Source organism: Eschrichtius robustus, chromosome 2, assembly GCF_028021215.1.
Source record: "Eschrichtius robustus isolate mEscRob2 chromosome 2, mEscRob2.pri, whole genome shotgun sequence".
NCBI classification, from domain to species: Eukaryota; Metazoa; Chordata; class Mammalia; order Artiodactyla; family Eschrichtiidae; genus Eschrichtius; species Eschrichtius robustus.
This window is the reverse complement of record NC_090825.1, coordinates 170639274-170914512: the sequence shown is the minus strand read 5'-3', so window position 1 is coordinate 170914512 and position 275239 is coordinate 170639274. Positions and strand designations below refer to the sequence as shown.

The window sequence follows — 275239 nt, the reverse complement described above, 5'->3', positions numbered from 1 at the left end:
TCACATGTTCCTTATCGACAGAACCTTGATTGTTTTCATATTTGGGACAGCACTGTACCTGGGTGCAGAGGTCAATTGAGATTGGTCTAAGCCCAGTGATTCTCAACTGGAGGTGATTTATCCCCACCATTAGGGACATTTGGCAATGTCTAGAGACATTTTTGGTTGTCATGACTGGGGCAAGTGGGGTTGCTACTGACACCTAAGTGACAGATGCCAGGGATGCTGTTAAATATCCTACAATACACAAGACAGACCCCACATATACAGCAAAGAATTGTCCGTCCCTAAATATCAGTAGTGCTGAGGTTGAGAAACCCTGGTATAAACTAACCATAGTGATCTTATTCTTATTTGCTGGCAAATGGTTTGGGGTGGGCATTTGGATCAATTCTAGCCACTGAGATATAAGAAACACCTACTGGAACATACATTTTCTCCTTAATAAAAACAAATACAAATTCAAGGAGAACTTGCCGATTGCTTCCTAGTTTTAGCTGCTATCATATAATAATATGAGGCTTGAAGAGAAGATATCATGGAAATACTAAGGGTGGAAGAGTGAAAAGACAGAAATAACCTGGGCTTTTATGACATTGTTGGGTTGCTGAACCAACCCCTGAACTTTTTCATATGTAAGACAAATAAACTCCTTTTGTTAAGCCAGTTGGGTCAGGTTATCTGTTACTTGCAGTCCAAAGCATCCTTCCTTATGAACCAACCATGCCTCTTCTCTGCTCTCCATCAAGGCAGTGAGATCTCAGAATCACTCAGCTAGGAGCCAATACAAATGTGTGTTTTCTGGTCTAAACAAGACCTTCCAGGCTACCTGGAACTCACTCTTCCTATCCCTCGTCAACTTCCCCACATGGGGAGTTCTAGTTTTTCAGTTCTTTCCTCAATCTGCATCCCCTTTCTCTATATAAGGTAGAAGACTTTGTCTCCTACTTCACAGAGAAAATAAACACCAGCTTATGAAAACTCCCTCAACTTTCTGACATCGCTTACAATTATACCCACATCCACACTCATCCTTGATTCCTTCCCCCATTGATTCTCATCATCTCCTCCATTCTTCCACAGTGGCAGAGAGGGTTCCTCTTCTTGTTTGAAACTAACCTCCACCACTGTGCTTTGGATCTTGTCTCCTCCTGCCTCTTTGGGGACCTTTCTCCATTGATTATCTCCTCTCTCTCCTGAGTCTTCCATCTCTCTCACATCCTCACATTCCTCAGTGGCATTTAAATATGCTAAAGATGGATGAGCGGGACTTCCCTGGTGGTCCAGTGGTTAAGAATCCACCTTCCAATGCAGGGGACACGGGTTCGATCCCTGGTCGGGGAACTGAGATCCCACATGCCGCGGGGCAACTAAGCCCGTGTGCGCAACTACTGAGCCTGTGCACTCTGGAGCCCATGCACCACAACTAGAGAGCTTGCACGCTGCAACTACTGAGACTGCGCACTCTAGAGCCCGTGCACCACAACTAGAGAGAAGAGCCCGTGCGGCAACAAAGAGCCCGTGCACCGCAATGAAAGATCCCTCATGCCACAACTAAGACCCAACACAGCCAAATAAATAAATAAATACTTTTTTTTTTAATTGATGAGCAAACTTTTTCTGTAAAGGGCCAGATATTTTAGACTTTTCAGGCTAGATATAGTGATAGATAGATAGATAGATAGATAGATAGATAGATAGATAGATAGATAGATGATAGATGATAGATAGATAGATAGATAGATAGATAAGTGACAGATAGACAGACAGACATAAATACATTTGTGTGACGTGTGTAAAGGGATATATGTGTATATCACTTTAGAAATACAAAAACCATCCCTAGCTCACTGGCCGTACAAAAACAGGCTGCAGGAAGGATTTGACACCCCCACACACAATGCTATAGTTTGCTGGCCCCCATGATAAAGAAAGAGAGATGGCAGATTCTAGGAAAATGGCCATCTGCACACATCTCACTTCCCCTCCACTCTCTACCTTAATATATCTGCCTCTCTGAACCAAAAGTCTGCTGGGACCCATGGCAGCTGGGTGGGCATGAGAGTGATATCTCTGGGGGGAATCCCCAAAGGGAAATCTGGGGTTGAAATGTCTCCCCTATGCACCAGGTGGAAAGTTCCAAGGTAAGCTGAAGAATGCTCTGGGTGGAAATCAGACACAGTTCATCCTATGAAGAGTCTGACCCACCAGGGTCCACAGACATCCTGGGATAAGGTCAGCGTCACTCCTGTGTGTGTGTGTCTGATCCATCTGGCTCCCAAGGACTCCAAAAGGAGGTCTGCTCCTGAATCTAGAAGAAAGCAAGGAGATTGGGGAACAAGGAGGCACCCCTGCACACCTGCCTAGTGCACACAGAGACCCCCTGCAGTGAAGAATCCATCTCCTTTCATCACTTGGGAAACTGTCACCACTTAGAGTTCTCAACCCCCACATCTGAGCCCCAAAGGAAAATGACAGCCCGTGAGAGGCCCCCAACAGCCAAAAAGAGGATGGTCCAACATAATTGTCACCCAGGAAAATCGAGCTGCTGGAGTAGACAGACAACAACTTTAAACAAGAATAATAAAAAAGAAGAATGCAAGGAGGTTCAAGTACAGCACCAAAATGTTCTATGGAACCAAATAAAAAGGGAATAAATAAAAAGATGAATTTTACTGGATGAATTAAAGAAGAGGATGACCACTATCAAGAGTCAAATTAGTGGGTTAGAAGACCATGTGGAAGAAATATCTCAAAAAAAAAAAAAAAAACAGAGCAAAATGCCAAAAGATGAAAATCATGAAGGAAAACAGTCAGTCTTGGAGACCCAGGAGATCTACTATGGGAATAATTGGGGGTAGAGGTTGGAAGAGTAGGGAGGAAGTATGTTCAAGTCTCTTCCACCCCAGAAGTTCCCCCTGCTACAATAACCATTCTATCTACTTCTCTTCATAGCCAAAATTCTAGAAAAGTTGTTTACACCCTGCTGTCCCCACTTCCTCCCACCCTTCACTGCTCAGCCCACTGCAGTCTAATTTCTGCTTCCAATACACCCAAGAATGACTCAATGTCCCAAATGCTTCCTCAGTGCTAAGTTCACTGTCGGCTTCTCAGTCTTTTCTAACTTGACCTTTAGTTCACATTTCACTCTGTTGGTCTTCTTTTCTTCTCTTTTTTGACAATCAAGTATTTTTAGGGTTTTTTTCCAGCTTTATTGAGATATAATTAACAAACAAAATTTGTATATATATAAGGTGTACAGCATGATATTTTTATCTATGTATGCATTATCCCCTTTCCTTCTTGAAGCATTCTCTTCTCCTGGCTTCTCTAACACCACACTATCTTCCTATAAGGGTGGTCAACTCATCCCAGTTTGCCCTGGACTTTCCCAGATTTGGCACTAAAAGTCCTGCAGCCCAGAAACCCCTCCATCCCAGGAAAACCAGAATCATATTGCAATCTCATCTTCTCCTGTCCCATAGTGTCTTAGTTTGGGCTCCCCCAGGAGCAAACTCTGAAACAAGGATTCTAATGCAAGTAGTTTATTTTGGAGGTGATCCTGGTGAACACCAGCAGGGGTGCAAAGAAGTGAATCAGGAGAAGAAAGGAAGCCAATACAAGATGGGAGCTTAATCCCAGCAGGGACCTCTGGGCAATCACTTGGGACATGCATCTCAGACTCATCTCACCTGAGGGATGAGGGAGCTGGGGCATGTGTATACCAAGTTCAGGCTTTGGTTGAGGATTGTTCCAGGAAGCATTTTCCCCCTGATGCTTCTTACCTGCCATCTGCCAGATAAGGTGGTTTCCAGTGGCAGCTGCTGGCCAACAGAAGTCACTGAAAATGTGAGGACTAAGGATATAAGCAGGGCATGACCACATCTGTTACATACAAGATTCTATCCTTGACCCAAGAGAAGTTCTTAGAACTTGGCAGGGGTTCATGAACCACCTAAATTTAACTGTGATGCTTGCATAAGTATTTTTTCTTCCCCATCTCTAGTAACGATAACTCCTTCTTTCCTACTACTTAAGCTGAAAACCTGGAGTCATTCTTTAGGCTTCTCTTTCTCTCACACCCAACATCCAATTCATCAGCAAATCTCACTAGCTGTATCTTCAAAATAGATCTAGAATTCTTCCTGCCTTCACAATTAGCTCCCTGGTCCCCATCATCCCTCACCTGCGTTATTGTAATAGCCCCAGGAAAGCCACAGAGATGATTATCAACAGACCCAGAACCCAACTCCTGCTCTCCTACCTCAGTCCAGGATGTCTGTTCTATCATATCATGTTGTTCCTTTCCTATAACTGTGGGCTGAGGCAAGAGCTACAAGGTTAGAGTTTTCAGAGATAATTCAGGTTTATGGACAGTCCCTTGAATGGCAGCGGGTGCTACAGAGAGAGATCAACCACTGGAGGCACAGACTGAGTCCAAATACCAGCTCTGCCACTTATCCACTAAATGACAATGGACAAGCCATGAGACCCCTCTGGGCCTCAGTTTTCCCAGCTATAAAATGGGGTTGGTAATTATTCCAACCTCACAAAATCATCGTGAAGATTAAATGAGAGCTACTCCATCTATCTAGTGCACAATATATGCTTGATTAATCATGGCTTTTTTTTGTTAACTACCAAGAATGCCCAACCTTTGGTCCCCTAGACCCAAAGAGGTAAAGAGAGCTTTCCCTGGTGGCACAGTGGTTAAGAATCCACCTGCTAATGCAGGGGAAACAGGTTCAAGCCCTGGTCTGGGACGATCCCACATGCTGCGGAGCAGCTAAGCCCGTGCGCCACAACTACTGAAGCCTGCGCGCCTACAGCCCATGATCCACAACAAAAGAAGACACCACAGTGAGAAGCCTCCGCACCGCAACAAAGAGTAGCCCCCGCTCGCCGCAATTAGAGAAAGCCCGTTGGCAGCAACGAAGACCCAACGCAGCCAAAAATAAATTAATTAAATAAGTAATTTTTTTTAAAAAAAGAGGTAAGGAGGACCTCCTTCATGTCTTCCTCTCTACTTGAAATTAGACAATCATGAGAGATGCAGAAGGGAGATAGGTTTGGACCAGCTCCACTGTGGACCATTCCCCCACAGCATGACTCAGAGATGTGACCACAGACCCCTGCTTCCCCATTTCTCAACACACATATTTGGGGAAACTGAAGTTTCCTCTTCTGAGATGGGGAAACTTCCCCTGACCCCAGATAAACAGTTGCTTGGGCCAAAGTTCCCCTGGGTGGAGGGCTTAGAACAGGATGCCCACTCACTCTGCAGTCTATGGGCCATATGGAGGGTTAGTTTCGATACTGATGAGTTGGGGGGCAGGTGTGGAGGTGGGAGGAGACAAGTACAGAGGGAACAGGAAGTGAAGTGAATGCCAATCCCCTGCTCTCAGTCAAAACAGGAATTATTGTGCTATTAGTCAAGGGCACTTGTTGATCAACAAATTGGTTTGTACCCACCCCTGGACACAAATGCAGGGATTGTCTAAAGAGATTGATGTGTTGAGTTGTGCTCAGCTGGGGGTAGTACCAGCCCTCTAGGGAGTGTTTTTGTTTAGCACAATGACCAGGAAGGACACCTCTGGCATTTAGTGGGTTGAATTGTGCCCCCCTTCCCAAAATTCACATGTTAAAGCCTTAACCCCCAGCACCTCAGAATGTGAAGACTTTGGAGATAAAGTGTTCAAAGAGGTAATTAAATTAAATGAAGTCATCAGGGTGGGCTCTAATCCAATATGTCTGGTGTCCTTAAAAGAAGAAGACAATGGGAATTCCCTGGTGGTCCAGCGGTTAGGACTCCGCACTTTCACTGCAGGGGCCCAGGTTCAATCCCTGGTCGGGGAACTAAGATCCCTCAAGCCGTGCCGTGTGGCCAAAAATAAATAAATAAATTTTTTTTAAAAAGAAGATGAGATTATGACACAGACACTTACAAAGGGAAAACCATGTGAAGACACAGAGAGAAGACAGCCCATCTACAAGCCAAGGAGAGAGAGCTCACCAGAAACCAACCACGCCAACACCTTGAGCTCAGACTTCCATCTTCCAGAACTGTGAGACCATGCATTTCTGTTGTTTAAGCCAGTTTATGGCACTTTATTATGGCAGCCCCAGCAAACTGACACAGTGGGCAAAGGACCACACAATGAACTGGCATTTTGAGAAGCTCTAACATTGCAAGAGCTAATAGCCCAAGAAGATCCACTCATAAGTAAAGTGAATTACTTCATCAAAGAGCTTTACAGACCAACAAACAGCCTAAAGGCACATGTGGGTAGATATCTCCATTGTCCTGAGGATCTGACCAAGACGTGGCCTGCCACACTGGATGATTCAACTGGTCTGTCTTTCTAGAAGTTCCATGTCTTGGCAGAGGTCTGATTCCACCACTTAGCTTGGGCAGACCTCACCCAGGACATCAAAAAAGCTTCATGTCAGGAATAATTTTGCCCCACCTGCTTCCCAGAAGCTGGTCCACATCAAGTAGGCAGTAAGGGATCCCAGTCCCAGCACAACATGGTCCAGAGGAGCCAGGGTATTTTCCGTTCCAGCTCAATCAGTGCCAGACCTGGAGCTCCCAGAATCAGTATCATTTCCTAAGAGCCAGGGACTTGGTGACTTCCCTCCAGACCCCAGAACTGGGAGACCATTACCAAGACCTGGTGTCTCTCCAGCTCACCATCTGCTATGGACTGAGTTTTATGTCCCCCCCCCCCCCGCCAAAAAAAACTCATATGTTAAATTCCAACCTCCAATGTGATGCTATTAGGAGGTAGGGACTTTGGGAGTGATTAGGTCATGGGGGTGGAGCCCTCATTAATGGGATTAGTGTCTTTATGAAAAGGACCCCAGAGAGCTCTCGCCCCTCCCAGGATGTGAGGACATGGCGAGAAGACGGCATCTATGAACCAGGAAGCAGGTCGTCACTAAACACTGAATCTCCCTGAGCCTTGATCCTGGGCTTACCAGCTTCCAGAACTTTGAGAAATAAATGTCTGTTATTTATAAGCCATCCACTCTACAGTATTCTGTTACAGCAGGCTGAACAGACTAAGACACCATCCAACTGAACAAGCCCCCAAGTCCTCGCTCTAGAAATGATCTGACTTGCACCCCAGGGAACTCGCTACATCCAGGCTGCTGGTTCCATCTTGGGCATGTCCGCTTCAGTTCTCAGAGGGCAGGAGGTTCTCATGTCCAAAAGCCAAGGGGTACCGGGTACGGAACCCCACCCAACTTCAGCTCTTGGGTTCAACAGGAACATTTCCGCTCACAAATCCAATACGTAGTTTTGTCGCAAGAGAGGTCATTCCAGGTGCCACCTTTGTTCATGCTGGCACAGTCCTCATTATGGAGGTTGTTGGGTTCCTGTGGGTCCCAAAAGCTGGATAAAGGAAAAAGTGCATATAGGGAGGGATGAATAGGTGGAGCACAGGGGATTTTTCAGGGCAGTGAAACTATTGTTCTATATGATACTGTGATGGTAGATACATGACATCATGCATTTGTCAAAACCCATAGAATGTACAACACAAAGAGCAAACCCTAATGTAAACTATGGACTTTAGTCCATAATAATGTATCTATGTTGGTTCATCAATTGTAACAAATGCACCACACTAATGCAAGGTGTTAATAATAGAAAAAAAAGTGTGAGGGAGAGAAGGAATATGGGAAATACTTCCCTGTACCTTCTGTTAAATTTTTCTGTAAATCTAAAACTGCTCTAAAAAATAAAATCCTACTCAGACATAAAAAAGAATGAAATTTTGCCATTTGCAGCAACATGGATGGACTTGGAGGGTATTGTGCTGAGTGAAATAAGTCAGACAAGAAAAGGCAAATACTATATGATATCACTTATATGTGGAATCTAATAAATACAACTAACTAGTGAATACAACAACAAAGAAACAGACTCACAGATATAAAGAACAAACTAGTGGTTACAAGTGGGGAGAGGAAAGTGGGGAGGGGCAATACAGGGGTAGGAGAGAAAGAGGTACGAGTTATTATATATAAATAAGCTACAAGGATATATTTTACAACACAGGGAATATAGCCAATATTTTATAATAACTATAAGTGGAGTATAACCTTTAAAAATTGTGAATCACTATATTATATACCTGTGACTTATATAATACTGTACATCTACTATACTTCAATTAAAAAATAATAATAAAAGAAAACAGAAAAAAGAATAAAGTTTATTAATTTAAAAAAAAAGACTATCAGGAAAAAAAAAGAAAAAGAAAGACCTTCGTGGTTCAGGGCTCTTTCTTCCATCCGAATCATTTCTCAGCCTTTCAGAATTACCTAAAAATGCTGCATTATCCCCTTCACCCCAGCAGCTTGTCTATTCTAACTCAGCCCCACCTCCCTGTTCACCAGAGATTCTCCCAGCTCCTGAATCAGTTTCCTGATTCAGGAAACTGGGTTCAGCATCTGGTCAGTTTCTGCTTCCTCTTCCAAAGAACACTTCTGTCACACCACGTTCCTCCCAACCTTCCAGGTATTGTAATGTCTTAGGTCATGTTCCCTTAAAGCAGAGCCAGATTTGGCAATTTGGGTGCATAGGATTTATTAAGGGCTGTTCTCAGGAGATAGGGAGTGAGAGAAACAGGATGGGGCAGGGGATAGAATTGAGCAAGGATGTGGGTTCAGCCTGATCTAGCGTCAGCCTGATCCCACAGGAAGCTCTGGAATTTGAATAGCACCACAGAGTTATTCCAACTTGAAACAAGGGGTCCAGGCTTCTCTTAACCGGTCACTGTCTGTGGCATGACCCCAATGGGAGTGGAGTAACCTCCTAGCTGAACAGGCTTCCATTCAGCTGAAGTCAACTCTCTGGAGAAAGCATAACTGTGAACCTTTAGCAGTCAATGCCCCCTGCTGGTGGGAGCCCTCACCAGCCCCATGAAGGGATATGAGCTGAGCAACTGCAGTGCCACACCATGCCATGACATCTCAATTTGCAGAGCTCTGCCTCCCTCCAGGAATCTTTAATAAAAAATAAAATCCCCAGACAAAACACTAATATCTCTAATATAGAAAGAGCTCCTAGAAATCAGTAAGAAAAAGACCAAAACCGCAATATAAAAAATACAGAAAAGTTAATACATATGGCTATTAAACATATGACAATACACCCAACCTCAGGGATAAGAGAAATGCAAATTAATACTACACTGGGATTCCATTTTTCACCTACATTTAAACCAACAAAATTCCAAAAGTTTGATAAATGTGTGGGGAAAAAAAAATTGTAGTCAAGCTGGTGAGAGAATAAATTGGTATAACCAGTATGGTGGACAATTTGTTAATATTTATTTAAAATACAAATACATACACTCCTTGAGAAAGTAAAGCATAATGGCTAAGAGCATAGAGTTTTAAGCCAGGTTGGGTGGCACTGCCACCTGCTAGCTGTCTGACCTTGGGAAGGTTGCTTAAGCTCTCTGTGCCTCATTTTCCATATCTTCAAAATGGAGATAATAATGGTACTCACCTTACAGAATTATTAAGAAGATTAAATAAATGAGTTAATATAAAGAGTGCCCAAAAAATGAGATCCTGTTCATCCTTTTGGCAAATCAAAATCTTCCTCTTCCTCTTGCCCTATAGCCATGCCTCCTTTTCCTTTTTCTCCCCCCTCCAACCATTGGTCTGGGGACTTGATATGTTTGAGCAGTTGTGCTAAAGGTTGAGATGTTTCAATGGAGGAAAAATTAAAGTACAGGCACCAGAAGCCCTATCAGAAAAAAAAGCACCCTTGTGCCTCCCAGTCTAGCTCAGCCTGGAATTCTAAAGAATCTGCTGGTTTGGACTTACAAGGAAGAGAGATCCCAAGAGCCCTGGATACTTGCCTCAAAGTGATGGGTGACCCATCCAGCCACCTCCAGTCCCCTTCACGGTTTCTGTCATTCAGCCCCAACCAGTATACCCGAGGAGAGCCATGAGCCTTGGCCACAAAGTTCTGCAAGTACAAACTTCATTCAGCCATCAGTTCTTCTACACACCCTCTGCTCTGTCCCACACACATTTAGGGCTTGTGAGTGCCACCCCAATACCCTTCCCAGTCCCCACGGCATGCAGAACAAGATCAACGCATTCCTCCCACTTGAGCATGTTCAGTGGTAATAGTCATGCCACTTTCTTGCAAAACCTATGGAACACTTTGTGTCTCAGTTTCCGCCTCTGTAAAATGGGATAATAGTAGCTACCTCCTCACAGAGTTATTGAGAGGATTGAATGAATTAGTATGCATAAAGAGCTTGAAACAGTGTCTGACATGCAGTAAGTACTATGACATCTTAACATTTAACATTATATAACTTAAGGAACATTTTAATAATAATAAGTGATATCTTGATTTCCCTGGTACTTTCACCCCACCCTGCAGTCTTCATCTGCATCCAGGCAGAAGAACTTGGGTGGGGGGAGAAGGAGAGGAATGGGGATTCCTGGTTTTTATATTTCCAAAGCCCAGGCCTTTGGGAGAAAAGAAAGGACTTGGGCAAAAGACAAAAGATTAGGAAGAATATGAAAATATCATGATTTAAAGCAACTCCTCTCCAGGCAAACTGATCTATGGTAAGGGAAACCAGATAAGTAGTTCCCTAGGGAGGGGGTGGGGTGACTGGAAAAGGGGCAGGAAAGAACTCCCTGGGTGGTAGAAACATTGTAAATCTTGACTGGGTTGACAGTTACACAGGTGTATACATATGCCAAACCTCAGTGAATGTACATTTAAAATCTGTACATTTTACTCTATGCAAATCATATCTCATTCACTCAACCTTATTCAAGACCAAGATTCCTTAAAAGGTAGAGAGGAAAGATTGCAATGTGAAGGAAATTATGGAGATGTAGACATGGTGGGTGCCAGAAAGAGGGCTCTGCATTTCTTTCCCTTGTAGAGACCGAGGTGATGGCCAAAACCCCAGATGGGTATGAAAACTCTAAAAAGTAGAGTGTACCTCGACCCTGTTTCCTGGGAAAACCCCAAAGAAGTATTAGGAAGCCAGAAAGAGAAAAGAGCTGCTTGGCCCATCAAATTAGAATAGTGCCTAGCATATAGTAGGTGCTCAAAAAGTGTTCGTTGAATTAATAAGTTAATAAGTGACCTACACACTTTGCACAGATTATCTCATTTGATCTTCATTGTGACCTACTGAAGCAAGGATTGTTAACCCCATTTTATAGATGGGAAAATTGAGGCAGAGAGAAGTTAAGTAATTTGTCCAGGATCATTCATCCAGTGGATGTCCCAGTGGATACCAGCTTGGAGTAAAGACCTTGAGGACCAAACATGTACTCCCCTCTGCCTTGACCCCATATAAATTGTCCCTACTCAGAAGAAAAATAGATCTCAACTGACAGATAAAATTTCCACCCTCCTGGTATAATGGGAGCTCAAAAGAGGAAGGAAATGAGTTATTTAAAGAAAACAAAGTTATATTTCTTATGCACCTGAGTTTAGGGAGTATGACTTATACCTCCCCATCATCTTATTACATCTAATTAAATTACATCATCTAATTTAATCTCAAAAAAAAAACCTCTGTACTACCTACTCATACAAATGATGCTATGAAACAGAAAGATTTTTTTAAAATAGAAGGAAAAAAATAGGATGGTAGGCCTAAATCTAACCAAATCAATAATTACATTAAATGTAAACGGTCTTAAAACACCAATTAAAAGCCAGAGATTGTCAGATTGAATTTAAAAAAAAAAATAAGACCCCACTGTATGCTATCTACAAGAAATCTACTTTTAAAATAATGACATAGACAGGTTAAAAATAAAAGGATGGGAAAAATATATATTAAAAAAAAAAAAAAAGGATGGGAAAAGATAAACCATGCAAACACTAATCAAATAGTGCTATGAAGCTTATGGCCAAGAACATGGACTTTGAAACCAGCTTCCTGGGCTCAGATCCCAGCTCTGACACTTACTAGTTGTAACAAGCAAGTTGCTTAAGTGAAATATGCCTCAGTTTCCTCATCTGTGAAGTACTGATATGTAATGATATGTACTGTGTACAAATGGTCTTACCACTTAGCTTTGGTAGTATTAAGTCATTAAAGTTATTTACACATATTCCAATTCTCCTTCTACATAAACATAGATGAAACCATCCTTCCCTGCACCTTAAAACATAGGAGTGCCCATGTGACTTTCTTTGTGAGTGCACATAGGTAGAAGTTTTAAAAGTCAGTGTATGACTTGCCTCATACGCTTCCATCATTGAGCTATAGGGACTGTCTGTTACTTCAGCATAACGTAACCTCTCCTGACTCACACACTAATTTATAGAGCTGTTGTTAGAATTACGTGAATGCATATAAGATGTTTAGAATACAGCCTAGAGAATAGAAAGTGCTACCTAAGAGATAGCCATTATATTATATTTCCATGTTAGAGAGAAAACTGAGACTCAGAGAAGATAAGTAAACACAATCAGGATTTGAACTCAAGCAAAGCATACCCCCTTAACCTTGATATTAAAAGTTTTAGTGGGGACTTCCCTGGTGGTGCAGTGGTTAAGAATCCGCCTGCCAATGCAGGGGACATGGGTTCAATCCCTGGTACGGGAAGATCCCACATGCCGTGGAGCAACTAAGGCCGTGCACCACAACTACTGAGCCTGCGCTCTAGAGCACATGAGCCACAACTACTGAGCCCATGTGCCACAACTACTGAAGCCCACGTGCTCTAGGGCCCACGTGCCACAACTACTGAAGCCCGTGCGCCTAGAGGCCGTGCTCCACAAGGGAAGCCACTGCAATGAGAAGCCTGCACACCACAACGAAGAGTAGCCCCCGTTTGCCACAACTAGAGAAACCCCGTGCGCAGCAACGAAGACCCAACACAGCCAAAAATAATTTTTTTTACAAAAATTAAAAATAAATAAAATAATAAAACATATTATTAAAAAAAAAAGTTTTAGTGACTCAAAAGCAATTCCAATTTCTCTACATCCAGGCCTGGGAAGGATATGTAAATCCTAGAAGAGAGGCAGGCTGGCCCTGCTGGTTCTCAAGGGCTTGGTAGGGAGAGCTCACCTGCTCAGCAAAGTTACTGATGATGACCAAGTGAGAGTAATTCTCCTGGCAGAACTTCCGGGCTTCATCCCATGACTTGGTGCTTGGAGAGAAGTAGTAACACTTACCCTGAAAAGGGAGCCAGCCCTCAGGGCAGGTGACCCTGGTACAGTCTGGGGACAGGATAGGATTCTGTCAGAGTGGCCCCAGAACCAGAGTAAGGTACATGGTATGCCATGTACAGTTGTGCAAGCTATGCACTGCTCCACTCCAGGTGGGCACCACTCACATAGATTACACTGAGAATCACTCCGATGGATTTATGCAGTGTAGCAGCTCTGCCATGTCCCCCATCTCAGGGAAGTTCCCCAAGTCCCACTCACCTAATAAGCCCCGAAGTTCCAGCAGGGACTGGTTGGTGTCAGCTCTTACTTGGTCAATGTCCTTCTTCAGGCCGGCTAGCCCCGCCATGCCAGTCACTGTCAGCAGGGATGGGATGTAGGGTTAGAGACCCAAATCCCCATCTACCCACCTACCCATCACTGACTGCAGACACACCACTGTGTTCCCCCACTGCACCCATGTTCTAGTGGGTGGTGGTAAAACTCAAAAACACATGCTCAGTGCCCAAGAAGACTCTAGGGTGGCTCCAAGGAGAGATTAATCCCTGAGGCATGGGGAAGAGTAAAGATGGTGGGCTTCTTGCAGGAGGTGGGTTTTAAAGAAAAATGGTGATTCCGTATCTCTAAGGGGATGGGGAGGCTCAGTAGGCAGGAGCCACCTTGGAAGCAAAGGTCCAGAGGCCAGCATGTTGGGAAAGACTGGTGCAGTAGAGGTCAAGTGGAACCTCACAGGAGCTTGAGCTCAAAGTGGGAAGAGGTCTGGTGTCGGGGTCCTTAAATGCAAAGCTAAAGGTTTTGTGTTGGACTCTGGGCAGTGAGAAACCATTGATGGGTTTTGAGTGGAAGAGTGGCTTGGTCTGAAGTTTGGGGTGAAGGAGTGTGGAATGGAGCAATTTTCAGACTTCAGGAATCATAGTGAAGGCCTCTTCTACAACTAATGTATGTGTTCCCACTACTTTCACACAAATGTGCCCTCTCCCAATACTCCCCAGGGCCATCACTAGATGGCCCTTCAGTTGGACAAGACGGAAATATTAGATAGATAGATGATAGACAGATAGATAGATGATAGATGATAGATAGATAGATAGATAGATAGATAACACATATATGTTATCCTTGACACTCTTCCTTCTCACTCACCACCATTCTCTCTCACTCATCCCCAGTCTGGTCAATTTTACCTCTTAAATCTTTCCACTCCACCTACTACTCTTCATCCCCACAACCACAACCCTCATCCAAGCATCCATCATCTCTCAATTACCCAATTTCACCATTCTCCTCCCTTGTACTTACGTCGCCTCCTACCACAGGGCCTTTGCACATGCCTGAGACCCTGAACTCCTTACCAAGTTAATTCCTTCTCTTCCTTCACACAGCTATAGTACCATTTCCCTAGCAAAACTCTAGATGACACTCCCAAAGATAAGGTCAAGACCACTTGTTAGATATTTTCATAGAATTGCCTTCCTCTTCCTTTGGACTATTCATCAAAACTTGGAATTTTACCCGCATTTGGATGATAATTGGGTAAATGGCTGTCTATGCTTGTACTGTCCAACAGAAACAAGATGTGAACCACATAGGTAAGTTTAAATTTTCTAGTAGCCACGTGTTTTAAAAGTCAAAAGAAAGTAAAATTAATTTGAATGCCATTTTTATTTATCTCAACATATCCAAAATATTAGCATTTCAGTGTATAATCAATATTAAAGATTATCATTATTAATATTATTGATATAGTTGACATTATTTTTGTAGCAAATCTTTGAAATATGTAGTTTTTGGTTGGGTTTTTTTGTTTGCTTGTTTTGTGTTTTTGGTTTTCTGTTTTTTTGTCTTGGCCATGCCACGTGGCTTGCAGGATCTTAGTTCCCTGAGCAGGATCAAACCCGGACCCAAGGCAGTGAAAGCGCCGAGTCCTAATCACTGGATCTCCAGGGAATTCCCATGAAATCTGTATTTTTTTTTTTTAAGATTTTTTCGATGTGGACCATTTTTAAAGTATTGAATTTGTTACAATTTTGCTTCTGTTTTACATTTTTGTTTTTTTGGCTGCGAAGCATGTGGAACCTTAGTTCCCCAACCAGGGATGGAACCCACACCCCCTGCACTAGAAGGCGAAGTCTTAATCACTGGACTGCCAGGGAAGCCCCCCGTATCTATTTTAGACTTACAGTATATCTCAATCCAAAATGACCACATTTCAAGTGCTCAACAACCACAGTGACTCATGGTCGCCATATTGGACAGTGGCGGTCTAGACACACACACACACACAAACACACACACACACACACACACTCCACAGGGACAGGGACTATGTCTGATGGGTTCACCATCCTACCCACCCATCCCCCACCCTGCTACCTAGCACAGTGCCTAGCAAAGATGGCACTGGGGTTGGTCATGAAGCTGGATTTGAGGATCATGTTCGAGCTCGATACGCATGGTTTGAAGGGATGATTGAAAGCACTCACCATTCGCTCGCCATGCCATCTGCTGAAAGGTTAACATCCGCAGCTCTTCCACCACCTCCTGGTCTATGAGAAGGAGTCCAGCTTGAGCCCAAGTCCTCCTATACCCCTTCCCCAATTTCTCTGCACGCCCCATCCTCACCTTACTCACATTTAATCAGGGTAACAGCCAGACAAGTGCAGCCCATGAGCAGTGACACCACCACCAGCAGACACACGTACACCATCAGTCTCTCCTCCTGGTAACACCTAGGACCTCCGGACTTCTGACTGATCCAGGGCACTGGAGTTGCTGGGAGGCAGAGATGGGGACAGAGAGACTGATGCTGGTGCTTCAGATAGCGAGGAAGGGACCCTTGAGCTTTCCGCCAAGAGCAGGGGGGCAAATGACTACGGTCATGACTATATCACCAGGTGGGGTCAGCAAGAGAATATCAGGGAGAGCAAACCCTAAAGAAGCCCAGAGCATTTGTGGAATACATACAATATGCCACACATTCTGTCACACCCTTATTATCTTATTGGCTCCTCACCCTTATGACGTAGATTTAAATAGTATTCCCATTTTGTAAATAAGTGAACTGAGGGCTTGGAGACGTCATGCATAACTTGGACCCAGCTCTTCTCTTAACATTTAGGATGCATTATCTTCTACACTCCAGCAGCCCCTGCCCAAGCTGCTCCCCGGTGGCCCAAGCTGTGGACCCTTGCATCTGGGGCAGAGAACATTTCCCATAACTTATAGGCAAGCAGGAGGTAGGGCTTGAAGAGTACCTGGTAGATATCCTGGGTCCCTGGGGGTCTGGTTTAGACTCAGAAAGGAGGAGCTTCTGAAAGGAAATGTTTCTCTACCAGGGTCTTACTCCAGAGCTGTAGGTCTCAAATACACTGGCCACCATGAGAGGGGAGATAGAGGTAAACCTAAAGGACTTACTGGCTATAGGCAGCTGGGATGGAGGAGGTACAAGATCAGTGCCTGGGAGAAAGGCAAGAGAGGTTTATTCAGAAGTCACTGAAAGACTTTGTCTTCCAAGATCAACAACCTCCCCCCAAGCCCTCTGATTTGTTCTTTGGTCAGAATTGGGGGACGGGAGGGAGGTCTTCCAAGTGTCCCCTCTCAGGCTTCGCAATGGGAATTCCCACTGCTCACCCAGTTGAGGAGTTGTGCAGGTGACAGGGGTGAGGTTCAGGCCTGGAAGGGGTCAGAAAGACAACAGTCATGCAGAGCAGCGCTTCAGCCAAGTGAACAGGAAGGTCCCAGCCCTAGACGCTCACCTGTGTTCTTCGGGAGCTTGCAGGGAAGTGGGGGGCTCTCTGTTTTCTTTCCTGAGGAGGGAGGAATGGTTGCTCAGGTCCAGATCAGGACAAAGCCAGCCCTGGGTCTCCTGTACCCCCAGCCCCAGCTCACCTGCCCTTGGAGGCCTTGGTGGAGCCATCCAACCTGGCGAAGAGAAGCTCAGCATTAGAGCTGGTCCAAGGATGGGAATGAGGTGGAAAGGCAGTGATGGAAACAGGATTGACCTGTACGTGCTGTTATATTTAGAATAGATGACTGGGACTTCCCTGGTGGTGCAGTGGTTAAGAATCCACCTTCCAATGCAGGGGGCGCTGGTTTGATCCCTGGTCTGGGAACTAAGATCCCACATGCCGTGGGGCAACTAAGCCTGCGCACTGCAACTACTGAGCCCACGTGCTCTGGAGCCTGCATGCCACAACTAGAGAGAAAACTGCACGCCGCATTGAAGAGCCCACACACCACAAGGAAGATCCCGCATGCCACAACTAAGACCCAATGCAGCCAAATAAATAAATAAATATTTTTAAATAAATAAATAAATAAATAAAAATAAAATAGATGACCGACAAGGACCTACTGTAAAATTAATTAATTTTTTTTTTTTTTTAAAAAGAGGGACTTTCCTGGCGGCCCAGTGGTTAGGACTTCACACTTCCACTGCTGGGGGCACAGGTTCAATCCCTGGTCAGGGAACTAAGATCCCGCATGCCGCACAGTGTGGTCAAAAAAAAGAAAAAAGGAACAGGATTGAGATTGCAATGGAGGGTTAGGGATGGGGTTGTGCATGAGAGCGGAATTGGGCTTAGGGATAGGGACGGGATTAAGATACAGTGACCAACCATCCTGAATTACCCAGGACTTTCTTAATTTTAAAACAGGAAGTCCCACATTCCAAGAAATCTTTCATCCCTGCACAAACTGGGACAGTTGATCACCCTAAGTTAAAGACACAAGTGAGTTTGGGTATGGGAATAGAGTCAAGGTTAAGGTTGGGATGAGGGTTTGGATTGAGATGATAGGGTTGAAGAAGGGTCAGGGATAGTGGTGGACATGGGAGTAGGTTTGTGATTCAGGGTGTAGTTGGGATGAAGAATGGGTTGTAGCTGCATTGGGGAATGGGGGAGAAGTTGAGGTTGGGTTGTAGTTGTGTTGGGGCTTGGTCATAACTTTGATTTGGACATGGAGATGGGTTGGAGACGGGGCTGCATTTGGAGATGGGGATGGGATCTAAATTTGGGGAAGGGGTGGCCTTGAAGACAGAGATGGGGTGGGTCTCCGGGTTGGGCTTGGGGATCATGTTGGGACCAAGTGGGATTTGGAGATGGACAGTCAAAAAGCAGAGCCCCGTGTACCTCCTTAACTCATATTGAGCCCCATGGTGCCCCGGGACCTCCCAGATTGACTCCACTCTGGACTCAGAAGTGGGGGGCGTGGATCCACATGGAATGGCCCCTGTCCAAGGACATTCAGGGGTCCTGGTGGGAGTTGACTCAGGGAAACCTCAAAGCCTCCACTTTTTTTTTTTCTTTTGGCGCTGCCATGCACCTTGCGAGATCTCAGTTCCCCAACCAGGGGTGAAACCCAAGCCACGGCAGTAAAATCACCCAGTCCCAACCACTGGACCCAAAGACTCCACTTTTATATACACTCATTGGACTCTTGTTGAGTCCCTGGCCAGGCATGGGCCACCCAAGTCTAAAGGCAAATTTGGGCCCTGGGTGTGAATGCGAAGAGGTTGGAGAGACAACAGTCCACTCACAGCTTCTGAAATACTGGCTTTCATGTCTCGGGGTCTTTGCATCCACCAGCTCTTTTCTGGGCTTCTCTTCTTAACAAACTCCTGTTCATCCCTCAAGTCTCACTCCAATGTCCCCTCATCTGACCCCAAATCCTCCCACTATTGCAGGCAGACCCCTCAATTACCCTCAGGATTTCCCCAATTTCGTAGTCCCTCCCCTCTCAGACCTGCTCACCCAAGACTATGTCCAGAACTGCCTCCCCCATCAGACTGAGAGACCCTCAGGGTGGACGCATGGATACTCCCACCATCATGGTGCCCAGTATGGGCAGGCTGACCATGTATGTCTGCAGTGTCCAGCTAGTTCCCCCTGGGAAGTCTGTTCCCCAACCTCATCCCTCAAATCACACATCTCTTCACCTGGCCTCTGAGAGTTCCTCTTACCTGGCTTGGGAGGAAGGTCCTTGTACAGTGGTGCTGTGTTCTCATAATCATCATCGTCATCCTCTTCTCCGGGCCCTTCCAGAGGAAAGGCAAGTGAGAGCCCAGCCCATTCCCTCCTCTGTCCCTCACACCCTGATCTCTGGCCCCAAGGTGGGAATACTGTAACCTGGGTCCTGACCACCCCTGGCCCCCAGCCCATGCCTGGCCAGGGCCATACCTGGCAGGTCCCTGCACCCAGAGTTAGTATACAGGGTGCACATGACTGCAGCTAACACAGGAGCCTGAGAAGGAGCAGGCAGAGCTCGACAGCTTCTTCTCCTTGTGTCCTCAACTCAAGTGACTAGGGCTTTTCTCAGTTCCTTTTTTCTTTAAAAGTCAAGAACATGCAAATCTATCTTGAGGGGAACACCACAGACCACACACACACACACACACTTATTCTTCTCCCCAGTTTGGATTCATGCATAGAAGTAACAATGACAACAGCCCCTGCATTTGAGTTCCTACACAGCACCAAGCCCTGGGTGAAAAATAGATAAGCTCCTTCCTTCATGAAACTTCAGTCGAGACAGGAGAGACAATAAACCTATAAAGAAATATAGAAATAAGCAATATGGTTTGGTTTTTTATTTTATTTCCAATAGTAACTAAGTATTATTTTAAAATAAAATAAAACAGGGTAAAGGGATAGGATGGGGGCTAATGTAGAGAGGTGGTCAGGGGAGGCCTCCCGGAGGGGGTGACATTTACAACAAGACGTTAAAGTGATCGGTGCTAAGTACTCCCACATTCCCACAGTGAAGTTTTAGGCTCACTGTGGCTACATAACAAATTATCCCAAAACTTCATGACTTAAAAAAACAGTAGGCACGTATTATCTCACAGTCTCTGAGGCTCAGGGATTCAAGAGCAGCTGTGTGGTTCTGGCTCGGGATCTCTCATAAGGTTTCAGTCAAGATATTGCCCAGGGCTGCAGTCATCAGAAAGCTGGGCTGGAGCTAGAGGATCTGCTCCATGATGGCACACTCCCATGGCTGTTGGCAGGAGGCCTCAGTTCCTTGCCATGTGAGCCTCTCCCAAGGACTGATTGAGTACCCTCACAACATGGCATAGGCCAAAATGGAAGCCACAAAGCCTTGTATGATCTAGCCTCACAAATCACAAACTATGATCTCCACTATATTTATCACATGGACCAGCTTTGAGTCACTGTGGGAGGATACCACATGAGGACATAAATACCAAGAGGTAGGGATCATTTGGAGGCCATCTTGAAGGCTGCCTACCACAGTCATATACACAGAACTTGCAAAGGAGTGTTTTTCATCCTGAACTTGACATCGACTGGAGGGTATTTAAAAAGTGAAAGTTAAAGAGAGAGAGAGAGAGAGAGGTCTGTCTACCCTATGGGGAAACCAAGGGATGAGGTTTTGATTCACACCCAAAACAGCATGAAGTGAAATGATGGACACAGGGGAAAGGGCTGCAATAGGAGTGGCTGAGTCTTTTGGTACATCAAGGATGTGGGTGTTTCCTGTGAGCCTCGTGAAAGCAGTGGAATAACCAGACTGAGGCCCAAGAAGGCAGCCTGCCTATGTTTCTCAAAACGACCACCATCAGCCTTTGGGGCAAACAGCCCTAGAATCATCCATGACTCCTCCCTTCTCTCTCATTCCATGGCTATGGCACATTAAGTTTTCAAAAGATGGCTGCAACAATATCTCATGTCCTACATGTTCTTATGCAATGTGACCATGCCACTCCATCAAGAAGTAGAGTCTAATTATCCTCCCTTTAAATCTGGGCTTGCCTTAGTGACTCTCTTATAACCAACAAAATGTGGCACCAGGGACAGCTGCCATGCAACGTCCACCTGGCTCTGTCAGAACATGTGCTCCCAACCGCCATTTTGTGAGGAAGCCCAAGCCACATGGAGGTGCTTGGCTCAACAATCCCAGTTGAGGCCAGATTTCAAGTCATCCCAGCCCAGGTGCCAGACATATAAGTGAAGACACCTCCCAATGATTTCAGCCCCCAGGAGAGTTAAACTCACCTCCAGCCCTTTGGGTCTTCCCATCCGAGGCCCCAGACATCACAGAGCAGAAAAAAGCTGTCCTTACCATGCCCTGTCCCATAGAATCCATGAGCATAATGAAGTGATTATTTTATGCCACTACGTTTGGGGTGGTTTCTTAGACACCCTAGATAACTGGAAATATGACCAATTTGTTAGTAATTCTGGTTGGTTCTACCGTCACAGCATATTCAGCATCTGAGTCCTTTTCACCTCCTGGTCTTAACCATCATCCTCTTTCACCTGGATTACAGTAATAGCCTCCACCTAGGTCTACCCACTTCTGCCCTTGCCCCCTTTATGGTCAAACTCATAGAAGCAGGGAGATGGTTGCCCATGGCTGGAGGAAGGGAAAAAATGGGTAGATGTTGGTCAATGGGTACAAAGTTTCAGTTGTGCAAGATGAATACATTTTAGAAAACTACAATGTGACTTTAGTTGACAACATTGTATTGTGTACTTGAAACTTGCTAAGAGGGTAGATCTTGGGTGTTCTTAACACAAAAAAAGAAAAGAGAAAAGGAAAATGTTAACTCTGAAGTGATGGATATGTTGACTGGCTTGGTTGTGGTGAATATTTCACAATATACATGTATATTGGGTTATCAGGTTGTACACCTTAAATACATACAATTTTGACTGTCAAGAATACCTCAGAAGGACTTCCCTGGTGGTGCAGTGGTTAAGAATCCTCCTGCCAATGCAGGGGACACAGGTTCAAGCCCTGGTCCGGGAAGACCCCACATGCCGCGGAGCAAATAAGCCCATGCGCCACAACTACTGAGCCTGCGCTCTAGAGCCCACAAACCACAACTACCGAGCCCGTGTGCCACAACTACTGAAGCCCACTCACCTAGAGCCCGTGATCCGCAACAAGAGAAGCCACTGCAATGAGAAGCCCACGCACCGCAATGAAGAGTAGCCCCCCACTCGCCGCAACTAGAGAGAAAAGCCCGCGCGTGGCAACAAAGACCCAACGCAGCCTAATTAATTAATTTATTTATTTTTTTATTCAATTTGAAAAAAAGAATACCTCAGTAAAGCTGGAAGAAAAACAACCATAACTGTTTTTATTTAAACTTTTGATAATTTCTTTACCACAATTTTCTTTCACTTTTTTTTTTTTAACATTGCATTAATATATAATTTTTCTTGAGGAAAAAAGGAGTCTGAAATCAAGGTGTGGGCAGGGCCATGCTCCCTCCAAAGGTACTAGGAGAGGATCCTTTTTGCCTCTCCAGCTTCTAGGGTTTCCTGGCACTCTTTGGCTTGTGGCCACATCACTCCAATCTCCACCTCAGTCTTCACGTGCCTTTTTCTCTGTACGTCTCTGTGTCTCAACTCCAGGTGCTATGCTGGTGGTTTTGAAGATGCAGGTAGGGGCCATGAGCCAAGGAAGGCAGCTCTAGAAGCTGGAAAAGGCTAGAAAACAGATTCTCCCATTCTCGAAGCCTCTGAGGGAGAGTGGTCCTGCTGACACCTTGGTTTCAGCCACATGAAACAACTTTGAACTTCTGACCTCCAGAACTATAAAAGAATTAATTAATTTCCGTTGTTTTAAACCACTAAATTTGTGGTAATTTGTTACAGTAAGCATAGCATATTACATACCCCAAAGGGCAAAATCCCAATTCCTCTTTTGAGGGGTTTTCCATTAAAGTAAAAGGAAATGCAACTCAGATTGGCTTAAACTACAAGGAAACCCCGTCAGGCCCATGCATGTACAAGTTAGAATATTGGGCGGGGTCGCTGTAACGGAGATTCAGAACAAGAGTGGCTTAAATGAGATGGAATTTATTTCTCACCTCACAGTCTCAATATAAGCAATCCAGTCTCCGCCAGTGGAAACTCTTCCCCAGCACGTGTGGAGGGGGGTGGCGCCAGCCCTACTTGAGATGGGAGGGCAGCAGCAGACCAGCCTCCCTCTCCAGAAAAAGCTCACCCCAGGGGCTGGGCTTCCCCGCCCCCCACCCCCCGTTCCCATGATGTAACATGCTGAACCTCTCCCACCTGCATGAGGTGTGGGTGTGCTTTTCCCGTTCTACAGATGGGGAAATGGAGACTTGTCTGAGAAGGAAGAGTCTGTCTGCCCAGCAAATACCCACTGAGCATACACAACAAGTATCAGATTCCAGATGGATATGGGGGGGTGGGTCAGGGTGGAGGGATAGGGAAGGGATGGGGGGATACACCAACCAAGAGGACTGATAGCATCTCTGGACATCAAGGGCATCCTTTAAGGTGGGTGGGCCTGGGGCAAGGTAAGTGTGGTGAGGGTTGGATGGTCTCACTATGTGAGGGTGATTGCCACATGGCCAAGGCCATGCCTCGAGGCTTGGCACACAGTAGGTGTGCAGGAACTGGTAGTGAAATCCAGTCCCATCAACTGGGTATAATAACATAAAGCCATGGGCCCAGGCTGACCCGGCTCTGCCCCATTCTTGCTATGTGACCTCAGGGGAGTAGAACAACATCTCTGAGCAGAGGTCTCCTGATATGTCCAATGGAGATTGGGGATCCAGTTGTTCATTCATCTATTCAACAGATATGTACTGACCACCTACTATGTGTTAGGCTCTGTTCTAGGTACTAGGGAGACATTGGTGAATAACAACAAAAATCCCTACCCTTGGGATTAGAAACAGGGAGAGATATAATGAATAAAATAAATAAATACCTTACGTAGAGAACAAACTAGTGGTTACCAGTGGGGAGAGGGAAAGGGGGGAGGGGCAAAATAGGGGTAGAGGATTAAGAGATACAAACTACTATGAGTAAAATAAATAAGCAACAGGATATATTGTACAGCACAGGGAAATATAGCAATTATTTTGTAATAACTTTAAATGGAGTATAATCTATAAAAACATTGAATCACTATGTTGTACACTTGAAACTAATATAATATTGTAAAGCAACTACACTTCAATAAAAAAACATATCTTAGAAATGTTGTTAGATAGGCATAAGCAGAAAAAAGAAGAAAAATAAAGCAAACAAGAGGAATCAGGTGCGCATGGGGCGGGAATGTTGCAATAGTACGGAAGATCACAGAATGGAAATGATACAAAGCATGGTCTTGGACCAGAACCAAAGCATACTAGAAATCACAGAATGATATCTGGGAAATCCGTAAGTATTTGGAAATTAAATCATGGGTCAAACAGGAAGTCAAAACTAAAAATATTTTTGATTGAATGAAAGTGAAAACGTACCATTTCAAAATATGTGGGGTGCAGCTAAAGCAGTGCTAAGAGGGAATTGTAGGGCATTAAACACTGATGTTTAAGAAGGTGATGGAGGGAGTTCCCTGGCGGTCCAGTGGTTAGGACTCGGCACTTTCACTGCCGTGGCTCTGGCGGGGGAACTAAGATCCCACAAGCCGCAAAGCACTACGCGCCACGGCCAAAAATAAATAAATAAAAAAGAAGGTGATTGGGTATATTTGAAAGTTGCAAATAGAGTTTTTTTCTTTCTTTCTTTCTTTTTCAAGTAACAGTTTTAGGAACATCTTTCTTATCTGTGTTTCTAGACACTTCTCTACATGCATTACAGAACTGTCTGCACATCCATTCACTAAAGTAATACTGTTCACAACTGGATGATCAAGGAACACTCAAAAAACATGTTTTTATACGTGAGCTGTTAAATACACCTCTACATGCAATAAAAAAAATGGTCAGCACGTTATTTACTGATGTAAGACCCATCTAATCTTGCTGAGCAATTAGCACTCTTAGAACCACCTTGTGTGTCTATAAACACTTCCTTATATGCATTACAGAACATACACCTAACCCACGCCCTGAAATAACACTGCTTTCTCAGAGTAAGTAGCTCTTGAAAGTTCTCATTACAAGAAAAAAAAAAAAAGGGTAACTGTGCGGTGATGGATGGATGTTAATAAGACTAAATGTGGTGACCATTTCACAATATATACAGATATTGTATCATTATGTTGTACACCTGAAACTAATATAATGTTATATGTCAATTAAATCTCAATTTAAAAAGGAGGAGGGGGGAGGAAGTGGGGGGAGGAGGAAGAGGTGATCAGGAAAGACCTGACAGTTGAAATCAACTGAAGGAGGTGGGGGGAAGGCCCTGTAAATATCTGGAAGAAAAGCATTCCAGTCTGTGCAAAGGTCCTGAGGACAGCAAGCTCCTGGTGTCTTCGAGAAACAGGAAGTCTGAGATCCAATGTCGCCTTCTCAGTGAAACGTTCTAAAACTGAAGTTCCAAGCCCACCCTTCTCCATACACTCCATTCATTACGTTTGTCCTTAACAGTTATCACCACCTTGTCACACACATTGTGTCCAATAGGATGCTTGTTGAATGAATGAGTGACGGTCCTGCCCACCAAGCCCTGACTAAGACCAGGCCACTCCAGGCTCGCTGGTCCCTCCACCACCAGCCAGCAGCCCGCCAAGCAGGCAGCAGAATCCCGGGGCAGCTCCTGGATTACAGGCGCGCCTCTGGTCAGTATCACAGACCTAGGCCAGGTCTTCCCCAGGGACTGTCTAGGCCAAGCTAATTTATTTTTCCTCCTCTCCGGAACTAAATTACCCAGAGCTTCCGATCTCCCATGCAGCGGACCGAGGCGAGGCTCAGACTCCGCCCAGAATGTTCTTCTCCATCCCCGGCCCCACCTGGGGCCTCCGAGGCTGTTCCGCCCACAAAATGCTAATGCAGCCCCTACCCGGGGCAGAGCAGAAGCCGCGGCACGGACGGCAGTGGCAAGGGAAAGAGGAAGGAGGGGCGGGGAAGCTGTGGGCAGTGATGCAGGGCACCTGGGGACGCGGGCGGGGAACACAGTAAGGTCTCCTCATCAGATGGTTGGTAGAGAAAAAAAAACAGGAAGACTGTGGGGCACGGGTGACTGAAACCCGGCCCCTCCCTCACCCCTTAATACCACCCTCACTCTAATATTATCCCCCTCCAGATCTCCAACTCTGAGTATGGACAGACCAAGCTGAAGCATCTGAGTCCAGGGACCTCAGGACAGATGTGGGTCCACATCCCCACCCATCCAGAGTCATCCCTGGGCTGGACCTCTTCATCCTCTAGTGAAACGACTGGTCGTGGGGGTCCCCTCTGGTGGACCTTCTAGTTAGAGAGTGCCACCCAGATGAAAGTGATAATAGGGCGTACTGGACGCCTCCTAGGTGCCAGGCAGGAAGCGCTTTTCAGGCAACCATCAACTGGTTGATCAACTGACTCCTCCAAACCACGCTGTTTATTTATTCATTTGTTGATTTTTGACAAGTATTTACTAAGCCCCTGCTGTGTGCCAGTACCCTTCTAGGTGCAGGAACACAGCGGTGAACAAGACAGATAAAATTCCCTGCTCTGCAGAGCTGACATTCAAGAGGAGAGACCAACAGTAAACAAGTTAAATACTAAGTCAAATATATAGATCTCAGGTTAGAGGGTGGTAAGTGCTAATAAGGAAAATAAAACCATGAAAGGGGTGGGAGCTGTTTAGTAGGGACCCATTTTACAGGTGAGTAAACTGCATCTCTGAAAGGGAAGTCACTTCCCACGGTCACACAGGGAGAGTGAGCTGGCACAATGATTTGCCACTCTGGGTCTCCTCCCAGCTCTGGCCTCTAGGTGAGCAGCTGACACACAGAAAAAGAGAGGCAGAGGAGAGACACACAGAACAGGGTAGGGCTGCCTGGTACAGCTGTGCAGGTTGGGCACTGCACAACTCCAGGAGTGCCATTCACGAAGACAAGAATGTGAATGTTGTCCCCTGGAGTCAGGAAGTGCGCAAGAATCACAAATCTATGCCATGTTCTGGGGACAGAACTTCCTGGAAAGGAAGTCTCAATCACCACTGGTCTATCCTCTATGGCTTGCGTTACTGAACTGGGTTTGTTTGCCTGATGCCCAGCAAGCCAAACCTGAGATACCAATTTTGCAGCAGAGAAAGGGTTTACTCACAAGGCAGCCAAGCAAGATGGGAAAACAAATCTCAGATCCACCTCCCTGAAGGTGAGGGGCTCGGGATATTTATGGAATAAAGCTGAGGCTTGGGGAGCATGGCGAAAGGTGATTAGAGATTTTTTTTTTTTAAGTGAGGTAATCATCATTCTACTCAGGCCAAGCTAAGCTACATGCTTCTCCACGGGATGCAAGTCCAGAAAATGGCAGGGTTAGCAGGCTCTGAGGGTGGAGTTTCGAGTCCTCTGACGTCAAAAGGACACTGATTGGACACCTGTGCAGACCCAGTTGGAGGGTGGGTGGTCCCAACCAGTCTTAACTGGCTTGAGCTCAGACTGGACACAGCTGACTCCAAGTTCCTGAAAAACAACTCTGGTAAACCTCTTATTGTTTAGGCTACGTGACACTTGGAGGACATGCAAGTTTTTATAAAAACAATTAAAGCAAGCTCGATCCATGAAGGCATGTTACGGTTCACTACTTATTAAGCAAGTTACAGTTTAATGGATCTAACTGATGACTTTCGGTTTCACTTGCCTTTTTGAGTTACCAGTATATCATGGCCACTTCCCTGTGTCAGCACATGAAAATCTAGCTCAGTAGTTCTCCCAAGGTTGGTCCCCAAACCAGCAATATCTCTGTCACCTGGGAACTTGTTAGAAATGCAGATTCTGGGGCCCCAGACCTCCTGAGTCAAATGCTTTCAGGCTGGGTGTGGCTCTTGCTCCACCTAAATGGGGATCCCCGGGAGGGTTTCAGCAGAGGAAGGACATGATCCAATTTCTGTTTTGACAGGTGCAACCCGAGGGTGAGAGATTAAGGAAGGTGGGGACCAGGAGAAGCCTACTGCAGTTGTACGGGAGATACGGCCATGACTTGGATGGGGCTGGTGGCCATGGAGGGGGTAGGAATGGGTTGTGTTCTTGATTGGTTTCTACAGTGCAACCAAAGAAATTTGCCACTGATTTGGATGCCTAGAGTGAGAGGACTAGAGTTGAGTATGACAAAAAGGTTTGGGGCCTGACCACCTGGAAAAAATGGAGCAGACATTGCCCAAGACAGGAAGACAGAGGGAGGAACAGATTTAGGAGAGAGCAGAGAGAAATCAGGAGTGTCGTTTGAGGGTGTGTTATAGACTGTTTGTGTCTCCCCACCACCACCACCACCAAAAAAAAAAAAAAAATTCATATGTTGAAATCTAATCCCCAACGTGATAGTATTAGGAGGTGAGGCCTCTGGGAGGTGATTAAGTCATGGGGGTGAAGCCTCACAAATGGGATTAGTGCCCTTAGAAGAAGAGACATGGGAGCAAGCTCATCCCCTTTCCACCATGTGAGGACACAATGAGAAGCTGGCCTTCTGCAACCCAGAAGAGGGCCCTTGCTGGAACCCAACCATGCTGGCACCCTGATCTTGGATTTCCCACCTCCAGAACTGTGAGAAATAAATTTCTATTGTTTATAAGCCTTTATTATAGCAGCTCAAACGGACTAAGCATGTGAAGGTGCCCAGTCGGTGGCTGGATATATTCATGTGTCTGCATTTCAGGGGAGAAGACATATCTAGAGACAAATTTGGGGGTTATCCACCTATAAGGTGGTGTATTCATTTCCTAAGGCTGCTCAACAAATGACCGCAAACTGGGTGACTTAACTCAACAGAAATTTATTCTCTCACAGTTCTGGAGGCCAGAAGTCTGAAATCATGTTGTCGGCAGGGCTGTGCTCCCTCCAAAGGCTCTAGGGGAGATTCTGCTCCTTGCCTCCTTCAGCCTCTGGTGGCTCCAGGTGTTCCTTGGCTTGTGGCCGCATCACTCCAATTTCTGCCTCTGTCTTCACAGGACCTTCTCTCTTTCTCTGTCTCCTCTTCTGTTGATGTCAAATCTCCCTCCATCTTTCTCTTATAAGAACACTTGTCATTGCATTGGGGGCCTACTTGGCCTACGATCTCATCTCAAGACCCTTCATTGCATTTGCAAAGGCACGTTTTCCAAATAAAGTCACATTCACAGGTTCCCAGGATTAGGGTATGGACATACCTTTTTAAGGGGGCGGCACTATTTAACCCGCTACAGATTGTATTTAAAGCCCTTCGTAGGACGAGTGTGAGTGGAGAGAGATACCCTCCACCCCCACTCTTATCTTGTTCACCTCTGTGTCCTCAAGGTCTGACACAGCCATTCATAATAGAGGAATGTAGTAGTAACAATAAGTAACACTTATCTAATGCTATGTGCTAAGCACTGCTATAAGTACTTCATATAATTAACACATTTAATGCTTAAAACATTAAAATTGAGATCTCGATTTTACAAAGAGCTAAAGGCACTCACCCAGGCCACACAAATCGGGTTCTAATCCAGGACATCTGTTCTCTCAAATAGCAGGAAACCCCCTTGGCCCAAGTAGAGGAATCTGGCTTGCTTTAGAGAATCTCACATATTACAAACACAAAATAAATTTACTGAAGAACACCAGATGCTGCTGTCACCTGAGATCCTGTGATTGGCGCTGGCATAGAACAACCGTAACTCTAAACATGACATCTCTTGGTATCAGTGCCACTCAGGCCTCCAGGGAGCACTTCCCCGCCTCTCTGGCTGATGCCGTCCTGTGTCTGAGTGTGATTCTGGTTGTGCCGCTGCTGGAAACAGATGCTGCTTTGGGGTGTGTAGAGGATTTGAGCACCAGACAAGTTTAGGTAGGAGAAAAGACAAATTATCTTGTGTATTCGTTTCCTAGGGCTGCCATAACAAGGTACCACAAACTAGGTGGCTTAAAACAAGAAAACTTTATAGTCTCACGGTTCTGGAGGCTGCAAGTCCAAAACAAGGTGTGAGCAGGGCCATGCTTACTCCCAAGGCTCTGGGGGAGGATCCTTCCTGGCCTGGGATCCTTGGTGTTCATATGCTTGTAGATGCATCACTCCAGTCTCTGCCTCCAGCATCATGTGATGTTCTGTGTGCACGTCTGTGTCCAAATTTCCCTCTTATCAGGACATCAGTCATTGGATTAGGACCCACCCGAGTCCATCATGACCTCATCTTAACTTGATTGCATCTGCAAAGACCCTACTTTCAAATAAGATCACATTCACAGGTTCCCAGGGGTTAGGATTTCAACTTATCTGGGGGAGGGGTGGTGGACACAATTCAACGCACAACACCTTGTCAAATGAAATCTAATCATGCAGCATCCAAGTATCATTTCCCAGCACTGCCAAGCACCCAGTGAAAGGCTTCTCTTTTGTGTTCCAATGTGCAGGATTCCAGAGAGAGTAACAAACTAACACAGCATTTGTTACAGCTGCACATTAGGCCAAGAAGTATTTGGCAGTATTAAACAATGTATTATACTTTTAAATATACATGTGTAGAAGCTCTAATGTAACAGGTGTGAAATGTAATACCCATTCTTTACAGGGGCAACTACAAGGATACTAGAATCACAACTCGTTTTATTTTTACAAAGTATTCAATTGGATTTATTTAAAATCTCAGCTTATAAATAGTTTATAAATAACTTTTATTTGCTTACTTAAATTAAACTTAATTAAAATATTTATTTTAAATTATTTTATTTAAACTTTTGATATTTGCTAATTATATCAGCTCTGTGCAGGGTTTTTTATGACAAATTCGAAAGTTTTAGAATAAAGACTTTTTTGAAATACGACATAAGAATAATTTTCATTTGCGCTCTAGCTTCGGGAGACCAGAGGCGCCCAGGGAGGGTGGGAGGAAGCCCCAGGCTCGCATCGTCCACCCTCTCCTGCCCAGATGGATTTCCAGAAGCAGGGAGGCCCCCTCTGGCGATCACCAGAGTAGGAGGCGCACACCTTACTATCTCAGCCCAACCGCCAGGTGGCGCCAGAGGTACCTGAAGGCCTCCGGAGTCGTTCATCTCTATGATACCCGCTGCGGCCTGAGCAACCCGGAAGCCGTCGCCGGCCAAGGAGTGCTTCCGGGTAGGAGCTGGGTGACCCCGGCTGCTGCCGGAACCTGCAGCGAAAGCAGTCATGGGGGCGCACCTGGCGCGGCGCTACCTGGGCGATGCATCGGTGGAGCCCGACCCCCTGCGGATGCCCACCTTCCCGCCAGACTACGGCTTCCCCGGGCGCAAAGAACGCGGTGAGTCCCAGTGCGCAGGCGCGGCCGGCGGGAGTTTGGGGTGGGCGCCGGAACCCCTGAACCCCGGGGTCGGCTGGGCTCGAGCGTCATGCACTGTGTCTGGGTTCAGCCCCGACTTCGGCCCGGAGGAGTCCAGAGGGCGCGCGTGACCCTGCCTGAGTGTGGAGGCATTCCAGGTAGAGGGCACTGTTTGAACAAAAAGCCTGGGGGCAAAAGAGAGTGGCGGTACAGGACCTAACGAGGCGATAGAAGTTGGACTTAGTGCTGGAGTGAGTGGGGAGAACTATGGGAGCGTTTATCACGGAAGGGATGTGCTTATTGTACCTCTGTCCAGATGTCACTGCTATTTTTAGGTATGCTAGGGAAAACACAAGGGGGGTTCACGCCGCACATACTGTCCTGCACGTTGCTTTTTTTATTTGTTAATATCACAAGCATATCGAGCGCCAGCCCTGGACCAAATCCCAAGTTGGACACCGAGGATACAGCAGGCACTGACTAAGGGGGAACTCACAGCCCTGTAGGGAAGACAAAGGAACCTGGCGGATCTTGATGATGGCCCCTGGGAGTATCAAGGCGGGCTTTCAGGAGACGATGACTGGAAGCGAGGCCTGCGGGAGATGCGGAGGAGTTGGCCACACCGAGACCAAGGAGAGGGGAGAGCTAGTGCTTCAAAGCAGAGGAGGGACACGATCAGATTTGCTTTATCAAAAGGTCACTCTGGCTGCCAGGTGGGCGACGACTTGGAGACAGGGAGACCTCTAAGGGAATGGGGTGGTGCAGAGAGGTGTGGATTTAGGAGAATGTTGGGAGGTACAGTCCTATGGTGTCTCGACTCCTGGTAGTTCCTTCAGCCCCACTGGAACCTGCAGTCCATCAGTACCCCCACCTCCTTATCATGTCAGTCCTTCCCACTGCCCCTCACACCCTGCTTTCCCATTAATGTTTTGCAAACACTCAGAGCCGCCCCACCCCGTCCCCTCCTCTGTCTTGCTTAACCAGAACCCTGATTAAAGCCAGCTCTCCTCCGTGGCTCCTGTCCCTGTGCAGCTGAACATCGTGGGAGAAAAACACCCAACTTCCCTGACTGGTCTCCCAATTGCTCCCCCAGTTGACTCTTCATGCTGCTGTTTTCCTGTCACATTCCCTGGCCCTTCGCTCTCTCCTGCTCCTTCCTAGACCATGGTCTCACGCCTTCTCTCTCAGACTTCAGCACCTCCTTTCAGCTAGTCACTTTGCATCCTTTTAAGAAAATAGAAGCAGCCAAAAGAGCTCTCGCGGGCTCCCGTCATCCCTGCTTCCTACACACCCTGGACTCCACCTTCTCTCCTGTTAGCCCAGATGATCTGCCCCGGCTTTAGCTAAGCCTCTGCTCCAGGTGAGCCCTCTGATGCCCTCCATCCCATCCTCTCACCTACCCAAGGACTGCCCCAACCATTCTCCCTCTCTTGCAAGGTTGGTTTTCCCATCAACATGCAAATACACTGTTATTTCTGCTGTTTTAAAATCCTCTCCTGGGGCTTGCCGGGTGGCGCAGTGGTTAAGAATCCGCCTGCCAATGCAGGGGACACGGGTTCGAGCGCTGGTCCGGGAACATCCCACATGCCGCGGAGCAACTAAGCCCGTGCGCCACAGCTACTGAGCCTGCGCTCTAAAGCCCACGCGCCACAACTACTGAAGCCGCGTGCCTAGAGCCCGTGCTCCGCAACAAGAGAAGCCCCCTCAGTGAGAAGCCCACGCGCAGCAACGAAGACCTGACACAGCCCATTAATTAATTAATTAATTTAATTTTTTTTAAAATTTTTTTTAAAAATAAAAATAAAAAAATAAAATCCTCTCCTGGCCCCACCTCCCCCTCCAGCTACCTCCCCACCACTTCACTGACAGGGCTGTGGTCAAGCTTCCTCCCCACCCTCACTACGTCTGTATTGCAAAGCCCCGTTGTCAGATTCTCAGGTCTAACTCCACTACAGCAGCAGCAGGCACGGCCGGTCGCTGCCACTTCCTGGGAGCCCCTTTTTACGTGGTTCCAAGACCCCACAGCTCCCGCCCACCTCCCTGCCTTGTAAATGCCAAGGCGCCCCACTGCGTGGGTCTCTCCTGTCTCCACCCACTCCCACCATTCCCTGGGGGTCTCTGCTAGTCCTCTGGTTTCAAATGGCTGCTGTGCACCAGTGCTGGAGTTTTTATCTCCAGCTGGGCCTTGACCCTGAACCCCACACTCATGGACCTCACTGCCTGCTTGGCATCTCCACTCCAAATTTAACGGGCATCTTGCACTCAGCAGGCCTGAAACAGAGCTCCTGACCTCCCCTACCAACCCTGTGCCTCCCTCCAGCGCTGACCACCACATGCTCAGGCCGAAACCCCTGGGGCATCCCGCCTGTCCTCCCACTTCAAGGCCTTTGCACCTGCTGTTCCGCTCTTGGGAATGGCTTACCCGGGTGTCTATGTGACCCACTCCCTCACCTTCGTATGCCACCTTTTGAGGGACCCCTCCATCTAAAGTTGTGACCCACCTCCCCACGCTGCCTCTCTCTCCCTTGTTTTATTTTCCTCCCTAATACTTAGCATTGTCAGGCATCCTATAACATCTAGCTCTGCCTGTGTGTTCCGTGTCTCCCTCCAAGAGCAGGGAGGGATCCTCGCCTGGCATGTCCCCTCGTATATCCCCAGCACCTAGCACACAGTAGGTGCTCTATAGATCCTGGCTACTGACTCATCATGCTGGAGCGTCAGGTGTTAAGTGCCACCTTGACATGGAAACCATCAGGGGCTGCAGGTGGACACAAGGCCTGGGGCTCAACGATCTACGGGGTGGAGACCGAAGCCATGAATTAGAATGAGCAGAGGGCTCTTAGCAAGAACCACCAGAAGCCAAGGCTTAATGTTTGGGCAGCTTAATGTTTGGACAGCCATAGAGACGGGAGGAAACCTGGGGACAGTGTGGCGGAGAGGGGGGCCGCGGGAAGAGAATGTTCGAGAAAGGAGCAAGCGGAAGGCTGAGAAAGCGCGGTGTCCTGGGGTCCTGAGTGGCTCTGGAAGGAGCCAGCGTGTGGGCAGTGCTAGGGTGGAGCGTGGAAGCTGGCGGGATGCAGGGGCAGGAGTGAGGACCTGGGCCAGAGTGAGAGAAAAACGAGGCTGGGAAGCAGAGGGGAGAGGAGCCAGCAGGGGAGGATTGCAGGTGAGCAGTGGACACTTCTTACTGCTAATTGTGAGGAGCATCTAGGACCAAGAAAGATGGGGTAAGTTGGGGGGGTCGGTGGTTCCCTTGAGGATGCAGGAAGGCTAGGTCCTGTGTGCCCCATGCTGGGTGGGGACAGAGCTCAGGATCGCCAGCACAGCGGGCGCGGGCTGGGGTGTGTGCCCACGATTTCTGACGGCCCCCACGTGGGCCCCAGTTGAAGTGAAGGTTGATTTCATCCCCGTGGGGTTGACCAGGTGGGTGGGGCAGCAGGACCGAGGATTATTAGTTCAGCTTTCTATGAGGTGGGCAGAAGCTACGCCTCCACTGAGAGGACGGAGCTGGGATCCAGGTCCCCCAGGCAGACACACAGACAGACGCACACACGCCTCTGCAGGGTGGGGCTGTCTGGAGAGTGACCCCAGGGGGAGGGGAGGCAAGAATCTAGCGTGGATTTTGAGGTGCTCGGTGATGGCGGGAGAGGGGCCCTGCCCATCTGGGCCTCAGCGTTGGGGGTTGCTTTCGCGCAAATTAGAAAGATAGTCCTGGCCCTGGCTGAGCCCCACCCGTACCCCACAGAGATGGTGGCCACTCAGCAGGAGATGAACGACGCACAGCTGGTGCTGCAGCAGCGGGACTACTGTGCCCACTACCTCATCCGGCTCCTCAGGTGCAAGCGTGACAGCTTCCCCAACTTCCTGGCCTGCAAGCACGAGCAGCACGACTGGGACTCCTGCGAGCACCTCGAGTGAGCCCCGCCCCCGCGCCCGCCCTCCACCCTCGGCCCTCACCTGGCCGGGCCCTGTGAGCCCCGCGCCCGCCCTCGCCCCTCGCCCCTCGCCTGGCCGGGCCCTGTGAGCCCCGCGCCCGCCCTCGGCCCTCGCCCTTTGCCTGGCCGGGCCCTGTGAGCCCCGCGCCCGCCCTCGGCCCTCGGCCCTCACCTGGCCGGGCCCTGGGCGCGCGGCTCCAGGGACAAGGGACAGCAAGCTGAGTTCCTAGCCAGGCCCCACCTCGGTAGAAAGAGGAACCCCAAAGGGGCTGTTGGGTGGGGCGGGCTGCTTTGAGGTGCCTAGAGGCGCTCAGCTCAGGTGGGAGGCCCATCTCTTGCTCTGGGCTCACTGGTGTCCGCCCCAGGGGAGGGGGCAGACCCCAGAGTTACATCACAGGCACACAGGTCTTCCCTACTTGCGTGTCCTGACACCCCCTCCCTCCTCCTACTCTGCCTGCAGCTATGTGAAGCGCATGAAGGAGTTTGAGCGGGAGCGGCGGCTGCTCCAGCGGAAGAAGAGGCGGCAGCAGAGGGAGGCGGACGTGGCCAGAGGCCAGGGGTCCGGTGAGGTGGGCCCCGGGGTGGCCCTGTAGTGGCCCCGCCTACCACCCTGTGGACCAGTCAAAAGAATAAAAGCCTCCAGGGCCCTCAGCCCAAGCTCCGCCTCTTTCTTTGGTGTGCTGATCCCCGAGCCGACCCCCAAAAAGAAACACCGCTGAGTCTGAGTCCAGCTGGGCAGGCAGGTTTTATTCCAGACGCTGGAGAGCAGTGGTTCCCACTCCTCGCCCAGAATGACACTGGGGCGGGGGGACACGAGCCTGGCTTGGCTGAGCCTGGGTGAGGGGGAGCCATTCAGAGCAGGAAGGGGATGATGGGCATGCGCAGGGGCGGGTAGTCTCGGAACTCCTTCAGGTAGCTGCGGTGCTTGCCCTTGGCCCAGATGGTCATCTGGGTGAAGCCCACCAGGGAGAAGAGGGCCACTGTGGGGTGGAGCAGGGGAGTCAGGGAGGGCTGCACACAGCACGGACGGGCAGGGCCCCCTGGGGAAGGGGCAGCGGGCTCACCTGGGACACACTGTGTCATGATGGCAAAGCCAATCCAGGACCCCACCTGTGGGCAGAGCAGGCAGGGTGAGGGTGGGCAGGGCTGGGCAGCCCCAGCTGTTCTAGTAAGGGGATGGGAACCACACTCCAGTGCTAGAGGGGCCTGGAGTAAAGGGGGGACTACACGATGAAGCCGCCCCTCAGTCCCCAACAGCCACAAGCCCAGCTGGACACCTCCCAGGCCCCATAGAGGCCACAGTCTCTCCATTTCCAAATGTTCCAAGTTCAAACTGCAGAAGCAGCTATGGAGCCAGGAACCGCCCCCTCCTAGAAGCTAGACCTCCACGTGGGACCCCAAGCCCCAGGAGGGAGAGGAGAGGAGAGGAGAGGAGAGGAGGGCAGACCCTCACCTCGTAGGTGTAATTGGGGCAGGACACCAGCAGGAAGAGCCACGTGAAGGGGTTCTTGGTGGGGTATGGGATCTTCCTGGTCTTAGACCCTGGGAGGACAGGACAGGAGTGAGACCCGCTGGCTCAGCCTGCCCAGGTGGCCATCCCCCCTGCCCGGAGCAGGCCACTCACCAGCTGGCCGCAGGTCCCGCAGGGCCATGTGGATGGAGAAGTTGCCGAGCTGGCAGATCTGTTAGAGAAGCAGGGTCAGCTCAGAGCACCCCCACCCCTGCCGCCCGAACTCCCCGCACCCTGTCATCCGTCCCAGCCTGCTTACCACAAAGATGGCGAGCGCCAGTTTAACCTGCTGAGCTCCGTAAGCTGAAGAGGAAGCAGAGGGGAAGCCCGTGAGGGGAGAGCCTGGGTGAAGGGGTGTTCACAGGGGGAGCAGGGTCCAAGGCCACTTACTGGGGGGCGTGTAGAGAGGGTGGTTGATGTAATAGGCCATCCACGCGGCGAAGCCCCAGTAGTAGGTGCAGTTCTGAAAGGGAGCAGGGCCGGGATGGAGCCTGGCCCAGTGGAGGGCAGGACCCAGGTGAGGGGGACCAGGGAGGGTAGGGCCGGGGGTGAAGGGCCTGGACGGGCAGCTGGGGGCTCACCTTGAAGATGTTGCGCAAGGGCATGGTGCCGTGGGAGAAGCGGTGCACGAAGAGCGTCTCCAGCAGGCGCTTGATGTAATGGAATGAGTGGCAGATGCAGGCGAGGCTGGGGGTGAGGGAGCCAGTTCAGCGGGGGCATGTCCAGCAGGCCTTCCCCTCCCCCTGCCACCTCCTCCCTCCCGGCCCCACTCACTGTACCACCGTGTGCCGACTGGACGTGAAGTCATATTTGTGGCCATAGATGAAGGGCACCCGAAAGTAGAAGAGCAGATAGATGAAAAGGGGCCCGGCGTACTCTGTCAGGAAGACCTGGGGAGGGGAGAGGTGAGTCACCCCCACGCGGCAGATGGGAGACGAGGCTGCTGGGAGAGGGGGTCTGCACGCACCGTTACCCAGCTGATCTGGGCCCCCAGGTCCCGGAAGTAGAGAGTGGCCGTGGTGCCCACGGGCAGCTTCTGCAGAATGTCCTCATCCTTCAGGGACTTGCCCTCTGCGGAGAGTCGGGCCAGGGCTCAGGGCCTGCCTGGGCCTTCGCCCAGGGCCACCCAGGAGCCCGGGGGCAGCCAAGCAGACAGCTGTACTCACTGGGGTCCAGGCGGAGCGACTGGCGGGCAGGGTACCACTGTGGGTCTGTAGGGAGAGTAGGGTGTCACAGCGCACAGCCTGGCGGGGCCCAGGGTCCCTACAGCTCCTCCGGCCCCCAGGCGAGATCTCTGAAGGCTCCAGGAAGAGCAGGCAAAGCGGGATGTTGTCCTTCCCAAAGCCCAGCAAGGGCGTTCCTGCTCATGGCCACACGGGGGCGGGTGCCCCAGGCAAGCCCAGAGAAGCCTGGGCCACCCTGGGGGCATCTCTGCAGGCCCTTCAGGGAGAGGCATGTAGGACGGGGTCCTACCTAGAGGGCCCTGCCCAGAGGGGTCATGGGGGCAGTGTGGCTGGGCCCTGGACTTACGGGTCTTGGTGAAAAGGTTCTTGATCTCGGCAATGGTGGCTTGGGGCTCCACCTGGGGGAAACAAAGGTCAGGGACAGGTAAGCCGTGGGCGGGGAGCCCAGGACCCAGGATCCCTCTTGGTGAGGCGGGATGGACTGGGGTCCTAGGCAACTGATATGGGAGGGGGGAGGGTTGGGGACCAGGCCCCCCAACCTATGTAGCTGACAAGGCAGCCATGGGCCTGAGGGCCATTTTAACCAGGCAGCCAGGTCACCCCCGGACTGGCTGGGAGATGGTGTGAGCATGGGAAGCCAGGCCCACGTCGCCTCTCCTCTCCACCCCCAGCCACAACTCCCCCCAGAGTAAAGGCCCTCAACCTGTTCCAGACCTCCCTGGGATGGGACAAACCGCTTCCCCTGGCCTGGCCTCGGAGTGGGGCCGGTCTCAGGACTCCACCTCCTTCCCAGGCCCCAGAGCCGTGCAGGGTCCACCGAGGCTGCTTCACCTCCTCACACACTGGGAGGCCAGCTCCCGACCACACCCAGGGGCCAGGGTGCTCTACCCTGAGGGGCAAGCTGGCTGGGGCAGGCCCAGGGACAGTACCCCTCCTGCACACCCTGAAGGGCAGGGGCTGGGTGTCAGGACCCAGGTGGAGGGGCACTCCCATCTCCCTGGGGGCCAGGAGCCCAGGAAGGGGTGGGTCGCAGGCCCAGCACCCTCGGGCCAGCACAGTCTGCACCACGGTCCTACCTTGTCCAGGAAGCACAGCTTCTCCCGCGTCTTTGCGTCCAGAATCTCCACCTCAAAGAAGAGAACGGCCTTTTTAGGTTTCTTGATCGTCTTGGGGGGCATAGGCCGGGGGAGTCCATTGAGACCAAAGACGGGGCCAAGGCCCTGGCTGGTCTCCTGGGCCACCACGCTCACGCTCAGGTCCATGCCTGCCCCGCTCTGCCCGCTGCAGCCAGAGGCCCCAGCTGCCGGCCGTCAGCCCCCACCACAGACCTCCCCACGCGAAGTGCTCTGGGCCAGGCCGGCGAGATCAAATTCTGCCGCGGTGCTGGAAGGGAGCCCGTGCCTGCCTTGGCTCCGCCAGCTTCTGTGCAGATGTAACCCGAGTGGCCCAACAGCCACGGCCCGGCTAAATATAAAACTGCTCCACAGAGCCCCCCAGGAGCCATGCCACAGACCTCCTGGGAGGGGGGACCTGGGGGCAGCCCTCCAAGGGCTGAGTTGCCCTGACTGTAATGCTTTCGAGTGGACACGGACCCCCAACGGCACGGGGGGAAGGGAGATCCCCAGAACAGGCATGAAGGCGCCTCCTGGCCTCCCTGCCCAGTGCAGAGCAAGGGCCAGTCACCAGGAGCAGGGTGAGAGGCCAACGGGCCGCCCAGGCCCCAGCTCAGGGCCGCAGTGTTCACTGGGCTTGGAGAAGTCCCAGCTATTTCGAGAATCCGCAAGATAGATCATCCATTTCCCCTTCTGAGCTGTAAGAGACACTCTGGATTATTTTCCTTGTGCATTTGTGTTCCCAGGGAGGTGACAGATTCCGGCGTTACTGATGCAGAGAGCCTCTCTCTAAGTGTGGAAAGGGTCAGGAAACCAGGAAGTTTCCAGCAAGCACCCCCAGCCTAGGCCAAGACCTTGGTTCCCACCTCCCCGGCCTCCCTCTCCACCCAGTTCTCACTAGGTCCACCCAGACCTTGTTCAAGGCCACCTCCAGGGCAGTCTTCCCACCATGTCAGCCCAACATAGCACCCTCGTCCAGGCCCTGAGCCCCACAAAGCCCAGGGCAGACAGCCTGGGCACCCCCCCACACTCCGCTCTCCCTGAGCCCCAGGCAGTGGTGGGACTGGTGGTGCAAAGGGGCAGTGCTGGGAGGGAGGGAGCCCCCAGGGGGATGTGACCCACCCATCCTAAGCGGGTCCGAGAAGGCACCCGGGCCAGCTGTGAATGGTGCGAACTGCTGGTGGAACTGAAGTGAGGCCCAGTAGGGCCCGAGCCCATCACGTGGGCCTGAAGGCCCCAGTGTAGGGCTTGATGCAGATCTTGCTAGACATGGCGACGTGGCAGGCAGGGCTGGGTCTGACCCCAAGTCAGCCACTGGGCAGCAGGTGCTGAGGACCCTTCCCACCTGGCAGGCCCTCAGTCAGAGGCAGCATGGAGAAAATGAGCAGATCTTAGAAGAACCCCAGGGCAGGGCCCCAGACAGGGCTCTCTGAGAGCACGCCCACCCACCTAGGGCCCCCCCCCGCCAGGAGGAAAGGGCTCCCCTCACACACTCCACCACCAGTGGGAGAGGCAGGGGGCGTGGTGGGCAGCACACAGGACTGAATCCGGCCCTGCCACGCTGTCACTGGGTGACTCCGGGGCTGTCACTTCTGTCTGAGCCTCAGGCCAGAGGCAGGTAGGAAAGTGTGTACCTCGAGGGGCTGGCGTGGTACCTGACAGATGGGAAGTGCCCCCAGACCTCAGGCTGTGAGGACAGGCTTGAGGAGACCCTGAGGGCCTGCGATGAAGGAAGGGGATGGGCCTGGGTTCAGATCCCGGCTCCCCTACCGGCCAGGGGGTCGCTGCAGCACACTGGCCTGTTTGCCCATCTATGCTCCACCCACCCCACATCATGGACGGAGGGCAGGAGAGAGCCCGGAGCCCAAGAATTCCTGGCTGATGCTACCGTTACCGCGCTAGAGAGCGCGCCTGCTGTCAACCGGGGGCTCTGCATGGCCACGTGGCCTTGGGGGGCAGGTTAGTGAACCCCTCTGAGTCACGGGGATAACAAGGCCAGACAGAAGGGCCAGAAAGAGGGCGCTGCTCACACTGCCCCGAGCGTCTGGCCCCAAGGGGACTCTTGGAAGAGGGAAGGGGTACAGGCAGAATGTGCCTGAAAGGGCGAGCAGGCTAAGGGCCTGCTGCCCTGTGGCTGCAGGTATATTAATAGTTCCTGGGTCCCAGGCGGGCAGTGCCCACATGCCTTCGGAGCTCGTGTGGTCCGCAGGAAGGCTGCACCACGTCTACTGGGAGAGCAGGCCTCCGAGTTCCTGCTGAACCACTCAACAGCTTAAAATACAACCAGCCCCTCTCCCTGCCGGCCAGCTGCTGGGGGAGGGCTGAAACCCTACCCTCTCCCCCCAACCTGGGCACCAGACCAGGACCCAGGAGGACAGTATGGGCCGTCAGGGCCACGACTGGCTGCTGGGAAAGGAAGCTGGGCAGCGAGAGGGGGCGGCTGGGACAGGGGCCACCCTCCCAGCAGCCGCCGCTGCAGCTGCTACCGCCGCCACCGCCACCAACGCACCCAGGCCAGCCCGAGGCCGCAGAGGAGCAGCGGCGCCCTCACAGAGGTAAGCCCGGCCCGTGGGGCAGCACTCAAGGCCCCGGGGCCACTGGGGAGTGGGTTGCCCCAGCTCAAGGCCACTGTGACGGGTTTGGTCCTCATTTCCCATTTCCTGTTCCCAAATCTCCACCGCAGGAGAGGTCCGAGAGGCCCTGGGCAGGGCAGGGGGGTGGGGATGCAGTGCGCGGGGAGCCGCAGGACCTCTCTACCATCGTACAACTGCCTGTGCCTAATTATTTCAGAAAAGTTAGATTTTTAAATTTTAAAAGCCAAGTGGGAAGAAAAAAAAATTTTTTAATTTAAAAATTTAAAAAAATAAAAAATAAAAAATAAAATATATATATATATATGTATTAGGTGAGAGAAGCCAGGTACAAAGGGGTCACACGTTTATGTGAAATGCCCAGAATAGGTAAATGGAAGGAGACAGAAGGCAGACTGGTGGTTGCCAAGGATGGGGGGAGGGGAAATGGGAGTGTCAACTAATGGGGACCGGGTCTCCTTTTGGGGTGATGAAAAAGTTGTGCAACTAGACAGAGACGGTGGTTGCACAACACTGTGAATTAAATTCGCTTTTAAATGGTTAATTGTACGTCATGTGAATTTTACCTCAATAAATCATTTTTTTAAAGGGTGGGGCTAGCAAACCGGTCCCAATTACCCATAAAAAGAAAAGGTCCAGGGGCAGGGAGCAGCAGAGGCTACCCACGCCTCCACCCCACCCAGATGAGGGCCTAAATATGGGGGAGCCCATCATGCACTTCCCAATCTTCAGTCCCTGAGCTTACCCGCTACTCCCCCCTCCGCCCTGCTCTGTGCCCCAGCACACTCCCGCGTCCTACGCTTGTCACACACACTCACACACACCTGAGCCTGCCCAGGCCTGAGGCCAGCCTGCGGTGGGGGCCCAGGATAGGCCCAGGACTGGGGTGAGGGGCACGGGTGGCTGCGGGGCAGAGCCCCAGGCAGGGGTCCTGAGCACAGAAGGGGAGGCAGCAGGCTCAGGCCCTACCCCGAAAGGCAGGCAAGGGACAGGGAGGAGGGAGTGGTGGGACTTTCTCAAGGAGCCGGGGGCAGCTCTTCCTGTCCCCATGGAGGGAAGGGGCTGGGGGGACAAGGGGGCGGTGATCTGTTCGAAGGATGAATGAAGCAAACCCTGTGAGGGTGTCACTGACCTGAAGTCCGGGCACTGGCCACAGGCAGGGGGTGTGGCCCCAAAGCCTCAGGCACAGTGGCCAGAGAACAAGGACAGGTGGGAGCCCTGGCCTGGGGCACAGGAGGGTGGCTCTACCATGACAGTTCCCCAGCCTGGGAGGAATTCTCACCCAGAGGCCCCAGATTCAGGGGCCCAGCCAAGGGCAACTCATGGCAGCACAAGGTCAGGGCTGGGGGGAGAGGGGAGGGCCGGACAAGGGGCAGGGCACAGCCCACCCTGCAGGCTGCAGCCCTGCCCCACCCAGAGCCACTGCCGGGCAGCAGGGCCCACAGGCTTCACTGCCTTCACGGAAATAAAGATGCTGCTGATCAAGGTAGCCATAGTAGAAGGAGGGGTGCCCACTTTCTGTGCACCTGTTTCAAGCTAGCATGGGTGCCCAGAGCCTCGGGTAGACAAGGCTCCTGGGATGGTCCCCACGTGGCAGATGAGAAAACCAGGGCTCAAGAGTAGGAGAGGCTCAGGGCCTTTGCACATGCTGTTCTCACTGCCTGAATCGCTCTCCCCCAGACCCCACAGGGCTCCTCCCTAACCTCGTCAGTGAGGCCCTTCCTGACTGTCAACTTAAAATAGCAACCCAGACATTTACCATCGGCCTCCCAGGGGATGGTCAGCTCCAGAGGGCAGGGACTGTCCTGTCCTCAGTCACTTCCCAGCACCCGGAACAGAGCCTGGCAAGCTGTTCTCCATAAACACCTGCGGGAGGCACCTTGCCCAAGGTCACGTAGGCACCTTGCCTCAAAGTCCCCTCCCCACCAGCCTCTGAGCCAAGGCCTCTCCCTCACTCCTCCTTCACCACACTTGGGGGGATGGGGGCCTGCCCACAACACCAGACCCCAGAGCAGAGGTGGGTGCCCCAGTGCAGGAGCTGCTGCAGGGGGGCTTTCCCTAGCCTGGGCCGGTGGCCTCGCTCCAGGGAAGCCTCTGTGAGGCCTGCAGACACACCCACCCAGCTCCGGTGACCCTGTGCAGCCCAGCATTCTGGCTGCCAGACCCTCCTCCAAGGAGGGGGGCACCGCTCACCCACGGAAAGGGTCAGTGATAGGCCAGCTCTGGCTCCTAGGGAACCCTTTCTTCACCAGCATCCCCAACACAGCAGGGGCTCCACGCTGACAGGCTCCACACACCCTGGGCCCTTGGAGGCGGCAGCAACACAGGCACAGCGGCCCCTCACAAAGAGGCTCTGAGGTCAAAAAGACTCCCCTATTTCCTGGCTGTGTGGCCCTGGACGAGTAACCCAACCTCTCTGAGCCTCCATTTCCTTATCTACAAAGTGGGCTGCCCCCACCTGCTATCTCACAGGGTTACTGTAAGATTTACAGATAATAACAACCACCATTCTGGTCTGTGTGAGGTCCGGGGTAGGGTGCTAGTGCACAGGGGGTGCCGGAACAGAGAACAAGTGGCATGTTCTGCACCAAGAACTGTGGGGAAAAACAGAGAATGCGGGGGGGGGGGGGGGCGGTCAGGAGTGGGGAGGATGGCCATTTTAGACAGAGTGGTCAGGGAAGGCCTCCCTGAGAAAGTACACAGACATGTCCAGTCTAGAATAATTCTTATAAAGAATAAATGTTATCAGACCGATACTAGCAAAACAGAAGTGGCAGACGCACAGGGAGCCAGGCCCCTCCTCCCCAAATCCTCACCACGATCGTGAAGGGGCCCAACCACACCAAGGTCAGAGAGGTGGTGCAAGGAGCTGATGACAGTGAGCCTGAACCCTAACAATAGCAAGACACGTGCGGATGGCAGAGGCTGGGCTGCGGCAAGCGTCCCTACTGTACTTCATCACCACCACAGCCGAGGCGGCAGCCGCCGAGACTGCTCCGCTCTCCACTGCCCCCTTGTGGCCGCGGCCTCTGCTCCCACCAGCTGGAAGGGTGTGCACAGCAGCTGGAGCTCCAGGTGAATGAACCGGGTACATCCGGTGCAGGATGGGATCAAGAGAGTGAACACTAACTCTGGCTCTACCACTCACCAGCCAAGAGGCCTCGGGGAGCCACTGCCTCACACTCCTTCCTTCATTCATTCATCCTTTCCTGCCTCCCCTCTTCCCCTGGGCACTGCAGTGAACAAACCCCTGCCTTCACAGAAGCTGCATTCCAGGCGTGGGCTGGGGGTGGGCAGGGACACACAATAAATAGTGGCATGTTTTGCACCAAGAGTTGTGGAGAAAAAAGAGAAAGGTGGCAGGGGTGGGGTGGGGGAGTATGGCCATTTTAGACAGAGTGGTCAAGGAAGGCCTCCCTGAGGAAGGGGCATCTAAACAAAGGCCAGTGGAACTGAGGGAACAAGTCATGCATACATCCAGGGGAAATGCGTTCCAGGCAGAGGGAACAGCCACTGCAAAGGCCCTGAGACTGGACTGTGCCTGGCGTGTTTAAGCAGCAGGCCAGTGTGGCAGGAGCAGAGTGTGGAGGGGGACAGCGGGAAGACACAAACAGGGAAGTGACGGGGCAGATCCTGCAGGGGACTGTGGGCCACAGGGAGGACTCTGGCTTTTACGCTGAGTGAGGTGGGAGCCATGGAGGGTTCTTGAGCAGAGGAAGGATGTGACCTGACTCAGCTGTTCCTAGGCAACCCCGTGGGAAGTGGGAGACCAGGGCAGAAGCAATGATGAGGGCAGGAGTAAGGAGATGGCCACGGAGGGGGTGAGAAGTGGACAGACTATGAAGATGGAAGTGACCAGATGTGCTGATGGTTTGGATGTGGGGATGGTGGGCGGGGGTGGGTCTGAGGTTCTGACCTGAGCCTCAGAAGGGAGAAGCACTAAGTAGGAGGGCGGCAGGAAGGGCAGGCACCGCCTGAGCCCAGGCTGGAAGTCTGCAACTGCTGCTCTACCCTGTGGGAGCCACTGCACAGGCAGGGCACCCGGGGCCCAGGCACCAGTGCCCAGAAGGCCTCCCAAGCCAGGAGCCTGGGCCCCTCTCAAGCTTCAGTTTCCCCATTTTCATAAACACAGCCAGGCCCAGTGCTCCTCAGGCCCCTCCCACCTGTAAACAAGACGCAGTGGCCTCATGGCAGAGTCTACATCCCAGGGCCTGGGACGGGGCGGGCACAAGCCTGAGAGTCAGCTTGGACTCCTGGGCACCCTCATCACCTCCCGCTTCCGTGCGTCCTAAGATGGAACCTGCCCAGTGGGTATGGGTTAGAACCGCAGCTGCTTCTCAAATGCTTCTCCTCACCCTGTCCTTTCAATCCCCATGGCAGCCGAGGGAGCTGGAGCCGTTAACTCCATTTCACAGATGGGGAAGCTGAGTTCCAAGGGGTGAGGAGTGCACCCAGCTCACGCAGTAGTAAACTCCTGAGCCCAGACACCCACCACACACCAGCCTCTGGGGCTGCACCCCCAGCCAGCGCGCGCCCCGCAGAGGCCCCCATGCAGTGAGGGTGCAGTACAGCACACCCGGCCTAGGGCAGGCTCGCTAGGACCCCACGAGGTCTGCCTGCCAGAAAAGGGCTCTTCAACCAGGATGCCTTGTGCCGGGCAGCCTGTCACAACCCAGTCAGTGCCTGCAGGGGAGTGTGGGCTCTGGTGGGTGACATCTCCCGAGGCGGGGGCACAAGAGGCCTAGGTGCGGGTAGAAGCCCTGCTCAGTGCAACCTAGAAATCCAGGCAAAGATGCAGAGGGCCCAACAGGTCCTTCAGCCGGCCAACCCGGGCACTCTCGGCCCCCAGAGCGCCCACACGGGGCACAAGGGCTGCCGCACCCAGAGGATGGAGGCCTGGCCCTGAGCAGCACATGCCAGACTGGCTCACCCACTTCACAAATGCAGAGGCTTGAGTGTGTTCACCTACACTCAGCAGCTCAGCACTTTCGGCTCCCTCTCCCTTCCACTTTCCAGAAATATCGAAGTCACACTACTCATGCCAGGGTAGCTGAGAAGACCTTGGGCTCAGCTGCCAGGAAGCCAGCACAGGCCACACCTGCTCGGCCAGAAATACCTCCTTCCCCAGTGGCCTCACTCATGACCCCATTTCTCCTGGGGGGATTGCACAGCCTCCCTGAGGTGCCACAGTGGTTGGGGGGGGGGGGAATGTTGCCCAGGGTAGAAAGGGCAGAGAGAGACTGACCACCCACTCCCAGGTCCTCAACCAGCCGGCTCCTGCCTCCCACCCCTGGTAGCCAGAGGAGAAGTGGCAGGGTCTGAATGCCAGTGTCCCTAGGCTCTGGGATCCGGGGGCAGGAGAAGCTGGCAGAGCTCCAGGCAGCCCGGTAGCATCCAGCCTTGAAGGACATTCTTCGGGTGCTCGGGTGCCCCGGCTGGTTGCTGCGACCACAGAAAGCCCAGGATGAAGGAGATGCTGGGCCAACACAGCAGGACTCTGGGTCTTGGGCCTGAGGGGGCCATGCTCTTTGACCAGCTGTTTGCTGGTGCCCACAGCCCACGCACCTCCCTGGGCAGTTACCGGCCTCTGGGGCCTCCAGGGGGTGCTGTCCTGGACAGAGCTGCGCTGCAAGGGCCTATTCCATTGGAAGTGCCGTCACTAGCATCGTCTATCAGATGCTTACTTTGTGCCAAGAACTGTGCTAAGACCTTTACCTGCACAAGTCACCTAGCCTCACCTGCGCCTGTAAGCTAAGGACTGTGACCCCAGTTAGGTGGCTCGGAAAACCAGGGCTCGGAGACTAGGGGGCCCTTGCCCAAGGCACGCAGCCCAGGGAAGCACCAGAGCCAGCACCGACCCCGCCTACCTGGGCCCAAAGACTCCACTGCTCAGCATCACAAAGCAATACCTCCTCCACTCTGGAGAACAGGGCCAAATGCTAACAGAAAGAAAGGAGGAACCAACCCTGGACCCAATTATCTGGAAGGCAGCCCCCCCCCCTTCCCTGCTGACATTACAACTCCAGCACACCTAGTCTCCAGAGGTCTGGACAATGCAGAACATGTCACCTCCAGAAGGAGCGCCCTTGGGAGGCTGAGCCTGCTTGTCCCCCGGCCCCAGCCTCCCTTGGCCCCAGCAGAGTCAGGCCATACCAAGGGCGAAAGCCCTGTCACCCCGATACCACCCAGAGGGGCTCAGGCAAGATCAGGAGCTCTCTCGACACTTCCTGCATGGTTTCCTGCCCCAGGCTAAAGCCACCAACGAGCCTGGAAAACCAATGCCATGGGGGTGGGGGGGGGTCCCCAACACTGAGCGAGAGGCAGTGCTGCAGAGGCCAAAGTCAGACCAACCTCCCTGCCTGAGCCCTGTCTTCTCCATCTGGTAAATGGGAATGTTTGTAAGAGGACCTGACAGAGATGATTCCCGTGGCGGATGTGGCTAAGAACCCCGCCTAGTGGTCCTGAACCCTGCCTGCTTATGAAACCCACCGGAAGAGCCCTGGCCTGGACAACTCAGACAAGGAAATCGGGATCTCTGATGGAGGGCCAGGCATCCACAGCTTCAAAAGCTCCCAGGTGACAGATGGAGGCGGCCAACTCAACCCGGACTGCCTTCCTCAAACAGGGTCCTGCCCTTCGGATGATGCCCAAAACCCTTACCACAGCTGACTGACACTGACTGACGTGCCCTCCCAGACCCTTCCAGTGGAGCCTCAGCCAAACCCCTTGGTCGCTCTCTATCCCTTCCCTGCTCCCTTCCCCAGCACCAGCAAGCAGGGTGCCAGCAGCCAGCCTGCACCAGCTCACGCTGGCCTGTTAGATTTGCATGGTTACCCCACTTTACAGAAGAGGCAGCCAAGGCTCAGGAGCCCCAAGGACACGAGTTACAAGCTCCAGGGGCAGGGCCCTGCCTGCTTTTGCTCCTTAGAACTGAACGCTCTTCCTCCAGGGCTGCCCCTAGCCCCAGACCCCCGGAAGATGGCCCAGATCTGCACCCCTGCACCCCTGGCCGGGTCAAGGTTGGTGACCACATCTGGTCTCTCTCCATCTCTGGGCAGGAAGGCACTGTCAAAGCTGGAAGAGAAGAGGTGGTGAGGCTGAGCTCTGCGGACACAGGCTGACCGGAGCAGCAGAAGGCGCTCATCCAGGCCGACCTACGCCCAGCGCGCCCAGCCCAGGTGCAGCAGGCAGGTCAGTCTACACCGGGGGGAGTGCCGCTTGCACGACAGCCCAGTCTGGGACCCAGGCGGCCAGCCTTATACCCGCAGCAGCAGCTACCAACTCCTGCATGCTCACAACGTGCAGGCAGGGAGGCAAGTCCTCGACACAAATTATCTCCTTTACTATTAATCCCCTTTTCCAGGTGAGGGCACTGAGGCTCACTCATTCACTGCATAAATAGTGACTGAATACCTACTACATGCCAGGCACTGTGAAGGACTCTGGGGGTTCAGCCCTGGAAGGAGAGAAAAAAATCCTTGCCCATATGGAACTGACAATTTCGCAAAGAACAAAGACAATAAAATAGTTACACGTGATATGTGCCATGGGAAAAACAAATCAGGAAAAGGGGACAGGGAGGGACAGGTGAAGGGAGCTGGCAGTTTCGTGTAAAGTGGTCAAGAAAGGCCTCCCTGAGGGGATGTTGAGCCAAGCCCTGAAGGCAGTTAAGGAAAGGGCAGTTGAGAGATCTGAGAGCATGTAGGCAGAGGAATGGCCTGTGCAAAGGCCCTGAGGTGCAGCATGCTTGGTGCGCTCAAGCAAGAGAGCCAAGGCCCCCGTGGCTGGGGTCAGGGTGGGTAGGAAGAAAAGAGGAGGTGAGGGCAGGGAGGTGATGGGTCGTACAGGGTCTCCTGGGCCAGGTGAGGACTGTGGCTTCTACTCTGAGTGAGGTGGGAGCCACAGAGGGTTCTGGGCAGAGGAGGGATGTGACCTGGCTTGGGTTCTTAAAGGATCCCTCTGGACTATAGGGGAATAAGGGTGGAAGCAGGAACACCAATAAGAAGTTACCAAGACAGGGGCTTCCCTGGTGGTACAGTGGTTGAGAACCCACCTGTCAATGCAGAAGACACAGGTTCGAGCCCTGGTCCGGGATGATCCCACATGCCATGGAGCAACGAAGCCCGTGCGCCACAATTACTGAGCCTGCACTCTAGAGCCCGTGAGCCACAACTACTGAAGCCTGCGCTCCTAGAGCCTGTGCTCCGCAACAAGAGAAGCCACCACAATGAGAAGCCCGTGCACCGCAACGAAGAGTAGCCCCCACTCTCGCCGCAACTAGAGAAAAGCCCGCGCACAGCAACGAAGACCCAACGCAGCCATAAATAAATAAATAAATAAATTTATTTTTTTTTTAAAAAAGAAGTTATCAAGATAAAGGATGGCTTAGACCAAGGGGTCAGCAAACTGTGGCCTACAGGCCAAATCTGGGCCACCACCTGTTTTGGTACAAGCTAAGACGGTTTTTACATTTTTAAACAGTTGGAAAAAATCGGAAGCCTATTTTATGGCACATAGGAATCATACAGAATTCAAATTTCAGCATCCACAAAGTTGCATTGGAACACAGTCATGCTCTCTGGTTGACATATTGTCTAGGGCTGCTTCTGTGACAGCGGCAGAGTTGAGAAGCTGTCACAGAGATTGTATGGCCTGCAAAGCCTAAGATATTTATTATCTGGCCCTTCACGGGTCAAGCCTGCCAATCCCTGGCCCGGGCCAGGTGATGGCAGCAGTACTGATAAGAAGTGGTTGTATGCCACATGTATTTTGAAGGCAGAGATACAGGATTTGCTGACTTCTGGACATGAGGTGTGAGGGAAAGAGCTGAGTCAAACAGCCTGGGGCCTGGTGATGAGAAGACTGCAACTGCCATTAACTGGCAGGGGGTGGAGGGGGGCGGCAGCACAGGTTGGTGGTGGGGAATCCAGCCTCAGTTTTGGACATGTTAAGTCTGAAATGCCCACTGAACATCCCCAAAGAGATCCAGCTCACTGAAAAACACCACTCCTCTTCCCTGGGATCACATCAAAATATCTGGAAGCGAGCAAACTCAGCACTCTTCGAACCCTTTTTGGTCATGTATCCCTAAAATAATTTTGCAAATTGCATGTCCCCCCCCACCACCAAAAGATTTTTAAGTTGACACCTAATATTTTTTACCTGAGCTTGAAGAGTTGCAAAAGATGTCACTTCTGGCCAACTGTAGATATTGCAAATTTTATGTAAACATTTACAGGGCCCTGTTAAATCTCACCAGAGTCTAAATACTTGAGTAATATCATACCTACCATCATTCCTTTAAAAGGAAAAAGCTATAAACAAGCTCTTTAATATTTGCTCCTTTTTCGCCTTGAAGTTGAATTCTGTTCCTGTTCCCCTCCCCCATGGAATTTTATCCAAATACACGCTTGTGATTGAGGGTTATTACTGAGTATCCTACCTATTCCTCAAATTGAAATTAAATTTCTTAAAAACATTTTCATGAGCTAAGGCTCTAAGTGTAAAGAGAAAATCCTTCAGGATGAGTTATCATTACAATATCAGCTAAACATACATCATAAACATAAATCATAAATCATCAACAACTGTTACTAAATATTAACCATAAACAGTAAGTTACTGGCACTGCTTCTCTCAATGGCATGGAGGCACCCTTTTTCGCAATTAGTTCACGGAGCCAAGGTGAATATTTCTTATTGCTAGAATGAGCTACAGCTTTTATTCTGACATTTCTTTATTTTCTAAGTAAACACTAAGAAACCCAGTTCACATAAATAAGCAGATGAGAATGGACAGAGTTTTGTTACAGCAAAAAAAAAAAAAAAAAAAATCCCAATTCTGGGAACTCCTTCTGAGTGACTGGCCCAAAGTCTCACAGTGATCTAGTATCAGAAATATCTGTAAGGACCTTCCAGCTGCCTAGCCCATTAGGCACCACTCCACTGTTTTTCTGAAAGCAGTGACTTGTGACCTGGTCCCCAGAGCCTGGTGTTGCTCACTTGCTCACCACCATGCAGGTCCCCAAGAGCATGTAGCGTGGCAGGCATTACCCAGTCAGGGTGGGAGACCCAGACCTCACCTGCCAGTCCAGTCTCAGGCCCAGGGGCCGCCTTCCAAGGCTCTACATGGCCCAGAGGAGCTTTGAGCAAGCCCATCAAACCTTCTAGTACATAAGCCAGAGGGCTCTACCCAAGGATGGCTGCGGCCACCTACTGCACAGCAATCCTGTTCCCTGTACTCCCCGGAGACGCCAGGCCCAGGCCAGGGAACTCACAGAGCCCTGGAAACAGTGTCCGGGGCCCAAGCAGAGCTAGGATGTGCTGGCTACACAGAGACCTGCAAAGGACTCAACCACATGTGGAGGGCATCTGGAACCCCCCAAGAGCCTTTTCCGCTGACTGAGAAGTTCCTGTTCTTCATCTGCTGAGCAAACTGAGTCCTTGATATGCCAGGCCTGTGCTAGGGGCTGGGCTCGATGATGAACAGAAAGACCTAGGTGTGACAGCAGCATGCTGGGCGGTGATCCAGGTGCTGGGATACAATGGCCAAGCCCCCCCCCCACCCCCGACTGGGCCTGCTCACGCTCAAGGGGAACATGGGCAAAGAATCTGTTACGTAACATGAGGTCAGGGTGTACCAGTTGCTGGAAGAAAAGAGCTGGGCAGGGAGCCCAGAGGGCCACAGGAGGTGGTCAGGAAAGGCCTCTCTAAGGAAATGCGATCTGAGCCAGCATGCGGCTCCCTGAGGAAAGTGCAGAAGCCCTGAGGCAGCACAAAGCTTGGCAGGGCTCAGGAACATCAAAAGACTGGAGCACAGCGTACTTGAGGGCACGCAGCTGTGGAGGAAGCTGGAGTGGAGGCCAAGACAAGTACTTTGGGTTTGCCCTGCCTGTATGTGTAGGTCTCTAACAGGCAAGCACACAATCACTAGATCCACGTCAGGGTGACAGAGGAGAACCTCACACAAACAGCTATCAGAAGGTACTAAGTGCTACGCGGAGAACCAAAACAGGAGGAGTGACAGGGTGACAAGTGTGGCCTGAGTGGGTCAGAGGGAGCCCTTCAGAGGAGGTGACATTCGAGCTGAGACCTGAATGACGGGATTCGCTGACAGGACGAGGAGAGCCACCTCTCCAGAAACTGTCCCAGCACTGGGATTTCCCCGGGCTCAACCCCAGCCCGTCCTCTGTGGATCCCACCTCCAGCCAGGGGATTCCGTGACGCTTGATTCTCTGCAGTGGAGAGGATTCAACAATACACTGTTTCAGACTCTACATATCTCCCCAAGAATTCTGCTATTACCCTCACGCACAAAGAGACACGCTCCCTCAACCCCACCTCCTGAGAAGCAGCAATTCGGCAACTCCCCCAGCCCACCCTTCTCCTTCTGAGTTAGCTTCTTGAGGTGTCCTGGGAGACAGCTTCTCCTCACAAGACTGCAAGCTGCAGCTCTTGGACCCCCTCAAGTTCAGCCTGCTTCCTGCTGCTCTATAAAGCCCCAAATGCTAGGGTTAAATTGCCCTCCCCGCCAGCTTGAGAGATCCACTCCCACCCTGACGACAGGCGCCGTTCCCTCAGGCCCAGTTCCCACACAACCGGCACGGTCCCCAGCCAGTGCTCCCTGGTCCTTTTAAAGAGGAAAAAAAGAATTCTGAAGGCCCTGGGGGATGGCACAAACCCTGCAGTCTCCCGGGCTGCCTGAATGGCCCATGAGTTCTGCTTACATAAGAGCCTCGTTCGAGCAGGGACAGGGCTGTGCCAGCCTGCCAATCCCCACAAGCTACTGAGAGGCCCTTTATCCCCCAGAGGGCTGGGAGACGCTCGTGGCCCATCTCTAACTAACCATGGGACTGGGGGGGTGGGTGAGCCCCAAACACCACCCGCAGCGCACTTGTTGGTAATGAGCACTCCCCCTCATGTTTACATAACACACACCGTAGTGGGAGGGGGCCCCCCCCCCAAGGACTTAGCAATAAACTGCCCTCTGAAAGTTAAACTTTTAGGTAAAATAAACAGGAAAAAGAAACTTCCATCACCATTGGGACAAAGTCCACAGGTGTCTGGGTGTCTACAAAGGCTTGCCTTGGCCAGCCTCGTCTCTAGACGTGGGACAACCACGGAGTCTGGCCTCCAGGCCTCTGCACAAGCTGTTCTCCCTTCCCGGAAGACCTCCTCTTTCAGGCCTCGGCTCAGATGAAGACACCCTGAGGGCAGAGGCTGTGGTTCGTTCAGCCCAGTATTCCTGGCGTATGACAGGTATAGAGAAAAAAATATGTATATATGTTGGAAGGAACGAACTAATAAATAGACGATGGACTGGAAAATAGGTGAGCAAAGCCCACCATGGAAGAGTGCCCAGACCAGCAGAACCTGCCAGCAACCTGTGCAACAATGACGGGCAGGCCCACGTGCAGTCTTGGAGGCTCCTGTCTCAGCATGCCCAGGTTCCAGAAGGAGGGGGACAACAGGGAACAGGACACTTGTGGCCAGGGTGGACCCAGGGCTTACGACCACCCCGTAAAGCCAACTCCCCTAGGTTGGGACCACTAAGGACGGGTCGCACGGGGGCCACCTGAGCCCAACACATGCAACACTGGACTCACCCGGGTCCCTGCAGCAGGCCCCCACTCACCCTTCTACTACTCCCTGTGAGCCTGACCACAGGGAGAAGATGCATTCATCTACCCATTCGGAAGCTGCAGGAACAAGACACCAAGAGCCCCTGCCCTCAGGGAGCTCACAATCTGTCCGGGTAGAAAGACCATCAGGTTCCCAAATGTAAACACAACCACAGCCCAAGGAGGGCCAGAGGAGAGGAACAGAGTGCAGGGGTCACGCTCCAGACAGGATGGTCAAGGAAGGCCTCTCTGAACGACGCTGAAGCTGAGCTCTCAATAACAAGAAGGGAGCAGGGACTTCCCTGGTGGTCCAGTGGTTGAGAATCCGCCTTCCAATGCAGGGGGCGTGGGTTCGATCCTTGGTCAGGGAACTAAGATCCCACGTGCCACGGGGCAACTAAGCCTGCACGTCGCAACTACTGAGCCCGCACACTCTGGAGCCCATGGGCCACAACTAGAGAGAAGTGCACGCACCGCAATAAAAGATCCCACGTGCCACAAATAAGACCCAGTGCGGCCAAAAATAATAAATAAATAAATATTTTTTTAAAAAAGACAAAAAAACAAGAAGGGAGCAGGCATGGGAAAAAACAGAGGGAAGATCACTTCTGGTTGAGGGAAGAGCCTATGCACAGGGCAGGGATGTAGATGCGGATGTCTGAGACAAAAGCAGTACAGCAACAAGTGAGCCGAGCAGGGGGCAGAGGAGGACCAGAAGACTCTGAGGGGTGTTTTCAGGCGCGGAGTGCTAAGATCCTCCCCCCTACATGGGAGAGACCCTCTGGCTGCTGCTGGGTGGGGAACACAGCCAGGAGGGGCAAGAACTGAAGCGGTGCACTGGTGAGCACGAAGGCTGTGACAGGCATCAGAAGACCAGGCCCACTTTGAGCACCTGCCTCTTGGAACGGTTCTTTGTCACAAAAGTTAAAAAGTGGGTTCTGCGGAGTTCCCTGGTGGCCTAGTGATTAGGATTCGGCACTCTCACTGCGGAGGCCCGGGTTCGATCTCTGGTTGAGGAACCATCCCGCATGCCGCGCAGCACAGCCAAAATACAAAAAAGAAAAAGGTGGGTTCTGACTGGGGTTTGACTTCACTGAGGGTCATCCCATAGAGGAGGACGGAGCAGATCATCCCAAAATGTGACTGTAGTGTATGTGATGTTACATCAGAACTGATCTTTGGCATCTGGGTTTCTTCCTCCATCTTCTGGGCATACTGTTTAGCAAAAATCCATCTCCGTGGGCCTTGTTCACTGACAAGTCATGATGCGTTCAAAACAGGCCACATGCAGGGCTTCCCTGGTGGCTCAGGGGTTAAGAATCCACCTGCCAATGCACAGGACACGGGTTTGAGCCCTGGTCCAAGAAGATCCCACATGCCGCAGAGCAAATAAGCCCGTGCACCACAACTACTGAGCCTACGCTCTACGGCCCGCGAGCTACAACTACTGAGCCTGCGCTCCACAACTACCGAAGCCCACGCGCCTAGAGCCCGTGCTCTGCAACAAGAGAAGCCACCACAATGAGAAGCCCGCGCACCGCAACAAATAGCCCCAGCTCACTGCAACTAGAGGAAGCCCGCACACAGCAATGAAGACCCAACGCAGCCAAAAATAAAATAAATTAATTAATTTAAAAAAAAAAAAAGAGAGGACACATGCAGAAAGCATTTCAGGTGGCATCACTGATGCAGATCTGTCTTTATCCACCTAACCATTTGTCCTTATCCGCCTAATGATTGGTACCTTGACTATGGGCCAGGAAGTGTGCTGGGCACTTCACACTCCCCAGTGGCCCTCCGAGACAGGTGTCTTTATCCTGGCTTCATGGATGAGAAAACTGGACTGTCCCGAGACAGTTAAGAAACTGTCCCAAGAGCAGACCCGGTGGCTTCCAAAGGCCAAGGCCACTCGGCCACACTTCATTCCTTCCTCAGGGCATGAATGCCTGGGCCAACCCACAGTGAAGCCCACTTTGAATCTAGCAGAACCCAGGCTCTGCCGCTCACTAGCTGTGTGACCTTGGGTACATCTCTTCACTCCTCTGGGCCCTGGTTTCCCCATCTGTCAAATAGGGATAAGAGGACTTTCCCTGGTGGTGCAGTGGTTGAGAATCCGCCTGCCAATGCAGGGGACATGGGTTCGATCGCTGGTCCGGGAAGATCCCACATGCCAGGGAGCAACTAAGCCCGTGCGCCACAACTACTGAAGCCTGCGCTCTAGAGTCTGCGAGCCATGACTACTGAGCCCGCGCGCCTAGAGCCCGTGCTCCGCAACAAGAGAAGCCACCACAATGAGAAGCCCACGCGACACAACGAAGAGCAGCCCCCGCTCACCACAACTAGAGGAAGCCCGTGCGCAGCGACGAAGACCCAATGCAGCCAAAAATAAATAAATAAACTTAAAATTAAAACAAAAAAATAGGGATAAGAATAGTACCAACTTCATAGGTTTACTGTGAGGGGTAAATGAGTTAATTGATAAAAAGCACTTAGAGTGAGCACTGTATCAGTAGTGGCTTTCATCATGACGCTCTGGCTGTGCCCAGGTATTAAAACATCCTCAGCTGTCACTGTCCATATCAGCAAGAGAGTGTTAAGACCTCCCCTGAACTTGACCAACCAGCCCAAGGTCTCGGGCTTTTTTCATCCTCATCCAGCCAAGCCTGTCAGTGAAAGTACAGGGTTTCCCAACCAAACCCAACTGCGTTAACAAGAGAGGTAGTCTTTGGGGAGCACGGTCCCCACCCCCCCACGCAGGGCTGTCAACTCTCCACCTTTTTCACTCCTCAGGAACCAGTTATTCAAGAGGCTCCGCTAGGCTCAGGGTTCCCCGTCCCCACCCCAGTGCCCCACCAGTGGGCTCCAACAGCTGCCCCGCCCTGCACCCGCCCAGCCACACCCAGCAGTCAGCTTCTCCCGCCCACCTCCTCCACCCAGGCCCCGCCACTGGAGTCAGGCAAACCGGAGGCCAAGGCCCAGCTCCACTGCTTCCTGGCTCTGTGACCTTGAGCAGCTTAACCAACTTCCCTGAGCCTCAGTTGCCTTACCTGTCAAGTAGGAGTTAACACTGGTGCCCACCGGATCCGGTGTTCACAGGACTCAATAAACTCTGGTCGCTGTTATTACCAGCACCGCCAGCATCACCAGCAATGCCGCGGCTCTGGCTCTTCTACGGATGAGGAATCAGACAGACCTGGGTCTGGATCCTGTCTCCACTATGATGTAATCTTGGACACGTTCCTTCACCATTCTGAGCCTCCGGTTCTTTATCCACAAAACAGAGAGACAAGGAGTACCCCACCTCTCAGGGTTTTTGGAAGGACACGAGAAATGTGACCTGTCGCTGGTATTATTATCCAGCAACAAAAAGTAACCCAGAAAGAGGGGGATCAAAACCGGGCCCCCATCCTGCCTGCAAATGCAAAATCAATCTCAAAAGCGTTTTCTGAAGGCCTGTTGGATGCAGCCTGCAGAAAGGTGTGAGTGAAGAGATCAAGCAAGCCCCATCTCAGAGCACAACACTTTCCTGCAAACAGGCACCAAATTTAAGTGCAAAAGTCAGAGACCAGCATATTAAAACAGCGCTTGATGGCCAAAAAAAACAATCCAAATTATCCCTCACCTTCTACTTCAGAAGGACACAAGAATTCAGAAGAAAAAAGTATAGGAAACAGCAGACACTTAGGATGCCACCTCCCAGGTTAAACAGATATTTATATTTTACTCTATTTACATCAGATTCCTTTAAAAAAAAAAAACAATAGCTGAAGCCTTCCCTATGCCTTTTCCTCCCCCTCCATCTCTCCCCAAGCAACAGTTCCTCTAACTGTGTAATTCCCATACATTTCTCATCTCATATTACAATTTATCCTTTAATTAGGTATATGTCCATAAACAACACACATAAGTCTCGTTTGGTATGTTTTTTAAATTTATAAAATCTTTTGCTAGTTGCTTTTTTTCCACTCTATAGGATGCTTGGAGATTTATTAAAGGACCAGGTAAATCAAACTAGATTGTTTTTCATATAATGGAATCGTGCACAACAGTTAAAATAAATGAAACAGAGCTACATGTAGCACCTCTCCTTTTATGCATACCCCTTGATGATGTATTTCCAGCAATTTCATAATGTTCTTTATTGCTGGCCTTTGCTGTCACAATTAAACAGATTTTGCTCCAAGGAGCTCAGAGAGATTAAGTAACCTGCCCTGGGTCACAGTTATTTAGTGAGTGGCAGAGCCAGGCCTGTCCAAAGCCCATGCACCTATGGCACCATTACACATGAGTCTACGTTCTCCTTAATTTTCACCTTCCACCCAGTTTTCCGGCTCTGAACAATTGCCTCTTGACCAGAACTCTTGCTTCCAGAACTTTTGCATACTTATTCCTGTGGAGAAAACTGAAGCAAGAACCGTATTGGTCGAGGATTATTCACAAGATGAGAACCAATAGAGCTACCCTTTTTTGGGGGGGAAGGGGTGGAAGATCCTAAATGGGGCAGTGGGGACCCCATGAGGATGAGGCTGCCTTGCCTCGGGAACCCAGCAGTGGGAAATGGGCAGTGACCTGGGCCCAAGGAGGCTGAGAGGGACTGATCATTCCAGGAATTAACAGACTCACAAGATACGGCAACTATTTTTGAGCTGCCACTGGGATCATTACTTTGACCTCTCATCTGCAATGGCAAAACAAAATTAAAAAAAAAAAAAAATCCTATAGCCTCGGTTAAGCAGTTTCCTTATCGACCTTGCTCTGATCCCAAGACAATTCCAAGGCCTGCTCTGCCTTCCAAGGAACTGCTTCAGCCAAGGCCCGAGAGCGACATGTTCTACCTGCTTTGTCTCAATTAGGCCACTGAAGGGACACATCGTCCTCTCAGACCATAGAAGGGAGAATGGCAGTGTCAGCAAACTTACCACAGCAGCAGCAAATCTCCCCTCCAGCTGGAATCCTACCTGCCAAAAACATCAGATATCAACCCTCACTAACTCACTGTGTCCCTGAGCAAGTCCTGCACCGTTCTCAGCAGCATCTCTATCGCCTGTAAATTACACGTCATAATCTCCAAGGTCTCTCTCAGAGTCAAAAGGGTCTTTTTGGTGGGTGTTAATCACTCAGTGGATAGGGGGTCGCTTGAGGGTGGAAGGATGGACTTAGTCCCAAACAGAAATACATTCTTTGCTATGGATAACTGAAACCTTTTCTCCAACTGTTAAATGTGAGGGAAAGAATCTCTGCTATTTTTATTAATCTGCAACAAACATCCAGAGCTGATCGGCCTTAACACAACACTGTAAGACAACTATACCCCAATAATAATTTTAAAAAAAAAAAAAAAAAAAAGCTGATCGGCGTGCTGTGCAAAGTGGTGTGGGAGACAACTGCTCCTCCTGTACAGAAACTCTGTAGCTATCACCTCAGTGCTTACTTGGCAAATGTTAGCAGAGAATGATAACAGAGAACACAGCAAATTAACAATTTTATTTTCTTTCTCCAAGGTCACTTTGAACAGTGGGTTTGAAGCGCCTCCCTCCTTCTGGGAGAGAAAGGGTTTGAGTAAGGTAGAGCATGTCCTCCAATCCAAGCCATGGGCCTCAGGCTGTGCCCAGCTTCCCAGAACAAAAGTGCCCACCCCAAGGGTCCTCTGGGGCCTACTTTATCTGCCTGCCAACTAGCAAAACTAACTCCATTTTGTAAAAGGCCACACGTATCTTCCATCCTGCATCTTTCAAACTGAATGTGGCTTTTTCTCCAGGGTTACACTGAGGCTTTGAGAGGGAAAACTGTATTAGGAGAACGTTATTAGAAGAACTTCAATCTATAATCATAAAGCTGAATGAAGTATGAGATTACTGAATCCTACCTCCTCATTTTTGAGCCATGTCAAAAATGATTAAGGACTTCTGGGTTAAAGGTTTCAAACTATTCTAGGTAAATTACCGCCAAAAGTAATAACAATAATAGTAGTAGTAGTAGTAGTAGTAGTAGTAGTAAAGGGGGTGGGCAGAAGCAGTGGTATTCCACTCGTGAATAAAAACAAGAAATCTCTCCTTGTACTTACATGAGCCACCTAACATGATCAAATTCACAGAGACAGAAAGTAGAATGACAGTTGCCAGAGGCTGGGCAGAGAAGAGAAGGGGGGGTAGTGTTTAACAAGTACAGAGTTTCAGTTATGCAAGATGAAAAGAACAGAGTTCTGGAGATGGATGGTGGTTACAGCTGCACAACAATGTGAACGTACTTAATGCCACTGAACTGTACTTTTAAAAATGGTTAAGGTAAATTTTATGTGTATTTTACCACAATTTTTTTAATTGGGGAAGGGAAAAAAAAAAACCAAGAAACCTCTCAACCTGCTCATTCTCATTTGGGGACCGGCATGGCATAATGGTTAGCAACTGAGACTCTGGAGTCCTGAGTTCCTCTCTCTGTTCTGCATTTACTAGCTCAGGACCTTTGAGCAAGTCATCTGACATCTCTGAGACTGTTTCTCCATCTACAAAAACAAGAATAATTAATAGTCTCCTACCTCACAGGGGTGTGAAGATAAGAAAACAAGGTAACAGGATCTCACGAGCACAAAAGTAAGCACTCTTTACATTATCCTTATTAATTTATTAATAAATTAGTTTATTATTTAATGTTGCTTATAAGTCAGCAATAATTAATTAAATTATTAACACTATATTATCAGCTAGGTCGATAAGTGCATCAGAACACTTCGTTTTAAGGGAAAGAGGCCCGAGTTAGGAGTCAGAAGACCTAGACTTCAAGACTGGCTGTGGGTGTGAGATTTCTCCTCGGTGACACGCAGGGGTTGACTGAGATGATCTCTTATATGAACAGAAAACAAAGATCAGCTTTGCTGGTCGGCGGGAGCCAGCACTGGAGCTACACCTTCACCGCCTAAGCCCCTCAGGGAGACGTCCCGGGCGAGAACGGGATCCAAAGGTCAAGCTTCTCCGGGCTGATTGCAAAGCCCCTTCCAAAGCCCGAGGCAGAGGCAGGGTGCAAGGTTTGTGCAAGACACCCTCAGACTGGAAGCAAGGGTTCCACACCCTCGCTCCTCCCCTGCCAAAGTCTGCAACTCATCCCGCAGGGGGAGCTGCAAGGAACCTGTAAGCTTCCCAGGTCCTGCAGAAACCCCAAGAAAAGGCAACCCCAAACCAGCCTGGGTTGCAGAATTAGAAGTACCTCCCCCGCATATGCGCACTGCGATTTACGAGTGGCCCCGGGGCACAACGCGCGCCTACTGCGCCTGCGCCTTCCGGCTCGGCAAAGGGCGAAAAAGCGGGGGGGGGGGGGGGGTCCCGTCGTCTCACGAAGAAAAAAATGGGTCTGCGGCGGTCGCTCGGCCCCCGTTTCTTCGTTTCTTACCTCAGAGTGCTTCATGGCTCCCTCACACGGCGGCTACTGCTCCTGCTGCTGCAGCTACCTGGGCGCGACACTGCAACAGATACCTCACGCGCTTACGACCTCCCCGCGAGACTAACCGCGGCTCCGCGTCCGCCCCGCTCCTCCCTGCGGCGCGCGCCCCTCTAGCCAATCAGCGCACGGGGCGCCCACTTCGCCCTCGCCCGGCAGGGCAGGTCTGAACGAGAAATAGCCGCTCTCGCCACGGGGCTAGCCAATCAGCTTGCGGGACCCACCGAGGGGGCGGAGCGCGGGCAAGAGGGAGGGGGACGGTAGAAAGAAGGGGCTTGGCTACCCACCAATCAGAGGGGGCCTCCGCGCCGCGAGTTCCCCCCCCCCCGCCCCGCCCCTTGGTGGCGTCGCTGTGGAAACCAAGGGAAGCGAATGTTACTGCAAGGCGGGGGGGAGGGAGGTAGCAGTTGAGTGACAGAGAGGGCAGCATCCACGTGGTGGGCAGCTCGACTGGATGAATTCCGAGGTGGGCGGCCCCCGGGGGATACCGGGGAGCAACGGGAGAGGGATAGGGGTTGGAGGCATGGGCTGGGGCACCTGGATGGAGAGACCTTTCTGGCTAGGGGACCCGTATCTGTCATGAATGGGAGGAAAAGAAAGGGGAAACGGATGGTGAAAAGCCTTCTGGAACCGCCCCCAACCTGTAACCACTCTGGGGCTGTCTTCACTCCCCTTTCAATGCAAGCCCCTGCCCCACCTTGCTCGACTCGATGGGCATGGAGGCCACATTTGTCTCTACCTACCTGCGCTGTCCAGTATGGTCACCGCTGGCCACATGTGTCTAGTGAGCCCTTGAAATGTGGTTGGTCAAAACTGAGATGTGCTGTAAACATAAAACACAAACCGATTTCAAAGACTTAGTACGAAAAGGAAAATGTAAAAAACAAACCCAAAAAACCTCATTAATCACCTTTTATGTTGATTACATGTTGAAATGATATTATTTTGGATATATTGGATTAAAATGCATTATTAAAATTAAATTCCCCTGATTCTTTTTACTTCTTTAATGTGCCTGTTGGAACATTTAAAATCAAACACAGCTTGCATGTGGCTGGCGGTTGTGCCTCTCACACTAGCTCTACTGGACAGTGCTGGTTTGGGGTCATGCCATGCTTTTGCTCCATTGATTGTCATGAGCAGGCTGGGGAGGCTGGTTTCCACCACACACAAACACACACACACACACACACACACACACACACAGACTCATGCACACTTAAGACAGGACCTGGCACACTCCCTCACCTTATCTCCTTTCTCCTGATTCCAGACCCTGCCCCTGAGCCTTCATCAACTGTTGAGCCCTTCAGAACTCAGAGGCCTGGCATCAGGGACATGGTGAGAAGTCCTCAAAGATAGATCGCTGATTCACAGGAGAGCAGGGCAGGGAGAAGGTGAGTCAATGCTCAGCACTTAGTCATCCAGGTTAGGCTCTAGAGACTTCTGAAGCTACAGCTTTTGGGGACCCCTGTCTCCAAGTAAAGGAAGCTAAGGCTGTGGTCTTCAGAAATTCATTACCTTTTTCATCGGGCCTATCTGGGCAAAACAGATGAAAACATAGTGTTTTATACTTGTACTTTCTCTTGTACAGATCTCTTCCTGTTAGCAATTGTGGGGCTCACAGTATCTTGAGATCCTTTATGTACCGACAGGCCTCATTCCCTGGCCTCATGGAGGGGGATGGGGGACTACTCGCTCAGAGGCCACAAGTTTAAATCGTACGAAGTTGAGTTACTTGAGGTGTCTACTTCTGAGATGCTGAGGGGGCAGGGTTTTGAATCTGGCTTCTTTCATTAACATTAACCCCTAAAACCCAGCCATGTTTTGCTACTTTGCCAGTTCTGCCAATTTCCAGCTTCTCCAATGTGGTCTGAGTAGGCATGTCTTCCCTATCACTGGGTTCCAGCTAGGTAAGGCGTGTGGTGTCCAAATAGATGTCATTTTGGAGATTCCACACACATTCCTACAGACTCAGAACATTCTGGAATTTCCCTCTCGAGACTGCTTCCGTGAGCCCTGAACTCACTCAACAGGCACCAAATAATTTTGTGAACCTACTATGCTGTGTGCCAGCCGAGGCATAAAAATAATTTCCGCCCCTCTCCTCACCTACAAGAAATGCATAGAAAGGCATGATCTGGCCTGCAAAGAAGTCCTTTATTTTTGATGGGTGTTACAGGTGTGAGGACCCCTTGTTGGCCTCACCTGGCTTCCAGTAATCAGTCTGCCAGCAGAAACCAAATCCACCCTCAGAATGAAGACTGGCCACTTTGTTCAAGCCATTCATGACACTGTACCACGGCTCTGACTATACCTGTTGGTAGGGACAGCTAGATTGTCCAGCACAGTGGCTGATTCATAATGGTGACCAGTAAATACATTTGGTATTTGCTGAGCCAAATGTGATAAGTCCCTTAGAGCAGTTTCCAAAGGGGAAATTCTATTTCCCACATGCAAGTAAGATAGGATCTTGATTCTTCCAGGAACCTGGCTTGGCTTGTTTTTGGGTGTGTGATCAAGCTGATTGAGAGCTGTGTGAGGGAAGGTAAAGCCTGTAGCAGACAAGCCAGGGCTGGTTAGCAACTTTCCACTGTGTCAGGAGCCCCAGAGAGAGGTTTCCCAAGTTCTATCTTGTCTGCCTTTTTAATTTTTATTTTTAAGTCCATGGGATTTATTTTCTTTCTTTTTATTGATGTATAATTTACATACAGTAAAATTCACCTTTTTTAGTGTACAGTTCTGAATAAATACAGACATGTAACCACCACCACAGTCAAGATATAGAACATTTCCATCATCCCCCCCAAATTCCCCTGTATCCCTTTGCAGCAGATCCCAGCCCCTGGCAACCACTGATCCAATTTCTGCATCAATACTCTTGCCTTTTCCAGAGGTCCTTTCAAATGGAATCACACAGTAAATAGACTTTTGAATCTGGCTTCTTTCATTAACATAATGCATTTGAGGTTCCTCTGCATTGTTTCCTGTGTCAGTAGCTCAGTCTTTTTTTATGGCCGAATAGTATTCCATCATGTTGCCAGATCACAGTTTATTCATTCACCCACTGAAGGATATTTAGGTTTTAATGGCTGTTGGTAATGACAGATAAAGCGTTGATAACTATTTGCTCATGGGTTTTTATGTGAACATAGGTTTTTATTTCACATGGGTATTCCGCCAGGGGAAGATTGTTAGCTTGTATGGCTGTAACGCTTTTGAAATTCTTTTTCATGAAGAGAAGAGTTGAAAAAAACGGCGATGCTTTTTTTAAAAAAATTAAGTCTTAATCATCATCTGAATCACATAAGCTGAGTGCTTACCATAAATATTCAGTATGCTAAACACTTTACACCTCAGCATTTTATTCACTGGGTGACCTCAGGCAAGTCACATGACCTCTCAGAGCCTCAGTTTCCCTACCGGTAAAACGGAGGTAATGACAGTCCAACCTCATAGGATTATTGTCAGGATTAAATGAGTTAATACACATCAAGTGCTTGGAACCGGCCTGACAGAGAGTAGGACCATGTCAGTGTTAGCTATTATTATGATGTTCATTTCCTGGCCCCTCTCAAATTCATCCACATAGCAACCCTGGGAGGTAAGATCTACCCTTATCCCATTTTATGGAGGACATACCTAGCAATTCGAGAGGTAGAGCAAGTTGTGCAAGATCACACAGGCAGTAAATAAGTAAATAGCGGGTCCAGGATTTCAACGGAGGCTGACCGACTCCAGACTCACCTGCTTAGTTCTTTTTATTTTTTATTTTTTTATTTATTTTTGGCTGCGTTGGGTCTTCGTTGCTGCGCGCGGGCTTTCTCTGGTTGCAGTGAGCGGGGGCTGCTCTTCGTTGCGGTGCGCGGGCTTCTCATTGCGGTGGCTTCTCTTGTTGCGGCGCGCGGGCTCTAGGGCATGCAGGCTTCAGTAGTTGTGGCTCGTGGGCTCTAAGATAGCAGGCTCAGTAGTAGTAGTTGCTCCGCGGCATGTGGGAGCTTCCTGGACCAGGGATCGAACCTGTGTCCCCTGCATTGGCAGGCGGATTCTCAATCTCCGCGCCACCAGGGAAGTCCTGCTTAGTTCTTATATTAGGGTTCTATTGGATACCAAAGAAACAGAACCAGTAGGATATATGTGTTTGTGAGTGTGTCTGTGTATTAAGAGATTTATTTCAGGCATTGGCTCACACGATTGTGGGGGCTGGCAAGGCAAGTCTGAAATCTGTAGGGCAGACCAGCAGGCTGGAAACTCTTGGCCAGGAATTGATGCTTCATCCTCAGGGAAACCTCAGTATTTGCTTTTAAGACCTTTCACTGTTTGCTTTTTTTTTTTTTTTTTTTTTTTTTTGGCCTCGTGGCTTGTGGGATCTTAGTTCCCCAACCCAGGATTGAACCCCAGCCTTCGGCAGTGACAGCGCAGAACCCTAACCACTGCACCACCAGGGAATTCCCTCAGTGTTTGCTTTTAAAGCCTTTCAACTGATTGGATGAGGTCCACCCACAATACCACTGGTCATCTCCTGTACTTAAGAGTCAACTGATTATAGATGTTAACCTACTAACCACATCTACAAAACATCTTCACAGCAGCACTTAGTGTTTAATTGAACAACTGGGTACAACTGCCTAGCCAAGTCGATGCATACAACTACCCCTCACATCTTCTCTTCTTCTCTGAGTTGAGAGCTCAAACCTCTGCTGAGATTTCTGCAGAGGCCACTTTTCCAATAACATTCCAAAGTACCCAGTGAGTGTCCAGGTCAAAGAATCATAGCCATAAGAAGAGATGTTGAGTTTGGTTTTTGTTTTTTTCTTTTGCGGGGGGTCGGGGGGGGGGGATTTAAACAATTAAAACTTCCTGAACATGACCCCAGGCTTACTCAAGGAAGGGAGAGCTCCCAGCTCTCAGGTTGCCCCTAAACACAAGGACACCCTTCGCATGTTGTTTTTGGCCCACTCAGAGCTAATGTGAAGACCCTTGGAGGCTGCCACATCTGTTAACTCTTAAATTTATAAGTGTGAGGAAATCCACAAGCTCTGAGTTTTTCCCCATGGTGACTCTCCCGCTATCTGTTTATGTAGCTTTTTAAAAAATCAAACTCTGTCCCCTCCATGATTGGTTCAGGAACCCTGCAGTGCTGTGCCCCTGGGCACCCAGCCCAGACTCATCCTCCCAGGTCAGCTGGTGTGTGTCCTAGTCCAGAGTCCTTACTGACACGGTTACCCTGGGGTCGGGGGTGGCCAGGGATGGCCGGAATCCCCCTGCTAGACAGCAGGGGAAGGCCATGGCATCTTTCTCAGGAGTTCCAGCCTGCACAAGGGCAGTAGTTACCAGAAGCTTTTTGCCAGGAAGCCGGTGGCTCAGCAGCCCACCATTCAACCAGACAGCTAGTCACCCCTTTGACAGCACTTCCTCTAGGCCAGGCCTGTCCTGGGCACTTCACAAATGTTGAATCAACATCAACTTCAAAGCCCTATGAGGCAGGTACAACTACTACCCCCATTGTACAGATGAGGACGCTAAAGGCCCTGGAAGGCTCAGTAACCAGCCCAAGGTCACACAGCCAGGAAGAGCTGGAACCAAGAATGAAACCGGGCTGTCTGGCTCCAGAGCCAGTGTCACACCGCCCAGACCTCCCAAGCAGTTCTTCCAGGAACCTCTCCCCTTCACAGGGCACCACCACCTACCCCCCCTCTTCCCTCTTCCCTTCTCAGGTGGTACCCCTTTCTGAGCCTTCTTACCCCGTCAGCCCTGCCCTTGACCACAGACACCCCAGACTCTCAGAGCCGAAAGGGATCATGTTGCCCACAGATGAGGAAACAGAGGTCCTGAGAGGTGTATGACACGCCCATGTCTCCCCCAAATCATAAAGGTAGTGGGGAGGGGAAAAAGAAGCAGGTGTATTAAAAACAACCAGGAATATTTACGAAGCGTCGGTTCCAGACACGTTTCTGGCACCGGAGACCCAGCAGTGATAAGACCCAGTCCCTGCCCTCGTGGTGATCGCAGGCTGGGAGGAGGGTGACATTTAGCATAAAAACCAAGGAACAGGGTAATTTCAAATTTCAGTGGCAGGGGTTCTTGACAATACGGTAAACTGAAAGGCTTGAGGAGCTGGACTGAAAAGACCTCTCCAGGGAGATGAACTTTGGTCCCGGGTGCTCACCTCGCTTTACAGGGTACTGTACGGATGAGGACAGGGACAGTACCGGGGCTCCCAAGTGCATTCTCCCCACAGCCGGTAGCAGAGGGCGGGTGGGTAATTTTAGTCCCAGAAGGAGGGTGGGTGTCTGGGGCAAGGAAAGATTAGGTAACTCCCCCCGCCCCGAGACTCCTGGCAGGAACTGATTCCCATGCCATGTGCGATAGGAGCGGGCACATTTGCTTCTGCTACGTAAGGGGTCTTCCCCGACCCCGCCCCTTCCCGCAGCAGCGCGTCGTAACCTATTGACCCAGGCAGGGGGCGGGCTGCGCGGCCGGCCGGGTCGTCAGGAGCAGTAAAGCAAGATCGCTATTGGTTCCCGCGGGGGGTGGGCGGGGCCTCCGTCTCCCGGGGGGCACGCTCCACGGGAAGGCGTTGCCGAGGACGGAGCGGGAAGGGGCGTGGCCGCGCGCAGGGGCTGTTGGCGGCGCGGCCCCTCCCCGGATGTTGCGTGTGGCAGCCTGGGCGGCGGCGATTGGTCGAAACTGTGTAGGGGGCGGGGCGGAAGGTTCTGGAGGGGGCTGGCGGGCTCTGGAAGCTTCCGCCGGGCGGGTATATAGACTCCGGGAGCGGGGGGGACGGCGGAGTCGGGGGATCGGTACAGTTGGGCGGCGGGCCGCAGGCGCGGGCAATGGGCAAGGACTATTACCAGACGCTGGGCCTGGCCCGCGGTGCGTCGGATGAGGAGATCAAGAGGGCCTACCGTCGCCAGGCGCTGCGTTACCACCCGGACAAGAACAAGGAGCCCGGCGCCGAGGAGAAGTTCAAAGAGATCGCCGAGGCCTACGACGTGCTCAGCGACCCGCGCAAGCGCGAGATCTTCGACCGCTATGGGGAGGAAGGTAGTGTGCGCGCGCGCGGCCGGGGGCGCGGCCCCGCCGTTTGACAGGCGGAGAAACCGAGGCACAACGGCCACGCTGCGGCGTCCCGGGGAGTGTGGGGCGCTCCGGCGCCCGGGGGCGAGCAGCCCCCGCCCTCTGGCCACACGGGCCTCCGCTCTCGGATAGGCGGCCGCCCGATGGGAGGAGCAGCCCTGGCTGCGCTGCTCGCCCAGAAGCTTCTAGTATGTCTGGGGCTGCCCCTCCCTGGGCGCCCGCCTCCGCCCACGGCCCCGATCGGTCCGGGGGGTGAGGGTGCAGAAGGAGAGGGTTCGAAGGTCTAGCTTGACTGGTGGCATTGTGGCCCCGCGGGCCCTAGGCTCACCTGGGCGAGGTGGGAGGCTCTGCCGCCCTGGGGTGCAGGGCGGGGCCTCTGGCTAAGCGCCGGGCATAGCCTGCGTGTAGTGAGCCTGCAAACGAGAGTGACAATTAACGCCGAGCGACCTCCCGGGGCTCTCTGAGAGTGGAGTGAGGTAATCCCTGTAAAGTGCTTACCTGGCTCCGTGCCGTGCCGGGCACGTAGTCGGCCGTCAAGGTACATGGAGCAATGGGGCGTGTCTCTGCCCAGCCTTCCCGGGGTAGCCCTCTTCAGGGAAAAAGAAAGCTTTCTTGTTGTCCAGTTGCCCGTTGATGATTCAGGCTGGCTTCTGGGCTTGGTGTTCAGAAAGAAGTGACTTTTTATGTGAGAATGGTGGCAGTAAGTGCCAGGGTGTGAGAATTTGAAAGTCTCCGTTTACAGTTTCACCTTCATCTGTACTCTCCCACACGTCTCTAGCCCTAAAGTATTTAAGAGTAAACATTTAGTGACAATTGATCCTGGGTTGTGCTTTTTTAATCGGATCTGTTAGTGAATTCTTTGTACTCCTTGTAACATTGCAGGAAGGATGGGTTACTCAGGTGTGAGGACCTGGGTGACCCCAAGAGATATGGCCATCTCAGAGCTTGAGCCTTTCACCCCTGTCATGCCACAATGAACTACCTACTTTGGGGAGTAAGGGTTCTGTTTTTGCCGCTGCAAGTGGGAGGTAAAAGCTTGGGGTTCTTCCTTATTCTTCCCAGACAGGCTAAAAAAATTCCTCCCGCAATGGCTCCTAAGCTTTTTTTCGTAAGGAAAGCTCCTGGAGAGCTAAGCTCCTAGCCAGCCACCTGATTTCTTCTGCTTTTGCTTTTCAGGCCTAAAGGGCAGTGGCCCCAGTGGCGGGAGCAGCGGTGGTGCTAACGGTACCTCTTTCAGCTACACATTCCATGGAGACCCTCACGCCATGTTTGCTGAGTTCTTCGGTGGCCGAAATCCCTTTGACACCTTTTTTGGGCAGCGCAACGGGGAGGAAGGCATGGACATCGATGACCCATTCTCAGGCTTCCCCATGGGCATGGGTGGCTTCACCAACATGAACTTTGGCCGCTCCCGCCCTGCCCAAGAGCCCACCCGAAGGAAGCAAGATCCCCCCGTCACCCATGACCTTAGGGTATCACTTGAAGAGATCTATAGCGGCTGTACCAAGAAAATGAAAATCTCTCATAAGCGGCTGAACCCTGATGGGAAGAGCATTCGCAACGAAGACAAAATCTTGACCATTGAAGTGAAGCGGGGGTGGAAAGAAGGGACCAAAATCACCTTCCCCAAGGAAGGAGACCAGACCTCCAACAACATTCCAGCCGACATCGTCTTTGTTTTAAAGGACAAGCCACACAATATCTTTAAGAGAGATGGCTCTGATGTCATTTACCCAGCCAGGATCACCCTTCGGGAGGTAAGGCACTAGGCAGGGCAACGTCTGTGGAGGGAGAAGGCTGCTTTTTGACACCGTTCAGTATTTGCTTGACACATATTTCTGAGCTCTTGGTGCGTGCCAGGCTTGGGAGGTGCAGTAGCAACAAGACTTTCCAGAGCTCTGTTTTTCCAGAGCTTCTGTGCTGGTGACCTGGGTGGATCTGGGGGCAGGGTCTTAGCTACAAAGGCCTCATGGTGCTTACCCTACATTAAACAGCCTCTGGGCAGGATGTGAGCTTCCGAAGCTACTCTCTATCTAATGCTGTCCATTTGCTTTCCAAGGCTCTGTGTGGCTGTACAGTGAATGTCCCAACTCTGGACGGCAGGACCATACCTGTTGTATTCAAGGATGTCATCAGGCCTGGCATGCGGCGAAAAGTTCCTGGAGAAGGACTTCCTCTCCCCAAAATGCCTGAGAAACGTGGGGACCTCATTATTGAGTTTGAAGTGATCTTCCCCGAAAGGATTCCCCAGACATCAAGAACCGTTCTTGAGCAGGTTCTTCCAATATAGTCAACTATGTTCCCCAAGGACTGACCAGGGACCTTTCCAGAGCTCAAGGATTTCCAGACTGTTCCACCAGCTGTGGACCCGTGAGAGGGCGGGAGGGCCCAGGGCGGGCTTTCATACTGCTGAATGTTTTCCAGAGAATATATTACAATCTTTTAAAGTCGTGCACTAGACTTAAGTGGTTTTTCGAGTGATAGGGTGGCAGGTGGTGGGGACAGCAGGAAAAGGCAGTCCAGTCTGCCCCACTGGGTCCTGCCGCCCTCCAGGATGGGCCCACACCCTCCTCCTCCAGGCCCTGCCCAAGGGGAGAGGCAGACCCACAGCTGGACTTGATCCCTCTGTAGTCCCTTTGCTTGCAGATGTTAGACGTGGTATGGACCTGCCTTCTTGGTTACCAGACCCTGTACACTCCTCAGTTTCTCTGTTGTGTAATCAGTTCATGTTTTATTCTGTACTTGTCTCCCACGTCTTACTCTTCCCCTGAAGAATCCTGTCTTTTTTCTTGTCATCTCAAATTGAGAACCTAGACTATTTTTGCCGAACTGCCTGGCCGGCTCCTACAAGCAATACCTCTCTCGTTCCAGCAAGACCAAGGGAGCCGGCCTCCAGTGAGCGAGTAACTTTGTGCAGCTGCCTCTTCTCGAGCGTCTGGGGCCCTGGCCGGAGCAGGGGGTCCTCTCGACCCCTGGCTCCAAGGCTGAATGCGCTCACTTTCCTTTTCTGTAAGGCAATCTTTTGGCACACCTGGGATTTACCAGTGGCCCAGGTAATTTTTTGTTTAATGGACTCTGGACTCTCAAAAGGATCTGATCCTTTTGAATTTTGCACAGCCCTAGGTATAATCCCTTTTGATAAAAGGGTCTTTGCTTCTGATTACAGGAGCACTGTGGAACGTCTGTAAATATGTTTTTATAATTCCGTGTAAAGTTGGTGTGCACTCAGATGAAACCAGTCCACAGCAGCTGCTGCTCTGTAAGGGGCCAGGATGGAATTCGGAAGGAACCTGGTGGGGGCGGGGGGAGGCATGTAGGAACAAGTACCTGCTCCTTGCAGGCCAGTCTGGTGCTCAGACCTTTAGACTCATTGTAAGTTGCCACTGCCAACACAAGACCAAAGTGTGTGACTTGTCAATGTGCAGCGTGACAGCATTAAAGACTGATGCTAAACCTCAGGGGAGCGGTCCTGTGACTCTGTTTGAGGGCTCTGCTGAGGGGCTGGGGTGGGGTCTGGGCAACCCTCCAAAGGCAGCCAGGGTGGGTGGGTGGGTGGGAGGGAGGGGTGAGCAGAAAGCAGGAGTCCTCTGCAAGGGAGAGAGAAGTCACCCTCCTTGAGCTGGATGTGGGGTAGGTAACAGCAACCCACAGGACTCGATCCAGGCATCTGGAGAGCCCAGTGGATTCAGAGCTCGTTTTTTGTGAAGGTTGGGGCCAAAGTTTAGCAGGTCCCCTCCCAGTCTTCCAAGGTCTGGTTGCTGGGGCCAAGGGGAGTTGTATGTTCTACCCTCTTAATCTCCCCCCACTCCTTACTTGGTAGAACAGGCTGGTGTCAGGCAGACCCTGGCCAAACCAGACTAGGATTCCAGCCCAGGGCTGGCCCTGGTGAAGACCTATTTCCTGCCCTCCCTTTATTTGCAGGCCACTGAAACTGCTTTGACTTTGTAATTTTTTTTAAGGAACTGGTTTTATTTTAAGGTAAGTAATTACACAGGCGGAAAACAATGTATTGCTATTTTGCTACGAAACGTCTTGATGTAAAAACTTAAATAGCACCATGTTTAACATCAACCTAGGAGTGGCTTTCCCTTCCCACTGAAAGAATTTAACCACTGAAAACAGTCTTAAGAGCAGTGCTATCCAAGAGAACTTTCTTCAGTGATGGGAATGTTTTATGTCTTTTAAAACAAATTCTTTTAAGATTCAATAGAAGTTGCTTGGCAGCTCCAGCCACATTTCAAGTGCTCGGTAGCCACACAGGGTTGGCGGTGACTCGGGTAAGACATGGGTGTCTTAGAAGGGCAGCCATGTGGAGCCCAGAGAGGCCATCCTAGTTGGGAGGTGACCCCTGGAGTATCAGAGCCAAAAGGGACCTTATCACAAGATTTGTTTACCGAACCAGGGACCAAGATGACATTTGCTGCAGAATTGGTCCTGGCCTCGGTTGGGGTCACAGACCCCCAGGGCTGCCAATCCCCCCCGCCCCCGTCTCCCTCATTACGTAGCAGGTCCCTGTGAACTTCATATCCAAGGGCCACCAGCACAAACGTGCACAAAGCCTCAATGTGTCACAGTTCTGGTAACTTAGAGCAATAACCTAACCAGGGCGGTGGATGGGGCAGTGTGAGTCTAGGAAAATGTTCACAGTGAAAACGACAGAAAGGACCCTAGTGGACGGAAAGCCTGCCCCTCAGATGTACAGCTTTTGCCCACGCTGGACGCGGTTGTGTGTGTCAAGTGTCTGGTTGTCTGCAAGTGGGCCTCTCCTCCTCCTTAGCTTCCCTTTAACGGATTTATTTTACTTTCCCATGCTGCCTATCTGACCACGTTTCAGAGTTCCTTCCATATCAGTGCCTGTGGAGCTGCCTCTTTTTTGGGCCCACTTCATCTTTATCCATTGCACCAGGAGTGTCACGTTGATTCAAACAGTAGAAAACTCAAAGTCTACATTCGGCTTGTGGTGAAAAGTCGAGTGCCCTCCCTCCTCAGGACCACTGTAGACAAACCATGGCATTAGAAAATTTTTCCTTTTTTAAAAAATGTTTTTTGTGCATCCTCCTAGAGGGAGTCTGCTTATATAAGCATAAGCATAATTTCTAAATATTCAGTTTCAGTTTTTGGCTGTGTAATCGCAGTACCAAATTTACAAGGGCACATAGAGTTAAAAATTCTCCCTCCCACCCTGCTTTTGAGTCCACCCCCAGTGAATGTTCCCACTGTCTCTTGTGCATTTCCTTCTGAGATGCTGCATGAATATATTTTTCTTTTTTTATACAAGTGGTACATACTGTATGCCATGTTGTTTTTTTTTTTTCTTCCTCACATGTCATGGAAATAGCTTCCTCACTTCTGTTTTTCTACACACTGATTCTGCCAGGCCTGCTCAGGTGGGTGTGAAGATCTAGTTCAATGTTTGATGGCCCCTACCTCTCCTCTTATCATTGCTCCTGCTTCTAGGTTTGAATCTCAGCTCAATCACTTCCTAGCTGTGTGACCTTGAGCAAGTGACTTAACCTCTCTGTGCCTCAGTTTCTTCAAGTGTAAAATAGGCATAATAATAGTACTTCTAGGGTTGTAAGGATTTTCAGGTATAGATATATAAGCACACAACGGGGCCTGGCACAGAACAAGCACTGTGTGTCAGTTATCTTTGTATCCCAATGTGAAAGTTTCTCAGCCACAACTGGTAACTCCAAAGACTGAGGTGAGTTCAAGGTCTTCTGGGTCAGTGCTCTCGGCTCAGGTCCAGGAACCAGATCCCCAGGCAAGCCCCTGAGACCCACAGCTCCACCCCAGCCCTCACCCAACCTGAGGAAACTGTACCTAAAGCAGGCTCACTCCCATGCTGTCTTGTCACCACCTGCTCACTCGACAGCAGCAGCGGCGCATCAGGCTCTAGGACTGAGCAGCCCTGGGTTTGATTCCCAGCTCTGCCACTCTGCAGCTGTGTGTTCTTGGGCAAGTGACTTCACTTCTCTGAGTCTCAGTGGCCTCCTTTAAAAACAGGGCTAATGAAGGTACAGACTTCATAGAGGTGTGAAAACTGGGCAAGGTAGGGCATTGGGGAGGCAAAAGAACGTGGTATTAAGAACCTGGCTTCTGGAGAGTGTGCTGAGTTCAAATTCTGCTCACTGAATTCCCCTGGACAAATAACAAACCTCTCAGAGCCTCAGTTTCCTCCCATGTGAAACAGGACTAATCATAGCCACTCCCAATTTTCTCACTCCCCCAGAGCCAGAACTCAGACAGCTAACCCCTGAGAGGAACTTCACACAGGCCTGGCGTGGAGCAATGTGCAATTAACACAAACACATATTTCTAAGGCACTTGGGGTAAACCTGCCCCAGGTCTCCTTAAATATTAGTTATTCTCATTAGTTGTTAATCATTGAAGGACCCAGCATAGTGCCGGACACGTAATAAGCATTGTCCATTCAATAAATATTTATTGAATACCTACAGTGTTCCCAATCCTGTTCCTGATGCTGGGGACACAGCAGTGAACAAAACTGGCCAAAACTCCTGCCTTTGCAGAGCTGACAGTCTAGTGAGTGGAGTGAGAAAGAAAAACATTAAGAATAAATAAATAAATCATCTAATATGCTAGATCGTGATGAGAGTGATGGAGAAATATAAAACAAGTGGGTAGAGAGTGTTGGGTGCAGTTTTAAGTAACATGGTCAGTGAATGCCTCATGGGGAAGGTGACATTTGAACAAAGAGTTGAAGGAGGTAAGGGGAGAGCCATGTGAACACTGAGAGAAGGACCTTCCAGGCAGAAGGAACAGCCTGTGAAAAGGCCCTGAAGCAGGAGCGTGCCTGAGTTTAAGGAACAGCCAGGAGAGCAAGGGGTGAGTGGGAGGTGAAGGCAGGGCAGATGGTGCAGGGCCTGGTGGGCCACTGGAGAACTTTGGCTTTTCCTGAGTGAGGCAGGAGCTTGCAAAGGTTTTGGGTTTTGCTTTGTCTTAATTTTCCTTTGTTTAGGGGGTGGGTGGGGAAGGGGGAGACTGTCATTTGATTGTATGACTTCAAGTACCTGAGCTATATCATCAGTCTCTTGAAATTTCAACGCACCAACCTTCCATTTCCAAATAGCACAAAGCAAACAGTAAGCAGCTATTATCTATTAAAATCTAGTCCTTAAAGTACAGAAACTCATGCTCCCTCCCACGAACCTGAGAATGCTTTCACGGCCTGCTGATTCCATGCTTGGTGGCGGAGGGGGACGTGGTGGTGTCTGATTTCTTCTGAGTTCTCAAACTCTATGATTATTCAGTGAGACAACTTCCCTCTTTGTCATGAAGAGAGGAGCGATAGCCTCTGGAACACTCCAGAAGGTCCTCCTTCTGAGCAACCTGAGTTTCCTTGAGGTCGCCAACCATGCCCTAATAATCTTTGCATCACCGGCACCCAGGGCTGCCCTTGGCCCAGAACTGACACTCTGTTTGTTGAATGAGTAATCGAGTGACAAAGTGATGCAGACGAGATGACCTGCAACACTTGCCGTATCACTGCTCATGTCAGGGAGTGTGCAGAGGAATACACCCAGCCCTGAGGTCTGCTGGTGGGTACCCCCAGCAAGGGGTCCCCCATGCCCTACTGCTTCCAGCTCCCACCTGGAAGCAGTGGATATTCTGTCTGGCTCCAGGAAAGCCCCTATTTCCTAGGATCCTGTTTCTACTTCAGGATTCATGTATTAGTCATTGGGCACAGTTCCTGAAGGCCAGCTCAACACTAGGCCCCAGGGGACCCAGTGAGAGGCAAACAAAGCCACTGGGGAGGCGGGGAGGGGGGGGAGGATGGCGCGCGGGGGAACTTGTGGAGCTCACAGTCTTCCAGGAAACACAGACCTCTGTTTTAGTTTCCTGCGGCTGCTGTAACAAAGTACAACAAACTGGGTGGCCTGAAACAACAGGAATTTATTCTCTTGCAGTTCAGGCAGCCAGAAGGCCAAAACTAAGATTTCAACAGGGTTGGTTCCTTCTGGAGGCTCCGAAGGAGAATCTGTTCCATGCACCTCTCCTGGCTTCTGGTGGTTGCCAATGATCCTTGGCGTTCCTTGGATTGTGGCTAATCACCCCAATCCCTGCCTCTGTCTTCACGAGGCCATCTCCCCTTCCTGTCTCTGTGTCTTCTTTTCTGTCTCTTATAAGGACACATGGGATTCAGGGCCCATTTAAAGCCAGGATGATCTCACCTTGAGATCCTTCATTCAGTTACTTCTGCAAGACCCTCATGCCAAATAAGGTCACATTCCCAGGTTCAGGCACACGGGCATATATATCTTCTGGGGTTCCACCATTCGGCCTATGATAGCAGGCAAAGTAAATACTTCCCATGACCAGAGAGCTTGGAGAGAGGATGCATGGTGGGCCCCGGGCACACAGGCCAAGGGATAGGAGCTTGTCAGGTTGCGGAGATGGGCCATTGGAGCTGCGGCCACGTGGATGAGGCTCCTAGACAGACCAGGGGCGTGGACCAAGCAAGACTGAGCTGAGGAACACGAGGCCCTTGAGGCCCGGTGTGGGCGAAACAGAGCAGGAGAGAGTAAAGTGGGGCGTGCCCAGGAATGAGACAGGCCCAGAGTCAGGGCCCTGCTGAGACTGGCCCCCATGCTTGAGGCAGAGGAGAAGCCAGTTGAAAGAGCTTGAGTCAGGAGGGACACGGCATGATTTGCTTTTGCCTGGAAGTTGGAGTTGACGTCTGGGTGGTCTGTCTCAGTGGGGGCTCAACTTTTCTTGGGAAGATTATGCTGGGCATCAATGTGGCCAGGCCTGACTCCAGATGAAATAGTTCATCAAAGTATTTTAAGGGCACATGGCCTTTTTGTGGGGGTCATCAGCAGAGGAAGGATGGGAACTGACTTAGGTGCTCACAGGTACCTTCTGGGTACTGTGGGCCCGGGGGTGGGGGGGGGTGGGGAATAGACCTGGGGGTGATCCAGGGTGGAGCTGGGAGATCAGGGAGAAATTGGCTGTGGGAGGTGATGGGGCTGGACCAGGTGGTGGCCAAGGAGGTGGTAGGAAATGACTGGAGATGTATTTTGAAAGGAGATCTACCCATTAGCCCTCCAGAAAGCAGCACTATTGTTGGGTTTTATGGTGACTTCCTGAAATCCAGCAGCCAAAGGCAGCTGCTGGCACTGGGGCTGAGCCTTGGGGCCACAGGACCTAGCCCAGTCAAGCCCACCTCCTCTGCTTCCCCTCAAGGCCCATCCCGCTGAGTCAGTCCAGTCCTGCCAAGCTAATAGGGGAAGTCAAACCACAGGCCACAAAGAGCCAGGCAATCAAACTCTGAGATCACTCTGGCCAAGGCAATGTCCCTCAGCAATGTCCCTCCTGGGTCTAACCTGTCCCGCACATCTCGGGAGCAGGCCTCGCGTGCAACCTACACCTCCAGAGGGATGTCACAGGTGCTGGGGGAGGAGCTAAAGCATCACACCCATGAGTTGCTGTGCAACTTGGAACCCAGTGGCTCCCCTTCTTTGAGCCTCAGACACCTCCTCTGTAGAATGGGGGAGATATCCAGTGGAATTACTCCTGAAAAGCAGCCAGCACATGGCCTGGCACACAGTAAGGGATTAATAAATGTATCTATTTCTATCATGTTTCTATTATGAATACTGTGTTATTCACCACAACAGTTTAATAATAGCAGCTGATGTTCACTGAGCACTTACTATCTGCCCAGCACCATTGTAGGCATTTGACACAGAATAGTTCATTTATCCTAGTATAATCGTAATGACTTTAGGAAGTGGGTCCTGTTATGATCACCATTTTACAGATGAGGCGACTGGGTATACGGAGGGAAGGGGCTCACCCTGGGTCACACAGCTGGTGAGCAGTGCAGGTTATGGAGAAATATGACTGTATCCTACCTCACAACCTGAGATGACCTAGAGGTGGAAAAAAGACAAAGGAAAAGAAAAACCATAGAATGGGTTAAAAAAAAAAAACAACTTTGTGATTTAAGGGGACAAAGGGCCTCCTGAATGAAATGTCGCAGGCACAAACCACAAAATGTATATGTTCTATTACAGTGAAATTTAAAATTTCTTTCCAACGGGACTTCCCTGGTGGTACACTGGCTAAGACTCCCCGCTCCCAATGCAGGGGGCCTGGGTTTGATCTCTGGTCAGGGAACTAGATCCCACATGCTGCAGCTAAAAGATCCCTCATGCCACTACTGAAGATCCCGCATGCCGCAACGAAGATCCCAGATGCGGCAACGAAAACCCCGCGTGCCGCAACTAAGACTCAGCACAACCAAATAAATAAATGAATATTTTTTTAAAAATTTCTTTCCAACGAAGGATAACATGGACAAAGTGAATCGTCACATGACACAGTGGTAGACCACATCTGCAATGTCTAACACTGTATCCACCTCACATGGTTGTTAGGAGAGTTAAATGGTTTAATAAATATAAAGTTCTTAGATCAGTGCCTGGCACGTAGGAAACTCTGCCTAAACATTATCTATCATTATTGAAACTGACAAGGGTTCAATAACCCAGTGCTATCCAATAGAACTATGCAAGCCCATATGTGACTTTAAATTTCCTAGTAGCCACATTAACAAAGTAAAAAGAAACAGGTAAAAATAATTATAATAATACTTTTTATTTAGCCCAGTATACCCAAATTATTGTCATCTTGGCATGTAATCAGTATAGAAACTAATTAACGAGATGCGCTATCTTACATCCTCTTTTCATTCTACTAAATCTTAGAAATCCAGAGTGTATTTTACACTTACAGCACATCTCAATTGGTATTAACCATATTTCAAGTGCTCAATAACCACATGTGGAGAGTGGAGTGTCACATTAGACAGATCACATTGGACAGTGCAGAGCTAGACTCTGTGAGGAACACATGCAAATCAACAAGAAAAGATAGCAACCCAAAGTGCAAAATGGGCAAAGAGTGTGAACAGGCAATTTACAGAAGAGGAGAACCTGAAGGCCATCATGCAAATAAGATGCTCAAAGTGATCAGAAATCAGAGAAATGTAAAATAAAGCAATGGTGATGTCACTTGACAGTGCGTCAGAGTGGCAAGAATTAGAAGTTGGGTAATGCCAACGGCTGGTGGAGATGTGGGGACATGGGACCCTCCTGCAAAGCCAGTGGATGTGATGGGGCTACCTAGTCCGGAAGGCCACATAGCAAAACTGAGTATGCCCAGAGACCCAGTATCTCTGCATCCAGTACTCTCCCCTGGGGAGATTCTCATCAGGTCCCTAAGGGGGCGTGTCCGAGGCTGTTCACTGTGGTGTGGGGAGATGGAGGCTGCTTGGTTTCCACCCTTGGGGGACAGAGGAGTAAGATGTGAGGGATGCACCCCCTGAGACACCAAGCAGAAGTTAGAAGAAAAGAGATTCAAGAGATCAGCAATACAGATGGATCTTCAAGGCAGAATGCAAAACAAACAAACAAGCAGTACAGTACTGAGTGGGTGAAAAAAGTAAAAAACCAAATATAATAGAACACCCATATAAAACAATGCACATTTTCAAGGAAAGACACAAGCAAGGGTGCCTATTAAACCTACTGGAGGGTTGCCGCTGGGGATGGGAGGGGAATAGGGGTATTTTTTTCAAGTGTTTATTTTAAAAATTTCAAAGCTATAGAAAACTTACAGGAATAGTAAAATGAGAGACTTCCCTGGTGGTCCAGTGGGTAAGACTCTGAGCTCCCAATGCAGGGGGCCAGGGTTCGATCCCTGGTCAGGGAACTAGATCCCCACATGCATGCCACAACTAAGAAGTCCTCACACCACAAGTAAAGATTCCCACAGGCTGCAGTGAAGATCCCACATGCTGCAACTAAGACCAGGTGCAACCAAAATAAATAAATAAAAATTTTTTTAAGAACAAGAATAGTAAAATGAATACCCATATACCACTCTCCTGGATTCAGTGGCAGTTGTTACTATTTTGCCATATTTGCTTTCTCTATCTCCCTATATGTTAATAGGAATGTATACCATCTTATAATATTGTACATAAAATGTTGTATATATATATATAATTTTTTTCTGAAACATGTGACAGTTGCAGGCATCATGAATTTAACACTAAATAATTCAGTGAGTATGTCCTAAGAATAAGAACATTCTCTTGTCTAACCACAGTACAACAATCACACTCAGGAAATTTAACATGGATATGATATTATCTATTGGGTTGGCCAAAAATTTCGTTCGGTTTTTTCCGTAAGATGGCTCTAGTAGCACTTAGTTGTCTTTAACTTCATTCGAAATAATTTCTTCAGATTGTATTGTGACAGCTGTCATATCAGCGTGCATTAAAAAAAAAAATCAAAATTGGTGAATTTTTGTGTAGTAGCCATTTTAATCTTGAAGATGGAAGGAAAAAAAGCAACATTTTCGGCATATTATGCTCTATTATTTCAAGAAAGGTAAAAACGCAACTGAAACGCAAAACAAAGATTTGCGCTGTGTATGGAGAAGATTCTGTGACTGACCGAATGTGTCAAAAGTGGTTTGCGAAGTTCTGTGCAAGAGATTTCTTGCTGGATGTTGCTCTACGGTTGGGTAGACCAGTTGAAGTTGACAGAGGTCAAATCGAGACATTAATTGAGAGCAATCAACGTTATACCAGATAGCAGGCATACTCAAAATATTCAAATCAAGCACTGAAAATCATTTGCACCAGCTTGATGTTTGGGTTCCATGTAAGTTAAGCGAAAAAAACCTTCTTGACCCTATTTCTGCATGTGATTCTCCACTGAAAAGTAACAAAAACATTCCACTTTTAAAACAAATTGTGACGGGCAATGAAAAGTGGATACTGTACAATAACGTGGAACGGAAGAGATCATTGGGCAAGCGAAATGAACCACCACCAACCACACCAAAGGCTGGTCTTCATCCAAAGAAGGTGACGTTGTGTATATGGTGAGATTGGAAGGGAGTCCTCTATTATGAGCTCCTTCCAGAAAACCAAATGATTAATTCCAACAAGTACCGTTCCCAAGTAGACCAACTGAAAGCAGCACTCGACAAAAAGCGTCTGGAATTAGTCAAAGGAAACACATAATCTTCCATCAGGATAATGCAAGACTGCATGTTTCTTTGATGACCAGGCAAAAACTGTTACACCTTGGCTGGGAAGTTCTGATTCATCCGCTGTATTCACCAGACAGTGCACCTTCAGATTTCCATTTATTTCAGTCTTTACAAAATTCTCTTAATGAGAAAATTTCCATTCCCCGTAAGACTGTAAAAGGCACCTGTAACAGTTCTTTGCTCAAAAAGATAAAAAGTTTTGGGAAGATGGAATTATGAAGTTGCCTGAAAAATGGCAGAAGGTAGTGGAACAAAACTGTGAATACACTGTTCAATAAAGTTCTTTGTGAAAATGAAAAATGTGTCTTTATTTTTAACTTAAAAGCCGAAGGAACTTTTTGGCCAACCCAATATTGTCCAGTTAACATTCAAATATCCTAGGTTGTCCCTAGAATATCCTTCATTGCTGATTTACCTTTTTTTTGAAATTTTTATCAAGGACCCAATCAAGGATCAAACATGGATTTTGGTTGTCTTCTCTCTCTCTCTCACTTTATTTTTTTTTAAATATTTATTTATTTGGTTGCATTGGGTCTTAGTGCAGCACGTGGGATCTTCGGTGCAGCATGAAGAATCTTTCACTGCGGCACACAGGCTTCTCTCTCTAGTTGTGGCACGCGGGCTCTAGAGCACATTGGCTCAGTAGTTGCGGCACTCAGGCTTAGGTGTCCCACGGCATGTGGGATCTTAATTCCCCAACCAGGGATCGAACCCATGTCCCCTGCATTGGAAGGCAGATTCTTAACCACTGGACCACCAATGAAGTCCCTGTCTTTTCTCTTTTGTCTCCTTCAATCTAGAACTGTTTCCCAGTCATTCATTTGTTTAATTAATGGATTGGTTTTGCCTTTCATGACATAGATCTGTTTGAAGAGTCCAGACCATTTTGTTTTTGTTTGTGTTTTTGTTTTTTAAAGAATGTCCCTCCATCAGGATGTGTCTGGGTTTTTCCTAGTTATTAGATTCAGGTTAAACACTATGGGAAGGACCAAGTTCTTTGAAAGTGATGTTGTGCCCTTCTCAGTAATACATCACAGCAGGGAACACAGTGAGGACAGCCTGTTCCAGCAGTGGTGAAGTTTTTTGATCACTTGGTTGAGGTGGTGACTGCCAGCTTTCTCCGCTGTGCCTTTTCCAAGGTACCTTTTCGCCATTGAAATTAACAAGTAATCTGTGGGCTGGTTCTTTGAGACTGAATATCCACTTCCCCATTGACAAAGCACAGCCTGAATCAATCATTCATCTTGTGGCTGCACAATGGTGCTTTTCTAACTCAAACTTTCCTTCTGTATGTATTCGCTGGCATTCCAGAACTCTCTCCCTCCACCCCCCAAAAGGGACAGAGGTAGCACTAAAATCTGAGCTCCTCACCAGCTGAGGCTTCCAGCCTCTTGAGCTATAAAATCAAGTAGGAAGGAGATGTCCGGTGTTGCTCTGTGCCCGTGGGCAACCCCTCCCCCCTCCCTGGGCACTTCCTCATCAGTCAACAGGTGGATTCAGGTGGATTCTGCTCAGGACTCTGCTGTCCCCATGTCCCACATACTGTCCTCTCCAGGTGTGTAGGAGGCAGCTCAGACGCCAGGCACAAGCAGGGCAGTGGACACAGTCCCACAGAGGGCACTGGCCTAGCCAGAGGCAACCGATCACTCAGTGGGGGTGGCAGAGGTCAGCAGAACAGGAAGAGAAGGACAATAGCTGTGCCTGTTGCCACAGCAGTTTCAGTATTTGCCAGCTGGGTGGGGCCGGCCGGGCAGCCCTCAGCAACTAAGCCCAGGGCCCACTCTCCCCTCTCACTTTGTCCCTCTGCAAGCCCTAGCGAGGCCTGGAAAACGCAGCAGCTCACCCAGGGAACTGCAAAGACCCAATCGTTCATTGAGGTTTGAACAGTTAGAGGTCTCCAAGAACTACAATTCCCAGAACACACAGCGAACTCCTGGTCCGGCCCCAGCTGTCTAAGTGGCTGGCTTGTTCCTAGAACAAGGAAATCTCACCTGTCCTAGGAACTGAATCTCCCCGCCTGGGCAAGGTGTGTTTGGGTCTTTGTTTCTTGGACCTGCTCCTGCCGGAGAAATCCCGGTTTCAAGCCAAACCTGGAGATGGTGAGATTACCTAGTTCTTTCATTCACACATGTGTACTGAGACCCTGCTCTGTGCCAGTCTCGGAAGTGGAACGGGAGGAGAGAAGTTGCGGGGAGCGGGAACAGAGATATAGTAGACAGACTCATGAAAGTCAGCTCCCTGAGGGCAGAGGCTGGGGTTGGCTGGGTACCCTTTGTAATCTAGCACTTAGTATGTGCTCAATAAATATTCGCTGGTCAGCCAGCAAGAGAACAGGCCATCTTGCCCTTGTTTTTCCGTTCCATTGCACCCGAAAGGTGCTTTGCTAGCTGCTTTGCTAGTTCCTACGATATTGTACTCTCCTAAAGTGTGCTGTATCTCTCTGTCCGACCTCCAAGCCTTTAAACGCCCTGTTCCCTTTACCAGGAGCACATTCATTCAGCTTATTCGTCTATGTGTCTGTAGAGATAGGACAGAGCCTGGCACGGAGCAGGGGCACATTAAATATTTCATGAGCGAATGAATGAATGAATGCCCTTGTCCATTGTCCATCCAGGACGCAGGGACACTCGGGACCCTCCCTATTCATCTCAGTCCCCCGCCCGCCCAGAATGAATGCATCTTTTTACCCGCCCCGAGGACGGCCGGGCTGGGGCATGTGCAGGCCAGGCAGAGGACTGGATTGGGGGCTGCCCTTGGCCCCCTCCAGGGTCTCCTAAAGGGTCCGCTTTTCTGGACTTCGGGAGTTTGCATTCTCTCCCCGAAACTCAGCCTCGGTCAGCTGACTCCCACGACCAGCCCCCCGCCCTCTTACCACCCAGGGCACCCCACACGGACACTCAGCCAACAGCACGTGGTCAAGGGGCCCCCGCTTCCCATTGGCCGCTGGCCTCTTTCCTTCCCCGAGATTGGCCCGGCCCCAGCCGCAGCTCCCCCCTCCGCAGCCTTGCGGTGGTACAGCCCGCCGCGGCTTAGCAGGGGCGGGAAGATCCAACGCCCCGCGGCGCGGGGGAGGTGTCGCGAAGAGCAGGGATCCCTCTGGAATGTTTCCTTCGGGTCCCCCGGGGCGGGGCGGCGCGGCGTGGAGCGGATTGGCCGCGAGCGCCGGGCGGCCGCTCCTGATTGACCGGACGCGGGCCCTGGCCCCGCCCCCCTGGTCGTGGCTCAGGGAGAGGCCCTGGCCTGAGTTTGCCGAGGGCCGAACCCGGCGCACACTGGGAGGCAGCGGCGGCGCCGCAGGTGAGTGTCACCCGCGGGCGGGGCGCATCGCGGCCGCTTGGGGGATCCCGGCGCGGACCCGCGGGGATCCGGCCGATTCTGCGGTATGGGGCCGGCTCCATGGACGCGGCTGGACGTCTAGGCTGAGCGGGGGGATGCCCGAGGCCCCTTCCCAGAGGGCCGCGTGCCTTCCCGCTGGGGGCAGGGGTAAACGCCTCCCGCCACCGGGATGGGGTCTCCAGCCGCACCCCAGCTCCCCGCTGCCGGGATGGGGTCTCCAGCCGCACCCCAGCACCTCTGGACAGTTCCCATCCCGGCGGGGACAGGCGCAGGATCGGTATTTCTGAGCCCTGCCCGGGCAGTTCCCCGAAGCTGGCCCAGTCCCAATCCTCCAGGGCCTAGGGGGACCTTGGGAGGACCGAGGTTCCGAAGATAATAATGAAAAAAATCACCCCGGCTAGCATTTATTGAACACTTCCGTATCAGGTATTTACCACATATTTATCGTTGATTCTCAATACCTCATGGAAGGTGCTGTTACTTATTTCAGAGCTGAAGCAGCAGACCCAGAGAGGTGGAGTGACTTGCCCAAGGTCCCACAGCGAGTAAGTGGCAGATCTGGGACTCAAACCCATGCCTCGGAGTCCAGAACTGGAGTCTCCACCACTATATGAGAAGCCCGGTGGCTCCAAAGCTCAGGTGTTTCTGACCAGCTCCTTCCACTCCACTCCCTCCAGCCAGACACGCCGTCTGGGGCACACCTGCTGGTCTTTGCTTTCACCAGCTGCTCAAATAGGAAGCTGTCCCCATGGCCCTTGTCCTCTGAGCTAGAAAGGCAAGGCCAGAATACCTGGGTCCTGAGAAGAGAGTGACATCTGCGGGAGAGATAGGCAGGGGTCCAACACCACTGGGGTTCTGTGCTTCTTGGGCCCCCCTGGTAAGCCTGGGACCAGGACGGTAGGCGTTCTCCCTGGAAACACCCAGGAGCCGGTTTTTCAAGACTGATTCAGAGGCCCTCCCGCCCTCCTCTCTCAAGCAATACCCTGCTGAAAAGGGGAGCCTGGGCGTGGTGTCCCCGCCCCCCCCAGCTTTTGTGAGCTCCCTGGAACCCCCTTCCCCACTTCTTGCTCCCCTCACTGCAACTCTGTGTGGCTGTGAGCTTGTTGAGTTTCAGGCCCTTCCCAGGGAAGAGAGGGTGGGGATGCTGGGATTGCAGCCAACCTGCTCGATGCCCGGGGCTGAAACTCCTTTTCTCCGTACCTGTGTTCAGGTTTGAGGGGAGACTGGGAATGTGGTGGGGAGGTGGCAGTTAGCAGGTCTACAGTGGGCATGTTCTGAGGATAGGGGAACTCAGAGAGTAGTCAGAATGAGGGCATAAGACACATTCATTCATTCTACACATATTTATTAGGCACCAACTATGTGTCGGGTACTGTTCTTGGCACAGAGGATACAATAGTGAACACAACAAAAATCCCTGCTCTTGGGGAGCTGCCATTCTAATGGGGGCAAACGGGCAACAAACAAGTTAACAAGTAAATAAAGAAAATACTTGCAGAGGGTGATAAATGTTATGAATAAAATATGAGGGAGTGACATGGTAGAATCTGTGGGCAAAGGGGGAATCTCAGAGGAGGTAACTTTGGAGCCGAGGTCTGAATGACAAAAAGAAGCCAGCCTTGTAAAGATCAGGCAGGGGGCACAGCCAGGGCAAAGGCTCTGAGGCTGGACCAATCTTGGCATGGTGTGCCTGGGGCAGGAGAGGACCCAAAGCGGTGATTCTGCAGGGGTCTGGGGGTCACATTAAGGAGTTTAGAGCTTTTCCTCCATCAGGTGGGAAACCGTTGTAAGATTTGAGGCTGGGGAGTGACGCGATCTGGTTTATGTTTTAAAATAGAGACATGAAGTTAAATAACAACCTAAGACTGGAAGACAAGAGTTCTGCCAGGGCAACATGTAATTAAGTTCGTGGGCCTGAGTAGTTTGGACCACAGGGCCGGTTCCAACAGGCTGGGGCAAGCTGGGGAGGCTTCCTGGATGAGGTGGCCTGAAGTAGGCCTTGGCAGGCAGAGAGGACTGGGATGTTCCTGGGCAGGGCAAGGGAAGAAGCAATAATGACAATAATAATAACAACTTCCTTAGATTGATGTCAGGCAAAGTGATAATTGAGTTACTTGCATAATCTCTTTGGATTCCCATAAGCACTCTGAGAGACAGGAATTCTGCCCGTTTTTCAGATGAGGAAACTGAGGCCCCATCAAGTGAAGTGACTTCCCCACAGCCACACAGCTGGTAAGTAACAGGGGTGGGAGTTGAACCCACACCACTGTGCCTCTTCTGGCCTGGAAAGCAAATTCATTAATCACCCACTTTCCTCACCACCATTATTACCCTCTCCTGGGTGAGGACACGAAGCCAGCCTGAACCAGGGCATCAAGTGTAGGCAGAGTAAGGATGTTGGGAATTGGTGATCAGGATGTAGGGACCCTGGGAAAAGGAGGGAGTTTGAATCTTGGCAACTGACATAAAGATGATACAGATGGAAATAGTAGTAATTGTCACCAGCATTTATGGAACTCCTATTGTGTGCCAGGAACTGTTCCAAGCACATGTATGATTTCCTTGGAACTCAGAGAGGTTAAGACACTTGCCCAAGGTCACACAGCTAGTAAGTGGCGAATCCAGGTTTCAGATTTATGTTCTTAGCATTCTGCTAAGATGTATGGGGGGTGGTTGGAGGGGAACCAGGGGAGGTGCTGATGTGGGGGAGTTTTTTTGGGTGTTTTTGTTTTTGTTTTGGTAGCATCATTGAGTGTAGTAAAATAACTTGACAGAGCAGTACTGGTTTATTCATTCAGAATTTATTTTATTTCTAGTATCTAGAACATATAGATTGCATTGCAATTAAAAACAGATTCAGTCCCTGATCGGAGAACTAAGATTCCACAAGCCATGCAGCGTGGCAAAACAAAACAAAACAAAACAAAACAAAACAAAACAAAAAATGCAGTTTTTAAAAATGGGCAAAGACTTAAACAGGCAGTTCACAAAAGGGCAAATCCAAATGGCTAATAAATGTATTGAAAGTCATTTAGCATCGTTGATTAGGAGGGGAGTGAAAAACAAAATGACAATATCTTCGTTGCTAAATGAAGCACTTATTCTGTCCAGAATTATGCTGGGAAGCAAGGGATAAGGGACCACAGAGGTAGGACTTGTACTTTTGCCAGGGAGACAAGACCCTACTGAGGGCAGGTGCTACAGCCTGTGCTTCTCTGGCTCCCCAGAGCTGCAGAGAAGCTGGGCACAGAGACTGGTGGGCTGGTGAATATTAGGATCATTCGTTTATCCATTCATTCATTCCACAAATATTTATTAAGCAGCTGCTATATGCCAAGCACTGTTCTCTGCACTAAGAAAAGAGGAATGAATAAGACAGGCAAAACAGACAATGAACAAGCTAAATGAATGAAATATGTTTTCCACCTGAAAGAGGTGAGAGAGTGAGTTGTGTGGATACCAGAGGGCACAGCCAGTGCAAAGGCCCTGAGGCTGAACTTCGCCTAGTGTGTTGAAGGAACAGGGAGGAGGCCCATGTGGCTGGAGGGAATGAGCTAGGGGGAAAGTGGGAGGAGATGAGGGCACGCAGGTAATGTGGGCAGATCATTTGGAGCCTGTGGGCCAAGGGAGGACATTGACTTTTACTCCAAGTGAGGTAGGAGCCCTGGGAGGGGTTGGAGCAGAGGAAAGATGTGATATGAGTTATGTTTTACAGTATCACTCTGGCTGCTGGATTGACAAAGAGACTGTTGGGGGCAAGGACGGAAGCTGGGAGACACAGAGAAGGCAACTGCACTGATCTAGGTGAGTGCTGATGGGGCTGGACCAGTGATATTAGAGGAGGTGTTGGAGAACAGATGAATGAATGAATGAATGAGGAGAGGAGGTGTTGGAGAACAGATGAATGAATGAATAACTGAATGAGGACGGTGCAGCCCAGGGGCTCAACTGAATCCAGGACGGCCCCCTGGAAGAGGAGCAGAAAGTCCCCTTTACACAGAAAAATGTAATTTGGCATAATTTGATCCTCACCACAACCAGGCGGATGGAACGTCCCCATTTGCAGACCAGGCATCTGAGGCCCAGAGAGATTGAGTCACTTAGGGGACAGCGTCACGGTGATGACCTTGGGCTTGGGAATCAGACCTGAGGGTGCAGCCAGCTTCTGTGACTTTGGACATGTGACTTAAAAATTAAATCTGGGACTTCCCTGGTGGTGCGGTGGTTGGGAGTCCGCCTGCCAACGCAGGGGACATGGGTTCGGGCCCTGGTCCGGGAGGATCCCGCATGCCGTGGAGCAACTGGGCCCGTGTGCCACGGCTGCTGAGCCTGCGCTCTAGAGCCCGCGAGCCACAACTACTGAAGTCCATGCGCCTAGAGCCCGTGCTCCTCAACAAGAGAAACCACCACAATGAGAAGCCCACGCACCACAGCGAAGAGTAGTCCCCGCTCGCCGCAACTAGAGAAAGCCCGCATGCAGCAACGAAGACCCAACACAGCCAAAAATAAAAAATATAAATAAATAAATTAATTTAAAAAAAAAATTAAATCTGAACTCTTTCCCAGCCTACAAGGCCCCCCCCACAGTCACCTCTATTACCTGCCATCTTCGTGTTCTCCCATTGCTCACTTCACTCCAATCAACCACACTGGTCTCCAGCTGATCTGTGAGTCTGCTCAGAACCCCCCCTGACTGCCACCTCACTCAGACCAAAAGCCCAAGTTCTCCCTCTGGCCTACAGGGCCCTGCACAGTCTGCCTGTTACTTCTCTGCCCTCACCTTTTCCTGTTGTCCCCCTTACTCGGATCCAACCACATATGCCTCCTTGCTGTTCCTCAAACATGCCAATCACATCCCCACCTCAGGGCCTTTGCACTGGCTGTTCTCTCTGCCCGAATGTTCTTGCCTCGTATCCTCCTTTGGATATTTCTTCCTGTCTTTCAAATCTCAGATTCAGCCTCACCTTCTCAGGGAGGCCCTCCCTGACCTTGTCTGTAGAACTTGCCTTGTTTTATTGTCTTCATAGCATTCTTAGAAATTATATTAGATATTTACATGTTTGCTTGCTCACTGTATATCTTCTCTGGACTATGCTTCTGGACAGCATGGACAGAGCCCCAGCTAGCTAGCCGTCTGCAGCACCTTAGGCATGAATTAGAAAAATGCAACCCTTCCTCCCATCAGACACATCACCAGACCAGGGTCTGGTGCTTTTGCACAGTGAACAATCAGTGTAACTGCTCATGGTGGCCCTAGTCAGGGACCTTGTTGCTTGTCTTTTTTTTTTTCTTTTTTTTAATAATAGAAGTTGTTTTAATATTGCCAGCATACATTTTGTGCAGTGGTTCAATAATGAGCTTGAGTTATTCACAGAGATTTTTTCTCACCTTCATAGGTACATTTTGTAGCACACTTTTATGAAATTATTAATTATAGCTTTGAATTATAATTTTTTAAATTAATTGATTAATTTATTTATTTTTGGCTGTGTTGGGTCTTCGTTGCTGCGCGTGGGCTTTCTCTAGTTGTGGCGAGCAGGGCCTACTCTTCATTACAGTGTGCAGGCTTCTCATTGTGGTGGCTTCTCTTTTTGTGGAGCACAGGCTCTAGGCGCGCGGGCTTCAGTAGTTGTAGCTCATGGGCTCTAGAGCACAGGCTCAGTAGTTGCGGCGCATGGGCTTAGCTGCTCCGCGGGATGTGGGATCTTCCCAGCCCAGGACTCGAATCCATGTCCCCTGCATTGGCAGGCAGATTCTTAACCAATGTGCCACCAGGGAAGTCTGAATTATAATTAATTAAAGATTTTTTTTTTTTTTTTTTGGCTGTGCCATGCAGCTTGCAGGATCTTAGTTCCCCAACCAGGGATTAAACCCAGGCCCGGCAGTGAAAGGGCTGAGTCCTAACCACTGGATTGCCAGGGAATTCCCTAATTAAAGCTTTTTAAAACATATACACACACGTGTATGTATCTCCTTAAACACATACACATATTATGTATATACACATACGTATGTATGTGTCTTTGTAAACTCTCAGGATTTATCCATATAGGGTTGTTTTCTTCATCCATTAACCATTCCTCAGAGGCTCCTTATTTACTCTGGGTAAGGAAACGTGGAACCTTGCTTGTCTTATTGAAGGCAATATCCATATTGGTGCATGGAATATAGTTAAGTGCCCAAAACATTTGTTTGAAGGGCGGGAGGGAGAAAGACAGAAAGAGAGAGTAGAGGGAGAGTAAAGAGGAAAGTGTGTCAGTCAGGACAGGTTTTGCTGCAATAACAAACATCTCCAAAATCTTAGTGGCCAAACTCAACAAAGGTTTATTTTTTGTTCCTGCTACGTGTCCATTGCAGCTCAGTGGGGGGTTCCATTCATTGTCATCACTCAGAGCCTGACCTGATGGGGCCACCACGACATCAAATGAGGCTGGTCACCCTACCAGGAGAAAGGGGCTTCTGGAGGCTCTTGCTCCAGTAATTAAATGCTTCAGCCCAGAAATGTCATGTGTCACTTCCTCTCACAACTCACTGGCCAGTACTGGTCACATGCCTGTCCAGTCACAAGGAGGCCAGTAAGTGCCATCTGCCTACATGCTTTGAAGGGGGGAGTCAGAAATTTTTACCACACAGCATTAATGACTGTGACCAGTAGAAAAAAAAAGAGACAATGTAGGCTGTGAGTTTCCATTTTCTCATCTGTTAAATGGGCATAATCACATATTATGGTATATCACATAATCACATCGTGGGGGTGATAATATGGTCCCCATGACGTGGTGTGAGGGTTAAGATACAGAGCAGTTAGCATGGGGTTATGATAGATATTAGCTGATATTATTACTTCTGTGCAAGTGTCTAAGTGCTGGGACCGGATTTTTTTTTTTTTTTTTTTTTTAGGTGAAACAAGTAAAGTGTTTATTAGGAAAAAGAGTACGTGTAAATAGGCACACACGGGCGGACTCAGAGAGAGTCGTGCCTTCGTGGTAGTTTGAATCGTTTATATGGGGCATTTCTTCTGGGTTTCCTTTGGCCAATCATCTTGCTTTGCCTGGCTCTGAGCTGGGACCGGATTTCGAACTGAGGCCAGTCTGTTCTCTAAATATTTCATTGGACCTGTAGGGGCGAGGTGGCCCGAGGCCACTGCCCAGGCCCTGAGCCCCTTTTCCTGTCCTGCAGATCTCCTGGGCGTGCCCCCTCTTCTCGCTGCTCATGCCGCTGGGACTGGGGCGGCGGAAAAAGGCGCCGCCTCTGGTGGAAAATGAGGAGGCGGAGCCAGGCCGTGGTGGGCTGGGCGTGGGGGAGCCGGGGCCCCTGGGCGGAGGTGGGGCAGGGGCCCCCCAAATGGGCTTGCCCCCCCCTCCCCCTGCCCTGCGGCCCCGCCTTGTGTTCCACACCCAGCTGGCCCATGGCAGTCCCACTGGCCGCATCGAGGGCTTCACCAACGTCAAGGAGCTGTACGGCAAGATTGCTGAGGCCTTCCGGCTGCCAGCTGCTGAGGTACCCACTGGGGAGCCAGGCACCGGGGTCCCTGATGGTGAGCTAGAGAGAGGCCTGAGCGTGCATCCTGTTTGTGAGCTGTGGCTCGGGTGGTGAAGCTGCAGATACTGAGGCCTTACCCCAGTGAATTATGGGGAACTGGAGGCCAGGGCTGGATGCTGAATTTCATCAGGCATTGGGAGGCCTGCACCCCATTGGTTTGTGGCAAACTGGAGGCCACAGGCGGAGGCGGCATTCCCATCAGGCATTGAGAGGCCTGTGCCGCAGGGGACTGTGGGGGCGGGTGGCCACAGCTGGATGCTGAGTTCCTATCAGGCATTAGGAGACCTGCAGCCCAATGTATTGTGGGGAACTGGAGATCAGGACTGGGTGCTGAGTCCCCATCAGGCACTGGGAGGCCTCTGCCCCAGTGGATTGTGGGAATGGATGGCCAGGGCTGGATGCTACATTCCCATCATACATTGAGAGGTTTGCAGCCCAGCGGATTGTGGGGACTGGAGGTCAGATGCAACATTCACTTCTCCATGATTCACTGGGAAGTCCCACCCCAAGGACTTTGGGGGCCAAAGGAAGGGAAGCAAGGAAGGTGACAGTGGGACTGGGCAGGGAGTAGATAGATGCAGGGGTCTCAGTAGGCAGGATGGGTATCTGTGCCCCTTCATTCATTCCACAAGCATTTTCTGAGCACCCACTGTGTGCCAGGCTCTGTACCCCGGAAACAGCAGGGAGTTTTTGCTAGGACAGAAACCCAGCCCTAGTGGGGCCCTGCCCTGACTCTGGGGGTGGTCAGGCACTGTGATGGGGACCCCCAGGCCTTTCCCAACTCTTCTCACTTCCCCCTCAGGTGGTGATTAGCAAAGGGCACAGGAAGGAGGTGAGGGTTGACTATCTCCCACCCCTGCAGGTGATGTTCTGCACCCTCAACACCCACAAAGTGGACATGGACAAGCTCCTGGGGGGCCAGATCGGGCTGGAGGACTTCATCTTCGCCCACGTCAAGGGGCAGCGCAAGGAAGTGGAGGTGTTCAAGTCGGAGGAGGCGTTGGGGCTCACCATCACAGACAACGGGGCTGGCTATGCCTTCATCAAGGTGCCTGGGGGTGGGGCACCCAGAGTCCTGAGGGTAAGGCCTACCCATAGGACCCAACAGCAGAGCCACAGGGGCTGACAGCTCCTTTGCCCACAGCGCATTAAGGAGGGCAGCGTGATTGACCACATCCAGCTCATCAGCGTGGGTGACATGATCGAGGCCATCAACGGACAGAGCCTGCTGGGCTGCCGGCACTACGAGGTGGCGCGGCTGCTCAAGGAGCTGCCCCGAGGCCGCACCTTCACGCTGAAGCTCACAGAGCCCCGAAAGGCCTTTGGTGAGGGGCTGCCTCCTGCCGCCTGGATGGTCCCCCTCACTTGGGCCCTGGCTGCAGTGCCAAGGGCCACCAACAGGTGGTGCCCAAGCCCAGCGGGTCACAGTGGAAAGGGGGTGGGGGCAGCTCCACCCTGCCCTGGGGAGGGGCTGCTGGCTCTCCGCCCTGCCTGGGAGGAGGATGGAGGCAAGGAGGAAGCTGCCCCCACACCCAGCTTCCAGGAGCCATTAGCCCAGCCAAGCGCCCCCAACCCTGGCCAGTTCCCCACCCCCCAAGAAGCCAGGCTTGGCTGCCCGGTGCCAACCCCCCCACTTTTTTGTCTGGCTTCATTAACTCTCAGGAATGGGCCCAAGGCCCCTGGGGTGGGGGTGGGGGACTCAGACACACTTCCCCAGGCAGATAGGGCTGGTCTCTGGCCCAGCAGCTATACCCCCTTGGCCTTGGGGAAAGCAGCTGGGGACCCAGGACCCACCCCGTTCCTGTCCCTCAGGCCCTGGGAACAGAAGTGGCCCCCTCCAGTCTCCCCTCCAGCCTTTTCCATTCCTAGCCCCTGGCTGCACCTCCTACAGCCATGCCAAGCCTGAGTCAGGAGTCCTGCCCTCCTGGGGTCACCTCAGCCTCCAATTCCCCCAAAGCCTACAGAAGCTTGGAGAAGGTGGAGGGTTGTCTGAGGCCGGGATGCCTGGGTTCCTGCACAGAACATGCTGGAATTGGGCTTCTCCAGCCCTCACCCCTTCCCTGCCTCCCACAGACATGATCAGTGTGCGTTCGGGGGGTGGCCGCCCAGGCTCCGGTCCCCAGCTGGGCACTGGCCGAGGGACCCTCCGGCTCCGATCCCGGGGTCCTGCCACAGTAGAGGACCTGGTGAGTGTTCTAGCCGGGCCCCAGTCCCCCTTCCCTGTGAAATTCATAGGCAGCAGAATCACCTCTTAGTTGAGGGGCTCTGGGCACTGGATGCAAACCCACCTCTGCCACCTCCCAGCTCTGGGGCCTTTCTTGGGCAAGTGGGCCTCAGTTTCCTAATCTGTAAAATGGGGATAATGATACTGACGCTTTCACGGTTGTCACGAGGATGAACTGTGGGTTTCTATACTGAACGTGGTAAAAATTGTACATGGCACTTAGTAGGTACAATTACAATTATATTCAGATTATTATGATGTTGTTGTCCCTCTTCCCGCCCCCCCAGCCTTCAGCCTTTGAGGAGAAGGCCATTGAGAAGGTGGATGACCTGCTGGAGAGTTACATGGGCATCAGGGATACAGAGCTGGGTGAGTGGGGGGCACCTGGATCTGGGGATGGGTGGGAGTTTGGGGGAAGGAGCTTCTAGGTCCTGGGGGGGGCTGGGTCCTCCCTGAGCACCTCTGTCATCTGTGCCTCCATTCTGCCGCACCCCCCCCACCCCCGCAGCGGCCACCATGGTAGAGCTTGGAAAGGACAAAAGGAACCCAGACGAGCTGGCTGAGGCCCTGGATGAACGGCTTGGTGACTTCGCCTTCCCGGATGAGTTTGTCTTTGACGTCTGGGGAGCCATTGGGGACGCCAAGGTTGGCCGCTACTAGGCCTCCCGCTGGACCTTGAGATGACTTGGGCCAGGCCTGGTGGGAGCCTCTGGGGTGGAGACACCATGGGCTGGACCCCAGTGTCCAGCTCGGGCCCAGCTCAGTAGCCCGAAGATGATGCGGAGCGGAAGTGGGGCCCGACCTCTGCCCCCCTCCAATCGGTACCACCCCCTCAACAGTTCCCAGCCTGGCTGGGGTCCCCAGCCCCCCACCCCAGCCCCGCCCTGTTCCCCACCTACCTCAGCCGGGTCAGGCGCGGGGAGGGACCAGCCAGATTGGGCGGCCACCCCCGCCCCCAGTACTTTCCGCCTCAGCTGCCAAACTGGTCCCTCTGTCTCCCTGGGGCCTTGGGTTCTGTTTGGGGGTCGTGACCTCCCTAGTTTCCTGACGCAGGGCATGCAGAAGGGGGGTGTCCCCGCCTCAGCAAATGCAATAATACCCTCCCCTTGCGTCGCCTCCGTCCCCCCAGAGGAGCCCCCACTGTGGAGTCTGTTACCTCTGCATTTGAAACACAAGTCTGCTGTGAAGCCCCCAGATGCCCTCCCTCTCCTGCCCGCCCCTGTGTCTCCCTCAGCTCAGCCCCGGACGGAAGGGGCAGGAGGGATGATGGCGGTGGGCTTCCGTATCTGAATTTGCTGTCTGGAAGATAAAGAATCTGCTGTTGGACCTGCGTGGCGGCTTCGGGGTGGGAGAGGAGGGTGGGCTGGGGCTGGGAAAGAATGCAGCAGCTGAAATCCATCCTCTTTGGGCTCCAAATTGAATTAGGAGCTGGCCCCAGCCGCCTGCCCCCTCCCACCCGTTCCGCCTGAGGAAGCTCTTGGCCGCAAGCCACCAGGCTTCCAGGCAAGGCCGGAGCTTCTCGGCCTGCTGAGGGTGCAAATCTTGCTCCCTCTCGAACAAGGCTCTTGCCACCCCTGGCCTGATGCGAACGGTAGGCAGAAGGCTGTGGGTCCTTGCCTGCTCCAAGCCAGGGCCACGGAGAGCCCCAGGGCCAGGAGGCATGGAGAAAGAAAGATGGGATGGGCTTAAGATGGAGTCTCAGGCCTGCCCCGCTGAGTGCTGATGGAGAGGAACCCCACCCCGAGGCTGGGGGGGAGGAGTCATGATGCACCCCGACCTCAGCTGACGCTGGACATGTGGGGTCTGCCAGCGTCCATGGAGTGCCATACTTTGTGCCGGATGTGCTTGTTTTGACAACCCATTTCATCCTTAAGGATTGAGGCGGGGATCAGGGAAGGGCGGGGGGTGGCGTCGACAACCCATTTCATCCTTAAGGATTGAGGCGGGGATCAGGGAAGGGCGGGGGGTGGCGTCCAGGCCAGACCTGGAGGGAAGAGCGAGGATTGAAGTGGGGGGAACCAGGCCAGAGGTCCCCGCAGGAATGTTTGGGGGCAAGTTGAGAGGGGAGGTCTAAGCCCGCCCGCTCCCCATTTCCCACATGCAGGCAATGGGCCCTGGGAGGGGCAGTGGGGAGGACCAGCTGGACGGGGGCGGGGACGGGTTACTCTGGGCATCGCTGGGCACCAGTGGGCACTTTGTGTGTCTGAGCTAATATACAGCTCCGGTTGCGAAGGGGTGGGGCTGTGTGAGTCTGGGTGTTGAGCAGGTAGGACTGTGTCTCTCAGAGTGTTGGTGGTTTGTGGCTGTGTTGAGGGAACAGGCTGTGATGACTGTCTTCGCGTTCCACGGTGTTTGTGGATGTCACTGGCAGGGCTTCTGTGTGGAGTGTGGCCCGTGTGACAGCATGTGTGTCTTTGGGTGTTGCTGTTGCTAGGGTGGGGGGGTGACCGGCTAGATCTCGGGGTGTCCAGGGGGTGCCACTCCTTGTGTCTTGGGTGTATGTGGTGTGTACCTGTGGGGCCTGTCTTGGGCTGTTAGGGGGCGTCTCTGGGTCATATTGGGGTGTGGCTGGGGGCTGTGTCAGTGGTAACAGTTGTGTGCACCGCTCAAGGGCTGAGTGAGACTACATTTGCCAGCACTAAGGGGTGTGATGTTCTCTTTCACAGGGAGCTGTATTTCAGGGTGTTAGCGTCCGTAACTATGGGCCCATCTCTGGTGCTAGAGGTGAGACTGTCTCAGCGTGACGATGGCTGACCCCAAGGCCCCGAGGAACGTGACTGCTGCTGAGCTGGGAACAGGCCAAGACGGTGGGGGGTCTCAGGGTGTTAAGGGATATGATTGTGTATCTTCGAGTGTGTGACCGTGCGTGTGCCCCTCAGGGATGTGATCCTACTTCTCAGGGCAGGAGGTGAGGATGCAGCTGTGTGCCCACAGGTGTGGCTGTCTGTGGCTTGGGACGTGTGTGTGCTCATCACATCCTAAAGCAGGATCTAGGAGACAGTCCACTGGTCACCGATCTTCCTGGTTCCCCTGCCCCCCTTCAGCCTCCTCCCTCTTCCCCCGCGCCCCCCCCCCCAGAGTTTGACTCGCTGCAGCCCTGGCCTAGGCTTTAAGCCCCTGTGTAAATAATGGGCGGATCTCCTGGTCAGGCTGGGCGTGACCCAAGCTGGTCCACCCAGGGCACTACCCACCGCCACCCACCCAACATCCATGAAGGCCCTGGCAGGGCAAGGGGGTGCTGCCGTCCCCACGCAGGGCTAGCCCTCCAACCTTGCAGCCCCGGTGGGGGTAGTAGCACCCCTAAGCCGCCCCAGCCTGCCCTGGGCGACACTCACGTTTTCCAGTGTTTAGATTTTATCCGCTTTATTAATGAGGCAGGCGAGAGGCCCACGCCTGGGAGGGAATGGGGCTGCTCAGGCCCCACCAGGGGGAGCGGGTCACGGGGGCCAGGCCAACTTCCCAGAGCCCCCCCTACTCATGAGGGGAGCTGGGGCCTGGAGCGGCCCATGACCATTGCCAGGAGTACAAAAAGGGGGTCTCTGTCACCCCAGGTCCCCTGGAGGCGTGCGCTGGGTGGAACGGCCCCTGGAGGCTGGAGCGAGCAGCGGGAGGAGGCAGGGAGCGAAGAGCCACCCGGGGCGGGAGGGAGGGAGGGAGGGAGGGAGGGAGCGGCCTGTCGGAGAGCTCGGGCGCAGCAGGCTAGGGCGCAGCAGGGCAGCCGGTGCAGCGGGGCAGCAGGGACCAAGCGGCAGGAGATGGGGACCCTGCGTCCCAGGCAGCTCCGGGTAAGAAGGCTGGGGCACGAGGATCTCCAGTGGGGGAGGAAGGCATGAAAGGATGGGGCCCTGGCTCCCCCAGCCTGTCCTTCCTGTGTTCCTTGACTCTCAGCCCATCTGTCTGTCCCTGTTGATCTTACTGTCTGTCCAGCCTCCCTTCCCATAAGACCTAGCGGGCAGTTCTGACCTCTCAGCCCTCACCAGGGGCTATCAAGGAATGGGTGGTGACGGGTTAGCCTTGAGGCCTCTGGGGCAGGGACATGGAGCTGGCAGGAGCGGAACTGTGGGCATCCAGGGTGAGGCAGCAGTGGGCAGAGGTAGGGCCTGGGCAAGAGGCAGCGATGGGGCTCAGAGATGGGAGTGTAGGGGACAAGGATGGGGCTCTGGGGACAGGGACAGGGCTGTGTGGACAGAGATGTGGCCAAGGGGACAGAGATGGGTTTATGGGAACAGGGATGGAGCTGTGGGGACAGGGATGTGGCCCTGGGGAAAGAGGCAGTGGTGGGGAGAGAGGTGGCAGAGGTGGGGCTGTGAGCATCTAGGATGGGACTGGAGTAAAGGTGACATAGTGATGGTCAAAGATGGGGCAGTGGGGTCAGATGGTGCCCCGGGATCAGAAATGGGTCAGTGGGTATCAGATGGGGCCGGGGGCCAGGAATTGGCTGTGGTGTCAAAATGGGAGGTGGGTGTCAGAAGTGGGTGGGTTAAGGCCCAGAGGTGGGGTCAGAGACAGGTGGGGCTGAAGCCAGGTGACCCTGGTGGACAGGGCAATGAGGGCAGACTGAGGCCTGGAGCAAGAGATGGGCTGGGAAAAGGAAGAGGAGGAGGAGTGGATCAGGAATGGGGCAGCCAGAGTCATTTGGAGTTGCCATGGACAGAGGGTCCATAGAAGAACTCCATGGGGTCAAATGGGTCCTGATGATCTGAGATGGGACCACCAGCTGGTCCCAGGCCAAGGGTGGAACCTCACCTACCCCTCCTCTCCTCTCCCCAGCCCCACGCCCCGCACCTGACATGAGCCCTTGCGGGCCCCTCAACCTGAGCCTGGCGGGCGAGGCGACCACGTGTACAGCACCCGGGGCCTCCAACGCGTCCGCCGGACCGCTGTCGGACCTGGCGGGCGCGTCGCCCGCGCTGCCCATCTTCTCCATGACGCTGGGCGCCGTGTCCAACGTGCTGGCGCTGGCACTGCTGGCGCAGGCCGCGGGCCGTCTGCGGCGCCGCCGCTCGGCAGCCACCTTCCTGCTGTTCGTCGCCAGCCTGCTGGCCACCGACCTGGCGGGCCACGTGATCCCGGGTGCGCTGGTGCTGCGCCTGTACGCGGCGGGGCGCTCGCCAGCCGGCGGCGCCTGCCACTTCCTCGGCGGATGCATGGTCTTCTTCGGCCTGTGCCCGCTGTTGCTGGGCTGCGGCATGGCCGTGGAGCGCTGCGTGGGCGTCACGCGGCCGCTGCTGCACGCAGCCGGCGTCTCGGTGGCCCGCGCGCGGCTGGCGCTGGCCGCGCTGGCCGCCGTGGCCTTGGCCGTGGCGCTGCTGCCACTGGCGCGCGTGGGCCGCTACGAGCTGCAGTACCCGGGTACGTGGTGCTTCATCGGTCTGGGTCCGGCGGGAGGCTGGCGCCAGTCGTTGCTCGCCGGCCTTTTCGCCGGCCTCGGCTTGGCCTCGCTGCTCGTCGCGCTCGTGTGCAACACGCTCAGCGGCCTGGCCCTGCTGCGCGCCCGCTGGCGCCGCCGCTGTCGACGGCACTTCCCGGCTGGAGGCCCCGACAGCCGCCGTCACTGGGGAGGGAGCGGACCCCGCCAGGCCTCCGCCTCGTCCGCCTCGTCCGCCTCGTCCGTCGCTTCGGCCTCCGCCGCCCCCGGCGGCTCCCTGGGCCGTGGCTCAGCGCGGCGAGCCCGTGCCCACGACGTGGAGATGGTGGGCCAGCTCGTAGGCATCATGGTGGTGTCGTGCATCTGCTGGAGCCCCCTGCTGGTGAGGGGCGCACATGCCTCTCCAACCCTGCTCCTTCCCACGCCCTCCGTGACCTCTCCCACCCTTTTCCATCCTGGGATACCTGGGTCCTCTCTCCCTGACCCAGCCAGGGCACTGCCTCCTCGAGGCCCCACCTGCCAGAGTCCACCCTTTGCCCTCTCCTTCTGACGTCCCACTCCTCCTCCCAGTCCCCTCATCTTACTCCTTCCTGGGGTCTTTGTAGTTCACCCGACCCAGGCAAGGTTCCCCTCCAACCCCACCCAACTAAGTGCTTTCATTCCCTAGCTTCCTTCCACCATCACCACCCCTTTTCTCTTCTCCCCTTCAATCCCCTGTCCTTTGGGATACCTGGGACTTCTTTCTTGCCCAAGCACACACCCACTGCAGGCCTTTGCTTCTGCCACGCTCTCTAAGGCTCCCACTTCTTCTCCCCTCTCTCCACAGCTCCTTCCCAATTAGATTCCCATTTACCCTCCCCGTGACGTTCCGTCCATCCTCACAGCCTCCTTACCTTCCAGACACTCTCCCATCCATCTCAGCCCTACCCTTCGCCGGTGCCCTTTTCTTACACCACCCACCGCTCACACTGTCTTCTCCCACAGGTGTTGGTGGTGCTGGCCATCGCGGGCTGGGGCTCCAGCTCCCTGCAGCGGCCGCTGTTTTTGGCCGTGCGCCTCGCCTCGTGGAACCAGATTCTGGACCCCTGGGTGTACATCTTGCTGCGCCGGGCTGTGCTTCACCAACTGCTTCGCCTCCTGCCTTCAAGGGCAGGTGCCAAGGGCAGCCCCACGGGGCTGGGCCTAATGAGCGCTTGGGAGGCCAACTCGCTGCGCAGCTCCCAGCACAGTGGCCTCAGTCACTTCTAGGGGCGCCCGGCGGCTAAGCCAGACCACCCGGTGCCGGCCTCTGGTCCGCAGCTCGGAGACTTCGGGGACTAAAACCTTTTTTGCGGACAAGCCCAGGGCGGTGCGTCCCGTCGTGGCTGCAGCACCTTCGCGGCCGCGCGGGGGCCGCAGAGGTGCTGTGTACGCCTCCGGGGTGTGCAGTTCCGGGACTAGTCACGCGGGGGCGCACAGACGCAGAGCCGGAGGAGCATGCGCACAATGCCGTGGCCGCAGTCTTGGGGCGGTGGCTCGGCTGGGAGCAGAGTGGGAGGGTTGGGGGGCGCTTTTCGCCCCTGCTGCCGTCATGAGTGACTCCCGCAACCATTCGCTCATTGCGGCCCTCAGCTCCCCCACACAACCCCAAGTCCCTACCCCCCAAACTACGCCCCATCACTGGCCTCTAACCCCGGAAGTCCCTCAACACAGCCCCGAGCCCCCTCCCATGGCGGCCTGCCCATGCTCCCCACCATAGTAACAGCCCCGAGTCTCCACCATCCCTTGGCCCCCTTCAAATGATCCCCCACCATAATCCAGGGCCTCTCCCCGTCACTCCCTACGCCGCCGGCCACGCATCACATCCCCTCCCAGCTCTCCCCACCTCCAAGCACGCCCCCCACCCCCATTACTGTGCACAAGAAGGGACGGAGGATGCATGGATAGAGCAAATCCCAAAAGCCTTTTTAAAAACTACCGACAGCTCGGTGGGGGCAGAAGTGGGGGAGGGGGCTAGCAGCCCCCGGCCACAAAGTCGAAGTCCCGGAAGGCCGCCTGCTCTGTGGCCGTGAGGGGCCGAGCGTCGCGGGGTGGGCTCAGCGTGGCGGCCTCCCCTGTGAATTCCTCGTCGAAGTTGCTGACATCAGTGCGGCCGGCCAGCGTGGGTACGAAAGGCGGCGGCAGGCGCCGGGCCAGCAGGGCATCCCAGCCCAGTGTCTGCAGGGCAGAGAGGGGACAGGTCAGCAGGGGAGGCTCAGGGCAGAGCGCAGGAGGGGTTTGCTCCTTGCACCCTGTCTGGCCTTGGATCTGTGGGGATCAACACAGGGAGTCACAAAATAGAGGGGGGTAAAGTGTCGGGCCTGGGGGCTCAGGAAGGATCACCATATGAGTGGGGGGAGGGGCCTGGGCTCATACACAGGGCAGTGCTCCCCCCTCAGGCCAGCCTGGAGTGGATGTGGGTGTAGGAGGGCCAGTGAGGGTAAGGAAGGGGGAAGGAAAAGCAGGCAGGTGTCAAGGAGAGGTGACAGTGTTGGAGGTGAAGCCACTAGGTCTTGGGTGGGGGGGATGACTGGGTCCTGGGAGTGGGGGACTTCACCCTGAAGAAAGGCTGTTTTTTCACGTCCTCTGCATCCCTCTCGCTGGATCCCAGCCTCCGCTCTGGATTCCTCCGCAGCAGCTGGGGGGAGGGAGTTCTGTGTCAGTGTTCCCCTTCCTCGTCCCAGAGCCACTCCCCTGGCCCACCCTGGGGAGTCCTCACCCTGCGCATGATGCCGATGGCTTCAGCTGACAGGAAGCGGGGGTAGCGAACCTCATCGTTGACGATGCTGTCAAATACCTCCTCCTCGTCGTCCCCTGGGAACGGGGACTGGGGACAGGAAGAGCCAGGGTGAATTAGGCCCCTCTGGCCACACCACACCCAGCTCCACCCTGGCCTCCCGTTGCACTTTTACAAGGCTCACTTAGGAGGGTAAGTACCCCAATTTACAGATACAGAAACCGAGGCTGGGGAGGCAAAGCCACGTGTCCTCAATCAGACAGCACATAGTGGAGGCCAGTTCTGACCCCGCTCCCCCCCCCCCCCCACCGGGCATATACAGGTTACCAGGGACAGGCAGGGCGGAGCGGCCTGGGGCCTCACCTCACCAACCAGCATCTCATACAGCAGCACGCCCAGCCCCCACCAGTCCACCGCCCGAGTGTACGATGTGTCTGTCAGCACCTCAGGCGCCAGGAACTCCGGGGTCCCGCAGAAAGTGCTGGTCCGGTCCCCATAGCCCATCCCTGGGGGCAGCAGGGCCACGTGAGGTTATGGGGGAGGTCACAGCTCCAGCCCAGCCCAGCATGGGGTGGTCCAGACAGCCAGCCCTATCCCAGGACCAGGGTAGGGGATAACCCAGGTAGGGCTGGGGACTCCATTCCCTCCCCTCTCTGTCTAAACCCCAGAGGCCAGCCCCTCAGATCCCAGTCCTGCCCCTCATCACCCTCCTTGCAGAGGCCAAAGTCTGCAATCTTGACATAGCCCTCGGTGTCCAGGAGCAAATTGTCCAACTTCAGGTCCCTGTTGGGGGGGGGGGGGATAGGAGGATGTAAAGAGGGATGAGTGGGGATCTGGGTCCTGCCTGAAGCCTCAGGGCCCCCCAGTGGGCAGAGCATGCATGCACGGGTATATGCGCGCGCGGGCACGTGCACACACGCACGCGCACACACGTGCGCACGCACACACACACACACACACCTGTAGACAATCTTGTGTTCATGGAGAAACTGCAGCCCCAGCACCACACAGGCCGAATAAAAGCTGCAGAGAGAGGCTGGTGTGAGGGAGCTGGGCTTCCAGGAAAGGCAGAGGGTCACATAAGGCTCCCACATCCTCAAAAGCCCCCCATCACCCCGTAACTCCAGGAGCTGGGGGGAGGCAGGGCCTGTGGGTGGAGGTGTGGGGCGGGGGCCTAGGCTCACACAGCACGGGGCTCCGAGAACACGTCACTGTGGATGTGCAGCATCAGGTCCCCGCCGGCCGAGTACTCCATCACGAAGCACACGTGCTCTGGTGTCTGGAAACAGCCGAACAGGTTCACCAGAAAGGGGTGTCCCGCGCCGGTCACGGCCGCCAAGATCCGCTTCTCACACATCAGGCTGGGCAGGATGGGGGTGGGGCAGGGGTCAGAGACCACAGCAGCTCCCTACCACCAACTCGCCCACTCCCTAGAGTCCTCAATCAATCATCAGATGTTTGTCAAGGGCCTTGCATGGCTGTGCACACTTGGGCAAGTTGCTTAATGCTTCTGAACGTGCTAACCAGGCACCCAGAATCCATCCATTGTCCTAGTAACCGTCCTAGTAACTTCCCTTTGGGAAACCACCAGGGGGACCGTTACTTCCCTTTGGAGCACCCCATCTCCCTGGCCAGGAATTGGCTCACAAAAGGGCAAGCCAAGCCAATGGGGCTCAATCTCAGGATTTCTGCTGGAATTATTGAGGAAGAAGAGCTAAAGTTTGCAGATGAGCCTTAAACTGCTAGGGTGGGGGGCATCTCTGTCCCTGCGAGGGGACTGCAAGCAAAGCCCACACAGACAAAAGCAGAAGTGAGAGATATCAGCTGAGCACCTGCGTACTGCCATGCCTGAAGGTAGTCCACCCCTGGACTTTTCTGATGCAGAGCAATAAATTCCTGTATTTGCTTAAGCCTAAATTGGGTTCCTGGTTAATAAAAGGATGTCAAGAAGATTGGGGACAATCTCAGGTATCTGCAGGGGGCAAGGCACTGTGCAGAATGCTCTGGAGTCATCCTCTCATTCATTCCACCCGGCAACCCTGCAAGAAAGGCATTATTACTCCCCTTTTGTAGAAGGGGAGCCTGAGGTTCAGAAGGGTGAAATGACCTCCCTAAGGTTTCCAAGCACATCTGTAGCAGAGGTAGGATCTGAACTCAGGGTCCTGACCCCAAAGCAGAGGCAGTACAATGGCACCATTAATAGCACAGGCTTCAGAACTCGAGTCCCTAAGTTCAAATCCCGGAAACTGCTGCTTACTGGCTATGTGACCTTGGGCAACTTGCTCAACCTCTCTGTGCCATCAGCAGAATGGGGACAATAACAGTACTTACCTCTTAGAGCTGTTGTGAGGAATTCGTTACTGAATGTAAAGCACACGGTGTGTGCTTTCTAGGAGTCGTTACTATTGTTAAGTATTGGGTTGGCGAAAAAGTTCGTTCGGGTTTCTCCGCATTACAGAAAAACCCGAAAGAACTTTTTGGCCAACCCAATACTAGCTTAATAAGTACAAGTGACCGTTATGAATCACTCTCACAGCAGCTCCAAGGAGGGGACTGCTCTGTCTCCCATTTCCCAGAAGACCAAAGTTCTCAGAGGGCCTGAGCAGGGTCCCCACCTCTCCACCTCGTCTCGGGCCACAATGTCCCCTTTCTTCAAAGCCTTGATGGCAAACAGCTCCCCGCTGGGCCGGAATTCGGAGAGCAGCACCTGGAACCACAGTGGGCAGGGGTGGCCTTAGTGGCCAGTCCAAGGACCTGGAGGTCTGGACCCCCCAGACCCCCAACTCCTTGCCCCCTCGCCTCACCTTCCCAAAGTGACCCCGGCCCAGCACCGCCAGGAACTGGAAATCCTCGAGGGTCAGGGGTGACTTCCTCAGAGGGCTGTGGAAAGAGGAGGCTGGTGGGGAAGGGACAGTGGGCAGGGGTGGTGGGTGGTGGCCAGGGGAGGGGTGTCACCTGCACAGGGCGGGGCCTGGGGTCTCCTGGGTCTCCGAAGGCAGCTCAGGAGTGGCGGTAGTTTCCTGGATCAGAGAAGTCTGTGGCAGACAGAGGAGGTCAGAGTACAGTAAATAACCCATAACCACAACAGCCAACAAGGCTCCCGTCACTAATTTGACCTCACCTCTCCTCCCCCTCCCCTCCTCACTCAATCCCCCTTCAGCCACACTGTTCCATTCACTGTGCCCTGAACACACGAGGCATGTTTCCACCCCAGGACCTTTGCACGGGGCTGTTCTCTCCACCAGGAACTCTCTTTTCCTAGCACCTGCACTGTTCCTCCCTCACCTGCTTCAGGCCTTTATTCAAATGTCACCTTTGAAGGTGGCCAGCTGACCGCCATATTAAATAACTAACAGAAGCTCCAACACTCCCTGTCCCCTTTCTCTGCTTTATTTTTCTTCCCAGCACATTCTATGCTGTATTTTATCATTTATCTACTTATCCCCTTTATTGGTATTAGTCCCATGGAGTGACCTAATTCTTTACATCATATGCATATATAACTTTGAGAAGAATCAAAATTAATAATTTAAGTGGGAAAAATTTACCTACTGGTTCATCATTTTCCACTATAGAGACAGTTCTAAAGATTCAATCAGTGCGAACAGGTGTACAATAGGAACAGTCCTCTCCTGCCCCAGCTGCCCTCCCCAGAGCCAGCTGCTGTTAATGATTTCGTGGGTACCTTTCTAGATATATTTTACACCATTCAAGCATTTTGGTGCACGTGTGTGAATGTCCATCATAGATGTCCAGGAGTGGAACTTCTAGGTCAAGATAATGCCCATTTTTTAACTCAGCCAGCTGTGCCCTCCGAAGGAGATGTAGTGATTCACGTGCTGTTTTCCTGCATCCTCCCCGGCATTCAATGTTATTCAACTTTTGCATTTTTTTTTTTTTTTTGCCAAACTCATCTAATTTAATGAGGCATCTCGTTTTAATTTAATGCCATGAAGCATGTATTATTGTTTCCACTTTTTTAGAAAATGAGGTATAAAATGCACTCAGTGAGGTGGGCAATGGAAAGAGCTCTTACATACGTATCTACCCAGATGCCCGTCGCCTAGACCAAGGGTTGGTAAACTCCATGTTTTGTACAGTCTGTAAGCTAAGAATGATTTTTACGTTTTTAAAGGGTTGGGGGAAAAAAATCAAAAGAAGAATAATAGTTCATGATCCACGAAAGTGACAGACATTCAGTAAGGCTTCCTGGCGCAGAGCAACACCCCTTCCTGTCTGCCTGTATCAGGTGTGGCTGCTTTCTACGAGAGCAGTATTGACTGGTCATCACTGTGACCCTCTGGCCCACAAAGCTGAAAATACTGACTATATGGCCCTTTCCAGAAAAAGTGTGCTGACCTCCGACCTAGATCAAGATGCAGAACGTTTTTATCATCTTTGCCAGGCTCTCTTGTGCCCCCCCTCCTATCAATAAACCCCCGCCCAGAGAAAACCACTAACTGGACTTCTGTCATCGACATGAGTTTTAAATGTGATCATTTTACAGGGCAGTGTACTAAACACAGAGAGGTGAAGGTGCTTGGCGTGAGTCACACAGCTAGGGGGCAGCAGAGCAGGGACGGGACCCAGGTGGCCTGGCTCCCAAGCTCATGTTTTTATCCGGGATAGAGAACAGGACCCCGGTTCTGGCAGAGGTGTGCTGTGTGACCAGGGAAGTTCCTGGCGATCTCTGGGCCTTGAGCTGCAGTGGAGGTCCCCTAACACTGCCCAGGCCAAGGGGGAAGCTCACCGGACTTGGTGGGCTGGAAGGAGGACCCAGAGAGCTCTTCTGGGGTAAGCTGTCCAAGTCAACCCCGAGGTTCAGCTTCTCCACAGATACGTCGCTGCGGCAAAGGGAAGAGGGTGCATCTAAGACCTAGCATCCCGGGCAGCAACCAGAGGCAGCCGGAACCCCGGGGCCCTCCCTCCTTACCCTGTGGAGCGAGCCTCGGGTCCTGGAGAAGCCCCGGGGCTGAAGGTGCCTGTGGCAGTGGCACTGGGGATAAGCCTGCGAAGCAGCCGCACCCAGGTGGCAACGTCGATGTTCATCTGCCTAGCGCGCTGAAATGCCTTCCCTGGGGAGACGGGGGCAGGTGTCACCCTCTGTGACACTCCCGGGACCCCTGGTCTCTCCCCTGCCCCAGCCCATCCCCTCACCTTGCTGCTTGGAGAAGATCTTCTTCTGCCGTCGGAGCCGCGGTATCCTCTCAATGACAGGGTTGCGGAAGGTGACCTGAGGGAGAGGCTAGTGTGAGGACCCTCGCCCACCTCCAGGCAGCTTGGTGGGGAAGCCCTCAGGATCATAGGTGTGCACGCCCGTATGTTTCGGGGGTTCTGATCGCTGTGGCATCACATCCAACCAGAGTACTGTGCATCGTATTAAGGGGTCATAAAGCCAATCCATCCTTCGACAGGACCACCTCCTGAAGTGCCATCTTGGAAAGGCAAGAAGTAGGCAAGCAGGCCCTCCTCCAGGGGTGGGGAGTGGGTCTGATCCAATGAGATGTACATACAACTCCAGCAAACAGGCCCTACACTTCACCTAGTGTCCCGATTCCCCAAGTGCGGTCCCAGACCAGCAGCAGCAGCACCTGGGAACCTGCTGGAAATGCAGATTCTCAGCACCGCCACCCCAACCTGGACCCACTGAATCAGAAACCCCGGCGGTGGAGCCCAGGAGTCTGTGTTTCAACAAGCCCTCCAGGTGATGCTGGCGCCCACCCATGTGGGGAAACCACTGGTCTAGTTGAATTCTCCTGATTCCAATGCATCTTCTAGAAGGTGCTGAAGTCATAGAACTGTGTGACTTTATGGGTGTCCAATCTGGTCACCTCTAGCCACATGTGGCTATTTCAATTAAGTGAAATGAAAACGTCAGTTCCCCAGTCACACTAGCCACACTTCAACTGGCTAGCGGCTACTGTATTGGATGACACAGATACAGAACATTTCTACCTACAACAGAACTCAACTATTGTAAGCTCACTGACAACAGAACTGCAGAAAGTTCTACAGGCTGGTGCTTTGGGGAGAACAAAATAGAATGTTATAAGTAAACCTTGAAGGCAAGGACTGCCTCAGAACTTATCCCCCGGGCCACCCACCTCTATTGTCCACTTGGGTTTTGGACAGTCTTCCTAATAGAAGAATAATTTCGCGGCCCTACCATCTGAAGTCTGCCCTTCTCTGCTCCTGTCCTTCAGGAGTCCTCGATTATGAGATCACATAAGAACTTCCACCTGGATAGTAAAATAGCCTTGAATATTTTAAGAATTTTTCTAGATACTTTTTCAAGAAAAAACTACGTGTTAGGAATTAGTGAAAATTTACTAATGTTTTTTAATTTTGAAAGCACTTTTTAGTGAAAACTTAAGAGTAATATATATTTGGTCTCCGGCCACCAAGGAAAAGCTTCTTTCAGGTTAATCTTTAAACTCACTTGAACCCAATGACTCACTTGATATTTATCCCACTCCCGAAAACAGAATTAATTATACAGCTGTTTTTTATACTGTGCATTGTGAACTCTGTCTCTCTTTCACATTTCTGACCTCTTTCACGTGGTCTGATCTTCTTGCAAAGAGAAGTGGTATTTAAAAATCTAAGCAAGTAGCAAAAAAAAAAAACCAATTCCCTCCTGGGTTTAAGGACACGGGGAGACACACACATACACACACACACGTATATATATATATACAAAAAACAGGACACATGTATATGTTAGGGGCAAATTTAAAGAATTTTTGAGGATAATTCTGGTTAAATGGGGGCGCCAGTGACTTTCTCTGTGCCTCATTTCCTCCTCTATCAGATGTGACTAATAATGGTCCTGTTTGCGTTGGGTTATTGTGAGGATTAACAAGTCAGTGCCAGCACAGCACTTTGAACAGGGCCCGGCCATACTACCGGGGGTCAGCTAGGAATGTTATTTATTTATTTATTTATTTATTTTTATAATTTTGCTTGTGGCCTTTTTTCAAGTTTATTTATTTATTTATCTATTTATTTTTGCTGTGTTGGGTCTTCGTTTCTGTGCGAGGGCTTTCTCTAGTTGCGGCAAGTGGGGGCCACTCTTCATGGCGGTGCGCGGGCCTCTCACTATCGCCGCCTCTCTTGTTGCGGAGCACAGGCTCCAGACGCGCAGGCTCAGTAGTTGTGGCTCACGGGACCAGCTGCTCCGCGGCATGTGGGATCTTCCCAGACCACGGCTCGAACCCGCGTCCCCTGCGTTGGCAGGCAGATTCTCAACCACTGCGCCACCAGGGAAGCCCAGGAATGTTATTTAGACTATGGGCTCTTAATCAGGGGACCCTGGCCACGTCTGGAGACATTTTTGGTTGCCACAACGTGGAGCGGGGGGTTGCTACTGGCATCCTGCGGGTGGAGGCAGGGCATGCTGCTCAGCGCCCTACACTGCGCAGGACGGCCCCTGCAACCAAGAATGATCCAGCCCAAATGTCCACAGTGCCCAGGGTGGGCTACCCTGATTTGGACCCTAACCCTGACATCACTGCAGAAGGAATCTCTCTGCTCAGCCGTGGCTCTGGCAGCAATCTCCGTGATATGTTGCTAGGTTTTGCTTTTCTTTCCTAGCTTGACAAAATTTTGGGGTTTTTTTTTTTTCTTTTTTTAATATCTTGTTTCAGAACAAAACCACTCCCAGCTTAAGTCATGCATTGATGTGACTAATTATATGTACTTTTCTATCGAGATTCAGAGACCGATGGAAAACACATCTTCCCCCTTCCAGAAAACCGAGAGGAGGAGATGCCAAAGCATTTTCTCAGGGTCGGGGTCAGGCTGTACCTCGGCCACCAGGCAGCCCTGAGGTTCCATGTCCAGCTGCACTTCATGCCTCTCGTTGTCCAAGAAGTCCTCCAACTTCAGGAATTTGAGGGCACACAGGCCCCGCTGGTCCCGCCAGAACACAGCCAACTCCAGCTCCCGTGCCTCAAGGGAGAGAAAGAGGGCCGTCATTTGGGGTGCCCGAGGCCTCAAACTCCTCCTCCTCCAAGCCCTGTCATCCCCTAACCGAACTCACCCTCTCCAGCTCCAGGGTGAAGCTCTGCTCCCAGGCGTTGGGACCACACGGCTTCCAGGACGTCTGCCCCACCACTGTGTTATCCAGCTTGAGCACCGTGCTCACCTCACCTGGAACAGGGGGTGGGGTAGGTTGTCAGGAGATGCTGGCAGGGGGAGGGTAATCTCTTGTATCTTATTGAAGAAATCTTCTCCTCCCCCCATAATATTCTGCTGTGCTATGTGACAAAGCTTTACAGTTCTGCCTTTCACATTAAGGCCTTTAATCCATCTCCACTTGATTTTTGCGCGTGGTGTGAGGCGGGCATCCAAATTCACTTTTATGCTGTATACAAGTTCCAGCAATATATTCCTAAGTATTCACCCTAGAAAAATGCAAGCAAGTATACATCGGGAGATGCATAAATATAATGCTTATATAACAGCCCTAAATTAGAAACATCTCACTGTCCATGAATTAATATATAAATTGTAATATAGTCTTATTAGCTAAACCATGAAATGGCTGATATTCAACTATTTTTTACCTAAAGAAAGACAGCAATTTGACATGCCTCAGTCTAAGACAATTAAACAGGGGTAAAATGAATGAACTATAGTTTCATGCAACGATAGGGATAAGTCTCCCAAACAATGTTGAATAAAAGAAGCCATTACCATGAAATACATTCTGTATGATTCCACGTATATGAAGTTCAAACATAGGCAAATTAAACTACATTGTTTTCAGACGGTACATGGGTGCTAAAACTACAAAGCAAAACAAGGAAATGATAACCATGAGAGTCAGGAGAGTAGCTACCTCTAGGACAGAGGAAGGGGCTGGAACTGAGGATGGGGCATGAGGGGGCTCAGAGAATTCTACTTCTCGACCTGGGTGGTGGTAACACAGATGGTTACTCTATTATAGTTATTCTTCTTTTATTCATACTTTTAAACGTGTATGTATTCGGTTTTTTTCACATTGTGGTAAAATTCACGTAACATAAAATTTACCATCATAACCATTTTTAAGGGTACAGCTCAGTGGTATCAAGTATGTCCACACTGTTGTGCAACCATCACCACCATCCATCTCCAGAACTCTTTTCATCTTCCCAGACTGAAACTGTCCCCACTAAACAATAACTCTCCGTTCCCCTCCACCCTCAACCGTTATCTCTATGAATCTGACCACTCTAGATCATATAAGTGGAATCATATACTACTTGTCTTTTTATAGCTGGCTTATTTCACTTAGCGTAATGTCCTCAAGTTCATCCACGTTGCAGTATGTTTCAGAATGTCCTTACTTTTGTTTAATATAAATTTATTTATTTTATTTTATTTATTTATTGTTTTTGGCTGCGTTGGGTCTTCGTTGCTGTGTGCGGGCTTTCTCTAGTTGTGGCAAGCGGGGGCTACTCTTTGTTGTGGTGCGCGGGCTTCTCATTGCGGTGGCTTCTCTTGTTGCGGAGCGTGGGCTCTAGGCCTGCGGGCTTCAGTAGTTGTGGCTCGCGGGCTCTAGAGCACAGGCTCAGTAGTTGTGGCACACAGGCTTAGGTGCTCCGCGGCATGTGGGATCTTCCCGGACCAGGGCTTGAACCCGTGTCCCCTGCATTGGCAGGCGGATTCCCAACCACTGCGCCACCAGGGAAGCCCTGTCCTTCCTTTCTAAGGCAGAAAAATATTCCATTGCATGGATGGACCACATTTTGTTTACCCATCCATCTGTCAACAGACGCTGGGTTGCCTCTACCTTTGACCATTGTGAATAATGCTGCTATGAACATGGGTATACCAATATCTCTTCGAGACCCTGCTTTCAACTCTTTTGTGTATTTACTCAGAAGCGGGATCGCTGGATCATATTGTAATTCCATGTTTAATTATCTGAGGATAATTATTCTACTGTTTTCCACAGTGGCTGCACCATTTTACATTTCCACCAACAGTGCAGAAGAGTTCCAATTTCTCATATCCTCCTTAACAGCCGTTGTCTGCTTTGTTTTGTTTTGCGGTAGCCAACCTAATGGGTGTGATGTACTAGTTTTTAAGAATGTTACAGACGTGGGAAATCCAGGACCCCGCCACCCCACCTCATCCCTCCAGACCCTCAATGCCCACTCACTGGTATTCTCGGATTCCGCTTTGAGACTGCTCCGGCCACTGAGGCTTCCACTTCGGCTGTAAAGGCCCCGGGCTGGGCGGCTCAGGAAGGCGGTGCGGCTCTCAGGGGTCCCAGGCACCCCCACTGAAGGTGAGGGGTTCCAAGGGATGGTCTCTGGAAGGTCTCTGCAGCCCACTACACGCACCTCCAGGGTCCCTGAGAGAGGGGCAGGCTCATGACGGGGGCGGGGGGGTGGTCACATCCGGGGCAGGACGAGGGGAAGGGCCTGCGGGTAAAGTGGGCATGTGCAGAAGTGGCCAGCATGCAAGTGGGAGGTGGTGAGGGACTATCAGCGTGAGGCAGGGGGTCTGATGCAGGGATGGCTGTGTCCGGAAGTGAGAAACATGGGACAAGGGGACGGGTGGGTCAACCTGGGGAGGGGCTCTGGATGCTGGGGTTTAGTGACAGAAGAGAGGTTCAGGGTGTAGGCTGAAGGTCCAGGCGGTGGTGAGCCAGGTAGGACTAGGAGTCCGGGCTTAGATTTGGCAGGCTGATCTGAGGTCTGACACTGGGGCTGGGGTCTACGGTAGGGCTGGTCTGGGGAGGTAGTGGCTGAGGGATCTAAGGAGGGAGGGGCTGGCTAGCCTGGGGGTGGGGGGACAGAGGTTCAGGGTTGAGGGTTCTGAGAGCAAGGGACTGTGAGACTGGGCTGGGGGACTCCGGCTGGAGAAAAACGGCAGGGCCATTCGGGGAGGGGTGGCGAAAGTGAGGATGGGGATGGGGGCAAGAGTCCCTCAGAGGGCAAGGCGGGGTGGGAAGTCCAGGGCGCATGCGGCTGTCTGGCATGGGAAATGAGGCCCAGGTCTAGAGGGTTGGGGTGAATGGAGAAGGGAGGGAACAGCGGGATGGGAGTCCAGGGTTGGGGAGAGTGGAGATCCCGGTTGGGGGTCTCGGGGCTGGGGGACTCGGAGGGGTCAGGAGTCCAGAGCTGCGGGAGGTAGGGTCCGGATTGCGGGTGGACGTCGGGACCCACCTGTGAGCGGCGCGGGCTTGCACAGGGTGCTATAATGCATGGCGGGGAAGGGCCCGGCCAGGCGGGCACTGAAGGCTGAGGACGAGGCCGCAGCAAGCTCCTCGCGCAGCAGCCGCCCCTTCGGGTGGTCAGCGGGCAGCTCCCCGAGCCGCCGCTCCAGCGCCTCCCGAAGCAACCCCAGCTTCTGGTTGGACTCGGTCAGCTTCTCCTGTGCCTGCGGTGGGAGGAGCCTGGCCGGGCTGGGGGCGGGATCCGGCACGCCCCTCCCCAAGTGCAGACCCAGGCCCCTCCCCCCGACTGGCTAAGTCCTACCTGGAGCTCCTCCCTGGAAGCCCAAGACCTCAGCCATTTGGGTCCTACCCCTGGGCTCCCTGAAACTAAGGTCCCACCCCTCGCTGAAGCCCCACCCCTCTGGGTCGACACCGCGTCCCTCACCTCGCTGACGGCCTTGCGGTCTGGGGCTTTGGCAGAGCTGAGCAGGCGCAGCACGTTCTTGGCGCCCTCGGCCACCGCGTGCTCGACTCGGAAGTGGTGCCGCAGCTCCTCGATGCGCAGCTCCACGGCCCCCAGGTCCGGACTCCCTGTGGGTGTGGGACACGAGGCAGTGAGGCTAGCCTGGGCCCAGGTCCAACCAGCCCGGTCCCAGACACGCAGCCATCTGCAGGAACAAGCACTGGCCACAGACAGATGGCCATCAATATGCATCACTTTCTCCCAAGGTGGGGGGTCACGGTGACATAGTCACACTGTCACCCACAGGCAGACGGCCACTCTTCCACCCAGATGCTGTCCCTCTTTTATCCAGACACTCTCACACCCACATGGACGTCCCAGGGATGTAGTTAAGCTGTCACCTGGGGACAGTCATAGACACAGGCACACCATTAACAAAGTCTTAGGGACAGATACATTGTCAGGGTCCCACTTCATCCCCAGGGACTGTCGCAGGGATACCATGGCAACTGGATAGGATATAGTCACACAGACACAGGGACACTTAAAAAAAATAGTAACTTTTATTCATTGCTAATGGGAATACAAGTGGCTTTCCAATGGAGGCAGCTTGGCCATTTCTATCAGAATCACAAATGTATTTACCCTTTGATTCAGCAATCCCAGTTCAGGGACTTTATCCCATAAAAAACACCTCTGCAGGGACTTCCCTGGTGGCGCAGTGGTTAAGAATCCACCTGCCGATGCAGGAGACACGGGCTCGAGCCCTGGTCCGGGAAGATCCCACATGCCGCGGAGCAACTAAGCCCGTGCGCCACAACTACTGAGCCTGCACTCTAGAGCCCACGTGCCAAAACTACTGAAGCCCGCGCGCCTAGAGCCCGTGCTCCGCAAAAAGAGAAGCCACCGCAATGAGAAGCCCGCGCACCGCAATGGAGAGCAGCCCCCGCTCGCCGCAACTAGAGAGAGCCCGTGCGCAGCAACGAAGACCCAATGCAGCCAAAAATAAATAAATAAATAAATTTATTTAAAAAAAAAAAAAAACACCTCTACACGGTTATTCACAACCTTCCTTCTAAGAGCAAAAGATTGGAAATAACCTCATCTCCTCCAGCAGGGGTCTGGATAAATGCACAGTGACCACCCACCCCATGAAATACAATGTAGTTGGGAGAACAGTAACAGTGTCACACAGACATCGTCACACTGTCACTCACAGGGTGACAGTGGCATTATCACTTTGTCACCAGTGTAGGCACTGGAACACACACACCCACACACTGAGGAACACTCTCACAAAGACGCCATCACACTGCCACATAGGGACATTGTCACAGTGGTGAGGCTATTACATAGATATCTGCCTTGTCAACCCCCCGCAAAGGGACACAGTCACAGGGGCGGAGGGAAATGGCCTCAAAACATAAATACCCTTATAGGACACAGTCACAGAGTGGCAAAACTCCCAGGGCTCTAACTCCAGCCCAGGGAGAATCACAGGAACAGAATCGCACTGCCACATGGATAAGGCATAGGGACAGGTAAAGAAATGCCGTCATACTGTCACATAGGCAGGGCAGCATCACTGACACCCACAGACACAGAGACCCACTGGCACAGGGACAGGCACAAGGATACACTGCCACTCAGGTGCAGGAAACTTGTCACTCAGAGACACAAGGTCACGGTCACCCTTATCCAAGGATGTAGATTCCAAGGACGTTCTCGCTGTCCTGCACAACGACCTAGACTCAGACTTGGGCACTCAGACAGTCACAGTCACCCACAGCTGTGTGGCACCCACCGGGACTGCTGTCACATGTGCCCAGTCATCAAGGCTTTTACACTTATGGGGACAAAATCAGGCTGTCACCAAAAGTTACAATGTCACCCGAAAGCACAGGGACGTGATCATACCATCACACACTGTCACTGAGAAGCCCACGTAGGCATTCAGAGTACAGATGAATAACCACACAGTCACGCCGACACCTCCCCACTCCAAAGACACATGCACTGTCATCCGAGTTCCAAGCCCTATTGCTATGGACTACATGTGTGTGTCCCTGCAAAATTCATACGTTGAAACCCCACCGCCAATATGATGGTATTAGTTGGTGGGGCCGCTGGGAGGTGAGTAGGTCATAAGGGCAGAGCCCTCATGCATGGGATCAGTGTCCTTATAAAAGGGACCCCAGAGAGCTCCCTTGCCCCTTCTACCAGTGAGGACGCAGTAAGAAAGCAGCTGTCTATGAATCTGGAAGAGGGCTCTCACCAGACGCTGGATCTGCTGGCGCCTAGATCTTGGACTTCCCAGCCCCCAGAACGCTGAGAAATAAATGTCTGTTGTTTACATGCCCCCACCCCCAGTCTGTGGTATTGTGGTACAGCAGCCCAAATGCACTAACACCCACCAACAGCTGACGCTTACCTCTCATGGTGACACAGAAACTACCATAGTTACAGGGCATGCATACAACCTCTGGTCCCCACGGTCAGCATCACATCAACACTGACACACGTCAGTAGCACAGATAATCTTCTCTGCACACAATACATCAAGACCCTGTCTCAAATTCAGGCTAACAATGGGGTTGAGACACCCCCAGGCATTCATACACTGAGACACACAAGGAAACACACACACGCCGCGGACACCCACAGTTCTACAGCACAGGGGCCAACGAGGCAATCACCTAGTCCAGGGGTCCGCACATTATTTCCGTAAAGAGCCAAAGGGTAAATATTTTTGGCTTTGCAGACCACACAGGCTCTGTTGCCACTACTTGGCCCTGCTGTCGCAGTGCAAAAGCAGCCTTAAGTGATAGTAAATGAATGGGCACGGCTGGGTGCCAATAAAATTTTATTTGCAAAAAAAAAAAAAAAGAAGGCAGTAGCAGATTTGGTCCAAGAACTGGTTTGCCAATACATGATCACATGCAAATCTGAAATAGGACAAAATGGGAAACTGAGGCCTGGCAAGGGTCCAGGAATGGGTTCCAGTCACATGGCGAGTCACAGCACCCACCTCCCTGCCTCAGAAAGGGACCCCTCGTGGGGCTGGGAGCTGAACGCTCCAAGGTGGAACGCAGGTGAGGCTTTTTCAGGGCAAGGGACTCACCTTGGGCCTCGTCTGGGGCCGCCTGGCTCTCCAGCTGGCAGGCCTGCAGCGCCCGGCGGAGCTGCATGCGGATGATGTCAATCTTGGTCTTACTGTCCTGCAGCATCTGCTGGGCCGTCAGCAGCAGCTTCCGGTCCTGGAGGCAGAGATGGGCCATGAGGGAAGGCTGGGCAGATGAGGGTCTGACCACCAGGCCTGCTGTCCACTTCGTGCAGGCCCTGGGTGACCCTGTGACAGAGCACTCACGTGTGGGTGTGATAACATGTGCCTCCGTGTGTTCCTGGGTGTTCATGGGAGATGTAGCCCATGGCATTTGAATCCTGGCTCTGCCGCCTAACAGCTGTGTGACTTCGGGCAAGCCACTCAACTACTCTGGGCCTGTTTGCTCATCTGCAGGAAGGGGGGTACTAATAGCACCAACCAACACTGGGCTGAGGATTAAAGGAGCTAATCCGCGTGTGGGGCTCAGAGCCGTGCCTTGCACCAGCAGGCACTGTATTTGTGTCAGCTGTGAGAATGGCGTACGTGTGTAAGTGTTCCCCGTGGTGGGTGCAGCCTTGACTGTAGCCACGTGGGTGAGCCCAAGGGTGACTGGATGTGAGACAGTTGCAGTAAGTGGAGTCCCGATGTTTGTGCGTGCAGGTCAAGGCACAGTGATGACTGGGCATAGCCAAGGACCCCGTGGTGTGTACAAGCGCCGGACACTGGTTGTGGATTTTTCCATCTACTTGGTGCTGTGTTTCAAAACCAGGCACTGCTAACCTGTGGTGAAAGAAGCCTGTGTATTGACTGAAGGGGGCAGGAGGGAACCCTTTCCGGGTGACAGGAAGTGTTCTGTATTTCAATGTGGGTGATGTGTGCCCAGATAAAAATTCATCGGTCTGTACACTTAACGTTTTCTGCACTTTACGTCCATTTGTTACACATCAATAAAAGGTAAAAAAAAAAAAAAAAAACTTCTGCATGGTTCGTGCCCTCCCACATAATATTCGCATTTGTGTGCGCACACAGGCACGGATGCTCTCCAGGTCTCTAGCTACAGGTCTGGCTGTGCTGTGGGTGTATCTCTGGGTGTTGGTGCAAACCTGTGACTGTGTACTCAGTGTTGGTACAACTGGGGGAGCACCTGTGTGACAACTCTGGTCTCCGAGTGTGAATTTAATGACGTGTGTGTCTGTGTGTCTAGGTGTTCTGTTGGCCTGTGCCGTGTGTCCGGGCGTTATACGATGGTGTGTGTCCGGGCGTTATACGATGGTGTGTGTCCGGGCGTTATACGATGGTGTGTGTCCGGGCGTTATACGATGGTGTGTGTCTCTCTGTATCTAGAGGTGGCTGTGGTGACTATCCTCCACGTGTTTATGAGCCTTGTTACTGATGTGACTCTAGATCTTACGACGGTGTATGTGTGTCTGTGTGTCTCTAGGTGTTGTCATGACCATGGCTGTGTCTCTAGATGTTAGGATGATGGTTATGTGTGCACCTAGGTGTTGATCTGTGTGTACAGGTGTCAGAGAGAGACCACCAGCAGTGAGAGGCTGCGTGTTGCCCTGACCGTCTCTGGGGGTAACTGAGTATGGGGGGGGCAGTCTCTGCCATGTGTCTGTCTGACATCACCCACAGTTACCCTGTTTCCCATATGCCCCCATGAGCTGCCCGCACCCCAGTCCTGCTGCAAAGCCACCCATCAGCCCCTCTGTCCCCAACCCAGAGGACCCCAGACTCCCAGGGGAGCAGATGTAGGTGCCACCCTGCCCCCCCACCAGACTGTGATGCGCTTGAGGGTGTACGTGCACACGGGGGGATGTGCACTCGCGCTGACCCCACCTTAGTGCTGCCGTTGCTGTACGTCTGGATCATGTTTTCCGCGCCCTGCTTCACCTTCAGCTCGATGGCCAGCTGCTTCTCCAGGCCGGCCACGCGGCTCAGGTTGGTGGCAGAGCAGGCTGGGCCGCCCGCACCGGGGGACTGGGGGGCATCTGGAGGGGGTGGATGGGGCAGAGTCACCACGGCCCTCACCTCCATCTGCCCAGGTGGTTTTGCCCCAGCTGAGAGGATCCACCCCAGGGGCCAGGGGGAGGAAGAGCTGGGGACCAGGGTCCAGAGGGCCCAACCACCCCAGCCCTCGTAGGGAAACCCCTTCAGGACTGGGGCAGGACCAGCATGAATGAGCACAGGCAAGTGTCCAGGTGTGCGTTGAGTCCTTGGTGTTGGTGTGACTGTATCTACCTTCGTACGGAAGTCCCCAACTACTTACACAGCTGTGTGGGCATCCGTGGGTGTGGCAGTGGTTAAGTCTGTGACCCACAGGGTGTTGGCATAACTGAGCTAGTGTGTGTCTCCCCAGGTGCTAGTGTAACTGTGAGATTCGAGGTGTTAGAATGACTGTGTGAGATTCTGGGTGCTGGGGGTGACTCTAGGCATATGCTTCCGACTGTTGGCACAACTGTGCTTTCTGATCTCCTGGCACTGGTACAACTGTGTCCACGTGCCTGGGTGCTGGTACAGCTGGACGTGCGTGTCTCTGGATGCTGGCACGGCTCTGTGAGTCTCTAGCGAGTGGTGTGAATGTCCAGGTCACTCTGGGTGCAGCTGTGACTGGATGAAGTTTTGGGTGTCGGCTGAACTGTTATCTCTGAGTGTTGACATGACAATGTTGGTCTCTAGCTGTTGACACACGTAAGTGGTATATGGGTGTTGGGCTAAGTGGTGTTGAGTCTTCAGGCCTTGTCTGATCGTGTGTATAGGTCTCAGGCTGTTGATAGGTCGGTGGACATCTGTAGGGGTTGGGCAGCTCTGTGTGAGTGTGAATCTCTGGGGGTTGGTGTGAGCATGTGCGAGTCTCTGGGTATTGTCTGTGTGTCGGCGTGACTGTGTGTGCATTTCTCTGGGTGCTGGGTGCCAGTATGGAAGTCTGTGGGTATTCACATGATAGTGCATATGGCCTTGGAGTTGTCTGGGTGCTGGTGTGACCGTGTGTGAATGTCTCTGGCTACTGATGTGATGTGTGTTACATCTTTGTCTTCGGTGGCAAGATGGAAAAGTTCTGCAGATCCCTTGCACGATAATGTGAATCTACTCAACACCACTGAACTGTACACTTAAAAATGATGAATTTTGTTATGTGTTTTTTGATCACAATTGAAAATTTTTTTAATCAATCAAAATTAAAGATATTTTAGAAAGAGTCTTTGGGTGTTGTCCAGGTGGTGGTATGACTCTGTGAGTCTGGATATTTGTGTGACCCCGTGTAAGCCCTTTGGTGTTGTCCAGGTGTGGGTGTGACTGTGTGTACCTTTCTCTGGGTGTTGCTTTTGGCCTTTGGTCTGCCTGTGTTTTGAGGCTCGGTGCTGTTGTGACCGAGTGTGTCTCCCTGGAGGTCAGAGGCGATGGGCTGGCCTCGCTCTAGGACACGGCGGGTGAGCCCTGGGCAGTGGAACGCCCTGCTGCCCCGCATCCCCGGGGAAGCCTGGCTTACCGTGCACGCCAGCCGCGGGGTCGGGCAGCACCACGTGGGCGTGCAGCTCCTGCAGCTGCTGGTGCAGCAGGTCGAGTCTGCGCGAGGAGCCGCGCAGCACCAGCTCCACGGGGCCGAGGTTGCGGCCCAGGTCGGTGGTGGCCCGCCGCAGGTTCTCGGCGCCCTCCTTCAGCTTCAGCTCCTTGCGGATCTCCCGCCGCAGCCGCTCCCGTTCCAGCTCCAGCTGCTGCTGCACCCCGGGGGCTGCCAGGTCGGCACCCGCCAGGCCCAGCTGCTCCAGCAGGGACCAGCTGCGCGGCTCGCTCTGCGGAGGACAGAGCAGGGTCAGCGGGGCCAGGAGGACTACGGGGTGCAGACTGTGCTCAGCCGACCTGGCCGGGCCCCCCCCCAGACTGTAACTCCTGACACAGGGCCTGCTCCATGTCCTCTGATGGGCACCCCCCAACGCCGCCAAAACTGGGAGGTGAGGCAAGGCCCTGTCCCTGCTTTCAGACATCCCCAAACTGCGAAGTCCCGAGGGCAGGGGCTTCTTCCTTCCCTGTCCCCTCAGATGAGGGGACCACCAATACAGTTCAATCTCCCTTCATCTGTCCTTACGCAGTGGGATTCTTCAGGTCAGGTCCCATCACCCCACCACTGTGCCCCCCAAGCTAGGGGGTCCCCAAGGACAGGCCCTATCTCCCTTCCATTGTCCTCCCAAATTAGGGGGTCCCAAGAACAGGCCTTGTCTCCCTTCTGTTGCCCCCCCAAATGACAAGGTCCTGAGGGCAGGCCCCTTTCTCCCCTCTGCTGCCCCCCTAAACGAGGAGGTCCCAAGGGTAGGCCTCATCTCCACTCCCCTATCCCCCAAGTTATGAGGTCCTGAGGGCGGTTTCATCTTCCCTCCGCTGCTCCCCAAACAAGGAAGTATCAAGGGCAGGCCTCTGATGCCCCCCAAACCATACGGTTGGGGTCCCAGGCCCCTTCTCTTCACCGCTGTGCCCTCAGACTAGGAGGTACTGAGGGCAGGCCTCACCTTCCCTCTGCTATACCCCTAAACGAGGAGGACATGGGGCGAGGCCTCATCTATCCCCTGCTGTACCCCCAAACTAGATCCCGGAGACAGGCCCCATCTCCCCTCCTTTCATCCTCTACAACCGGCACCCTAAACAGCAGAGCCCTCTCCCTTTCCTCCTCTCTCCCCAGCCTGGAAGCCCAAAGGGCCCCAGTTTCATCTCTCAGACAGAAAACTCCAAGTCCAACACCTCATCTCCTCCCTTCAGTCCAAAACCGAGAGGTACCGGGGGAAGGGCCCCTGGCCTGTGCCACTTGGGGTCCTCCCCTGCTGGCCCCCCACAAGGACCCCAGCCCGCACCTCCAGCTCCCGGTCCAAAGGGGGATTGGCCTCCGCCATCCTGGGTCCCGGCTGAGGGCCCCGCCCTCTTCCTGAACCTCAGCCTTGCCAGGGCCTCTCGCCTGCTACTTCCTCTTTCCTGCTAGCTCCCGGCAACCCCTGCAGAAGGCCAGCTCTGGGCCTCTGGGGCATCTAGAGGGCCTTCCTCTCAGCCCCCACTCCAGGCCTGAGTCGGCTTCTCTGGAGGCACCCCAGGGATGGCCCCTGCCCCCTGTCCCGAGAGGATGCCCAAGGTGTACACAGCGTGCACACATTCACAGCCCCACTAGTGTGGACGTGAAGAGCAGCCTCTCCCGTGTATACAGGCTCCAGGGGCTGCCTTGGGTGTGCACACACTCTCATACACCTATAGGCATGGGCATGCATCGCAGGCTAGCAAGTGTGTGCACACCCGCTGCATCTACCCCTGTGCACACTTATACGCAAACACCCATGAGTGCATATATGGGTGGCCCAGCCCCCTTCCTGCAGATGCAGCCTGTCCCAGCTTCCGGCTTCTTCTCAGCTCGGTCTCTCGCTGCTGCTGACCACAGCCTGGAGGCCTAAGGGGCCTGGCCAGCCCAGCGGCACCTCCTTGAGGCCCACATTGTGAGGAGGCAGCGCTGGAGGGTTGGGGTGAGAGTGTCTCCATTAAAGCTCAAGTATGATAGCAGTTACTACAGGCTGCACCCAGGTCAACTAATGCAACTCCAGAAGGTGCTATTATCACCCCATTTTCTTTCTTCTTTTTTTGGCCATGCCGCATGGCACGCCAGATCTTAGTTCCCTGACCAGGGATCAAACCCGTGCCCCCTGCAGTGGAAGCACAGAGTCTTAACCACTGGACTGCGAGGGAAGTCCCTCTTATCACCCTATTTTCAAGATGAGGAAACTGAGGCCTGGAGCGGTGACGTAACTTGCCCAAAGTCCTACAGCCAGCAGAAGGCAGACTAGGATTTCAAACAGGACTGCCCAGAATCTGAGCTAGGTGTCAGTGCGGCATGAAGAGCCCCACATACATTATCTGCCGCCGCCATGAGAACCCATTTCAGAGATGAAGAAAGTCATGGTTGTCAACCAGGAGTCAACCTCAAGGGCAGCTGCCCCCAGGGAGGATTTACTTCAGGCCGAAAGCGTCACTCCCATGATCCTACTGACCCCTCACATTTATCCTGAGCAACTGCCATAATTCTCCCCCACTTTACAGGTGAGGAAACTGAGGCACAGAGAGGTGGCAGCAGCAGTTCTCCGTGGGGGAGGGGATCGCCTCCACTACCACCCCACTTCTGGGGGCATGTGGCAATATCCAGAGACATTTTTGGTTGGTTGTCACAACTGGGGGTGCTACTGGCATCTACTGGGTTGAGTCCACGGATGCTGTTCAACGTTCTACAGTACACAGGACAGCCTCCATCTCAAAGAATGATTCAGCCCCAAATGTCAATAGTGCTGAGGCTTAGAAACCCTGGATTAAAGGACACAGATGCACATGCTGAGCTGCTGACCGTGACCCAGGAAGGATTTCACAGCAGCCCCACATGCAAGGTGCTGGCCTGGTCTACGTCTTTCCCCACCACGAAAACCCTCCAGCTACATTTTTTTGACAGCAGAACCAAGGCTCAGAGAGGGAAAGGCACTGGGCCTAGGACACACCGTTAGGAAGTGACAGCTCTGGAATTTAAACCCAGGCTCACCTAATACCACCTGCTACCAACCAGGCCCCACCTGCCACCCAGCCCCACACTATCCCCAGCAGGCAGAGCAGGGGTACAGCCAGGAAGGAGCAGGGCCGGGTCAAATGAGGGAAGTCCAGGCAGAGAGGAGAGGCAGGCTCCCTCAGCCCCACCTCCTCCAGCCGCTGAGGCCTGAGAATATGCAGAGCAGGGAGGGAGGGAGGCCCGCCCTCCTGGGTTCTCCTCTCTTGGGTGACTCACTCCTACCTAGGGCAGGGGTCACCTGAGGGCCAGCATGATGAACCCATGAATCAGGAGCCTGGCCTGGCCTTGGAGAATCCCTGCTCCCCCAACTCCCACCATGAAGCAGGAGACCCCAAGTCCAGCGGGTCCATCTTCCAGAATTCCCCTCTTCCCAGAGTGGCCAGGGACCTAGACCCCATGTCCGGAGATTTCAATGCTTTGGGCGTTTCCGGAATCTGGACAGGACATCCGTTTTCTGGACACAGAACAGACAGGCACACACTGGGACAGACAGAGGGACAGGTTAGCAGACCCAAGCAGCCACAAGAAAGGAATGACCAGGACAGGGGAAGAGAGCAGGAAGGAGATGGGAAAGGGGACCAGGGCACAGGTCCAGCCTCGTTCCAGGAATCACAGCCTCCGTCCAGGTCATGTTTGCTACACGCCAAGCGCATGCATGCGCCAGGGGATTCCTACACAGCCCTCCCAGGGCTGAGGTGTAGACGCAGAGACCCCAGCCCTCCCCAGCCCCCAAGGTCTGACCTTGTGTGATCGGCAACACCAGATACGCCCAGCTCCTCGGCAAGGCTGGCAGGCCATCAGCAGGACTGGGGTGGGGGATGGGGGTCATGGGACAGACACAAAGGGGATGTGGGGGCAGGTGCAGAAGGAGACGAGAACCCAGTTACACAGCAACCACAGGACGACGGAGGGATGATGAGGCGCTAATGGGGGCACCAGAGGTACAGGACATGTCTCAGATTTGGGTCACCGAACGAAAGAAGTTTCAGAAGTCACCCTGGCCCTGCTTGCCACAAATAGGGAAGGTGAGTCCAGGGCTGTGATGTCCACAAGGTGGCACAGGAAGAACCTGGCTGGGCGGCAGGTTGGTGTCAGTCAGCTGTGTGTGTGTGTGTGTATGTTGTGGGGTGACCCAGCCCATGCCCAGGTGGGATTCCAGGTATAAGAGAATCCCCAGTCTGTTGACATGGACACTCCCCATCTGGGATAAGGTTCCACCTGGCAGCCAGGTGGCCGTGTGGGTCTCCCGTCCCCGACCTAATGAGGTGACTCTGGCACTTCCGGCAACAGGTGACAATGTGGGTGGCGTCGGGACCATCATAAAGCTCAGTCCGGAGGTGGGGGCGGCTGGAGCTTTGTTGTGCGGAGGAGAGGAACGGGCCGGGCGGCCTCCTCCCTTCCCGGGGCACCGCGCCAGGCACCTGCTCAGGTGGAGCTGCACCTGCCCGGAACCGAATGCTGGGAGGGAGAACGAGTGGCAGGGGCGACAGGCACCGGGATGCACAGCCAGCCACAGACACCTGAATTCTAGCCTCCGCCGCGCCCCCTCTAATTCTCGGGGAAGGGCGGAGCTTGAGGGTGCTGCAGGACCTCCCCGCTCCCCCCCGTGCGTACCTCCACCTGCCGAGAAGGGGACTGTGCTGGCTCCACGGTGCCGGCCCCGGGAGGGGGCGCCCAGTGCTCGGGGGACCCGCCCTGGCCGCCCCGATCCCGGGGGCTCCGGCAGCGCGCGGGCGGGGGTCCCTGGCGCCGGCTGGCCGTCAGGGGGCTGAGGACGCAGGTGCGCCTACCTGCAAAGCATCGCTGGCCATGTCCACGCGCCGTCCGCCAGGGGTCCCCGCGCGGAGAGAGGGGCGGTGAGAGGAGCGTGCGTACGCCCCGCGCGGGGCGGGGAGGGGGCGGGCGCGGCGCGACCCCCCCGCCCCGGGCGCACGGCCCTCTCCGGCCTGCTCGGCTCTAGCCCCGCCTGGCCTGGCCGCCGTGTCCGCGCGCCGCGCCCTCCGGCCCCAGCTGCCGCCTGGCTCGGTCACGTGACCGCCTAGGTCGGCGCCCGAGGAGGGGGCGGGGCCGAGGGGGCGCGGCTCCCGGCGGCCCCCGGGGCTGTGGGGTTCTGCCTGCCGGACGCCTCCCTCCCCTGCCGAAAGCGCCGTGTCTTCTTCCCTGGCCCTTTCCTCTTTCTGAATCCTCCCTCTGCCCACGGGTGCCCCATTTGAGCGCGCAGGAACCCGAAGAAAAGAGTGAGCCACGTTAAAGCGGGGAGCTGTGGAGGCCTTTGGGCCTCCCGGGACCTCTCAAAAAACAAATCCAATTCATCCCCGCCTGTGTTTGCAAGTTCAGGCCTCTTGGAACGGTCCGTCATTCTAGGGCACCGGAGCTTCCCCATAGGCTGGAGACAAGCTCTGAACAGACTTGTGTTCAAATCCCAGCGCTCCATGCCTTGGGGGAGTCCCCAAACCCTAAAAGCCCCTCATCTGTAAAACGGGAAGGATTTACCTACCCACCCCTTAGGTGTTGGCAAAATTAAATGAGACAGTACATGCCAAGTGCTGTGAACACAACGCTCAATAAAGGTTAGTTGCTGTGATTTTTAGTGTTTTTGCCGTTGTTATGAAAAGGGATTTGAACCCTAAATCCGTCACGGACTCGCTGCGGGCCCTGTGGCCGCTGAGCCCTCAGTTTTCCCTGCTGTGAAATGGGGGCCCGCCTCTTCTTCGGGGCTGCTGCATGCAGGTGGTGCTCCACAATGCAGACTCCTACCCTATCAGAGGCAGAAGGTGGAGACCTTTGAGGAGCTTCTCAGGGTCTCCGGAGGCTCTGGAGCATGCAGCCGGGCTCGTGGCCGGCCCCGCACTCCCTTTCAAATCCGGTGACTGAGCCAAGCCGCGGTCCCTGGGGCGCGGGGCGGGGAGCGCTCCCTGACGGCACCGCCTCATTGGTGCCCTCCTGGGACCCGCCAGAGCGTGGAGGGCTGCGGGTACCTTGGTTACCCGCAGCTGTGAGTGGTTTGCACCGTCCCAGAGACCGGGGCGGGATGTTTTCTTTCTCCCTTTTTCCTTTGGGCGACTCTTTGGGGCTGGTTGGTGGTGGTGGTGGTTAACAGAGAAAGAGAGAGACGGAGGAGGAGGAGAAATTATACCAATCCAGAATCCACCCACTTCTCACCCTTCCACTCTCTCCACCGGGTCCAGTCTTCATCATCGTTCGCCTGGACCAGTGCAGGCGCCTCCTCCCAGGTCTTTCGGCTCTTCCCTCGACCTCATAGTCTCTTTTCCCCACAACACCCCAAGGACTCCTAGGAACACCTGAGTCAGGTCATGTCCCTCCTCTGCCTAGATCCCTCTTTGGCTCCCACTTTCCTCAGAGTAAAAGCCAAAGTCTTACCCGCAGCCCACAAGGCCCTGCATGATCTGCCCCCTTCACCTTCCCTCTCTCCTCTTCTCCCACCTCTTTCCCTTGCTCACTCCCTCCAGCTACACCTGCTTCCTGGCAGTTCCTCGAATATTCATCCATTGAATTAAAGAAACCTTTGAGCTAGTTCTTTTGCTCTTGATTTTAAATATGAGGAAACTGAGGCTCAGAGAGAAGCCCCTCATCCCAATTATAAAGTCAGGATGTTTATAGTCCTTGCCCTGTCTTCCTCTAATTCTCCAGCCCACTCATTTTACAGATGGGGATGAGGGGGCAAAGCAAGGCTGAGAGCCAGCCCAGGAACTGGGTCACCTTATCCAGGGATGGGCCCTCTGCTGCCTGCCGGGTTGCCAGGCTGCCTCCCCGGATGGAGCTGGGGAACCCTGCCAAATTCTCTCTCCAAGCTTCCGGCATTCATTTACTCGGTGAATATTTATCGGCACCCACTGGGGACTTTGGTAGCACTGGAAACAGAGTCGCACTCTGGGCTTGAAACAGGGAGACCAAGGACTTATTGTATAATCTCAGCCAAATATGATAACTGCACCAGCACCTCCCTGTAGCTCCTCTGGCCTCTCTCCAATCCTCTCTGGGGCCTTGGAAACCCTAAATCACACCCACCCCACCCCCACCTCTGCCTGCTGGAAAACCTGTTTCTGGCTCTCTGGAGCTCTTAGGAAAAACACCACTCCTCACCTGGCCTACAGGGTGGTCCTGTCAGGCCTCTGCCCACCTGTCCAGCCGCATCCCCCTCCATTCTCCTCATCCCCATCTAGCAAAACTGGCCTTCTCTCTGTTCCTCAAATATTCTCACCTTATTTCCAACCACAGGGCCTTTGCACTGGCTGTTCCCTGGTCTGTAATGCCCTTCCCTCACATCTCCCCAAGGCTGGCCTCTTCTGATCATTTAGGTCTCTGTTTAAATGTCACCTCCTCTGGGAGACCTTCCCAGAGCACCTCCATGCCCTGTCATCTCTGGCCCATGGCTCTGTTTTATTTATTTTAAATATCACTCCTCTCTGAAATTTCCCAGTAACTGGCCTAAGCTCGCTCAGTCGTTGTGGAATGAGTGAATGCATACACTGTGAGCTGTCAGGAGAAAGGTATCCCAGCCCAGTGAATGCCTTGAGGACATAGATGCCCCACCATAGAGGAGGCAGAAGGGCTGGCACTAAGGCACAAATTAGGAAATTACAAAATAAACAAAGAGAAAAAGGGTGTCTGGTGGAAGGAACAGTCAGGGCAAAGGCCTAGAGGTGGGTGAGGTAGAACTCGGCATGTCCTAGTTCCTCTGCCTTTATCTCCCACCTCAATCCCCTCACTCACACTCTGGCTGCATGACCTCCTCACTGCTCCTCACACATGCTGATTCCTACCTCGGGGCCTTTGCTCTGGCTGTTCTCACTGCCTGCAGTGCTTTTCCTTCTCATCTTGGCATTCTCTCTTTCTCATTTTATTTCCATCTTTACTTAAATGTCACCTTCTTAGAGAAGTTTTCCCTGGCTGCATCTCCACCTAAAACAAGGCCCACCCCATCCCTACCAAACTCTATTCCTCACATAGTTTGATTTTTCCTCCTTGCAAATTTTAATAAATTTGACTTTACTGTTTTCTTTCTTGCCTGACTTCACCAGGAAGATGTCAACTCCCAGAGGGCAGGGATCATTGTCTTGTTCACTGTTGGGTCCCTGGCTCCTAGAACAGGGTCTAGCACACAGAAGGTACTCAAAAAATAGCTGCTGGATGAATAGATGGATGAACAAACCAGGTATCATAAAGCATGGCTGGATTTTTTTTTTTTTTTTACTGCTGATGAACCTGGAGTAGAGGGAAGGCTCCAGATGTTGCAGATGGTGGGAGTGGAATTCAGACTTGACCCTGAGGACTGTGGGAACCACTGGTGGATTCTTAGCAGGGGAGGAACTGAGTGAGGGTTATCTCTCAAAATATAAGGTTCTTTGCAAACCAAGTCTCCACCAGTCAAGGCCGGAGAAAAGAAATGGGAGTAGATTCATCTGACACCAGAAGAACTAAATGTATCAGCAAGGCTAAACTCAAAAACACCATGTGTGTGTGTGGCGGGGGGGGGGAGGGGAGGATAAAAAAGCAAGTTAAAAAAAATGATACAGTTTGATATTGTTTATATCAATTACTAAAAAACAGAAAGTGAAACTGTGTATTAAGTTTGTGGAATGTTCTGAGTAGCGGGCTTGTATTATATGCCTGGCATCCTGGCTGAGGCCCGCCAGGCTATCTGGGTTCAAATCCTGACACCACTGCCTATGAACAGTGAGACCCTGAGCAAGTTACTTCACTGCTCTGTGCCTCAGTTTCTTCATCTGTAAAAGGGGATGATAATAGTGGCGCCTGCCTCATAGGTTGCTGGGAAGCTTAAATGAATTCTTGTAAAGCACAGAATAGGCGTGCAGTAATTGTTCAGTATCGTTATTTTTATTGAGGATGTTTCTGTAGTGGGGGAGGGGAGCGGAGTGGGGGAAGTGAACAGAAGTGACTTCCACTTTAACGATAAGGTGTTACGTCTTTCATTTTATTTTGATCGAGGTATAACTTACATATGGTAAAGTACGCAAATCTTTTGGTGTTCAGTTCCGTGAATTTGTATATACGTACACACCCCTGTGGCACCACCCAGGCCACTCCTCTGCTGCATAAGTTTTACTTGTGTTCTTTCCCAGGCAACCTTCTCATGTAGAGTCTATCACCATAGACTAATTTTGCCTGTTCTCGAACTTCATACCTAATGGAATCATTTTATGATTTTTTAAAATGTCTAGATTCTTTCACTCAATATATTTGTTTTGTTTTCTATTAGAATAAAAATTCACACACCATAAAATTCACCCTTTTTAAGTGAACAGTCCAGTGATTTTTCGTATGTTTGCAAAGAATACGATGTTTTTGGTATTCATCCATAATGTTGTGTATATCAATAGTTTATTCCTTTTTATTTCTAGTGTTATTCCATGGTATGGATGGAGCACAGTTTCTTTATCCATTCATTTGTTGATGGACATTTCAGTTGTTTCCAGTTTGGAGCTATTATGCATAGAGAATGTTCACTGTTCGTATCTTTTTGGGGACCAAAAGTGTTTCATTGATTGTTAAGTCTATACCTAGGAGGACTGCTTAGTCATGACATAGGTGCCTGTTCAATCCAATGGGTCTGATCTGGGATGATCCCCTCCACCCCCACCCCCCCCAGGGGCGGGGACATTACCAACGTCTGGAGGCATTTTTGGTTTGGAGACATTGAGGCGTGGGTGCTACTGGCATTGAGAGGCCAAAGATGATGCTAAACATCCCATAATGCACAGGAAGGCTCCCACCACAAAGAAGGATCCAGCCCAAATGTCAAGAGTGCTGGGGTTGAGATACCCTGCTTAACCTTACTACAAACTGCCAAATTGTTTTCCAAAGTGGTTTTCTCATTTTACAAGCCTGCTAGCAGTGAGAATTCTGGTTTCTCCACAGCCTCTGCTCCAGCCTCAGTACTGTGAGTCTTTTCCTTTTTAGCCATTTGGGTGGGTGTTTTCAAATTTTCTGTATCTTAAAATAATTCTGAAGTGAATCAAGCCAACGTGACAAATGTTACTATTTGTTCATCTTGGGTGGTGGAGGTACTTTAGCAGGCTCTGATCTTTTCTGGATTTAAAGTTTGTGGGGTTTTTTGTTTCTTGTGTTTTTTGTTATTGTTTGTTTGTTTTGAAGCATAGAAACCCGCCCCCCTGCCCCGCCCACAGCTGCATGGATGGTGGGTGTGCTGGGCTTTTTTTTTTTTTTTTTCCTGTTTTCCCAGACTTCTTTACTGGACTCAACTAGCTTCGGTCTCCTCCTCCTCCTGCATCATCTCAGATGATCTAATTACTCCAAGCTCACCTCCCACCTGCTTTCCTGGAGCACCTCCTCTCTCCCTGGGGACTGGTTTTCTCCAGGCTTCCAACTTACCTGGCTTTGGCCTCTATCTCCACCTGTAGAGGTTTTGGCCATGTCTAATGATGAGAGATGGCCTGGGCTTGAATCCCTGCCAGCTGTGTGACTTTGGGACTGCGATTAATCCTCTCTGGAGCTCCTGTTAACCACCCGACAATGGATATGGACAATGGATGTGCTGATACATGCACCTCATCTGCTCCAGGTGGTGATTAGTCTGTTCATATATTTAGATTTCTCAGAACAAGGCTGAACGCCAGGACAGGGACTGGGGTGAGGAGGGGAAGCACTTGCCTCAGACACAGAATTTAAGAGGCACCCCCAAATTCAAGATACACATGTTTTAGCACAATTTTTATTTTTAATGTATTTATTTTTGGCTGTGTTGGGTCTTCGTTGCTGCACGCGGGCATTCTCTAGTTGCAGCGAGCAGGGGCTACTCTTGGTTGCGGTGCGTGGGCTTCTCATTGCGGTGGCTTCTCTTGCTGCGGAGCACAGGCTCTAGGCGCGCGGGCTTCAGTAGTTGTGGCACGCAGGCTCAGTAGTTGTGGCTCACGGGCTCTAGAGCACAGGCTCAGTAGTTGTGGCACAGGGGCTTAGTTGCTCCGCGGCATGCGGGATCTTCCTGGACCAGGGCTCGAACCCATGTCCCTTGCATTGGCAGGCGGATTCTTAACCACTGTGCTACCAGGGAAGTCCTAGCACAGTTTTTAAAAAATCAAAATAATGCAGAAAATCCAAAGAAAGATAGGATCAGTAGATCTTATCGTTTCCTTTTGCCTCAGGTGCCAATATGGCTCGGCTTCACGCAGCACTATTACTGACCCTGGGTTTATTTAAAATTTTGATATTTTGTTCATCATAGATTTTAGATAGATTTTTAAAATTAATTTTGATTTTAAAATAGTGCGTTCAAATATAATTTATCTTGATGACTGAGTGTTTTTGGTTTTTTTTGTTTGGTTTGGTGTTTGGTGCCCCCCGCCCCTTTTAAATATTTATTTATTTATTTTATTTTTGGCTGCGTTGGGTCTTTGTTGCTGCACGCAGGCTTTCTCTAGTTGCGGCGAGCAGGGGCTACTCTTCGTTGCGGTGCTCGGGCTTCTCATTGCGGTTGCTTCTCTTGTTGCAGAGCACAGGCTCTAGGCGCGGGGGCTTCAGTAGTTGTGGCACGTGGGCTCAGTAGTTGCGGTGCACGGGCTTAATTGCTCTGCGGCATGTGGGATCTTTCCGGACCAGGGCTTGAACCCGTGTCCCCTAGCACTGGCAGGCGGATTCTTAACCACTGTGCCACCTGGGAAGTCCCTGGTGCCCCCTTAAATTTTGCATGCATCACCCTCATCCTGGCCCTGTTGGGTACACAGGAAGCGCTCTATAAGTGTTAGGATGTAATTATTATTGTACATACAATATTTTCCTTATATTATGTAAAGCCTCCCTCTGGATTGACTGGTTTCTCTTCATTGGGCTTTTCGGCTGAAGTTACATACCTCTGATGACTTTAGCTCTGAGGTTGTCTAGAACATGGACCCTGAGATAGCTTATACTAAATGAAAATGAAATGCTTGAACCTCTTTGGAAAACTGTGGAGGAAGATTTAATTGTGGCAGGGACTTAGGGAGACTGGAATGCTGGAGCAGGCTTATTGAGTTTGTCCTACTTACTTTCCCTCCTTCCCCCCCCCCCCCACCAAATCCCCCAATCTTAACATAGCTGAGAAAAGACTGAGGTATGGGCAAGAACTGGGAGTAACTGGAAGTTTCACAGGGTGCTAGCGAGAGTGTAAAGTGGAACAACCACTCAGGAAAACTGTCAGGATCTACTAAAGCTGAACACCCACATCATCTTCCACCCACCATTCCACTCCTAGGTATTTCCCCTAGAGAAGTAAATTTGTGTTCACAAAAATACTTGTACAAGCTTTATTAATAATGGCCAAACACTGGGAAAAAACCAAATGTCCATCTATAGGTGAGTGGAGAAACTATACTGGCTATATTGTGGTATAGCCACACAGTGGAATACTACTCAGGAATGAAAAAGAAGGAATATTGCTATGTGCAGCGATGTGGAAAATCTCAAAACATTTTGTTGAGCAAAAGAAGCCAGACACAAAAGACAATCTACTGCATGATTCCATTAATATGAAATTCAAGAACAGACAAAACGATAGTGATAGAAATCCACATACTGGTTGCCTGGTGGGGGCAGGAGGAAAGGGGTGTGGTTGACTTCAGAGGGACACAGCAGAACTTTCTGGGGTGACGGAAATGTTCCATATCTTCACCAGGTAATTGTCACTCGGGTGTCAATCGTCAAAACTCATGGACCTGTTCCTTTTACTATACACTTTAGCTCAACTCAGTAAAGTACTGGGGGGGGGGGGGGGAGAAAAAGGTTGGGGAAATTTAATACAAGGAAAAGTAAAATTAACAACAACAAAACAGTTTTATGACGAAAACATCTGGTTTTGGTTTTTTGGCCTGAACCTGCATGGTCACTGGCACAGTGTCTGACCCAGGAAATGACTCTCAGCAAACGGGAATTGTGGCCTAGGACCATTTCTCTCACTCCCACGCCCTGAGGGGCCCCTTTCCCACTGCTGGTGCTAAATGTCCTCTCCACGCTGGAGTCATTCCAAGCTCCCAAGCTTTCTCAGAACCCTTTCAGAGCCTCCACTCTGCAGGACCAGGAGTTCGCGGATGGACATCCACTTTGAAAACTGAGTTCTGAGCCCAGCGTAGAGGCCATATTTCATAAGGGCGAGACGCTCACCCCGGGCCCATATCCAGGCTTCAGTTGCCCGTACCAAATATGGCGGCACCCCACCGAGCTCACAACCCGATCACATGACAGCACGCTAGCAGACGCCCGCCTCAGTCAGCCCACTCGGGCTCCAACTTTTAGGTTGACCAATGAATCCGAGGCATGAGGCACGCCCTCTTTCCATTCTCCACCAATAGCTTCCAGACGCCTCCAGCAGAATCCAATCATCGCTTCCGCCTCTTTTGAATGAAAAGCGAGCGGTCCAGTGAGCCGAGCTGCAGTCGGACGCACGAGACAGGAAGCGCGATAGCTCGTGTCGGGGCGCGCGACCGGTAACAGGAGTCGGTTGGCGCTCCTCACAGCACGCGGAGGCGAACGAGGAATCAGGTGAGCGGTGGGCTCACGCGCGGGGCCCCGGTGTGGAGACGTCGGACCTGCAGGCGAGCGGGCGATGGGAGACGCCAGGGGTTGAGGGAAGGACGAAGACTGGGTGCGAGACGAGGGGAGGCGGGGCGGTTGTGGTGTCCGGCGCGCGCGTTGGCGGCCGTTGGGCGCTGGGACGCACGCGCAAGGGGCGGGCCGGCCTTTGGCGCGCGGGGTGCGGAGACCGCTTCTAGCTAGGGCCTGTCATGGCCGCCCGCGGGCTGAACCCGGTTCTGGGGGAGGCCTGCCTGTTCGAGGAGGCCCGAGGCGATTCGGGGAGGGCGTCAGGGGGCGACGCCGGGGTGTGGGGCCGCGGTGGGAGAAGCCGGAGCTTGTAGACCTGACGGTCTTCTCCGAGTTCGAGAGACTCTCCCCTCCCCCACTCTTGCGTTTAGGATTCGTGGTTCCAGAGATTTCGGGCAATAAAGATATTCAATAAGGAACAAACTCTTAGGTAGAAATTCTCTCTGGGGACACTTCAGGGTGAAAGGGTACGCGTGCGAGTCAGAGTTGTTACTTATTCTGGTGTCAGCTTTCAAGTTCATCAGCTCTTGGGGCCTCAGCTGTCTCGGCCACCCTCTCTGGGTGGAACAAACACCGCCAAATCCTTTCCTGATCTAATTTGTTTTGCGCTTTAGATCCTGTCTAGTCACTTAGTCTAGAAAATTTTGTATATCAAACTTAGTCTGTCCCCAAATTTGTTTCCCCATCAAAACAAAAAGACTTTTAATTCCTAAATTTTTTTTTTTTTTTTAAATACACTATCTACTCCCAGATTTGAAGCCCAGAGTAGATGACTCTGGCTCTTTTCTGTCCGAGGTTCTCCCAGGGGGTGGTCCCACCCTGTAGGGTGTTCCACCATCTTTTTCCCTACTTAACAATGCCTCCACTGTAGTTAATTTGGTGTCTGGTTTTCCTTGCTGCTGGTCTCTTACCCCATTCCATCTTCTCTGGAGTAACTTGCTCTTGGGCAAATCCTGATTGAGTCACAACTCAAAAACTTAATCAGCGATTCTTTATTGCTTACTAAATTAAGTATGAATGCCCTGGGCTTGACCAGCTCTTCCAGCTCTGTCTTCTGCCTCTACTTCAAGCAGCCAGTCCTTTCCATTCCCTGAAAGGGTCTGGTGGTTTCTGGACTGGCCTTTGCTGGCTCCTGTTCTTCTCTCTGATGCCCGGGGACTGACTCCTTCGTGTCTTTGCCAGTGTTGGTATCAGATTGCTTCTTTCAAGAATCAGACAAGGATACATGCTTAACTTTAGCCCCTAAAGTCTGCTTTGAGGCCCTGATTCTAATTCCATTCATTCAGCCATTGCTGTTGAGTGCTTACGCATGTATGTCAGGCCCTGTACTAGATGCTGGGCTGGCATGACTGGAGGGGGTTCATTTTCAGTTGGGCCAACAGGAAATGCCTTATTGGAGAAACAGAGGTCTGAAAGAAGTGGGAACAGCAAGTGCAAAGGCGCTGAGGCATGTTTGAGGCGCAGCAGCAAGGCCAGTGAGTGAGGGTGATGGGGGAGATAAAGTCTGAGTGTAAAGGGAGTCAGGTTGTGTGGGGCTTGATAGGCCGTGGTGAGGACTGTTTTATTCTGAACACAGGGTGAACCTGTAGAGGCTTTTGAGCAGAGGAATGACATTCTCTGACTTAGCTTTTATAGGCTCCCTCCAGCTGCTGAGGGGCATGGAAGGGGGAGTCGGGGATGGAAAGCAGGGAGACCAACAAGGAGGCTATTGGCATAATCCAGGCAAGAGATGATGGTGCCCAAATGTCCGTCAGCTGACAGTGGATAAAATAACTGTGGTATCGCAGTACAAAGGAATATTATTCAACCACGAAAAGGAATTATGTACTGATACACGGCTACAATGTAGACGAACCTTGAAAGCATGTGAGTGAAAGAAGTCAAACTATCACGTGTTGTATAATTCCATTATATGAAATGTCCAAAATAGGCAAATTCATAAAAAGACGATAGATTAGTGGTTGCCAAAGGGAGTTGGTGGCATAGGATGGTAGCTAAAGGATGTAGTCTTTTTGAGGAAATGTGTGCTAAAGCTGATAGTGGCAGTGATGGCGCATATATATGACTGTACAAGAAACCACTGAATTGTACCTTTTAATTGGTGCCTTGTATGGCATGTGAATATCTCCATAAAGCTATTCTAATCTAAAAAGAAAGATGGCAGCCTGAGACTGGCAAGGTAGCCGGGGTGAGAAGTGGCCTGATTGACCTGGCGGGATTCGTTGGCTGACAGAACAGGGAAAGAGAGAGAAAAGACAGAACAGTTTAGAGAATGGAATTGCCTTTTTTTGAGACGGGGGAAACAGGCCTCAATTTCCAGGGGGAGAGGTGAAAGAGGCAGCTAGGTAACTGAGTATGGAGTCTGTGTCTCCATAGAGACACAGTTTGGGAGGCTGCACAGAGGTGGTTAAAGCCCTGGGGCTGATGGTCACAGAGAATGAGTGGCAGAAGGGCCAGAAATTGGGCCCGGGACCCTCAGCATCCAGCTCAGGAAGAAGAGGGACTGCTTTAGTACTTCCACCCCCTAGTCTGGAGGCTGGGTTGCAGCAGGGAGGACAAAAGACAGTATTCTCATGTTTGGGACCCTTGCAGCCTGCACCCAGTAGGCGCTCTGTATGTATTGGATTAAACGAAGCCAGGAGGTGAGCGTGCTTTGTATTAATTCCATTTACCACCTCAGCTGTATTCTTATTGGCTCTGGGCCCAATGGGAGGTCTTTTCATGAGAGCACTTAATTGTTCCCCTGTGCAGACCACAAATAGCAGGAGTAGCTGGGCCTGGGCAGACACTGCTTCCTCACAAACTCCTGTCTCTCCAGCATCCTGGCAGCCACATATCCAGGTCGGGAGTGGGAAAGCGGGGTGTGGGGGGGTCCTGCCCCGTGTAGGCTGGGTGGGTCCTTGGGGAGTGAAGGGGAGGGGACTCCTTGAAGCTAGCTGGTCTGAGGCCATTCATTAGAGCTGAGACCTTGACCTTGATGCTGAGAAGGAGGCATTTGTGCAGGGACTTGGAAGCAGTGCAGCAGTGCGTTTCCAGGGGTGGGGGTGGGCGGCCCGAGCTGGAGTAGGGGCTCGATGAGTATCAGCAGCCAAATAAGGCTGGGGGTGGTTTGAAAGGGGTGGTGTGGAATGAGGTGGGCAGGGGCCAGTGGGGAGGGTTGCGAGTGGAGAGGAATTGGGGTTTCGCTTAGAGCAGTGGGAAGCCCTTGGAGGTGGAGGGTGTGGGTGCACATGTGGGCGTGGCTGGCAGGGTGCAGGGACAGGTGAGGTGGCTTGGCGGGGCGTGGTGGAGATGTGGCCACAACAGGCAGAAGCTGGGAGGTGCTGCACAGATGGAGTGGTGAGACCTGCTGTTGGAGTCAGTGTCGGGGGTGAGCTAAAGAGGGATCGGAGGACGATGTCCGGTCTTGACTTCAGTGGCTGGGTGGCTTTCTGTGCCAGCTCGCAAGAGCTGACGCCAGCACCTCGCCCCTCTGGGACCTGTGTCAACAGCCTGCGGCTTCTGTGCAGCCATCTCCCTCTTCTCCCATGCTGGGTGGGTTTACCTGCACGCATCGGTCACCTTAGTTGCTTCCCTCAGCCCTTCCCTCCCTCCTCTGTTTCTCAGCACCATGGCGGAACAGGATGTGGAAAACGAGCTTCTGGATTACGAGGAAGATGAAGAGCCCCAGGCTCCTCCAGAGAGCGCTCCAGCTGCCCCCAAGAAAGATGTCAAGGGTTCCTACGTTTCCATCCACAGCTCTGGCTTCCGGGACTTTCTGCTGAAGCCTGAGCTCCTGAGGGCCATAGTGGACTGTGGCTTCGAGCATCCATCCGAGGGTATGCCTCCCTGGTCCTTCCCGCCGAGGCCCGCCTCTGACCGCCTCAGTGTGGTCCCCTCAGCCCGCCGGTGAGGGGCCTGCGCAGAGGGAACATCCGGTTTCTGATAGCTCATGTGCTCTCTCCCCCTCAGTCCAGCACGAGTGTATTCCACAAGCCATCCTGGGCATGGACATCCTGTGCCAGGCCAAGTCAGGGATGGGCAAGACAGCGGTTTTTGTGTTGGCCACCCTGCAGCAGATTGAGCCCGTCAACGGACAGGTGGGTGGGCACCCTCCTTCCTAGGCCCAAGCTACCCGAGGCAGCAGGAGTCATGGCTCCTCTTTTTAAAAATCCCTGTTCCCGCATCCTCTTTCTGGATTTTTAAAATTAAACACAGTACTTAGTTGTAACAAAATCGCCCCAGAAACGACAAGCCAAGAGAAAAAACTGAAAAGTGCCCACAATTTGACCATCCAGCAAGATGGCTGTTATTTCCATATGCGCTTTTCTAGATCGTGCACACTTACGAAGGTGGGATTACACTGAACACGGTTTTGTTCCTGTTGTTATTGCTGATAGGCCATAGCTGTACTTCTCATGTCGTGAACATTGTAGTCCCCTGTTTTGGGGGATAATTGAGGTGCATGCTGGTGTTCATTCTTGACATGCTGGGGCACACATCCTTGGGCTGTGTGTGGGTGCGTGAGCCCTTGTTACTGACCTTAGGGTGGATGGTCAAGGAGAGGAGGATTTCGTTCGAGGCCATGGTGTGGTCTCAGTGCTTGGTGTTGTGGGCCAAGAGGCAGGGGCTGCCTTCCCCTTGGTGGTCACAGGCCAGCCCGAGGGCAGGCTCAGGAAGCTGTTAGCGTGGGGCGCGTCGCCAGCTAGGCTGGGTCTAACCCTTACTGAGGCCTCAGTGCAGGACCTGGCGTAGGGAGACACAGCTGAGGAGCTGTGAGAAGACACAGGGAGTGAGCACCAGGTGACGGGCTGTGAGAAGATGGAGGCATCTGGACTGGGCCTTCCAATGGCCCGAGGGGTGGGGGCCGCCAAGGGGTGAGCACCGGCGTGGGCTCTGGCCGGGGGAGGACTTAGGGGACTGTCTTGAGTGTCTCTCCCCGACCGGCCCCACAGGTGACGGTCCTGGTTATGTGCCACACTCGAGAGCTGGCCTTCCAGATCAGCAAGGAGTATGAGCGCTTCTCCAAATACATGCCCAGCGTCAAGGTGAGCCCCCTCAGGCCAGGCTGGGTGCCATGTGGTCCTCTGCAGCCTTGCTGGCCTCAGCTCTAGCCCAGCCAGCATTAACCAAGCTTGGCTGCAGCGGCTGCCTTTGAGGTTTGTGGTGGTTTATGCTCCTTAAAAGCTTGATGAATTATGCATGGCCCCCAGAGGCCTGTGTCGGTCCCAGCCCTGGGGCTGCTTTTCGGTGAAGCTGGGGCCAGACTCTCAGGCCTCCACTGGCTCCAGGCACCAGACCTGGGGTGCTGGGGGGCCGCTGGCGGGGCCGTTAGCTGAGCGACCGTAGGCACAGGGTGGGGTGTGAGCTTTTGGCCGCCAGATGGTTGAAAGCACCTTTCCGCCTGCACAGGTGTCTGTGTTCTTCGGGGGCCTCTCCATCAAGAAGGATGAGGAGGTGTTGAAGAAGAACTGTCCCCATGTCGTGGTGGGGACGCCGGGCCGGATCCTGGCACTTGTGCGGAACAGGAGCCTCAACCTGAAGAACGTGAAGCACTTCGTGTTGGACGAGTGTGACAAGATGCTGGAGCAGTTGGGTGAGTGTCCTCGCTGGGCCTGGGGGCTGTGGAGGCCCACGCAGCCGCACCGTCCTCGCCCTCACAGCCCCCCAGACGTCAGAGCTAGGCGGGCCCTGACGGGGCAGGCCGGAGGTTTCCCCGAAGTGGGGTCCCGTGGGTGGCCAGCACTCAGGTCTCCTGTAAGCAGTTTTAGGGAGAGTTCTGGTGTCGGCAGAGTGACCTGCTTCTTCTGAGCTTAAGCTTGAGTGGGACCATGGCGCCCCACGTGAGCCGTATCCAGGCACACGTCCCCGTTAGCCCTCAGAGTACCGTGGCCTCGCTGCCTGCTGGGTTAGTTCTAGGCCCCTGCCTGCCCTCAGTGAGCCCTGACAGGGCCGGTGGGAGATGGGGCTTGTGTCCTGGGAGGCGGCTGCAGCTCTCACCCCAGCGGCTGTCTCTGCCTCAGGCTCCCCTCCCTGAAGCGTGGCTCGAGGCGCGCTGGCACGGCTGCTCCGCTCTGGCAGCGTGTAAGTGGATTGCCGCTCCTCCCGCGCCTGTGCTCACCCCGAGTCCGGGCCTTCAGGCACCTGGGACTCTCCCCTCCAGCCAGTCCTCGCTCACACCGCCCTCGTCATGGTGCCAACGGCTCCCTGGCACAGGTTGGGAGGGGCTGGATCTGGTCTCGGGTGGGGGTCGTGGTCTGGCAGGCGCTCACGTCCACCTGTTTCTTGCCCTCCCCACCCAGACATGCGGCGGGACGTGCAGGAGATCTTCCGCCTGACACCCCACGAGAAGCAGTGCATGATGTTCAGCGCCACCCTGAGCAAGGAGATCCGGCCCGTCTGTAGGAAGTTCATGCAAGACGTGAGTAGAGGCCAAGACCTCGGTGCAGTAGTTTTGGCCTCCTAGAGTCCTTGCTGCTCCCCCACTCCCACACTGCCCTCATGGCACACGAATGCTGGGAGGCCAGCAGAGCTCTCTTCCTCGCTTGTCACACTGGGAGCTGAGAGCTTGGTCTACACTAGAGCCAGACCAGACCCTAGATGCAGCTGCTGAGAGAGAAGTATTTACTGGGGTACAGCAGGCTCTCTGGAAGCATTACAGCAAAGGAGTCGCTCCTGGAAGGTTCTCGGCAGGCAGGATGCCCAGAAGTAAGCCCTGCCTGCCCCTTCCTCCTCTCCTTCCGGCGCAGCCCATGGAGGTGTTTGTGGATGACGAGACCAAGCTCACGCTGCATGGGCTGCAGCAGTACTACGTCAAACTTAAGGACAGTGAGAAGAACCGCAAGCTCTTTGACCTCCTGGATGTGCTGGAGTTTAACCAGGTGATGCTTCCGCACTCCTGTGGCCTGTCCTGGGGCTCTAAGCCTTTGGGAGGGATTCTGGCCTTGACTGCCGCTCCCTGCCTCACAGGTGGTGATATTTGTGAAGTCGGTGCAGCGCTGCATGGCCTTGGCCCAGCTCCTTGTGGAGCAGAACTTCCCAGCCATTGCCATCCACAGGGGCATGGCCCAGGAGGAGCGGTGAGTGCACGCCGCCCTCAAAGCCCCAGGCAGGCCCCTTGGAGGGGAGCACCGCCCAGGATCCCTGTCTCTGATGGCTGCCCCTTGTTCCTCCTGCGCCCAGCCTGTCACGTTATCAGCAGTTTAAGGACTTCCAGCGGCGGATCCTGGTGGCCACCAATCTGTTTGGCCGAGGAATGGACATTGAGCGTGTCAACATTGTCTTCAATTATGACATGCCCGAGGACTCAGACACCTACCTCCACCGCGTGAGTGGCCCCCCAGAGGTGTCCCCTCCCTGGTGCCCCCTTCCCAGGATTGGTGTTGGATGAGGACCTCTCCCTGCTTGTTCTCAGATCCCCAGCTTGTGTCCTGTGGCCTGACCCCTGCTCCTGTCTCCCTGCAGGTGGCCCGTGCGGGTCGCTTTGGTACCAAAGGCCTGGCCATTACATTCGTGTCTGATGAGAATGATGCCAAAATTCTCAATGATGTCCAGGACCGGTTTGAAGTGAATGTGGCAGAGCTTCCAGAAGAAATAGACATCTCCACATACAGTAAGTGGCTCAGACAGGGCTGGGGGGCCACGGTGGTGGGGCCCTTTCTTCCCCCCGCCCCCTCCTCACTGGCCTTCCCTGTATGTGTCTTACAGTTGAGCAGAGCCGGTAACCACGTGCCCGGATGTCCCGGAGCCTCCCTGCTTCCCACGTGTTGCTTCAAGTTCTCTTCCTAGGTGACAGTGGGCCTTTCTTTTTACTGTTTAAAAGCTGTAGATTTGTGTAAGAATAAATTTTTATTATGGAAGCCTGGCTCCCACCACGTCTGTTTCTGTCAGCTCTCGGCATTTCGTGGACACCATGGGCCTGGTCTCCGAGTCCTTAGCCAGGAAGAAATGCCACTTTCTATGTCAATGTGATATTTAATTTTAAGTGTCAACACTGAAAGGTTTATACAGATACAAAACATTACACAATATCCACAGCCTTCACATCAGTGAGAACCCTCTGCCCTGGGGGCAGATGGGCCTCTGTACCATGAGCCTTCGGCCCTGCCCTCCTCCCACCCCTGACCTCAGTCTTAGCTTAACCGGTGCTGAGTCCCAGCACCCTGGCCTCTTGTTCTGTAGCAAAGACAGATGAGGGGGGAGGGCCAGGCTGGGCACAGGAGCCCTCAGTCTGTCTGGGCCTTGTGTACCAGGGCAAGGGGCTGCAGTCCTGGGCCAGCTTCTGCCCCTACCCTGGGTCCTGGCTGGGGTGGAGCTGAGAGGCAGCCAGAAGCAGGCCCAGTAGGTCCAACTCTCCACCCTTGCTGGGTATTCTGGAGTTCGGTGCCAGATGGCAGGTGTCACCCTTCTCTCCATGGTGCGTATGGGGACCAAGGCAGGAGGGAGCAGAGCAGTGGGAGAGGAGAGGAGGTCTTCAGCATGTGCAGAAGCTGCTGAGGCCACGGGAGCCGCTGGCCCGGCCAGAACCGCGCCTTCACATGCCAGACTCTGAGGGCCTGAGGGCCTGGAGAGAAAGGAGCCCCGTGAGAACTGATCCCAGGCCCAGCTGCTTTATGGCCTGCACCCCTGCTCCAGGCTCAGCCCTTACCTGAGTCTGACTGTGGCTGGAGCCAGACCCAGAGGTGGATGTGGCGAACTCGGAGTACTTGTTCCTGGTGACCATGCAGGCCCACCTCCGGTACTCTTCCCTCACCTGTGGGGCACAGGGCGCCAGGTCAGGGGAGGAGGGGCCCCCCAGACTAGGGTCCCAGCCCTACCCGCAGCCCTGCCTGCAGCCCACCTTCTTGTTGAGGAGGCAGTACAGCACAAAGAGGAAGAGGCCCTGCAGGCAGTTGAGGATGCTGAAGGTGTAGCACAGCACCCAGCTACTGTGGTCGAAGAGGAACAGGCCGAAGACCCAGGTGCAGCCCAACACAAAGAGCTGGGCGATGGCGGTGACAGTCAGCACCCTGTGGGGAGGTGGACAGTTGCCGCGTAAGGTCCTCACCTCACACACCCACTCCTGCCAGGCCCCCTCCCTGCCCCTGCTCTCACCTGGCCTTCTTTAGTTTCTTTATGTCTGGGTTGATTTCAGAAAACTTCTGAGTGAGCTTCCAGACAGTAATCACGAAGATGACAGCATTGCACTGGGTGGGGAGCACAGAATTCGGATTAGGGGGTGTCCTTGGAACTCACAGGGAGCAAGCCGGTGTAGCCGGCTCTGGAGCCAAGCACCTCAGGTTTCCACAGGTGTGGGGTGGGGTGGGGAGTGAGGCAGTTACCAAAACGATGAAGGTCACAGGTCCCAGGAAGCTCCAGAGGAAGCCGTTGGCGTGGTCCAACCAGCAGCTGGGCGAGAAGGGAGGGGTCTGGTCAGCACCCAGGAAACCCAGAGGGGAGCCAGAGGGGAGCAGGGGCACTGTGTTTGGGTGCAGCCTCCACGCCCTGGCCCTCTCCCACCACCTCGCACTCACTATTGGGGGCGGCCGTAGCCCTGGGTCTTGATGGCTGCCGAGACGGCCACGATGAACAGCGGCAAGCCGTAGCCGATCAGGCACAGCCAGCGCTTTCTCAGGCCTTGGCCTTGGAACACGCGCACCACGAGGAAGTAGAGCTCCACGCCCTCGAGGCTCATCCAGCAGAAGGCGGCCAGGAAGCAGTAGTGCAGCAGCCCGGCCACCAGGCGGCAGCGCAGCCCAACCTGCGGGGCGGGGGCGGGGCGGAGGGACAGAGGGGCGGGTGACGTCAGCGATGGGCGGGCCCGAGGCCGGATGGCAGGCGGAGTCAGGGCGTGGACGTGCGAGGTTAAAGCGGGCGAATGGGCGGGGCCCTGGGCTTCCCGGGCCCGACCACCGGACCCAGCTGGGAGTGGGCGGGGCTATTCCACTCCAGGCCTTCGCAGGTAGGTCTAGCGCTCAGGCGAGAGTGGGGCCTTCCACGGGGCGGGGCCTCACCTGGCCGCCTTCGTTCTCGATGCCCACCAGGAAGATGGTGGAGCCCACGAAGAGGCAGATGCAGAGGTGCAGGTGCACCGTGGTGCGCGAGCCCTGGATCGGCCGCACCAGCAGGAAGGTGAGAATGCACAGCAGCAGGCAGACCAGCGACAGAGCCAGTCCCACCTTGGTGATCAGGGCCAGCTTCCAGTCCTGGATGCAGGACGGGGTGGGCGGGACTCGATTAGCACTCTGAGGCCTTCCTGCCCTCCTTGTGGGCCCCACCACCAACACGCACCTGGGACCTGGCCTGTAGGACTCTGATGAGGTGGCTCATCTCCCCCCCACCTCCTCTGCCATCAACAGCTGAGTAAACCTGCTGTGTCTCATCCTAAATACCGCCACCCCCACCCCCATGGGTGCAGCAGGGATCCCTAGTTCTTCCGGATGGGCTTCCCCACTACACACCCAGACAGCTCTCCTGAGAAGGTCCCCAGTGAGGCCTCAATGGCTGCAACCCTCTTTCCCAACACTGATGAGCCCACCTCTCCGACCCTCATCTCTATCTCATCTCTTGCCCCTCCTACACCTGGCCACAGCTATGAGCTCCTCAAAACCCACATTTTTGTCCTTCCTGGGCCTTGGGCCTGGACCACCAGCCTCCCCTACTCTGCCTGGCCCATTCCAGGTATTCACATGGCCCAGCATATCTATGGATCCCTCTGAGGCCACATACAGAAAGTGGTGCTCCCTCAGGAGCTTTTAGGGATATTTAACAACTTGTTAGGGGTGAGCGGTCAGAGGGGCACTGGCCGGAGCAGAGCCTGCAGTGCCAGGCCACTCTGTTTAGTTGCTGGGTCATGTGGAGGCCTGGCGGGGGGGGGTCCCAGGGAAGGGGCTGGGAGGTGTGGTGTAGGGCCACCTGCGCTGTGCAACCATATAGAAACAGGTGGACCGTATCCGCAAGAACCAGCTGCCTGTCTCACCGAAGCCAACCGTGCCACCTGTGGGTTTTTGAGGATGGCCCCTGGTCTGCTCACCTCCACATCGTAGTGGGCCATGAGGATGGCAAAGCTGCTCAGGTGATTGCATTGGCAGGTGGTGCTGCCATTCCCGCTGCCCAGCGTCTGGCAGCCCGAGGTGGCCCAGTACCCTCTCCTGTTGCTGTCACTCTTCCAGAAGGCACAGATCAGCTCCTGCCGTGTCCCGGGCATCTCCCACTGTGAGCAGGTAGGGGCGGTGGTAGAGGTTAGCCTGGAACCCACTCTTGGGAACTGGGCTTGGGTTGAACCCAAAGAGGGCTGTTTTTCATTTGGCATTTGTCTACTGAGCACCTACTGTGTGTGTCAGGCCAGGGGACACGGGAGTAAACAGGGCAGACACAAGTCCCTGTCCTTCTGGGGCTAACATACTAGTGGGGGAGACAGACAGAAAATAATAAACCTAATAAATATTCAATAAGTAAACTAGACAGTGTTAGAAGGTGCTGAGTGCAAAAGAAAGAAAGAAAAGAGCAAAGGGGAAAGGTGGGGCGTGATTACAGATTGTAATTTAAAATAAGCAGGTCAGGGAAGGCCTAGAAAAGAAGGTGACATTTGAACAAAGACTGGAGACAGGTAAAGGACTGAGTCATGTGGAGGAAAGGTGTCCCAGGCAGCGGGCACAGCAAGCACAAAGGCCCTGAGATACCTGTAAGGAAGGAGCAGAGTGGGTGGAGGTGGGGAAACAAATGCTGCAGAGGGACCACGGTGACCTTGGCCATGGGGTGAGCAGTAGGGCTGATCCCCCCTCCCCACCCAAGGACTCACAGGGTGGGAGAAGGCGAAGGTGACCTTGGAGTTGAGTTTATCTGTGTTCGTGTTGCTCAGAAAGACCAAGTTGACGGCTGAAAGAAGCCTGAGCTGGGCGCCGCGGACGGGACTTTCGTAGATCTCTTCCAGCTCAGTTTGCTTCTCCGAGTCCAGGTCCAAAGAGGCGTTGGCCAGCAATTTCTGCATGTTCGGGCTGGAGAGGATTCCTACCACGGTGGGGCCTGGGGGACAGACACGCTGGCTACCTTCTGCTCTGCTTCCTTCTGTGCCCCATCTTCCCTCCTAAGATGTCGAATTCAGGCTCACCAGTCCACTGTGATGCCTGGCGTCCCTCCCCATGGGTCAGTTTTCAGTTGCTGCATATTCTGAATCTCACCCCTAGCCCTATCCCAGCTTCTCCATCCCTCTCCCTCAGGTGCCCACTCCAGATCCTGCCATTACCGGACTGCTCGGCTCCAGCTGCCACGGCCCAGTCCAGCAGCATCCGTGCATGGCTCTGGCCCACGGTGATGTTTCCACTCCCCTGCTCCTGGACCATCAGGGACAGCTCTGAGGGGAGAGGGGGCAGTGATCAGGGGCTCTGGGTGTATGAAAGGGGCCCGGGGCTGGGGCGGGGCAGGACAGGGTCTCACCTGTGTCCCCAGGCGAATGGTAGATGAAGGAGCCTCCAGACATGGCTTTGGCCAGGGTCCTCAGGATTTGTTCGAGGCCTGAGAACAGGTAGGTGGCTGTGTGGTGCCTGGAAGACAGGTCCAAGGCCTCCAGGTCCCCTGGGGTTTTCAACAGGTCATCCACTGACATGATGAGGTACTGTGGGTGTTGGGTGACAGCTGCTGGGTCATTGCACCACAGGGGCTGCCTGAAGGACCCTGATCTCACCTCCCCTCACCCCGCCCCAACAACTGGGGTACACACTGGAGAACCACCTGGGTTGCCTGGGGGACAGACACAGGGGAATCTTCAAGACACTGCAGTAGCCAGAAGACAAGTAAGGGGACTGAGTATATGCCTGTGTGCACGTATTATAACAACAACAGCACTTAACATTTATCAGGCACGGGCTTTATGTCAGGCCCTTTTCTAAGTCTGCACTGCCCCAGAACAGTTGCCACGAGCCACAGGTGTCGCTTGAAATATGGCTCCACGTTGAAATGGTAATAATTTGAATCTACTGGGTTATATGCAATTTTCACATTAATTTCACTTGTTTACTTTTACTCTTAAATTTATTCTTTACTTTTATATTTTAAAAGTGTAGCTACTGGAAAATTTTAAATGACACAAGGGGCTCACATGTTTCTCTCTCTCTCTTTTTTTTTTTCTTTTTTTTTTTTTTTTTAAATTTTTTTTTTTTTTTTTTTAAGAAATTCACGTTCTTTTATTTATTTATTTATTTATTTATTTATTTATGACTGTGTTGAGTCTTCGTTTCTGTGCGAGGGCTTTCTCTAGTTGTGGCAAGTGGGGACCACTCTTCATCGCGGTGCGCGGGCCTCTCACCATCGCGGCCCCTCTTGCTGCGGAGCACAGGCTCCAGACGCGCAGGCTCAGTAATTGTGGCTCACGGGCCCAGTTGCTCCGTGGCATGTGGGATCTTCCCAGACCAGGGCTCGAACCCGTGTCCCCTGCATTGGCAGGCAGATTCTCAACCACTGCGCCACCAGGGAAGCCCTCTCTCTCTTTTTTTTAATATTTATTTATTTATTTTGGCTGCGCCGGGTCTTGGTTGCAGCACACGGGATCTTTGTGCAGCATGCGGCATCTTTAGTTGGGGCATGAAGACTCTTACTAGTTGCGTCATGCATGCGGGATCTGGTTCCCCGACCAGGGAACCCATGCCCCCTGCATTGGAATTGTGGAGTCCTACCCACTGGACCACCAGGGAAGTTCCTCACATATTTCTCTTTTTAAAAGTTATTATTATTATTTTTTAGGGGCTCAATATTTCTACCAGGCTAAGGACATATGCCAAAACTTACGTATACTGCTTATACTGTGTGCCAGACACTATTCTTTGAGCCTTACTTCTATTAGTTCATTTAAACCTTTTCACCAACTGTATGAAGCAGGCACCATTTATGAAGTGAGGCGACTGAGGCCCAGAGAGGGGGAGTCACTTGCCTGAGGTCACACAGCAGGAAGTGGCAGCGGGTAGGATGGGGTGTATTTGAACCTTGAGGCCTGGCTCCAGAGGTGAAATTCTCAACTGCTTCATTCTCTTGCCATTATATCCCTCTCAAATGTGTGTGTGTGTATGTGTGTGTGTACCTTTTGGAGTGCGTATGTATGTCTGTGTTTGTACAATGTATATATATGGTGCGTGTATATTGTGCATACAGACACAGAGGCCCCTGCTTGGGCATCTCCACTCACACGGAAGCATCCTCCAGCCACCCCACACTGTCCTGGGGTTCCCCCCAGGGCCTGCCCTTACCTGGATGGTTTCCTGGGTCAAGGCTGACTTGAAGTCTATGCTCATTTTCTGGACTCTTTCAAAGAAGCCAGAGAGACTCTGGAGAGAGGGGACAGAAGGGGGGTCAGAGAACCTCATCCTGGATGGGGGAGCTTGGGGAAAACGGGCGGACAGAGTGAGCTGGGTGGAGGGATTTCCTGCCTCCTGCTCCCTGCTGGGGCCACTCACCTGGCTCTTGATTTCAGGGGGTGCGGTCCAGGTGGGGAAGGAGATCTCTGCAGGGGACAGGACAGCAGTTCATTAGGTGTGAGAGTGTCTGTGCTTGTTGTAGGAGGGGTCTGGGGTCAGGTCAGGACAGGTACCTTCGCAGGAGATGGTGTCCACTTGCTTATCCTGGAATCCGGGTTTGGGCACCCAGCCTTGGCGGCAGTGACACGTGTATGAACCCACGGTGTTGACGCAGATGGTGGAGTTGTGACACTGATGCTGCCCGGAGCTGCACTCATCCGTATCTGGGGACACGAAGAAGGGGGTCTGGCTCTGTCCCAGCCCTGATGAGGCCCCTCTCCTCGCCGTGCCCCTCTTTTTCCCATATTAGTGCCCCCTCCCACCCCCCGGAGGTGATGCCACCTGGTGACTGCACATCCTCGAACGGTGGACGCTGAGGTTATTTATGGGAAGTGTGCAGAGTTCTGACACATTAGCAGGTGAGCCCCATACAGATAGGCAGGTTGTGAAAATACTGAAGTATCTTCGTCTCAGTTAGTAATTAGCTGTTGCCTGGAGTCCCTGGGAGCTTTTCTCTTGGCACCCCAGCTCCTTCTCCAGGACCCCCAGATGTTTTGACATTTAGCCTCAAAGGAATTAATGCCTGGCACAGCAGGGCTCCCCCAGCATTCTTTCTGTTTGGTTTGTGTGGGTGCCACTGAATATGTGATCAGATGTTTTGAGTGTGGGTCTCCAAGAACATAGCATCTGAGCTCTGAACCTTCGCAGACGGTGTTGTTTGGGCCGCTGGCGGCCCCAGGAATTGGCTTCCAGCCTGGACGGCAGTGGCACTTATAGGTGCCCACAAGGTTGAAGCAGTGGCTGGAGCTGTGGCATGGGTTTCTCCCCGAGGTACATTCGTTCACATCTGAGGACAAAGCCAGAGGGTCAGGCGGCCCCCACTTCCACTTCTCACTGTACCCGCTTATCACTGCCCAGCACCAAGGACCCCACTGTGATTGCACGTGCCATCACCTGGTGACCTTCAACTTCACCCTCAAAGCACCTTAGGGTAGCCTCCCTGCAAGATGGGCGTGGCAGGGGCCCCACTTTATAGGCGGTAAAACCAGGAGGGAGACTGAGTCATGGGGTTTGGAAGTCCAGCCCTGGACTGAGGTTCCCCTTCTGGGAACAGGAAGTGACAGCTTCCTTTGCTCGAATGTGACAGATGAGGAAGGGGCGAGGTCTGGGGGATGTTCACGGGGGCAGGGAACTCCACAAGGGAACCCCAGGCCCAGAAGGCTCTGCCGCCTCCCTGGCCTGTGGTGGGACCTTTCGGGGAGGCGAATCCTTGGGCAGGGCCCCAGCAGGCCCTTGGCATTGCAGGAACCTGAGGTTCTTCTCCCTCCTCCTCAGGCTCCAGGAACCGCCTCGACTCCTTCTCCAGCTCCAGGCCATCCTCACACTGTCTTCCCAGGGCCTCTACCTGTGCACAGTCTTGGGTCCTCCAGGTTGAGCTCCAAGCCGGGTGGGCACTGACAGGTGTAGCTGCCCTGGGTGTTGATGCAGATGCTGCGGCCTTTACAGATTTTGGGTTTCTGCTGACATTCATCCACATCTGCAAGGGGAAGGAGAGGCTGATGGATGCCTGCAGCTGTGGACAGCCTTCTGGGCTGGGGGGTTGGCTACATTTCCTGGCCTAGAAGCATCCAGAAGGGCCCGCTCTCTCTTCCCCGGTGAGTGGGTCTTTTCTAATTCACATGGAGGCATCCTATGCGTGAGCATGGCGGCCCAGATGTCCTGTTGTCCAGATGGGGCCAGGAGTGACCCAAGTCCTCCCCTGTCTGCCGGCTCTGGCTCTCTCAGCCTCCCTGGGAAGCTCCCAGCTGTGGTGGGTGCCTTCCTGGGAACTGAGTGCAGGAGAGATGCTGTGTTCCCTGAGCAGGGAGGCCCCATCTTGGCTCCCGGTGATGGACTCTGTCCTGACTCCCCCAGAGTGAGTGCTGCCAGCTGAGTTCTCCTTGGATCCTGGTGACCCTGGCGGGACAGCACTCTCCTATCCACGCTCACTCTGAGACTCCAGCCGCATGGAGATGGACCACGACCCACCCCTGAGCCACGTCCCTCAAGGACGAGGCTTTGGGGCAGTGGCACAGAAAATGAGGGTGATGCCGGAAAGGCCAGGGCCACCTGGGCAGTGGGCACCAGGCTGTGCTGGACAGTGGGGCTGATGTCTGGCCAGGCAGCCTTGGGCCTGTGAAGGTGCCTTTTTCTGATTCCCACGAAGGCATCGCCTAGATTGGCAGGAAGTGGTGAGAATCCACGTCTGAGCAAGGCGTGCAGTGGGCAATGGCTGAGTGGCTGGAGCAGGGAGCAGGTGCTCATGCATGAAGGGTGGCAGGTGTTTCTGTCATCTCGGCCCTTGGCCTCTCACCAGGGACGTAGACCCGTGGACCCTGCTGAGTGGGGCTCAGCCTCCCATCTTCTGTCCCCAAGTGGTCTGGATCATCGTGGGGCCTGGGTTGATCTCTTCAGTAGAGCGTCAGGCCAGGGGCAATGGTCCCTGATGACAACCTCTCTTGTCATCTGGTCCAGATGGGAGCCTCTTTGTTCATCTGATTCTTCCAGCGTGTTGGGGGCTCGATGTCACCCTGCCCACCCCTGACACAACGTCCTCCCAGGCCCCAGTCATCAGAGCTGCCTCAGGTCCATGAACTGGAATTACTGGGGAGGGTCAGGGTGGAGCCTTGTGTGGGGAAATAGACGGAAGCTGAGCGGCTGAGAATTGGGGTCAGGGTGCCAGGAAGCATCTTTTCCAGGCAGGTTTCTGAGCCAGGGCAGGGCTGGCCAGGGACGGTGGGCCTGTCCTTGAATCTCCCTCCTCCCGCATTTCTGGACAGGGTCCCAGGGTCCACCATGGCCCAGGGGGTCTGAGAGGGCCCCAGCGGGGCAGGTCTCCTCCCAGCAGTCACTAACAGCGGCGAAGAGGGCAGATATTGTGCCGGAACACACGGTGCTGTGACCTCATTGAGTTTCTTGAATGCCAGCCCCTCTTTTGTTTCATGCAAATAAGATGCCAGGTGGCCGGGGGGATGTTCCAAACATCTGGAAGTGACCCTCTGCAAAGGGTTCTGAGCCTTGGGGTTCAGAGAGGGTTGGGAGATGAGGTAGGTGCACAGGACGGCCCTCTGACGCCTGGAGAAAGTGGGATGAGGAACCCAGGGAGCAGCCCGTGTCTCCTGCCCATAGCAGACCCCACGGCCAGGACATGCGTGGACACATCCTCAGGTGCGACAAAGGTTGGAATGCTGAGGAAGGGGTGCACAGACAGTCCAGCTGAGCCAGTCACAGAGCTAGGTCTTCAGGCAGCAAGCTCTGGTCCAAACCAGCAGGCTGCTCTCTCGCAGTCACCCTCCTTGAGGTCCGTAGAGGTCCCTCTCACACCTCACTCTTGTTCATCCGTGTCTCTGCAGGGGCTCACAACAGTGGGTGGGTGGCACCCCCAGTCAAGGCACACTGAGTGGGCTCCAAGACCACCATGTGCAGTTGTGCAGGTTGCTGACTGCACAAGGGTGTCCAGCCAAGGAGGCAAGTGGGAGAGGAAAACCAGCTCACTCTCCATTCCCTAAACACACCGTATTCACCTGGAGATGAGGGACATTTTTCCAATTCACATGAAGGCTCTGGCCAGGCCACATGTTTCAAGCGTAGCGTACCCCCACAGAGGCCCCTGTGGACCAGCAGCACCTCCACATAGATGCAGGTCCTCTCTTCCCTCCCACCAGGGAGGCTCTGCCGCCCTCCCTCTGCAGGGCAGGAGGGAAGGCGCTGGGACCAAGGTAGCAGCAGGGTGGGCCTATGGACCCTACTCAGAGTCCTCTGGACCCTGGGCTCAGCCTCCTCCTCACCTCCCACCTTCCCCTCCCCATCCTCAGTATTCGTGTCTAACCCCCTCTCTGGACCCCTCTCTGGAGTCGTGGCTCCTGTCTGTCCACTGCTGGCCCCATCTGCCCCTTTCCCTGCCTGCCTGACCCCTCTGGAAAGGGGGCAAAACCTGGTGATGTGTGGAGACCAGGCTCCTCCTGGGTCCCTGGTAAGGGGATGGACTGGGACAGCTGCTCCTGAGCACGCACCGTGGGGCACGAACCACAGGGATGCCCATCCTGGAGAGGGTGCATTAACTCATAATCATTATAATTTAAAAACCCAACAGCCGTCACTGTTTTGTGTTTTGTGATCTCCTATACCTTCCTGGCAATTCTATGAGGTAATAAGCACCACTGGTCACCCCCTTTTTACAGATGGGTAAATTGAGGCACAGAGAGGGGAAGTAGCTTGCCCAAAATCACACAGTTAATAAAAGGCAAAGCTACTTTTGTTTTTATCTGTAAAAGATAGAGACTCTAAAAAACACCCAAAAACATACACTCACAATAGTATTATCACATCTCACGTGTTAACAGTGATTTCTGAATAAGTATCCTGGCCAGTGTCACACACACACAGCTATCAGGTGGCAAAGCCAGGATTTGGGTCCCTGGCTCATGCCGCCCTGCCTCTCTGTGCAGGTGGGAAAGGCACAGGTACAACTTTCCCAACTCAGACCTGGGTGCTACACCTGTAACCAAAGCCCTGACCCCTGGATGCTACAGGAATGACTCAGTATTTGGGTGACCCCAAACCTCATGGATGGAGAGGTGGAAGATGCAGGGTCATTCTTACCTTGACACGTGTTCTCACTCTCATTCTTGAACGTTGTTTCCCCAGAAATAAGCTCATATCCTGGGCTGCACATGCAGTGGTAGCCCCCTTCCGTGTTCTCGCAGTCTGCTAATTTTCCACAGGACACTGTCAAGGGTGGTCCGCACTCGTTGATGTCTGGAACACAGCAGGGCAAAGGGTCACCTCCCAAAGGCGTGAGTTTGGTCAGGGCAGAGATCCCCATCCCCTACCTGGCTCCCCAGCACTGGTCCTGATGGTTAATCAGTGTCTTTTTAGAAAGAATTAGACTCTCAGGCAATACTGCTGAGTCTGGGCTGCGGCTGGAGCAAGCCATTCCTGAAGCTTGTCTATCAGCTCTGCTCTTCTTGGCCCTCTGGCTGGCACCTCAGATTGGGACACAGTGGGAACTGCTTAAGTGGGGGGTGGGTGGAAGCTCTGCATCCCCCTCCTCAGTCCTGAAAGGGCAAACTGAGGCACAGACTCCAGACTCCTGGAGACACAGCTCCTCTCTCTCCAGGAAGCCATGTTTATTCATGTCTCATCTCTCCATCTCTCTCATAGCTTTTCCTTTCTCTTTTTTCTGTCCTTGATGAGGGTCCTGAGGAGAAAGGCTGAAGCCCCCAACCAACACCCATGTCCCCCCACAGGCATTGGACTGTACCCCACAATCTCTGCATGTCCCTCCATCACCCCCAAGCCTCTGTACCATCACAGCTCTCCAAGAAGTTGGTGAAGATCTCCCCAGATGAAGAACTGAATCCCGGAGTGCAGCGGCAGGCGGTGCCATTGACACATGAGGAGTTCAGAGGGCACCGCGGAGCACAGTCTGTGGAGATGGAGACCTTGGTCAGAACGTGAGGGCTGAGTCAGGGGCTGGGGAGGGGGGCAGGATCATCTCCATAAGAGGGGGTGCTGGGGAGGCATGACCCTGGCCTTCCCCCTGCAACAGGCCTCTCTCCTGTTTGGGCTGAGGGGGTGGGTGAAGGTCTAGGGCCCCTTCCCCAGGCTCCGGCTGTGGACTGAGTTGCTCCCAGCAGACTCACCCCTGGTGTTCTGGGATCCAGCTTCCGACAGAGTCAGCAAGACACACAGCACTGGAACAGAGAAGGGGAGGGTCAAGGGGGTCACCAGAGCAGGGAAGGGCAGATGCAATGCTAAGAGAGAAGCAACTGTGGAAAGGGGGCTGTTGGCCCGTCCCAGGCTTGGGCTCTGTCCATTGCTCAAGGAGAGAGTGAGTACGTGGCACCTCCCAGAGACTGGACACCCATGGCCAGAGGGTCTGCCACCTGCCACCTGGAGGTGGGTTTCAGAAACTGAGGGATGGAGAAGGGGCCCAAGCACCGAGGGGGTCCTGGCTCCCGCGGACCTGTGGGCTCTGTGGGCAGCAGTTCAGTAAACAGACTGGAGCCTGGCAGCCGCAGTTCAAATTCTGGACTGTGGTCAGGTTACCTCATCTCTCAGAGCCTCAGCTTCCCCTTCTGTAGAATGGGGATGGTGACGGGACCCATTTCCTAGAGTAGTGTGAGAAGTAAGCCTGCGAATATCACCTGGTGTGTCAAAGCGTTTACTGTCATCAACGTTTCTTTTCTTTTTAAAAAAAAAATTATATGGGATTATAGTTGATTTACAATGTTGTGTTAACTTCAGGTGTACAGCAAAGTGATTCAGTTATACATATACATATATTCATTCTTTTTTTTTTTTTTTTTTTTGCCACACCGCGAGGACTGTGCAATCTTAGTCCCCCGACCAGGGATCGAACCCGTGCCGCCTGAAGTGGAAGCTCAGAATCTTAACCACTGGACCGCCCGGGAAGTCCCACATGTATTCATTCTTTTTCAGATTCTTTTCTCATAGAGGTTATCACAGAATATTGAGTAGAGTTCCCCGTGCAACGTTTCTCTATGTAAGAATGAGGGGGTTGGAGGAAAAGGACTGGGTGTTTTCTCAGATCCTCCCCACCCCCGAATCTAAGATCCTCCAGCCCGCACACCCGTCCTCGGGGACACAGGTGCATGCACACCACGCCCACAACATCTGTCAGCCCTCATGGCTGTCTTGAGACCCAGTGGTGACATTTCACCCCAGCCTCCCCTGTGCACAGGAAGATGTTGTGGGCTCACGTTGGGGGCGGTGCTGGACGAGCATCTCCGCCCCGGCTGTACCTGCTGCTCAGGGGCACCCCACTCTCGAGGCCTCCTCAAGTCATCAGGGGCTTCAGAGGTGGGGATCTCCTCACGGTTCACCAGAGAGAGACAGACAAGAAGACAGAGATGGAGAGAAAACAGAGATGAGAGAGAGGGAGAAAGAGGGAGACAGAGACAGAGAGATGAGGAGAGACAGATGGAGAGAAACAGAAGTTAAGACAGTGATAGAGAGAGAGGGACAGAGAAACAGGACACTCAGAGAGAGACAGAAATGGCAGAGATTGGACAGAGAGACACAGATATGGAGATTGAGAGAGAGATAGAGAAAAACAATTAGAAAGGGGGTGGGATGGAAACAGAGGGAAAGGGAGCGAGGCGGGGAGGGCAGCTCAGCAGCAGGTGAGGGCATGGGGAGGGCTTGGGGGAGGCGTCCAGTCCCTGCCCACGTGGGAATGCCAGGGAGGCAGCGCAGACCCCAGCAATCCAGGGAGACCCAAAAGGGGCGGTGGGCGGAGGGATGGGGGCCGGGAGGAAGGGCAGGCATGAGTCACTTCCTGGGCCAAGGGAAGGGATGGCTCATAGCTCGTTGCCTTAGGAGGGAGCTCCCAGGGGAATTCTGGGGTCCATCATCATGAGAAAAGCTTGTGGAGCTGTCAAGGGTGCAGGCTGGAGGGTCCCCTGACCACTCAGCCCCTAGGTCCAAACTTGATACCCCTCAGGCTGGCGGTGGGCAAGAGTCCCTCCCACAAGCACTCCCAGCCAAGGTAAACTGAGGCTGGAATGTCCTTCCCCTCCCTCGTGTGAGGATTTCTCTCGTCCTCCTCTCCGGTCACCGGGCGTGGCTAGTTTCCCCCTCGGCTGGGGCTCAGTTCCTCTTTGCAGGACACACCACAAAATAACCTTCCCTGGTAGGATGGGACCTGGGCTGATTTGTCCCCAGCTCCCAAAGTCCCCAGTAGCAACTTTCACATTCACAACTGCCCTGTTTGTGTCCATTCTGCAGATGGACAGACTGAGGCTTGGAGCCCAGAAGAAGATTCAGGAAGAATCTGGTGAACAGAGGAGCTTGGAAAAGGTGGAATTGATGGGGTCAAGTTCCCCAGATGCTGCAGGGGGATGGGACAGTTGTTTTGTGCCCTGTGACCTCTGCCCCGGCTGGGCTGGGCACTGCTCCCCCACCACGGAGGCTCTTGGGCCAGGACTTCTCCATCTGGGTCCTTGGAAGTCGCCCAAACAGGAGCTGGGAGTGGAGCGGCTGGTCATCTGCTCCCAGTCACATCTGGTTTGCATTCCCGCTGCCGAGCCCTGAGCCATAAGATTCCTGGGGTGGGGACGGGGCAGTCATCCTCTCCTTGCTCCTCCTGCTAAGGACCCCCCAGTCTACCCCCCAGACCAGCCAGTGAAATAATAATAATAATAATAAAATACCATTTACTTAATACTTAATTCTGCGAACCAGGAACAGTCTGCATACGAACTCAGTTAACCTTTAACACAGCCCTGTAAAGTGAAGACCAGTCTTGCCCCATTTTACAGATGTGGAAAGTGAGACTCAGGGGCTGCGAGATCTGGTTCCGGTGACACACCGCCCCCCATCAGGTGTGCCCCACACAGATTCCAGTTTCTTGCTTCCCAGTCTGGGAGCCACTGGGCTCACGCCTGCCATCCTGGGCCAGCACGGGGAAGCCCGCCCCTGTGGCCCGGGGAAGCTCTGGTTGGTACCCCAAATGCCATTTCTTCATTCTCTTTGTTGCTTGGTTGCTCTGGCAACCAACTGTCCCCGATAACCGGTGGAGCCACCCTGGGTGGGGCGGGAAGGGAGGCCCTGGGGAAGTCGCAGCAAAAGTCAAGTTCAAACCCTCCACCGGCAAAGTCCTTTCCACCCGCAGCTGAGTCCAAGCTGGGCCTGGGGGAGCCAGAATGAGGGTCTCTGGGGCTGCCCCTTGCCACTGAGACAGTGGGGGACAGGTTGGGGGTAAGCCCTCAGTGGGGAGGTCCCACCCTCAACCCCCCAGCCCTCCAGCCCCCCAGCGCTCCCCTATGCCCGGCTGTCTTCAGGAGTCCCAGCACTCGCTTTTTGCCCCTCTCCTTCCCCAAACCTGTTTCCCTGCTTTGGAAGCAGCCCCCAGAGTGGCTCCAGTAGAGAGCTCAGAGATTTCTCTGGGAGAGGGGGCAGGCTCTTAGAGCGCCCTGAGGGATCCTGCCACGGCTTGGGGGTGCTGGGCACTACCAGCCCCTCTCCCCATGTGCCCTCAGCGCCCGCCTGACCATGTGGCTTCCTCCGAGGCTGGCCCCAGAGCTGCCAACCGCACTTCGCGTTTCTCCCCGGGGAAGAGGGGGCCGGAGCTCCACATGGTGCTGTCAGGGGGCTCCCTTGCTGCCTGCCCCCAACCCCACGGGGCCCCCAAATTCTCACCGTGAAAGACGAATGAGGCAACGCCGTGGGGGCCTCCCATGGTCTAAGCTGCCCGCAGGGGAAGCAGAAGATAGGGCAGGGCTTCTCTGTGTCTCCAGGCTGGGCAGCTGTGCAGGCTTCCCCAAGGCCCGCCAGCCCTTTATAAAGGCGGGGGCAGCCACTGGCCCAGGGCCCTCCCTGGAACTGGCGGGGCAGCTGAAAGCCAACAGGAAAGTGCAGTGAAAACACAGACCCAGGGGCGCTTTGTATGCGCGCGCGCGCGCGCGCGCGCGCGCGCACACACACACACACACACACACACACTCGAACGTGGCATAGAGGTACAACCTGCCCGTTGAGTGTCTGAACTCTCTGGCCCCTGTGTACTCGGGTTAGCTGATCCCAGGGGCAAGGAGGAAGTCTTGCCTTGTCTGGCATTTAGGCTGGGGAGGAGCCACGTCCGAAATGATAGCTCAGGGCACCCACGTTGGGGGACCACCCTGTGCTCGCTGCCTCGTCGTGCTGAGTCTCCAGGGCCGGCCTCTGAGCTAACAGGACCCTCCTCCTCTGTTTTCCAGTTGAAGAAACTGAGGCACAGAGAGGCCAGAGTCCAAAGAAGAGCTGGGGGAGGGACACAAAGGGGCCCTCATGGATGCCAGGCCGATGCCAAGAAGAGAAACTGCGGGACCTCGGGGCCACCATGCTCCTGGAGCTGGCCTTTCTGGGTCAGCGTCTCACCTGGTAGGAAACTTATATTTTGGGCATTCCTGGGCACTGCACAGAGTGCAGTAGAGAAACACATGATAAGAGAGATGTTTTCCTTTTCAAATAAGTCATATGACTGGTTTATCTTGAGCCTCTGATCATTTTTGTAAAAAACACTATTATTTAGAAAGCACTTAATCTGAGCCAGGCCTGATTTGCCTAGAGTTATCTCTTTATCTATTTTAACTCACTTACTCCTCGAAATACCTTCGAGGCAGGTGTTGCTATGATTCCCATTTTGCAGAAGGGGAAAACTGAGGTACAGGTAACAAGTGGCTAAGCAGAGATCCACAGGTAGGCAGCTCAGTCCCCAGGTCCCTGCAATGAGCCCAAGGTCCAGGAGAAAGTCTCTATTGGGTGCTAACACCTTGGTGGCCCTGAGGTTTATCCAGCTAGAATCCATGGTTTTATGTTCCTTGTGTTCTTATTTATTTGTAAATTTACAGACTATTTGAGGCAATGAGAAGGGTTTCCCAATCAGGACATCAATATAAAGATCCTTTTTTAAATGAATGGATTCAAGGATGCAACAGCTTCTTAGAAAATTAAATAAAATATTAAGTACATAATAGTTTAAAAGGGGAGGATTGCAGTCATGGAAAAAAAAGGTCACTCATGGCCAAAGGCAGAGAAGCATTATCCCAGGGATGATGGAGCACACCTAGTCCTAAAATTAACCCCTTCATGCTCTTGCTGTCCCTTTGACCTGGACAGGGCATGGAAAGGGGTCCCATCAGGGTAACTGAGGTCTCTCTGTGCCTCAGTTTCCTCAGGGGGAGGGGAGTGGACATGGGAGGAGACTGGGAGGGGAGGGGGCCAGACCAGGCCCAAGGGGGATTTTTGGCTTTTTACCCTTAAAGATGGAAATTCCAGGGCTGGACATGCCCCGCCCCCCCGCCCACAGGCCCACAGGTCTGACAGCTGGTGCTTGAAAAAGCTGGGGGGTAGGGGTTCCAGCCTGGGGGACCCGCTGCCCAAGGGTTGCAATCATGCCTTCTCTTCCCCCAGGGATGTGTCTTGAGCCCTTGGAGCAGGTCTAACCATCCTGGGACTCAGTTTTCCTTTCTGGTGAATTGGATTCTAATTCCTGCCTACTGGCCTCACAGAGCAGGGTAAGGAAGGAACCAGTGATACAGGAGAGAAGGACTGGGGAAGGCACGAAGAGGGACATCCCCCCCAAACCCCACCCCAACTCCTTTCCTCTCCAAGTGGCACAAGGGTGCCTGGGAACAACTGAGTCAGATCTCATCACTCCTCTGCTCAAGCACCCTCCATGGCTCCCACCTCACTCAGAGTAAAATCCTAAGTCCTTCCTCGGCTCCTAAGGCCCAGCCTGCTCTGCTATGTCACCTCCCTGCCCTCACCTCCTCCCACTCTCTCCTTGGTAGCTTGGCTACAGTTTTTCCTTATGGAAAGCACCAGGCATGGCATGACCTCAGGGCCTTTGCACAGGCTGTTGCCTCTGCCTGGAGCACTCTTACCCAGAGAACTAGATAACCTCATGGTTTGCTCCCTCCTCTCCTTCATGTTTTTGCCCAAACATTCCCCGACCTACCCCCTACCCCCGTCCCCATGTCATAAATGTAATCCTCCGAATATTCCCTACTTTCTCAGTTCTCTGTCGCCCTTCACCATCCCCCCATCACGAAATTTACCTACTTAATTTGTTTACTGTCTGCCCCCCACCCCCCCTAGACTGTCAGCCTGGAGGGTAGGACTTTGGTCCATTTGTGTCTCTGTAGAACCAGAGCAAAGCCTGCACCCAGTAGGGCTGCATAATCAGTAATACTACCCTCCACTGAAGGAAGCCCACTACAGGCTTCATGATCTTGCCCCTGCTGAGGTGTCACAGTGTTTCTCCCCCTTTCCTCTGCCCTGAAGTTCCAGCCCCAGAGCCCTGGACAATCTCGAGACCTCTGTCCACAACGGTGTGAGGTAGGGACATGCATCCCTGTTTTTCAGATGGAAAACCAGCACTTGGGGGGTTGGGCCACTGGCCTGAGATTCCTCAGCTAGGAAGTAGCAGATCCAGGACTAGTCAGCCAATCATAATGATAGTATTATTTATTATATCATATTTTTATTATTATAGCTGCCATGGTAACACATCAACACAGTGGCTGACAGTATTCATCCAGCGCCTACTGTATGCCTGGCTGCCCTCTAATCACTTTGCAGGGATTGAACTCACTTATCTTCCCAGTAGCCTAGAAGGCAGGTGCTGTGATTTCCATTTGGCAGATGGGGAAACTGAGGCACAGAGTAGTAAAATGACATGCACAGTCACAGGGCACCACCATCTCATATCAGAGGTCTTGGACAAACCCAGTCTCTTCCTCATTTTATTTTTTTAAAGTCTATTTAGTAATAAGTAAGAGTGGTGCTGTGGGAGATCAAGTACCTTTTTTTTTTTTTGGCCACGCCGCATGGCTTGCGGGACCTTAGTTCCCCGACCAAGGATCGAACCCATGCCCCCTGCAGTGGAAGGATGGAGTCCTAACCACTGGACTGCCAGGGAATTCCCCATGTTTTGGACCGTGTGGTCTTGGGTGGGTGATGTGGCCTCTCTGGGCTTCAGTTTCCCCATCTATGAAATGGTCAGAACCTCGCAGCAGGGCTGGTGAAGATGATAAGAGGGTGAGTGGATTGCAGGGATATAGCTGAGAGTAGACAGTGAACTACAGCAGTGGCTGTTAGGATGATACCCTTTTCTTTGCTGCCCTCTGCGGTGGGGAGGGAGATGAGGGGACCCCAGTGTCCTGCCCCCTGGCTTCTTGTGCCATCAGCCCATGCCCAGCACCCTCACAAGCCCAGGCTGAGAGAGGGGGTCAGATGGGGTCTTCGGGTAGAGGGGGCATAACAGGAAACCCCCTGGAAGGGAGACAATGGCAGAGGAAGGGGCCGGGCCAGCCCCCACGCGGATGAGCCCAGCTGCTGGCTCCAGGAGGACGGCACAGCTATTGTGAGGCCAGACAGCTGTCCCTGCGCCAGGAAACCCCATGGAGTGAGGGAAGGGGGTGGGAGGCCAGAGGCTGATGGCCTTCAACCTGGGGAAAGGCCCAACAATGGGCCCATTGTCTCCTCCTGCAGGCTGGACACCTGGGTTCCCTTGAGGCCAGGCCTCCAGAATCCACCTGACCAGGGACTCCTGGTGCAGACTCAGCCCTGCCCCAGCTGGCATCCTCCTAAGCCCTGGCCCCTACCCGGCCCGGCCCAGCCTGGGGAGTTGGGAGGCAGCAGCAGCAGAGCTGGGCCGTATTTATAGTTCCCTGGCACTGCTGAGCAAACCCCTAAATATAGAAGCTGAGCTATTTGGGGCCACGGCCCTGGGGCAGAGTGGGGGGGGCACTGCACATGTGCCTATTTAGCCCGGGCCCCCAAGACTGCGCAGGCCTCTCAGTCTCCCGGGGCTGGGGCTATGGGGGTCTCAGGGGCACTTTGTACCCCATTTGAATGGAGGATAGAGGAAGATGTGGAGGAGGATCCCAAAGCCAATGAGAGGTGAAGCAAGAAGCTGTGATGCCTTAGAGGGCTGCGTTTAGGGCCAAGGAAGGGGCACGGGGTCCCAGCGCCCTGTTCTACCTCCTCCCTCACCCAGAACTGACTGAGGTAAGAAAAGTAGGTTGAGCTATCACCTCAGTGTTCTCAGCTTCTAGGAAATGAAGACCTTCAGGAAATTGTAGGGGCACCCTCAAACCCTAAACAAACCCCAGCACCTAGCAACCCACTTCCCCTTCCCCATCAGCACTGAGCTCACTGGTGGCCCCAAGGAAGTGGGCAGTGACATGGGCTGGGGGTGGGGTGGGGCTATAAATAGCTGGTTTATAAGCAGCTGCAGGGCCAACAGGGCAGCTGATGGCCTCGGGTTGGAGAGCGCTCCTCAGGGGTAGCCAGAACCTGAAGTGTACCAACTTCACCCGCCCCTCCCAGTGATCCCCAAGATTTGGGGAAGTAAGAGGGAACAGAGAAGCGAGCTGCTTAAAAGGAGCAACACCAATGATTCTTTAAAGGCAGCACATTAACAAGATGGCTGTTAAGACTTTAACAGAACGTTAATGTTTCCTCAGTAGCAACTGGAGAAACAGTGGAATATTACACGGCTGTGGAAAAGAACCCCGGGGGTCAGCTGCCAGATGGCTGGGTCCTGGCAACACACTCCTTTCTTCATTTTAAAAATTGGATGCAGTGCAAAAATCTTAATTTGCAGCTGGACAGGTTTTGTGGTAGAATCTTTATCCACCCCCCCAGCTTTATTGAGGTGTAACTGACAAATAAAATTGTAATATATTTAAAGCCTGTGATATGATGATTTGATCATAGTCGAATCTTGAGCAAAAAAGAAGTCCCCAAAGCCCATCTGAAAGCCACCCGAGTCATAAAGCTCAGACAGAGAAATTGATACAAGATAAGTTTTCAGCATACCAACATGTCTAAGAAAACTTAAAAAAATAAAGGAGTGGGACTTCCCTGGAAGCACAGTGGATAAGACTTCACGCTCCCAGTGCAGGGGACCCGGGTTCGATCCCTGGTCAGGGAACTAGATCCCACATGCATGCCACAACTGAGAGTTCACATGCAACCACTAAGAAGCTGGCGAGCCGCAACTAAGGAGCCCTGGAGCCGCAACTAAGGAGCCCGCCTGCCGCAACTAAGACCCAGTGCAACCAAATAAATAAATATTAAAAATAAATAAATAAAAATACAAGTGATTATTATTAAAAAAATAAAGGAGTGAGAAAATAAGAAACAGAATTCAGGGTGGTGGAGGGAGAGGGCAGGGCCATCTCCCACTTCTTGTTGAGGGCTTGTGGGTATACCTTAAGGAATTTTTAAAAATTAATGAGTAAAGTGGGTCATGGATAGACCCATGGTCATGAGAATGACATTTCATCAATTCTGTGAACCAGGCCCTGCAAACAATATTTTGAAATTTAAAAATATTTAAAGGCTGGGCTTCCCTGGTGGCGCAGTGGTTAAGAATCTGCCTGCCAATGCAGGGGACACGGGTTCGAGCCCTGGTCTGGGAAGATCCCACATGCCGCGGAGCGACTAGGCCTGTGAGCCACAATTGCTGAGCCTGCGCGTCTGGAGCCTGTGCTCCGCAACAAGAGAGGCCGCAATAGTGAGAGGCCCGCGCACCGCGATGGAGAGTGGCCCCCGCTTGCCACAACTGGAGAAAGTCCTCGCACAGAAACGAAGACCCAACACAGCCATAAATAAATAAATAAATAAATAAATAAATAAATAAATAAATAAATAAATAAAATTAAAATAATAATAAAGCAAATAATTTAAAAAAAAGTCTTCCCATTATAAAAAAAAAAAAAAATTTAAAGGCTTTAACGAGAAGCAAAGGAAAGAAAGACAGCCGGAGGTGGCCAGAGGTGGGGAGGCACAGCTGGAGAAAGGGAGCAGCTGGGGGTGGTGGGTGCTGGTGGGCGGTAGGGGTGGGAGAGGGGGGAACTGGCAGCCGCCAACAGGAAGGTCTGCAGTCCCGAGCTGGGAACAGTGTGCAAGCCTAGCTGTCGTTTCCACCTCTTTCTCACAGCTCTCGGCTTCTTCCCCATTCTGCAAGGGCTTCTGGGAGCCGCAGGCTGGGAGCTGACAATGCCCAGTGAAGGTGGACTCCGGCCTCCCAGGGCCACTGCAAGGGGGTCCTGGAATGTGGGGGTGGGGCGGGGAAGGAAGGGGGTTTAGGCTAAGTGCCCTCGTCAGTTTCTCCCCATGACTCATCTTCCCCATCTGGGCCCCCACATCACGGGTTTCCAGGGTTATGGACTATGAGACCACAGATGCTGCTGATGGTCATGACCAGTCCTGGAAAGAAGTGCTGTGTTCTGGGCAGGGGCTTTGGGAGGAATAAACCCATCTCCAGTCTTCTATCAGATGGGGGTCTGCTTTCAACAGCTCTGGCCAAGAGTCTGGCAATTCCTCAGAAAGTCAAACATAGAGTTACCTTATGACCTAGCAATTCCACTTTTAGGTCGATACCTGATAAAATTGAAAACAGGAACTCCAACACACACTTGGACACCCACATTCATAGTAGTGTGTTTAGAAACTGCCAAAAGGTGGAAACAACCCAAGGGTCCACGGATGGATGAATGGATAAACAAAATGTGGTCCAGGGACTTCCCTGATGGCGCAGTGGTTAAGACTCCGCATTCCCAATGCAGGGGGCTGGGGTTCGATCCCTGGTCAGGGAACTAGGTCCCACATGCGTGCCACAACTAAGAGTCCACATGCCACATCTAAGGAGGCTGCGTGCCGCAACTAAGACCTGGCACAACCAAATAAATAAATAAATAAATAAATAATGTGGTCCGTCCACACGATGGAACATTATTCAGCCATAAAGAAGAATGAAGTTCTGATACATGCTACAAGATGGATAGAGGTGGAAGTTGCACAACACGAATGTACTAAATGCCACTGGGTTGTTCACTTTTAAATGGTTAATTTTATGTCACGTGAATCTCACCCCAATTTCAAAAAATCCTGAGCCGGTCACAGCAGTGTTCCCCCAACCCCACCATGGCCATCTCTCCTGTCACAACTTCTCCTTTGTGGCTCATAGGTCTCCCCTCATTTCATCTTTCCACTGCCCTGAGATGAATTAGGCATTACGTTCCTCCTTTTACAGATCTGACAGTCATGCATTCACTCAACAAACATAGCATGCCAGGCTATGTTATTGCATACTGTTCTAGGTACTGGGGGGGTGCAGGTGTGAACAAGCCAATCCCAAATCTCTGCCTTGTGGGGCTGGCGTTTCATCACAGGAGAGGGCTGTGAACATGATAAATAAGAAATTACGCAGAATGTTAGGAATGGGAACATTAAGCAGGTTAGTGAAAGGGGGCTGTGCTGGGGGGTTGCTGAACTAAATAGGGCAGTCAGGGAAGGCCTCTCGGAGATGACAGTTGAGGAAACACCTGAAGGAGGTGAGGAGGGAGGAGCCATGGGAGATCTGGGGAAGAGCCTTCCAGACAGAGGGAACAGCCTGTGCAAAGGCCCTGAGGCAGGTGTGGAAGAGCAAGGAGGCCTGTGTGGCTGAAGCCAAGTGAATAGGGGGGAGAGAAATAGGAGAGAAGGCCAGGGAGATCGTGGGGTGATATTGTGTGCAGCAGCTATAAAGTCAGAGGTGACATTTAAAATATTTTTAACACCTAGCAAGGTGTGGAAGCTGACCAGCGAGAAAAGTGTTAGCCCTATGTGGGTTTTCTCCTATTCCCCTAATCTCTGAGGGCCTCCTCTGAGTGCCTGGGGGAACCAGAATCCTCCACTTGTTTTACTCATGGTTCATCGTCCGCATCACTCCAGCACACCTGCTGCGGTCAAGGCTGTGTCCCCTGTACCTTTAACAGCACCTGGTCCACAGCTGTGCTCAATAATGATTGCATGGGACTTCCTTGGTGGCACAGTGGTTAAGAATCCGCCTGCCAACGCAGGGCACATGGGTTCGATCCCTGGTCGGGGAAGATCCCCATGCCGCGGAGCAACTAAGCCCGTGCGCCACAACTACTGAGCCTGCGCTCTAGAGCCCGCAAGCCACAACTACTGAAGCCCCTGCCTTCTAGGGCCCATGCTCGACAACAAGAGAAGCCACAGCAATGAGAAGCCCATGCAGTGCAACGAAGACCCAAGGCAGCCAAAAAAAAATTTAAAAAAAAAATAGGGCTTCCCTGGTGGCTCAGTGGTTAAGAATCTGCCTGCCGATGCAGGGGACACGGGTTCGAGCCCTGGTCTGGGAAGATCCCACATGCCGCAGAGCAACTAGGCCCGTGAGCCACAGCTACTGAGCCTGCACGTCTGGAGCCTGTGCTCCGCAACAAGAGAGGCCACGATAGTGAGAGGCCTGCGCACTCTAATGAGGAGTGGCCCCCACTTGCCGCAATTGGAGAAAGCCCTCGCACAGAAACGAAGACCCAACACAGCCAAAAATAAATAAATAAATAAATAAATAATTTTTAAAAAATAATAATAAATAATGGTTGCATGGATGAAAGTCAAAGTCTGAGTTTACTGTAGTTATATCTTTGACACTTTTCTTTTTTCTCCTTTCTTTTTTTAAAATTGAAGTATAGTTGATTTACAATGTTGTGTTAGTTTCAGGTGTACAGCAAAGTGATTCAGATATATATATATATATATATATATATATATATATATATATATGTATTCTTTTCCAGATTCTTTTCCCTTATAGGTTATTATAAAATAATGAGTATAGTTCTCTATGCTATACAGTAGGTCCTGTTGTTTACCTATTTTACATATAGTAGTGTGTGTATGTTAATCCCTCTCTCCCCCCCTTTCCCCTTTGGTAACCATAACCTTGTTTTCTATGTCTGTGGGTCTATTTCTGTTTTGTAAAAAAGTTCATTTTTATCATTTTTTTTTAGATTCTACATATAAGTGATATCATATGATATTTATCTTTCTCTGTCTGCCTTATTTCTCCTAGTATGATCATCTCTAGGTCTGTCCAGGTTGCTGCACATGGCATTATTTCATTCTATTTTTTTTTTTTTTTTTAACGTTTGGGTTTTTATTTTACTTATTTATTTATTTATGGCTGTGTTGGGTCTTCGTTTCTGTGCGAGGGCTTTCTCTAGTTGCGGCGAGCGGGGGCCACTCTTCATCGTGGTGCGCGGGCCTCTCACTATCGCGGCCTCTCTTGTCGCGGAGCACGGGCTCCAGGCACGCAGGCTCAGTAGTTGTGGCTCACGGGCCTAGCTGCTCCGCGGCATGTGGGATCTTCCCAGACCAGGGCTCGAACCCGTGTCCCCTGCATTGGCAGGCAGATTCTCAACCAATGCGCCACCAGGGAAGCCCCCTATTTTTAGTTTTTTGAGTAACCTCTGTACTGTTCTCTATAATGGCTGCATCAATTTACATTCCCACCAACAGTGTGGGAGGGCCCCCTTTTCTTCACACCGTCTCTTGCATTTACTATTTGTAGACTTTATGGTGATGGCCATTCTGACTGGTGTGAGGTGATACTTCACTGCAGTTTTGATTTGCATTTCTCCAATAATTAGCAATGCTGAGCATCTTTTCATTGTTGGCCATCTGTATGTCTTCTTTGGGGAAATGTCTATTTAGATCTTCCGTCCAGTTTTGGATTGGGTTGTTTGTTTTTTTGATACTGAGCTGCATGAGCTGCTTTTGACACCTTTCAACACCTCAGTAATCTCTTTCCATTTTCATTTATTTTCCTTTTTGTCTTTCTTTCTTTTTTTTTTTTTTTTTTCTTTTTTTAAGGAAGGGAGCAGTCTTTGATCCATGGCTGGATTAGAGGACAGGGCCATGGCTCTCAGGCCCCTGGGAGTGAGGCCCAGACCTGAGAGCCAGCAACCCCCTAAATTTTGCTCCTGAGTGCCTCACTCTCCTCACCCTACTCCCAGCTCTGAGTCTTATGAAGGCAGCAGCATTAACCGACTTTAATATCACCTCCCCACTGCCCCCACCAATGTAGTTCTTTTTTCTGCTGCCCTCCACTTATGGAAATGGTCTTGTTTTCCTTTTGTGGCAGTGGCATAAAAGTTCCTTTTTTTTTTGAAATTAATTTTTATTGAAGTGTATTTGATTTACAATCCTGTGTTAGTTTCAGCTGTACAGCAAAAGGTTCCTTTCAAAATAAATTCATTTAAGAATTAAAAAAAGGGGGACTTCCCTGGTGGTCCAGTGGGTAAGACTCTGTGCTCCCAGGGCAGGGGGCCTGGGTTTGATCCCTGGTCAGGGAACTAGATCCCACATGCATGCTGCAACTAAGAGTTCGTGTGGGCAACTAGGAGTCCAAATGCCGCAACTAAGAAGCCCGTATGTCGCAACTAAAAAAGATCCCACATGCCCCCGACAAAGATCCCGCATGCCACAATTAAGACGCAGCACAGCCAAGATAAATAAAAATAATAAGTAAATAAAAATAAATATTAAAAAACATCTTTAAAAAAAGAATTTAAAAAAGGAAAAGTTGCTTGAAGGAACAACCTGTGGTCGATGGAGAGAGGAATGAAAGATGCTTGTGAGCTGTCAATCAACTCCATGCTGCAGGAGGTGAGGATGGGGCAGCAGACCTGTGTCCTGTGTGCAGGAGTGGTGCCGCCTCAGCCAGAAGTGTCTTGTAGGTGAAGCCACTGGGATCCCAGGTGAGGGAAGGGGAAAGGGCCCCTCTGGGCAGAGAGCACTGTCTTTTCTGAGTGGTCGGAGAAATGACTTTTCTGAGATCATTTCCTGTCGGCATCCCCATATCTGGGGATGAGGGTGTCACTGGGATTTTCCGTGGCCTTTGACGTGGGTCTTGGTGCCAAGCAACGAAGTTCAACAGTAATCTCTTTGTGAATATGCCACCACCATGCCTGCCTCTCGCCCCCAGTTTCTGCCTGGCTCAAGGATCCAGCCCTGGGCACCCCACAGGCTGCCTGATGCCCATGAGGCCAGGAGGCCCTGGCATTGACAAAGAGACTGGCACCCATGCCCTGGGCTTTCTTCGAAACCAAGTTGTTAAAATCCCTGGTGGAACAAATGACCAATAAGCACATGAGAAGATGCTCAACATCACTAATCATCAGGGAAACGTGAATCAAAACCACAATGAGATACCACCTCCCACCCATTAGGATGGCTACTATCAAGAAAACAGAAAATAACAAGTGTTGGCAAGGATGTGGGGAAATTGGAACCCTTGTGCACCGTTAGTGGGAATGTAAAATAGTGCAGATGCTGTGGAAAAGAGTATGGCAGTTCCTTAAAAAAATTAAACATAGAATTAGCATCCCACTTCTGGGATGCTGTATATACTTCCCACTCCCCCAAATTTGAAAGCAAGGTCTCAAAGAGATATTTGTACACCCATGTTCATAACAGCATTATTCACAATAGCCCCAAAATGGAAGCAACCCAGTTTCCATCAGTGGATAAATGAATAAACAAAACATGGTACATCTACACAATGGAATATTATCCAGCCTTTAAAAGGAAGGAAACTATAACACATGGTACAACATGGATGAAGACATTACACTAAGTGGAATAAGCCAGTCACAAAAGGACAAATATTGCATGATTCCACTCACGTGAGGTAACGAAAGTAGTCAAATTCGTAGAAGAAGAAAGTAGTAGTTGCCAAGGGCTGAGAGGAGGGCTGGGGAGGGGAGTTGTTTAGTGGGTATAGAGTACATCTTTTGCAAGACGTATAAGTTCTAGAGGCTGATTGCACCACGGTGTGAATATACTTAACACTGCTGAACTGTACACTTAAAATGGTTACGATGGTGAATTTTATGTTATGTGTTTTTTTACTACTTAAAAATAAAAAAAAAGGAAGGACATTCTGACACATGGTACAACTTGGATGAAACTTAAGGACATTATGCTGAGTGAAATAAGCCTGTCACAAAAAGACAAGTACTATATGACTCCACTTACATGAGACACATAGAGTAGTCAGAATCATAGAGACAGAAAGCAGAATGGTGGTTGCCAGGGGTTGGGGGAGGGGGGAATGGGGACTTACTGTTTAACAGGGACAGAATCAGTTTGGGATGATGCAAAGAATTCTGGAGATGGATGGTGGTGATGGTTGTACAACATTATGAATGCACTTAATGCCACTGAACTGGACACCAAAAATGGTTAAGATGGTAAATTTTGTTATGTGTATTTCATTACATTGAATAAAAATCCAGGGTGGGAGGTGGGACTGAGGCTGAACCCACCAGCCCCATGAGTCTGTCAGATGACAAAGCCTGGGACAGGCCCTCCAGGGAGTCGATACCAATTATATCCTTAAGCCTCATACATTTCCATCCCCACCTGGACCTTCCCACCTAGTTTCAGACACCCAGATCCTCCTCAGTCTCACCCAGGGCTGCTACAGTGGTCACTGGGGTCTGTCATTACCATCCCAGCCCTCTCTACTTCCAAGCAGAAGGGCGGCACTGCCCCGCCCACTTGTGTGGCCATGTGATTTGCTTCGGCCAATGAAAAGTGAGCAGTTATGACACTTCCAGGTGGAAGCTTTAAGAACTGGTGTTGGCCCTGCTGTGTTCCTTTTCCTTCTGCAATGCGCAACCTGCAGTATGCCAGACGGTGGCTGAGTGAGAAGTAAAACTCTCTGATGTTCTAAGTCCCTGAGATGTGGGGCTCACATGTCACTGCAGCAGAACTGAGGCTGCCTTGACTCTGATATGGCAACCGGCATCTGAGTCCTCTCCTGTGGGTGCTGCTGGCCTCAGACCATGAACCCCAGGGCTGGGACTAGGGTGAGAAGTGAAGCATTCATCACAGAGAGCAAAATGTAAGGGGGCAACAGAGAACTCAATAGTCAAGATGAATATTATTTTAATGCAATGTTTTAAATAATCAAAATGGGGACTTCCCTGGCGGTCCACTGGTTAAGACTCTGTGCTTTCACTGCAAGGGGCGTAGGTTTGATCCCTGGTCAGGATCCCACATGCTGCGTGGCATGGCCAAAAAATAAATAAATAAATAAAAATTAAATAAATAATAATAATAAATAATAAATAATTAAATAATAAAAAGGCAAAATTCTAAATGAAGACGGGATCTGTCAAAATGATGTACCAAGACATACTGGAGCCTGAGGCAGAGGGAAAAATCAATCTGTGCACCTCACTCACCTCAGTCTAGTCCAGGCCCTGGTAAACACCCAAGATGCTCTGCCTGGGAGCTTTCTATGGACCACATGGCCACAGGTCTGAACTGATAGGAAGCTAACATGCCTGGGAATAACCCTTCATCATTTTTGGTGGATCAATACCCCAGCTCCCTCACCCCTCATATGGGATAACTGAGGTGTGTGTCCTATACACTCTGTCAGAGGTGCCCCACAGGGACTGAGTCCCAGATGTTCACAGCAAAAATGTGCTCATTCAGACTCTCAGTATTTGCTGCCCGCCCCTCCCTATCTCACTTCCCTTCTTCTCCACTCATGCTTTCTAGAATCCCCTTCGAAGGAAGCACCTGCACTCAAATCCCTGTCTCAGGCTCTGCAACTGGGGGAAGTAAAGTCAAGGGAGAGGCCTATTACAATTTTTTTCAACATGACAAACACTCTAATATCCGGTTCCCGTCCTAACTTCTGGCCAAACCTGCTGCATTAGTGATTTCTTGCTGTTATCCCAAAGGTAGGGGCTTAAAATAACAGCAAAGAGTTACATCTTACAGTTTTTGTGGGTCAGGAATTAGGTGTGGCTTCACTGAGTTCTCTGATTTAGGGTCTTTCATGGGCTGCCATCTACATGTCGGCTGGGGCTGCAGTGTCATCTGAAGGCTTGATAAGGGAAAGATCTGCTCCCAAACTCACTCACTGTTGTTGGAAGGACTCAGTTTCTCACAGGCTGTTGAGGATGTGGCTCCCAGCTCCTTGCCATGTGGGCCTCTTTACGGGGCAGCTCACAATACAATTTCATCAGAGGCAGAGAGAGAGAGAGACTTGGAAGTCTCAATCTTTCGTAACCAAAGTTGGGAAACGACATCCCATCACCTTTGTTTTATTCTATTGTTAGAAGTAAGTCACAAGGTCCTGCTCACACTCAAGGAGGAGGGTTTACACAGGGTGTGGATACCAGGAGATGAGGATCATAGGGGCTGTCTTGGAGTCTGTCCACTGACTTTCCCCTTCTTAGTGTATGACTCAGTTGTTCAAGCTCCAAGTGGGGGTGTCCTTCTGGACTCCCCTCTTTCTGTCATTCTGTCCATGAGGCCTTCTGTTCTCACCTCCTTCACACCGACAGATTCGGTGGGCTTGAGGCGCTCCAACCCTGCACGTTTCAAAGAAAGGACAGACTGCAGCACTGGCCCTTGCCCTACTCCTGGAGGTCATCTTTAAGCCCCTGGAGTGTCTTGCTGGATAAGAGTGTCTGTATACCTAGGATCCTACCCATGCCAGATAAATCACAATGTGATTTATGGTGGGGTCCTTGGGCCACCATGCAGTATCAGCTTGGCCTCTGGAGGAGCTGGTGCCTAAGATTGGCTACTCGGTGGTCAGCTGTACCTAAGTGACTGGCTCCCAGTAAAACCCTGGACACCAAGGTTGGAGTGAGTTTCCCTGGTCGGCAATACTCTAAACACTCCATGCTTATTGTCATACATCATTACTGGGAGAACTGAGAGCTGTTTGCATGACTGGGAAGGGACAATTGGAAATTTGTGCCTGGTCTCTTGGGACTCTGATCCATGTGCCATTATCCTTTGCTGACTTTAATCTGTATCCTTTTCTTGTAATAAACTGCAACTGTGAGTATAACAGCTTTTCTGAGTTCTGTGAGTCCTAGTGAATCACTTACCCCGAGGGTGATCTTGGGGACAACAAACCCTTGTCACTGAATGGTATTCTTCTTCACTTGCTATTTCCTGTCTGTCTCCCCTGGATTGAGAACCCTGGAAGGTCAAGACCTCATCTGTCTCTCTCACGAGAAGCAGATGAGTGGAGTGGTCAAGGGTTTGTCCCAGCTCGGCCACTTTCTGGCACTGTGACCCTGGGCAAGGAACATCTCCTCTCTGTCTGTAAATGGGAACAGGAACCCATATTTCTCCTTCATAGAGTCGTCAGGAGATGGATGGGCTGATTTATTAATGACCAGAAAGGACTCTACAAGTATTGGGTTGGCCAGAAAGTTCATTCAGGAACGGTTTATGGAAAAACCTGAATGAACTTTTTGGCCAACCCAATATTAACTTTTAAGCATCGGTCAGTCTGTCTCCCCAATAGTGAGAGCATGGTCTGGTGGGTCAGTGGTCAGCAAAGAGCAGATGAATTAAGGAGACCCCTCCGAAGCCTTTGACATGGAGAGGCAGGAGGGGACCAGAGATGCCCAGGTGGTGGGGAGGAGGAGGGAACACAGAGGCCAGAGGATGCGGAGGTACCAGGGAAGGTGGGATGCCTAGCTTGTGGCTCTGGCCACACGCAGGCCCTACCATGGGTATTTGGGACTCGGTGGGGAGCCAGGCCCACCGTGGTCACCAGGGAGGCGGCCTGAGGGAGTGACAGAGCTGGGAAGAGAAGGAGAGGGTGGGGGAAACCAAATCCCACAGTCGTGGCTCCTAAGAGAAAATGCATGGGAGGCCTGGGGGGGTCAGGATAGCTGGAGCCCGGACCGTGGGTGGGTGACTGCCAGGTCCAAAGAAAACCTATGCTGGGCGGCAGCCGGTCTGGCCCGGCCTGGAAATATGCCTCCCTTGCTGCTGGATGCCCTGGAGATGCCGCTGTGCTGCTGTACACAGCCCTGGCCCCTGGGAGGAATGTGCCCCCCTCCTCCTTCTCTGCCTTTACGCTCTTCCACATAAGGCTTTCGGGGGGTGCTCATGCCATATGAGTTCAGGACAAAGGAATCAGAAGCACATGGGCTGAATTCCCCAGGGAGGAGACGTTCTGGAAAGAAGACTAAAATGAATGAGAACAGAGCCAGAGGGGGTACTGGGGTGAGGATTTGGGAGGCGCCTGGCTCTGAGCAGTCTCTGCCCCTAGTGATACCCACACCCCCAGAACTCTCAAATCAGGGCCATGCCTCAGCTGGGGACGAGGGTCACTGTGGACCCATGTGCAACCTGGCACCTCCCCTACCTCTCTGAGCCTTAGTCTCCTTCTTAGTGGCCCAGACGCTCAGGTCAAAATACTTGGAGTCATCTGTGTCTCTCCTAGCTCTGTCCTCTCTCTTTCTTTCTCTCCTGTATCAGCAAACCCTGAGGACTCTACTCTCAAAGTCTATCCAGAATCCAACCACTTTTCATCTCCTTCCTGGCCCCCATCCTGGACCCTCCCCATCATCTCCCATTTGGACCAGTGGGAGATGATGGACCAGTCACCTCTGCCCTGATCTTCCAGCTCCTACTCTTGGCCCCTCTACAGGCTGTTCCCCCAGCAGTGGCCAGAGGACACCCTTGAATGCCCTCCTCTACCCAAGAACCCTCCTTGGCTCCCACCTCACTCATAGCAAAAGTCAAAGTCCTCCCCATGACCACAAGTCTCTGCACACTCTGCCCTGTCCCCTCCCTGCCCTCACCTCCTCCCACTTCCCCCCTTACTATTTCCTCTGCCCCACTGGCTTCCTCACTGATCCTGGCATGCTCCTACCACAGGGCCTTTGCACCTGCCGTTTCCACTGCCTGGTACCCTCCTTCCCTAGATCTCTACATGCCTCTCTCTTCACCTCCTTCAGGTCTTTCCTCAAACATCACCTCCTCAGAGAGTCTTCCCTGACCCCCCGACTTAAAATTGCACTCTTCCCATCCCTGCTTAATTTTTTGTGACAATCACCGTCCGACACCTGTATAGATTTTCGTTTCTCGTCTTGCTTCCTGTCGGTCTCCTCATGAGAACATCAGTTCCACGAGGCCATGTCCGTTTTACTCCCTGTAGTGTTCCCAGCGCCAAAAGTAGGTACTTATTGATCTAATCGAGTGAATGGTGACAATCCCATCTGAAGATTGTTGGGGCAACGTGGGTTTTTTTAGCTTTATTGAGACGTAATTTACATATCGTTTAATTCACCGGGTGTGCGTGTATAGTCCGATGATTTTTAGTGAATTCACCGAGTTGTGCAACCATCACAACAGTCTGGTGTTTGGGAACACTTTCAATAGCTCAAAATTTCCCTCGTTCCGCTTTGTAATCTGTCTCCACTGCCTCCTGGCTCAGGCAACCACTGGTCTGCTTTCAGTCTCTCTAGCTTTGCCGTCTCTAGAAATTTCACAGAACTGGAATCATAAAAGATGCAGTATTTTTACTGATTTATTCATTTATTTATTTATGTTTGGCTGAGTTGGGGCTTCACTGCTATGCGCCGGCTTTCTCTAGTTGCGGCGAGTGGGGGCTACTCTTCGTTGTGGTGCATGGGCTTCTCATTGCGGTGGCTTCTCTTTTTTTTTTTTTTAAATTTATTTATTTATTTATTTATGGCTGTGTTGGGTCTTCGTTTCTGTGCGAGGGCTTTCTCTAGTTGTGGCAAGCGGGGGCCACTCTTCATCGCGGTGCGCGGGCCTCTCACTATCGCGGCCTCTCTTGTTGCGGAGCACAGGCTCCAGACGCGCAGGCTCAGTAGCTGTGGCTCACGGGCCTAGTTGCTCTGTGGCATGTGGGATCTTCCCAGACCAGGGCTCGAACCCGTGTCCCCTGCATTGGCAGGCAGACTCTCAACCACTGCGCCACCAGGGAAGCCCGCAGTGGCTTCTCTTGTTGTGGAGCACGGGCTCTAGGCGCGTGGGCTTCAGTAGTTGTGGCACGCAGGCTCAGTAGTTACGGCTCGTGGGTTCTAGAGCACAGGCTCAGCAGTTGTGGCGCACGGGCTTAGTTGCTCTGGGGCACGTGGGATCTTCCCAGACCAGGGCTCGAACCCGTGTCCCCTGCACTGGCAGGCGGATTCTTAACCACGGCGCCACCAGGGAAGCCACAGATGTAGTATTTTGTATCTGGCTTCTTTCACTTGGTGTAATGTTGTTGGGGTCCATCCACATTGGTGTGTTTATCAATTCTTTGTTCTTTTTCATTGCTGAGTAGTATTCCATTGTATGGATCTACCACATTCTGTTTATCCATTCCTCTGTCGGTAGACATTTGGGTTGTTGCCACATTTTGGCTATTATGAATACAGCTGCTGTGAACACTCGTGTGCAAGTTTTTGTCTAGAGTTTACTTTCATTTCTGGATCACAGGGGACATGTATGTTTAACTTTTTAAGAAACTGCCAGATTGTTTTCCAAAGTGATGGTACCATTTTACATACCCACCAGGAGCGGTTGAGTGTTCCAGTACCTCCACATCCTAACACTAGGTATTGTCAGTCTTTTTTGTTTTACCTCTTCCAAAGAGTGTGTGTAGTGGTATCTCATGGTGGTTTTAATTTGCGTTTCTCTAACCACTAATGATCTTGAGTATCTTTTCCTATCTTCATTTGCCATTCAAATATCCTCTTTGCTGAAGTATCTGTTTAAAACCTTTTTAGATTGGGTTTTAAATGTTCTTTTATTGAGTTTTTTGTTTTTTTTTTTTAATAAATTTATTTATTTATTTATTTTTGGCTGTGTTGGGTCTTCGTTTCTGTGCGAGGGCTTTCTCTAGTTGCAACAAGCGGGGGCCACTCTTCATCGCGGTGCGCGGGCCTCTCACTATCGCGGCCTCTCTTGTTGCGGAGCACAGGCTCCAGACGCACAGGCTCAGTAGTTGTGGCTCACGGGCCCAGTTGCTCCGTGGCATGTGGGATCTTCCCAGACCAGGGCTCGAACCCGTGTCCCCTGCATTGGCAGGCAAATTCTCAACCACTGCGCCACCAGGGAAGCCCTATTATTGAGTTTTGAAAGCTTTTTACGTATTATGGATCCAAGTCCTTTATCAGATATACGATTTGCCCATATTTTCCCCTGGTCTGTGGCTTGTCTTTTCCTTTTCTGAACATTTCATTTAGATGAAGTCCAAGTTATCTATGTTTTCTTTTACAGGTCATGCTTTTGGAGGCATGTCTAAGAAATCTTTGCCCAAGCCAAGGTCACAAAAATTGCCTCATAGGTTTTCTCCCAGAAGTTTTATAGTTTTAGGGGTTTTTATTTTGTTTTGTTTTTTGTTTCTTTTGGCCTTGCTGTGCAGCTTGTGGGATCTTAGTTCCGCAACCAGGGACTGAACCCAGGCCCCGGTAGTGAAAGCGCCAAGTCCTAACCCACTGGAACTCCCCGGAATTCCCTATAGTTTTAGCTTTTATATTTAGGTCTACAGTCTGTTTAGAGTGACTTTTTGTGTAGAATGTGAAATAGTATGTAAGTACTTCCTCTCCTCCCCTTCTTCTTCTCCTTCCTCTTCCTTTTACATGTGTATATCCTATTCTTCGGAAAATTCGAAGGGGAGGTTATTTCTGTTTCTGGTTGAGTGAGTACTTGGCTCCTGTTTCTCGCTGTCTGTAATTCTCCCACCAGGGTCAGGGCAGGGCTGCAGGAGAGAAAGCCATAGGAGCCTGCCCAAACAGGATGTTGCCCAACCTCTCAGGGCTGCAATCCAACCTCAAGGGTCCTTATCGGCACTTCCATTGGCAGCCCAACCACAGAGCCTGCCACCCGACCCCTGCTCCTTCCTACAGCCCCGGGCTTGAGACTCAAACAGAGCAAGGTGCCAGAGAGGCCCAAACTGACCTCCGGACCCCTGTGCCTTCTCTGAGGGAGCAGCCCCTGTCTCCATAGGGCTCCCCGGGCTGGGTTGACCTCTCTGTGACCCAGCTTCCTTCCCCTCAGCCTTGCCCAAGCCAAGCTTGGTCATGCCTCTCTGCGCCTCCAGCCACGCCTGTTCCCACAAGCCTGGAGAGGGTAAAAAGCAAACATCCCCCAGCAGTCCTGCCCAAGTGTATCCTGGATCAGAGTGGGGCTGGGTTCTCCTGGGAAGGGGAAGCCCGAGGTACCTTGTCCTTCCAGCCCTTCACCCTACCTGTGCCTCTCCCGGTGGGTTGTGGGAAAAGGTAGCACACCAAACCTCAGGGAGACACAGGGGAGAGGATGGCAGTGGGCAGATCAGTGGAGATCATGATGGGTAGAGACCCAGCCTCTCTCTCTGTGTATATATGATGGCTACTTTGTGGGTCTGACCATCCACTCTTCCCGTGAACACCTGAGTCCGGTCAGGTCCTGTCTCTCTTCTGCTCAGAACACTCAGTGGCTCCCACCTCACTCAGGGTAAAGTCCAAAGTCCTCCCCATGGCCCACAAGGCCTTGCACAATTTGCCCCGTCACCTCCCACTCTCCCTCTCCCTCATTCCCTCCAGCCACACAGGCCTCCTCGCTGTTCCCCAAACACACCAGACACAGTCCAGCCTCAGGGCCTTTGCACGGGCTTTTCCCTCTGCCTGGAATACCCTTTCCCAGATATCTTCACTCCTTTTGCCTCAAGTCTTTACTCACACACCACCTCCTGTTTAAAAATCTCAGCTCCCTTTCCCCAGCAGTCTCTACCCTCTTCCCCTGCCTTAATTTTCTCTATAACACACCTAATATCACTGGAATTCATGTCTTTACCAGCCCCAAGAGAGCAGAGGTGTTTCTGCTGTATTTCCAGCACCTAAACCAGAACCAGGCACACAGTAGGTGCTCAATAAATGTTTGTTGAATGAGTTGTCTTCTTCTCTTTCACCTTTTGTCCACTTAGGTCTGATGGGGCCAGGCCCACCCCCATCACCAGGAGTGATCACATGACCAGGCCTGGCCAACGGACACATTCCACTTTTTCTGGCTACAGTGACTGATTCCTAAATGACATGGATCTCGGTCTGTCCAAGGAGAGGTAGCTCCAGGATTTTTGCCAGAGCTATAGGCAAAGTGGCCATCTTCCCTGGAGTTTCTGGGCTGATAAGATATAAGCCAGGAATTGCTGAGGCCATTTAATCCCCATGGGAAATGGCTGCCTGAGAATGAATTTCCCTAGAGGAGAGCTCAGTTGAGAGGGAGAGATTACTTTGTTTAAGCCCCTGGATCCAGCTATGCCTGAAGCCAACATACCCTAGATTTTTCAGTTACATGAACCAATAAATTATTATTATTTTTTAAATTCTCAAGTCAGTTTGGGTTTGGAGTTTTACTTGAAACTGAAATAGTCCTGAATAATTCTTCCTTCTTCTCTCCCTCTTTCCTTTCTTTCCTCCCCTTTCCTTTCCTTTCCTTCCTCCCTCCCTCCCTCCCTCCCTCTCTCTCTCTCTCTCTCTCTTTCTTTCTTTCCTTCCTTCTTTCTTTCTTTCTCTTTCTCCCTCCTCCCTCCTTCCCTCCCTCCTTTCTTCCCTTCTATCTCTAATTGAATCATTACCCAATCCTGGTCTAAACCACCATTCTTGCCTCCCACCCCCACCCCCAATACAGCCAACACAGCCGAGTCAAACTGCACTTTTTACCTTCCCTGAAACAAACCTCTTCCCATCACTGCCTTCCCAGGCTCACCCCTCCTTAATTGTCTGTGGGACCTGCCAAATGTGGGTGTGAATACCAGTTCTCCCACTAGACAGCTTTGTGCCCTGGGTAAGTGACTTCACCCCTCTGAGCCTCAAGTTCCCCATCTGTAAAACAGGGGCAAACAGCCTGACCACTGTTCCCAGGTCAGCCTCATTTCTAACCTCTTCTGATGAACTGCTCACCTGAACCTCACTCTTACCTGCCCTCGGCTCACTGCCCTTGAGCTGTGCTCAGAACCTCCAAGTCTATCCCATGGGACCCTGCAGAAGAAGGTCCCAACTCACCCTGACCCCTGGAGTCACCACAGTCACGGCCCAGGACTCTGATGGGACTGCTGACATCACCCTTACTTTACAGATGAGGAAACAGAGTCTGCATATAAACAAGGCAATTTCTCAGAGGGGTTAAAGCATGATAGGCTGGAGAACTCCCAGGAAGGGTGCCTGGGGAGGCAGTGGTCAGGGACGGCTCCCTGGAGGAGAGGACATTTTAGGGCCAGAGCTTCCCAGACACAGCACCATGGGGGGAAAAGTAAGCCAGGTAGGGGGACCTGCAAGGGCAAAGGGCCTGAGGTGGGAAGCAGTGGGTGTATCTAGGGCCTAAGGAGGGGGTCAGGAGAAAAGCAGGGAGGTGGGCAGGTCCTGATACTCACATTACCAGGAGCCCAGGCACAGGGCTCTTGGGAGGAACAGAGTGGCCCCAGGTGCTGAGTGAGCTCCCGCTGAGCGAGCCACCTCTCGCCCACCTAGGCCCACCTAGGTCTCCTCTCTGCCCAGAAAGTGGATTCTCTGCCAGCAGACTGGTGGTTTCAGATCCGCACGCCCGACCCCTGCCCCCACTCTCCCTAGCCCACCACACACCTCCGTGCCAGGAAACTGAGAAGATTCCAAGTAGTGGGGGGGGGGGGGGTCTGGGAGGGGAGATATTTTGGTTCTCAGAAGGCAGGAGAATTGTCTGATTCCCAGCCTATTAGGGGTAATTAACCCTTCACAAGGCAGTAATTAAGTCTGTGCCTCTGAAACCGTAATTAGAAGCTCCGGGAGGCTCCACCCCCTCCCCAAGAGGCAGGCAGTCCCCAAAGCTGAGGCCAGCTGGGACCGGGACAGGGCCCTGTTCCCCTCCCGGGGCTGAGGGAGACCCACAGCCTCCCTCAGGGCGCCCACCCCTCAAAGCAGGGCCCCAGGGAACAGTGCTCATGGAACCCGGGCATTTCCCTGCAGTCCCTTTTGGGGTTTTCCGACCACACAAGGTGACCTTGCTTTTCGGGGGCATGAAGACAGGGAGATGGGGCTGGGCAGGGGTCTGGGGTGTGAGGCTGGTGACAACCCTTAAGGGTTTTCTCTCTGGCTGAGGGGAGCTGAAGTAGAGAACCCAGCCTCAAAGGGGGTGAGGACGCCAGGGACAGGGGCTGGGCACAGGGAGGATAGGGGAAGTCCTGGGAGCGCTCAGTGAAGACAGGGGATGCCCTCTAGCGGGGGCACTCACCACAGCCGAGAGGCATTTATCTCAGGAGTCAGACTGGCTGTATGGTTCCCTGGTCCCCCAGGGAGGCAGCCAGGGAGCAAGGAGGGGGCTTTGCCAGCAGAGACGAACGCCTGCCCCAGTGCCCGCCTGGCATGGGGCAGCTGGCACACAAGGAGCCCTGGGACATGCAGGTCCACATAGACCCCCTTGTTTTGTTCCTGCCCCAACAATCTAGCCCCTGGCATCCCCCAAGGAGCCTTCTGAGGCCAACTCTAGGTCTCCCCGCCCCTAGGTGAGTCACCGAGTCCCATTTCTCTCCACTGCACGTGCCCTTTGGTGGCACACTGGAGCCAATATCGTCAGACGCAAAGGCCTGGGAGGGGAGGCAGGACACATGGTCTGGGGCTTTTCTCTGTGGGGAACACTTGCTCCCAGGTCTTCATGGTGGGTGGGGAGGACGGCATCTGTGTGGAGCTGAGTGGTGATGGAGGGCTTTTGGTTCAGTCTGAGGTTTATTCTTTTCCTCTCAGGTTTTTAGGAGACAACTCCTCAAGGTGGAGTATAGGGTTGGGTTTGTCCCCAGAAGGGGCCTTGACATCCCACCCGACCTCTCCCTCCACCTCTCAGCTCTGGCCACCCTGACGCTTTCTTGTAACACACCCCCAAGCTCCTTTCTGCCCCAGGGCCTTTGCACTTGCTGTGCCCGACGCAGGAAGCCTTGCCCTAGTCTTGGTATGGCCGGGGACTTATCCCTCTCAGACCTCAGTGCAAATATTGCCTCCTCGGAGAGCCCTCTCTACTCCCCTTACCCAGGGCAGGCTCCCTGTCCTGTTACATCCCTCTGTTTACTTTCCCCTTCAGAACACTTATCTCAACCAGCAATGGCCTCCTTGGTTGCTGTCCCTTTCCTCGTCTGTCTTCCCCCCAGACTATAGGCTCCAGAATACCAGGGAGTTTTACCTACTATGTTCCTTCTGTGTCCTCTGAACCCAGAACAGAGCCCGGTACACAGCAGGTGCTCAGTAACTAGTGGTGGTGGAGGGGAATGCGCGGGCGACAAGATTACAACGTGGAAACAGCAGCTGGGAAAAACGGAACGTGGAGGAGAATTTTGTAGGCGGGGGAGTCGCATCCAAAATTGCTGAGCAACCCTCCCCACCCCCTCCGCGGGTGTCCTGGGTGAGGAGAGATGGGAGGGGCGACTCACTTTCCGGGGAGTCGCATGCACCTCCCTCCGGTGGCCCACAGGTGGAGCTCGCTCCGCGTGCTTTTAGCTGCGGGAAGCAGAGGTAGGAAAACCCGAGCGTTTGGTGGCTGGGGAGGCACCTGCAGCTACTCCTCCCCTGTCCTCCACCTGGGGTCAGCCCCTGGCCCCAATCTGGATGCCTGCTCGGGCCCCAACTTCTGGGTCTCTGAGAGGCACGGGGATGGTGGGCTGAGGGGTGGAAGGAGCTGAGGGCTCTGCCCCTCCGCCCCTCCGCCCCTCTGCCCTACAGTTTGCTCCCATTCCACACAAAACTAGTTAAGCAGCCCCATGCCTGGGGGAGGGGGACGTGGGGGAAAAAGTGCTTACTATGCCCACGTCCTGTCCTAACCCTTTATGGTCTAGAGCTGGGCACAGTGCTTGGCCTCGGTGGACCCTCAGCATACTTGTGGAACTGTGAATGGGGGAATCCCCATTTTACAGATGGGGAAACTGAGGCTCCGGGACGCCCAGATTCACAGAGCCCAAAAATGGTGAGGCTGAGGTTGGAGCCATAGGTGTGTCCAACTCCAGGGTCAAAAGGTTTAAAAACAGAACCATTAAAAAATGGATTTCTTAGTTACCCCAAGTGATGTAGGAATCCATTTGGAAAGTCAAAGTCTTCCCTGACCCTCCTCACCTCAGACCCCAGACGGTGGTAGGGAGGGTTCCTGTCCACCCTGCTTTCTCTGTCTTCACGGGTGTCTACACATACCACTGGGGGCTCCTGGATTTCTAGCTGGGTCACTGGGCATAAACTCCTCTCTCTGGGCCTCAGTTTCCTCATCTGTAAAATGGGCTTAACGGTCATTGAACTATCTCCCCAGATGGCTGTGAGGATCCAATGGGTTATTCCCGTGAAAAGCTCTTAGAACAGAGCTTGGCACACAGGCTACTCCCAGACTGTGAAGGTCCCCTCTGGCAGTCCACATATCCTGGTGGGAAACACACCATTCTGGAACGTTCCTGCTCTTTCCCTAGTATGAGGACCTGGTGCGTAGTGCATCTCTGTGGTCTGAGGCCTGTGAACCTCACTGCATGTCTGTGCAGCTCTTTCTACATGGGGGTCAGTTTGGGTGCCAGGGTGTACGAGGCAGTCGGGTTCCTGTAGACCAGAATTTCTCAACCTCAGCACTTTTGACATTTGGGGCCAGATCATTCTTTGCTGTGGGGTCTGTCCCATGCACTGTAGGGTGTTGAGCGGCCTCACTTGCCTTGACCCACTAGATACCAGTAGCACATACTTAATTGTGACAACCAAAAATGTCTGCAGACCTTGCCAAACATCACCTGAGGGGCAAAACCACCCCCACTGAGACCTGCAGCTCTTTTGATAGGTACACACACGGTCACGGTGGGTGTACACTTGTACATTTGTGCTTCTCTGTGGGTGCCTTGGTTTGGCTTTCCCCAGAAGCAGACCATGACGCAAGGGTGGAGGGCACATGGTTTGTTTGGGAGATAAAATGGATGTTTGTGTTTACCCCCAATTCTTTTTGTTTGTTTGCTTCTGGCTGCGCGGCTTGTGGGAATCTTAGTTCCCTGACCAGGGATCGAACCCCGGGCCCTCGGCAGTGAAAGTGAGGAGTCCTAACTGCTGCACCACCAGGGGATTCCCTTCCCCCAAATTCTTATGTTGAAATCCTAACCCTCAACGTGGTGGTGTTAGGAGGTGATGCCTTTGGGAGGTGATTAGGTCATGAGGGTGGAGCCCTCGTGAATGAGGTCAGCGCCTTATAAAAGGGACCCCAGAGAGATCCCTCACCCTTTTTTGTCAATGTGAGGACACAGCGCAAAGGTGGCCTTCTATAAACCTGGAAGAGAGCTCTCACCAGAACCCCGCCATGATCTCGGACTTCCAGTCTCCAAAACTGTGAGAAAGAAATTTCTGTTGTTATAAGACACCCAGTATTTTTGTTATAGCAGCCAGAACAGACTAAGGCAGGAGATGATGGGGGAAACTTGAGGGTGGGTATATGGGGAGAAGGCAGGGGAGACAGGGCTTGCAGACGCTCCAGGGGCCTCTGGGAGACCATTGGCCCATGCAGCTGCCGGGAGAGGGAGCAAAGGTATTTATCCACCAAGTCCCTTCCACCTTGGACTAACGACTGCTTGCCGGGGGCATTCATCCCCTCATGTCTGGCTCCTGGCCATGGGCACTGCAGTGGCCAGGGGCCTGGATGTGGTCCAGGCTTGGCAACATCCATGTAGGGGTCGGGTTGGGGGTGTGGGGTGGGAGGTGGGTCTCTTTACCTTTCGTGTGGCCATTCCTGGGGGTCTCTGGGCTGTCTGAGCCAGGCTGTGCCAGCCCACCGGAATTCTGCAGCCGGCTGTGTGTATATCTGGTGTGCCAGTGTGTGTTTATCTGCCGTGCTTGTGTTTGAGTCTGTATTTATCTGGCGGCGAGTGTGCGCGTCTTTGTTTTCCCTTCTGCTCCGTCTCGTGGGGGGGAAACTTCTGTTTTTAATCAGGGGCCAGGGAACTGTCTCGTCACCACGTTAACGACGGCGACATTAATTCAAGGCCGATCAGAAATGATCTTTCAGAGTCTTCTGTGAAGTCGGGCCCTGCCCTGGGAACCTTCCAAAGGGAGGAGCAGCAAAGGGGTGCCCTGCCTGCTCATTGTATGCGGAAGAGGGAAACTGAGCCAAGTGGCTGCAGAAGTCCTCTCCCGCAGGCAGCCAGGGAAAGGGAGTTTGCGTGCAAAGCATTTTACATGCATAAAAGCTTGACGAGTCTCCTCCAAAATAGAAGAAAAAAATTTTTGGCCCATTTACAGATGAGGAAACTGAAGCTCAGGCGTGGGACCCAGAGCTCATGTGAAGCCAGAAGCTGCTGGATCTCCAAGGCTTGTCTCCTTGTTCTTTCAAGTGGCAAACCACTTTTGAAGCTGTCCATTGCTGCTTGGTCCTCACCTGTGCCTCCGTTTTCCCGCTGGTCAGCTGGTTACCGTGAGCCCTTCCCTGCTAGCCAGCCGTGGCAGTCTGAATAATCCCTGTTGCTTGGCAGGTTACCAGCTTTCTCATGCTTTCCTTCCTTGGATGCTCCAGGCCCAGGGGCCTGGCTGGCTCTGTGAACACAGATATTAATCAGCGTTAATTAATTACCCCCTGCGAGGTGAGGGTGGTGCCTGTGGATCCCCAAGCCCGGAGAGACCTAGAGGCTGACTTGGGTCCCTGGTGTGTGGTGCTCAGAGCCTGGGGTGGGAAAGGGCTACCAGTCCCAAGATGCTTCAAGAGCAGGGTCCACAGATGGCACCACTGGTTGGCCTCTGTCAGTCAGGGCCGCTCCCCAGCCCAAAGTCGGGAGGCCAAGACCCAGGCCCTGTGACTTTCTGTAACTGCATTTGGCCGGAGGGGACCCTCACTCCATTTACCAGGTGATGGAGCCTGTGGTCCCCCTGAAGTTCACATGTTCGGAAGTTCACATGTTCGGCTCACATCGCCACTCTGACACCTGCTGTGTGACCTTAAGCAAGTCACTTTTTCTCTCCTTGCCTCATTTTCTCATCTATGACATGAGAGTAATTTCTGCCTCGCAGGGTTGTTGGAAAAAAATAAACGACCACATGTATTTCATGGAAGGTACACACTGTCACCAGGGAAATCAGTAACCAGTAGCCACAGTGGTGACAAAAGGCCGCTTGGGCCAGCTCTGTCGCTTACCAGCTGAGTGACCTGGAAATAGGGATTCAATGTACCTGGGGATCAGTTTCCCTATCTGTAAAATGGGGGCTAATGCCATATAGGCTTCATGGGGCTGCTGCAAAAATTATATAAAATGATGCCCTTAAAATGTTTAAGACAGTGCTGAACATGTTATAAGTGCATGATGAATATTGGCTAAATCAAGGGAGAAAAGAAATAGCTGTGATTGGGCTAAAGCTTGGAGGCGTGGGTGTCAGGAGGAAAATGTTAATCTTCCAATAAAGGTTGACTGTGATCACATAAAGAGAATCAGCCCACACTTAGGGTTGATCCCTCAGGCACTATTATGGGTTGAGTTGTGTCTCTTCAAAAGATATACATAAGTCCCAACCCCCAGTACCTATGAATATGACCTTATTTGGAAATGGGGTCTTTGTAGATGACATGAGTTAAGTTAAAATGAGGTCATACTGGGTCAGGGTGGGCCTTAAGTCCAATAGGACTGGTATCCAATTAGAAAAAGAGGTAACACACAAAGACACAAACACAGAGAGGCCATGGCAGACCGAGGCAGAGATTGGAGTGATGCAGCCACAAGCCAAGGACTGCTGGGTGCCACCAGAGGCTGGGAGACATGGACCGCTTCTCCCCTCAGAACCTCCAGAAGGAGCCAACCCTGCCCACACCTTGATTTCGAATGTCTAGCCTCCAGAGCCATGGAAGAAGAAGTTCTTATTTTTTTCAGCCACCTACTTTGCAGTACGTTGTTTTGTCGGCCCCAGGAAACTAATACAGGCATCCAGCTCCTTTTTTGCAGTTTTGTAGTATTCCACAGTACCGTAGCTCATTTTCCCATCCTTTATTGATGGGCACATAGATTATTTCTTGTTTGCGTGATCACAAACAGCCTGCCCAAAACATGCTGGCTCCACCTCCATGCTCGAGACCAGTGACTCCTGGCCACCCAGAAAGCAAATGGTGATTTGTGCACTTCACATTTTAATACATACTGTCAAGCTGCTCCCCTAAAGTTCTGGGCAGTTTACCTCCATTCCAAATGGGAGCACCCAGAGAGTTTATTTCAGTGAAAATGCCGAGTCTTAACCACTGGACCGCCAGGGAACTCCCCAGAGAGTTTATTTTAAACCTGGGTCAGAGCTGCCCAGTGATGCTGTGTTCTAGTTAAAATGGAGCTTCTGTTTCAGAGAGAGCTGCAGAAGGTTTCTTAACCCATCCCCTGGGTGCTGAGTACTGAAGTGACTCTCTCAGAGATCTGGTTTCCCTGGACCCCAAGGAGGCTGGGAGATCCAGGATGTGGTTGATCTGGGAGGTGACCCCAGGAAGCAAGGATGGGGGGGAGAGGGGGAGTAAGGGAGGGAAGGCATTGGATGAAAGTGTGTTCATGAATGAATCTACACTGCGGACAGCTGTGACTCAGTGCTGCTGGGGAAATGCTGAGACACCAAGTAGAGCACACCCCCCAGAGTTTTCCCACCAGGGGCAAGGGAGCTGGGGTATTAATCCCTCGCCCTTCCCCAGTCATTGGGCAAGGGCTGCTCCAGCAGTGTGTTTGCTCTCCAGCACTTTCTGCCCGCCCTGGGAATGATCCAGCAGCCAGAGGCTGGCTGTTGGAAGCTGTAGGGTCAGTGTACCCAGGAGTGGAGTCCCTTGGGGATACAAGTGGGTGCTGACATTCTGGGGGAGCAGAGATAAACAATAAACAGAATAAGTAAATCACAGGGCATGTCCAGAGGGATAAGTGTTGGAGAAAAAAAGGGCAATGGGAGCAGATCAAAGCTAAGGCAGTGATGCTGTGGGTGAAGGTTCCTAATACCAAGCTCGGCATCCCGTAGGCGACTGATAAATGTTCTGTGCTTCTGTCTAGTCCGTGGAGAGATGAAGAGAGAGGGGAGAGAGAGAGAGAGAGACAAGCTGGTGTGGAATAGGCACCTGGGCAGGGTGGGAAAGGAGGGAGGGAGAGGCTGGTAATGATGTGAAAAGTAATCGGCCCTTCTCTCTGGGAGGCGGTGAAACTCTAATTAGAATGAAAATGTGGTTTAATGAGGATGAGAACGGTAATTGTACTGGGCAGCCTGCAGTCCCCACGGTGCCACTTTCCCAGGGGGCCCCTTCTGGGCTTCTGAAGACAGGGACATGGATGAGGGGGACTAAGGGCTGGGGAGGGGTGTAGTTGGGACCTCATTTGTCCCCCAGAGAGTCCTCCAGGTGACACTGGGTAAAGATGCTGTGCAGAGCCCCACCTGCCCCCGGGGCTGGTTCCAGGTGTCCCAGGGCCCTGCTTTTCCAGCCTGCAACTTATCCTCAATGATAATACAGTGGAATCGAAACAGTGATACTGTTTATTGAAGACCTACTGTGAGCCAGGCACCGTTCCAACCCCTTTACAGATGCCAACTCATGGAATCCTTAAAATTATCTCCATTCTACAGGTGATAAAACTGAGGCACAGAGAAACCGTGGGCCCTGATAGGAATATATTAAAGAGTGGGTTAGAAAGGTAGGTTTAAGTAGCCAGGGACCTCCTTTTTTCCTTAACCAGGTGGTTGCTGGGGACACCAAGGGGTTGCCAGCCATCAAGGTCAAGGGACCCTTCCTGCCTGCCTCCCCCTTGTACAGTTTCCTTGACTATATTTGAGGGGCAACCATTTCTCTGTATCTGCTACTTCCACTCCATTAGAGGAGATGGGCATGGCCGAATGGGGAGATTTTGTTATGCAGTGGGCATGGCTTGGTGGGGAGGTGGGTGTGGCTGGATTTACCAATCCCTCTGAATCTGGAAGGAGCAGGAGCTGAGGCATTGCGTTGGGCTGCAGAACTGGGACAAAAAGCTGGGGGTCCTGACTTTCTTGCCGTGGAAAGCTAAGGGGTTTTTCAAATGTTGGTCTGAATAAGACTGAGGTTTATAAGACCTCACAGTCCCCACTTTTGCTTCTGGAGACACCACCAATAAAGTGCAGCCTGTTGTGAGGTTTTGCCAGAACAGAAACATTCATCAAGGCCAGAAGTGCAATAAAAACAGACTTGTCTGGCCTTTCAAAGTGGTCCCAGGTCAAGGGAGATTCAATTGTTGACCACATATATGGCAGACAAAGCATTAAGAGCCTTAACATATAAAGAGCACTTGTGATTCAATAAGAAAAAGACAAACATCCCAAGTGTGAAATTGGCACAGGGCTTACAAAGGAATGATAAAAATTCAACAAACCTCTGTAAAGATGTGCCATCTGATCATTCATCAGCTAAAGAATCCCTTTTACTTGTCAAGCTTACCAGCACGTGTGAAATTTGAGTATGCACACTCATGTACTCTCATGGAAGTGTAAAGTAATACACTGGAGGGCAGTGCAGCTATTTGTATCAAACATTTAAGTGTGTAAACTCTCTGACCCAGGAAGTCCATTTCTAGGAATATACAAAGATCTATAAAGAGTAATGCAGGGTGGTTAAGTGCTCCAGAGTCAGACAGCCATGGTTCAAATCCTGGCTCCACCACCTGTAAGCTGTGTGACCTCAGGCAAATGACTTGATGTCACGGAGCCTCCATTTTCTCACCTGTACAATGGGCTTATCATGAGGACTCCATGAGGTAATGTGTGTGAAATTCAGAGTCTCTTTGCCAAACACATAACAGGTGCTTGATACTATTATCATCATTGTGAAAACCTTTAAGGAAAGCCGGGGAAACAATGGAAGTGTCTGTGCCTAGCAGGTTGCCCAAATACATGGTAGAAAATGAAAATGATCAAACCTATATTCATTGACACCACGTGACCTCTGCGACATATTCATTGAAAAAGAAAAAGAAAACAGGCTTCAAACGTCATATATAGCCACAGATTTCAAGCATTTGATCAAGAATCAGGGAATTAATTTTTCACATTGCAATGTAGTCTACCCAGATTCAGAACTGAAACAAAAGTTTTATGAAGTGATATTTATCTTTTCTCTGTGCAGTGGGTTCTGATATTTTCTATTCTCTTTTGTTCCATTTGAAAGGAGGTCTTTCTCATATGTACAATGTTTTTGTCTTCAAAGTTCTGGTTGATGTCACCAGACCCCCAGTAAAAGGCGGGGTCTACATAGTGACTGGAGAAAGGAGGGGGGCGACAGAAGAAAGTGATGGCTCCAATGCACTGGTTTGATTTCACCCCCGCTAAGGGGTTGCAGTATATATGTGTGACCACATGTGTACCTGTGTGTTCATGTATGCACGTGTGCATGTATGTGCGTAGTGTGGATGTGCATGTGTGTGTGTGTGTGTGTGTGTGTGCTGGGGCTGGGACGAAGGTGAGGCGAGTGAGGCAGTGACCTCAGGTGCAAAATTTGAGGGAATGTCAAAAAACTCAGTCATCAAGATAAATATTTTAATGCAATATATATATACATTTAGTTGAAGTATAGTTGACTTACGATATTATATTAGTTTCAGGTGTACAACATAAAGATTTGATATTCTTATAGATTATATTCCATTTAATGCAATATTTAAATAAATCAAAATAATAAAAAATTCCATATGAACAAAGCACCACATTTTATTTTTTATTTTTTTAAAGCACTACATTTTTTCTTCTTTATATTTCTTTTTTTTATTGAAGCATAGTTCATTTACAATATTGTGTTAGTTTCAGGTGTCGAGCAAAGTGATTCAGTTGTGTGTGTGTATATATATATATATATATATATATATATATTCTTTTTTTTTAAAATTCTTTTCCATTGTAGGTTACTACAAGGCATTGAATATCGTTCCCTGAAAGCACCACATTATAATACAGTCAGGACCTGACCCTGATTTCAAGACTCAGACTCAGTCACTTGACCCTAATCCTGGCCCCGTGTACCTGCATGTGTTTGCACATGTGTGTTTGTACACACATGTGCACGCATACATGGGTCTCCCTGGGTGTGAACACACACGTGTTTGCATGCTTTTGTGCACTTCTGTGTGTGGTGTATATGCACGAGGGCAAGCATGTGTGCATATGTAGGCATGCAGGCATGCATGTGTGCACACCCGTGTGTGCGAGTGCACACCTGCTTGTACAGAGAAACATCCAGGAAGATGCCCTCAGAGTGTTAACCATACTTCCTTCCAGGAGGTGAGAATACAGGTATTATCCTCTCTTTCTACTTGCCTGGATTTTCTCCCCCTGGTACGTATCATCTTACAACCAGAATAAAAACAAAAAAGTCATTTTCACTATGGAAAGAAGGCCATAGGGCAGAGGCTCCTCCCTCAGGAAAGTCTCCTGGGGAAGGATGGGGCGGAGAGATCCCTGAATTTACTGACCATCAGTAACTGCCAATGGTTACTGAGCATTTCAACCTGACCAGGACCTGTACCAAATGTTCTTCATCCAGGGCTATATCCATGGCAGGTAGATGGTGCTGAACAACATTTGTTGAATGAATGAGTGAATAAATTAATGACTCCATCATCAAACCCCGGGAGCCAAGACCACTTTGCCTTTTCCTCTGCCTGGAATGCTCTTATTCAGACTTCAATTAATGTTACCTCCTCCGAGAAGCCCTCTCTACACCAATCCATCAGCCCATTTAAATTTTCTGAATAGCATGTTTCTTGTTTTTATCACTCATCTCCCTGCTGAGCGCAGACCTCACCTCTTTTATTCACCACTGTAAACCCAGCCCTCGCACTCAGTACCTGGCACACGGTAGGTTCTCAAAAAATATTTGCTGAAGCAATCAACGACGCACCCCTTCCCATTACAAATGAGGAAATTGAAGCTCAGAGGTTCAAAGTCACCTGTTCAAGGCCACTGAATTTTTTAGGTGGTGGGACTAGGGTTTGAACTCTTGCCCTTCTGAGGCCAGAGCCTGTGCCATCAACCAGGACACTGCCCTCTCCCCCAGATGATACCAGATCCTGTGCCTGATGCTCCAACCTGGGTCCCTGAGGCCGCTTGCAAGTGGACCAGCTGCCAGGAGAGGCCCTGGGGATGATGGAAACAGTAGCTTTGGTTTATTGAGCACCTACTCTGTGCCACTGAGATGGGCTCAGAGAGGTTGTGCCATGTGTTGGGGGCCCACAGCTGATCCATGGGACATGGCCTATGTCATGGGTTGGATTGTGCTCCCAAAAAGACATGCCCAAGTCCTGTCCTCTGGGCCATGTGAATGTAGCCTTATTTGGAAATAGGGTCTTGGGAATTCCCTGTCAGTCCAGTGGTTAGGACTCGGCGCTCTCAATGCCGAGGGCCCAGGTTCAATCCCTGGCTGGGGAACTAATATCCCACAGGCCGCACAGTGCGGCCCCCCAAAAAAAATTTTAAAAAAGGAAATAGGGTCTTTGCAGATGTCATTAAGTTAAGGAGCTCAAGATCAGAACATCCTGGATTATATAGGTGGGCCCCAAGTCCACTGACAAGTGTCCTTATAAGAGACAGAAGAAAGAGAAGACACAAGAAGAGAAGAAGGCCATGTGATGATGGAGGCAAAGATTGGAATGATGCCGCCACAAGCCAAGGAATGCATGGAGCCTCCAGAAGCTGGAAGAAGCAAGGAAGGATCCTCTGCTACAGCCTCTGGAGGGAGCACAGCCCCGCCCACACCCTGATTTCAGATTTCTGGCCTCTAGAACTAGGAGAGAACAAACTCCTGTTGTTTGTGGTCACCCAGTTTGTGGTCCTTTGTCACAGCAGCCACAGGAAACAAATACAGACTATTTTTCCATATTTTAGCATAAATGGTGTCAAATGTACAGGCAAACTGAAAGAATTGTCCAGTGAATACTCACTCATACACCCACCGCTGAGAGTCTACAATGGGCGTTTTGCTCTATTTGTTACTGTCTGTCCGTCTATCCATCTATCTACCCACCTCTCTATTTTTTTTCTTTTCCATTATAGTTTATTACAGGATATTGAATATAGTTCCCTGTGCTATACAGTAGGACCGTGTTGTTGATCTAATTTATTTATAGTAGTTTGTATCTGCTAATCCCAAACTCCTAATTTATCCCTCCCCCCTTTCCCCTTTGGTAACTGTAAGTTTGCAAGTTTTCTATGTCTGTGGGTCTGTTTCTGTTTCGTAAATAATTTCATTTGTGTCATGATTTAGATTCCACATGTAAGTGATATCATGTGGTATTTGTCTTTCTCTTTCTGACTTACTTCAACCACCTTTTGAAAATTTTTTTCTAATTAAGAATTTATTTTTTAGAGCAATTTTAGGTTCACAGCGAAATAGTGGGGAAGGTACAGAGATTTCTCATATACTTCCTGCCCCGACACGTGCGTAACCACACCCACTATCAACATCCCCGCCACCGTGGTACATTTGTTACAATCAATGAACCTCCATCATTACTCAGTTTACAATAGGGTTCACTCTTGGTGTTGTATATTCTACGGGTTTGGAGAAATGTATAATAACATGAATCCACCATTATAGTCTCATACAGAGTAGTTTCACTGCCCTAAACATCCTCTGTTCTCCACCCACCCTCATCCCTCCCTCCCCCCACCAACCTCTGATGTTTTACTGTCTCCATAGTTTTGCATCTTCCAGAATGCCGTATGGTTGCAATCATACTTTTTGTAGCCTTCTCAGATTGTCTTCTTTTACTTAGTAATACGCATTTAAATTTTCGTTGTGTCTCTTCCTGGCCTGATAACTCATTTCTTTTTGGTGTTGAATAATATTCCATGGGTACGGATGCACCACAGTTTATTTATCCATCCACCTACTGAAGTATAATCCACCTCACTTTTCAGTGGTGCATTTCAAGGTATGACCCTACCTCCTTCCAATTTATGTTAACACAGCAGCCAAATCGATCTTGTAACAGTCAGATCAAACTCCTGCCCTGCTCAAAACCTTCCTGGGGTCCCCGTCTCACTTGAGTGAAACCTGAATGACTCACTGCGCCCTCAAGGCTTGCTTATCCCTTTCACCTGTCCCCCCACCATCCTCCCAACCTACATCGGCCCACATGGTCACCACCGGCCACGTGTGCTTCCTGAGCCCTTGAAAATGACCAGTCCAACCTAAGTGTCCATCAACAGATGAATGGATAAAGATGTGGTATATACATATACACAATGGAATACTACTCAGCCATAAAAAGGAATGAAATTTTGCTCTTTGCAGCAACATGGATGGACTTGGAGAGTATTATGCTAAGTGAAATAACTCAGAGAATGATAAATACTATATGATATCGCTTATATGTAGAATCTAAAAAATACAACAAACTAGTGAATATAACAAAAAAAGAAACAGACTCACAGGTATAGAGAACAAACTAGTGATTATCAGTGGAGAGAGGGAAGGGGGAGGGGCAATATAGGGGTAGGGGACTATTATGTATAAAATAAACCACAAGAATATATTGTACAACACAGAGAACATAGCCAATATTTTATAATAACTATAAATGGAGCATAACCTTTAAAAATTAAGAATCACTACATTGTACACCTGTAACTTATATAATACTGTACTTCAACCATACTTCAATTTAAAAAAATGACCAGTCCATGGGAATTCCCTGGCGGTCCAGTGGTTAGGACTCCATACTTTCACTGCTGGGGCCCGGTTCAATCCCTGGTGGGGGAACTAGGATCCCGCATGCCAGCTGGAAAAACATAAAAAAGACCAGTCGAAATTGAGGTATGCTCTAATAAAAACGTACAGGATTTCAAAGACTTAGTACTGAGAAAAGAATGTAACATATCTCATAAATGCATTTTAAAGTATTGATTATGCGTTGAAAGGATAATATTTTGGCTGTACTGGGTTAAATAGAATATATGATTACAATTAACTGCATCTATTTCTTTTCGACTTTTTAAAATGTGGCTACTGGAAATTGAAAATTACCTATGTGTCCTCATTTGTGGCTTCACCATATGTTTGTCGTTGCTGGTCTAGGATGTCGGCTCCAGGAGGGGTGGGGGGTTGTTTTGTTTTTTAGGCGTCTTAGACACTCAGTGAATACTTGTTGAATGAATGCATGAACGAATGAACTAACGAACGCGAGCCTGAATGACATCAAGGACGTGGCTCTAAGTCAAGATTCATGGTCGGCTCCAACAGTAAGACCTCGGCTCCCATCTTTCACGGAGCCACCTGGGCTCCCCGTGCCTCTTGTGTGGGGTAGAGGGGTGGGCAGTGGGCTCAGGCAGGCCCATCACAGCGCAGCCCCCAGGGGCGGCTGTCTGGGCGCCCCGCTCCAGTCCCCGGACGAGATCAAGTCTCAGAGTCTGGAACTTCTGGGGACAGAGAAGGAGGGACACGCGGGGAGGGGGACCAGAGTCAGACGTGGGTCTGCGGAGCAGACTCTATCCGGCCCGGGTCCCCTCCCGGGGACTGCGCTGGCGGGAAGGGGCTGGGCTGCCCGGCAGGCGGGACTGGGACGGAGCCGGGGTGTCTGCTATCGACCGCCTGGGCCGCTGCAGGGAAGCTTTTAGACCCGCCAGCGAGTCCCGCCCAGGGGCGGAGGTCTGGGCTTCCCCCTCCCCTAAAGGGGGGAGGCCACAGGGCTTCCTCTCACCTCCACAACCTGCCCACCTGCAAGGTTTGCAGGCTTTGCCTCGGAACCGAGTACGAAATCCCATTTGCTTCTCACCCCCTTGTTACCACGCCGGGTTTGGAATCATTTTCCCGGGCCCTATTATTGAGAGATCATTTACATCCTTTAAGGTGAGATGCCTGGCGCATTGCAGGTGCCTCTGGGTCCTGGGCCTCCACACCATCAGACTATGGAACATTCCCATCTAGAAGGTCCCAGAAGTTTCCCATCTGCCTCATCCCCAACCCTAATCACTATTCTGATTTCTGTCGACATGGGTTACTTTAGCTTTTTTGGAGAATTTCATACAAATAGAAATTCACACAGGGTGGCCTCTTTTGTCTGGCTGCTTCTCCTCGGCATCTAGCATTCTGAGATCTCTATCCAGCTCCCTTATTAGCAGTTTGTTCCTTTTTCTTGCAGCAGAGTATCCCATGGTATGAACAGACCCCAATTTGTTTATCCATTCTCTCATCCTAGACATTTGGGTTTTTTCCAGTTTTTCGGCAATAACAAATAAAGCTGCTATGAACATTTGCCAGCAGATCTTTGCACCGACATATGTTTTCATTTCTCTTGGGTAAATACCTATGAATCCAATTGCTGGGCTGTATGGCGAGTGTGTAACTTTATAACAAACAAACAAACCTGGCAGACTCTTTTTGCACACCTGCAGTGGATGAGAGTTCCAGTTCCTCCACGTCTCGTCAACACTCGGTATCAGCAGCCTCTAATTTTGGCCAACATGCTAATAGCTTGTAGCCTGGACCACTGTAGTCACCTCTGCCTCGAACACCTGCTTCCACCCTGGCTCCCCCACTGTTTGTTCATACTTCAGAAATCCGATACATGGTTTGTCGTTAATATTTCCCTTTTTATTATAGAAAAATTTCGTGCATGTGCTAAAGTAGAGAGAAGAGTATGAAGAGCCCATAGGGTCCTGTCACCCGACTTTTATGATAACCCACATTTTGCCCATCTTGTTTCATCTCTTACCTCCCAACGTGTTTTTTCAGGGAGTATTTTATAATCTTTTTTTTATTGAAGTATAGTTGATTTACAATGTTGTGTTAATTACTGCTGTACAGCAAGGTGACTCAGTTATACATATATATACATTCTTTTTCATATTCTTTTCCGTTATGGTTTTTCACAGGATATTGCCTATAGTTCCCTGTGCTATACAGTAGGACCTTGTTGTTTATCCATTCTCTATATACAAGTTTGACTCTGCTAATTAAGGGAGTATTTTAAAGCAAACCCCGAGTACCATATTACTTCCGCAAGCATCATAGGAATCTTCTCAAACCATAAATTAGATGACGCATGCCTTGCCTAGGAACTGGCCGGTGGGTTCTCATTGCTCTTAGAAAAAATTTCGGATTTCTTCCCATGGCCCTCAGGATGGCTGCTGGTCTCTCTGCCTTCATGCTCTACCCTTTCCCCTTACTTAGTCCCTGCTCCAGGCATATTGTCCTTTTTTTCCCAACCACAGTCCAAGCTTGTTCCTGTCTCAGGGCCCTTGCACATGCTGTTCCTTCTGCCTCAGATGCTCTTCCCCCAGGTATCTGCACGGTTCCTGTGGTAGGCAGCACCTAAGATGGTCTCCAATGGTCCCTGCTTCTTGGTCTTCAGGCACTTGCGTAATTTTCTCATCTTGCGTGGGGGCTGAACCGCTCACTTCTAACCAGTAGGACATGGCAAAGGTGATGGGGTGTCACTTCCAAGATTAGGCTATAAGACTGTGACTTCTGTCCTGCTGGACTCTCCCTCTTGCCAGCACTCTTGTCTCTCGCTCTGATGAAGCCAGTGGCCATGAGGTAAGCCATCCTATGGAGAGTGGCAAAGAACGGAGAGTAGCCTTCAGCCAACAGCCGGTGGGGAACTGAATTCTGTCTTCAGCCTTGTGTGTGATTCTCCCAAGTCGAGCCTTGAGATGACCATATGGCCCCAGTGGATGCCTTGAGTGCAGCCTCATGAGTTACAGGACCAGCTAAGTGGCACCCAGATTCCAGATCCCCAAATCATCACAAGATCATCCACGTTGTTTAGAGCCACTAGGTTTTGGGGTAATCTGTTACGCAGGACTACATAACAAATATAACTCTTTCACCTCCCTCACCTCTTTGCTCAAAAGTCAACTTCTCCATGAGATCTTCCCTGGCCACCCAATTAAAACTGTAACCCATTCCCAGAACTCCCCATTCCTCTTCTCTGCTTTATCTTCCTCCTAGAACTTATCAACTTCTATATTATTTAACTAATTCATTGTCTCCCTCTCTGTTGGAACATTGGCTCAGGGAGGACAGGAGCCTCTGTTTTGTTCATTGCTGCATCCCCAGTCTTAGAACACTGCTGGGTACATAGTAGGTCTCGCTGGATCTAAAGACACACCTACCATTGACCCAGCAATCCCACTTCTTGGGTGTACACACAAAAGAATTGAAGGCAGGGTCTCAAAGAGATATCTGTGCACCCATGTTCATAGCAGCATTATTCACAGTAGCTAAAACATGGAAGTAAACCAAGTGTCCATCAATCGATGAATGGATTACCAAAATGTGGTATATTCATACAATGGAATATTATTCAGCTTTTAAAAAGGAAGGAAATTTTGCAATATGCTACAACATGGATGAAACTTGAGGACATTAAGCTCAGTGAAATAATCCAGCCACACAAAGACAAATAGTGTATGATTCCACTTATGTGAGGTTCTTAGATTAGTCAAAATCATAAAGACAGAAAGTAGAATGGTGGTTGCCAAGGACTGGGGGAGGGGGGATGGGGAGTTATTATTTAATGCAACAGTTTCGGATTTACAAGATAAAAAGAGTTCTGGGGATGGATGGTGGTGATGTTGTACAACAAAGTGAAGGTACTTAATACCGCTGAACTGTAAGCTTAAAAATGGTTACAATTAAAAAATGGTAAATGTTATGCTATATGTATTTTAACACACATACACACAAAGATATACTTATTGTACCAAGCCCTGGGGGTGGGGCTTGGTTACCAGCTTCAAGTTTTATAGTCAGAGGTCATGGGTTGGGTTCCTGGGTATCCCCCCTCCCTCTGTTGAGCTGAGCAGTATGTGTATCATTCCTGCCTCCCATCAGGTCTCCTTGCCTTTCACATCTTCCCAGCTTCTCAGGAATTTTTCGGGGATGGGAAATCCCCTTCCTGCCCAAATATGGAAGCAGAAAGCATTCATCTATGTCTACCGAGCTGGAGGCCTTGGCTTTGACTCCACCCTTTGTCCCTTCTGCAGCTGCCTCTGGCCAGCCTTGATGGGCAGAGGGGTCTGGGAACCCATGTGTGTGTGTAGGGGGGGCGGTCATCAGCTCTGGGGACACTGTCCTGCATGAATCACATTTTGGAGGGGGCCTCTGACAGCCATCCCCCCATGTGCCATCCATGGATGTATCAGCCACGGCAGGGCCCAGCAGGCCCACTCAGCCCTCCTGCCCTTTGTCAACAGCCTACATGCACAAAGCAGTTGCGTGCCCAGCACCATACATCCCTGGAAGCTCACGGTCTGTCTCCATACTGGATGATCTTCCATTTGCCTTTTTATGGACTGAATTGTGTCTCCCCTCAAATTCATATGTTGAAGCCCTAACCCCCAATATGACTGTATGTGGAGACAGGGCCTTTAAGGAGGTAATTAAGGTTAAATGAGGGAGTTCCCTGGTTGTCTAGTGCTTAGGATTCAGCACTTTCACTGCCACGGCCTGGGTTCAATCCCTGGTCAGGGAACGGAGATCTCACAAGCCCAGTGGTGCGGAAGCCAGGCAGAGAGGTCTCAGCAGAAACCAACCCTGCTGGTACCTTGGTCAGTCTCCTGATCACTTTCAGTCTCCAGCACTGAGAAAATAAATGTCTGTTGTTTAAGCAACCTGCTCTTTGTTTTGGCAGCCCGAGCTGACTGAGACAGGGTAGTAACAGCTCCCAGCTCCCGGCAGCCCTGGGGTACATCACCACCCGCTGTTGATTTCCCTGGATGCGGCCCACGCCTTCATTGAGGCTTCTTCCGTTCTCCACTTTGGGTGCATCATTTGTCTCCCACCACTGGTCTCAACCTTAGCAGCCCACTGGGATCACCTAAGGAGGTTTAACAATGCTGACCGCTGACCCCACCCCCAGAGAACCTAAGGCAATTGGGTGGGGCTGGCTTTGGGGAGTTTTTCAAACTCCCAGGTAATTCTAACGTGCAGACAGGGTGAAGAATTGCTGATCTAGAATGGTGTTTCTCAACCAGAGGGGATTCTGACCACCCCCATCCCCAGGAGACATTTGGCAATATCTGGAGACATTTTTAGTTGTCACACTTGGGGCATGGATGCTACCAGCATATAGTGGGTGGAGGCTGAGGTTGCTGCTAAGTATCCTACAATGCACCGGACAGGACCCTGTAACAAACAATGACCCAGCCTTAAACGTCAGTATTGCCAAAGTCCAGAAACCCTGCTCTAGAGGTACATGAGCCAAGTATTCCGTCCGTGAAGGTGCACGACACCACGTCGGGGGTAGGTACTATTCTATACCCATTTTGCAGAAGGGAAAACTGAGGCTCAGAGAGAAGAAGTGACTTGGCCATGCTCAGACAGCAGAGCTGGTGCTCACGCTGCTCTCTAGCAGACAAAGCAGCAAAAAGTGCCTACAATGTACTGAGGAGGAGAAGGAGGTGGGCAGTAATAAAGCCCAATTGCTACACGAATAGATTCAGCAGCCAGCCTGTTGCTCTCTGGCTCTGTGCCTCTAGCCCAGCGCTTTAACTTCCAGTGCCTCATGTTTCTACTCATAAAATACAGATTTGGCAGTAATGATACCTGCATGGGTAGTCACTGCAGGGGGCTCAGAGGATGCTGGGCTGCTTAGGGGGCAGGACCAGCAGGAGGGTGGGATGGGGTCTGCTCAGAGTGGGTAGGGAAGACTCGGTTATTATTTGGAGAAAGATCATGCCAGGCCGGGGAACAGTGAGTGAAATGGCCCTGGAATGGAAGGCAGGAAGGCCTGCTTCACCTTCCTCCTCCTCCTCCCTTCTTCCTGAGCCCAAATTGCAAAAGGACCAGTTCCAGGCCAGGAGATGACACCAATTGGTGTACTTGAGTTGGATCAAACTGGCTCACAAGAGCCAATTATGCGTATCTCTTCCTAGCTCAGGGCTCACATATCAGATACCACATTCACAGCCTGAAATCTGCCAAGATGGGAGAATTTACACCATGGAAATTGGCAAACACTATAAACAGATGCCCTTGTCCCAGCTGGTTTATGAGCACACTGTAGCTTACACCCATCTGGAGACCCCCTCATGCCCGCTGTCTCAGTCCATTGGGGCTGCTATAACAAAATGCCATAGACTGGGCGGCTTATAAACAATAAACATTGATTTCCCACAGTTCTGGAGGCTGGAAGTCCAAGATCAAGACGCAGGCAGATTCGGTGTCTGGTGAGACTCTCTTCTGCTTCATAAATGGTGTCTTCTCGCTGTGTCCTCACACAGTGGAAAGGGCCAGGTAGCTCTCTGGGGTCTCTTTTATAAGGACACTAATTCCATTCATGGGGACCCTGCCCTCATGACCTAATCACCTTCCAAAGGCTCCCACCTCGTAATACTATCACCTTGGGGGTTAAGATGTCAACATGTGAATCTGGGGGGGAAATAACATTCAGTCTATAGCTCCCCCTTCTCCCTCTCAGTGACATCACTTTCACAGGTTGAAATTGACCAAGGTGGGAGAATTTACACCATGTAAATTGGCAAACATTACAAATCCCAGCTGGTTTACCAGAACATCATTGCTTACATCCCAGGACAGCTGCCCCAACTGACACCTGCCCACCCACCTTTCAAGAGAGGCAAAACCCCTTGCCCTCAGGTGCAGCAAGGCAGGAGGCCAGCCTGGTGGAGGAGGCAGCTGACAAACAAGCATCATGTCAGAGAGTGACACAAGAAATGTCATGAAGAAAACTAAAATGGGTAGAGAGAAAATGAGGGATAGGGGCTGCATTTTAGACTGAGCACCCCTCTCTGCCCTTTATGTAGCCCTCCCCCACTCCCCTGCATCTTCCTGCATCCCACCCCTCCCGCATCAGCCACTTGAACACCACACATGTCTTTGCATGATCTGAATCTTTTCTTTTACCCCTTCCTCCCTCTCCCCACCCTGGGTCCTTCCTAAAGCCCTTGCCCAGAGGCCCTGAGTCTGTCCTGCTCCCTGGAATTTTCATCACACAGAAATTCGTCAGGTCCAAGCACATTTCTGCCCAAAGAACTCATCTTCACCTGAAATTGGCTTTGCTGCCTGCTCTGGGAAGCGTCTTGGCTCCTGTTCGAATGGACGAACATAGCAGTGGCTTGAAGGTCACCCTGCCCTTTTGGGAGCTCATGGTCATCGCCTCACTCCATCCACCCCGACATCATAGCCACTGAAGGGGTTCCTTAGGCTGGTGGTAGCTCCCCTCCCCATCAGCCACTGGGCAGACCCAAGGCTTGTTTGTCCCACCATGAGAGTGGGTTAGGGAGAGCGCCTATGGTCTCTCCCCAACACACCCTATGGTCCAGCCTTCTTTGCTCTGCCCTGCCTCAGTTTCCCCCTCTGCTCACCCCAGCCTCTTCCAGAGGAGGCTTTGGGGAAGAATTTCCAGACACACAAGGATGTTGCAATGCCACCTCTCCCTCGTTCCTCCTCATGTCAGTGTGGGCCCAGCGCAAGAGGGCCCAGGGGATCGGGGAGCTCTAGATTTTTCTCAGATCATCACGCCAGTCAAACTTGGAGCCCAAATGGTGGCGATTCCCTCTGAGCTTGGACTGGACCAGTCCCATCCTCCCAGCAGCTGGGAACCCTCCAAAATCTTAAGACACCCAGATAAGCCCCCCTCCCCAGCTGTGCCCGCACTGCACCCCCAAATCCTGCAGCTGAAGCCAGAAGCCATATCTTCTGTTTATAGATCAGTGAGGAGGGAGGGGGGTTGGCAAGTTTTAAAAGCTCATTAAGGCCTGAATTCTTTTTATAGATGAGGTTTCCTGAGTCTTTCCTTTCCTCCACCCCCTTCCGCCCCTCCCTGCTTTCCGAACGCCGTATTTATTTGAGTTAGAAAAATAATGAGGTCCCTGAGGTCGTACACAACACATTGGCTCTCTAATCAAAGTATTGCTGTGGAATTAAAAATATACAGAAATCTCTGTGTGTTGGTGTGTGGGCTGCTGGCTGTGGACGCAGGGCACATTCACCCAATACCACCCTAGCTCCACCAGACTGGCTTCAGGGGAGGGACACAATTAGCTGTTTTCCAGCAAAGTCTCCGGGGTGGGGAATGGGGTTGAAATGCCCATGGGGTTGTAGGATGGAGTGTAGCCTACTCAGAAGGCATCCAGGGCTGAAAGGAAGAAGAACCAAGGGGCTGGATCCAGCCAGGCTGGATGTGGTCTGGGTTGGAGCCCCAGGGAACAGGGCCCCCAGGCTTGAAGGCCAGATTGGGTGCAAAAAGCAAGGAGACCATCAGAGAGGGAGACCCCCGGGGGTGCACCCAGTCTGAGGGGCCGAGGGACCCCACTCTTTAAACCCCAGTGTATCAGATTGAGTAGAATTTCTCTCCCTCCCCAAATTCCTGTCCAATGGGAACCTCAGAATGTGACCTGGGTCTTTGCAGATAAAATCGGTTAAGGATCTGGAGATGAGATTCTTAAGCAATGGGCCCTAAATCCAATGACTGGTGTCTTTATTTATTTATTTTTAATTTATTTTTTAAAGAAGGACTTTTTAAAAAATTGTTTTTTTGGCCGTGCCGCGAGGCACGTGGGATCTTAGTTCCCTGACCAGGGATCAAACCCGCACCCCCTGCACTGAAAGAGCAGAGTCTTAACCACTGGACCACCAGGGAAGTCCCTGACTGGTGTCTTTAGACTAGAGAAAAGAGAAGCATATTCTGACACAGAGAGACACGGAGAGGAGGAGGCCGTGTGAGGACAGAGGTTGGAGGGATGCAGCCCCAAGCCAAGGGGCATCTGCAGCCACCAGAAGCTAGAAGAGGCCAGGAAGCATCTCCCCTACGGACTTCAGAGGGCGCGAGGCCCTGCCCACACCTTGATCTTGGACTTCAGGCCTTCAGAACTATCAGAGGATACATTTCAGTTGTTTTAAGCCACCTGGTTTGTGGTCATTTGTTACAGCAGCCCCAGGAAGCCCCTGTCCCTAAAACCCTCCATGGACCCGGCTCACTTAGAATTAAATGCTGACTCCTGACTGTGACCCCCGCCCCCCCCAACCCAGGACCCTGGGGGCAGATGGCCTCTGCCTTCCCTTGGCCTCCTCGCCCTCATCTATCCCTCTCATTCCCCTGCTCTGGACACACAGGTTTCCCTGCAGCCAGGTGGGCTCCCACCTCTTGGCCTTTGCCTGTGCTGTTCCCCCTGCCGGCAGCTCTTCCCTGTCCCTCCTCACTCAAATCTCTGCCTACGGATCCCACCTTCCCTCCATCATGCTTCATTCTGGCTTTATTATTATTATTATTATTTTTTTAAAGTAGACTGCTTTTAATTCTTTTTTTTTTTTTTATGAAACTCTCTAGGAGTTAAGCCAGCATTTTATTTATTTACTTATTTTTGGCTGTGTTGGGTCTTCGTTTCTGTGCGAGCGCTTTCTCTAGTTGCAGCGAGCGGGGGCCACTCTTCATCGCGGTGCGCGGGCCTTTCACCGTCGCAGCCTCTCTTGTTGCGGAGCACAGGCTCCAGACGCGCAGGCTCAGTAGCTGTGGCTCACGGGCCCAGTTGCTCCGCAGCGTATGGGATCCTCCCAGGCCAGGGCTCGAACCCGCGTCCCCTGCATTGGCAGGCAGACTCTCAACCACGGCGCCACCAGGGAAGCCCTATTATTTTTTTTAATATCCCTTATCGCGACCTCAGATACACCCACGTGTTTGTTTAGTGTCTGTCTCTCCAGGACGTCAGCCCCATTCAGGCAGGGATTTTTATCTCGTTCAGCCCGGTGCCCCCAGAGAACAGAACAGGGTCGGACAGAGGAGGTGCTCAATCACATATGCAAAATGAATCCGTGAAGGAACAATGGCAAAGGACCTCAGTCGTCCTCATCACCCCACACCCCCGGGGCTGTCCTTCTTCTGGTCCTCCCCTGAGGCCCGTGGGGTGCTGGGTTTCGCCGGTTCTGGTTACAGAAGGGTGGCTCTCTCTCTAAAGCTGCCCAGTCCTAAAGCAGAGGGATCTGGGCGTCGTCAGGCTTGTGGGGAGCTGAGCGGGCCAGGGCTCGGCTCACTGCTCCCCTCCCGCCCTGGCCTCCCCGGCCTGCCTGGGCCAGAGCAGTGCAGCCGGTGACATTTACACAGTCTTAGGGTGGCTTTGGCGGAGGGGAGTGGGGGCCCAGGCGGGGGAAACCACAAGTGTTTGCAGAGCCTGTGTGTGTTCGTGTGCACATTTGAGGATGTGTGCGTGTGGGACTGCTGCAACTGTGTGTGATTGCATGAATGTGAGAAAGTGTGAGAATTCGAGGGTGTAGGAGTTTTCGTACACACCTGTGTGTCTGACCCGGTTCTGGGCACCGGGGTGAATGAGATAAATCCCTGCCTGCACTGGGCTGACTGACATCCCGGAGAGACAGGCACGAACCATACACCTGTGTGTGTATGTGAAGTTGAGATAAGTGTGACGGTGTGAGTGTGCAAGAGTGTGTGAGAATGTGTGAGTGTATAGAGATGCGGATGTGTGTGTGACAGTGTGTGGCTGTATATCTGTAAGAATGTGTGACTGTGAGAATTTGAGGGCATGAGAGTGTGTACGTGAATGTGTAGTTGTGAATTATGAGTGCATAAATGTGAGATTGTGTAACTGTGAGAATTTGAGGGTGTGAGTATGTGAATGTGTGCGGATGTGTGAGAGTGTATGAGAATCTGTGTGTGTGTGATTGTGTGTGTGAGAATTTGTGTGACTGTGAGAGTGTATGCAAATGTGTGTGAGTGTGTGTGAAGCTACGTGTGTGGATGTGTGAGGGTGTGTGAGAATTTGTGTGTGTGTGTGTGCTGTGAATCTGTGTGGTTGTGTGAGTGTGTATGTGTGAATGTGTGTGAGTGCACAACTGATCATGTGTGACTGTATGAGAATTTGAGGTGTGGAGGGTGTGTCACTGAGTGTGTAACGTGTGAGTGTGTGGATGTGTGAGAATGTAGGGTTGTGTGGGAACTTGAGGGGGGCGCGAGGGTGTGAGCATGTGACTGGATGAGTGTGAAGTGTGTGTTTGGAAGATCAGGTGACTTGCTTGCCCAGGACCCACATGCACCCTGAGCCTCGGCCTCCCTGGACCGACCCACGCGGCCCCCTCCATCGCTGCCCCTCCTTCCCCACGTCCATCCCTTTCTCCTCAGGGCTTGCTTCTTCCCTCCTCCCAGCCTCCTCTTCCCTTCTCTTAATTTGGGTACTTGGACTTCACACCTGGGGCCTGTCTACCTCATCTCCATCCCCCGCAGGAGGATCAGGAGGCCGGGCCACTGCGGAGTCCTCTGCAGGGGAGGTGCCGGGACCAGGGAGGTGGAAGGAGACGCCGGCTGGGGTCTGTGAGGCTGTTTCCACCCACAGAGTCTTCCTGGCCCTTTGCTGACAGACACGGGAGCCCCACAGAGGAACGGGGGCGGGGGGCCTGAAAACCGGCTCTCCCCACGTGGTTTCCCACGATGCAGGTTAGAGGCACCAGGGGGACCTTCAAAATGTCCCTGGTGTCTTGTTGGCCCACCAGCTGGCTGCACCCCGAGTCTGGGAGTAGGGTCTCATCCTCGGCACTGCTACCATTCGGGGCCGCATCGTCCTCTGCGGGGGCCCCTCCCGTGCCCTGTAGGGTGTTTTAGCAGCCTCCCTGACCTCCACCCGCTACCCGTGGGTAGAAACGCCCCCCTCCTTGAGTTGTGACAACTAAATATGGCTCCAGACATGGCCACATTGCCCTTGGGGGACAGAATCGCCCCTCCCACCCCCGTGAGCACCTCTGGGCTGGGGGGGTGACAGGTGGGCCTCGGATGGGTGCCCAAACCCAGTACTCCCAGAAAGCTCTGGTCCTTCCTTGGCATGGGTGGGGGGATTCTTTTTACCACAGCCTCCCCCAAAGCCCCTGGGATGAGGAGAGTAAGAGGGGGAAACAGAGAACAAATGGGACAGGGCTTGGCAGGGACTGCGGGCCCAGGACTGCCAGAAACTGGGGGTGGGGCTCCCCCTCAGATGCCCTTAGCCCCGGCGGGCCCTGAAGGAAATGATTTCCACCTGCCTTCTCAGCGGCGCTGCCCCAGGCCTGCAGATTAAGAATCAATTAAGAGCGGGAAGGAGGATTTGCCAGGCGGAGGCGGTGAGAGCTGGGGGCGCTGGGCCGCAAGATGGATGGGGGTGACGGGCAGGGGCCGGGGCGGGGGTGGGGGGGGAAGGGAGCGTTCAGTGGGCCCCGGGCGGTGAGGGGAGGATCCCTGAGACTGCGTTCCTGAGCGGTGGTAACAACAGTGCCTGATTTATAGGTTGTTGTGAAGATTTAAATGTGTACAGATCTCAGAACAGTGCCTGGAACACTGAAGATGATACGTAAGTGTTTGCTAAAGAAAAATAAGATGAATGATGGGACTAAGCCCCCTACATATGGCCGCTGGCCACTTCTGGAGACACTGCTAGTGTCCCCACCCAAACCAGATTCCCTTTTTTTTTTTTTTTTTAAAGGAACTCCTTATTTATTTATTATTTATTTATTCATTCACTCATTCACTCATTCATTTATTTGTTTGTTTGTTTATTTATGGCTGTGTTCGGTCTTCGTTTCTGTGCGAGGGCTTTCTCTAGTTGCGGCAAGCGGGGGCCACTCTTCATCGCGGTGCGCGGGCCTCTCACTATCGCGGCCTCTCGTTGCGGAGCACAGGCTCCAGACACGCAGGCTCGGTAGTTGTGGCTCACGGGCCTAGTTGCTCCGCGGCATGTGGGATCTTCCCAGACCAGGGCTCGAACCCGTGTCCCCTGCATTGGCAGGCAGATTCTCAACCACTGCGCCACCAGGGAAGCCCCCAGATTCCCTTTTCTGGGCCAGCACACCCATCTACTTCTTGCTTCAGTGTTGGCTGGCTAATGGCTCTCACCTGCCCCTTCTCTGGAGAATGTCTTGTGCTGGTGAAAGCTCCCTTCTCTGGAGATGCCAGGGGGGCTTCTACTCCCCGCAGGTGCAGCCCACAGCCAATGGCTGTCTGATATAGGGTTGCTAAGGGCCAGCCCCTTTGCCTCAAGCCGAAACAACTATATGGGGCAATTCACACTCTGGAGCTCCCCCCACCCCGTGGGATCAGGCTGGAGCTGGACCCACATCCTGCCTGAGTCCCTTCCTCTGTCACATCCTGCTTCTCTCACTCTCTCTCTCTCTCCTGAGAGTTCTCCCCCCCAAAAACAATTACCGGCGTCTATGTCCCCATTCAGGTTCTGTTTCTAGGTAGATGCTTTGGACTGGACTGAATGTATGTGTCTGTCTACCAAATTCATCCATCATTATCTATTGCTACTGGGATGAATTACCTCCAAACACAGTGGCTTAAAAACAACAAATGTTTATTATCTCACAGTCTCTGAAGACCAGGAATCTGAGCTCAGGGTTTCTCATGAGGTTGTCATCAGGATGTGGTGGGGACTGCAGTCATCTGAAGGCTGGACTGAGGTTGGAAGATCCTTTTCCAAGATGGCGCACCCACATGGCTGTTGGCAGGAGGCCTGGGTTCCTCACCATGTGGGCGTCTCCAAAGGGCTGCTTGAGCGTCTTCACAACACGGTGATTGGCTTTCCCCAGAGTGAGTGATCCAAGAAAGAGGCTGAAGCTCTGTCACTTGTGTCACTCTATTCATTAGAAGATGGTCACTCAGTCTAGCCAACACTCAAGATGGGGTGCAGGGGTGGATGGGGCTCCATTTTTTGAAAGGAAGAGTGTCAAAGTATTGTGGGCATATTTTATTTACTTATTTGTTTTTAAATTTTCAAGTTGAGATATAATTGACATATATTGTATTAGTTTTAGGTATACAGCATAATGATTTGATATTGTATATTCTACAAAATGACCACCAAAATAATTCCGTTAACATCCATCACCACACAAGTTACAATTTGTGTGTGTGTGTTTGGGGTGGGGGGACTTTTAAGATCTACGCTCTTAGCAACTTTCAAATATACAATATGTTATTGTTGACTATGGTCACCATGCTGGGCACTCCATCCCCAGGAGTTATTTACCTTATAACTAGAAGTTTATACCTTTTGACTACCTTCACCCATGGGCGAAATGGGTGTGGGGGGACATATTTTAAAACCACTGCACCCTACTCTATTTTTATTCTCTTCTCATGTAGCCACCTAAAATTCCCTATATATGTATACATATAGATATACATATAGATAGATAGATATCACTCATTTCCTTATTTGTGGGCTGTCTCGTCTACAGCTACAATGTAAGGTCCCCAAGAACAGAAACTGTCCTCTTTGTTCTCCAGCACAGAACACCTGCTTAATAACTAGGTTTTAGTTTGGGTTTCTCAGAAGCAGAGTCTGAGCTAATGATTCAAAGGCAAGTAGTTTATCTAGGAGGTGAGCCCAGGAAACAGCTGTGGGGGAGAAGGGAAGGGAAACAGCTGGTGATGGTGTGTCACTCAGTCGCTGTGGGTGACTGAAGCTCAGCCGTACCAGGGACCTCTGGGAAGTAGTGAAGGACACTGCCCAGAGGTGAGAAGCGTGGCGCATTTGTCCACCAACTCCCATTATGTTGAGAGGTGCTCCTGGGGTAGGGAGATCACTGCCTGGCGCTTTCAGCCCACCATGCTCGGGGCAGAGAAGCCTTCAAAAGCTTTGGAGAAAGCCCACTGGCCAAGAGCTGCTGCAGACAGCGGCAGCTGGACGGCAGCAGGAGCCTGTTGAAATGGTGAGGCCGGAAGGATATGAATTGGGCATCAATAGCTTCTGCTACAAACTATTAGTTGAATAATTGAATAAAAATTTTTCAATCGTTCCCCATAGCCTAAAGGACAAAATCCACACTTCTGAGCTGGCACATAAAACCACTGTGACCCAGCTTTATGTCCTGATGCTACATCAGGGATGACAAACTCAAAACATCTACAGAAGCCACTGGGCAGGAAAGACAAGGGATAAAGCCAATTGAGGGTGAGAAGCACGTTGTCCTGGATTTTAAGAATTTTCCCTTTTTAAATGGAGACATGAGTATGGCTAGATTTTGCTCTACTGTAGGGAAAGCAGCCAATGCTGTGAGCAAGATGGTAAAATGGTAACGGGTCCTCGGCCACAGTGTTGGGAGACAACAGGGAGTGGTGGGGACTGGGGAAAACTGGAGAACACATTTCTGTCATGCCTTGTGGGAATGCAGGCCCAGAGTTCCCAGATTTTCTTTTATTTGTTTATGTATTTATGTATGTATTTATTTATTTTTGGCTGTGCTGGGTCTTTATTGCTGCACGTGGGCTTTCTCTAGTTGTGGCGAGCGGGGGCTACTCTTCCTTGAGGTGCGCGGGCTTCTCATTGCGGTGGCTTCTCTTACTGCAGAGCACAAGCTCTAGGCGCACGGGCTTCAGTAGTTGCAGCACGCGGGCTCAGTAGTTGCGGCACACAGGCCCTAGAGTGCGCAGGCTTCAGTAGTTGTGGCGCACAGGCTCAGTAGTTGCAGCGCGTGGGCTCTAGAGCCAGGGCTCAGTAGTTGTGGTGTGCGGGCTTAGTTGCTCCGCGGCATGTGGGATCTTCCTGGACCAGGGATCAAACCCGTGTCCCCTGCATTGGCAGGCAGATTCTTAACCACTGGACCACCTGGGAAGTCCCCAGATTTTCTGATTTTTGTAGAAAAGCCAGAAATCTGGATTTTTATACAGAATCATTAACTATTTAGATCTTGGCAATCAATCCAAACATTTCTTAAAACAAAGCACATCTGTGAGCTGGTTTCGACCAGTTCACACCCTCTGCACTACAATTATTGGTTACTGTTCCGAGAACCTGACGTACCCTTTAAAAACTCCAAGCCTTTATACATGCTTTTCCCTCTGCCTGGCCTGCCCTCCTACTATTGTGGAAAGCTCCTATTCATCCTGCAAAACTCTACTCAGAAATTGCCCAAAGCAGAACTCTCCTGGAACTCCTACTGAGTATTATTTTGTTGAGTAGATTTATTTGTCTCTTTCCCCCAACAATCTATGAGCTCTGTGGGGACCATCTCTGTGAGTCTTGTTCAGCTTTTTGCCCTCAGATTTCTGTCAGGGGCTAGCATGACAGAGCACAAATAGAGTTGGCTGAAAGCATGCCTTTGCCACACCCATCCTGTTACCTACATCCAGTGATGTAGTGAGTGGCTCTTTTTTAAAAAATTAGTTTAACTCTGTTAATTCCAAGTTCCAAATTTATCCCTCTCCCCCCTCTTTCCCCTTTGGTAACTGTAAGTTTGTTTTCTATGGTAAACTGGCTCTTAATTAAAAATCAAAAAAGCCCTGATTTTGCAGCATCTGTCAATTTGCATGGTGTAAATACTCCCACCATGGCTGATTTCAAGCTACCAATGTGATGTCACTGAACAGAGTGTTGGAAAGTGATGGGCGCATACAAGCCAGGTCCAGCACTGCCTGTATCCTACCTTCCACCTTCCCCTCCTGCTTCAGTGAGCAAATAGAAGCCCCTCCCCATCCTTTTTCCTTAAAGTGACCATAGCCATTTTTGTTTTTTTAACTGAAAAAAAACCCTTTCTTATTGGAGCATAAAAAACATACTGCACAGCATGCGTATCATAAGCATACAGCTTGATAAATCTTCATGAAATGAATACTCCTGTGTTACCAGCACCAGATCAAGAATAGAACATTCCCAGTCCCAGGAGATGCCCCCCCCCCACCACATGTTCCCTTCAGCCACTACCTCCTTGTCCAAGGATAACCATTTCCCCAATTTCTATCATCACAGAATAGTTTCGCCTGTTCGAGAACTTCATATAAATGGAATCAGACAGTGTGTCTTCTTTTGTATTTGCTTCTTTTCTTCAGTATTAAGTTTGCAAGATCCATCCGTGTTGGTGCAGGTAGCAATGGTTTGCTCTTTTCTACACCACAATTAATCTGTCCATTCTACTCTTATGGGTATTTGGGTAGTTTCCAGTTTGGAGCTATTTATCCAGGAGCAAAACTGCTTGGTCAATGAAGGAGGGGAATATTCAGCTTTAGTAGATGTAATGAAACGTTTTCTGAAGTGGTTTTATCATATATACCCTCCGTCTGCCATTGTGTGGGACGCTAGTGGAAGAGCCATCTTCTTAACATGTAAATCAGACCAAAGGCCTTTATGACTCCCTGTGGCTTTTAGAATAAAGTCCAACCTAACCTTTTGGCCTCTGCTGGCCTTTTCCACCCCAGCTCTCTGCCACTCTCCCCTCCTTGTGGCTCTCAGGCCATTTTCCTTGAATATGCCACATGTTAGCCCATCTCCCGGCCTTCTACTCGTTGTCACTCCTCTGAAGGCTACACCCTCCATTCTTCACCAGCTAACTTCCACATCCTCTTACTCAGCTCAAATGCAAAGTCTTTTTTATTCTTTTTTTATTGGAGTATAGTTGATTTACAATGTTATGCTAGTTTCAAGTGTACAGTAAAGTGAATCAGTTATATATATACATATATCCACTCTCTTTTAGATTCTTTTCCCATATAGACCATTACAGAGTATTGAGTAGAGTTCCCTGTGCTATACAGTAGGTCCTTATTAGTTATCTATTTTATACGTAGTAGTGTGTATATGTCAATCCCAATCTCCGGTTTATCCCTCCCCCCACCTTACCCCCTGGTAACCATAAGTTTGTTTTCTACATCTGTGACTCAATTTCTGTTTTATAAATAGGTTCATTTGTACTCTTTTTTTAGATTCCACATACAACTGATATCATATGATATTTGTCCTTCTCTGTCTGACTTACTTCACTCAGTATGACAAACTCTAGGTCCATCCATGTTGCTGCAAAATGGCATTATTTCATTCTTTTTTTATGGCTGAGTAATAGTCCATTATATATATGTACCACATCTTCTTTATCCATTCCTTGGTTGATGGACACTTAGGTTGCTTCCATGTCCTGGCTATTGTAAATAGTGCTGCATTGAACATCGGGGTGCATGTATCTTTTCGAATTATGGTTTTCTCTAGACATATGGCCAGGAGTGGGAATGCTGGATCATATGGTAGCTCTATTTTTAGTTTTCTAAGGAATGTCCATACTGTTCTCCGTAGTGGCTGTACCAATTTACATTTCCACCGACAGTGTAGGAGGGTTCCCTTTTCTCCACACCCTCTCCAGCATTTATTGTTTGTAGATTTTTTGATGACGCTTTTCCCAGCTTCCCTCCCAATCTAAATTAGCCACCGAGGCTATTCTCTTAGTTCCCCATCCTTTTCTTCTGAGGCATTTATCACAATTTAGTAATGACAAATTTGTGTAATTTAGGTCTTTTTTTCATCAGTGTCTTAGTGATCAGTCATGCTCTATTTCTTAACCAGGGTTGCAAGTATATAGGTGCTTGTTTATCAAATTATACATTTTTAAATATGTTGAACACACATATAGCTCTTAACTCCCTGTTAATCTAAGCATTTTTCAAATACGAATTCCTTTAATTGAGATGAATTCATTTCACTTTTCAATTATCAGTGAGATGAAGGAATAGTGAAATGAATTAATTTCAATTTTCAAATATTAATTCATTTCACTGGATCCTTGAAATAGCCTTATGAGGTAGAGGCTGTTATTATTCTATTTTATAGATGAGGATATGGAAGTAGAGAGACACTGTCTCCTCCCCACCCCCAGAGGTTCAGAGTCCTCTCCTGCATCCTTCACATCTGACTGGCTGATAGGCTTACACCTAATGAGAGGGTCCTATCCTTGATGAAGAACAATTACTTTCTCTGTATCCCATTGGCCAGAACTCAGCCATATGACCCAGCCCAGCCACAGGAGAAGTTGGGAAATGTAGTCTTCCTGTGTGTATAGGTAGAGGAAACAGGTTTGGTGAGACCATGGCTTTGTAGTTGCCATATTTCATGAGAGCCTACTAAGTGCCAGGTATTTTATCCATGTTATCCTGTTCAGCTCTGGTCAAAACATAAATAAAGTGACAAATAAATAATAATAAGTTTTTTTAAAATAAAAACAAGTAAATTTTGAAATAAATTATAATAAATAAGGTAATTGCATAATTTGCATACATGGAGAGAGCATATGGGGTATAGACTGGGGATGGCCCTTTCCCTCTACATGGGGCCAATGGTCCCAGGTGGCAGGTCCCACTCCCAGATGGAACAGATCCACCCAGCAGGGTGAAATTCTAGTTGCCTCTGGCATTCATTCTCCTCTTTTTCCTTTTTGTATTAGAGTGTCCTGAGTTTTAGCTGGGCACTAGGCTTTCCTGTTAGAGACTATATTTCCAAGTCTCCCTTATAGGTAAGTGTGACCATGTGACTAAGTTCTAGCCTATGGGTTGTGAGCATAAGTGATTTGTGCAACTCCCAGGTATGTCCTTTGAAGGAAGCTTTTGTCCTCTACTTCCTTTTTCCTGGTTCCCCTGGGAACCCCAGAGGAAATCCACAAGTGATGTGAGGGGCAAAGCTGTCTCACTAGCCCTGGACCACCAACCCCTGATGCTTACATGAGTAAGAAATAACCTCTCAAAGATTATACTTCCAGGGATCATTTCTATATTTACAAAACAGAAATAGAGTCACAGATGTAGAAAACAAATTTATGGTTACTAGGGGGGAAAGTGGTAGGGGGATAAATTAGGAGATTGGGGTTGACATATACCCACTACTACATATAAGATAGATAACTAATAAGGACCTACTGCATAGCACAGGGAACTCTACCCAGTACTCTGTAATGACCTATATGGGAAAAGAATCTAAAAAAGAGGGGTTATATGTATATGTATAACTGATTCACTTTGCTGTACAGCAGAAACTAACACAACATTGTAAATCAACTATACTCCAATAAAAATTTTAAAAAAAGAAATAAACGCTCATCTTGTTGTAGCCACTGAATTTTGGGGCCTCTTTGTTATAGCATCATGGCTAGTGCCAGACTAATGTGGCATCAGCCCTCTCCTCCATGCTAGCCCCTTGGGTCCTTACCTAGCTCCTCCATTCCTATCCCCACAGTATCTACCTCCCTCTCTCTGACTCTGATGTCCTGAACAATATGCACAAATCTTCCTACACAGTATCCTGTGTAAACATCATTATGTAAGAGACAAGAGTCAGATAGAGAGGTTATGTCCAGACTTCACTTGTTCAAGGTCATGATGCTCTGGGCTGACTGCCCCTTCTGTTTCAATTACCAGCCTACACTGAGTCTAGGCTCATAGAAGTCTGATGCTTTTGCCTTCCCGGCATCGCTTTCCTTTTCTACAGTTTTGCTTTGAGGAACCACCTCTAAACCACTTTTGGTCAATGTGGAACACCATGGCAGGCTTGAATTCCCCTCACTTCTATTAACAAGCATGTGGTCCAAGATCGGTCAATCAGAACACTCCATCCCTCCAGATTGGTTCAGGGATGGACCTGTGACCCAAGGTGGATGAATGAGAGTCCGCACTTAGGTGTTTGCTGCAATTGTTGGGAAACAGATGTGTTTTGTCTGCTAGGGTTAGCAAGTTGTTAGGATGTAAGTCAGGACAAGTGGGACCATCTTGCCACCACTTTGTCGAGAACTTGACTGAGAGAGAGAGGCTAACACAGGTAATATGATTTAAGAGATGGACAGAACCGGACTCCTGGTGACATCATCTGAGTGCCTGGATCCAGCCATGCCTGAAGTTATACTACCGTTGTGCTTTTCAGCTGTATGAGTCAGAGTCTTCTCCCTTTTAAATTAATTATGGCAAGGGTTCTCATATGTGCAAACAAAAATGATTTTGCTGCTGCAAAGACTTCTCCTCTGACCGTATCCAGCCAGAAGGGTGATAGCCCAGTGTTTACCCCAGTAGAATGAGTATCCCCCTCCCACTCCAGGTCTCACCCTCTATCATAAAGGAAGAAGAAAACTCACCACTCAAGCCAACATAAACAATAGTCACCATCTAATTGAACAACAAGTTCAGAGTCAGGTTGTCTCCTGGTTCTCACTGCTGGGGCCTGGGTTCGATCCCTGGTTGGGGAACTAGGCAGCGTGGCCAAAATATAAAAAATTAAAAAAAAAAAAAAAGAGTGTTGTCAACATACACTTGCCCAGGGGTCAGCATACTCTATAAAGGTCCAGATAGGAAAGATTTTCGGCTCTTCGGTTTTCTGTCACAACTGTTCAACTCTGCTATTTCAGTGCAAAAGCAGCCATAGACAATATATAAAACACGAGCACAGCTGAGTGCCAATAAAACTTTATTTGCAAAGACAGGTGGTGGGCAGGACTTTGCCCACCCTTGTGCTAGAACATCGAGCGCTGAGTGGATGTTGCAGGGCACCCACAGCCTCAGATGCTGTGCCTGACCGATCATCAGTGAGGGGAAGGGAACGCCAGATGGATCTGGACCAATTAGGGCCAGCGCTCTGAATCACCTGACCACTCAACATGGAAATGGATTGGGCTTCCTGCACCCCCCCTAGATTGTTGTGAGTCAGGGGTGGGTAAGGCCAGGAAAAGACTCCGAGTGCCCACGTTGACGAGGTCCGCAGAGCTGACACTTGGCTCTAGGGTTTGGTTTGGCTTTTTTTCTCCACGGCCTGTTGGCGGCTGGAGCAGGAGCCTGAGACCCTCTCACCCAGACCCAGACACAGTCTGTCTGTCCCGTTCAGGTGGGGCCAGCCAGAGACCATGCAGTTCCCAGGACAGAAAACCTGGGAGGAATTGGAGTGTGGTTTCCCATCTCATTAGTTCAGGTCTGGGACTTCCAGGCAGAACATTCCAGAAAAGTCCTTTATTTCTTTTAAAGCACATCTTCCAATAGTCTGCAGTCATTAAGCAGAATGAGGCGGTTCTGGATGGGCCAATTTGGGGAGGGTGTCCAGGGTATATAATTAACTGGAGAAAAAGCAAGTGTGGAACAGTGCGTCTGCAACGATTCCCATTTGTGAAAGGAAAAGAGAGACTGTTCATACAGATGTTGGCGTGTGAATACAAAATGTTGGGTGGATACACCCAGCAGGCCTTACCAGAGCTGTATCAAGGTGAAGGGGGCAGCACAGAGGGAGGCTGAATTCGACATGCTCCTCATTCGACAGGGCTCGAATACCTTTTCCTTTTATCATGAGTGTGTATTGCTTTTCTGAGAAAAGAAATTCACTTCATTCTCTCACTTATACTTCGTTGCTACAGTGGTGGGAAAGAGCTTACAGTGGGAATCCTGTAGGTCTTAGGCTGGGTTCCCCCGAAGCAGACCCTGAGACAGGGACTTAGGTGCAAGAAGTTTAATTTGCAAGGTGATTCCAAGAAACACGGGTGGGAGAGACGGGGAGTGAGGCAGGGAAGGGAAGGAAGCCAGTCCAGGGTGTGTGGTTGAGCGGGTTCCCAATGTGGGCAACTGGGGTGCAGTTCCACTGGGACCTCTAGGAGGCAGCAGAGAGCACCTACTTCAAAGTCATTCCACCGTGGGGGAAGGAGCTGAAGTATTTATCCTCCAAAATTCTGTCTCCTGTTGGTGACAGTCTTTTCTGGGAGTGGCAGCTCCAATCACTTCCTGCCTGCAGGCCCCATCTGCTTGTATGCCTCAGGCAGAGAAACACAGGAGAATATGAGCCAAGGGGACATAGAAATAGCACCAACCACAATAGCTGCACCATAATAGATAACAGAGTTTGTAGCTGAGCAGATGTGATGGCTAATTTTATGTGTCAACTTGGCTGGGCCATGGTGCCCAGATATTTCATCACACATTATTTGGGATGTTTCTGTGAGGGTGTTTTTTGGATGAGATTAACATTTAAATCAGTGGACTTTGTGGAAATCAGATTATCCTCCATAATGTGGGTGGGCCTCATCCAATCAGTTGAAGCCCTTAAGAGACCAAAGACTGACATTCCCCGAGCAAGAAGGAATTCTGCCAGCAGACTGCCTTTGGACTTGAACTGCAACTCTTCCCTGGATCTCCAGCCTCCTGGCTTCCCCTACAGAGTTTGGACTTGCCAGCCTCCACAATTGCATGAGCCAATTTCATAAACTAACTCACTCCCTCTCTCTCTCTCTCTCTCCATACACAGACACAGACACACACACACACACACACACACACACACGCATCCTGTTGCTTCTGTTTCTCTGGGGAACCCTAATACAGCAGAACTTTCTAAATTGTCTCTCTAGTCTGCATCTACTCATTGCCCCTACTTTATGGATGAGAAAACTGAGGCCCATAGAAGAGAATGATTGCTCAGGGCCTCTGGAGACCCAGGACACTTTCTGTCCCTAGGAAGAGTTTGACAACACTCTAGCTTTCATTATGTTTATTTTACACTTACTTTGTATCTGTGGCCACTCATGGTGGTTTTCTGTTCATGGCCCTGAAAGTTCCTTTCATGTGTGAATTAGTTTAAGCTTAAAACAAAGTAAAGTCAATTTTGTAAATAAAATTTAAAAAGTGTGAAGAGGCATTTCTTCTTGCTCGGGGAACATCATCTTTGTTCTCTTAAAGCCTTCAACTGATTGGCTGAGGCCCACCCACATTATGAAGGGTAATCTGATTTAAACGTTAATCTCATCCAAAAAACACCCTCACAGAAACATCCCAAATAATGTTTGATGAAATATCTGGGCACCATGGCCCAGCCACTTTGACACATTAAACAGGAGCATGTCTCCACCATGGCACCTGGGTGACTTTGCACGTATTCCCATAGGCCATGCCAGCAAAGGCTTGAACCTCAGCGAATCAGCATCCTTTCGTTTCATTCTTATCTTTTTTTTTGGAATGTGGGATACAGGCTATAGGGGGGCTTCTCCTCCTTTCACCGTTCACGTAAGCAATAAACTCAGAATTTTTAAATGGCTTGCTGTGTTTTTACCAGGTGAATCCATCAGGCTGTGTTGGCTGTGTGCTTGACAAGGTGGTGTGCTGAAAATGCAGGTGAGTGGGTGAACTTTGGGAGACACTAGGGTGCCCACCTGGGCTGCTTTACCCTCACACTCATTCCTCATCTTCATCCCGATCTGCTTCTGTCAAGCGTTGGTGGAAGTGGCCTCTGAACACTCTACATTCAGGCCTCCAAAACTTCCCACGCTTTCCTCCTTCTTCATGCTCTCTTTGCCTTTGTCACCTCCTGACTGTACAGAGAGAGTCACATGGAAGGTTCTGAGGTGCTAGAAGGAGGTGGTACCACAGCTCACAGGGAGGCGGGGTTTGCAAGTGGAGCAGAGTCATCTGCCATGTGAGTGAGAAATAAGCCTGGAGTGTGTTAGGTCGCTGGGACTTGGGGATTGCTTGTTACAGCCGCTGGGGTGTACTTACTCTGACCGATGCAATATTTGAATTTGCTTAATCTCAAAACAGTCTTCCGAAGTAAGTTCCATTGTTATCCCTGATCAATAGATGAGAAACTGGCACTTCCCTGGTGGTCCAATGGTTAAGAATCCGCCTTCCAATGCAGGGGACGTGGATTCAATCCCTGGTCAGGGAACTAAGATCCCGCATGCCACAGGGCAACTAAACCCACGCGTTGCAACTACTGAGCCCGTGCACTCTAGAGCCCACGCGCCACAACTAGAGAGAAGCCCACACGCCACAACGAAAGATCCCGCATGTCACAACGAAGATCCCACGTGCCGCAACTAAGACCCAACACAGCCCAATAAATAAATAAATAAACGAGAAACTGAGGCACAGAGAGGGTCAGCTACACACCCAAGGTCATACAAGAGGTGGGAAGGCTAGAATTCTAACCCAGACCCACTGCTTTCAGAGCCTACTCTGACCCAGCATAGGAACCTGCCAGAAGGTGCAACTCAGGACAGAGAAATTTCTCCTCCCTGGTCCCTGAGGTCTCTCCCCCTACAGTGGATGTCCTGTTCCTGTGGGGGGTGCAGCCCCAGCCCCCAGCCTTGTCCTTCCTGTTGTATCAGGCAGCGTGCAGATGTGGCTTGACCTCGCACTCTTCTGAAAGGAACCCGCCCTGATCTGTTGTGGGAGGGGCTTGGTGTAGTGCTGGCACAGAATAAACTCTCAATAAATGTTTGAGATTATTAACATCATTGATGGCGGTGGGGCACTGACCGAGAGGCAGCATAACTCAGTGGTTAAACCAGAGGAGCTGGATTCAAGTCACATCTCCATCATTTACTAGCTGTGTGACCTTGAGTAAGTTGCTTAACCTCTCTGTGCTTCAGTTTTCCCCATCCATGAAATGGAGATAATGATGCTATCTATTTCACAGGGTTGTTGCAAGGATTAAGATATAAAATACACCAAGAGTGCCTGCCACTGATGTTTTAGGTTTTACTATTATTCTAACATTTTCCCCTAGTCGGTCTCACCTCCCAAGTCCCCAGGCATGGCAACAGCTGGTTCTGTGACCAGGGCCTCTCCAGACTGCTCACTACAGGCGAGACACCCCTGCCTTCCCCCTTTCTTGGCTCCCACGCGCCCCTGCCCCCAGCCTGGGTTCCAGCGTCATCTCCTCCCCTCTCGTTTGCCCCTCAGCCCCAGGGTGACCAGAACCCCTGCCTCATGGGACAGCTTTCCGGCACTTTCCCCTTTTTAAGAGACTGACTGCAATTTCTATAATAACATCACATTAGCAAGAAATTAATGTCCTCATTAAGACAGCAATTAGGCACATTAGCGCAGCAATAAAAGAGAAGCTTATGAAATAATTGCTGGTTCCAAAATGCCTTTAATTTAGTATTTTATATTGCACCGTGTTATTAATTTTTTCCCTCAGCACAAGATAATAAGAAAAATGTTTGAATTGTGGGGAGGTTTAAAATAAAAACATTTTATTTTAAAGGAAAGCAATGTTGATACCTACAGACAAACTATCTTTCTTCTCCCCAAAGCCCCCTTCGATTCCCGAGTCCATCCACGGGATGATGTTAGTGGTGGAGGCGGGCCAAGGGCCAGGCTGTGTCCTGGGACTTTTGGCCAAGCCTGGAGTCCAGAGGAGGTTGGAGTTGGGCAGTCTTTGATCCCAGAAGCAGGAGGAGTGGTGCCATGTTTTTTTGCCCTAAACGATGAATACCTATTTGTTTCATTTTTCTTTTCCAACGGGCTCCATCTCCTGAATTCAAATTCTTTTAGCTAATGTTTCCTTGGTATCCAGTGGCTCTGTCGCTGGCAACGTGAGGTTTCCAGCCCGGTGGAGAAGACAGATGCATAAGTGAGTGCACCGATAGACTGGAAATAGCACTATTTTGCAACTGGTAATGAAAACATGGATCTGGGACACAATCATCCATGGATGGTGAAATCATTAGGGGAAAGGCAGATGAGGAATGTATTCCTGGAGGGCTCTTTTGCCCCCATCTGAAGCCCCGGGTCTACCTTTGCATCCCTAAATGTGACACAGCTGGACGTGAAGTGGCTTCTGGTGGGAGCAACAGAAGGTACCCAGCACCACTGGGTGTGCTTGCTCCAAATCTAGAATCTTCTCTAGCTGTCTTAGATTAGGTTAGGCTGACCTTGAGACAAGGATTTGAGTAGTTTACTTGGGAGGTGACCAGGAGGTGCATGGGGAAGTGAGACAGGGAAGGGAAGGATACAATTTCAGGTAGCAATAAGAGCTGTGAGTAACAACAACAAAAATTAAAGGAAAGGGCTGGTGAGGGATCAGAGGGCAGCATACTTTTCTGTGCGAGGAAGGGCCTCTCAGAGGAGTGGACGTGTGAGCAGAGACCTAAGGAGGCAAGGGAGGGACCCACGTGAAGATCTGGGGGAAGAGGGTTCCAGGCATGGGAGCAGCAGGTGCAAAGGCCCTGGGGGTGGGAACAAGCTTGGAAAGTATGAGGATCAGCCAGGAGGCTAAATGGAAGCAAGAGAGAGAGGGGATGCAATCAGGGAGATGTCAAGTAATGAAGGAACGGCGAAGAATTCATAAGGAAGTGAAGAAAACGGCAACCAAAACGAGAGTTCCCCAGGATTTGAGTCCAGCTCTTTCCTGAGGAGGGGCAACGTGTGCCCAATGCACATGTGTGCCAGTCAGACCCCGTGTCAGTTAGCTATTGCCCATTATGCTATGTAACAAACAATCCCCAAATCCAGCGGCTTAGACAATCAGCATTAATTATGGCTCCACAGTCCATGGGTCAGCTGGACCGTTCTTTGGGTCTTGGCTGGGCTCATTCATTAGTCTGTGGTCATCTGTGAGCCGGGGAGGCACGCTGTTTACCCATGTTGGGCTCTCCACACGTTTGGGGCTTGGCTGGTCTAGGATGGCCTCAGCTGGGCCGACAGGTCTCTGCTCCATGTCCCTCATCCTCCAGCAGGCTAGCCCCGGCTTTGGTCACCTGACAGAGGCAAGGTTGTTTTTTTTTTTTTTTCCAGACATCTAGTAAAAACGTGCTGCATCTCTTGAGACCCAGATTCAGAATGGCCCTTGTACTTCTGCGGCATTTGATTGGCCAAAGCAGGTCACAAGACCAGCCCAGATTCAAGAGGTGTGGAAATAGGCTCCTCCTCCAGATGGGAGGAGCTACCCAATGAGGAGGCAAAGAGAGTAGATGATGGGGGTTTAGTGCTGGGCGCATTTAGCAGTCAATCCACACCTGCTCCTTTACTTCTCTGGGGGATTTTGATAATCACTCCCGGTCCCTCCCTGGTCATCCCAAGTCAGTCTACAGTCCTTGACCCCAGCCTTGGTCCTTTTAGAAGTTCCTCCTGCCCGTGTTTGCTCTCTAAGGTCCTGAAGGATCTGTAGCTTGTGTTGTTCAAAACCCCAAATTCCTGACAAGTCTTCCCCTCCTCCTCAGTTTTGAGGTGTGACCAGAACCGGAAATTTTTATTGACATAGTTGGCTCTCCTAATAGTGAACTCGAGAGTCGGTGTCAGCTACGTCAGGGCAGAGGTTAGTCCATAGGGTCCCCCTGAGCAAAGGAGAAATGGGCACTCGCAGCATGGCTTGAGCTCACTCAGTGCCCTCTTGTGCAGTGTCCAACCTACGCAACCATACCAGCCAGCTCTGATTAGTTGACTGGAGAGGAAAAGGGAAGAGAAAAAGAAGGGGAAAGGAATTCCACTGGGAACCAGGGCACTATTTAACCTTAGCCCTCTGGCCAAATGAAGGACCTTCCTCAAACTGATGAGGGAACCCGGGGGAACCGCAGCCCAGCAACCCACCCAGACAGGCAGCCTGGCCTCTGTGGACCAAGGCTGGACCAAGCCCTGTGGGGGTGGGGCGGGGGACCAAGAGAGGGGGGAGGAGTAGGGTAGAAAGGTCCCTGCTGAACCAACCTAGTTGTTTCCCCGTCCCACACCCCCACCCCATCCTGTATCCCGGGGAAATAAAGTACAGCTGGGTTCTTGGTTGCCGTGGCGACTGCCACAGAGAATTTGGGGGGAAAAACACCCCGGGGCATGAAGAAGCAATTTGCTCTCAGCTCTGGGAGGCGGGGTGTGTGGGGGGGGGAACGCGGACCAGCATCTCCTGAGGTGGAAAAAGCGGTGAGAGAGAGCCAGACCAGGGTAGGTGGCGTCCAGGAACCTGGAACCTTCCGTGGCCCCCACCAACCATCCGAAGGGAGAGAGCGCCGGGGCAACCCCGGCTCTGGCGTGGAGGTTTTCAAAGCCCTCACTTCTGAGCCCCACCAGGGCAGCCCCATACTCCCCACCCTACCTTCTACACCCCTCCTTGGGGAGCGGGGCAGGGACGGCACCGCCATACGGATTTCTTTGTTTTCTTTTTTTAATTTGCGATTCCGCCTTGGGACAGGGCACTGAGTGGGGGAAGGCACAGGCCTGATAGCCATCAAATTCCCCCAAATCCAGCAAGGGGCCCAACCTCACTCCCCAGCCCCGCCCCTCCCCCTTCAGGCTGTGGTGGAAAGGTCCAGACGTCCTCGGATGTGGGGAGGAGGGCGAATTAAAACCCCCAGAGGGAACCTGAAGCCTAGTTTCCCCTCCTTCTAGTTTCCCTAAACCTCCAAGAAAGCAGAGTGTGGTGGCAGCTGCGTTTTTTTGTTTTTTTTGTTTTTTTTTTAAATCTGTTACTAAAACGCAAGTGAATCAAATCCACTCTGAGGGAAAGGGGGAGTGGGGGGCGGAGAGGCAGGGGCCATGGTGTTTGCAGAAGTTGGAAATTTAATAAGAAGGAAAAATAAAAATAGCCACTGTGCTGGAGAGTCAGAGAGAGGGTTGGAACAAATCCCGGGTGTGGGACTCCAGGCTACGTGGAAAGGCCTGCAGAGGGGTAGAGGAGGTAAGGGTCCCCAGAGTCTGGAGGGGCAAGGAGGGTATAGCTGGGGGCAACAGGAAAGGAGGGTTTGGGGCACCACCCAGCGTGGCTTAATTCCCTGGCAGATTTCCCACAGGGGTTAGTGGGACACAGAGATTGGGGATTGGCCATCTGAAAACCTAGGTGAGGGGGTACAGCTCCTGATTACTTGGTCTTCACAGTGCCACCTACCTCCCGGCTGCTCAGATGATGCAACACACAGACAGGGTTGCAATGAACAGCTGTGTAGGTTGCTCACTGCACAAGAGTGCTTGACAGAAGCGTGAGCAAGGGCTGTTACCATCTGTTCCCCTTGCCTCACCTCTCATGTGCCCAGAGGAAGGGGTGCCTTTTAAAGATCCACATAATAAAGGTGCAAACACCCTAAAAGTCCATTAACAGATGAATGGATAAACAAATGTGGTCCATCCGTACAATAGAATATTATTCAGCCATAAAAAGGAATGGTGTACTGACACATGCTACAATGTGGATGAAACTTGAAAATATCATGCTGAGTGGAAGAAGCCAGGCATAGAAGAGTGAATATTGTGTGATTCCATCTATATGAAATGTCCAGAATAAGTAAATCCATGGAGACAGAAAGCAGATTGGTGGTTGCCAGGGGCTGTGGGGGTGGGAGGGGAAGATTGGGAAATGACTGCTTTAATGGGTACAGGTTTCCTTTTGGGATGATGAAAAGTTCTGGAACTAGATACAGGTGGTGGTTGCACAACATTATGAATGTCACTGAGTTGTATACTTTAAAATTGTTGCTTTTATTTTAGGCGAATTTCACATGAATAAAAAAAGGAACAATCCATGCAAAGATGGAGGACTAGTTGAGGCCCTGCACATGGCTGATCCCACCCCGCCACTCCCCAGAAAACCCAGGATTGCTGACAGGCCCAGACCAGAGCAGCCCTGGGGGCCCTCTGGGAATGGCTAAATGGAATTCATTCATTCATTCATTCACTCCACAAATATTTGCTGAGTTGTTTATTTCATGACAGGTGCTGTGCTGGGTGGTGAATGAATAAACCCCTGCCCTGGGGCTGACACTCCAGTGGGGCAGACAGACAAACCCAACAAACATGGCCTACAGTACCTGAGGTGGTGGTGCATGCTATAGAGAGAAATAAAACCCGCAGGGGTGTGAGCAAGCAGGGACACTGCCTTCAGTTTTAACTGGGTGACCTCACTGAGGAGGTGACGTTTGAGCAAAGTTCTGAAGCAGGCAACTAGGAGTCAGTCACATGGCTATGTGGGGGAAGAGCATTCCAGGCAGAGGGAAGAGCCAGTGTGAAGTGCTGAACCTTGTTACCGGAAATGAGAACCTCTAAATGCGGGTTGCTCAATCATATTTAAGGTTCTGCTAGGGCCTTTTTTTTTTTTTTTTTTTAATTTCCGATTCTGACTTGGATGAGGCACCAGCTGGGAGATGACACAGATGTGACCCCCATCCAATCTCCCCAAAAGCCAAAAGCCTTGTATTTCTATCACCAGTAGATGATCCACAGTCTATGCCAGGACCAGGACAAAAGTCATAGCAGCAAATCCTACGTAAGACTATCTTATCTGCCTCCTTATTCACTCACTTAACCTTCACAGTGAACCCCAGTGACGTCAAAAATGTTATCTCCATTTTTCAGGTGCGAAAACTCACTTGAAACTGAGAGATGAATTGTCTCGCCCAAGCTGACGAGAGCTCTGGATCTGAACCCGGGACGCCTGTCTGCAGATCCAGGTGGGTGAGGTCTGTGAGCTTCTTCCAAGGTTGGACCTTGATGGGGTCCTCAGGCCTCCAGTCTTTTTTTAAAAATTTTTTATTTCTGGCTGTGTTGGGTCTTCGTTTCTGTGCGAGGGCTTCCTCTAGTTGTGGTAAGCGGGGGCCACTCTTCATCGCGGTGCGCGGGCCTCTCGCTATCACGGCCTCTCTTGTTGCGGAGCACAGGCTCCAGGCGCGCAAGCTCGGTAGTTGTGGCTCACGGGCCTAGTCGCTCCGCGGCATGTGGGATCTTCCCAGACCAGGGCTCGAACCCGTGTCCCCTGCATTGGCAGGCAGATTCTCAACCGCTGCGCCACCAGGGAAGCCCCCTCCAGTCTTGTCTTGCAGCTGCCTCTGGGTCCCGGGGCTCACAGAGGGGCCGAGCTCGGCGGAGGGTCCCCAGCTCAAGGGAGTCAGCGTTGGCGGGTGATTGATGGTTTAATATCTCGCGCTGCGACCCGGGCCCCTCCTCACCCACGCCGTGGCGGATGGCCCCCAACGAGAGACAGAGATGGGATCATTCAGTTACCGAAAAGAGAACGAAAGTTCCGGAGAGAGAGGGGGGCGCAGAGCAGGGGGCGAGCTGGGAACTGATTTGGCTGGGCTCGGATGAGAGGGAGAAAGCAGATTCCCGGTCGTGTTGGGGGCTGGGGTGTCCCAGCCCCCAGTCCCTCTGCAGCCTCCATCTGACTTCCTGTCTTGAAATGGAGAGAGCAGATGCGATGAGTGAGAGGCCTCGAGGCAGGATCAAGACCTCAGAGGAGACGGCAGCATATGGCCTCCACCTGAAAAGGCTGGATCGAGGCTGGGGGGGGGACACAGGAGGGAGATGGGTGCTGGCGGAGCTTGGAGCTGGAGGGGGCTGGGGGTTCTAGGAACCCAGGTCGGAAGCCTCGGGTCATCCTTGACTTGATTCCTTTCTCTCTCTCTATGTCCACTTACATCCAAACCTTGGACTTTACCTCTCCCCACCTCCATGTCCCCACCCGGTCCAGCACAGCATTGCTCACCTGGACCTTGCAGCCTCTGCCTGGTCCCCGGCTCCTGCCCTCGCCCTGAAGCCTACTCCTCGCACAGCCTCCAGAGTGAACACCTGAGCCAGGTCGCGTCCGTCTTCTTCTCAGAACCTGCGTGGCCCCCACCTTGGCTGAGCTTCCTGTTGCTGCCACCATTAATTCCCACAAATGTAGCGGCTTAAACAACACACACGTTATCATCTCAGGCTCTGGAGGTTAGAACTTTGGTTCAGGTCTCAAGGGGCTAAAATCTAGGTGTCAATGATTGCGAGGCTCTAGGGAAGGATCCTGTTAATTGCTCATTCAGTTATTGACAGAATTCAGTTCCTTAACAGTTGTAGGATGGAGGTCTCCGTTTTCTTCCTGGCTGTCACCTGAAGCGGTAACCTGCACTGATCGGCTCGTGGCCCCTCCTTCCATCTTCAAAGCCAGCAAAGGGAGTCCTTTTCACATGGCATCTCTCTGACCCCCCTTTCTTGCCTCCTTTTTTTTTTTTTAATTAATTTTTATTGGAGTCTAGTTGCTTTACAATGTTGTGTTAGTTTCTTGCTGTATTATCCACTCTTTTTTAGATTTCCTTCCTATTTAGGTCACCACAGAGCACTGAGTAGAGTTCCCTGTGCTGTATAGTAGGTTCTCATTAGTTACCCATTTTATACATGGTAGTGTACATATGTCAGTCCCAATCTCCCAATTCATCCCACCCCCATTCCCCCCTTGGTAACCGTAAGTTTGTTCTCTACATCTGTGACTCTATTTCTGCTTTGCAAATAAGTTCATCTTTACCATTTTTCTAGATTCCACATATAAGCGATATTATACGATATTTGTTTTTCTCTTTCTGACTTACTTCACTCTGTATGACAATCTCTAGGTCCATCCACATCTCTGCAAATGGCACTATTTCATTCCTTGTTATGACTGAGTAATATTCCATTGTATATATGTACCACTTCTTCTTTATCCCTTCCTCTGTCAATAGACATTTAGGTTGCTTCTGTATCCTGGCTATTGTAAATAGTGCTGCAATGAACATTGGGGTGCATGCATCCTTTTGAACTATGGTTTTCTCCGGATATATGCCTGGGAGTGGGATTGCTGGGTCATACGGTAGCTCTGTTTTTAGTTTTTTAAGGAACCTCCATACCGTTCTCCATAGTGGCTTTACCAATTTACATTCTTACCAACAGTGTAGGAGGGTTCCCTTTTCACCACACCCTCTCCAGCATTTATCGTGTGTAGATTTTTTGGTGATGGCCATTCTGACCAGTGTGAGGTGACACCTCATTGCAGTTTTGATTTGCATTTCTCTAATAATTAGTGATGTTGAGCATCTTTTCATGTGTTTCTTGGCCATCTGTCTGCCTCCTTCTTCCACATTTAAGGATTTGTGTGATTAGATTGGGCCCACCCCATAATGAGGATAACTCCATCTGAAGATCCTTAATTACATCTGCAAAGTCCCTTTTGCCAGGTGAGGTAACGTATTCACAGGTCCCAGGGATTAGGACATCTTGGCGGGACCGTTATTCTGTCTACCAAGCTCCTCACTCACAGCAAAACCCCAGGTTCTCACTAAGGCCATGAGGCCCTGCACACTCTGCCCCCATCACCTCCCTGCCCTCATCTCCCTCCACCTCCTCCCCTCACTCCCTCCCTGCTGCCACATGGACCACTTCGCTGTTCTCCAAACTCATCAGGCACATTCCTGCCTCAGGGCCTTTGCACAGGCTGTTCCCTCTGCCTGGATCATCCTCTCCCTGATATCCACCTGCCTTCTCCCTCACCTCCTCCAGATGTCCCCTCACATGTCCCCTCTCCAGGACAGTCTTCCCTGATACACACTACCCACACCCCGCCCAGATTTACAACCACCATAGACCCCCATCACGGCTTTGTTTTTCTGCATTGCACTCACCAGCCTGGGATATACCCGAGGATATTTACTCATTGTTTGTCTTGTCTCTTGTCTCTCTCCCCTACCCAAATGTCAGCTCCATCAGGGGAAGTTCTTTATCAACACCATTCCCTCCAGACTCCTCAGCACCTCTCCACCACCCACCCCCACTCCAACCCCTGGCACACAGCAGGTGCTCACTAAGTGTTTGTTGAGTGAACGGAGGGCAGGCAGTTAGGGCCCCAGCATGGAGGGGGACTTAGGGACCCCACGGAAGGCAGGAGGGCAGGTGGAGAGGGGTCAGTATGAGGGGGGGCAGAGCAAAAGACCTAGAAGAATCCTAGAGGTTAAGAGGACTCTATGGTGAAATGGACCAGCACCCACCAGTCCTACTCATGTTGTGGGATCAAATGCAACTCCATTTTGGCTTCTTGCTGCCCCTCTAACATGCTTTGGGGGGGAGTAATCTCCCCTGCCCTGCCCCCACTGGATAAACTCACCCTCCTGACTCCCCCCCACCCCAGCTCATCTCAGATAACAGATGCTCCTGTGGTCACCTTAGGTCACGAGGTAGCTTGGGCACGATTCAGAACATCCGGACCCAAGCCCAGACCGTGGTTTAGACTTAAATATTCTCTCCCCTCCCCAGGGCCAAGTTCTGGGGTCCCTGGAGAGGTGCTGGCCCATCCTCACCTCCGCCGTCCCTCCTTTGCTTTCATACTGTTAAAGAAGACCGGAGCCTGACACACATTATAGCGGTGAAGAAAATTTTTACTTTTTAAAACAACTATGGGACTTCCCTGGTGGTGCAGTGCTTAAGAATCCGCCTGCCAGCGCAGGGGACATGGGTTTGAGCCCTGGTCCAGGAAGATCCCACATGCCAGAGAGCAACTAAGCCCATGCACCACAACAACTGAGCCTGTGTTCCACAACTACTGAAGCCCACGCGCCTAGAGCCCGTGCTCCGCAACAAGAGAAGCCACTGCAATGAGAAGCCCATGCACCGCAACGAAGAGTAGCCCCCACTCACCGCAACTAGAGAAAGCCTGTGCACAGCAACGAAGACCCAATGCAGCCAAAAATAAATAAATAAATTTATTTTAAAAAATAATAAAATTAAAAAAAATAAAACAACTATTGCAATAGAAGAAAAGAGGCCTCAGTATAGAAGTGGGCTCAGTTCTGAATGCAGGATGAGCATGTGGGGATTTGCAGCCAAGGAGCAGGGTGTTGAGGCAGTGGATGGAAAATTACTAAGAGGAAACATCAGGGCTGGGGGGGACTCTGGCTCCCCTGACTTAGTTGGTTTCTTGCTAAAACTAGATTCTACAAGGAACGACCCAGAGAAGCCCAAGGTTGAGGCATCGCCGAAAAGGTTACTCACAGGAGCCTGAGCAAATTTGGGTCAAGGAGAGAGTCTTTGTCAAGACCCAGGATCTGAGCTTAGGGAGGGAAGGGGAGTGTAGGGGGTTGAATGGTGGTCCCCAAAAGGATATGCCCATGCCCTAACCCCCAGAACCTCTGACTATGAACTTATTTGAAAAAAGCGTCTTTGCAGACATAATTAAGAATCTTAGGACCATCCTGGATTATCCGGGTGGGCTTAAATCCAATGACAAGCATCCTTATAAGAGACAAAAGAGAAGAAAACACAGACACACATGGAGAAGTCCATGTGAAGACAGAGGCAGAGATTGGAGTGACGCAGCCACAAGCCAAAGAAAGCCCGGAGTCACTAAAAGCTGGAAGAGGCAAGGAAAGATTCTTCCCTAGAACCTTCAGAGGAAGCATGTCCTGGCCAGACACCTTGATTTCACATTCTGGCCTCCAGAACTGTGAGAGAATAAATTCCTATCGTTTTAAGCCTCGAAGTTTGTGGTGCTTTGTTATGACAGCCCCGGGAAACCAGGGGTCAGATGGTTCTTCTTAAACTGGTTCTGCTATCAGATGACACTGCCTTTCAGAACCTAGCAGGTGTTCAGAGTGGAGACTTTCTCTTGTATATACTTTGAAGGAACCATCTGACCTGGCCCCTGACACTCCCTTGGGACCTGCTCCCTGCTCAGTCTCTGACTTTCTCCCCATTGAAACCAGTCATATACTTGCAGCTGGAGTCCCAACACCTCCTACAGGGAGCCCTACTGAAAGTACCCCATATTTTGATCCAGCAGAGCAGTCACCAGGCCCTTTCTCCTGCCCTCCACAGGTCATGAGGTCCCCAAAGTCCAGGGGACCCACAGCAGATTCTCCAGACCATCCTGTTGGAAGTCCTTCCTACCCTTGCCTGCCTCCTTTCTCCTTTTTATTTTTATTTTACGTTGGCGTATAGTTGATTAACAATGTTGTGTTAGTTTCAGGTGTACAGCAAAGTGATTCAGCTATACATATACATGTATCTATTCTTTTTCAAATTCTTTTCCCATTTATGTTATTACAGAATATTGAGCAGAGTTCCCTGTGCTATACAGTAGGTCCTTGTCGGTTATCTTACGCACTGCTATATTTATTTATTTATTTATTTGGCTGTGCAGGGGTCTTAGTTGCGGCATGCGGGATCTTCATTGCAGCACTTGGGATCTTTTATTTGCAGTGTGCGGGATCTTTTTTTTTTTTTTTTTTTTAGTTGTGGCATGCGGACTCTTAGTTTCGGCATGCATGTGGGATCTAGTTCCCTGACCAGGGATCGAACCCGGGCCCCCTGCATTGGGAGCGTGGAGTCTTAACCACTGGACCACCATGGAAGTCCCCTCACACTGCTATATTTAAAATAGAGACCCCCTTTCTCTTGAGGAGAGCACAAAGCTTACAGCACAGCCCCCTCTGAAGAAATCCTCCTCATAAAATCCTCTCCAAACCTACCTTCCCCAAACTATTCAGATCTGTCAAGGCGAGAGTCGTGAAACCCACTGTGATCCATCAACTTTAGAAATCTTCACTGTGGTCTGGCACCTCCCACTGTTTTGCGTCTACTTATTTTGGGGACTCAGTGAAAATGACCATCTTAGCATCCTGTTACTCTAGTAATATCCACCTCTGGGGGTCACTGATGTTGACCACTAAATAGTCCCAGCTCTCCACCTTTGGAGTGCATGATGGGTGACACTTCCTGGTCCCCTGTGATTGGCTGGAGCCATGTGATGAATTCTGGCCAATCAGCTGCAAGCAGAAGTGATGATGTCACTGCCAGGCTGGAGCATTTAATGGCCGATGCAAGATCCTTTGCTCTCTTTCTCTGTGGCAGTGACTAGGAACATTCCAGATAGTTGCTGCCTCATCAGCCTGGGTCCTGCCATGAGGATGACCCAAACAGAGACCCCAGGTGACCCCAAATTGTTATGCAGCATGAACAAGAAATAAACTTTTAAGTCACTGAGGTGTTGGGGTTATTTGTTACAGCAGCATAACCTAGTGTCTCAGTCGGTATATTAGTATTCCATGGGGTAATAGTATTAGTATTCCAAGGTGTAACAAATCACTGCAGACTTGATGGCTTAACACAATAAACATTTTTTCTCTTACAGTTCTGGAGGTCAGAAACCTGAGATTGGTTTCACTGGGCTGAAACGAAGGTGTTAGCAGGACCCTGCTCCTTCCGGAGGCTCTAGGGGAGAATCTGTTTTCTGGCCTTTTCCAGCTTCTAGAGCCATGTCCCTTTCATTCCTTGACTCGTGGAGCCTTCCTCTATCTTCAAAGCCATCAGCATAGGATCGTCAACTCTCTGCTTCATTATCACATCATCTTCTCCTCTTCTGTTTTTGTAGTCTCATGTCCCTCTGCTTCCCTCTTATAAGGATACTTGTGACTGCACTGGGGGCCCACCCAGATAATCCAGGATAATCTCCCCATTCCAAGAGCCTTAACTGAATTCCATCTGCAAAGCCTCTTTTGCCACAGAAGGTCACATTCCCAGGTCCCAGAGATCAGGAACTCATATATCTGGGGGCCACTATTCAGCCTAAAACGGTGGTTCCCCTAGAAGCAAGGATTCAAGTGAAAATAGTATATTTGGAAAATGATTCCAGGAAGAAGAGTGAAGAAATGAAGAAGCCAGGAATGGGTATGTTATTGAGACTGCTGCTGTGGGAAACTAGGCTCGATTCTACTGGAGAATTCTGGGAGAGAGTGTGGAACTGTGCAATAAAGGATTACCCTCACCCAAAGAGAGGTCTGGCCTTTACCTTTGGCTCCTGGTGGGTGACCTCTAAGCCCTAGGAATGTCTTGCTTGATAAGAGTATCTTTGTTTGAAAACTAACACAACATTGTAAAGCAATTTACTCCAATAAAGATGTTATTAAAAAAAAAAAAGACTCTCTTTGTTTGGGACTTCCCTGGTGGTGCAGTGGTTAAGAATCCTCCTTCCAATGCAGGGGACGCGGGTTCAATCCCTGGTCAGGGAACTAGATCCCACATGCATGCCGCAACTAAGAGTTCACATGCCACAACTAAGGAGCTGGCAAGTCACAACTAAGAAGCCCACCTGCCAAGACTAAGACCTGGTGCAACCAAAAAAAAAAAAAAAAAAAAAAAAAAACTGTATGGGGATAGACAGACAGGCTAATGAACAGAATAGAGAACCCCAAAACAGACCCACAAATATGCCTGACATTTAAAAAAATGAAAAGAGAAGAGTATCTTTGTTTATCTGAGGCCTTGGCGATGCCAGATAGCCCATGCTAACACTGTGATTTATGGTTGGAGCCTAGGGCCACACTAGATAGTAACAATGTTATTTATGATGGGGGCCTTGGACCACCCAGTATTAGCTCGACCTCTGGAGGGGCTGGAGACTGAGGTCAACCACATGGGTGGTCAACCATATCTATGTGACCAAGACCCAGCAAAAACTCTGGACATCAATGTTGGAGTGAGCTTCCTAGGTTAGTAGTATACCGTGCGTGTTGTCACGCATCACTGCTGGGAGAAGTTATTACCGTATGCACAACTCCACCAGATGGGAACAAGTGGATGCTTGCTCTTGGTGTCTCCTGTATCATGCCCCATGCACCTCTTCCCTTGTCTAACTTTTTTATTTTATTTTAGTTTAGGCTGCACCATGTGGCTTGTGGGATCTTAGTTCCCTGACCAGGGATTGAACCCGGGTCCTCAACAATGAAAGCACGGAGTCCTAACCACTGGACTGCTGGTGAGTTTCCCACCCTGCCTTGGCTGATTTTAATCCGTATTCTTTTCCTGTAATAAACCATTACCATGAGTATGAGAGCTTTTCAGTGAGAATTATTGAAACTGAGGGTAGTCTTGGGAACCACAAACTTGCTGTTGGTGGTAGAAGTGAGGGTGGTTTGGGGGACCCCAATATTTGCAGTTGGTGGTAGAAGTTTTAGAGTTGGGAACTCTTTTTTTTTTGATAGGTAAGACGTGGATTTATTTAGAGAGAAACACACTCCACAGACAGAGTGTGGGCTATCCCAGAAGGTGAGAAAGGCACCAGGGTATGGGGTTTCAGTTTTCATACTGGTGGGTAATTTCATAGGCTAATGAGTGGGAGGAGTATTCCAGCTATTTCCGGAAGGGGCGGGGATTTCCAGGAATTGGGCCACCGCCCACTTTTTGATCCTCATGGTCACCTTAGAACTGTCATGGCGCCTGTGGGTGTGTTATTTAGCTTGCTGATGTGTTACAATGAGCATATGCTGAGGCTCAAGGTCTAGTGGAAGTCTCGACTTGTCCACCGTCTTGGACCCATTTGGTTTTAATCCGTTTATGTCATGTCCTCAGGCTATATATATCATTCTTTCAAAGGTTTTGCCCTGCCCCCTTCCCTCCTGTTTCATTCCCCCCTCAGAGATTTTACTCCCATATTCTCAGGGGAAGCAGAAGGGCGATGGTCTGTCTTCTGTAACTGCTTCAAGGCTGAGTAGGGGCGTCGACCCTGCCTGTCAGGGAGTAAAAATCTAAGAGTTGGGAACTCTTAAACTTTGCAAGAACGCACCTCAGAGTTGCCCCACCTGAGATGTGACGGAGCTGGTGCATTTATCCTCCAAGTCTCATCTTTCATTGGCCGAGACTGCTCCTGAGGGCATTACTTGCATATGCTTTCTCCTGAGAAAAATCCCTCAGTCAGAAGATTGCAGGTGCTGGCAGTACTGGCACAGCAAATGTCAGGGGGACATGGGCAGGACACCCACAGTGTGGGTGGGACACACAGCCTGTCCTGACTAATACTTGACATATGTTGAGAGCTTTGTAAGTGCTAGACACTAGCATAAATAAAGTTCAAGCCCTTTATTTCCTTTTGGATCCTAAAGATACCCTATGGTCTGTTAATAAGCCCATCTTTCTGATGAGGAAACTGAGGCATGGAGAGGTTAGGTCACTCAAACAACGTGCATTAGCCTGCTTGGGCTGCCATAACAAAATAGCATAGACTGGATGAGTTAAACAACAGAAATTTCTCATAGTTCTGGAGGCTAGAAGTCCAAGATCAAGTTGTTGGCTGATTTGGGTTCTGGCGAGAGCTCTTTTCCTGGCTTGTAGATGACTACCTTCTTGCTGTATCCTCACATGGTGAGGAGAGAGAGCATTCTTCTGTCTCTTCTTAAAAGGGCACTAATCCTATTGTATCAGGCCTCCACCCTTAATGACCTCATTTCACCTTAATTATCTCCATAGAGACCTGCACTCCAGATACAGTCACATTGGTGATTGGGACTTTAACATATGCATGGTGGCGGAAGAACATTCAGTCCATAACACAGGATCACAGAGCTATTGAGTGCTGGAACTGATATTCAAACCCAAGCTCCTACCCACTGCTTCTTATAGCCAGTGGAGGAGCAGAATGCTTGCAGAGGGGAAGGGAGAGCAGATGAGGGAGGGCAGGTGGGGATCATGGGAGTGGCTTGATCTATACCCAGGAAGCCTGGGATTGTGGAAACCTGAACTTCAGCCTACTTGGGGCCAAGAGCACCCTAAGGTTTTGCAGCTTGAATAGTTATTTTAAACCCTAAATTGGACCTGGTCACTCCCTTGCTCAAAACCTTCCATTGGCTTCTCATCACTCTTTGAAAAAAATATGGGCTCCTCCCCACGACCTATAAGCCCCTGTCACCTCCCTGCCCTCATCTCTTACCACTGTCCTTCTCCCTGACTTTACTCCAGCCCCCTTGATGTTTCTCAAACACACCAAGTGAGTGCCAGCCTCAGGGCCTTTGCATATGCTTTTACTGGCATTTGCAGGGCTTGCTCTCTCTCTTCACTCAGGTTTCTGATTGGGGCATAGACTGTTTCCTAATATTCCTTTTCCTTGTCTTTTTTTCTTACTTTTTTTTTTTTGTAAGCAATTATTTTTCATTGTGATAAAATATACGTAACATAAAATTTTAGTAAATGAAGTATTAGTACATTCACAATGTTGTACAACCATCACTACTGTCTAGTTCCAGAACTTTTTATCACTCTCAATGGAATCTCCACACCCATTATGCAGTCGCTCCCCATACCTCACCCCCCCACTTTCCTTGTCTTCTGTATGAATAGAACGAGTCCATTTTTAAGCTAGGTGCACCGCCATCCAAGAAAAAGAGTACATTTCCCAGCCTTCCTTGAAGCTATGGCCATGTGACTGCATTCTAACCAATGACACATGAGCAACCGCGATGTGTGCACCTTCTGGGCAACGCCCTTGAAGGGGAGGAGCAGAGCCTCCACCTGACCTTTCCCGCCCCACTGGCTGGAAGGTGGATGTGGTGAGGAATCATCTTGGCCCACCTTACAGATGGTAGAACAAAAGACAAAAAGAGCCTGAGTCTCCACCACAATGTTGCTAATCATTCCAGCCCTGGACCACTTATACCTAGATTATTAAGTGAATGCTAAATAAAGTTATCTCTTATTTGAGCCACTGTAATGCTGGGTTTCTGTTTCAGCAACCAAAATGATATTGTAACTAACAGAATTTGGTAATACAATCTAAAATACGTGGCGTTTCCTTAGCAAGTGGGCAACCGGTGAAGATTCAGATATGACAGGCTGGGAAGCTGATGGCCTTTGTTATGCAGGGACAAAACATTTAGGAGGCCTGCTGCTATAGACTGAATGTGTGTGTCCCCCCAAATTCAGAGGTTGAAATCAAATCCTCAATGTGATGGTATTAGGAGGTGGGGCCTTTGGAAGGTGATTAAGTCCAGAGAGTGGAGCCCTCATGAATGGGATTAGTGCCCTCATGAAAAAGACCCCGGACAGCTCCTGGCCTCGTCTACCAAGTGAGGACACAGGGAGAAAACAGCCATCTATGAAGCCCTCACCAGACACCAGATCTGCCGGCACCTTGATCTTGGACTTCCAGCCTCCAGAACTGGGATAAATAAATATCTGTTGTTTATAAGCCATCCAGTCTGTGGGATTCTGTTACAGCAGCCCAAACAGACTAAGACACCTGCCATCTGTGCTATCCTTGAAGACAGCCTGTAGCTCTAGGGAGAGTGGTTGGCTTTCTGGAATACAAGCCATGCACCAGCTATGGCTACTATGTGAGTCAGAAATAACCTTGTGTGTCCTTTAAGCCATGATAATGTTTCCCTTGCTATCCGTATCCACGCAGCTCCTGAGTTCAGATGGCAAGAGTCTGGATGGCAAGTTCAGATAGTCATGAATACTGCATTTTCCAAATAGCAAATGTTTGGACCGTGAAGGGTACCCGCACTGGGGGACCTTGTTGTTACAACAGCCTAACATTTGTCTTAACTGATACTCACCCATAAAATAAACTGCTTCCTTTATTGAGTATTGCGGGGATTCAGTGAGGGAATACACATAAAGCACCTAGCATGTGCCAGGCACATAATAGGTGCTCAATAAATGTTCATTGTTTCCCCCACCACCACCATCGCTGGTTTAGGGAAGGAAATGTTCCTTCCCAAACTACCGGGGAAGATGCTTTGGTATCTCTTTTGTTTCCAGACAAGAAGCCTTGTCGCCAGACTGGCTTCCTCGGCAGCCACAGCTCCCATCTGGCGAACCGTCTCCCCACATCTCTCTCTTTCTCTCTCTCTCTCTCTATCATTCTGGTAACGCTGTTCCCTCCCTGTGCCCCTTCTTGCCTGGTTATTGCCTTTCAACCTGCCCTTCCTCCTTCCTTGAACTCCCCTCCACTAACACAGTAAGCACACGGGCTGCAGCACAGTTCAGGACCAGTTTCTCGCAAAACTTTTTATGAACCTCCCCTGACTACTAAGTGGTTAAAAATATGCACTCTGCCCAGGCAATTTTGCTAAGCTGGTGTGGGTGGGTGGGTGCGGGGGGGCGGGGGGGAAGGGGGAGACACGGGAGAGCTCACAAATGAAGCAAATTGCTGAAAATCGGATTTTTACTGTCTTATCTAGGAGCCACATGAGAGGAGAAGAGATTTCAATTTCTGCCAGAACTTTCTCACATCCCCACATCTGGGGCAAGAAAGTGGCGGAGAGCAGGGGAGGAGCGAGTGAGAGAGAAGATGGGGAGCGAGAACAGAAGGAAAGATGGCGGCTCAGGAGGGAGGGATTGGGAAGAGATGGGGGAGGAAAAAATGAAGAGGAGGAAAGGAAAATTAGGGGCAGCACTGAGAAAGGCATGGGTGCCCCCAGGAGGTTTGGATGCCACAACCCCAGCCTGGGTACCTACAGGGGCTGGATCTCTTTCAAAGCCCCTTTGCTCACAGCGTTCAGTTTTAATTGCTCATCAAGCTGGTACAATAGGTAGGAACAAATCACCCATTTTACTGATAAGAAAACTCAGGCTTAGAGGAAGGAAGCCTTTGCTCAAGATCTTAGAGCTAACTTATTCATCACGGGAATGACCAAGCGAGGGTCTAGGACAGGAGTGGGAAAACCTTTTCTGTAAAGGATCAGAGTAAATATTTTCAGCTTTGCAGGCTACACGATCTCTGTTGCAATGACTCAGCTCTGCCCTTGTATGGTGCCATAGACAACATGTAAAGGAACGGGCATCTTTGTGTGCCAATAAAACTTTATTTACAAAACCAAGTAGCCCACTGGATTTGGCCCGGGAGCCTTAGTTTGCAAACCTCCAATCTAGAACTGTCCTGTCCAGTATGGTAGCCACTAGCTACATGTAGCTATTTATACTTAAATTCATTTGAATTAAACAAAATTAAACATCTAATCCCTCAGTCATGCTAGCCATGATTCAAGAGCTCAACGTCTGCCTGTGGCCATGGATGGTGGCTACTCTTGGATGGTCCAGAAAGTGACCATTTCCATCATCACAGAAAGTTCTATTGCACAGTGAGTGCTGCTCTAGAGCTTTTGTTTCTAGTAGTTAAAAAAAATGATATTTGGGTCTGTGGAAAAGCCTTTACACTTTCATTTATTCAATCAACAAACATTTGTCCACTGCTGTCTGGGTGCCACACCCTGCTGTGGGTGCTGGGGGCACAGAGAAGGCTGAGAAAGGCCCATTCCTGATTTACTCGTTGCTTTATTGTCTCTCTGAATTGCCCCTCCACCCACATATCTGTGTGGCTCCCTCTGATGCTTCATTTGGGTTTCTGCTCCCTTGTCACATCCTCCAGGAAGCCTTCCCTGACCACACCAGCTAAAGAGAGAGTCTTTTCCTCATGCCCTTTACCCTGCCTGACTTCTCGTCACAGCTCTCTCTGACGCTATGGTATATATCCACTCATCTGCTTATTTGTTTTACCTCCTCCACCAGAATTGAAAGTCCATTAGGGCAGGGGTTTTGTTCTGCTTTCTCTTTAACAGGAAAGGTGGTTGTGAGTCCAGGCTTTCGAACTGACTGCCTGAGTTTGCGTACTTCCCTCCCCTCTTGCCGGCTGTGTGATGTTCAGCAAGATGCCGGGGCTCTGTCTGTAAAATGGAGATAATAATAGTATGTTGAATGGTGGCCCCCAAAAGATATGTCCGTGTCCTAATACCTGGACCCTGTGAATGTGACCATATTTCGGAAAAGGATCTTTGCAGGGAATTCCCTGGCGGTCCAGTGGTTAGGACTCCGTGCTTTCAGTGCAGGGGGCATGGGTTCGATCTCTGGCATGCTGCATGGCGCAGCCAAAAAACAAAAAAAGGTCTTTGCAGATGTAATTAAGTTAAGGATTCGGGATGAGGTCATCATCTTGGGTTATCCGGACAGGCTCTAAATCCAATGACTTATAAAAGAAGAGAAAGGGAGACAGGTAATGACATGATCCAACCCAGAAATGACACACATTAGTTCTGTTCAAAATTCATTGGCCAGAACTCATCATGTGGCCCCACTTAATTACAAGGGGGCCAGGAAATGTGATTCTGCCCGGAATGGGGGGAACAAGAAATATTTGGAGAACAGCAGTCATGACTTAACCACATGGACATGGAGGGGTGGTCTGGAGAGAGATGGAGAGCCCCAGACCCAACATTTAGTGACTGGTTAGATAAGTAACCTATAAAGGAGGCTATAAAGGTGGGGATGGGGAACTCTAAGACTTTTCTGTGCATTGGTGTGATGGCTGCTACAGGCAGAGGACAGGCGACCCCAGACAAGGGCCAGGAACTAAGCGATGAGAGCAGGTGAATGTCCACATGGCCAGGCTGGAGATTTTCCCTTCAGTAGCCTGATATTCTGTCCTTCCCATAATCCCATTGCATTGGGTAGGCTCAGGCTAGGAAGACAGAATCCACTCTAGGTATTTCAACAGGAAGGGATTTAATGCTGGGAATCAGCCTGCAAACCTACTGGTAGGGATGGAGAAAGTCCCGCCAGCATCCAAGAGGGCAGAGTGTACAGGAACTATGGAGAATCATTGCTGATAATCTCAACTCACAGCTCTCAACATCAAACTAGGCGATTTGCAGGAAGACGCCCAGAAGGTGCCAGCAAAGACCTCACAACTGTCATTTGCCAAGGCCTGAGTTGCTGCTCACCATGGACCGGAACAACGATGGCTCCTGTTTCTCTTCTGCCTGACAAATCTCGCATGAATGCCTCTTAATTGTAGTCTCCTCCCTAAAGCCCTGCTGACAATGGAGTTTCAGACATGTAGTTCCCAGAAGTGCAGAGTTGCTAGCAGACACTCCAGCACACCTAAAAAGGTGAAACGTGGAGATGGTGGCCAGAGGGATTCAGGGCAAGAAGTTGGAAGTGATCCTGAGCCATGGTGGGGACTGGACCCCACTCCAGACTTCCAAGACAGCCCTCTTAATTCATGAGGTTATTCCTTCCCAGATGTTTCTTGGATTGAAGTCCTCCCTACAAAGCAATAAACATTAGGTGACAATGTAGAGCCCTGGTGATAAAATGGACGTTTAAAAGTAAAGAATGGTTACATGAAATTTCTAAAAATCTTAAAAAAAAAAAAAAAAAAAGTAAAGAATGGGGACTTTCCTGGTGGTGCAGTGGTTAGGAATCTGCCTGCCAATGCAGGGGACAACGGGTTCAAGCCCCGGTCCAGGAAGATCCCACCTGCTGCAGAGCAACTAAGCCCGTGTGCCACACCTACTGAGCCTGCACTCTGGAACCCGTGAGCCAGAACTACTGAAGCCCACGCGCCTAGAGCCAGTGCTCCACAACAAAGAGAAGCCACCGCAATGAGAAGCCCATGCACCACAACGAAGAGTAGCCCTCGCTCGCCGCAACTAGGGAAAGCCTGCGCACAGCAACGAAGACCCAACGCAGCCAATAAATAAATAAATAAATAAGTAAAGAATGGAATAGTATTCAATGGTCAAAAGAAATGAGCTACAAGAGGACATGGAGGAAACTTAAATGCATGTTGTTAAGTGAAAGAAGCCAGTCCAAAAAGGCTACAGACTATGATTCCAACTATATGACATTCTGGAAAAGGCAAAGCAATAGAGGCAGTCAAAAGAACTACTGTTGCCAGGAGTTTGGGGGGAGGGGGGAAGGGGGGGAGCGGGAGGGGGAGGGGGAGGGGGGGAGGGATGAATAGCTGAAGCACAGGGGATTTTCAGGGCAGTGAAACTATTCTGTATGATACTGTAATGGTGATCTGTGAAATTGTGCAGTTGCCAAAACCCATGGAACATGCAACACTGAGAGTGAACCCTAGTGTAAACTGTGGACCTTAGTTAGTAATACTGCATCAATACTGGTTCATCAATTGTAACAAATGTACCAAACTAATGCAAGATGTTAATAATAGGAGAAATTGGCGAGGGGTGGGGGGATATAGAAAGTGTCTGCACTATCTGTACGATTGTTCTATAAATGTAAAACTGCTCTAAAAACTAAAATTTAGGGACTTCCCTGGTGGCGCAGTGGATAGGACCCCATGGTCCCAATGCAGGGGGCCCAGGTTCGATCCCTGGTCAGGGAACTAGATCCCAAATGTATGCCACAACTAAGAGTTTGCATGTGGCAACTAAGGAGCCCTCCTGCAGCAACTAAGACCTGGTGCAACCAAATAAATAAATAAATAAGTATTAAAAATAAATAAATTAATTAAATCTACAGATTTTAAAAAAATAAAGAGGGAGTTCCCTGGTGGCCTGGTGGTTAGGATTCCGGGCTTTCACTGCCATGGCCTGGGTTCAATTCCTGGTTGGGGAACTAAGATCCCACAAGCCGCAAGCCTTGGCAAAAAAAAAAAGTGAAGAGTGGCTTCTTGGGGCTGGGTCATGCTCCAACGTGCAGGTGTTCTCTGATGAACAGGAGCTGATTGCTTGAGCTGCCAGGGGTATACTAGGCATTGAGCTTCCAGGCCCTATGACTGGCAGCCATGAACTTCTCACTTTGGGCAGTTGTGAAGACTAGCCTGGCCTGCTTCCTTTATCAACCTTGAAGGTCTGTCTCCAGGATCTGGGCTCCCTCGGCAAGAACTATCTTGGTTTTTCATAGATTAGTAAATAAACTGGACCTCAGTTTCACCATCTATAAGTGGGGATATAATATGTAGTAGTCAGGACAGCCTAGGTTATGCTACATAACAAACAAGCCCAGATTGCTGAGCTAGAAGGGGCTGTGTTTCCAGGTTCCAGACACACTGCTTGTCAGTAATCAAGAAAATGTGACTTTCAAAAGACTATCAGTTATATGGCAGGCCCAGGTTTGCAGCAGGTCAGTGTGATGGGGCAGATATTTCTGAGTCTCCACTGCAGAAACAGCAGGCACAGAGATGCCGACACTTTTGTAAACACAGTTGCCTACCCCCTGCCTGGAGCCAAACGAGGAGAAAGGACAGTTCCAAACCCAGCCTCTCCCAGCATCCACTCTCCCAGTCCCAGAGCAAGCCATATTCTGTCTTTCTCTCCTCTCTGCCCCACATTCCTTCAGAGCTGGAGGTTAATAAACTCATCACTGATGAGCAGGGAACACATCTACACAGGTTTTAATTACAGCAGAAAATTGGCCCAATTGGTACTTAATGTAGAGTAAGTATCGAGTTAACTGGTCAGGACAGGAGTTGCTGAGGTTTGCGTGAAGGTGTCCTGAGCCCTGCTTGGCTAGTTTTCCCTGGGAATCTCCAAGGGTGGGTGGGGGGCATGGTTCTGGTTCTCTTGGGACTGCAGGGGGACCTCAGAGACCCTGGAAGAGGAAAGGAAGCCGGCTGGGGTGAAGAGGTGAAAAGACATTTCTGAAACCTCAGCTCAGAGCTCTGCTCTCTAGCCTCGGAATTTTTCTCCCCTGTAATATCTGATCGCCAGCTCTTACAGGCAGCAGTGGATGAAAGGTTGGGGCTCCCACAATGAGGGTGTAGGAGGAGCTGGGGAATGGGGTGGAGGTCTGCGAGGATTGGTCCCTCAGAAGGTCAAGGCTGAGCTGAATGAATTAAACTTTCTAAGTGAGGATTGGGGGAGGAGAAATTTCCTTGGTCCTCTCATCCAGCCTCCTGTGTCTCCCCAGAGGATGTGATAAATGGAAACCTTCTAGGAGAGCCAGTGCTCAAGAGAGAACGAAATGAAAAGCCCCAAACAATCAGAGGAAACAGGATAGGAGAAACCAACCCCACCCAGGATCCACTGCAGTTTATGAATTTTCCATACATTCCAGGCCTCCAGAATGACTCTGTCTCACCCAGAGAGACAGTTTAGAAGTAAGAGCAGAGCCCCTGGAGTCAGACTGCCTAGACGCTATCTCTGAAAACTTCACTTACTAGCTGGGTGACTGAGGGCAAGTGACTTAACCTGTGTCTCAGTTTTCTCGTCTGTAAAATGGGGATGTAATTTTGAATGGTTAGTAGAGACTAAGTTAGGCTGCAAAAACAAAGAAACCCAACGTCTCAGTGGCTGAAAAATCACAAAGTTTATTTCTCACTCATGTTTCATGTCTGTTTTGGGTCATTAGGGGGAGGCTTTGCTCATCATAGTCACTAGTGGAGCATTCACATTCTGGAACACTCTGGAACATCGTTGGCTGTCACACCAGAAGGAAATACTAAGAGTTTCGGAAGTTCATGCACAGGCAATTAGATGCTCTAGAGGGAATGATTCGTGTCAGTTTAACTGTAGCTCATTGGTTAGAACTAGTCACATGACCTCACCCACAAGGTGGTCAGGAACACCATTCTTGGCCAGCAGCACTGGTTGTTGTGAGTTAATGAGTGCAAGGTGCTTAGGTCAGTGTCTGGCATGAAGTGAGCACTCTTTACGTGTTCTCTATTTTGAGTTTCATTGGCAAAAGGGATCCCACTCAGGTGCCTGATGTCTCTCTGACGCTGGTTGAGCAGGACCAAGATGGACCAGTGGCTGGAAGCCTGGAAGGTGTGCTCCAGGTGTGCACCAGCTGTGTGCCAGGGAAGTCCAACCACTGAGGTCCAGGTCAGGGCACACTCGTGCCTGACCCTGAACTCGGACAAAACCACAGAGCTACATCATGTATTCCAGGGTGGGAAATGTGAACTGAAGCCTGCCCAGACTCTCCAGCCCCTGGGCCAACAGGCCACCCCCGACCCCTCCAGGGACCCACCTTACCCCCAACAACATCCTTGCCACCTGGGCAAGGGCAAGTGCAAATGCTCATCTCGGCTCCAGCCTGCAGCCCCGGACCTCCAGGAGGTAGGAGCCCGCCATACCCCTCATTGTCCTTCAGGTATCTGCCGGTTGATATCCTTTTCTCTCTCTCTCTCTTTTTTTTTTAATACATTTATTTTATTTATTTATTTATTTATTTATGGCTGCATTGGGTCTTCGTTGCTGGGTGCAGGCTTTCTCTAGTTGCAGTGAGCGGGGGCTACTCTTCGTTGCGGTGTGCGGGCTTCTCATTGCGGTGGCTTCCCTTGTTGCGGAGCACGGACTCTAGGCACACGGGCTTCAGTAGTTGTGGCTTGTGAGCTCTAGGGCGCAGGCTCAGTAGTTGTGGTGCACGGGCTTAGTTGCTCCACAGCATGTGGGATCTTCCCAGACCAGGGCTTGAACCCTTGTCCCCTGCATTGGCAGGTGGATTCTTAACCACTGCGCCACCAGGGAAGCCCTGCATCGGGTCTTGTTTGTGGCACGTGGGATCTTCGTTGCGGCATGCAGGCTCTAGAGTGCAGGAGCTTAGTTGCCCCGTGGCATGTGGGATCTTAGTTCCCCGACCAGGGATTGAACCCATGTCCCCTGCATTGGAAGGTGGATTCTTAACCATTGGACCACCAGAGAAGTCTCCTGATATCCTTCTCTCCTGACTAACTCGGAACCAGGCCCTTTCACTCACGCAGGTGTCGACCCAAACAGAGGAGGTGACAAATAACAGGTGAGGAAACAGGCCCTGAGCGATGGTCACCTGCTCAGGGTCTCCCAGCAGAAAGTGATGGAGGCAGAATTCAAATCCAGGCTGCTCTGTCTTCAGAGCTTGTAAAAATGTCACCGGGCTGCCTCTCTGAGGCTGCCCCTATGCCCCCGACTAGCTCAGCACATGTCCCGCCAGCCTCCCACGAGCAAACTTCCCCCTCGACTCAGCCCACGAGAGCAGGCAGCCCTGCAGAGCTCCTGGTTTTCCTATCACCCGACTGGAGCTCTCTTCCAAGGTGGCAGCTGAGGCCTCCCAGGCACCCAGGGAGCCCCCTGAATGATCAGCATCGCCCAAGGGCCTGAAAAGCACTGGCAACTCCATTGAAAGCTCAGGTGCCCTCCACGGACAAAGCCTAATTATCCCAGCAGAGCCCAGCCAGGCCCCAGGCGGGGCGGCTTCCTCCAGGAGCTTTGGTTTCGAGGAGGGAGCAAAGAAAGCAGTGCCGCTTGCCAGCTCCCAAATCCTCATCCAGCCCCGATGGGGAAGGTGGGAGGCCACGACTGGCCAGGCCAGGAGATGCCATTTACCCGGGTTTTGTAGCCAAATCCATTGGTGGATTTCCAGACAGGGGAGAGAAATGGGCAGTGTCCTGGCATGCTGGCAGGCAGAGGGGAAGAAGTGCCAGCCTGCCCTTCTCAGGGGGATGTCCCGGGGTACACAACACACTGCCCCTCTTGTGTTACAGGGGAAGCGAGTAGCCCCCCCCCCCCCCCACAAAGCGTACCAGGTTCCCAGCCTTCATTCCTGCGAGCTAAACCCTGCCTGGAGCCTCCCTGCCCAGAAAGGGCAGGAAAGGAGAGTAAAGGAGGATTTAGAGACCCGGCCGCCTGCTGAGAGATTAGATGAGAGCAGTATACAGAGGGCTGGATGAAAATCCATGACCCTGAGAGGTGATTAACAGGCTTGCAGGGGTTGGGCCAGAGCCCCCCCCCGCCACCCCGTCCTCAGCAGCCCCCCCGAAACTGGGGCTGGAGTCCTAGCTCCCTCTGACTCCTCCACACCAGCCTGTGCGTTCAGAATCTGGGTCCTCCATCCAGCCACTCCCCCAGGGAGTCTGGAGGGACCACTGGAATAGTCGCTATCATTTACTGAGCGCTTGCTGTGTGCCGCTGGCTGTCAAAAGCTATAGTTAGGGCTTCCCTGGTGGCGCAGTGGTTGGGAGTCCGCCTGCCAATGCAGGGAGCACGGGTTCGATCCCTGGTCTGGGAGGACCCCACATGCCGCAGAGCGGCTGGGCCCGTGTGCCACAGCTACTGAGCCTGCCCCACGACTACTGAAGCACAGCCAAAATAAATAAATAAATTAAAAAAAAAAAAGCTATAGTTAGCTTCTCAGCTCTGATGACAATTCTGGGAGGCAGTCACTATCATGGGGTCTACCTTTCAGATGGAGAAACTGAGGCACAGAAAAGTGAAGGAGCTTGTCCAAGGTCACATCACAAGTAAATGATGAATCTGGGATTCAAATCCGGGCCTTTGGGGGACAAAGCTTGGGCCCCCACCCTTCTGGACGACAGTTTCTTTTGCTTTCTCCCCACCCCCTGACCTGCCCAGACTCCTAGGCAAGGTAACACCAATAACACCACCATATTGTCCCCAGTCCTTTTACTGGCACCTTTAACCATCTGGAACTCAGCTGAGCATCTAAATGCAAGGAAAAAGTATCTATGCAGTGAAGCACATACCACAAAGTCCATGCACCAACGAAAGCACATGACTCAGAAGGTCTATAAGCTCCAAGAAGATGGGGATCCCATTAATCTTTTCTTGAGAATCATAAGGTCTGGCATGTGGTGGGTGGTCAATATATTTTTGTGGAGTTGAATTGAACTGATGGTTGTGGCCCTGACTTATAGCCTATTTACTCATAATTTAGACACAATAATAACTACTGTAATAATTGGTTATGTTAAATGAACATAGGAGGCTACTCAAGGTGGACAAACCAACAGTGATGAAAGCAAGAGATGGGAGAAATCCTGCCTCTACCACTCACTAGCTGTGCCTGGATTCCTCCTTCTGTAAGATGGCTTATTATGAGGGTTACAAAAAATTATGTTTGTCAAGCATCTAGCATGGTGCCTATGCTCAAAAAACTTGAACATTAACTTGAATTTTTGAGGAGACCAATGGAAAAACTATAAAAACCGACATAAGATCTCAAAAAGCATGGCAGCCTAGCAACAAACTTTGTGAGGTTTGAGAACTACAGAACGAGACCAGAACTTGTTTCCACCACAAAAAGGAGGGCTGAGATCCCGTTATCTGTAGAAAGCCTGAATGGGTATTTGAAAAACTACCTATAACATTGCTATATGTAATAAGACCTAACATCTATCAACTCCTGGGCATTTGTAACTCCCAGCAATCCAATGAAGCGTGTACTATGATAACCCCATATATACAGGAGGAAATGGAAGCTCAGAGAAGTTAAGAAACTTGCCCAAGATCACACAGCATGTAGTGATCAGGCTGGGACTCAGGCCCGGCTCTGTCTGACCCAAAGTCCTGTCCTGAGAAAGATTAGAAGGATAAACACCTAAAGATCAACAGTGATTTCCTCAAGGCCGTAAATGTGGGCAAAACTTATTGTCTTCTGGTACACACTGAGTGTGTTTCCTGCCTGTAATAAGAAAAAAAAAAGGGACTTCCCTGGTGGCGCAGTAGTTAGGTCTCCGTGCTCCCAACGCCAGGGACCCGGGTTCACTCCCCAGTCAGGGAACTAGATCCCACATGCATGCTGCAACTAAGAGTTTGCATGCCACAACTAAGGAGCCAGCAAGCCTCAACTAAGGAGCCCACCTGCCACAACTAAGACCCGGTGCAAACAAATAAATAAATATTTTTAAAAAATAAAATAAAATAAAAAAATAAAATTACAGTGGAACTTAAAAAAAAAAAGGCTAAATATTTTAAAAGTCTCCCTAAATATAGGTAAGAGGAAAGCTCAAGAGGAAGAAGTCTTTTTGGTAAGGGTCCCCATGGGAAGCAAGCTCTGCAGTTTAGGTACATGGCTTGAGGTCTGTTATAAAGATTAAGGAAGCTGTAGGAAAAGCCCCTCCATGCAACCTGGGGCCCTGTGAGGTTGGGGAGCCATCACCACCCCTGGGAGCAGTGGTTCTGGTCAGGGGAGTGACCAGTTTGCAGGACAGGCTCAGAGCTGACTCCACTCCCCTCCCATCCTCCATCACCCTACCAGTGCCTCCTGGTGGCTGAACCCACTGGAAGCCAGAGGACCAGGGAGCCCCCGATCCGCCCCAGCACCCCAAGCCGGATGGAGGAGGGTGAAAGTGGGTCTTGAAGACCACACGGAAACTACCTTATCCTACCCTACATCCCCCGTGGATTGTAAAAGAGGGAGGGACAGAATCAGAAAGCCATCGTGACTTTTGGGGACATACGTCCTGAAGCAGCTGTGACTCTCTTAATGTATACAGGAAGTGGGAAGAAAGGAGGCAGAGGGCAGGCAGCCCTTCTCTGTACCCTCACTGGGGAGCCACGGGCCCATTTTACAGCTGAAGGATTGGGTGGTTCGAGGGTCCAGGATTACTGGGAGTCTGGAGAATGCCCTCATCTTCAAGGGAGCTCAAACAATCAGTTCCCTAATCCATGAAATGGGTATGATCATGGCTCTCCCACAAAGCCGCCATGAGGATTACATACATCATTACACGTAAAAGTGATTGTCCCAGGACCTGGAACATAAAAACAGTAATAGATGTATTGAGTGACAGTTGTGTGCTAGAAGTTGTTGAATCGCTTTTCGCGTGTTAATCCATTTAAGTCCTCACAATAACGCTATAAAGTAGGAATTATAGATTCGGTTTTGTGAAAGAGGAAACAGAAAGGTTAAGGAATGAGCTGAGGCCACACAGTGAGGCTGCTGGACCCTTGACCGTGCTTCTGACTCCAAATGCAGTGCTCTTTCTACCCGCCACCCCACACCTCCCGGGGAAAAAAATGAGTGAAAAAACGGGAAAAGTCAGAGCTGGAGAAAGACTATATTTTCTCGGGCTTTTCTGGGACCTAGGAGGGGGCTGGTATAACGCAGGGAGAGGTGTATGCCTCCCTCTCCTTTCTTAACCACTGTCTGTGTTCCACTCAGACCCTCCTCTCCAAATCAGGGGGAGGTTTGTGGCAAAGCTTATGGGAGAAGCATCTTTTTCAAGATCAGAAGAAGGGGGTTCCCCCTCTCCACACTCCCATTTCACTTTTAAGGGGGAAAAGCTCCCCACGCAACAAGGCAGAGCAGTGGGTTCCTGGGGCCTCTCGGGCCCCGTTGCCATAGCAACCAGATTCAGTAGCAGTTTCTGGTACGGGAATTGCCTGGACCCACAGCTTGGGCTGGAAGAGGTTGAGGGGTAGAAAAGAGACCTCAAGAGCATCCTCTTGCATTCAGACTGGACCACCCATTCCCCAGGGCCACTGGAGACTAGAGGGTCCAAGTCCCAGGACATGGGGGAGGGGCGCTCCCACCCTTGGACCTCCCTCCCGTATCTGGGGCCACTGCTTAAATTTTCCTTTTGTCCACACTAGAAGGCTGTTGCGAAATGTCTGAGGAGGGAAGTGTCAGGATTCACCCAGCGTATGGGTCACATATAGCTCTAGGGGACGTTTTTCTTCTCTGTTTTCCTTCCCCCCACCCCCTTTGAATGAGGTATAATTTGCATACGGTAAAGTGCTCAGATTTTAAGTTTCAGCTCAGTGAAATTTACACATGTATATACCTGTGTATCTGCCACCCAGATCAGGTTCATCCTTCCAGAAAGTTCCCTCATGCCCTTTCCTGGAAGTCAATATTCCCCAATCTGACTCTGTCATCACAGATTAGTTTTGCCTGTCCTTGAACTTCATATAAATGGAGCCATACCATGTGTCCTCTTCTTTGTCTGGTGTCTTTCATGTTACATTAAACCTGTGGGAATCATTCTTGCTGTTGCAAGTGTTATTAGACTGATCTTTTTCTTTGTTGTGTAGTATTCCATTGTAGGGATTACTCACAATTTGTTTATTTACTCTACTGTTGATGGATGTTTGAATTGTTTGCAGGTGTGTGTGTAGTTTTAGGAAATACTGCTGGTTTTCCAAAGTGGCTGTATCATTTTATATTCCCACCAGCAGTGTATAAAAGTTCCAATTGCTCCACATCCTGTCAACACTTAGTATCAGCAGTCTTTCATTTTAGCCATTCTGGTGAGTGTGATATTTCCTTGTGGTTTTATTTACATTTCTGTGATGACTGATGACACTGAGCACTTTTCCATGTGTTTATTGGCCATTTTGATAACTGTCCAAGTCTTCCATCATTTTATCAATTTGGTTGTCTTTTTCTTATTGATTTGTATGTGCTCTTTATATATTCTGGATATGAGTCCTTTGTCAGATATACCTATGGCAAATATCTTCCTTCTGGGGAATATGTCCTACTCCAAATATTCTCCCCAGGTTTTGGGCTGGGAGTGACCACAAGAGCAAATAGCCACAGATTATCCTTTTCTGGTTCCATCCTCATGAAGAAGGCAGGTGCTCTGGTTTATTGAATACCTGAGACATGTCAAGGACTTTACATCTGTCTTACCCTTACACAGTCACTATATTCTTATTTAACTCACTTATTCAACACGTATTTGAAAATCTAGTAGATGCCAGATATTGTGGGACACACTGAGAACAAGAGTCAGGGTCTAAAAAGAGATTGTGTTCCAGTGGGAAGTGGTAAGGCAGACTGTAAACATGAAAACACAAAAACAAGGCAATATCAGAGGGTGGAGAGTGCTGGAAAAGTGGTGGATGGAGAGCGACTGGAGGTGGTGGGGAAGATCCCATGGAGGTGACACGGGGCTGGGGCTTGAAGAAGGAGGCGGAACCAGCCATGTGAGATCTAGGGGGAAGGGTGTTCCCAGAGGGGGGAACAGCTGGTGCAAAGGCTCAGTGGAGTAAGCAATGGGAGAGGGATCCAGAAAAGGCTGAGTGAGGGATTTGGATTGAATCTAAGAGTCATGGAAATGGACTGCAGCGTCCTGAATATTCAGTCCTGATGGGGTGAAGGCAGAAGCAGGGAGTCCAAGGCAGAGGCAACCACGATAATCCAAGTAATCCTGATGGGGGCAGGACCAGGGTGGGGGCCACAGAAGTGGGAAGAAGTGGGTGAATTCAGGTTCTATTTGAAGATGGTTATTATCATCCTCAACTTAGAGGGAACAGAATCTCAGAGAGGTTAAGTGACTTGCCCAAGGTCACACAGCTCAGAAATGGGGAATGGGCAAGAAAATCCAAGTCTGACTTTTCAATTATATGAAAGATGTCAGGTTGTGGGCAGTGTGACCTCAGGTCACCTAGAGAGGTGGGGATCCAGGGTGCTGGTGGGGTACTAGGAGGAGGGGTCCTCAGACCCAGAAAATCCACCTGTCCTTATGTTGGTCCCTACTTGCCCCTGGACTGCAGGGCTGGCAAGTGACAAGCTGCAAATTGAACTGAGACCCAGTGGGGAGACATATCAGAGGTGTCCCAAACTAGCCTGGACCCCGTATACCCAGTGTAGTGTAGCCCATTCAGAGAGATGACAGGGGCCATGGGACCTCAGGAGAGCCTGGAAGCCCTGGCTGGTCCTTGTGTGGGAAGGGATGGGGGGTGGGGGTGGGCTTAGGACCTGAGGCTGCACCACCTTCATTATCCCAGATTTATGTGTATAATTCCCCCACCCCCAATAGCTCCAGCATCTCCTCTGGCTGCAAACTCAACTCCCCCGGAAGCAGCCGCGGAGCCGCCAGCCACCGGGCCATTAGCAAGCAGGGAAGGGGTGGGGGGGAGCAATCAGCAGGGGGGCACCGGGAGAGGAAGAGAGAGGAGGAGGTAGGCGGGAACTGGAAAGGATGGGAGGGAGGTGGCAAGATGGAAGAGAACAGGGGAAGGAAACAGGGCCAGGAGGGGAGGAGGAGCCACGGCGGGTTCTCCGAGGCGGGCATGTGTCCCAGACGACTTGGTTGGCTTGCCCGCGGAGAGCGGGCTCCAGGGGCAACCGAGGGTCTCCTGAGCCCTTTCTGGCCAATGCCAAGGCCGATAAGGAACTCTGTTGGGCTCCCTCAGTCCCGGAGTTACTAGAAACCCAGGAGCCCCTTCTTCTGGGAACCAAAGCCCGAGGCCACCTGCCGGGTCCCCGGCGTCCCCCATGACCGAGCGAGCCCACCTGCGGGGGCTGCCCCTCAGAGCCCCGGGATTTGGGGGTGGTGGGGGTGGGACGGTCCCAACTGCAGGGCTCTCGGTCCGGAGCAATGACTACCGGCCACCCCCGGGATGACCCCCTCCGTTCTGCAAGTCCCTCCCGGCCCTCGAGCCCCTGGGTGGGAGAGCGCGCGAGGCCCCTCTATGCCGGGGAAAATCAATGCCGCGCTAATGTAAGATTTCCAGGCGGGGGGTCGGCGGGGAGCGCTTCATAAAAGATGTATTGTTTCGATTGCACGCTCGCTGCTCCATCCTGCAAGATGGCGGCGGCCCCAGCGGCGGGCGCGGAGCCGAGCCAGTCGGGCCGGGGAGGGGGAAGTGCGGCCCTCTCTCCTGCTGGGGAATGTGGGAAGAGAGGCTGGGGTGAAGGAAGGAAGGGGAGAGAGAGAAAGAGGGAGGGAAGAGGGGGCTGGGAGAACTAAGGGGAGGCGGGAGCCAGTCAGAGGGAGGAGGGCTGGCTGGGTGGGGGTGGTGATGGCTGGGAACCCGGAGGAGGCAAGAGAAAGGGAGCCCAACGAGGTGGCACCTAGGGAGGCAGGAGAGCAAGCCAGGGATAGGGGGTAGACGGAGGACAGGGGGTCCAGGAAGGGAGGCGGGCTGGAGTGGGAGGGGCGAAGGAAGGAGGGAGAGAAGGAAAATGGGAGAAAAAGGCAGTCAGGGGAGCCCGGACAGCAGGGAAGAGACACCCCACCCCCAAGTAGTTGCTGGGCTCCACCCCGCCCTCCAGCCCCGCCCCCTCGCTGGCTCTTTCCTGGTTCCGGTGCACATACACCCCCCCCCCACGCGCCACCCCCCGTGGACATGAGCCAAGGAGCTCCCCCGTGGAGGTGGCTGCACCCCATTGGCCTGGCTCCCTACCCTCCAACCTGTCCTGGCACCAGGGGTGCCAAACTGAGAGGGGACAAACCTCCTCCATCCGTCTCTCTCTGGGCACCCTGCCCTGCCCAGGGGCTGGCATGGGCCAATATCCCCAGTGTCCCCCAACTCAGGGCCTCCAGGGTTGACCCCAAAGAGCCCCCCTTTCCTTAGCAGGATGTTTGGGTACACCTACAAATGTCCTACCTTCTGGAGAGGCATGCCGAGGTTCCAGAGAGGGGAAACTGAGGCGGAAGAGAGCCAAGAACACTATAGATCTCCTTACCCCCCAAGGGTCTCACCCTCAGTGCCCCCTCCTCCTGGCCTACTCCCCATCCTCCCTGGCAAGCACGATGAGAGTTTCATCGCCCCCTCCCCCCATTCCAACCTTCCTGCTTCACCGTAGGGGAGCTCTCAAACGCCTGAAAATATCTTTAAATTAGGAAAAAGAGCTAAGCCGCCAGGGTCCTTTGGTCTATTAAAGGAGGAGCAGAGGCCACTGGCGCCACCACCCCCCTTTACTCTGGTTTTGCATTTGAAGCCCAGACGGCAGATCCAACTGGAACAATGGTGGGGCCTGCCCAGCCGGCCCCAGGTCCTTCCTTTTCAGTGTCCCTGTGCCCCCTGCCAGGTGTGCCAAAATTAGGATGGCTCCCTTCTCCGGCCCTTTTCATCCCCCCACTCCCCCACCCCCCTCTCTGTGCTCCCGGGACTTCCGAGTTGCTAATGAAGCTCTTGCCGCTGCCTTTTCTTTAAGCAGAGCCTGCCTGGGGGAACCCGAGTCAGGGCCGTGCATGGAAATCCGCCCTTGAAGAACTGCCCCCAGGGATGTATTCAGGTGCCATGTTCTGTGAGGGTCTTCGTACAGGACCCTCCCTTCCCCACTCCCTGCTCCTCCAATCCCTCTAGGTCCTGGTGACATCCACCTCCTCCAGGCAGCCCTCCCAGCCTGCTGGCACTTGCTCCCTACTGTTTCCCATGGGGTTGGGCAATGGAGTCAAGCTGCCTGGGTTCAGATCCAGGCCTCACCTCTTTCTGGCCATATGTCTCCCAGGGCAGATTGGTTAACTGCTCAGAGCCTCCGTTTCCCCATCTGTCAAGTGAGGATAGTTATGAAAATCTATGTCATGAGACTTCTATGATGCTGAAAGGTCATACGTGCAGAGTGGGTACAAGAATCCCTAGGCCTGTTGCTGCAGCCACACCAGCCCCTCACTGAACCCCAAACACACCTAGCATGCTCCTACCTCTGGGCTTCCACTGGCTGTTCCTTCTAGATATCCATCCCCACAGCTCCCTCCTCCCTTTAGTCACATCTCTGCTAGCATGTCACCTTCTCAGAATGACCTTCCCTAGCCACTTAGCCATCACCAAGTTGTTTACCATCACCTGTTTTATCGCCACCTGACATTATATTACTTAGCTTAGTCTCTGGAACCCAAGGGCCTTGGTTCAAATCCTGGCTTCACAGTTACTGGCTGTGTGACCTTAGGCATGGTATTTAACTTCTCTGAGCCTCAGTTCCCTCATTTATTTAATGGGGATAGTAATAAAACCTGCCTCATACAGCTGTTGGGATGGATAAGCAACTTGGTAAATGGAAAACCTTCAGAAAAGTGCCTGGCCCACACTAGGTGTTATTCCCAAAACTAATATTGTTTTTATTATTTCTGGGTACCCTCTCTCCTTCCTTCTCATCCTCACCCCCGACTAGAATGTAAGCCCTTCTGAGGGCTAATACTTCAGGGGGCAGTATTTGTTTTATTCACTGCTGTATTCTCAGTGCCCAAATGGCCTGGTACATAATAGATGCTCAATAATTGTTTGTTAAATGAATGAATAAATGAGGTTCTACTGGACCTGTCCGAGACTCAGTTTTCTCATCTACAAAATGGGATGATAAAAGCATGTACTTCACAGATGTTGAGGATTCCATGAAATAAGTGCTACTGTTACTATTTTTAGCAATAATTCACAGTGAGTCTACAACATAATGCCTAGTACTTAGAGGGTATGCAATATAATTGATCTAGATCTAGAGGCAGGGAGAATTGTGGGGGACACATTTTATTACCTCCAACACTCTTGCTTTCTTCCTTTGCTAACAGAGCATTCGCTAGTTGATTGACTATCTGCCTTGCTCTATACTTGCCACCCAGCCTCCCTTGCTTCTCACTGGCCAGAAGTGTGGCTGAATGACACATTTCTGGCCAATGAGACCCAAGCAGAAGTTGGCTGGGGGGTTCAGGGAAGGGTGAGCATGTTATTTGAGCCTCAGTTGCTTTATCTATAAAATGGGGATAAAAACAGCAATTGGCTGGGGTGAGGATCACACAACTGATATAGAGGGATATCTAGGTGACCATGATGCTGGCCTTGATGCCATCTAGCTGCTGGCTTCCAACAGCACCAGACACCAAAATCCAGATTGTTTGGTGAGGAAAAAGCAACCTTTTTGTTTAAGCCACTGCAGCTCAGGTATTCTGATACTTGCAGCCCAATGCATTCCCAAATGATAATACTGAATTTTTCTGGATCTCCAAATATGCTCAGGATGGGGTAGATGTTTATTAATATTTTTTTACGTTAACAAAGTATAGATTGAGGCTCAGGCGCGGCAACATAAAAAAAAAAAGGGAAAGTGGGTGCATTTAACTGGGCCCCTGTACAACCCAGGAAGAGGTGACAAGAGACAGTCTATAAGGGAGGGAGAGTGTTACAAGGTGAATTGTGTCCCCCCAAAAAGATATGTTGAGGTCCTAACCACCAGTACCTCAGAATGTGACTTTATTTGGAAAGAGGGTTGTTACTGATGTATTTAGTTAAGATGACATCATACTGGAGGGTGGGACCTTAACCCAGTATGACTGGATTATAAATCTAGGGAATTCCCTGGCAGTCCAGTGGTTAGGACTCTGTGCTCTCACCACCAAGGGCTCGGGTTCGATCCCTGGCTGGGGAACTAAAATCCCACAAGATGCACGGTGTGGCCAATAAATAAATAAATTATTCTAAGAAAAGAGATACAGATACACAACAGGAGAACGCCACGTGGTGATGGAGACGGACTGTAGTGATGCGTCTACAAGCCAGGGAACACCAAGGATGGCTGGCAACCACCACAAGCTGGCAGAGGCAGGGAAGGATCCTCCCCTAGAAACTTCAGAGGGAGTGGAGCTCTGCCGACACCTTGATTTCAGACTTCTGGCCTCCAGAACTGTGAGACAGTACATTTCCATTGCTTTAAACCCCCAGTTTGTGGTACTTTGTGATGGCAGCCCTAGGAAATGAATGCAAGAGTCGAAAACAGCAGGACACAATGCAGGAGGCTCACTCAGGCTTTCAGCTCCATGACTTGGAGCAAATTGTTTGCCCACTCCTGGGTATGTTTAGCACTCTCTGCAGGCCCAGGGCACAAAGATGGATAACAAGGGTCCTCCGTCCATGGGCATGGCATCACTCCACATGCTGCAAAGTCCTTCCAGCCTTCCAGAATCTCCCCAGGCAGAATTAACACATCCCAGGGTGCCCTCAGTGCAGGTTTAGGTGGCTGCTGTCATTCCTGTGGATTTAAGATTATCGATGCCTTTGTCTCCCCAGCAAGTCAGGAACCTCCCTGAGGGCAAGAAATGGCCCTTTCATCAATGCAGCCCAGCATGACAGAACCATCTTCTGGACAAAACCAAGGGGTGTAGAACTTCCCTAGTGGTCCAGTGGCTAAGACTCCGTGCTCCCAATGCAGGGGTTCAATCCCTGGTGGGGGAACTAAGATCCTGCATGCTGCACAATGCGGACAAAAAAGAAAGCAAAAAAAAAAAACAAAAAAACCAAGGGGTGTAAACCCACTTAGGTGCCTGGGCACTCAGAAATGCCCCTCTGGTTGAAAGCAAGAGAATTCACACATGGGTCTCAATGACGACCCCAATGCTGGTGTTGAAAATGCCTGGGTCCAAATCCCAGTCCTGCCTGGGACTGGCTGAGTCACCTGTAGGTAAATGGCTTTGTTGCTCTGTGCCTTAGTTTCTCTAACTGTAAAATGAGCAACAATGGCAGTCCTACTTGGTAGGGCCATTTCAAGGATTAAGTCTTTTTTAAAAATTTTTATTAGAGTATAATTGCTTTACAATGTTGTGTTAATTTCCACTGTACAGCAAAGTGAATGAGTTATACATATATCCACTCTTTTTTAGATTCTTTTCCCATATAGGTCATTATAGAGTATTAAGTAGAGTTCCCTATGCTATATAGTAGGTCCTTATTAGTTACCTATTTTATATGCAGTAGTGTGTATATGAAGGATTAAGTCTTTAATCCATTTTGAGTTCATTTTTACCAGTGATGTAAGAGAAGGGTCTAGTTTCATTCTTTTGCATGTGAATATCCTATTTTTCCAGCACCATTTATTGAAGAGACTGTCTTTTCTGCACTGACTCTTCTTGGCTCCCTTATCAAATAGTAGTTGACCACATATGCATGGGTTTATTTCTGGGCTCTCAATTCTGTTCCATTGGTCCATGTGTCTTTTTTTAATGCCAGGACCATACTGTTTTGATTCCTGTTGCTTTGTAATATAGTTTGAAATCAGGACATGTGATACCTCTGGCTTTGTTCTTTCTCAGGATTTCTCTGGCTCATTTCAAGGATTAAATGAGATCATGCCTATCAGATACTCAGAAGTCATATGCACAGTAAGTGCTTAATGAGTATTGGTCCCATGCATGGGTGGACAGCGTTGGCTGAGTGCATGCATGGAGGAAGATGTGAGGCCAGCAAGCTGCCCCCAGGGCCAGAAGGTCAGCACTGGTGGACTAAGAACTCTCCCCTTATATCATTCCCTTCCTTATGTAGGTACGGGAAGGGAAAAGGGCTGATTGGGGGGATATGAGAGACCCAGATAGCCTGACTTGACACTTAACTCCATCATTACTGAGCACCCACTGTGTTCCAGGATCTGATTTATAATACAAAAGCCTCTCTGGCTGTAGCAAATCAGCTGGATGGAGACTGGTGGGGAGGAGAGGCTTTGATGAAAGTGAGAGACAAGGATAGCTTGGCATGAGCTGGTGGCAGTGCGGTTGGAGAAAGGTCTATGGATTCGAGATAGATTTTGGAGTTGGAGTTGACAGAGTTTGCTAATGGACTGGATGTAAGAGGTGAGAGTAAGGGAGAAGTCTAGAGCAATCAAGTAGATGGTTTACCAGTCAGTGTTTATGTGCCTTCCCTCATGTCCCCCTGGCACACAGCATCACAATGTAACAAATTATCCCCAAACCTAGTGGCCTGAAACAATGTGCACTTATTATTTCACAGTTTCTGCGACTCAGGAATCCAGGTGTGGCTTAGCTGGGTCCCTCTGGCTCACAGAGGTCCCACAGGGGTCCCACAGCTCTCACAGAGATGCAACCAAGATGGCGGCTGGGGCTATGGTCTTGTCTGAAGGATTGAATGGGGAGGGTCCACTTCCAAGCTCACTCGCTGTTGGCAGGATTCAGTCCCTCACTGGCTATTGGTCAGAGGCGGCCTCCTTTAGCTCCTTGCCACGTGGGCCTCTCCATAGGGCAGGTCACAACATGGAGCTGGCTTTCCTCAGAGCGAGCTAGAGAGGGAGAGTGAGAAGATACCTAAAATGGAAGTCACTGACTTTTTGTAACCTAATCTTGGAAGGGATATCCCACCAGCATACCACATTCTTTTTGTTTTTCTTTCTTTAAGATTTTTTTTTTTTGATATGGCCCATTTTTAAAGTCTTTATTGAATTTGTTACAATATTGCTTCTGTTTTAAGTTTTGGTTTTTTGGCCGTGAGGCGTGTGGGATCTTAGCTCCCCGACCAGGGATGGAACCCGTACCCCTGCGTTGGAAGGCAGAGTCTTAACCACTGGACTGCCAGGGAAGTCCCACCTTAGCCACATTCTGTTGGTTAGAAACAAGTCATAGAGTCCCACCCATACCCAAGGAGAAGGAATCACACAAGGGTGGAGATTGATGGGAGCCATTTAGAGACTGCACCATGCACATCAGTCCAAGGGCTCCATAACGCCGGCACCTGCAACTCTTTGCCTGACAGCTCTCTCTGGCTGCAGAGGCAGCTCAGACCTGCCTGGGGTTAACCAGACATTCTGGAGGATCAATTCCCCTGCTAGCATACTTCAACCAATGAACATAACGTAGCTCCCTCATCCTTCACATGAGATGACTCTGAGGTGTGTGCCCCACAGGTCTCGGGGGGGGAATTAAGCCCTAAGTGTCCCAGTATAACCCGCAAATGGATACACTCTTGGCTGGGTGCCCTCCCTCCTTTGTCTCCCCTCCCCTCTCCCCTGCCAGTGCTTCCTGCGGTTGCCTTCCAGGTAAATCACTTGTATTTGAGTCAAGGTGTCTCAGAGCTCATTCTGGAGAACACAATTGTGTTCATTTCCTAGGGCTACTGTAATAAATTACCACAAACTTGGTGGCTTAAGACAACGCAAGTATATTGTCTCACAGTTCTGGAGGCCAGAAGTCCAAAATCAAGGTGTGGGCACGGCTGTGCTCCCTCCGAAGGCTGTAGGGGAGAATCCTTCCTTGCCTCTCTCCTGGCTTCTGGTGGCGGTGAGCCATCCTTGGATTTCGTCGGCTTGTAGCTGCATCACTCCAATCTCTGCCTCCATCTTCTTCTCTGTGTGTCCTCTCCTCCAGAAGGACGCCTATCATTGGATTTACAGCCCAGCCTACATCCAATATCTATCATCTCAAGATCCTTGGCTAATGACATCTGCAAAGAATAAGGTCACATGCTGAGGTTCCAGGTGAACATGAATTGGGGGGGCATTATTCCACCCATTACACTAATGGAGAACAGTGGTGCTGCCATTAACTGGGCTGGGGAAGACAGGAGAGGTGCAGGTCTGGGGTGAGTGGAGGGGTCAAGAGTTCTGTTTCGGACATGATACTTGGGCATACCCACCAGGTTTCCAAGGGGAGACACCCAGGGGGGCAGCTGAAGGCAGTGGAGAGGCCCAAGCTGGAACTGTCATTGGAAGATAACATTGTCAGATATAAGTGGCATTTAAATCCTCAAAACTGGTCAAGATCACCAGGGAGCTGACTGTAGACACAGGAAAGAAGAGGGCAAGCTCATGGCTCTCTCTCCAATATTAAGGACAGGGCATGAGGAGGAATCAGCAGAAGAGACTGAGCAGGGGCAGTCAGGGAGGTGGAAGGGGAGCTCAAGAAGCATACCGTCCTGGAGGCTGAGAAAAGATCCTTGAATTTGGCAGGATGGAGCCCTTTCCCTGGCTGGGCAGGGACAAAAGCCCAACTGGAGTGGGATGGAGAGGGGATTAGAGAAGAGGATCTAGAACCAGGGAGGAGAGACAGCTCTTGGAATGCTTTGCTGAGGACCGAGAATGTATTAGTTTCCTGTGGCTGCTGTAACAAATAGCCAGATCTGGGTGGCTTAAATACAACAGAAAACAAAAACAAAGCAAAACCAAACCAGAAAACCCACAGAAATGTATTCCCTCACAGTTCTGGAGGCCACAAATCCAAAATCAGTGTCATCAGGCCAAAATCAAGGCAACCCTCTGGAGTCCCTAGGGGAAAATCTGTTCTTTGCCCCGACCAGCTTCTGATGGCTCCAGGTGTACCTTGGTGTGTGACTGTATCACTCCAACCTCTGCCTCCATCTTCACATGGCCTTTTCCCCTATGTTTGTGTCTCCCTTTCTCTTCTCTTCTAAGGATTAGAGCTCATCCTAATCCAGGATGATCTCATTTTAAGATTCTTAATTTAATGATACCTGCAATGACCCTCTTTCCAAATAAGTTCACATCTGCAGGTTCTGCAGTAGGAATGTGGACATATCTTTGGGGGGGCCGCCATTCAACCCACTACAGGAAGGAAGGGAACAGCGTTGGGGATGGGGAGGGATGAGGGGGTGACGTTAACAATCCACATGGCCTCCCACAGCTGCTGTTTCTAAATCAGCAAAACAAGGAGTGTCACTGGCCTTGAGACTAAAGGTTGAATATGCCCAGGACAGTCATGGCTACATCTCAATACAGGAGAAAACCTCTCTGCCCAGAAACAGGGAGAAAGCTCCCAAGTCTCTGGCCACTGATACACGCCATTCCTCGGCACCTACCTAGCCCTCAATTACACTGGACCCCATGACTTTTCTCCTACGCCTGAGCCTGCACCATGTTCTTTCAAGCCTCAAGATGTTTGCCCAGGAGAGGACTTCCCTGGTGGCGCAGTGGTTAAGAATCTGCCTGCCAATGCAGGGGACACGGGTTCGAGCCCTGGTCCGGGAAGATCCCACATGCTGCGGAGCAACTAAGCCCGTGCGCCACAACTACTGTGCTCTAGAGCCCGCAAGCCACAACTACTGAGCCTGCATGCTGTGACTACCGAAGCCCGCGTGCCTAGAGCCCATGCTCCACAACAAGAGAAGCCACTGCAATGAGAAGCCCGGGCGCCGCAACTAGAGAAAGCCTGCGCGCAGTAACGAAGACCCAACGCAGCCAAAAAAAAAAAAGATGATTGCCCAAGGGACATTCCTGGTGGCCCAGTGGTTAAGACTCTGCGCTTCCACTGCAGCACTGCAGGGGGCACAGTTTTGATTCCTGGTCAGGGAACTAAGATCCCACATGCCACGTGGCAGGGCCAAAAAAAAAAAGAAAAGATGTTTACCCAGGAACTTCCCCCAACCTGGATGGCCTTTACTCCTGCAACTCTGTTCATCTGTCCTCCAAGTTTCAGCTTAAGGGTCTCTTCCTCAGTGGGTGGGGGCCTTAGTTATGCCAAAAATCCCGTTATTGATTCCATCACAACACTCACTCTCTCCTGAACAGTTTCCATGATTGTAATTACATAGTTTTGCACAATTATTGTTTTTTTTTTTTTTTTTTTTTTTTTTGGTTGCGTTAGGTCTTCATTGCAGTGCGCGGGCTTCTCATTGCGGTGGCTTCTCATTGCAGTAGCTTCTCCTGTTGCAGAGCACAGGCTCTAAGCACGCAGGCTTCAGTAGTTGCAGCACTTGGGCTCAGTAGTTGCGGCGCATGGTCTAAGCAGTTGTGGCACGGGCTTAGTTGCTCCGTGGCATGTGGGATCTTCCTGGACCAGGGCTCAGAACCCATGTCCCCTGCATTGGCAGGCAGATTCTTAACCACTGCACCACCAGGGAAGTCCCATAGTTTTGCACAATTATTTTTAAATGTCAATCTCTCCCCCCAGTCTAGAATGTGGGCCTGGGGAGGCCAGGCCTGGGAGAGCACCATGTCCCTTACACCTAGCTCAGGTATGGCACACACACAGCAGGTTCTCAGTAAATGGACCCAGGTTGCTGGAGGAATTCCTTTGTCCAGGTGAGGGGGATGCTCTGGGTATCACCCAACCCGAGAGGTGACTTGGTGTCTCAGTGGATGTTCTGGAATCTTCTCTGGGGTGAGGGGGACACCAGGCGCACATGCACACACACACAAAATTATCACCCAGACCCCAATTTCTCGACGGTATATTTTCCTCCCCCGGGCAGAAAATGAACCATTATTAAAACAACACAGCGACCGGCTGGGAAAACCCATTTGCAGCGATTTATATCGCATCACCGCGGCTGGCTGCCGAGAGGAAATGGGAGGAGAAGCTCCGGGTTTAAGCACTGGGTGAAGAATCGCGTTCCATCAGAGGGAGAACAGATGGGTGTTTTTCCTCCCCTCTCTCCCCCTGCTCGGGCTCCGAGTCAGGAATCCATGTCAGCCCTGGGTATGTTCTTGGTGTGATGGGGGCGACTCTGGGAGTAGGCGGGCCAGGCTGCCGGGCCCCAGGGGCCAAGAGGGGGGCTTGGGACCCGGCCAGGACGCCCTGTCGCTCTGCCCACTTCCTGTGCTGCCACATGGGTCGGTGGGTCGCTTGATCTGAGCCCCTTCCCCCAATCACCTTCTTTTAATTTTTACATTTTCTTATCACCACCTGGGATTTTCCTCTCCTTTTATTTCCTCCCTCATCCATTGCCTCTTTCCTCGAAAGCAGTACCATGTCCTGTCCCTTCACCCCCAGGGCGGAACACACAGCATTTGGTCAAATATACGCAGACATGGGCTAAGCCACCATTACGCCGCGCCATCATGTTCTGACGTTATCATTTATGCATCTGCCCTCCCCGCCAAGCTGTGAGCGCACTCAAAGGAGGGCGTTCTTTCATTTGTTTCACTCATTTATGGATCCACGATACTTCCACCCCCAAAGAAAGCCTGATGCACAGCCAGCGTTGGGGTGGGGGGGTGATGCGAGCATGACTTGAGTCATTTGGCTGTTTAAAATCCATCAGTGGCTTCTCTCCTTCAAAGTTGAAACCCGTTAGCGTGGCTCTAACGGCCCCTCCCAATCTGGACCCAAAACACCTGTTCAGTTTCATCCTAACACCCCGCACCAGCCCGGGACCCAGGCACTTTCTAGTCAAACCCGCTGGCTGATCCGTGGTCCCTATCTCACCCATGATGCTTTGCGTGGCTGCCTCTGAACGTTTCCGCACCTGGATACCTTGCCCCGTCTGTGTCCACCTTTTGAAACTGGGAGTTTGACACCCAGAGCCCAATCCAGCCCACGGATGTGATTTGTTTGGCCCATGCAAGGTTCTTAAAAATTGTAATGAGTTGCCACCTTTTAAATATCAGGCGATTGTTGCATAAAAATCTGTGTTCCTGGCTTTCCATCAAAAGACGCAGCCTCTGTGAAGCTGAGGGCACACGCCCAGCGCAAGGGGCTGCGCTCGGTAAGGGCAGCCCCACACCGAGGAGACAGCACAGGTTTGCCAGCTCTCACGTGATGAGTCTGGACCCAGACGGAATCACTCAACCTTCCTGTTCTGGAATCTTCTGCTTGCCCACCTGAAGCAATTCTCCTGGCTTCTCCACCTAGCTTGGTTTCCTGGGAGGCTGGGCTGTGTGGACCCCAACGGGCTCCTGGGTCCTCTGGCTCAGGTTGGATTCAGCCCATGAGGACCCCTGCGGGTGAGGGGGAGGGGAAGTGAGAGAGATATTTGTTCCCCAGTTTGGCCTCTGCGGACCACCTGTGTCCCTGTCACTCGAGGTCACAAGTTTTCCCCATCCACGCAGCCTGTGGTGTTTCTAGCTTATGGCAACTGCTCCCTCCCCTTGCCTCTCAGACCTAGGTGTGCTAACCCTCCCCGCTTTACTAGCCCAAGGTGTGGCATTATTCCCTGTGGTTCTCTACATCTGTCCATGCTTTATAAATCCATCCCTTCGTTGAACTCTGCTCAAATTACCCAATTTGAATGTACCATTTGTTTCCTGCCTAGGGCCCTGACTGTGATACAGCCTCTATGCCTCAGTTAACCCACCTGGTAAATGGGGATAATACCTGCCTCTAGAGTTGGTGCAAGGGTAAATGAGTTAATACTGTGTAAGGAGAGGGCTTATCAGCAAGTGCTGATAAATGTTAGCAATTATTATTATTCTTTGCCACAGTCCTCACCACTCCTTATTGCCCCCCATCACTGAACTGAAGGTCACCTGTGCTACTGCTGATGCAGTTGTCTTCTTGACCCGGCTGCTCAGCATGTTTATATTACCTACTGTCCTCTATAGGCATGTGTTGTCACCAGCTCCCTGTTGTCACCTCTGCTGCAGAGTTCCCAGGCTGTCCTCCACCCCATGGGGTGTCCATCCCTCCATGCTCTCCTCCATTAATAGTGATCCCAGGAATTCCCTGGTGGTCCAGTGGTTAGGACTCAGCGCTTTCACTGCCATGGCCTGGGTTCAATCCCTGGTCGGGGAACTAAGATCCCGCAAGCCTCACCGCGTGGCCAAAAAAAAAAAAAAAAAAATATATATATATATATATATATATATATATATATATATAGGAGTGATCCATTCAAATGTTTGCCTTCCCCACTGTACCACAAGGCCTTCCAGGGGCTTCGTAAATGTTCAGAGAATTGAATATCAGGGCCTGTACTAGTTCCCTAGGGCTGCTGTAACAAAAGACCATAAATGGGGTGGCTTAAAATAAGGAATTTATTCTCTCACTGTTCTGAAGACCAAAGTTGAAATCAAGATGTCAGCCAGGTGATGCTTCCTCCACAGGTTCTAAGGGAAGATCCTTCCTTGCCTCTTCCAGCTTCTGGTGGTCCTTGACTTGTGGCTGTATCACTCCAATCTCTGCCTCTGTCTTCACATGGCCTTCTCCTCTGTCTTTGCCCCTTCTCTTCTAAGGATACTTGTCATTGGACTTAGGACTCACCCTAACCAGGATCATCTCATCAAAAGAGCCTTAATTATATCTGCAAAGGCACTGTGTTCAAATAAGGTCATGGTCCCAGGTTCTAGGTGGACATATCTTGTGGGGGGCCGCCATTTGGCCCACCAGCCAGGTCCCAACAGCTTCCGGAGCCCTTAGCTTGCTTGCTTTCTCTCTTCACTCATTCAGTTTTTTGAAGCCAGTGGAGACTCAGAGCCTGGCAGCCCAGCCCCTGGCCCCTGGCCTCCGGCCTCCGGCTCACAGTGGGTGGTTCCCTCCCCCACCCCCAGCCCCACCTAGGGCAGGGGGTGGGTGGGAGGAGCGCATAGGTCCAAATGTCACCCGATGGCCCTCTGTTTCCAATGCAGGCCGAGCTCTCGGGAAGTCTGCTCCTCTGTGAGCTGCCGAAGAGCTGGGGTGAGCCCCCATCTGCCCCCCCAGCTCGCAGAGAACCCCCCCACCCCCACCCCGCAAGTACTGTGGTGGGTGTTTTTCACCCCTCTGTGGCGTCAGGCTGAGCTGAGCGGTTGTCATTTCTCTTCCACGTGTCAGAACTCTGCATTCCCTTCAACAGTTCGCAGGCTGGCCTCTGACCTGCCTGCAATTTCTTTCCAGGGCTGACAGGTTGGGTTAAGAGAGAGCGCTCCCCTGAGCCGAGACATACTTTTTGCTGCAGCCCTCCCCTTGCCAAGAAGGCCCACAGCTCCTGCTCTGCACTTTCTCTGGACAGAAGCTGTGACCTCACTTTCCTACCATCTCCTCCCTCCATTGCAAAATGGCCAAGCTGGCCCAGGGACCAGTTCTGTTCAGTCTGTTTGGGTTAACTCTTTTTTAAAAAATATAATTTCTTTTTGAGGTAAAATTCACCTAAGATGAACCTTTTAAAGTGTACACTTCAGTGCATTTTTGTATATTCAAGTGTTGTGCAACTATCACCAGTAGCTAATTCCAGAACACTCCTATCACCCCAAAGGAAACCCCAGACCCATTAGTAGCCACTTTCCATTACCCCCTCCCTTCACCCCCGCCCCCCCCCCCAACCCCCCGGCAACCACTAATCTGTTTTCTGTCCCTGTGGATTTGCCTCTTCTGGACATTTGATATAAATGGAGTCATGTAATCTGTGGCCTTTTGTGTCTGGCTTTTCTCACTCACCGTCATGTTTTTGAGGGTCATTCATGTTGTAGGGTTCACTCTTTTATTGTGAAGCACATACTTCTAAAATACAGTTCTGTGAATTTTAAAAATATGTTCCACCCTGATCACCACCATAGCTTAAGATATAGAATTTTCCAGTCCCTCGAGAGCTCCCCAAGGCCACTTTCGGGTGAGCGCCTTGCCTCAAAATATCAATTTCCCAGTGGTCCTCACCTGAAGGTGATTGTGCCCTCCCACAAGGGACATTTATCTCAACTAGGCACATGCTACTGGCATCTAGTGGGCAGAGGCCAGGGATGCTTCTCAACATCCTCCAATGCACAGGATAGACCCCCTACAACAAAGAATCATCCAGCCCCAAATGTCAGTGGTCCAAAGTTAGGAAACACTGGGCTCCCCCAACTCCACCATGGATTACTTCTGCCTGTCCTTGAGTGTCACAAGAATGTGATCATACAGGGCACCCTATTTGTGTCTTATGTGCATCATGCACAGGGCTGTGTATGAGTTCATACCTTGTTCTTTTCTTTTTGGCTGCGTCGGGTCTTAGTTGCAGCATGCGGGATCTTCGTTGTGGCGTGTGGGCTCTTCATGTGGTGCGCAGGCTTCTCTCTAGTTGTGGCATGTGGGTTTTCTCTTCTCTAGTTGTGGTGCACAGGCTCCAGGGCGTGTGGGCTCTGTAGTTGTGGCGCGTGGGTTCCAGAGTGCGTGGGCTCTGTAGTTTGTGGCACGCGGGCTCTAGCTGAGGCGCCCAAGCTCAGTAGTTGTGGCACACAGGCTTAGCTGCCCTGCGGCATGTGGGATCTTAGTTCCCTGACCAGGGATGGAACCTGCATCCCCTGCATTGTAAGGTGGATTCTTTACCACTGGACCACCAAGGAAGTCCCCATACTTTGTTCTTTTTCATTGCTGCACCGTATTCCATTGAATGAGTATACCCCAATTAATTTTCCATTTGCCAGTCGATGGTCACATGGCCGGTGGCCGGCATCTGGCGATGGTGAATGAATCTGCTATGAACATCCATGTATGTGCCTTTTGGTGGCAGAAGCTCCCATTCCCATTGGGAATAAACCCGAGAATGGAATTGCTGGGTCAGAGCAATTGACAGCAATTAGTAGATCAGTCTGTGAGAGTGAAAGCTCAGGGAATTTTGCACAAAACCCCTGACTTCTCTCTTGAAGAATCTATCCTGTCAATTCCGAGCCTGACTTCCCATGTAGTAGCTCTCAGCTGAAGCTGAGTAGTAGCAAGCGGCTGCCGGCCTAAAAGGGGGTGCATATCCGGCTCCCTACAGGTGTCATCCTCCCTCCTCGCTGCCTCACACCTGCCCCATTTCTGGTTTTCTTGCCTTGTCAGCCTCTGGCATTGAGGGATCTGTCCTGGGCTCATGCAAGTTCAGGAATCACTTTTTACCTTCCTCCTGCCCTACTGCAGCCTGGACCCTGCTGGCATTTTTCTTGGCAACATCCTCAGAACCCCCTCTCTGCCCAGACCACCAAGGTCTTCTATCTTCAGCTGGTGGGTTCCTGCTGTCTGCTTACAGGTCACTTCCCCAGGGCAACCTTCTCTGAGGCCCCTGGCTGGGTAGGGCTTCCAGCTTGAACTCTCCCACAGCCCCTGTTTTCCATCCTTCACATCGTGGATTCCTTACCAGTTCCCAGTCAAGCAGGGCTGCATCTGTCTCCTTCATTTGCCCTCCAACCAACTCAATGCACAGTGAATACTGGCCATGGGGCATAGGGCATGAAGAAGAGAGAGGGAGAGCCCTCCTGCCAGGTTGCAGGAGCAAGCTGAGTTCCTAGGCGGAGCTTGACACGCACACCTCATTCCTCAGGAGCTCTTTCCCCATTGCTGGCCCTAGCGGTCAAGGCCTGAGAAACTACCCTCCTCGCCCGTCCCCCCACAGTCTATACCAGCCATGGCTGGCAAAATGCAGGGCCCCTTCCCTGGGGTCCTTAATTTCTCACAGGCCAGGCCCACCCCCCCAACCATCCCAGCCGCCCATGCACTGTCCAAATGTCCCCCCCCCAGTCATGTCCTTCACCTCCAGGACTCTCCCTGACTCCTCACCTGTCTTCCCTCCACCAACTGTGCTCTACGCCCTCGGTAGTCCCCCACCTCCACCCCCCACCCCCGCCCTCCGCCAGACTCCTCAGCTTTCCCTCCTCACCCCTCGTCTCTCCCAGGCACTCAGCCAGCCGTCTCCTTCTGCTCCTTACCTGACTCCTCCAACATCCCCATGGCTTTTTCTTCCCCCCGCTTTCAGCAGCCCCCAAGTCGGACACGCACAGCTCTCTCCCTTCCCCCCCACTTCGTCCCCTCACCCCGGACTCCTCTCCCGGCCCTGCGCTCTTCACCCTCCTCCCCTGGCCCCTGGGACTTGCCTCCAGCGCACCTGGTGGGGAAGAGGCGGGGCCTCCTCACCTGGGGCCGCAGAGCAGCGGGGCAGCGGCCCCTAGCGGCCGGGGCGGGAAGCGCAGCCCAACTGGCCTCCCCTCCCAGTTGGTGGGAATGGACCACCATTGCTGCCTGCCTGCTGGTGCTCAGACAGGACCGGGGAGGCTTCCTGGACTCTTGCCTTCCGCGAGTGAGGATGGTGGAGTGTTTGCAGTTTTCAACAGCGTGATCAAGAGGTGACATTTGAGTAGTCCTGATGGGGGAGGGGGGTGCATGGAGGGAGGGCGTCCTGTTGGCTCTGACCCTAGACTATGCCTTCAAATCTGACCACTTCTCCCCAGCATCCTGTTCCAGGCCTCCACCGCCCTCACCTGCATTGACTGTGAAATCCATCTCCCCAGTCTCCTGGCTCCCTCTCACATCCTCTCTATAATTTTGTTTTAATTGAGGTAAAATTCACAAAACAGAAAATTAACCACTAACCATTTTAAAGTGAACTATTCAGTGGCATTTAGTACATCCACAATGTTATGTTGTACAACTATCACCTCTATCTAGTTCCAAGGCATTTTCATCATCCCAAAAGGCAACTCTGTATCCAGTGGCAGTAACTTGCCCTCCCCCCTCCCCCAGCCCCTTGCGATCGCCGATCTGCTTTCTGTCTCTATGGATTTGCCCGTTCTGGACATTTCATATCAATGGAATCATACAATACATGACCTTTTAGGTCTGATTTTTTTTCACTCAGCATAATGTTTTCAAGGTTCATCCACATTGTAGCATGTATCAGAACTTCATTCCTTTTTACGGGTGAATAATGATTATACAACATTTATTTATCTGATCAACCACTGATGAACATTCGGGTTGTTTCCACCTTCAAGCTTCTGTGAATAGTGCTGCTGTGAACTCTGGTGTACAATTATCTATTTGGATACCTGTTTTCAATTCTTATAGATACTTAAGAGTGGAATTGCCGGGTCACATGGTAATTCTATGTTGTATTTATTGATCCTATGATCTGTTAAATGTTCAAATAAGACCACGCCATCCCCCTGCTCATAGTCTTCCCTTAGCTCCTCCTGTCACTGAGAATCTAATCCAGACCCTCCCCACAGCCTCTCAGGCTGTGTCAGGTGGTCCCACCAAGCTGGCCCTCTTGCTCTTCAAATAGTCCTATCTGTTCCAACCACAGGACCTTTGCACTCACTGTTTCCTCTTCTTGGAGCACCCTTCCCCCAGATTGCACATGATGAGCTCCTTTCCGCTTTCAGGTCTCTGCTCAAACGTCTCCACACGCACAACACTCCCAGCCACCTCAGCCTAAATCATAACTCACCCACATCCCATCTCATGATTCCTCATTGCTTTTTCCTTCATAGAATTGTTCACGTTCTGAAATTTTCTTCTTGTTACTAGTGAATCACCAGCCTCCCTAATAAAGTGCAAGCTCCAGGAGGACAGTGACTTTGTGTCTCTTATTCACCATCATACCCTCAGGTTCCAAAACAGAGCCTGGAAGCAGTGTCAGGACCAGGGTGAGGCAAAAAAAAGAGAAAGCATATTTTAATGCAATACTTAAAAATAAAAATAAAAATTCATGCAAAAATTCATGATGAACAATATGTCAAAATCTTCAATAAAAATATAGCACCAGTTTTCCCGACGTTCCCTTTCCCCTCAGGCTCCAACGTGGCTCCACACGGCACTCATATTGATCCTGCCTTTATTTAAAGAGTTGATTCTTTTGGTCAGTGTGGATTTTTTACATGAATTTTGGGTTTCTTAAATATTGCATTGCAATATTATTTTTCTTGATCGCTGAGTTTTTTTGGCATCCTCTTAAGTTTTGTGGCCCAGGAAGTGCCTCATTCGCCTCATCCCAGTGCTTGCCCTGTCTGGAGCTTAGTATTCACTTCCTCCATCTGTTGGTGTTTGAGGATGAATGGATGAGCCAGAGGGAAGCTGGGAGCCAGGCGACCACCAACACTTGAGTAGCAGGGCAGCGGCTCCAAGCGAGGTCCTGGGTCAGGCAGTCCTGCTCAGAAGCTGACTTCAATTTTTTTAACTATTTGGGCAAGCCTCAGTTTTCCCTTCTGTAACATGGGGAGAAAGTAACTACCTCACGGGGTGATCATTAATAGTAAATGAGGGACTTCCCTGGTGGTCCAGTGGTTAAGACTCCATGCTTCCACTGCAGGGGGCACAGGTTTCCCTGGTCAGGGAACTAAGATCCTGCATGCGGTGCAGCAAAAAATAAAAAACAATAAAGATAACCATTAGAAAAAAAAAAAAAAAAAGACTAGTAGATTGTATGATATGTGAATTATACCTCAATAAAGCTGTTAAAAAAAGGCCAAAAAATAAAGACTAAATGAGACTCGGTCCACTTCTCAGCCAGCCTGGGTCTCTCCTCAGTCACCTACTCAGACACCTCCACTTGAATATCTATTAAACCAAATGTAACTCCTGGATCTAACCTCCAAAACCACCCCTCCTTCGAGGATCTCCATCCTTTCAGGTGCTCCGGCCACAGGCTTTGACTTGCCTCTTTCCCTTGCATCCAACTTCCCATGTATCTGCTCCACCTTCAAAGTACACCCAGAATCCGCCCGGTGCTCACCTCCTGTCACCTCCCTGCTCCTACCCCAGTATTGATCACCTGGACCAGTGCAGTTGCCTCCTCTCTGGTCCCCCAGCTTCTGCTCTTGACCCCCACACTCTGTTCCCCCACCAGGGCCAGAGGGCACCTGTGAACATCTAAGTCAGGGGACATCCCTCCTCTGCTCAGAATCTTCCATTGCTCCCAGCTGACTCCAAGCAAAAATCAGTTCTCCCCAAAGCACACTAGGCCAGCACGATCTGGCCCATTACCTCCCTACCCTCACCTCCTCCTCCTTTTGCCCTTACTCCCTCCCTCCAGCCACACAGGCCCTCTCATGGATCCTTTGAACACCCAGCATGATTTCTGCCTCAGGACCTTTACATGGGCTGTTCCTTCTGCCTGGAACCCCCTTCCCCCAGATCTCCCCATGACTCCTCCCATCTCTTCAGGTCTTTACCCAAATACCACCTTCTCAGTGAGGTCTTCCCTGACCTCCTCTATCTAAAATTTCTGTCTTCCTCCCTTAATTTTCTTCCATAGCACTTATCATCATCTGACACCCTGTATCTTTTGTCTGATTTCTCATCTGTCTTCCTGATTGGAATGTCAGCCCCAAGAACAGAGAAGCTTGTCTGCCTTATTCACTGCTGTGTCCCCAGCACCTAGCAGGTGCTCAATACATGCTTGTTGACTGAATGCATACCTCCCCCCAACCCAAAGATAGCAGTTGGAATTAATCCCCGCCCACACAATATCCTCCCAGCTCAATTCTGAGACCACTTTACCTGGCTTTTCATTTGAGTGAAAGCATAGGACAGAACGGGGCTCAGTCACTGCCCAAGATGGGGGTACAGGGAGCTTCCAGGAGAGCCAGGGGCACACAGAACACCACCCATCCACCCCTCAAGGCTTGGACAGACTCACCATCCACTCCCCTAGCCCCCTGCTCACTTTGCAGAGCTACTTCCATCATGCTTTCTGTGGCTGCCTTACCCACGGGATGGGGATGCACCCGGAGAGGGCCTCCCGTCCTGCTGCCAGGCCACTAGGGCATTCTCAGCACCTAGCACCCGGCCACACTAAAGGCTGGCAGGAGTCCTCTGTGTTTGAAGAATAAATGGAAGGAATGAATACATGAACCGAATGATGAGAAGACCCTCAGGGTTGTACATCCTGTGCCGAGCCTGCTGGGGACGCCTGCTGGGCAGTGGAGGTCTGAGCGTTGTTCCTGAATCCAGGAACGTGTTTCATCCCCAACCTCAAGCCCCGCTTCCCCCCTCGCACGTGTTCTGGGTCTGCGCCCCACCCCCGCCGCACACCGGACCTAAGGAACCCAAGGTAGGACACCCATGATTGAGGGCACCAGGCCTGAGACAGAGGACACAGAGCACTGGGGACAAGGGAGGGTGGAGGAGCGCAGCGCCCAGGACGGTCAGCATTAAGAGCCTGAAGCAGTGGGCACAACACATGGAGGGCACAGGGCGAGGGCAGAGGGCACAGGTGAGCAGAGCCATCCACGTCTGAGTACAGGGTGCCCCAGGTGCTACGTGCGCAGAATGTAGGGTCTCCAAGACGCCGGGGGATCGCTACGTGGCGTGTCCTAGGCGTGGGGCAACATGGGTGCGGGGGTTTTCTGGCACAGGGTGCAGAGAAAAGTGGGACGTCCAGGCTCCGGATGCACAGGACGTTGGGTATCCAAGGCGCGGGTCACGCTGGGCGTGGGAATCCCGAGGCACAAGGTTGGATGCCCGAAGAGAGGAGCGCCCTGGTAGTAGGGAGTAAGGCGTCCTGGTCGCGGGGACGGACACGCGCAGTGCTGGGCACTCGAAGCCCGGGAGAGACTGCGCGCGCGCGCGGACGCGTTAGTTTCCGGAGCCGGGCTGCTGGAGCGGCCTCCACTGCGACTGCGCAGCCCGGGGTCTTGGGAGAGAAGAGGCGCTGGGGCTGTTTCGCGCCCCCAGCCTCTACTTATCCTTCGCCTCGTGAGCCCCTCGCCCGTGAGGCCAGAAAACCGAGATGGAATGGAGGCTAGTGAACTGATCCCGGCCACGACCAGGGGTGCTCCGCTGACCACGGGCTTTGGGAGAAATAGGAGGGGCTGGGAGGGGGTCCTGGCCAGGATTTTTCCAAACTGAGCCGGGGGTTTCTTAAAGCATGTCACTCCTTACCCTCATATAAGTTAAAGACACTGCTTCTCGCAGCCACTGAAGAATGCAAGTTAGAGCCATCTCCCAGGCACCCTCATAGGCTCCTAGGGTTGCTCCACAGAGGGAAGTGGGTGGACTGCTCAGGGCCGGAGGGTGGAGTGGTGGGAGGAGGCTTGGAGCCAGAGGGCTCTGGAGATGCTCAGCTTTCCCTGAGATGCAAGTTCTTCCCCCTTTCAGTCCTGCTGTGTTTATAGAAAGCTGACAGTGTGGATGTGGGGGGAGGGTTCCTGGTTGCCCCCTGTGGCTCCGCCCCCTCTCCCCAGCACCCCAAAGCCTTCCATGGGTCCTACCAGGTGCTGTCGAGATGCCTCAAAGTGGGAAATTGATGTGTGGAGACGTGGAACCTCCCCCATCCTCCCATCCTGGTATTGCACCAACCACAGATGGATGGGATCCTTTCCGCAGCCACCAACCTCAACTTCATACGTATTTGGTCCCTCAGATCCAGCTGATGGGCCCTGTCACCCAGATTTAAGGCCCAAAGTCTGCAGCCAGGGAATCCTGGGTGTGAAGGAGGAACAAAGGTAGCCCACTTACTCTCTCCACC

At 51.3% G+C, this 275239-nt stretch overlaps 9 protein-coding genes and 1 long non-coding RNA gene across 19 annotated transcripts; 6 read left to right on the top strand and 4 right to left on the bottom strand.

The window, feature by feature from the left end:
- Positions 1-7263: 7263 nt before the first annotated feature.
- Positions 7264-19347, bottom strand: CLEC17A (C-type lectin domain containing 17A). The gene is made up of 11 exons (XM_068534838.1): positions 19149-19347; positions 17078-17110; positions 16945-16995; positions 16820-16861; positions 16604-16645; positions 15821-15961; positions 15673-15735; positions 13451-13546; positions 13089-13240; positions 9882-9991; positions 7264-7396 (listed from the first exon to the last, which is right to left on the bottom strand). The coding sequence occupies exons 1-11, from the start codon at positions 19345-19347 to the stop codon at positions 7264-7266; spliced, it is 1062 nt and encodes a 353-aa protein (XP_068390939.1).
- An 11776-nt stretch (positions 19348-31123) lies between these two features.
- NDUFB7 (NADH:ubiquinone oxidoreductase subunit B7) lies at positions 31124-35909 on the top strand. Of its 2 annotated transcripts, none has more exons than XM_068534835.1 (3): positions 31124-31299; positions 35063-35231; positions 35713-35909. In XM_068534835.1, exons 1-3 carry the CDS (start codon positions 31188-31190, stop codon positions 35843-35845), a joined length of 414 nt encoding a protein of 137 aa, XP_068390936.1. In that variant the 5' UTR covers positions 31124-31187; the 3' UTR covers positions 35846-35909. The 2 variants fall into 2 exon arrangements, with proteins under 2 accessions (XP_068390936.1, XP_068390938.1); XM_068534837.1 differs by lacking the exon at positions 31124-31299 and adding an exon at positions 31340-31475.
- Positions 35910-35978: 69 nt separating this feature from the next.
- Positions 35979-61813, bottom strand: TECR (trans-2,3-enoyl-CoA reductase). The gene is made up of 13 exons (XM_068534834.1): positions 61652-61813; positions 39023-39073; positions 38293-38344; positions 37929-37973; positions 37730-37833; positions 37537-37652; positions 37344-37449; positions 37153-37225; positions 37022-37065; positions 36877-36934; positions 36706-36794; positions 36317-36362; positions 35979-36232 (listed from the first exon to the last, which is right to left on the bottom strand). Exons 1-13 carry the CDS (start codon positions 61664-61666, stop codon positions 36105-36107), a joined length of 927 nt encoding a protein of 308 aa, XP_068390935.1. The 5' UTR covers positions 61667-61813; the 3' UTR covers positions 35979-36104.
- A 6654-nt stretch (positions 61814-68467) lies between these two features.
- DNAJB1 (DnaJ heat shock protein family (Hsp40) member B1) lies at positions 68468-72237 on the top strand. The gene is made up of 3 exons (XM_068536913.1): positions 68468-68746; positions 69956-70536; positions 70839-72237. Exons 1-3 carry the CDS (start codon positions 68536-68538, stop codon positions 71067-71069), a joined length of 1023 nt encoding a protein of 340 aa, XP_068393014.1. The 5' UTR covers positions 68468-68535; the 3' UTR covers positions 71070-72237.
- An 11637-nt stretch (positions 72238-83874) lies between these two features.
- GIPC1 (GIPC PDZ domain containing family member 1) lies at positions 83875-96302 on the top strand. Of its 5 annotated transcripts, none has more exons than XM_068536910.1 (10): positions 83889-83973; positions 85701-85755; positions 87388-87442; positions 88926-89014; positions 92390-92710; positions 93615-93800; positions 93897-94077; positions 94826-94938; positions 95264-95345; positions 95485-96302. In XM_068536910.1, exons 5-10 carry the CDS (start codon positions 92423-92425, stop codon positions 95634-95636), a joined length of 1002 nt encoding a protein of 333 aa, XP_068393011.1. In that variant the 5' UTR covers positions 83889-83973; positions 85701-85755; positions 87388-87442; positions 88926-89014; positions 92390-92422; the 3' UTR covers positions 95637-96302. The 5 variants fall into 5 exon arrangements, with proteins under 5 accessions (XP_068393012.1, XP_068393011.1, XP_068393010.1 ...); XM_068536909.1 differs by lacking the exon at positions 83889-83973 and adding an exon at positions 85085-85171; XM_068536911.1 differs by lacking the exon at positions 85701-85755 and having other exon boundaries at positions 83875-83973.
- A 2406-nt stretch (positions 96303-98708) lies between these two features.
- Positions 98709-102415, top strand: PTGER1 (prostaglandin E receptor 1). Its single transcript, XM_068536907.1, has 3 exons — positions 98709-98761; positions 99747-100726; positions 101329-102415. The coding sequence occupies exons 2-3, from the start codon at positions 99767-99769 to the stop codon at positions 101590-101592; spliced, it is 1224 nt and encodes a 407-aa protein (XP_068393008.1). The 5' UTR covers positions 98709-98761; positions 99747-99766; the 3' UTR covers positions 101593-102415.
- On the bottom strand, positions 102268-126379 carry PKN1 (protein kinase N1). 2 transcript variants are annotated; one of them, XM_068536906.1, is made up of 22 exons: positions 126191-126379; positions 121311-121614; positions 119660-119811; positions 117836-117971; positions 114697-114842; positions 114262-114475; positions 113250-113444; positions 111141-111250; positions 110906-111049; positions 108257-108332; positions 108033-108174; positions 107850-107943; positions 106055-106134; positions 105904-105979; positions 105715-105806; positions 104284-104460; positions 104060-104122; positions 103806-103882; positions 103463-103605; positions 103082-103189; positions 102920-103000; positions 102268-102540 (listed from the first exon to the last, which is right to left on the bottom strand). In XM_068536906.1, exons 1-22 carry the CDS (start codon positions 126209-126211, stop codon positions 102337-102339), a joined length of 2835 nt encoding a protein of 944 aa, XP_068393007.1. In that variant the 5' UTR covers positions 126212-126379; the 3' UTR covers positions 102268-102336. The 2 variants fall into 2 exon arrangements, with proteins under 2 accessions (XP_068393007.1, XP_068393006.1); XM_068536905.1 differs by lacking the exon at positions 126191-126379 and adding an exon at positions 122665-122730.
- Positions 126380-134803: 8424 nt separating this feature from the next.
- On the top strand, positions 134804-142810 carry DDX39A (DExD-box helicase 39A). Of its 2 annotated transcripts, none has more exons than XM_068536903.1 (11): positions 134804-134912; positions 138579-138790; positions 138924-139051; positions 139907-139999; positions 140364-140547; positions 141254-141372; positions 141701-141832; positions 141921-142030; positions 142134-142278; positions 142416-142563; positions 142659-142810. In XM_068536903.1, the coding sequence occupies exons 2-11, from the start codon at positions 138583-138585 to the stop codon at positions 142673-142675; spliced, it is 1284 nt and encodes a 427-aa protein (XP_068393004.1). In that variant the 5' UTR covers positions 134804-134912; positions 138579-138582; the 3' UTR covers positions 142676-142810. The 2 variants fall into 2 exon arrangements, with proteins under 2 accessions (XP_068393004.1, XP_068393005.1); XM_068536904.1 differs by lacking the exon at positions 134804-134912 and adding an exon at positions 137559-137813.
- Positions 142811-142905: 95 nt separating this feature from the next.
- ADGRE5 (adhesion G protein-coupled receptor E5) lies at positions 142906-158877 on the bottom strand. Of its 3 annotated transcripts, XM_068536900.1 has the most exons (20): positions 158639-158877; positions 155119-155169; positions 154782-154901; positions 154076-154231; positions 150840-150971; positions 150135-150281; positions 149509-149658; positions 149375-149421; positions 149168-149245; positions 147366-147543; positions 147175-147282; positions 146731-146954; positions 145963-146142; positions 144944-145135; positions 144464-144690; positions 144272-144338; positions 144045-144136; positions 143791-143959; positions 143599-143703; positions 142906-143514 (listed from the first exon to the last, which is right to left on the bottom strand). In XM_068536900.1, the coding sequence occupies exons 1-20, from the start codon at positions 158676-158678 to the stop codon at positions 143485-143487; spliced, it is 2493 nt and encodes an 830-aa protein (XP_068393001.1). In that variant the 5' UTR covers positions 158679-158877; the 3' UTR covers positions 142906-143484. The 3 variants fall into 3 exon arrangements, with proteins under 3 accessions (XP_068393001.1, XP_068393002.1, XP_068393003.1); XM_068536901.1 differs by lacking the exon at positions 150840-150971; XM_068536902.1 differs by lacking the exons at positions 150135-150281; positions 150840-150971 and having other exon boundaries at positions 158639-158876.
- Positions 158878-184820: 25943 nt separating this feature from the next.
- LOC137758859 (uncharacterized) lies at positions 184821-226381 on the top strand. The gene is made up of 3 exons (XR_011073034.1): positions 184821-184905; positions 219289-219347; positions 226293-226381. It is a non-coding gene; the product is annotated as an uncharacterized lncRNA (long non-coding RNA).
- Positions 226382-275239: the final 48858 nt, after the last annotated feature.

What these genes read in the sequence shown, in the direction of transcription:
- DDX39A (XM_068536903.1), top strand. Translation starts at nt 138,583, where the DNA reads ATGGCGGAACAGGATGTGGAAAACGAGCTTCTGGATTACGAGGAAGAT. An exon ending in TTGAGCCCGTCAACGGACAG is followed by an intron (nt 139,052 to 139,906) that starts GTGGGTGGGCAC and finishes CCGGCCCCACAG; the next exon opens with GTGACGGTCCTGGTTATGTG. An exon ending in GTAGGAAGTTCATGCAAGAC is followed by an intron (nt 141,373 to 141,700) that starts GTGAGTAGAGGC and finishes CTTCCGGCGCAG; the next exon opens with CCCATGGAGGTGTTTGTGGA.
- PKN1 (XM_068536905.1), bottom strand. Translation starts at nt 122,703, where the DNA reads ATGGCGGAGGCCAATCCCCCTTTGGACCGGGAGCTGGAG. An exon ending in TCACCCTGGAGCTGGAGAGG is followed by an intron (nt 111,050 to 111,140) that starts GTGAGTTCGGTT and finishes CTCTCCCTTGAG; the next exon opens with GCACGGGAGCTGGAGTTGGC. An exon ending in CTTTGGCCTCTGCAAGGAGG is followed by an intron (nt 103,606 to 103,805) that starts GTGATGAGGGGC and finishes TGCTGCCCCCAG; the next exon opens with GGATGGGCTATGGGGACCGG.
- GIPC1 (XM_068536911.1), top strand. Translation starts at nt 92,423, where the DNA reads ATGCCGCTGGGACTGGGGCGGCGGAAAAAGGCGCCGCCTCTGGTGGAA. An exon ending in CTGCCACAGTAGAGGACCTG is followed by an intron (nt 94,939 to 95,263) that starts GTGAGTGTTCTA and finishes CCGCCCCCCCAG; the next exon opens with CCTTCAGCCTTTGAGGAGAA. An exon ending in CATCAGGGATACAGAGCTGG is followed by an intron (nt 95,346 to 95,484) that starts GTGAGTGGGGGG and finishes CCACCCCCGCAG; the next exon opens with CGGCCACCATGGTAGAGCTT.
- ADGRE5 (XM_068536900.1), bottom strand. Translation starts at nt 158,678, where the DNA reads ATGGGAGGCCCCCACGGCGTTGCCTCATTCGTCTTTCACG. An exon ending in GGACACCATCTCCTGCGAAG is followed by an intron (nt 149,422 to 149,508) that starts GTACCTGTCCTG and finishes TGTCCCCTGCAG; the next exon opens with AGATCTCCTTCCCCACCTGG. An exon ending in TGACCCAGGAAACCATCCAG is followed by an intron (nt 147,544 to 149,167) that starts GTAAGGGCAGGC and finishes CAACACCCACAG; the next exon opens with TACCTCATCATGTCAGTGGA.
- CLEC17A (XM_068534838.1), bottom strand. Translation starts at nt 19,347, where the DNA reads ATGGGCTGGGGGCCAGGGGTGGTCAGGACCCAGGTTACAGTATTCCCA. An exon ending in GGACCTTCCTCCCAAGCCAG is followed by an intron (nt 17,111 to 19,148) that starts GTAAGAGGAACT and finishes TCTCTTCGCCAG; the next exon opens with GTTGGATGGCTCCACCAAGG. An exon ending in ACCAAGGCCTCCAAGGGCAG is followed by an intron (nt 16,996 to 17,077) that starts GTGAGCTGGGGC and finishes CTCCCTCCTCAG; the next exon opens with GAAAGAAAACAGAGAGCCCC.
- DNAJB1 (XM_068536913.1), top strand. Translation starts at nt 68,536, where the DNA reads ATGGGCAAGGACTATTACCAGACGCTGGGCCTGGCCCGCGGTGCGTCG. An exon ending in CGACCGCTATGGGGAGGAAG is followed by an intron (nt 68,747 to 69,955) that starts GTAGTGTGCGCG and finishes TTTGCTTTTCAG; the next exon opens with GCCTAAAGGGCAGTGGCCCC. An exon ending in CCAGGATCACCCTTCGGGAG is followed by an intron (nt 70,537 to 70,838) that starts GTAAGGCACTAG and finishes TTGCTTTCCAAG; the next exon opens with GCTCTGTGTGGCTGTACAGT.
- PTGER1 (XM_068536907.1), top strand. Translation starts at nt 99,767, where the DNA reads ATGAGCCCTTGCGGGCCCCTCAACCTGAGCCTGGCGGGCGAGGCGACC. An exon ending in TCTGCTGGAGCCCCCTGCTG is followed by an intron (nt 100,727 to 101,328) that starts GTGAGGGGCGCA and finishes CTTCTCCCACAG; the next exon opens with GTGTTGGTGGTGCTGGCCAT.
- NDUFB7 (XM_068534835.1), top strand. Translation starts at nt 31,188, where the DNA reads ATGGGGGCGCACCTGGCGCGGCGCTACCTGGGCGATGCATCGGTGGAG. An exon ending in CCCCGGGCGCAAAGAACGCG is followed by an intron (nt 31,300 to 35,062) that starts GTGAGTCCCAGT and finishes CGTACCCCACAG; the next exon opens with AGATGGTGGCCACTCAGCAG. An exon ending in GACTCCTGCGAGCACCTCGA is followed by an intron (nt 35,232 to 35,712) that starts GTGAGCCCCGCC and finishes CTCTGCCTGCAG; the next exon opens with CTATGTGAAGCGCATGAAGG.
- TECR (XM_068534834.1), bottom strand. An exon ending in AGTCGGCACACGGTGGTACA is followed by an intron (nt 37,450 to 37,536) that starts GTGAGTGGGGCC and finishes CCTCACCCCCAG; the next exon opens with CCTCGCCTGCATCTGCCACT. An exon ending in GCCCCAATTACACCTACGAG is followed by an intron (nt 36,363 to 36,705) that starts GTGAGGGTCTGC and finishes CTCTGCCCACAG; the next exon opens with GTGGGGTCCTGGATTGGCTT.